The 288,358-nt window shown below is 40.4% G+C and overlaps 1 protein-coding gene across 4 annotated transcripts; it reads right to left on the bottom strand.

The window, feature by feature from the left end:
- Window positions 1-71,715: 71,715 nt before the first annotated feature.
- SATB2 (SATB homeobox 2) lies at window positions 71,716-284,144 on the bottom strand. Of its 4 annotated transcripts, none has more exons than XM_043445524.1 (12): window positions 284,127-284,144; window positions 267,770-267,851; window positions 263,101-263,328; window positions 241,589-241,765; window positions 188,652-188,778; window positions 187,380-187,503; window positions 171,149-171,251; window positions 146,579-147,051; window positions 126,444-126,656; window positions 121,715-121,870; window positions 105,778-105,975; window positions 71,716-74,873 (listed from the first exon to the last, which is right to left on the bottom strand). In XM_043445524.1, exons 3-12 carry the CDS (start codon window positions 263,267-263,269, stop codon window positions 74,412-74,414), a joined length of 2,202 nt encoding a protein of 733 aa, XP_043301459.1. In that variant the 5' UTR covers window positions 263,270-263,328; window positions 267,770-267,851; window positions 284,127-284,144; the 3' UTR covers window positions 71,716-74,411. The 4 variants fall into 4 exon arrangements, with proteins under 4 accessions (XP_043301459.1, XP_043301458.1, XP_043301457.1 ...); XM_043445523.1 differs by lacking the exon at window positions 284,127-284,144 and adding an exon at window positions 278,619-278,636; XM_043445522.1 differs by lacking the exon at window positions 284,127-284,144 and adding an exon at window positions 269,925-270,060.
- Between the last annotated feature and the right edge of the window lie 4,214 nt (window positions 284,145-288,358).

The following is a 288,358-nucleotide window of genomic DNA, read 5'->3' as shown; positions in this document are numbered from 1 at the left end:
CTCCAGCACAATGAGCTAAACATTCAGTATTACGGGAACTGAAGTAAGTTATTAAACAAGACTTGCTGTCTCTTTTTTAATTACCCTTTAATATAAAAAATTCGAGGGTAAACATGTAAATCTGGGATATTTGTTTTTTATTCACTGTGTTTATAATTCTTTCCTGCATCTCTTCTCAAAATTAACATGGATTGGGTAATAGTTTCATTAACAACGTCCTTATTAGATTTTTGGGGTGCCCCACCCAGAATGTGTAACTGGAGTCTGTGTATCTAAACGAATCTACACAAGAAGTCAGAAAATTATGAATTTTTTAATGTAATTAATCAGTATTTGAAAATGGCAAGGCATTCATTAGGGAACAATTAAGCTATGATGCAAGAAGATAATTAGTAAATTGGGGACAACATGGGCACATTCATTACTTTAAAACTTAAATAATGCTGTTTATCTGTTTTTCTATAACAGTGGCATTTTTAAAATTAACGTTTATATTTAAATAATCACATATTCTCTTTCTGTGCATGTCCTATGTAGCCCTCAGTTTGTTTAGGGGTAAATGTGATTGTTATCATCTCTCCTAACCCTCAACTTTCCCTCCTAATCTTTTCATCATGTTAGGATATTTTTCTCAGAAAGTGAAGTGTCTGAGAGTAGGTGCATGTTAAATTGTAGCTTCTACCATTGTTACTGTTATTGTTGTTGCTTTTGTGTTGTATTTGACATTTTCAGCTAGACTTTGTTTCAGATGACTAGATCTCAGTTAAGTAGCTTGTCTCTTCTATTATTCTTGGACACATTTTATGTAGCTATAAAGTATATGCTCACAGTTGTAGAAGGCTAAGATTTTTGGAAAAAATCTAGGCCCTGTAAGAAAAAAGGCAGAGAACCCAATAGAACAGTGGGCAAAAGACTTGAAAAGACTTGGTGGGTGGAGAGGGAGGTGGGAGGGGGGATCGGGATGGGGAATACATGTAATTCCATGGCTGATTCATGTCAATGTATGACCAAACCCACTGCAATGTTGTGAAGTAATTAGCCTCCAACTAATAAAAATAATTGAAAAAAAAAAAAAGTCTAGGAACATTATCTCATATAATGAAACATGGAGGTAAGCTATTTTGGGGTTGGTTGACTCAACAATAAAACTGAATGTTTCTGAAATAAATAAATAAAATAAAATAAAAAGACTTGAACAGAAACTTCAAAGAGGATATTATCCGAATAGTCAATAAATAGGGAAAAAGTTGATCAACTTCACAAGTCATCAAGGAGATTCAATGTCATTGCACACTCACCAGCATGGCTATTCAAGAAAAATGACAGTACTAAGTGTTAATGATAATATATAGAAACTAGAGCTCCTGTATTCTGTTGGTGGTAGTATACATTGGTATAACTGCTTGGAAAACTGGCAACACCTACTAAACTGAACACAGAATTTCAGTCATAATCCCCCAAGAACACGGACCTATGTTTACCAAAAAACATGTATGGAATGTTATCAGCAGCATTATTTACAGCAGCCCCAAACTGGAAACCACCCAAACCACCATGTACAATAGAATGGATGTTATAGTGTACTGTACAACAGCATACTCTACAGCCATGGGAATGAACAAGCTGAAACCCAAGACAAATGGGTAATTATAACTAATATAATATTAAATAATTTTGAGCTAGTTTCAAATGGTACATTATATATGTTTTTACTGACATAAACTAATAGGCAAATTAATCTATAGTGTTAGAAGTCGTTATAACGGTTACCCTTGGGAAGATGGGGAAGGAAGTGGCTTCTGAGGAACCAGTGATATTCTGCTTCTTGATCTAGGTGCTATTTACAATGGTGTGTTTCCTTCATGAAAATTTTATTCAGCTGTAAACTTGACTTGTATATTTCCCTATAATTAGGGAGCTTCCTAGGTGATGCTAGAGGTAAAGAATCCACCTGCCAGTGCAGGAAACTTAATGAGACAGAGGTTCAGTCCCTGGGTCAGGAAGATCCCCTGGAAGATATCATGGCAACCCACTCCAGTATTCTTCCCTGGACCATGGACAGAGTATCCTGACAGTCTGCAGTCCGCAGGGTCGCAGAGTCAGACACAATTGAAGCGACTTAGCATGCACTATCGGAGAAGGCAATGGCACCCCACTCCAGTACTCTTGCCTGGAAAATCCCATGGATGGAGGAGCCTGGTAGGCTGCATTCATGGGATCTTGAAGAGTTGGACACGACTGAGCGACTTCACTTTCACTTTTCACTTTCATGCATTGGAGAAGGAAATGGCAACCCACTCCAGTGTTCTTGCCTGGAGAATCCTGGGGAGAGAGGAGCCTGGTGGGCTGCCGTCTATGGGGTCACACAGAATCAGACACGACTGCAATGACTTAGCAGCAGCAGCAGCAGCATGCACTATAAATAATTAGATATAGTTATATGTAAAAAGACATCCAGGATTCTGCAAACAAAAAGCTCTAGATTTTGAAACTCAAAAGCCTTTTTCTCTGCTATTCTGCTATTTGGATTTCCTGGAAGATGTGATGCTGATGTTGCTGGCTAAGGGGCCCATATTTGAGAGCTACTGCATTCATCTACCCGGCTCTCACCACTTTCTCACTTCTCTTGGCCCATACATACCATCCTCCATTCTCAATATACCACTGAAGCTATGCTCTCCAACGTCCCCATGAGCCAGTTTCAGTGACTCTTTCAGCTTCTCCCCTACTGACCCGTCTGTGGCATTTGACATATGAAACCTCTCTGAAGCCTTTCCCACAGTTCCTGTCTTTCTTAGCTGTGCTCCTACTTTTCTGAGCTCTTCCTTGTAGGTTGTTCCTTATCTACCACTAAATGTTGCTGTTTTACAATGCTTTGTTCTAAACCACCATTCTTTTCTTCCTGGTGATCTTATCCTCTTCCTTGACATTATCACCTTTGTGCTAATGACTCTCAGGCCTAAAACTTCCAGTCCACACTCTCCAAGTTCTGCCCCCCTATCCATCTCTTCTAGACATTCCTTCTTGGATATCCCTCACCTACCACAAACTTCCATAAAACCTCTTCATCTTACATCCTCTTTCTTGCTCTCTACCCAGTCACTCAGGTTAGATTACTGCATCCTAGTCTCCTCAGCCTGCCTCACCTTCAAAGCAGCATATTTTAGAATTCTGTTCCCCACCTCTCCATCCCACTACTGTGATCTGCCCCCTGTTCTTATCTTGCCTGGGCTATGACAGTAGACTTCTCAGTCAGCTCATTCCCACAGCCTATCCATCTGCAGTTTCTTTACATTGCAGCTACAGACCCTTTCAAAACCTGAATATCACTGTTTTAATCCTTTGCTTGAAATACTAGTCCTTTTTATTTATAGAGTAAATCCAAACTCTGTTATCTAACTTTGACTTACTATTGTATTCCCATTTTCAGGAACCTAGAAGCTTTTCAAACATAAAATTTCATGTGAATGAAGGGTAAAGAGATCTTGTTAAAATAGAGATTCTATCATTAAGTCTATGACGGGACCCAAAATTCTGCATTCTAACAAGCTCCCGAGTGGTACTAGGGCTTCTAGTGGGTGAGTGCAGACCTCATTTGGAATAACAAGGCCCTACATGCCTTCTTCACTCCACTACAGTAATTTACTTGTATTTCCCCAGTATAACATATGGTTTCACAATGCCTTCCTCCCCTTTCCGGCTGCCTAGTGCCACATCGTCCTGCCCGCCTCTTGCCAGCTGCCCACGGACATACCGTCCTCCACCACACAGCTGAAACAGAAGCCCTTCAAAAGGCCTGCCTGGCATTCCTCTCCCCAGAAGAGCTAACTGGATGCCTACATCTTTGCTCTTGTATCAGTCAGTACCAATTTTAGACTCAGACAAGCAGGATTGCATCCCAGGCCCTGCGTCTCTAGGGGCTTGACATTTAAATCTTCCCTGAAATTTTCCATACTGCCTTCTAGCACCTGGAATGAGCTGGGGCCAGCAATACCATCTAGATGTGATGCCCTGAGACCAGACTGGATGTGCCTGGGGCTTTGTCCCTGTCGTTTTCACTTCAGGGCACTCTCCTACCCCACAGTCCCACAGGTGGGATTGACCACATCCCCCGTTACTCTGGAGGGCCCCATGGCTGGGTTCTGATGGCAGGAATGCGGCCTAGTGGACAAAATGCTCCTATTCACCACTGCAGTATTTCACAGGATGGCATGCAATTCAGCGACCATGATGGTGCTGACATGCGGATTTGGGGTGACTGTCAATCACATGGAAAGTGAAAGTCGCTCATTCATGTCTGACTCTCTGCAATCCCGTGGACTATACAGTCCATGGAATTCTCCAGGCCAGAATACTGGAGTGGGTAACCATTCCCCTCTCGAGGGGATCTTCCCAATCTAGGAATTGAACCCAGATCTCCCACATTGCAGGCAGATTTTTAACAGCTGAACCACCAGGGGAATCCCAGTCACGTGGAACCCAAGACAAGTCCATGAGTCTGGAATTCTGATGATCCATCACTAGTCTTTATGCTTCAGCCCTCTGTGTAGGCTCTTGTTTCTATTCCCACTCATCTAACTTCTAATCACCTGAGGGTGGCAGGGAGTGGCATCAGGCATTCTTTATTCTACCCACCTCCCCACCACTGGCACCTAAGGAGATCACTTCACTCCCAAAACTTTGTACCTTCTGTCAGATAGTCCCCCAGAACATATTGTCTCTGATGATTTTGCAGTGTAAACAGGTCCTCCTCATCAATGCTCTCTCATCAATGTGTCGACATCACGCTGTTTTGGGTCCTCACAATGGGGTCACAAGAGTCAGACCTGATTTAGTGACTAAACCACCACCACCAAGGTTTTTGAATGAGGAATAGACATGCCTGTGCTAACTAGATCATTCTTTCACTTACCCTTGGGCCCCTGCTTTTTTTTCCAAAGATGGAGATACACAGAAGTCATGAGTCCAACTAACATTGAAAGAGATCATATTCTAGAAAAAAAGTGATGGTGGCCTAAAGAGAAGATATGTTTGGAAGATGTGTTGTTCTATGTTTACACTATGAAATTGTGAACAGTAAACTTGAGATCAGAAAAGAGTTATTATTCACATTTTCATGCAGATTCTTGGTAAGTCTTGAATTTGTTGTTATTATCAGTCAATCACAGTAATAGCTTTTGGAAAGTAAGTCTTCTTGGTGACCTTTTAGTTGATAGACCATCATGGTTACTGTTGTAATGACTAGTAAATAATTTTACAAAACTATAGAAGCCAAAAGATCTATATTGTTTTCATAGAAAAAGCCCCTAATAGCCATGGCATTGTGAGTAATAACAAGGTAGCTATCCATCTTTTCCTCCTAGTAGGACAGTCAGAAATGGTACATTTGACAATTTTAAAAAATCAAGAAATAGTGCCTGAACACTGCAAGAATTCTCAAGAGGACACAAAGCAAATACCAAGGTACTTCTCTTCCTACTATTCTAGATCTTCATCAGTAAGTCAATATACCTAGTATGGGCTTATGATATTAATATTTTTAAAATTGCAGTATAATTGTAACACTGTGTTAGTTCCAGGGTGCACAACAGAGTGATTCAATGTTTCTATACATTACAAAATGATCACCACCATAATATATATTTTTCAATCCAGTTGCTTATATTGACTGGGATCCCTGAACAAATACATGCATGGGGCCTGCACACCCTGGAATAACCCTAAGCAGCAGTACCCTTTGCATAATCTCTATCATAGTAAAGCCACAGTGCACTGTACTGGTTCATCTGCCTGCCTCTCTCTCCCAGTAGCTGATTATGAGTATCCTAAAGACAGAGGCTATTCCGTAACCTCAGCACCTAGTACAAGATCTAGCACATAGAAAGTTCTCAGATAAAGTTTGCACTGTCCTGAAAAATAAGCATGTTAGTACCTTTTAAATAGACTGATATTGATACATCACCATTCAAATTAAGCAATCATCTTAGCTACTTCATTTGTTAAAAAATAATCTACAAGCCCTTATATGTTCTGTCCCTTTTTCATACCTATGCGTGCTCAATCACTTCAGTTATATCTGACTCTATGTGACCCCATGGACTGTAACCTGCCAGGCTCTTCTGTCCATGGGATTCTCCAGGCAAAAATAAAAGGGTGGGCTGCCATTTCCTACTCCAGGGGATTTTCCCAACCCAGGGATCGAACCCATATCTCTGGTGGCTCCTGCATTGGCAGGCAGATTCTTTACCACTGAGCCACCTGGGAAGCCACCTGGGTTTTCATACATGGGCCATGGGCCACTACAAAATATAGAATCATGGAAGAGAAATAAACTTTTATTTTGGGGGGTTGCTTTTTACAAGCACATTCAATCACCTACACTTGGATTCTGTGCAATGAAATGGCAAATATTATAAAGGTAAAAAGTGAGGAAGTGGCATAAGAAGAAAGTAGGGATGAAAAGGATATTTCACAATTTGTCAATTTGTGAATATTGGCATCCCTTCTGACAGAACCAATACTGCCAAGGACTCTTGTCAGAAGTAAAATGTGCTGGCTCAAGCAGGATACACAAAAAGACACAAGAAGTCCATTGAGTTTTTGTTTGTTTTAAAATACACTTTCGATTTCCCTGTACCTTTTAAAAAGAGGTTTTAAACACTTGTTTTTCTATAACATTCACTCTGATCCCTTGGATGCACAAAGTAGCAGCTACTAAAATGAAAGATGGTCCAATAGAAACTTCACAGTCATGCTTAAAGCAAGAAGAATTAGTCACTTAACACAAACTCTGGGAAGGGAAAATATATGAGAGTGTGCTGGCCTTTTGTCCTCGGTGACCGTCCACATGTTTAATTTTTCTGAGTTGATGTTCATGGCAAATTTGATTTAGTGATTTTATGTACTCTTACCCGCTAAAGTAATACATATTTTAAATGCACTGTCAGTAACCTCCACACTGTGAAGAGCATAAATGAAAAGGATTTAATGAAATGCTACAATTTGTATATTACTGCCCCCAAAATAACACCATTTCATGAGGTAGTTGCCTTGTTTTGAATGCAGAATAGGAAATTACCTTCAATAATCATTTTATGAATTTGTCTCTTAAGTGCTCCTGACCAAGGAGAGATAAAACAAAAGTTGGCAAGAGGGAAAGGGTCTTCTCTGTTGACTTTTACATAAACATTTTATGATTAAAAATCCAGGATAGAAATATGCTTGAAAATGGTAACTACCCTCACTTTGATTAATGCAGAGAAAGCTTTCTGAATTCACTACTGGGTCATCAGGTATGTAACACACACACACGCCCCTGTTTTCTCAGAATAATTGTCTGGAGCAGAGATGTTCCAGCTGCATTCATGAAGCTTGCTGTTTCTTCTAAAGTACCTTAGGGTCCAGGAGAGACTCCTTGGAGTTAGACTAAAGACTCAAGACTCAGCAGGCATGCTGAGCTCTAAGCTTTCTGGGTACCCATCCCATCCTTGCCAGCACCCTCCCTCCAAGCTGCAACTAGAACACTCTGCTTTTTCTTATTTATGCATTGGGGTCCCAAGTAAGAAGGATTTTTTTGCTGCTAAATACAAAATTTGAAAACTGCCCAGTTTGGTTTGAGAATTATCTATTTATTCACTCAACAAACATGTACGAAACAGCAACTAAGTGCAAAATGGTCTGGTAATTTCTGAGGATTCAGAAAGGAAGGGTAGTTGGAGGCTGTGGGGGGAGGGGAGTGGAAGGAATATTGTAGGCCCAGAGAATAGTATGTGGTGAGATCCTGCGGCAAGAAGTGAGACTGTGTGTTCAAGCAATGCAAAGACAGTCACACATAAAAGGCTAAATAGCCTAAAAGAAGCAAAGAACCAATCAACAGTATTAACATTAAGAACATAGTAATTCCATGTTCAGCTGAACACAACCATTTGTTGAGCACAGAAACCAATACTCAGTTGTGTGATGAAAGGTATTAAATGTCATGACAAGGAATTTGCTCTTTTGTCTGTACACAACTGAAGCCACCTCAGGCTTTTGAATAGGATTATAGAGTATGAGTTGAGATTGGGAGGATAGATCCCCCAGGTAATAAAAGGTTTTAAATGCCATGATTACTCCTGTAGGCAGCAGAAGTCTTTTAGAAAAGGATTTGGAACACAGTGAAACAGGGATTTTACTTTTAAATAATAGCTCTAGCAGCAGTATGGGGACATGAGTTTAGAATTCATTGTAAATAAGAAAGAAATGCTGCTTTAAGTTTCCTTTAATAATAATTCCAAATTCTGACGATGGAGCAGTATCTAGTCGACCCAGTCATTGTCGATGGCTACATAAATCGCAACAACCCTTTTTAGAGCACTTGGCAATTTGCCTCAAAAGGCAAAAATTCTTAATTCTTTTTAACTTATTAATAAGTTTCAAAGCAGTCAATCCTACATGAAGTCAGTCATTGGAAGGATAGCCATTGGAAAGACTGATGCTGAAGCTGAAGCTCCAATACTTTGGCAACCTGGCGTGAAGAGCCAACTCATTGGAAAAGGGCCTGATGCTGGGAAGGATTGAAGGCAGGAGGAGAAGGGGACGACAGAGGATGAGATGACTGGATGGTATCACTGACTCAACGGACATGAGTTTGAGCAAATTCCAGGAGACGGTGAAGGACAGGGAAGCCTGGCGTGCTGCAGTCCATGCGGTCGCAGAGAGCCGAGCATGACTGAGAGGCTGAACAAGAAGAAGCGCCATAAAGACTTATTCTTAAAAATAATCCCAAAGGCACAACAAAGGCAATGATTACACTGGGGTTTTTGATAATATCTATTTTTATTAAAATCAAAAGAAAATAGAACTCATGGTAAATCATTTCCATGTAATATTATTCAACTGTTGAAAGTGCCTCTAAAAAAGAATAATACCAGAGGCTGAAAAATGCTTCAGCAGGATGGGAAGATTGAGGACCAGGAGATGAACCTGGCACTGCAGGAACTCTGGTGACCTCCTCTCTGATGTGGCAGCCTCAGCAGTGTGTCAGGGATAAAATTATTAATAAGAGATGATGTTTAGCTTAGGAATTGAGGGAGTGGTGGTGTAAGCAGATGCCAGGAAAACTTAAAAGATAGAACAAACATAATAAGGGGTGTGAGTATAGAGATGATAATGACAATGAAAATCCTAATGTGGTAACTGGTGTGATGATACAAGCAGAGACAGGAAAATGATGATGAACAATGTTGTTCTGGACATACTGGACTTGAGGTCAATTGAAATTCCAAGTGGAGAAGCCTAACTGCCTTCTGCAAATACAGGCCCAAATTCAGGGAACACGACAGAGCTAAAAATAGATATGTGGTGTATGGAAACATTGAAGTTCATGAAATCATCTAGAGAAATATTAGACACTCAATAATTAAAGATAGGAATGCACCCTAAGAATCTGCTAAAGTAATCCTATCAAGTTCTCCTACAAATTCACTAATATAAATGCCTTTCTCTTTATATGAGAGCCACAAACTTTGAGAGAAAATAAATAACAGGAAGAGTATGTGAAGAAAATTGGAAAAGAATAATGACAAAGGCATTGACTCAAAGGAAAGAGCCATTGGTATTAAGAAAATAACAAAGATGAAAGGACTGGGAACTAAAAACATAAGCCAAAACAGAAATTTAGTGGAAGAAAAATGTGAAAAAGAATGAAAAGAAATAAGAGAACATGGAAATAATTTGGGAAAATGTAAAACTTGAAAGCTCTATGAACCTAAAAACATGTTCTTTTCATTACATAATACCTAAAAAATAGACTGATGAGGAAGGTTTCTAGCTTCCACTTAGGGTGTAGAAAGCTGAACTGTCTTCTCATTTCAACAATAAGAAAAGTCGTGTAATCTAAACGAATAATAACTTTTCCTGAATCTACAAAAGAGCTATGGTCTCAGGGGAACAAACCAGACTGAAAGTTCAGGCAAGATATATGCCTCTGAGGCAGAGCACTGGTTACCTGACGTTGAGCATGGGAGGGAATGGGGTACCATAGAAGTGGATAAAAAGATTCCAGCTTAAAGTTTATGGTGAATTATTAAAGGTCCAGTGTAAACTAATATGAAAGCCGCAAGTATAGAACCCCTGGGAGCCACATGCACAAGGGAAGTCTGTACCAAGTCACAGAATCTTCTCCATAAGCATCACTGTGTGCTAAGGAGAATGAATGGAGCCTGGACCAGAAAACTTCCCTGCGTGTATGCCTGAGAGAGAAGAGCAGCCTTCACTATAAGAAAGGCAAAAAGCACCATCCACATCCTTTTTCCCTACCTCTCTTATGAAATGTAAGTTTAAGACCCTGGGAGAAAGGCAGACATCCCTGGGACCAGCAAGACACAGGTAAAGGCCCACTACAGCTCAGAGGAGGGGAAAAAAAAAAAAACCTAAGCCCCAGGGAAGGAAGAAGAACACATCCTGGCTCAGGAGTAGTAGAATTCCCTACAGCTGGGAGAGTGGCAGGAAACCCTCCCCAGAAGACCCGCCAAAGGTACAGGGTAAAGAGAGGACACCGTATGATGTAGGGGTGTGATCACTTGGAAAGTATCATACCTGAGACCCCAGGACATGGGACCTGCCTAAATCTGGGACAGAAAAAGGACAATAGGAAATACCTTCTGCCTCAGCCCCCCACAGAGGGCTAGCAAGTATCAAGTTAAAGCAGTCTGTCATTGGAGGAGGGGACAAGAGCATAGAGAGAAACCCACTATAAGGTGGGTGAAAAGGGAAAAGCCAGAAGTCAATGTAGAACACGATTATTGAAAAAAACCCTTAAGCTCCGACAAGATAGCCTTGGAGGACACTGAAGACTGTAGTGCAATGAGGATATCATCACAAAAGGAAGAGCCAAGCTTAGCCTACTTCCTGACCAGGCTGACTCAACCCAGCCCACTCCAAAGCCAAGACCTAAGACAAGAGGAGGCATGCCTATTTATCAGATGTGAATACCATTTACCATCGTCCCTGCTCTCTGACCTCTAATGCCTTATTGCAATCAACTAAAAATTACAAGATATGTTTTTAAAAATCCCTGTTAATGGACAAAGAAACAACAGAATAAGACTCGGATATGACTCACTTGTTGGGACCGTCAGACAAGGGATTGTAAATGACTATTATTATGTTAAAGGCTCTAGTAGAAAATGTGGACAACATGCATGAACAGATGGGGGATTTCAGCAGAGAGATGAAAACTAAAAGAAAAATGGAAATGCTACAAATAAAAATTATGGTGAGAGATAAAGAATGCTTTCAATCAGCCCTTCAGAAGTCGCTTCAACACTGCTGAGCCCAGGAAAACATGAGTGCACTTAAAGATGGGTCAATAGAAATTACCCAATCTGAAAAATAAAAGCAAAAGAAAACACGGAGCAAAGAACCTAAGACCTGCAGAACAATATCCAGAGATCTAATACATATGTAATTGGAATCACAGTGTAAGTAAGAAAGGATAGGATAAGAGAAATAGTTTAATAAATAGTGACCAAGAATTTTCCAAAAAAATAATGAAAAACATCAAAACACAGATCCAGGCTCAGAGAACACCAAGCATGGTGTATACCACCACCAGCACCCCCCAAACACCACACACCTGAACACACCATATTCAAACAGCTGGAAAAGAAAAGGATGCAGAGAAGATCTTGAAGGCAGTCAGGAAAAAAAAAAAAAAAAGATCTATTACATATAGAAGAATAAAAATAAAAATTGCAAAATTTCTGCTGTCAGAAATTATGCAAGCCTCATAGAATGAGTTGGAAAGTATTCCCACCTCTTGTATTTTGTGGAAAGATTTGTGTAGGAGTGGTATTACTTCTTTTAAATGTTTGGCAGATTCACCAGTGAAGCCATCTGGGCCAGGAATGTCCTTTGTCAAAAGGTTTTCATGAATTCCATTTTATATATATATATATATATATATATACACACACACACATATATACATATATGCATGTATATATAGGACCATTCATGTTACCGATTTCTTCGAGTGAGATTCGGTAATTTGTGTCTGTCAAGAAATGAGTGTGTTGCATCTAATTTGTCCAATTTAAAGGCAATGGCATCCCACTCCAGTACTCTTGCCTGGAAAATCCCACAGAGGGAGGAGCCTGGTAGGCTGCAATCAGAGTCAGACACGACTGAGCGACTTCACTTTCACTTTTCACTTTCACGCATTGGAGAAGGAAATGGCAACCCACTCCAGTGTTCTTGCCTGGAGAATCCCAGGGACGGCGGAGCCTGGTGGGCTGCCGTCTATGGGGTCGCACAGAGTCGGACACGACTGAAGTGACTTAGCAGCATGGCCATAATCTTCCTTATAAATTTCTTTTTATCCTTTAATGACTTCAAGGTCTGTGGTGATACTCTGTCTTTAATTTCTAGTATTGGTAATTTGGGTCTTTTCTCTTTTTTTCATGGTCTGCTTTGTCAATTTTATACATCTCAAAAACCAGCTTTAAGATTAACTGAGCCAGGATATGTTAGAAGGGAGGGTTGAAAAAGATAGTTTGTGTATGAGCTACAGTCCATAGCATCTCGAAGAGTTGGACATGACTGAAGCAACTTAGATGCATACGCACTCATGTTAGAAGGGAGGGTTGAAAAAGTTTATCCTGGAGAAGTAACAACGAATCTGAGACTTGAAAGAGATGGTGAGTACTGACTACAAGTATCTCAAAGTAAATAGGAGGTAATTGAGTTCTAGGATTAACATTTTTTGCTTAAAAAAAAAAAGCCAGTGTGGTTGGAGTGTGCTTAAGAGAAAAGCAGAGGTTATATAACAAAAAGCCACATAGTCATTGTAAGGATTTACATGAGACTGGCTTTGCTGGTAGCTCAGATGGTAAAGCATCTGCCTGTAATGCAGGAGACCAGACTTCAATCCCTGGGTTGGGAAGATCCCCTGGAGAAGGAAATGGCAACCCACTCCAGTATTCTTGCCTGGAAAATCCCATGGACTGAGGATCCTGGTAGGCTATAGTCCATGGGGTCGCAAAGAGTCAGACATGACTAAGCGACTTCACTTATGCCAAAGACAAATGGAAACCCCTGGAGGGTATTTAATATCAGAGTGACATGGTCAATTTGTTCTGAAAAGCTCCATCTGACTATAGCATGGAGAATAAATTGGGGTGGGAAGTAGAATCAAGAGAACAATTAGGTGGCTATCACAACAGTTCAGGTGGGAGTAGGGGCTTAGACTAGGAAATGGCAGAGAAATGGAAAGATTTTAATTATGACATATAATGAATATCATTATATATATGTATATGTGTGTATATATATATATATATCATCACCAGGACTTCCCCGGCGGCTCAGCTGGTAAAGAATCCACCTGCAATGCAGGAGACCTGGGTTTGATCTCTGGGTTGGGAAGATCCCCTGGAGAAGAGAAAAGGATACCCACTCCAGTATTCTGACCTGGAGAACTTCATGGACTGTAGAGTCCATGGGGTCACAAAGAGCTGGACATGACTAAGTGATTTTCACTTTCATATAATGAATGATTTCAATTGATTGACTAATTTTTTATTGCTGGTATAAAATTACACATTTATTTAGCACTTACTTTGTACCAGGAACTAGCCTAAGCATTTTAAAAGACTTAATATAAGATCACACAGTAAGAAGAGAAAGAGCAGGGTTTAAAGCCAGGCAGAGCCTGTCTCTAAGTCACTGTAGTTACTGCCTCTTGGATGATAAGATTGATGAAAAAGTAGGATACAAGGATAAGTCCTTGGTTTCTGGGCTAAACAACTGGATACTATTTACTAAAATAAAAACAATAGGGGACCACCATGTTTTAAAGAAAAATAGTAAGCTCAGCCATACACAAAACAGAGATGAACATATTTATCACAACCTTAGGAAGAAACCCAATTATGCATGATTAAATTGAGGAAGTCCTGTTTTGGTATAATGATAAAGGGCTTATGGATTTAATTATAAATTTAAATATAATATTTTGCTTAATTTCCAAGGATAATCTAAAGACATGAACTCCAAAATGTTTCTTTGGAGTTACAGTTTTGGTAGCTTATAGAGGACTAACCCTCTACAGTTAACACTTATGACCTCTAGATAAGTTCTTAAAAATTCTTTTTGAAGGTAACAGAGAGTAGCCAAAAGAATGCATAAACTGGAGACAGTTTGATCCTTGAAAAAAAATGGAGGGAAATACATACATATTAGATTTATCATCAGGGGATACTCTTCAGTCTACATTATATGAGGTCTAGAAATAAAGCAGAGACATTCAGGTTTTTAAATATAAAGGAGTCAAAAAAAGGTGAATGGTACTTCAAGAGCGGCTGTAAAGAGGTAGGAAATTGTATAAATAAGTGATGCACAGAAAGGGGAAATTTAAAAACCTGCCTATAAATTTCCCTCAGATCTTGGCCGACCCCTAAGCTGTGCATGCCCAGTTAAACCTCCAAAGAATTTGAGAGGAAAACAGTATTTGGAAGATTGAAAGATGTGAGCAGAATTTTCAGGTGCTGCCCAGCACGGGGGAGACAAAGTTTAGCTTCACATGCTTCTATATGAGAGGGACTTGATAAGCATCTCAGCCTTTCTATGGAAACTCCAGAAGGACCATGTCTTAGAAAAAAAGCCACTTCCCAAAACTAAGAGATTAATTGTAAGATTAAGAAAATACTTAAAATAGACCCACTCTAAAAAAGAAAACCCAAGCCTCCAAGGTTACTTGCCAATTAATTTAACTGCATACAACACCTTAACTTAAGAGAAGATAGCAGAATACAACATCTAAACAATCCATTACAATGACTATCCAAATTAAGAATCACTTCACCAGATAAAGTGACCTGTAGTCAAGGGAAAAGTCAGTCAAAAGAAATTTTACCAATAATGAACAAAGTTTAAATAACTTATGATATGTTAAAGAATACACAGGGTATTATATAATGAATGAAACTATGGAGATTCTCAGGAGTGATTTGAAAGTAAAAAAACAATTATAACAAAAATGTAATATCTGAAACAAAATAATCTTGAGTGGTATTAATAACCATTGAACAGAATACATAGGTGAACTTGAAGACAGCACACAGAGGAACAAAGTAGAAAAAAAAAATTGAACATTGAACTCTCGTTCATTGCCGGTAGGAACGCAAAATGGTACCACTACTTTGGAAGACAGTTTGACCAGCACTTACAAAACTAAACATATCTTACAATATAATTCATCCACTGTTCTCCTTAGTATTTAAAGACCTGAAAACATATCTACACAAAAATGTGCACACAGATGTTGATAGCAGCATTCATTATAACAGCCAAAACTTAGAGGCCCCCAAAATGTCCTTCAGTAGCTGAATGGATAAATAAACTGATACAGTCAGACAACTGAATATTTTTCAGCACACACACACACACAAAAGGGCTATCAGATCATGAAAAGACACAAAGGAATCTTAAATGCATATTTCTAAGTAAAAGAAGCCAGTCTGAATAGACTACATACTGTATGAGTCCAAATATATGACATTATGGAAAAGATAAAACCAGAGAGACAGTAAAAGATCATGGTTGCCAGGGACTGGAGAGGAGGAAGAAATGAATACACAGAACACAGAGGATATTTAGGGCAGTGAGAATACTCTGTATGACAGCATAATGATAGACACCTATCATAAACTGTCCAAATCACAGAATGTATAACACCAAGAGTGAACACTAATGTAAATTATGGATTTTGTGTGACTATAATGTGTCAATGTAGATACATCAGTTGTAATAACTATACCACACTTTGATAGGCGATGTTGATAATGAGGAAGTCTGTGCACATACGGGGGCAGGAGTTATTTGAGAAATCTCTGTGGCTTCCCTCAATTTTGTTGTGAATCTTAAACTGCTCTAAAAAGTCTTACTTCGGGGAGGGAGGCGTGAGGGGGGATCGGGATGGGGAACACATGTAAATCCATGGCTGATTCATGTCAATGTATGGCAAAAACCACTACAATATTGTAAAGTAATTAGCCTCCAACTAATAAAAATAAATGAAAAAAAAAAATTTTCCTGGCAACAAAAAAAAAAAGTCTTAATTCTTTGAAAAATCTTGTTTTTATAGAAATTGACAAACTGATTTTTTTAATTTACATAAAAATGACTAGAATAGCCAAAACACTTGAAAAATAGAACAAAGTTGGAGGACTTATACTTACTATAAAGTTATAATATCAAGTAAGTGTGGCATCAGGATAAGAATACATAAAAAAATATGCCTAAGGGACAAATATGTAAGAATACACAATGGAACAGAAAAAGTCAAGAAATCTGCTCACCCTTAGGTAGTGTTGTTTTTACAAATGTACCAAAGCAATCTATTGGGCAAACACAGGAAAGTCTTCTCTACAAATGATGCTGAAACAAGTGGACATCTGATGGAAAAAAATTGAACCTTAATTCCTAACTCAAACTAATACATACAAATTAATTTGAGATAAATCACTGATCCAACATAAAAGGGAAAACTGCAACACTTCTCAAAATATATTGCAATATATCTTCACAAACATAAGGCAGATATAAATTTTTATGAGATTCAGAAACTATAGACCATAAAAATAAAAACTGATAAATATCATCAGAACTCAAACTGGCTCATCAAGCAAACACCACTAGTAATATAAAGAGGCCAAATGGGTAAAAGTATTCACAATATATATGTCTGTGAAGGACTCTACCTAGAATATTTAAAGAACTTCTAATTTAATGGTAAGATGGACAACCAACAAAAATAGTAGAAAAAAAGACATTTCATGTAAAAAATATAAAAATGACCAAAGTGCTCAAAGTACTTATTCAGGAAAATGCAAATTAAAGCTACCCACCCACATGCTACAGTGGCTAAAAGAAAAAAGAGTTCCTCTAAGAAGTCTTGGTGATGATATGGAATACCCAATACTCTTGTATTTTGCAGGTAGAATATGAAATGGTACAGCCATTTTGTAAAACTTTTTACTAGTTACTTGTGAAGTTAAATATATATAACTCTATAAGCCAGAAATATCACTTTTAGTTATTCACTCAAAAGAAATGAAAACTTATTTCTACAAAAGATTGTAGAAGAATGTTCATAACAACTTTATTGACAATAGCCCTGATCCAAACTATCCATCAGCAAGTGAATGGTTAAACAAGTTGATATTTGCATGCTGTGGAATATAACTTGGCAATAAAAAGAAACAGATCACAATATGTTGACTTAAAAAAAATTATACACATGAGCGTTACAAGTTAAGTTTTATCTGGGACAAAATGAGGACTATAGCCCTGGAGACAGCAGCTCACATAGCTCTGAGAAACTACTCCAAAGAGACAGTGGGGAAGATGGGTATAAACTAGATTTTGGTGAAGGGGGGATATGTGCAATCAAGCACACATGTTTTTGCAGAAGGTTTCTACTAGTCATGAGGAGGAGTTATCAACCTAAAGAATATTATTGCTTTCCTAGACATGAGGACTTCCCAGGTGGCTCAGTGAGAATCCACCTGCAATGCAGGAGACACAGAGGAGACATGGGTTCAATGCCTGGATCGGGAGGATCCCTGGAGGAGAGCACGGCAACCCACTCCAGTATTCTTGCCTGGAGAATCCCATGGGCAGAGGAACTTGGTGGGCTACAGTCCATGGGGTCGCAGAGTCGGACACAACTGAAGCGACTAAGCTTGCACAGATAGGAGGAAATACAAGAACTGGGCTCATAAAATCAGCTCCTGAAAATATCTAACTATCTGAAAACTTCTTCTGCCTGTTTTATACCCCCAGCATAGAGTGCCTCATTTCGGCTCTCGACTCTAAACTCCTTTCAGAGGTCTTGAAAATCAGCAGCTGCAGCAGCAAGTGATTTAATCCTTGTAGAGGTGGATGGCAAGTACCAATGGCAAGCGCCAATTTGTAGTTAACAGGTAATGTAGATGAATCTCAAAATCATGTAGAAAAAAAAAAGTCAAACACAAAGTACAATTCCATTTATCTAAAATTCTAAAAGAGGTAAAGCAAAAATCTGGTGATAGAATTCAGAATAATAATTGCATGGGCTGGCTGGAAAGGAATATATAGAGTGATGGGAAAAGGTGATGAAGAAACTCACTGGGATGATGGAAAGGTTATAAGGTATAATAGGTTGGTTGCTTTATGGGTATACATTTGTCAAACTCTTTAAACTCTATAATTAGTACCTGTACATTTTATTGTATGTAAGTTATACCTCACAAAAATAGTAAAAAACTAGCATCTCTTTAAATGACTACAAATTGGACCATTCTAGCCATATTTATTGGCATCACCGACTCGATGGGCATGAGTTTGAGTAAACCCCGGGAGTTGGTGATGGACAAGGAGGCCTGGCGTGCTGCGATTCATGGGGTCGCAAAGAGTCGGACACGACTGAGCGACTGAACTGAGCCATGTTTATTAAATCTGGTAATTATATCTAAATGTATCAAATTTACAAATAATATCTAGAATTTACTGAACTTATGCAAGGCTCACCCTACAGTTTCAACACAGAAAACTAATAGATGCTAGAATATAGACTGCAACCAAACAGAAGCAGCAAAACTCAAAAACAAAATCATCATGAGAAAGTACTTCCAAGGAATTCCTTCAGTAGAAGTAAATGATGCAGGTGTACTCAGGGGGAAGAAGAAAAGACTGAGATGAGGGTATCTATTAAGCAATGGTATTTCTAATCAGCCTATCAAGACTGTTATCACTTGTTTATAGTATTTCATGCTGTATTTAATACAGTAAGAATTAAAGTCAAGTGATATGATTGGATCATTTAAATTTATAAAAGAACCATTTGCTGATGAACTCTAGATGATTTGGCCAAGAGATCACTCTGCCTGTGCTAAGAGATGGTCAATCCAAAGAACCAATTACACCCTATACCCTTGGGTTTGCATAAAGCTGGGTTTATTTGCAACCCTCCTCCCCTCCTTCTGGGAGGTAAAGGCCAGGGAATGAAAGGTTATTTTCTGCTTGGAAGGTCTTGTAAGAAGAACTTGATAGTTTCACACAGAGGTGCCCCATTCATAATCACTACACCTAACAATGAACTGGCTGTTCAGAGCTGCTTAAAATTCAAATGGGAAGACTAACGAACATCTCCAAAGCATTCCTAACCCCCAATCTCTTTTAAAAATCAATTGTTTTCAAAACCCCTCCTTATGTTTCTATAGCAAACAGCTGCACAAGATAAACAAAGTGAAAAATCATACTGTATAGATGCTCTGTGCAGAGCCAAGATAAAGGAAGCTACAAAATAGAAAAATTCTTTCACAAACAATTCCTAACACACAATGCAGGACAAGAGATTATACCATGCGTTATAACACAAGGTCTCCTAGCTGCACGAATCATTAATTCAAGGTTCTTCCAATCTTGTGATACATGCACTCCACCATATGACTCAAACTCTCCTTGTAGTATACATTTTACACTATGCCTCGTTGATACCTCATAGAAGGTATATCCTAATGAATTGGAGGAATTTAATTGCAACTGAACATAACTGATACACAATTTCCTAATAAACCCAAATGAAGAGATAATTTCCTGATATATTCTTTCTTTTTAAATCAGCAGTAAGAGAAGTATATTCCTAATACATTCTAAATGAGGCATGTTATTACAGCTGAATTATTACAAAAGGCTTCTTTTCATGTAGTCATACTGGCTTAAAACAGCAAGGAATCTGTGGCTCACTAATAAATGCATGGTAATCACATGTTTTCTTATTTTCTAGATGACTTCATGGATTATTTAATTTTAAATGTCCTCTACACTTAAAGGTGATTAAAAGCCAAATACTGCAACAACTGTGGAACAATGCATTCTATGGTTAACGTGCTGTGGTTACTTATAGTGGAATATTTTGAAATATCTGAGAAATCTAGAAAACAGGAAACCTTATTGAAACTACAACTTTTTTAGTCTTGGAATAATCAAACCACAAAACCCAGTGCTATTTGAGGTAGTACTCATAAGCTAAAATTCCCTTTCCCGTCTCTAGTCTACTTTTCTTACTCCTGTTACTCTTTTTCATCTTCTACTTATTTTATTTAGATTTATTTTATTCATTTTTTTCTTCTTTAACATGTCTGCCAGAGAACTCCTAAGCATTATGTTCTCTCTTGTGACCACATCTCAACTAGAGGATATGGTGAATTTCAAATATGTTGATACTCCGCATCTTGATTCATTAATTCATTCTTTGATTCAACTTCTACAGCAAAATCCCACCTTGACATGGCAGTCACATATAGTGTAACTAGTATCAGGTGAATAAAATGACCTCAATAATTGTACACAACTGTCCAGAAGGTTCGAAGGTTCAACAGCTTATGGATGGTCATCTTCTCCTCAGGTCTTCACATGGTCTACCTTCTGTTCATCTTTAAGACAGGCTATGTGCATAATTCAACTTTGCATTCCCCATATACCTCACATGGTGCCTAGTATATAGGTGTGGCAAGCAAATTTATGTTTAATAGATTTATATTTGTCCTGTTTGCTTTTAGTATCACAAACTCAATGAGGCCTATTAATTATTTTATCTTCCTTTTTAAATTGTTTTGTCTTTTAATTTAAAAATCTTCAATTTGACCACATTGTAATTATCAGTTTGACCTCCTTCTTTTATATTCTATATTGACAAATTAGTATCCATATCTTGCAAAGTTTGACAATTTTTTAAAAGCTTTTCTTCTTGCTTTGTATACAAGTCAAATCTTTGGGGTTTTAGTTGGTGCTTTTCTGTTGTTCGGTTTAGGGACTCCATTGTTTTAATTTTCACCATATGTATGTATATCTATGTGTGTGTATGTATATCTATATGTATGTATGTGTATATATATATATATATATGTATATTTGAAGATCAGAATACATAAATCCTTCTTTCAGCATATATTGTAAATATTTAGCAGACAATATCCCAGTCAAAATTCTTTCATGAATTCAATAGCCACTGACCATTATAAATCCAGGAAAATCATATTGTTCTATGTAGCAGATTGTTAGAAAAGACCTAAGAGAGCTTTAACTAAGGGGCCAGGGACATTACTATGCATTTGTCTATTTAACCTTGATTCAAGCAATAAGAGCATTGTGAGCATTTCTATGGAAGCTCAACCACCCAACATAAGCCTTGTAAGATAATAATAAAAGTCCTCATCCACCTCTACAGGCCTCTTAACACCTGCCACCCAGTGAAGATTCCTGTGGAACCCAACTCCAGACTCCCGCCTTACATGCTTATTGTTACTTGTGACAAGGTCCATGAACCATTCTAAAGATGCTATCCACCTTCTAATATCCTGCACAACCCTAAGTTATGCACAGCTGAGCCATCAGCAGTGAAGGAAAAGGTTCAGAGAATAGCTATTCATAGAATAGCCCAAGATGCAGCATGAAGACCAAAGGGCATCTGAAGAATGAAGACTCAGAACAGAACACTGGCGCGAGACAGGGAGGCTCTTGAGAGAAAAGGGAACTTTAAGACAGCACTTTTACAAGGGATTGAGACAAGTGACCCCATTTATCTACACAGAGCATGGCTTCGTTTAATTAGTTATCTCAGCAGGAAGAATTTGTGATTCTAAGAACATCACAAAGGGCAGGTAATATTCAAGACACACCTCTTAAGCATCCTTAAAAACTTCTAGCTGGAGTATCCAACTAGAGAAACAACTTCAAAGAAAAGAAGGAAGGAAGGGGAAGGAGGGAGTAAGAAGGAAAGAAAATCCTGACAGTTTATCAGAGACTGACCTTCCGGCTGTTTGCATTCCCTCAGATGCAGCTGAAGCACATCTAATTCATTCTGTACCACATGTAGTCTGCTTCCATATTCAGTGACATGTAATGTTGCATTTCTGAAGGATACAAGGTATGTTAATGATAATAGTATTAGAATTACACTCTTCCTTCAAAAAATGTACACGCCAGGACAAAACTTGAATGCAAGTCAAGCATAACCCTAAATTTTTATGACTTGTCACCCAGTCCACCAAACACATAACTGACAATTCCAGTAGCAATGACGGGCGCGCCTTCCATTTTTATCACATTATACAATTACAATTCAAAAAGCACTTTGGGAAGACAGTTTCATTTAAATGTTTGAAGAAGTTTTACAAAATTTCATAATTACTTCTATTGATAAAAAAGACATGCTTCCTGCAAAAAAAATAATATGGAAAAATTTAAATAAGATAATGAAGAGCACTTTACTATCACACACACAAATTGACAATAAAATGTTGATAAATTTCTTTTCAGGTATATTGAACAATATAAAATATACCTATTATAAAAACATACAATATATATTCTGGTTATTTAATAGTTCATCATAATGAGCATTTAGACTGTTCCTAATTATTTGCTATTTAAATAATACTGGGATAAACATATACTATATATATAACTGTACCTATCTCTGATTATTTCTGCAGGAGTAATTTCTAAAAATGGAAATGGGGGACTACAAGGTATGAATTTGTTTAAGTCTTCCCACTCCCCCATATATTGCTGAAATAGTTGCCAAGAAATAAAGTACCAATGCATGCTTTCCTCAGTAGGGTATGAGACTATTTAGTCTTACAGTTTCCTCAGTCTTATCAGTTTTTAAAATTTCTGCCAAAACAAGAAGCAAAAGAAGAAGAAATATATAGGTTGTGGTTTTCTTTGGCCCATTTGTTATTTTACAAATGTAAAAAGTAAGTTATATTTATAATTAATTATGATGAATTCTTATTTTGCCTTTTTTTTTTTGGTCTGTCTTCCCCTATAGCCTACCGGTCATACTCTATCACAACTCTGAGGGCAAGTCTCCGTGCCTGTGTGAGTCTAGCACGGAGCTTGGTACATAACTAGTGGCCAAAATGGTTCAGTGGGTGCATAAACGATTGTATTTTTGTTAGCATCCACCTTTGTTTGTCAGTATTCTTGCTTGACTTGAAATGACAAAGTTCCATCTTTGACCAGACTCTCGTCAGGCTCCTCTGAGCGCTCTTCCTGACTAGGCCTTAACACAGAAATGACAGACTCTCAACACAAATGATTTCATCTATCCTCCTCTGCTAACACTAAATTACTTAAAACAAACACTAAAATAGTTTCTAACAGTTCAGGGCTGCACCCGTAGAGTGATCCCAAACCCCTTAAGTTACCTGCCTAAGAAAGCTCAAGGCTGCCAATAGAATTGACTGTTTTTTTCTAGCCAGCACCTGATACTAGGCCCCTAACTAGATGTCCTTAGAACACTTACTGAAAAGGGTCTTACAATTGTTAATACATTCTCTAACTCTTTGAAATGTATATATTTCTCCTATAATCCAGAAGTGTCTTTCTCAAGGACCTGAAAGGCTTTCCTTTAAAATGTAACCTTCAGGAGGGACAGGGCCTGGGCCTGTGTACCTCAGCCACTGCAGGAGGACTGAATCCTAACTTCAGTCTGGGGTTGTTTAGTCACTCAGCTGTGTCCAACTCTTTTGCAATCCCATGGACTGTAGCCTGCAGACTCCTCTGTCCATGGAATTCTCCAAGCAAGAATACTGGAGTGAGTTGCCATTCCCTTCTCCAGGGGATCTTCCCAACCCAGAGATAGAACCCATGTCTCCTGCATTGGCAGGCAGATCTTTTACCAATGAGCCACCAAATTTGCCAGCTAATATACAGCTGGGCCAATCAGCATTTACACTGATAAACTCTTTGGAAATTTTCACTTCTGCTATGCGTTAGACCTCCCACTCACCCCCACCACAACTCCCTCATTCTCTCTTTAAAACACCCAGTCACCTCCGTACAAATTGAGTTCAGTTCACACTGGAACCTGTTTCCTATTGTGATAGTATGTTACTGATTAAAATTGTTCCTACCATTTTACCTAGTGTCTAACTACACTTACCTTTGACAGAAGCTTATCCTATCTTCTCTACCATTTTAGCTAATATTAGTGAACCAAATATTCTAACAAAATTAGTTGAATCTGCTTCTAAAGGGTGTTTATGACCATGGTATCAAATGACTGGCATTTTCTATGTGGTTCAATACTTTTTTGCTTACATCCCACCAGAAGCATCAGGCTTATATATGGTTATAATTTGAATAACATGTTAACCAACAATATCCAAAGCACAAAAATCTCATAGGCCATTAAAAGTTACAAGATCTTTTGGCATGTGCCTAAAACTTTATTATCAATCTTTTGGTTGATATATAGTCCAACTTTATATATGTATATATACTTGCCAAAAGGTATATCATCCGTTCCAATTGAAAAAGCACCAAATCACATGACCACTATTTTAAAAGCTTTCCATATTTTAAATGTTCATTGTTTTCTATGTCTGCCTCAGTGTTTTAGCAGTACACTAGTGAAGAGTAATAATGGCTACAATCATTGCGTGCTGACGGAGTATCAGGCTCTGTTCAAGACATTCCATGAGAGATTCCCCTGGTGGTCCTGCGGTTAGCAATCCACCTGGCATGCAGGCGACACGGGTTCAATCCCTGGTCTGGGAAGATTCTACCTGCTGCCATGTGCCACAACGACCAAGCCTGTGCCCGTGAACCACAGCTCCTAAGCCCATGCACCTCAGCCACAGCACCCCATGTACCCCAGAGATTGTGCTCCACAAAGGAGAAGCCACGGCAATGAGAAGCCTGTGCACTGCAACTAGAGAGGAGCCTCTGCTCGCTGCCATCACAGAAAGTCTGCCTATCTCAGGGAAGACCCAGCACAGTCAAAAATAAATAAAAATAAAGCCCTTAAAAAAAAAAAGACACTCCACGCGCTTCCCCTCAAATCCCACCAACAACACAGCAAGATTGATACTCCTAAAGATGAGAAAACTGAGGCATAAAGAGGTTCAACAAATTGCCAAAAAATAAGAGTCTGTGAATAATGGAGCCACAATTTGAACCATAGACTGCTTGGCTTCAAAGTCTGTATTCTTCCTATTATATTTTACAACCAAAGCCTATATAGTCACACACTGAAATGGGGCTTCTTCATATTTCTCATTTTTAATAACTAACGTATAATCAAAATAAAAGTGAATGTGAGAGAAAATTATACTCAGAATAAATGTTGTAATTATAAAGAAAAGAAAAAGAAGGAAACAGGCTGTGGCAAAGCAAACTCAGAAGCAATCAGGAGGCTTCTAAACCTCTACTTTTCTTCAAAGGAGCTATATTCATTTCTCTGAAAACTCCAGCTTTGGAACTGAAGGTGGCATACTGTGGGAAGACCAAAGAAATTAAACTTTTTTAATCTTATTGATTCCTATTTCTTTCATTCCATCTGCTTCCTTGGCATGGCGAAGGGGGTGACGATCAACGCAGAGTAAGTTGGCTCTGTCAGTCAGAAGCGAGGAGCTGACAAACCAGACACGGGCTTGGGAAGGCCTTCCGCGAGGGAGAGACTCTCTGCCAGATGACAGGACTCACGGAGAGTCTGACAAAATGTTGCAGACAATCAGGAAGCGTCTGATCCAGATCTCATAGATAATAAGCGGGCTCTTTTCCGTGTGCATGCGCATAGATTTGAATATTTCTGGTCAAGTGCCTCATTTTTGCATAGAACAGGAAGTATATCACAGCAAAAAAACAAAATGAAGGGAGGCAAGAAGGAGGGTCAAAAATAAAGGAGAAGCAAAAAAAAAAATTAAAAAAATAAAATAAATAAAGGAGAAGCAAACAACTAAGCTAGTATGCAGAAGCCCTGAGAGTTTCGAGTCCATAGGGCATAATGTAGTGTTGTGAGGGGGAAAATGCTTTATAAGTTAATATTTCTAACATAATTCCTAGAGCGCAAATAACACTGGAATTTCAGGGGTTTTCTATAGATTGGATCCTTCTTTAAAACCATTCTGCACTGCGTTGTAGTATGATTTTAGAGTTCTACTGTCAAGAGCCTATTTTGCAGTTTCCATAAGGTTGTCTCCAATGTAAACTGTCAAATAGCCATAAGAAATAATAATTTTTGCACATGAAAGAATCTGAAGCAGGTTACTAGCCAGTCTCGTGATTAAATTCTATTAAGAGGTATAAATTCTGTATGTCCTTAATAAGAGCTTTATGCAGAAGGAGTTTCTACTTTGGCAGAGAAAAGACTAAAATGGAAAAGCAGTTCATCAAAGGAAGCTCATTTTGTTGGGAGCCAAGAGAACCATATATGGCAAAGCTGGAAAATGAATCAATTTTACCATTTCATTGCTCTCCCTACCCCACCCTACCCCCACTGCCATTAAGCTACTATCATTCAGCAAAAGGCAAAAAGTTATCTCTGTCTGTTTTCTCCTGGATTTGAAGTTGCTCATCAAAATAGATGAGAAATGTCAAAAGCTGCAATCCTCTGAAAGCAGAAGACTGATTTAGAAAATCCACATGTGAAAAATTTGATTGTAAAACCCTCTTGATTCAACCCTTGTAATTCAACTTTTATGAGTTGTGTCAGTAAAAGAAAAAAAAAAGAAAAAGATGGAGTCTCAACCCTGTCTCAACCCCCAGTACCTCAGCATGTATCCTCATTTGGAGATAGTGTTTTTACAGAGGTGATCAAGTTTAAATGAGGTCTTTAGGATGGATCCTAACCCAGTATGACTTATAAAAAGCGGAAATTGGACAGAAAGAAGTATCACATAGAGAGGATGCCATATGAAGAGACACAGAGAGAACACGATTATCTATTGGCCAAGGACAGAGGCTTTAAAGAGCTCCTTCCCTCATAGTCCTGAAAGAATCAATACTGCCAACACCTCGACTTCAGATTTCTAAACTAATGAGACAATATTGTTCAAACCACTTCAAACCACTCAATCTGTGGCACTTTGTTATCAGAGCTCTAATAAATCAATGTAGATTTTGCTTTGAGGAAGTAGAGTACTCCTATAACAAATACCTTAAAATGTATACATGCTTTGGAATAGGGTATACATGGAAGGGGGAAGAGTTCTGAGGCACACGATAGAAAGAACCTAAAATGTCTTGAAGAGAATGTTATTAGAAATGTGAATGTTAAAAGTGCTTTGGTGAAGTTTCAGGGGCTTTCCTGGTGGCTCAGATGGTGAAGAATCTGCCCGCAGTGTGGGAGACCTGAGTTTGATTGCTGGGTTGGGAAGATCCCCTGGAGAAGGGAATGGCTACCCACCCCAGTATTTCTGCCTTGAGAATTCCATGGACAGAGGAGCCTGGTGGGCTACAGTCCATGGGGTCACAACACACAAGTTGGACACAACTGAGCAGCTAACAGTCACTTTTTCACAGGCGGAAATGAGGAACATATTTTTGGAAATTGGAAGCAAGGATCTTGTTATAAAGCGGTAGAAGACTTGGCTGAATTGTATTCTGTGCAACAGAAAGTAGAACATATAAGCAACAAACCTGGATAATTAGTTGAAGATATTGCTAAGCAAAGTGCTGGAAGCTCAGATTGGTTTCTCCTTGCTGTTCTAGTAAAACTCAGGAGGAGAAAGATACATTGAAAAGGAAGAAGAAACCACAAATTGATTTGGAAAATAGCCTATCCATCCATGTTGGAAAAAACAAAAACAAAAAAACAAAAGGACACTCTGGAGAAAACACCAAGGATGTGGCTAGACAGTTCACTTCAGTTCAGTTGCTGAGTCGTGTCCGACTCTTTGTGGCCCCATGGACTGAGCAGGCCAGGCCTCCCTGTCCATCACCAACTCCCAGAGTTTATTCAAACTCATGTCCATTGAGTCAGCCATACCATCCAACCATCTCATCCTCTGTCATCTCCTTCTCCCCCTTCCTTCAGTCTTTCCCAGCATCAGGGTCTTTTCCAATGAGTCAACTCTTCACATCAGGTGGCCAGAGTATTGGAGTTTCAGCTTTAGCACCAGTCCTTCCAATGAATATTCAGGACTGATTTCCTTCAGGATGGACTGGTTGGATCTCCTTGAAGTTCAAGGGATTCTCAAGAGTCTTCTCCAACACCACAGTTCAAAAGCATCAATTCTTCAGTGCTCAGCTTTCTTCAAAGTCCAACTCTCACATCCATACATGACTACTGGAAAAACCACAGCCTTGACTAGACGGACCTTTGTTGGCAAAATAATGTCTCTGCTTTTTAATATGCTGTCTAGGTTGATCATAACTTTTCTTCCAAGGAGTAATTTCTTGGCTAGAAAACCATTTACTGAAGAGATGAGGTATGTGACTTGTGGATCCAGGCAACCATCTCAGTAGAAACACCTCCAATCTGGACTGACAGGGACAGAACCAGGACGAAAGGAAGGAAGGCTATTAAATTTCTGGGATTCTACAGACAAGAAATGAACTGATAGAGTGATTTGGCTGCAAACATGTCTTAGTGTTCAAGAAAGAGAAGAGTGACCTCAAAGGCTGTTCAGAGGCTAGTGGTCACTGCCACCAAGGCCCACAGGACAGGCTTGGGGGTAGAACTGACTTCTCAGTTCCAGAAGCAGGGCCAGCTCCACCGTTCAACGTGGGAAAGCTAGCCTCACTGTCATTCTCAGCTCCCCGCTCCCAACTTCTGTTTCTTTAGTCTCACTTCCAGTAACCCAAGTTCAAAACATACCATCAATGACTCCTTTCCTTTTATTCATATTTAATTAGGACCTGGTCCTGTTGATTCACTCTTCACAATCATTCTGTGGTGAAGATATGTTTTTATCCATTTAGTACTAAAAAGCATGCTTAACTAGTTTCATGACATTATACTAAGAACTTCATGTGGTTTTTTATTTTTAATATTTATAGCAGTGCAATGAGATGGCATGCTATTCATATTCATTTTACAGGTCAGGAAATTGAGGTTCAGAGAGATATCAAATGACTGTATTTGCCCAAGGTCACATAGTGATGAAGTGTCAGGGCAGAGACTGGGACCAGATCTTCCTGAGCCCTAAACCACAGCCTTCAATGACACATTCCCTCCTTTAAAACATCTCTCATTTTTGTCTCTTCCTTTCCATTCCCACTGTTACCAACCTAAGTTTCCTAATCCCTCACCCTTTTATTACTGCAGAAGTCTTGCATTTCTCTCCAATGCTTGTCCCTCCTTCCAATGTCTTTTCTCATCTCATCTTTGGAAAAAAAAAAAAGGTCATTCCTTAGCTCACACATTTTCTGTGACTTCTCATTGCCCGTAGGATAAAGACAAAATGTCATAAACTGGCATCTCACAATATCTTTACTCATCATACCACCTGTTAAAATCTTGGCCCATCTGAATGGCCCATCTCTTTGTGAAAGCCTGTCTGTTAAACACTGAGCTGAGCATTTCACATAGAAAAATGTTGTTCTTCCTCAAAATTCTGATGCCAGACTTCGTAGGTCAACTCCTGAGACAGAAATCATCATCTTGCCTCAAGACTGCCTCTCTCAGAGTTCTCTGTCCACCTGCCAGCCACTCACCATTCACCTCAAACCCTGAGGCTGCCTTTGACTTCCCTTCCTTTTCAGTTATCTGCTGCTGAATTCTATTGTTCCTTCTTCCACCAAAGATCTCTCCATCCATGCTTTCCTCCCCATTGTCATTTTTCAGTTCTCATCCATGCCCTTTGGACTTGAGAACCACCACCAGATGAAGTTTCCAGTCCCCAACAAGCAAAGATGGACAGGACAGAGGGGCCAGAAGAGGGAAGATTACAACAGCCTACCTGGAAAGACCTAGGCCTAGAGAGGATGAGACAAAATCCATCGGCTGGGTGCAGGCGCTGAGGAGACATGATGGGAGGTACTGAAAGCTTGAACATGAGGAGATTGAAGAGAAAAAAACCCAAGGTAGGAGAAAGGTGGCTGGGATTGTGACTCTGATCTGTTTAATTTCCTTTTGTAAGTAGGGCAAAGTTTGGCAATCTTTTTAAATTACATTCTGGCTGTTAACACTGCTTCATTGACATAGCTGTCTTCTCTGAACCAAGATGGATAACTTTTCTGGCCCTGCCTTCTCCACAGCTTAGCTCTCAAATGGCTACTAAACCTACCTCTGCTTGACACTCTAGACTCTGAACCAGGGACTCCAGCCCACCGTTCCTCAGCTGTCCTCCACACTCAGGTCCCACCAACAGCTGACTTCTCCACATGTGTCTGCCCACACTTTCCTCCCTCTGAAACTATCTCCCTTCACCCTTTCAAAGTCCTCTCCATTCCTCAGAGTCTAAGCAAAGTGCCATTTCCCCAATTCCCACATCTGGAAGTGCTTTTGTTCCATCCTTTGAACACAAATAACACTTTTGTTTATCTTTTTAACCATTTCTTTTCTAATCCTGGCTGTCTCAAACTGAAATCTTCACCTGTCTTACCTTTTCACTAGAAAATACACAGCCCTAAAAATGAGGACTGTTTTGCTGATCTTGATACATTTAACCAATCATCTTGTCCAAAGTAGATACTCTATACATATTTACCAAAGCGAATGACAGTGAATCCCGATGGCCTTCCTTATTTTTTCCCCTTTATTAGGCATTGAGGTGAGTTGTCCCCAAGATTTTTGCATGGGAAAGCTTTTCATGGAAAATCTTAGCCTCTTTGTTATAGATGAAGCATCAATTCAAAAGCACAAAGTGACACAGTCTGAACTTAGAATATATCCTGGGGCCCAGACCAAAGAAAGAGACAAATTTAAAGTTGTACAAACCAACAGTGGGAGGACCGTCTATACTTAGTGACTAGTCTGTCAGAGTGAAAAACCTCAAGTGGGTTGTAAATATAGGGTTGATTCTTTGGAAGATTTTTCTTCTATTTGCTGATTCAGCTGCTACAATCAAGAGATTTTGTTGTTGTTCAATTTTACTTAAGGCAGACTAAATCAACTGATTTCATGTTTATTCTTGATTTTTGTTTTTCTTACCTTGGCTAAACTCTGTGTTTTACAAGGCCCTTTCAGTTTCAGGGATCAGAAATACACTTTTATTCTTTTAAGCCATTTACCCCTTTGCTTATGTCTCCCTGGAAAACCAACTAATTTGTTACACAACGTGATTTTTTTTTTTTCCATTTGTAGGAATCCATAGAACCCTTGCCTTCGAATATTCCAGGTGATGACACGGATGGATTTTCTGCCAGCATTCATTAGGGCCCATTGTGACTTCATGTCCACACGGTGTGGATAGAAATGGCTTGCTGGTTGGTACAAAGTGGTTGTTTAACATTTTGTATTCCCAAATACACCAGTATAATTCCTTTCATGATTTTCACTCTCTAGAAATAGAAGGGAATATTGAAGGCATATCTTTCAAGGGATTGCTCATTTCAGGAAATCCAGAGAATCCTGTGTTTACTTATGTATGATGACCTTAAATGGGGAAATTAGCGAGACAACAATGATTAAAGTTTCCCAAGCACTAGTTGGGGCAGAAATTTTAAAAGGCTTTCTCCCAGAGCTACATGATATGGTCATTAGGCATTTAGGGGAATAACTAAAAGATTAGACAAAGCAGGCCAGCACTCCTCTACCAGCCCCCCTACCTCTCACTGAAGTTCTAGGCCAAAAAAAGAAAATAAAGAAAAAGAAAGAGCCTTTTGGGGACCACCATGTATTCACTTCCAACAACCTATGTTCTTCTTGAACAATGGCTTACCTCCCCACCTTCTACCCATCTCTCCAAATAATGATCTTCCAAATCTATGGTGCTGGCTTTTGACAATTCATCCCCATTGCAGGCACTCACATATGTGCACACATTCACACACACACACACACACACACACACAGAGTTTTTCTTTCATATTTGGATTTACAGAAGGGTCAGAGGGAAAAGCGAGGAAAGACAAAAAAAAAAAACCTCCAGTAAGTTTGATCTAAACAAAATGGTTATTCAAATGGGTCCCCTACTAATTTCACAAAGATGCGTGATAATATACAACATATGGCTTTAACTACATTTTTTAATATTAGAAATTGAATGCACATTTTAAGACACAAGTTTTACTGATATGCTGTTGATAATACAGGCGAACTATTTTCCATTTGTTTCTAATTATCTTAAAGACAGCCTGGGGATCATTTACCCATGGTTTAAGAGCACTCAGATAAGTCCACAGATGCGACAGGCGGGCATGTGTGTCAGCTACTGCAATGGGGCTACGTGAGGGTGGCTTAGCCAAGACTATCCTCTTATGTCTGAAACCACTAGATACGGTCCCTAAGGTCAACGAGTCCTGCAAAATAAAATCCTTCCTTTGTCAACATTTGTAGGGTGTGGGCTCTGGAGCCAGACTGCCTGGCTCCACCATTTAACTAGCTGGGTGACATTGGGCAAGTTAGTTAACCTCTCCTTGCCTCAACTTCCTCATCTGAAAAATGGGGATATGTGTGCCATATGATCATCATGAAGATGAAAACATCCAGAATGGTGCCCAACCATCAAAACAGTTTGCTAATTGATCTGGCCCTACCTCAAACTGTCTGCTTCATCTCTCTCTGCCTCCCCACTCCTAACTCTTTTTCCCTGAATTCTGCCAGCAAAATTGCTTCCAGGTCTTCCAAAATGAGTCCTCTTACCTCTCTGGGAACATTTTCTTCTCTTCTGGCTAACTCATCCACTCCCTCCAGTCTGAGATCCATGGTCCTCACCTATGTGAGCTCCCTGGGTTTCCTATTATAGTGTATAACACACCATTTTAATACTAATTGGTGTACCTCCACTGGACTCTAATTTCTGAAAGAAGGATTGTATCTATCTTGTTCATTGTTGCAATCCCACCTTGTGAAAAAGTACTTAGCACTGGAATTAACTGGATTTTTTTTCTTCTCAAAGCAGAAAAAAAAAAAACTTCCTCCTTCAGTGTACCCATCTATAATAGATAACAATGCAGAGGAGATAGGAGAGAATTATATACTTACTGGAGAGCATTTTAAAATGTTATTCCATCTTGAAATCTGATGAACCCTTTCAATCTGAAAATTCAAGTGTTCCTGCAGCTTATGGATTTACTCATACACACATACACACGCAGGTAATGTGTATACATGTCTGCTCAGTCACTCAGGCATGTCTGACTCTTTGCAACTCTGTGGACTGCAGCCCACCAGGCTCCTCTGTCCATGGGGATTCTCCAGACAAGAGTGCTGGAGTGAGTTACCGTGCCCTCCTCCAGGGGTTCTTCCCAACCCAGGGATCAAACCCAGGTCTCCCGCCCTGCAGGTAGATCCTTCACCATCTGAGCCACGAGGGAAGACCAAAGTGAAAGTTTCTCAGTCATGTGTGACACTTTACGACCCAGGCCAGGATACTGGAGTGGGTAGCCAGTCCCTTCTCCAGGGGATCTTCCTGACCCTGGCATCAAACCCAGGTCTCCCACATTGCCGGCAGATTCTTTACCATCTGAGCCACCAGGAAAGCACATATACATATTCTACCAGTATTGTTTCATTTCTATTTCTTCCTTTTTCTCTTTGAGCAATGCTTATTATTGATGTATTATATATCCTGGATTTGTCTTCCTTGTCTCTTATACCATCTTTCACTCATGATTTTAATTTCTTTCACTTCATTTTTTTGGCTACGTATTTAAATTCATTCCTCTATTTGAACTTATAGATCACTAATTTTGTTTTCAGTGGTAAGGATTTCTTCCCTTCCAGTAATGAATTGCTTTCATTTGAAAATTATGGTTTTACTCTTCTCATCATTTTCGAAAGCATTGCTAGAGCATTCTAAATTCTTTTGTTTTTCTTTCTTCGTTTCATTATTCACGTGCTCTTCTTTAACTTGTCCTCCATTCACGGCTACTCCATCTCTCTCCTCCAGGTAACTGAGTTCCCTTTGTTTCACCCTGTCAGCTCACATCATGGGGTGGGGCCATGAGTACCGAGCAGCTCAGGCTTCTGGAGTCTGGGGAACTTCTGACTGACTGAACAGAAAAGGAGAAGCTTCTTCTCTTGGAGACTGGTCATGGAATGCCAACAGCCAGCTAAGGACCTCTGCCCTGAGAGCTCAGGCCTCATCCAGCTTCTATAGGATCTGCTTTCTCCTCTCCAGGCTCCAACAGCAAGGCTCCCCCTCTACACACATGCGTGCCCGTACACACACACACACACACACACACACACACACACGCCAATGTCAATAGAAACATCAGCGCTTAGCACCTGCAACCCCTAGCCCCCCCCCTTAAGGTCTTAACCTTAAGGATTTCAGATCTTGGAAGACTGAATTCTTTTCATCCTGAGTATATCCTGTAGGGTTCTCAGAGGTAGATGGCGGTTGTGAGTGTGTGTTCAGGCTACCATTTCCCATTTCTTTATTTTAAAATTATCTGAGGGGAGGAGGGTAGAGAAGGGGTATGACAAAGGCTTTTACATAGAAAAAAATGTTGACACTCAAAAAAGTTGACATGCTCAAAGTTAAAACAACCAATTAGTGGCAATTTCCAATTTCTGAGAGAAAACTACAAAATTAAGCTTCTCTGAAGTGTAGTAAGATATCCTGTAAAGACATCCAAGTTCATATGGGAAAAATTAGCTTGAAGCCTGATGTACTCTTTGAAATATAGCGTGGCTGCCCCTGAAACACTGAAGAGAACGGCACCATGGTGATGAAGAACATAAACCCAGGGCATGCCACTCACCCTCGCCGCTCGTTTCATCACCCGCCAGGGGGCTGACAACAGCAACCGCTCACACAATCATGTGAAGTCGATATTTGAAGTGTTTAGAATAGCACTGGCATATAATAAATGCTGTAAAGTGTTTGTTAAAGTAAAATAAGATAAAACATAATAAGTCCAAGATTAATATGTAAACCTGTGAACACTATAGGGAATGTTTGACATCTGGGACATCATTAAATTTTTTAGTCTTTTAAAAATATCTGCCCCCACAAATGGGTTTAACCACTGTCTCTTCAAAGATGATTCTCTGAGAGAAGCAACCAGACCTAAGGCACAGACAGACCTGGAATGCCTAGAGTTTTCAATGAGAGGAAAGAAGCGGAAACTTCTATTTTACATTGTTTTCCTCAAGGCATGTGTTTTTGCTTTGGTCCATTTTCGACTTTACAGTAGGATACCAGTACATTTGTTACTTAGATAATATTAGAAATGGCCTCAAGTGTCACATGTTATAGAGATCAGCATGCTCTGGAGACACAACACAGGTGCATTGTCCAGATGCCCATTAACGAGCAGTCAAGACTCTGCCTGCAATGCAGGAGACTGGGGTTCTATCCCTGGGTAGGGAAGATCCTTTGGAGAAGAGAATAGCTACCCACTCCAGTATTCTTGCCTGGAGAATTCCATGGACAGAGGAGCCTGGTGGGCTACAGTCCATGGGGTCGCAAAGAGTTGGACATGACTGAGTGATGAACACTTTCACTTTTTCACACACATTCATGCAGTGGATTTTGACAGAAGTGTACACACAAATGAACCACCTTGCTGTCCCATTCCTATTCTCCAGCCACAAAGATGAGAGGAAAGCATCAGAATCTGAACACTGACAGAAACACCAAGCGTCCTGCTGATTAAATCATTGTCTAACAACAAAGAATAAAAGCTAATGTTTATTGAGGTGTCTTGATGAACATGTTACATGCAGTATTTCATTTAATTTTCTAATAAATAGGGTTTAATACTTTACTTTTCTGATTACCACTTAGCTCTTTATGGCCTCTTGGGGTGGCTGTATCTATCCTATTTCTAAAAACCAGGAAACAAAGCAACTAGGTTCATTTAATTCAGTCTTCATAATTTTGATAAGCTAAATGACAAGAAGTTATGTGCTCAGTCGCTCAGTCATGTCCAACTCTTTGAGACCCTTGGGACCGTAGCCCGCCAGGCTTCTCTGTCCACAGGATTCTCCAGGCAAGGATATTGGAGTGGGTTGCCGTGCCCTCCTCCAGGGGATCTTCCTGACTCAGGCATCAGACCCATGTCTCCTGAATCTCCTGCACTGCAGGCGGATTCTTTGTGTGCGTTAGTTACTCAGTCATGTCCGACTCTCCCGTGGACTCTAGCCTACCAAGTTCCTCCGTCAAGAGGATTTTCCAGGTAAGAATACTGGAGTGGGTTGCCATTTCCTTCTCCAGGGGATCTTTCTGACCCAGGGATCAAACCCAGGTCTCCTGCAATGCAGGCAGTCTCTTTACCGTCTGAGTCACCAGAAAAGCCAGCATTGCAGGCGGATTCTTTATCGCTGAGCTATCAGGGAAGCCCCAAATGAAAACAAAGGTTTGGGATAAAAATGTGGTTTTGATCTGTACTGAGGAGGGATGTTAAACAGTTCAGTATAAATGATCAACTATGAACTGCTGAACAAGCTTCAATCAGCTGTATAATTCACACAAAACATTCAGCTTGATCCAGACAACCAAGGACAACGTTGGATTTATCCTACTTGATCCGGAGTGGAAGAATTGACTCATCACATTCACTGTCAGCCTTCTATGTTACATAATGTCATATGGAATCCAGTTCAAAGATAGTCTTTTGGTAACATTAAAAAAAAGAAAAAAAGCAGTCCAGGCTCATGCATTTGAGAGAAAATAAATGTGTCTCTGACATGCAGAACCAGGGAGGAGTTCGAGGCAACAGGAAATTTGGATTTTCAAATCTACACCATTGCCCAGGTCTTGACCCTAACCTTCTGTCTCCCACTGGCAAAGGGAACTGGAGCATTCTGCCTCACATAACACGAGAAGCCACTCTTCTGTGTGAAATTCCCCCATCAATTTTGCAGAGGTTTTCTGCCATTATCACAGTCCAGGTAGGCAGTTGTCACGAAGCATTAGAGCTGAAGGAGAATGACAGCATAACTGCAGGCGAGCTCGGGGCTCAGCCCGGTCCCGCACCTGCCACCTGCTCAGGCAGGAGTGGCCTCTGTCAAGACCCTGCCTGGCAAGAGCCTTCAGGAATCACTTTGTATCAGTGCCCTTCATTGACAGCATGCTGGAGGGCAGCCTGTCTAGCAAAAGAAGGACAGAAACCTTTGCCAGCCACCTGCCTGCCCCCATATGGTGGCCATTTAAAAACCCGTCACTTTCATAAAGAAGCTCTCGAATTATTCATTCATCAAGTACAGTTTTGACTGGTCCAACTGCTTCACTGTACGATCACCTAATTCTGTGACTTGAAGAACTTCATTTTCACAGATATTACTAAAAGAAGAGACTGTTTAAATACACCTGGGTGAGCAAGTCAAGTCTGTTCTGCATCCCAGGCTCCCAGTGCTCTGAGGATGGTGTTCCTGGGGATCAAGAGTAATTTCACACCCACAGATTCCAAAGACTGCCCGGGAGTCTTCCTCATCACTCATAGAAGGAAGGTCTGAGCAGTCATATAGTGTGGTACCTGTTTTTTTCACTATCCAGATTCAGAGGCAAAGAATTAACAGGAGAGGAGATGGGAGAGTCTATTCAAAAGTCATAAAAAAAAAAGAAAGAAAAGTACCTGAGTGTGCAACCTAGAGATCAACAGATTTCAGAAAATTTAACAATGGAAAACATTACAAAGGCATCCAGAAATCCATTACTACTTGCATGCATGTCAAAATTTTACCAATATTTTCTTTTAAATTAGATTCATGAGATAATGTGAGTATATGGCAATGTTTCCATGGACATGCTAAAGTTTTCTTCCTTATAAATATTTCTGTGTTTTCCAAATATCACCCTTAAGTATCATGTAAATTTCATGATGCTAGAGGTCCTCATGTGTCTTATACACCACTGGAATTCCAGGGCCTGAACAGCAATTGGTATGTAAGAGATGCTCAATAAATATTTAGTAGAAAGCTGGACAAATAAATGCAAAAAGGAATGAATGAATGAATGACATCTAGAGAAAGCACTGAATGTCTTATGACATCAGTTCAGTTCAGTTGCTGTCCTGTCCGACTCCTTGTGACCCCATGGACTGCAGCATGCCAGGCTTCCTTGTCTGTCTGCAGTGATTTTGGAGCCCAAGAAAAGAAAGTCTCTCACTATTTCCATTGTTTCCACATTTATTTGCCATGAAGTGATGGGACCAGAAGCCATGATCTTAGTTTTTGAATGTTGAGTTTTAAGACAGCTTTTTTTAAATTAATTAATTTATTTTAATTGGAGGCTAATTACTTTACAATATTGTAGTGGCTTTCGCCATACATCGACATGAATCAGCCATGCGCACATAACTCTCCTCTTTCACTTTCATCAAGAGGCTCTTTAGTTCCTCTTCATTTTCTGCCATAAGGGTGGCATCATCTGCATATCTGAGGTTATTGATATTTCTCCCGGCAATCTTGATTTCAGCTTGTGCTTCATTCAGTCTGGCATTTTGCATGATGCAGTCCGCATATAAGTTAAATAAGCAGGGTGACAATATACAGCTTTGACGTACTCTTTTCCTGATTTGGAGCCAGTCTGTTGTTCCAAATCTGGTTCCAACTGTTGCTTCTTGATCTGCATAGAGATTTCGCAGGAGGCAGAAGAGGTGGTCTGGTATTCCCATCTCTTTCAGAGTTTTCCACAGTTTGTTGTGATCCACACAGTCAAAGGCTTTAGCATAGTCAATGAAGCAGAAGTAGATGTTTCTCTGGAACTTTCTTTCTTTTTCTGTGATCCAATGGATGTTGGCAATTCGATCTCTGGTTCCTCTGCCTTATCTAAATCCAGCTTGAACATCTGGAAGTTCTCAGTTCACGTACTGCTGAAGCCTGGCTTGGAGAATTTTGAGCATTACCTTACTAGCGTGTGAGATGAGTGCAATTGTGCGGTAGTTTGAGCATTCTTTGGGATTGCCTTTCTTAGGGATTGGAATGAAAACTGACCTTTTCCAGTCCTGTGGCCACTGCTGAGTTTTCCAAATTTGCTGGCATATTGAGTGCAGCACTTTCACAGCATCATCTTTTAGGATTTGAAATAGCTCAGCAGGAATTCCATCACCTCCACCAGCTTTGTTCGTAGTGATGCTTTCTAAGACCCACTTGACTTTGCACTCCAGAATGTCTGGCTCTAGGTGAGTGATCACACCATCATGGTTATCTGGGTCATGAAGATCTTTCTTATATAGTTCTTCTGTATATTCTTGCTACCTATTTTTAATACTTTCTGCTTTTGTTAGGTCCATACAGTCTCTGTCCTTTATTGTGACTTATCAAATGTTTTGCAGGGGTTGTGATAGAAGAGATTGAATGAAATTGGGTGATGAGAGTAATTAAGTTTTGTTGTTGTTTTTTTAAGTTTTAGTTTTGGTACATTTTGGTTCCAGATTTAATTTTAAAAAGAATATTGCAATAAGAATGAAGAAAACAGGCACATTTGCTATTTGAATGCAAGGCTCATTTTGCATGCCTCATCTGACAAAGAAGTGTTTTAAAGATGGCAGGTAGGTGAGAATTCACCTCTTTTCTTCTAAAACCAGCTTTAAGCACAGGTTCTTTTCCTCACTCTCTTCCTGCCAGTCTCATCTATTCCGCTTTCTTCCACTGATGCTTGTGCTCAGAAGCCCTTCACTCTGGGGCTGTCTTATGAGATGGGGCTCTTCTATGTAACTGCTTCCTAGACCTCTAGCTCCACCTGGGGGTCCCACAGACCCTCAAATACAACAGTTCCAAACTGAACTCCTGAACACCCAGCCAAGTGAGCTCTTCCTCCCCTGCCTTCCACCCCAATGAACAAGGCACCAACATCAGCCAATCCAGAAATCTAGAGATACCCAACATCCTTCTCAGACTTCGCCTCCCATACCACAACCACCAATCCCAGTGGATTCTAAACCCTTAAACTCTCTCTCTTTCATCCTCTCCTCTTTTTTGCTATAGTTACTCAGTTAAGGCTTTAATTATCTTCACTGGGATTATTGCAAATCTCTCACTGGTTTCCCTGCTTCCAGTTTTGCCTGGGTAATCTTTATAAAGTGAAAATGTGCACATTACCCCACCTCTCCATACCGCTTGGCTTAAAACATCCCCACTGTCTCATGAGATAAGACTGAACTCAATCATCTCCCCCAAAGTGTTGGAATGGGAGAGGTACTCAAAGAGAGACACTCAGGCAATATTGGGACTGCTTGCTAAGCAACCTCACCGGGTACACTAACTCACAAAAGGTCTAAATACTTCTAAAATTTTGCCATGAGAAAGTGTTGGTCAGACCCTTATGATTTCTTGCTTGGACCAGCAAAATGCCTTCTGAACTGTCTTGCCTTCAGTCCTTCTCCTAATCCATTCTCCACACTACTGTCGATGAATTTCCCCAAATTCAAATAGGTTCGCATCAAAGCCCTACTTAAAGTCTTCAGTAGCTTCCCTTCTTCTACCTGGTTCTTGAATCCTGAATTCAAGGATTCTTCCCCCGTGTAAGGCATGGCACAATTCACAACTTCCTATTAGATATAAGTATTAGCAAATTGCAGATCGGGATGACTAAATGTTTAATGTTTAAGGGAGAACAGATGGGTTTAAAACAGTGACAGCAAGCGTCAGCCTGTTGGAGGCCATCACTCAGGTGACATGAGTTTGGGGCATGTGGTTAAGGCTGCAGGCCTTGCATCTTTGCTCTCCCAAATTTAAACAGCAGGAAGTGACTGGAAAACTATTGACTTTGGATAGCATGGTTCAACGGAGAAGGCAATGGCACCCCACTCCAGTACTCTTGCCTGGAAAATCCCATGGACAGAGGAGCCTGGTGGGCTACAGTCCATGGGGTCACACAGAGTCGGACACGACTGAAGTGACTTAGCAGCAGCAGCAGCATGGTTCAAATTCTGGCCCCACCTATGTGTACTGCTCCTGTTCCTGATGCTCGGCCTCTTCAATTGTGCCTGATTCTTTGCAACCGCATGGACTGTAGCCTGCCAGGCTCCTCTGTCCATGGGATTCTCCAGGCAAGAATACTAGAGTGGGTTGGCATGCCCTCCTCTGGGGGATCTTCCCGACCCAGGGATAAATCCCGTGTCTCCTGCACCTCCTGCATTGGCAGGCAGATTCTTTAACACTGAGCCACAGTATGATCATGTACAAATGCCTTACTCTCGCTAAGCTTTGGTTACTTACCTATAGGTGGAGATCATAATTCCTATGTCTTAGTAATTTTGGCAATAAGGCTTCCCTAGTGACTCAGGAGGTAAAGAATCCACGTGCAATGTAGGAGACCTAGTTTTGCTCCCTGGGTTGGGAAGATCCCCTGGAGGAGGGAATGACAACCCACTCCAGTATTCTTGCCTGGAAAATCCCATGGACAGAGGAGCCTGGCAGGCTACAGTCCGTGGGGTTGCAAAGAGTCGGATATTACTGAAGTGACTAACACTTTAACACACATGCTCTTTTCAAAAGAGACCAAATTCATCTTCTCTTACTAACACAATAAGCCCACCCATTCTGATAACTTACCTCAAATTTAAAAGAAACTATAGTTTCTTTCTACTGCAAACTACTATTAAAAAGAAACAAGTAAGCAAAAATAACAACAAAAATGTTTAGCCCTCAGCTGGAGGGAAGACTTTAAGGCTCTGAAGGACAGGCTGTTTTTTTATTTGTTTGAGTTCCCTTCTCTTCTAGAGATGCTGGGATGTGAGAGACAGGCTGAAATTGATGTTATAAGGAGATCATGTGACAGAAGGAGGGGACTCCAAGTGAAGGAAACCCTGTTTTTAATTCTTTTAAATCCTTAAGGTCAGCTCCAAATCGGGTGCCGGGATAACTTAGCCAAATTGGCAGTGACTAGGAAGTGACTCAAGCCAGGTAGCAAATTACTAGTTAATATAACCAAGTCACCTTTATCGCAACCCCCAGCTGAGCTCCACATTTGCTTGCCACTGAAGCATGGTGGAGAGAGTGTCCTCAGAGGAATCACCTCCCACAGTGGCTGGCTCCAGTTTAAAATTTGGATGGAAGGTATTTAGATAAACTAATAATTGCACAGGGATGTGGTTTGCTCTGGAGAAGTCAAGACTGTGTTTAAATGTCTGAAATTCCTGGTGTCGCTAATAATTGTAACCTCTGCTTCAATAAAACACACAAATAATGTTACTGAAACATTTCCAATCACAAGGTATTATTTTTGGTCTAAAACAGATGCAGCCTTTGGTACTTAAAAGGAGGATGTCTGGATGGATTTACCTCTGCTTGAAGGGAAACAAAACTCCTAGAACTTTAGCTAAGGCCCTAAATCTAGAAGCATCTATGGGTGCAGTGGCAGGTTACCAGTGTGACCACGGCGCCGTTCTCAGCACAGCAAGTAAGGACGACACTGCGAGATCCACTTGAGGCGCTGGATGGAACGTAAGTGAGCAGTTGAAAGGGAAATCAGCTGCTATTTTTTAACACTGAATAATTATCAGGCAGGGTATTGGCCTTCCCTGGTGGCTCAGGTGGTAAACAATCTGCCTGCAGTTCAATCCCTGGGTCAGAAAGATCCCCTGGAGAAGGGGATGGCAACCCACTCCACTATTCTTGCTTAGGAGATGCCGTGGACAGAGGAGACTGGCGGGCTATGGCCCATGGGGTTGCCAAGACTCGGACACAGCTGAGTGACTGACATCCTCACTCTCTCTCAGATACAGATGACCAAACTGAATCCCAAAAAGGTTTTAGTGATGAACTCAAAAACCCTCACCTACTAAGTGTAGAAGTGGGATTTGAACCCTGGGCTATCTACACATAAGACCCAAAACTTTGCATTCTATCATATAACCTCCTTAGGGAATTATAAAGTGCTAACTCCAAACAAAGGGGTACCTGGAATCAACCTGTCAGGGTTCAAATATCTACTCGATCATTCATTATCTGTGACCAAGAAGGAGAAGAGTTTAGCCTTAGTTTCCTCAGAATGTACGTCCCTCAGAATACAATGGGAACAAATATTAGTGCCTATCAAGCAGTGTGTGTGTGTGTGTGTGTGTGTGTTAATCGCTCAGTCGTGTCCGACTCTTTGTGACCCCATGGACGATAGCCTGCCAGGCTCCTCTGTCCATGGAATTCTCCAGATAAGAATACTGGAGCAGGTAGCCATTCCCTTCTCCAGGGAATCTTCCCAACCCAGGGGTGGAACCCAGGTCTCCTGAATGGCAGGCAAAGTCTTCACTATCTGAGCCACCATGGTGCTATAGGTAAATGAGAAGCGGTAGACAGAGTACAAGGTTCAGGGCTATGCCTCTAGCTTCATGCCCGAATCCAGACACTCAGATGTCAAGTCATCAGGCAAGCAAACTGGCTTCTCTCTTCAGCCCAGGCAGGACTTCTGGGTCAGCCCAGACACCATTCTCTCAACCCTAACAGAGGACCCCACCCTCCACTAAATACCCTGCAGATGCTTCATCCACCTCAGATTAATAAATCACCTACCACATGTTACACTGAGTTGTCCACCTAAGCATACCCTGAAGAACACTCCTCAGAGGCTGCAAACTCTTCAGCCAGTAGTAGTAACTCACATTTCTTTAGTATTTCACATTGTGCTGAAGTACATGTGGAAAACATTAGTTATTATGTGGATTCAGGCAAAAGGTAGTATCCAAATAAATCAGATTGATGCTTTATCTAACCACCACTAAAGCAAAGCCTGAACGCAACATTTTCTGGCTGCAGACAAGGCTTAATACAAAAAAACAATCACCCCAACTGGAAAGAACTAAAGTCTTTAGGTACGGTAGTGCTTTCTTCTTAGCCAAAAATAAATGTACGCTAGCATTATAGAAGTTAATATCTTGCATGGGATGTACTAAACAAAGATAAGGTACACAGCAATTGTATGGAATTATGAAAAATTAGTCAATGGAATAAAAGAAATTCTTCCTTTTTTAAGTTAATCATTAACATTTCTCCAGGAAACAAACAACTGAGACTATTGTCTTATTTCCAAAGGTTGCCCAGGGGTGAACAAAAAAGCTAATTTCATTAGATGCAATACATAATCCAAGGCTCATACAATCACTGCCTTCATCTGTGTCTGACCATAAAAATACCTCAAGGACTAGGAAGTTTCAAAGTAAATGTAAAAATAGGATACATGAGGATATTTTCACACAGTGGTTAAATATGTATATATTTCAATAAAATGCACAACTAGTGTATTCATCATTTATGAAAGCCAATTGGCTATTATTCAATGCACGTCAGATGTCAAGAGGGCAGAAACCTACTTCCTTTTCAAAGCTGTTTTTGGATTCTTAAAACAAGAAGTAGAGGGACTTTGGGAATAATACATTATAAAAAATAATCTAGTAAAGCAGCAAGAGTGGGGGGAAATCAGAATAAGTAAATAAGGATTTAAAAAGAGAGATCTTTCCATATTTCTTCTCAAAGTTACACAGTCAATAAAGTTATGGGTTAAATGTTTCTCATTGCTAAATGTCATTAAATTCCAATAAATTTTATAACTATCATTATAGCGCCTTATAATATAAGGAAAGCCCTTAGCACAGTGTCTAGTTCATGCAAGAACCTGTGATTTTTATTAACTGTTATTTCCTTTTCCTGAAATTGATTTTAACACTGGAATATGTCACAGATTTTCCTGGTCTGAATGTTTCTTTGCTGGAAAGCAATTAGTAAAGGAAGATAATTGCCTCCTTGGGATAAATCTTCGAAAAAGAGATTCAAATCATGTTAAATCATGAAGACACACAACTCATGCTCAGAAGCCTTGGCTACTTTTATTTGTTGAGGCTCCCAATGAAATAGAAATGCCATAACAAGATTGCAAAATTTACACAGTGAATTCTAAATGTTTATCTTTTGCAAATTTATCATTTTAACACACACACACACAAATACAATGCAGTGTATTCACAACATAATGACAAAGTTTACTTTTAAGAGATTGAAACGTATGGCACTCTAGTTGGAGAGACATTCAAATTTGTCTGACGTCTGCCATACTCTCTCAATTGCCATAACTAGATGTAGAGCCTCAGAGGCCCATTGGGTCTAAATATAAGGATCCCTGGTATCATGGTGTAAACTGTCTCTTTCCATGAAAATCGTTTTTAAAAAGGTAAGCTAAAGCCTTAACCCTCAATACCTCAGAATGTGACCTTATTTAGAAATAGGATCTTTACAGAAATCAAGTCAAGATTCACACAGAGGGAAGACTACAGAAAGACACAGGGAAAATGTTATGTGAGCACAGAGGATTGGATGATGCATCTACAAGTCAAGGAACACCGAAGATTGCTGGCAAGCTACCAGAAGCTAGGAAGAGGCAAGGGAGGATTCCCCGGTCAGTTTCAGAGGGAGTGTGTCCCTGCTGACACCTTGGTGTCAGAGTGCTGTTGTCTTAAGCCACTTAGTTTTGCAATATTTGTTAGGTAGCCTTTGGAAACTAATACAACTTGGAATGGAAGATGTTACTGGCAACTATCATGGCCGTTTGCCCCTAATTCATTACTGACCTCAGGCCCCCTCCCCTTAGACACATGAGGTTGCACATAAGAGTTCCAGTCAATAGTTAACCCAGTTTCAGCAACTAGACTGGAGTGTACTTAATGGTTTTCTCATGCTGGGCACATGAGGAGCAATAGACATCTCAAGGAACAGTCTGTGTTCATTACAAAATAAAGCTCCAAAAGGAAAGCAAAGAAAGGAGGCAACAATCTACTATTACATGTTCATTTTAGTTACATCAGTATTAGAAGAGATCACTTAGGTAGGTCTTTGATCTTTCTGTGATGCTGAAACTTAACATAATTTTCTAAGATGTCAATAGTTCTTAGTTTAAAAAAAAAAAAAAAAAAGACAAATGGAGAATGCGGTCAAAATACCCGAAGCCACACATACACGTCACAACCTGTGCCAAATGACTGCGCTAAGCTGGTTAGAGTGTTTTTGTACACATACAGTTCAGTTTTCTTCTTTTTGAGTAAGTTTTAATTTCCTTCCCCCTGAACTTCCTCTGCTCTGGAAAGAGTCCCTGAATCTAATAAAAATGATGATTATAACAATAGTAATAGCTAATATCTACTCTATGCCACCCACTGTACCAAACCTTTAATTTCATTTAAGCCTCACATTGGTCTGTTGAGGTAGGTACTATTATTTTTGGAGATGAACAGACAAAATCAGAAGATACAAGTCAGTTGCTCAAGATAAGAGGTTGAGTGAGAAGGGCAGAGCTTGAGCCCTGGTTTGTAGAATCTGGAGCTCTGTACAGCTCCCCCTCTGCTGGACTTCTCCACCTCATGTGCAATTTAGGATAAGGCTAAATGATGTGACAAAGATGCCTGGATCTTTTCTGATTAGAGCAGCAGCTCCCATCCTCAACCAGGGAGCCTTGAGCACTGTGGGTTGACCAGTCAGCCCACATGTATATAAATACCAACAAAAATCCTGCTCGTCATCCCATGGTGTCTATACTTTCTCCATTGATTTGAAACAGTTCATTTTTAAACTTCTAGTGAGCCTGTCAGAGGTTATTTTCAGCATCATTTGATAATTTATATATACTTAGAAGCACCCAGAGAGTTGATTTGGACTTCAGGTCAACTACAGTTATTAGTCAAACTACCTTCTCTTTTTGATAAAGGACTCAAAATGAAACTTACAACAAATATACAGTTGCATAACAAATATCTCACAATTCCATCTTTTGGGTGATTTAAGACATCAGGTCAAATCTGGTTCTATTTAACTCTGTCACACAGAAATACTACATCTATTGGCAGTAAACCTTGATGAAAGATTCTTTAAATAGGAACAAATAATCCAATGAAACAGGAACACCTGGCATCGGTTCACTGCCTACTCAAGCATCATGCCAGACCCAATACTGGACACTCTTGTGTCTAAACCTATCATAAATTCCTCATTTAATGGATGAAGAAACTGATGCTTGATGTCAGAACTTGCTGGTGGCCTCTCAGCTGGAGAAAGGAAGCACTAGGATTCCAACAGAGAACAGCCTAAGTCTCAACTATTTCACTGCCCTGACTCTCTAGGCACATTATCAGTGTGTTGACCTGGAAGACAGCTAAGAAAAGTAGGCGGTGACTTGGGCAGAATCTGGAGTCCTGCCTCTGACTCTATTTAAATCACTTTTTCTACCCAGAGACATTTTTTCCTGGAGAAAAAAATTAAGAAAGAATTACTATCCATTATGCCAACTCTGATTAAATAATCCTGCCTTTGGAGAATCTGCAAGTTTTAAATCCAGATTATCCAAAAAGACCAGAAAATCACTCACTTTTCATTCATCATCTCCTCTAAGCACAAAAGAGGACTATCATTTTGAGGGACTAGTAGTGCTCATCTCTTAGGTGAGATATTAGAAGTAATATTTTGATGAGTCAGAAACAAACTTACCCTGGGTTTCCCTGGTGGTCCAGTGGTTAAGAATCTGCCTTGCAATGCCAAGGACACTGGTTTGATCTCTGGTCAGGGAAGATCCCATGTGCTGCAGAGCAGCAAAGCCCATTGGCCACAGCTACTGAGCAAGGACCCTAAAGCCAGCGAGACATAGCTCTAGAAGCCAGCGCAACTAGAACCTGAGCTCTGAAACAAGAAAAGCCACTGCAATGAGAAGCCTGAGTACCGAATCGCAGAGAAGTCCCCACTGGCTGCAACTAGAGAGAGCCCACGCACAGCAACAAAGACTCATCACAACCCAAAAATAAAATAAATGTTTTTTTAAAGAAGTCACTCTGAAGTGGTCTTTGGCGCCATAACCACATAATGCCTGCTCATGTTATTTTGTGGATCCCCTGAACCCAGAGTCACTCAGTTATTCTTCTACCAGATGCTACCCTGAAAAAGACCCCAGGTGTCTCTGTGCCCATCTACCAATTGGGGATACAGTGAAAACAATTTCTGCCTGTTAGAAATATCAAGCTCTACACAATCTGATGCAGCTTCCCTGATGGCTCAGATGATAAAGTGTCTGCAGTGTGGGAGACCCGGGTTCGATCCCTGGGTTGGGAAGATCCCCTGCAGAAGGAAATGGCAGCCCACTCCATTACTCTTGCCTGGAAAATCCCATGGACAGAGAAACCTGGGAGTCTAGAGTCCACAGGATCGCAGAGTCAGACATGACTGAGTGACTTCACTTCCCTTCCCATCACCAAATACTAGGAAAGCTACTGTTTACACAAATATTCTCTCACTTACTTCCATTAAGACCTCAATTAGAAAAACTCAGGCATTGGCTTTTCTCTGGATCTTCACCCTGAGCTTGTGAACAGCAGGCACGGAGCCATCCATTGACAAGATTCTACCCCTCTGCCCACTCCCCCTTGTCTACCCGGTAAAAGATTGTACCTGCAGTGGATAAAGGATGTGTTCAATCTCTCTCATTCTTGTCTTGCTAAATAATGTTTTTGTCCTGAATTTAATTCATCTTCACAGCCTCCTAATTGCTTCCATTTAGTTTGACTGACATACATTCTTATCAAGAAAAAAAATCCAGTTGGCTTACTTACTGCTCAAGATTTATTAAGTACATTAAAATTTCTTTTTCCTTGATAGTGTCAAATCTCTCTTGAGCTTTCTTTTCTCTCTCTCTCTCTCTTTTTTTGTCTCTCTCTTTCAGATAGGAAGGTAAGAAAAGCTGAATCAGTTGTTATGTTCTTTCACTCATTTCTCTCAGACACAGAACAATTATTTTATTATTGGCAAATGGCTGCCTAACATGGGGCTTATTAACCAGTTACTTAGAACACTTGCTCTCAAACTTGGCTGCCCACTGGCATCATTTGGAGAGCTTTAAAAATGCTAATACCCAGATCCCATCCTCAGAAATTCTGATATAATTCATCTGGATTGTGGCCTGAACACTGGGATTTTTTAAAGCTCCCTGAGGGGTTCTAAATGCAGTCAAGTTTGAAAGCTACTGATTTAGAGCTTTGAAAAGGCCAGTTTGAGTAGATTTAGTAAGTCAGGGGTAGAAAATTATAAAAAATAGAGCTAAAGATATGTTGATTTCTCTTTAGTAAAGCAGCCTTACAACTAGCAGTTCTTGGTATTCAGCCATATCCAGCTCCATATCCTATGGACTGCAGCCTGCCAGGCTCCTCTCTCCATGGGATTCTCCAGGCAAGAATACTGGGGTGGGTTGCCATTTTCTCCTCCAGGGGATCTTCCTGACCCAGAGATAGAACCCACACCTCTTATGTCTCCCACATTGGCGGGCATGTTCTTTACCACTAGCGCCATCTGGGAAGCCAGAATGTACTGGTGCAAAGTTCAAAGGTTTAAACTCCCCCTACCATTTCCCCAGGAGACTCTTTTCTTTTGGAGTTTACTCCTTAGCTTTCTTTGATTTTTTTTTTTTTATTTGGAGCGGAGGCATTTTTTAAAAACACTATGGAAATTGATTATGATCTTACTTTTGCAATGCCGCAACTTTTAATAAAGAGGATCAGCTTTCAGACAAAGTTGAAACAAACAGACCCTTCTGTTTGAAGTTGCTTAGTCAGAATCCTAAATGCCAATTCCAGCAAAGAAAACAGGGCGACCTGAAAGAGTGGAGATCATTTCTCCCTGAGCAGTGACCATGTCGCTGAGTGTCAAAATGACAAGCCAAGAAAACACCAGGTGAAGAAAGAATCCTGGTAACACATCAGTGTGGTTGAAAAGGCAGTGTGGTCCTAAATATTTGGCCTTAATTTGGAATTTCCTTCTTTTGGTGAATTTAAATCCTTAGCCTAATGTCATGCAGTTGTTTTTGCATGGTTTATTTTCTTTTCCATTTTTTGTCATTTAATATTCAAAATAATATGAAATGTACATTCTTCACCACATGAAGAATGAATTCAGCAACAACTCAAGCACATAATTCTTCTCTGCATGGAAGATGCTGGACATCTGCTCATCCCAGATCTACAGAACAATGTGGTACATTTACACAGAGTAACTGAGGGAGGAAGTCTCCTGTGAGATGCAAAAACACAAGCTTTATGAGAGGCAAGGAGCCTAGAAATACCCTATTTAAGAAAAAAAAAATCAGTTTATTATTTGCCTGTCTGCCCCTTTGAGAATGAAAGCTCCATGAGACCAGTACAATCTGTTCACACTGTATCCCTGAGCCTAACTACTGCCTGGCATACAGTAGACACTCATTAAATACCTGTAAAATGAATGAAAGATTCCTCCTTCAAATAACAAGTCATGAACATGAAGAAAAGTACAATGTATTTTTCTTCTTAGTCTCAAAGCACAGAAACAGGATTAAAATGAGTGTTTTTCTCCTAAACTCCACGGACAAGTTTTTATACCTGGAAGGGAATGCATTTTATCCTAACACCTTCCACAGGTGTCACCCCAGCCCAGGCAAGCTCTAAGTAACATCCAAGAGGGTACAGACAGGCACCCACATGGAGCTCTAGCTTGCTCCTCATTCCATCAAGCCTGGCTCCAGCACTGCCTTGATTCCTGACTCCCCATCAATAGCCCAGGACAGTCCTTTAACATTAGTATGTATCAGGATCATCTGGAACACTTGTTAAAATAGTTTGGGGGGACTTCTCTGGTGCTCCAGTGGTTAAGACGCCATGCTTCCAGTGTAAGTTTCAATCCCCAGCTAGGGAACTAAGGTCCGATATGCTGTGTGGTGTGGCAAAAAGGTTTTTTAAAAATACAGTTGCTGGGACCCCACATTTGTGTCTCAACAGCATATACCTGTTTAATGAAAGAGCCTCACTTAATTTCTTTACCTAAGTCCTGAGTTTGCTCTTAGATTAGAAGAACTGGTTCCTAGTTTTGAGTCTCTGCTCCTGAGTTCTCCTCTGAATAACCTACTCCCAATGTAATTGCTCCCAGAGTGGCTTTATCAAGCTACTTACTTTCTCTGGGTCCTGAGCTACAGAATTCTCATCCATAAAATGGACACATTTCTTTTAAAAAGAATAGATTTTTTCAAGCATATATACAGAAAAATTGAGCAGCTATGTCTCTATATACTGTCCCCCCAAAACAATTCCCCCTGTCATTAACATCTTGCATTAGTGAGGTATGTTTGTTAAAATTAAGGAATAAGTATTGATATATTATCGTGAAGTTCATAGTTTACTTTAAAGTTCATTCTTCGCATTGTACAGTTTTGTGGGGTTACAGCAATGTCTAATGTCCTGACCCACCGTTACAGTGTCATACAGAATAGTTTTACTATGCTAAAAATGTCCACCTATTCCTTCCTACTTTCCTTCTTATGAATCCTTGACAACCACTAATCTTTTCACTGTCTTCATGGTTTGGCCTTTGTTAGGATGTCATATGGGTGGAACCTTACAGGTCATGGCCCTTTCAAACTAATTTCTTCCACTTAGCAATACACATGTCTTTTCATGATATGTGCTCATTTCTCATTATTACTGAATCAATTTCATTGTCTGGATGCACCACAGTTTGTTTATCCATTCACTTATTAAAGGACATCTTGATTGCTTCCAAGTTTTGGCAATGATGTTTAAGAGAAAGAGAAGGCATGTGTTCAGTCGTGTCCGCCTCTGCAGCTGCATGGACCATAGCTCGCCACGCTTCAGAGTGGGTAGCCATTTCCTTGGATCCCTGATCCAGGGATTGAATCCATCTCACTTGGATCTCCTGCAATGGCAGGTGGATTCTTTACCACTAGCACCGCCTAGGAAGCCCAATTATATATAAAGCTAGTATAACCTCTTGTACAGGTTTTTGTGTGGATGTGTTTTCAACTCAAATGGGTAAATACCTAGGAACAGGCATGTGGTAAGATTATGTTTACATTTATGAGAAGCTGTCAAACTGTCTTCCAAAATGGTTGCACCATTTTGTAATCCCATCAGCAATGAATGAGAACCCTTGTTGCCATGCACCCTCACCAATATTTGATCAGTGTTTTGGATTTCAGCTATTCTAAAAGGTGTGTAGAGATATCTTATTGTTGTATTAATTTGCATTGCCCTAATGACATATGTTATTAAGCATGTTGTCACTTGCTTGTCATCGATATCTTTTTCGATGAGGTGTATGTCCAACTCTTTTGCTTGTTTTCTATTTGGTTGTTTTCATATTATTCAGTTTTAAGAATTATTTATATATTTTGGATACAAGCCTTTATCAATACTTGTTCTATAAATATTTTCCCTTCATCTTTGGTTTGCCTTTTCATTCTCTTAATAGTGACTTTCATAGAACAGAAGATTTTCACTTTAATAAAATTCAACTTACCTATTTCTTTTTCACAGATCATGATTTGGGTGTCATGTCTAAAAACTGATCACCAAACCCAAGGAGCCCTAGATTTTTTTTCCTATCTCATCTTCTGGAAGTTATGTGATTTTATGTTTACATTTAGGCTTATCATCTGTTTTAATTTTTGTGAAAGGTGTGAGATCTCTGTCTCAGCTCTTTCTTTTTTTGCATGTTGAATGTCCAATTTGCTGAAAAACACTGTCCGTTCTCCATTAACTTGGCTTTTCTTCTTTGTCGAAGATCAGTTGACTGTATTCATGTAAATCTGTGTCTGGGATATGTAGTCTGTTCTGTTGATCTATTACTTCATCACTAAGGGTGTTGATCACTGTGTATGTGCTCAGTCATGTCTGGCTCTTTGCAAACTCATGGATTGTAGCCCGACAGGCTCCCCTGTGCATGGGATTTCCCAGGCAAGAATACTGGAATGGGTTTCCATTTCTTCTTCCAGGGAATCTTCCCGACCCAGGGATCAAACCACGTCTCCTGCGTCACATCACCCGCGTTCACAGGTGGGTTCTTTACCACTGAGCCACCTGGGAAGTCTGCTTGATTACCATAGGTTTATAGTAAGTCTTGAATTCGAGTAGTGTTACTCCTCCAACTTTGTTCTCCTCCTTCAGTGTTGTGTTGCCTATTCTGGGTCTTAGAATCAATCTGTCAGTATCTACAAAATAAGTTTCCAAGATTTTGACTGGGATTGTATTGAATCTATAGATTAAGTGAGGGAGAACTGACATCTTGACAATCCTGAAACTCCCTAAGCATAAGGATGGGATATCTTTCCAGTCATGGAAATCTTTTTTGTCTTTTTAAAAAATATTTTATTTAGGCATGATTGACATCCAGAAAGCTGCATATATTTAATGTGTACAAGTTAGTGAGTTTAGAGATAAGCAAACACCTGTGAATCTACCTGCCAATGCAGGAGATGCTGGTTCGATCCCTGGGTGGGGAAGATCTCCTGCAGAAGGAAATGGCAACCCACTCCAGTATTCTTGCCTGGGAAATTCCATGGACAGAGGAGCCTGGCGGGTTATGGGGTCATAAAGAGTTGGACACAACTTAGTGACTAAACAACAAACAACAATACACCCATGAAACCATCACCACAATCCAAGCCAAAAATCTATCCATCACTTTCAAAAGTTTTCTCCCTCTGCCTCATTATTTGTAAAAAGAACACATAAGATCAACCCTCTTACCATCTTTTAGACATACCGTATTGTTAACTATAGGGGCACTATCCTATGCTGTAGATGTGTAAGACATATTCATCTTGTGGAAGTGAAATTTTATACCCTTTAGCTAATATCTTCTTGATTTCCCCTCCCTCATTCCCTGGTAACAACCATTCCACTCTCTGCTTAAGTGCATTTAACTGTCTTAGAGTCATCATATAGGTGTTTATAGTATCTGTTTTTCTGTGTCTGGTTTATTTCAGTTAGCATAAAGTTCTCCAGTCATTGATGTTGTTTCAATGGCAAGATTTCCTTCACTCCTAAGACTGCATAATCAGTGGTACATATATACCACATTCTTTATCTACTCATTCATGGACATTTAGGTTGCTTCAATGTCTTGGCAATTGTAAATAATGCTGCAGTGACCGTAGAAGTACAGGTATCTTTGAGATTATTATTTAAATTCTTTCTGATACATGTTCCCAGGACTGGGATTGCTATTTTTCATTTTTTAAGAAAACTTCATACTGTTATTCATAGTGGTCACACCAGTTTGCTTCCCTACCACATTCTTGCCTATATACATTATCTCTTGGGTTTTGTTTACTTTTTGTTTGTTTGTTTTGGTAATAGCCATCCCAACAAGTGTGATGCAATATCTCATTATGGCTTTAATTTGCATTTCTTGTTGATCTGTATTGTCGAACTCCTTTTTATTTCCCTGTTGACCATGTGTACCTTTGGAGAAATGTCTATTCAATTCTTTTGTCAATTTTTCAAATTGAGTTGTCTTTTTGCTATTGAATTGTAAAAGTTTCTTATATTTTTTGGATATTAACCCTTTATCAGATATATGATTTGCAAACATTTTCTCCTATCCTATAGGTCGCCTTTTCATTTTGTTGATATGTACCTTTGCTGTGCAAATGCTATATAGTTTGATGTAACCCCATTTGTGTTTTTCTGCTTTTGCTGCCTATTATTTTGGTGCTACATTCAAGAAATTGCCAAGGCCAATATCAAGAAGTTTCTTCCTGTTTTTCTTCTAGGGGTTTTATGTCTGATTTCAGGTTTTATGTTTATTTAAGTCTTTAATCCATTTTAAGTTGATTCTATGTACACTGCATCATTGATGCAACGAACATGAACTTGGGCAAACTCTGGGAGATGGTGAGGGCGGGAGGCATGGCATGCCTCTCTTCCCCATTGTGTACTGCGGGCAGTCTTGTTGAAGATCAGTTACTCTCAGAAATACTTTTCATGTATTAATTCTCACAATAAACCTATGCTATGCTTAGTTGCTCAGTCGTGTCCTACTATTTGCGACCCCATGGACTGTAGCACACCAGGCTCCTCTGTCCGTGGGGATTCTCCAGGCAAGAATACTGGAGTGGGTAGCCATGCCCTTCTCCAGGGGATCTACCCAACCCAGGGATCGAACCCAGGTCTCCCGCATTGCAGGCAGATTCTTTACTAGCTGAGCCACCAGGGGGGCCCAACAAACCTATAATATAGTAAAATTATTATTCCCATTCTACGACTTGTGGAAACTGAGGTATATAGAGCTTTTATACCTCAACAAGAATTCAAGCCTGAAAAGTCAAGCTTTAGGACATAGACTGGCATAATCAACCCCCCTCCCCCAAATAAGTCCCAACACGGACCTTGCCTTCTGTTGAACCAAGGGGCTGGCCTCAGGCATCTGCACCATCTCGTGGCTGAAGTCCTGCTGTTGCAGCTAGATCTCTTTGGCTCTGTGCAGCTTCTCAGTTGATGGCCTTGAAGACACTGGATTATTCTAACTCACTAGCCTTTCTAGATCTGCCTACCAGGCACATCTGGCCCCTAGTCTGCCTCACACCCTTGATTGATGCTTTAGAGTTCCCATCCTGACCTCAAGTTACAGATAGAAAATTTGAAGAAAAACATTTAAAAGATGAGTTGTGAACAAACAACAACAAAAATGTTTGTTTGTGGATTAGCAGAGTCAAAGTCTGTGAATGGTTCTCAGAGATCCTAACAAGGAGGGTGATCAGACATTTGAATGCACTGTTCAATCACAGCTTTCCTGGGACCAGAAATGACAGAATGTGAAAAAAGACAAACTAGGTAATTAACTTGACCTAGAGGGCTTCCCCTGTGGCTCAATCAGTAAAGAATCCACCTGCAATACAGGGGACTGGAGTTTGATCCCTGGGCTGGGAAGATCCCCTGGAGAAGGGAATGGCTACCCATTCCAGTAATGTTGCCTGGAGGGCTACAATCCATGGGATCACAAAAAGTCAGATATGACTGAGCGACTAAACCACCACCACGTTAAATTAAGGGCCTCGGAGTTCCTGGCTAGTTAAAGCCGATCTCCTTTCCCCAGTTCAGCAGAGGCCCCAGGTGACAGCGGGAAGCAAGTCCTCCTCTGGGACCAGCTGCTCAGGCCCACAGACCGAGTGGCCTGAACCATTCTGTTGCTTCTATCCTGGTGGATGGCACAGAATTTCTATGTATCGTTCTTCCATGGGATGCATGGTGTTAAGGGACTCTGTGTTCACTCCAAACCTTCCTTGTCACCTCTCTCTGTGTGTGTTATCTTTAGAGAGAGTCCTGACAAACCCACCCCCGCCCCAAACAAAGAATAAAAAGCCCTTGATTGTCCCCATTAATACTTCACCCATTGATCTAAACAGCCCTCTATAAGAGATCAATTTACATCAGGAGATCAGTATTCTACCATTGCTGTTCATTAGAATTCATTAACAGCTAAAATCAATTTCCTATTCTGTGCATTTTACTGCCCTGAAAACATCTAACTTTTTAACAAGTTAGGCTCAATTTAATATCTACCACCCCACTTTCGCACTAACGAAAAGGATCAGGGCCCAGCCAATGATTTACTTGGTAAGTGTTTAAACCAACTTCCTGCGAAAGAGAAGGTGTGCTGACTTGTAGCATTTGCCAATTTGTAGGCTGCAAATCACTTTCTGCCAAGAAGAAATCAGTCTTCTGATTTCAGGGCTACAGTATGTTGAAAAGCAGAGATATTACACTACTGACAAAGGTCCTTATAGTCAAGGCTATGATCTTCCCAGTGGTCATACACGGTTGTGAGAGCTGGACCCTATAGTAGAATGCCAAAGAATTGGTGCCTTTGAACTGTGGTGCTGGAGAAGACTCCTGAAAGTCCACTGGGCACCAAGGAGATCAAACCAGTCAATCTTAAGGGAGATCAACCATGAATATTTACCGGAAGGTGAAGCTCCAGTGCCTTGGTCATCTGATGCCAACAGACAACTCATTGGAAAAGTCCCTGATGCTGAGAAAGATTGAGGGCAGAAGGAGAGGGCATCAGAGGATGAGATGGCTGGACAGCATCACTGATGCAATGAACATGAACTTGGGCAAACTCTGGGAGATGGTGAGGGACAGGGAGGTCTGTCATGCTGCAGTCCATGGGTTCACAAAGAGTTGGACACGACAGGGCAACTGAACAACAAGGCTACAAATAGTGCCACCATGGCCAGTTTTCAGCTGTCACCAACATGATGACATCAACATGGAGTTGGGAAGAGATGCAGGGAAGCACATAATTCTACAGTGTTTTCATCATACACAAGTGTAAATAACCTCAAGAGCAGAAATGACAGTAACTGGTTGGAGAATAACTACGTGGTGATAAGTCTGGAGTACTTGAAAATCTTCATTTTAATATAATTCATTTAATTCTAAGTTTATATAATTTTAAAAAATTAGCTCACAATATTCCCCAAGATGTTAATGATCAGCAAGCATACTCTGGACAGGCAGCATGGTGGAGGAATAAAACAAGCATTGCAGTAAGAAGTGCCCTGGATTTTGGTTAAAAGACTGTAGGTGACCCGCTGAACTTTTCTGGCTTTAGTGGCTAGACTAGGTAATCTCTTAAAATAGATCCTATTCAAACTGTAGGACTCTGAATTATTGCTATTTCCATTGCTACCTAAAAGAACTCTGTTTCCTTTTGCATTTGATACTCATAGATTCCTTTCTACCCAAGGACATTAAATAAATGAATAATTTTTCAATAATAATACTAACACTTATTGAACATATACTACTTGTCAGGAGCATATTAATTTATTAAATAGTCACTTAATGAGATTGATACTATGACTATTGCCATTTGAAAGATGGGTAAATGGATGCACTGAGAGGTTAGATAAATTGCTGAAGGTCTTACATCCAGCCGCCTTGTATTTAATCCTTCCACTCTAAGTGAACCATAGCATTTCCATTATGGAGGAGGCATTATTTTTAGACTATTTGGGATTATGATTTCTAAAAGAAAACCTGGTAAAATGAAGTATGTCTCTGAAGCAAATATGCAAAATAAATGTCTTGTTTTTCCAGAGTAAATTTTTTCAGGGTAATTTTTTAATGACTCAAATTTTGAAAAGTTTATTATAATGACACATGAGCGCCTGCCAAAGAATTGGTGCTTTTGAACTGTGCTGTCAGAGATAATTCTTGAGGGTCCCTTGGACTGCAAGAAGATCAAACCTGTCAATCCTAAAGGAAATCAACCTTGAGTATTCACTGGAAGAACTGATGCTGAAGCTCTGCTACTCTGGCCACCTGATGAGAAGATGTGATTGGAAAAGACACTGACAACTGGGAATGATTGAAGGAAAAAGGGGAAGGGGGCAGCAGAGGATGAGATGGTTATAGAGCATCACTGACTCAGTGGACATGAGTCTGAGCAAACTCCAGGAGATGGTAAAGGGCAGGGAAGCCTGGTGTGCTGCAGTTCACGGGGTCGCAAAGATTCAGACACGACTTAGCCACTGAACAACAACAACAATGGTCCCTTCCTTTTAAAATCTAATATCTATGATAGTTCCTGACAAAAGAAATAGTTCATTCATTTTTTAAAATAATCCCTTACTATACAATGAGAAAGATGGCAGCATTCAGTAATGCAAACTTCCACAAACAAATTAGATATCCCTTTACCCCCCAATAAAATCTTATAAGAAACCACCAATTACTGTGAGAATTATCTTCATCTTAACCATCTGTTTCTTCTGAACAGAGAACGTATGCACATGAGCCTGAGATCAAGATAGAGAACTGTTATCTTGATATATTGAAAATAATTGCTTTTAGTGTGATTAATACTCATATCACACACAATACAACTTTAGGGCAAAATTCTTGTCTCTGTTCCATATACATAATTTGACTCAAACGTTCAACCCTTCTTATATGTACAAGACTGACTAGACATTCTAAGACTGACTTAATTTTGCAGAAAATTTTCCAAATGAACTCAGTGATGAAAATTCATGTACAAGAAGAAAAGGTAGTCTTTTTCCATGATGTTCATGACCATGTGATTTGAGTTTTAAAGAAAGATAATGTGTACCCAGTGTGCTGGTTATTCTCTGTATGGCCCTTGAGTCTTTCCTTCACCCTCCATTCCCTGCACCATGTCTTGGAGACTCATCTCAGATGTTTCATCACCCAAGACTCTTTGCCCTCTGGCTTCAGGTTGTTTGGGGCCAATGGGAGGAATTGACAGGAGGCTGGAGAATGGAGAGAAGAAATGGTTTTACGCTCTTACCTTGCTGTGGTGTCTGACAGACCTCAATATTCTGAGGCCACAGAGCCTCTCAGGCAGCCCGTCTTACCTTTCCATCTTCCTGGCTCCTTCAGACCAGCGTGCGGTAACAGCTTCCAGTGTTTTGGGTGCCCAGCATGCCTTCCTGGTTCCTTTACTGACAGCCACATCTTATAGACAGGTCCTTCATTAACTTCATTTTGGTTAATACTTTGCATCTGCCATCTGTTGCCTCCCAGACATTCATAGAAACATCACACTTTAAAAGAATATGGATATCAAAAATGTTCTGAAGGATGGGATTGATTATTTGTTATATATGATAACTTGTCATTTCTTTCTATCTACAAACTACCTCCCCTCTATATTCTTTTAAACAGAGAGTAAGCCCTGAATTATTTGATTCAGGTGAAACTGACTTAGAGCAACTTTTTAGGAGACACACCCTGTTTGCATAAATTGAGGCATCCTGGAAGCTGTCCTTTGGTGTTGAAGAAATGTTTAAAGATACACATTGATTTCTACCCATGGTTTTGGCTACTAAATAGTGAACGCCGACAGAGTCCAAAAGAAAATAAGCTCCATTTGATTCCAAGCTGAAGGGCTTTGATTTCACAGTTTTGTTTTTTCACTCACTTCAAAGAACTTGATTCTGCTGCCTTTTGCACTATATAGCTATAGCTTCCTTCCAGTCACACACAAACAAATGAATCAGTAATTTTCAATAGCAATAATAGCTAGTATTTGGTAAGACAAATGTTGCATGGGGCATATGTATACTAAAAATTGTCTGCTGATTATCTGAAATTCAAATTTACTAGGTGTCCTGTGGCTCATCTGGTAAAGAATCTGCCTGCAATACAGGAGACCCGTGTTCAATCCCTGGGTTGGGAAGATCCCCTGGAGAAGGGAAAGGCTACCCACTCCAGTATTCTGGCCTGGAGAATCCCACTGGACTGTATAGTCCATGAGGTCTCAAAGAGTTGGACACGACTGAGTGACTTTCACTTTCACTCTCCTGTTTCTTTGGGCTTCCCAGTTGTCGCTAAAGAACTCACCTGCAAATGCAGGTAGATGTAAGAAATGCAGGTTCGATCCCTGAGTCAGGAAGATCTCCTGTAGGGGGGCACAGCAACCCACTCCAGTACTCTTGCCTAGAGAGCGCCAAGGACAGGGGAGCCTCGTGGCTGCAGTTCATGGGGTCGCACAGTTGGACATGACTGAAGTGGCTGAGCACCCACGCTGGCGTCTTAAATTTGGGGGCTTTGTTTTGTTTTGCTAAATGTGGCAACTCTACACATGTGTGAGGGGTTGTTAGGCAACACAGATGTAGAACATTTCCATTATTGCAGAAAATTCTATTGGAGTGCTTTGTTCTAGATTATTACGAACTCAGTAGTAATAAAAATCAACAATAATGCCAGTCATCACCCTCTTGTCTAAAGGGCAATGTATTTGGATAAAAATAGGCATTTGTGTGGTTGAAATTCTGAGCAATTACATTTATTTTGTTTTTGAGAGAAAATAGAGGTCGAGTCTTCTGACACCAACTTTCACATTAACATATTAGACAGCCGGTTAGTCATTTTTTCCTTTGAGATAGTCTTCCTTTCAATATCACAAAAAGCATTCCTTTAAAAAAAAAAAAAAAACTTTCATGGCAAAATGCCGTCTTCATAGATAAAGTTTAATACATATTTGGACAGTTTCAAAAATAATCATAAATTGACTTCCCTGGTGGTCCTATGGTTAAGAGACAGTGTTTTCACTGCAGGTGCTTTAGTTTGATCCCTGGTTGGAGAACTAAGATATTGCATGCCACATGGCACAGTCAAAAAAACAAACAAACAAACTATATGCATGTCCCGTGCGCTTTAAGAGAGTCTACCTTCTTTTGTCACGTGTGTCAGAGGCTGATTACTTTCAAGGAATCATTTTATTTCCTCACAGTTTTCTAAATTTAGCCAGAAATATATATATGTATATATATATACATACATATATATATATATATATTTTCATGTTGTGAACTCCTCTTCAATCAGCTCCTGGAAAAATTTGTAGTTACAATCCTCAATAAATTACTTAGAAAATAAAGGAATAGATTGTATGAAAGGAAGGTATTAAGAAAATTGACCTCTGTTACTCTCATAAAAATGGGAGAGAAGATCCTTGCAGGCTAATCAATGCCATTAATTGGTTATTGGAGCAAACGAATGATTCTCTCTACCTGTTCTCCTCCAGGTTCGGGGGGAATTAATCTGGTCAATTAACCTTTGGCATCATGGATTCAAAGCAATTTGGAAGAAGGCTATTTTTCATTTTCCCAAGCTATCCTTTTTGTCCCATGCACTTTAAGAGAAAACTCTACCCAAGACCTTCCAACAAATCCAGAAGGAAAAATCCTGAGTCCCCTGATGCTTGAGAAGTGAGAATCACAAGCAGGCCGTGGGCCTTTATTTCTGGAGGGAGACAGCTGGAGTGAGCCCTCTCTGGGGGGCTAAGAGCATCTTGCTCTTTATTCGTCTTCTCTGATCAGGCCTTGTGTTGGGCATCAGTTTACCCACTGGTACATGGAGTTGAATAATATATACTTACCACTCCATAGTAAATGAATATTGAAGATCTTTGGCTAAAGAGGCCCATGAATATGCAAAAGCACTATGAATACAAATCAAGAATTCATGACTTAGTAAAAGCTCAATATGTTGATAAATCTTGAATTTTTGCAAATGCTGAGATGTTTCGCTTTTATTCAGAATACATAATAGTCAGGGATTGAGGTTTAGCCAGAGAGGCTTTATGCAAAGGACACATATGTAAGTACATACAGTAAGAAGCTGTGCGTCTGGCATGTTGCGGGAAATTGGAGGCACCAATCAGTCAAAAGTTCTGACTAACAATTTTTCATTGCTTTTGGTAACTCTCTTGTTTCTTGTCTTGGCCTCTCTACGAGAGTCTAGATGAGGGGGGAAAAAAGTTGGAGATTTCACTCAGGCAAAGCTCTGTTATTTCAAAGTCCACTGAAGCAGAGATGTAGCTTGGCCCCACACGGTGTGATACCCTAGACAGCCTCGGAGAACATCCTGTTCAAAGATCATGAGATCCTTACTATAGGCATTCTGACACTGGAGGAGAGAATGCTGGAATGAGACACACATGTGCAAATGGCCTATGCATGAGCGTGGGCAGAGGCGCTCCTGGCCTGTTCCACACCTTGGTGTTAACTACAGAGAAGGGCCCCTTCTCTGACCAGAAGCAGATCCCACACCAGGGCACATGATTTGGTAAGCCTCCACTCAACCTTTACCTGCACACTTGTGCTATAAAGAACTGCACTTTGTAGACGGTGGCCTGAGTGTGAACCCGGGAAAGCTCCTTGATTTTTTTAGGAGAATGGATTTGTGTGTATGAAGAAATTGTACTAGGTTGAAATTTTCAGTGACCTGCTACTGAAAACTCTGTACTGTCCAAACTCAACTTTCTAGGTAATCTGACATGTCATTTCTTTCCCATTTAGAAGTACGGGGTAATTCAGCAGCTGTGAGTACAGTTTGAATTAACGCTAAGCTTCCCAGTGGCCCAGGCAAAAAAGGCAACTCAAGACGTTCAATCATTCTCCTTATCAGGAAAAGTAAATAGCATCTCCATTCCACTGGAGAGACATGATCTTTTTCACTTTCAACTGGAAAAGAAACTTCTCAGGTGGAATTTCACCTGGGAGACATTGAGAGACATTACAGGCAACAGCTGAATCAAAAAAGTAACAGCAAGTACAAGAGCAAGGTCCATATGAATGGTTCCTTGTAACAAAAGTCCATACTACAGTTGAGTCAGTTCTGAGAAGGCTGAACTAGTTTTGGCTTCAGTGTTGATCTTTTGTTGCCTGATTCAATCAAAAGATAAGAGTTTCTGGGAAATAAATACTCAGCCTAATTCTCAGACCAGTGATTCCCATATATCCATCTGCAATAACTTCAGGGTGGTGACAAAGTTTTCAATGCTCCCCAGAAAAAGGAGAAAAAGAAGAACAGGACATGTACATTTCATCACAGACTGGCTAACTTTTGACACATAGTTAGGAGCACACTTCATTGCAAGAGTATGTCTCCTAACTTTGGGCGTGATTAAAGATCCTTCCTCTGATGTAATGATGGTAGAGCAGATGGTAATTTTAGCATTTTTATTGTCTGTTGATTGCCTTTTTTGCCAATATAAATTTAACAACACTATTGGCAACTACATCTGAAGGGGTGGCTATCCCTCTCTCTGAAATCTCAGTGTCTGGCAATGATTACCATGGATTATCTTCCCAACCTAGGATTTCCCAAACTGGCGAATATTTGAGAGTCACACTTGGTGGAGAAGGCTAGGTGTGCGTGCACCCTGATACACTGATGCTGAAGAGTGCAAAGTCTCTCCACTATTCCCAGGGCTGGACCTCCTCAATGCCACCAGACCTGGGCCTGAAGATCACCCGCAGGAAGCAACAAGGGATACTTGTAGGCATCTTGACACAGTGGTTGGAATCCCACTGTCCCACAGTTTTGCGTTTTTTTGGTCATACGGTGCAGCTGGCAGGATATTAGTTCCCCTACCAGGGGCTGAACCCTGGCCTGGCAGTGAAACTGCCGAGTCCTAACCACTGGACTGCCAGGGAATTCCCTCCATGGTTTGAGTCTGGAGGCTTTCAAATCTGCTTCGTCTGTGACCTGTCTCTGATGTACAGAAGGTTCTTCTATGTTTTGGCCATCCTTCTGAAATTAAGCACCCCAACTTGACGCTTGCCCACCATGGAATCAGTTATAAAACATATTCCCAGATAATCTGATGAGTTGACCAGCCATCAGGAAATATTTAGTAGATCCAATTGAATAAAGAAGAATTAATGGAGGTAATTTTACCTTTGGCAGGAGCAAGATAGCAGGACAAAGAATGATTTGAGTTTCTGCTAATAAAGCAGGTACCAGTATTTTGGACAACACTGACCTTCCCACCCACAGTGGATCTAATCTGTCCCATCTTGGGTTTTAGGATTTGGGGTTTACATGTTACCTATCCACTGATACATTATTCTTGAAGCCAAATATCATGACATCCACAAACATTCCCACATTTAAAAAAATTGAATACTGTGTACCAGGCTCCATCCTCGGTAATGGGGATATAAAGACAATGAAAGTAAATTTGCATTTGTAGGCAGGCATTGTGCTTTAGAAGGGCTTCCCAAGCATCACAATGGTAAAGAATCTGCCTGCCAATGCAGGAGACACAGGAGGTGCAAGGGACACAGGTTCGATCCCTGGGTCAGGAAAATCCTCTGGAGTAGAAAATGGCAACCCATTCCAGTATTCTTGCCCGGAAAATTCCATGGGCAGAGGATCCTGGTGGTCTACAATTCATGGGGTCACAAAGAGCCAGACAAGGCTGAGTATGCATACACACACACACACACACACACACACACACACATATATATTGTGCTTTAGAAGCTTTAACCATGATTCTCAAACACAAAAGCACTGCATGATAGGTATTATTTTCATCTTGTGGAAATTGAGATCTAGGTTAAACAATAGCTCAAAGTCATAGAGAGCTAAGAAGTGGAGTGGTCAGAATTCATACTACATCTTTCCGATTTCAGACCAAACACCGCATTATTTAAATAACAGTGTCTTTCCTCAAAAAGCTCACAAGTAATCCCATTGCTTTGGGTCTCTGAGTACTTCTAACTATTTGTCCTATGTTCAGAGAATTTCCTATGATTTCCCAACCTTCCTTGCCTATGACTTAGACTATTTCATTCAGTTGCATCTGCATGAGACGTTGTTTTGGAAGGAAATGGGATGAAGAAAAATGTGCCTCATAGATTCCATTCTGTTAAGGGCAGGAGCAGAGCCCCGGCCTTCAGAGGCAGCAGGGGTAGAGGTTCTACAGGGGGTATCCATGCCCTGGGCCAGGGGCCAAGGTTTGATGCCTGCACCTCATGGGATAGCAGTTCGTCTCCCCTGGAGTAGTCTCAGATCTTGAGCCTCACCTCTGCACTTGATTTCTTGACCCTTCTCCAAATTCTCTGAGGGTTCTCATGGCTTTAGTAAATTCCCTTTTCTGCTTCACTAACTAGAGTTAGCTCTGCTGTTGTCAGCTAGCAATCCTGACTTCACTTCCCTTACACTGATTTCAATCCAATAGACAGTTCACAAATTTGGTTTGTTGGTTGATGAATAAGAAAATTATTAAATTGAATAAATTAATAGAAGGTAAACTTTCAATGGGCTTCCCAGGCAGCACCAGTGGTAAAGAACCCACCTGCCAATTCAGGAGACGTAAGCGATGCAGGTTCGATCCCTGGGTTAGGAAGATCCCCTGGAGGAGGGCATGGCAACTCCAGTTTTCTTGCCTGGAGAATCCCACGGACAGAGGAGCCTGGTGCGCTATCATCCATGGGATCGTAAAGAGTGAGACACACCTGAAGCGACTTAGCACGCATATACACGCACACTTTCCAGGTCCTTTGCCATCCTGATCACCCTGGGTCTTCTGAATATACTACAGTTTACTGATACATTTCCAAAACATGTCGTGAGAACTGACAGTACTGCTGTAATGTGGCCTGATAGGTTTGAAGAGGACAAGGTGATCACTTCCTTTGACCTAAGCTGTGTCTTTCTATTCATTGAGTCTGAGTGACATAAGCTCTCTTTGTGACTGCATTGCACGGTTAGTAAAAGAAACCTAAGAACTTAGAAGATTTAGTGGTCAAAATCCAATGTGAGTTCAAACATGTGGGGCGATTACTGGAAGAGCCTATGCAGTCTTAGGTGGCATTCATAAGAGCTCAGTTCAGAGCTGACCCAAGGTGGACTTGGCTGAGTTCCAAAGCCATAAGCTCTTAGTTATGGAGGGACAAAGACTGCCTGGCCTCCAGCCAAGGACGCCTCCAACCTGAAAAGGGTTTTCTACTTTGAATAGAGGATGTGCTAGACAACAGAATCCATGATTCAGTGATTCTGTCTTCCAAGACAGCATAGACTCACAGACCATAAATTAAACACGTGTGAATTTACAAATGTCGGCCTTGGAAGTTCCTGAGGCCTCAGGTACCTGGGTTACGCACCAAAGAAATATTCAGGCAAAGTTCATCTCTAGAAAGTAATTTAAATCCTTCATCTAGGCTGAAGTTGGGAAAATTGAAAAATCTCACTAGAAGAAAACTGTTAGGAAAGGTAGTTCACTTAAATATTTATTGGTTAAAAAAAAAAAAGAAAGAAACATAGGTTTTGTGCCCTCCTGGTGTTTTCATTGGGGTAAAGGAACTGACAAGTAAATAAAAACAGGAAAAATAAGTAAATTACAGATTATGTTAGAAGCCATGAAAAAAATTAAACTAGGGTAGGATAAAAGGGATCCAGAAGGCAGGGGTGGGACCTTTTTGCAATTTTAAATAAGGTGGTCAGAGTAGTTGTCATTGAGGAGGTGACATGTGAGCAGACTGAGGGGACTTGAGGAATGTGCCCTGCAGCCTCGGGGGAAGAGCTTTCCTGGCAAAATGAAGCGGGAAAAGAGTAAAGGCCCTGAGGCAAGAATGAGCCCTGCATTCCAGGGAGCCAGGAGGCAGGGAGAGAGTGGGATCAGGTAAGAGATGACGGTGCCTCTCTCCAAGCAGGTGGCAGTATCAAAGGCGACAGGTTGTCACATCCTGAATGTATTTTGAAGAACTTTGCTGACAAAGAATCAAGGATCAAGTCAAGATTTTAGGTCCAAGCAACTGGAAGGCCGGAGTTGCCATCAGCTGGTGGATCAAGTTTGGGGAAGAAGGTAAGTCAGTGGGGGACACTCTCGGTGGAGGCGGTGAGCGGGCGGCAGAGGAGAGTGTGGAGGTGCAGGAAAGGTCCAGGCTGCAGGAAGAAGGCGGAGGCCTTCAGGGGTCCCTCAGGGGACACTTGGGGTCTTCATAGCAGATGAGGAAGCAGCGTGGATCCGGGAGCAGGGGGAGCAAAGAAGGTGCCTGCCACACCTGAGGGAAAAAGCAGAATCTACAGAACACGCCGGGACTGAGCGAGGGTGAAGCAGGAGAGAAAAAGGGAGTGGGTGCCATTCATGCTTAAACAGCTAATTCTGAAGACTTCAGGAGGCTGCTAAACTTTCTCTTTCATTTTCTCTCTCATTTAGAAAGAAAACCATATTATAGCTCTTGACGGGAAGAAGGAAAGAGAAGAAGGGAGGGGGGGCAGAAAGAGATTGTAATAAGAGAGAGTGGAAGAAAGGAAGAGGGGGACAAAAGCAAAAAATAAATAGCACTGTAGCCCTTCAGGCTATAAATCATGTAAAACCATGTCTAATAACATCAGACTTAATCCTACTCTAAAACCTACCTGAAGTGTTTAAAATCATTTATAACATCTTATATCCTGCTTCTCTTTCACTTTTGGAAGTGAAAAAGAAAGAAAGGATTTGTTCTAGATGCTTCTACCTATCTTATTTAATCATAGCAACAGATCTGAGATGTATGAATTATTAGCCCCATTTTTGTGAATAACAAAACTGAGGATCTGAAAAATAACAAGCTGCAAAACTGGTAAGAAATAGACACTAGGATAGCTCACTGCCTTTTCACAATCAACTTGAGAGACTAAATCTAGAATTTTCTCCTTATCTTTTTCTTGCAGTGGACGAGGAGGATTCCTGGGACTACATAGTCCAAAGTTGCCACAGAGCCTCCCAGGACTCCCTTAGTCTGTACTGTTTTGTGTTAAAATGGGATTATGCTTGTGGATAATGGATAGCGAATAAATTATGGTTCTGTCTTTAATTAATCATTGCTCTGCACCATTCATTACAGTGCTAATGGAATATTTTTGTAATTATTTCTTCATATGTGAAGGTAACACTTTAAGCCTCTTAAAATGTCACCAAAGAAACAACTTCTAGATTCTTCTGGGACAGTTTTACTAGCATAGTATGGTGTTTTTCTAATAGGTTTTCTCCTTCAGAAATGTCATACTCAGACAAGATGATGAAAAAGTGGGTGAAGTCAAAAGGTCATCTCATACAAAACATGTTGACCAACAAATTGACATGCAGTTCATACAGCCTTTCTAGGATATTCTAGGACATAAAGAGAGGTGGAGTGATACTGGAGAGTAGATGCAAGCTTTGGAGACATGCAGTCTTGGCTTTAGGTCCTGACTCTACCATCACCCTGCTGTGTTGAGCCGGCAGGGTTCTAAATCACCTGGGCCTTGCTGCGTTTTTCATTCTTCACTTCTGTCTCTGACTCCGTGTGTCACTCCTGGACATGCTGAGCTGGAAGAAACATCGTCACACCTACTTCTCCGGGGCTCCTGCTATTTTCACCAGCCAACCCCACTTCTGTACATGGATAAATGCAAAGAAAAACTTCATACCTTCCCACTGAGCAAATACAGCAACCACAACATGCCACAAGACCTGGGACAGACCTGTAATGGTGGAATACTCTGGATGCTATGTGAGAACAGGAGGATTTGTAACCACACTGGCAGGGCAGATCATCGAAAAAGCAAGAGAGTTCCAGAAAAACATCTGCTTTATTGACTACGCCAAAGCCTTTGACTGTGTGGATCACAACAAACTGTGGAAAATTCTTAAACAGATGGGAATACCAGACCACCTGACCTGCCTTCTAAGAAATCTGTATGCAGCTCAGGAAGCAACAGTTAGAACCAGACATAGAACAACAGACTGGTTCCAAATCAGGAAAGAAGTACATCAAAGCTGTATATTGTCACCCTGCTTATTTAACTTATATGCAGAATACATCATGAGAAACGCTGGGCTGGAGGAAGCACAAGCTGGAATCAAGATTGCCGGGAGAGATATCAATAACCTCAGATATGCAGATGACACCACCCTTATGGTAGACAGCGAAGAAGACTAAAGAGCCTCTTAATGAAGTGAAAGAGGAGCATGAAAAAGTTGTCTTAAAATTCAACATTCAGAAAACTAAGATCATGGCATCTGGTCCCATCATTTCTTGGCAAATAGATGGGGAAACAGTGAGAGACTTTATTTTCTTGGGCTCCAAAATCACTGCAGATGGTGACTAAAGCCATGAAATTAAAAGATGCTTGTTCCTTCGGAAGAAAGCTATGACCAACCTAGACAGCATATTAAAAAGCAGAGACATTACCAACAAAGGTCCATCTAGTCAAAGCTATGGTCTTTCCAGGAGTCATGTATGGATGTGAAAGTTGGGACTATAAAGAAAGCTGAGTGCCAAAGCATTAATGCTTTTGAGCTGTGGTGTTGGAGAAGACCCTTGAGAGTCCCTTGGACTATAAGGAGATCCAACCAGTCAATCCTAAAGGAAATCAGTCCTGAATATTCATTGGAAGGACTAATCCTGAAACTGAAACTCCAATGCTTTGGCCACCTGATGCAAAGAACTGACTCATTGGAAAACACCCTGATGCTGGGAAAGATGGAAGATGGCAGGAGAAAGGGATGACAGAGAATGAGATGGTTGGATGGCATCACTGACGCGATGGACATGAGTTTGAGTGGCTCCAAGAGTTGGTGATGGACAGGGAAGCCTGGTGTGCTGCAGTCCATGGGGTCACAAAGAGTTGGACACAACTGAGCGACTGAACTGAACTGAGGGCAGATCAGAAAGGCTTCCTGGAAGAAGTGGTGCTCTAACTGATTCTTAAATTTAGCAAGGAAAAGAACACAGGATGGAAAGGAAGAAGAGGGTGAAGGTAACAGAAGTAGCAGCAGGACAAATGTGCTTTTGTACTTATCTTCTTATCTATTATCTTCAACATCCTTTTTGATACCTTCTCTGGCAGAGGCTGTGAGTTGCTCACCAAGTATCCACTCTCCCCTTCTCTCTGGAATTAACAGAACAGTTAGGAACATTTACCACCCTCCCTTGTATTTAAGCATAGGACTTGAAGACATCCCACAAAAGGAAGGGAGTATGCCATTCTTTACTTCTTCTTCCATCCTGATGTCTGAAAGGTGGGTGTGATGGCAAGGCTCTAGCAATCATCCTGGACCATAAGGAAAGGGGAACACAGGAACATAGGGATAAGTGGAACTGGAAGGAGTTTGAGTCCCTGACAACTTTGTGAAGTCAGATTATCCCAGCAATTTCCTTTATATAAGAAACAGGTAAATTCTTCTCTTGTTCCTACTTTGTAATTTTAAAAATGATATGCAGCCAATCCTAAGGCCATTCTAGCTCACAAACAATGATAATTCTCATTCTCTAAATTATAGCACATGCTTGCACCACTCACTAAACAAATACACATCTGTCTGAGTATAATCACTGGATGACAACTTCACTTTTTCTGGATTGATATACATTTCCATTAAGTTATAAGCTCCTTGAGGGGAGAGCATTAAATTATACAATTTTCCTTGTCACCTCAGTTATTAGCAAATTATCTGGTTTAGAGTGTATGTTTAATAAATGTTTACTGTATGATGATGCTGATTGTCCTTTAGAAAAAAATGTGAGGACTTTTAAATCTTTGTTTAAAGCTTTGCAGAAAGAGAAATAACAGTGTAAAGGAAAATATCTTCTCTAAGGGGAAAAAAAAAAAAAACCCAACCCATAAAGTGACAACTCTGAGATGACATGACTTAACATATAGTTAAGAAACCTCTGACTTTGTATTGTTGGAAATAAAAGTTGCTAGCACAGACCCTCTTCTAAAAGACAAAAGCCAACCCATCCTTGGGCATAGTCTCCCAGCTTTGAGTTTGTCACTTTGGATGAAGTATGACCTCCGAAAATACCATCTCATGAAGGTGGAAAGCATTCGTGCTAAAAGGCAGACTATCTCACACATGCTTTACTTCCATGTCTTTATCCCAAAGGCAGAATTCATGTACATTTGCATAGACATGTTTCATCTCTATTGAACCTCTCATTTTTCTTTAAAAATCTTTAGTGCTCTATACTATGGGGCTGTTTGCCTTTCTGTAAACACCCAATTTCCACAAACTGTCCTCAAAACTTATCTAACATAGTCCATGGGCTGTCAACAATCATTGGAAAAAAGGAAAGTGAAATCGAGGAAAAAAGGAAAGAAAAATTACATCTGTATGTCAACCATGTGCCAAAAACAAAAAGAAAGAAAGAAAAAAAAGACAGGAAAAACAATTTACAGTATCAAAAGAAAAAAAAATCACTTTTTAATTGACTTTCTCTTTGTCAGTTCTGATGCTAAGCACTTGCTCCTTCCTTATTAACTTTGGTCTTTTGAGCAATTTTTTCCATTGTGAGCACTTTCTAAAACATCATTTTCACACATTTCTCAGATACATCAATCCTTCCGGCATTCCTCTATGCTCACATTATGGTACCCAGCTCTAAATATAAAAGACTTTTATTATGTCCATTAACCATGGACATATGTGCTCCAAAAGTTTCCTGACATGCAGTCATTTGTGGGTTTTTAATTATAAACAGAAAACATGCACTAGAAAAATAAAGAAGCAAGTCCATAAATATATCTTTATGCACTGAGTTTTGTTTGTATACCACAAAATGTTTGGGCAAATGACTCCCCCAGCTGCCAACTTCAGGATGTGAGCATGCATACATTTACAAACACCCAGAGACGCATGTACATTTATATGTACAATTAAATTCTCTCATTGGTAGGACTCAAACATTTGTAATTGCAGGTACAATTGTAAATAAGGGAATGGGGCTTCCTCACACTCCACACTCGCCAGGTCTCATTCCACATGAAAACTTCAGTGGGAAAGAAGGCAATGCCCAACAAAACACTTGACAAACAAAGTCATATTTTTTGAATGCGTTTTATTTTAACAACCAAAAAATTCTAACAGCCTAACAATGCACATAAGTTAAAAATTAATTATCACTTAGTGATAACAAAGATAGTTGATTTACATGGAAAAAAGAACATTTACAATATGTTAATCCTTATTCACATTGTTGATACCGCAATAAAACACAATTTGTTTTTTCATTTCACAAAAAAAAAAGGGGTGGGGCAGGAAATTGTGCTTTGTCAAGAGGCACTACAAGAGAAAGTTTCTTCTTCCAAATAGATATTATATGACAGATATTGAATAAATAGACATATATGCATTGTAATTCGCAAAGATCTGGCAAGACCACAGGCTAAAATGCCCACAGATTCACTTAGAACCACTGCAAACTTGGCAGTGAAATTAAAAAATAAAAGGCAAGACTTAGCATTGAAAAATACCTAATAAATTTTTGGTTGAAGTGTAAAAGATACCAAATGCGGATGCCATCGAGAGATGAACCACCTTGTAAGAGCTTGGCAAAATCAGTTTCCATTACATGTACAGAGTGACCTTCAGCAACAGTGTAAGAAGACAATTTGGAAAAGAGTAACTCGGAGATCAGGAAGCAGCAACCATGGACTTTCTGATTAAAGCTGCAGCATACTACAGAAATAGGAAGGATGGGCCCAGGGCTTGACTGCAAACCACCATCCTTTTGCAAAGGTATATGACGCTCGTGTCAAGATAATTTTTTAAACATCATTATTTGAAAAAGTACAGGAAAATGTCCCTTTAAAAACTCCAGAGGTTACTGAGCAGCTAGAATTAGCTTGTATTGCAACATGTCTTCTCCCTGTATATCGTAAGTTCTGAGTTAATATCTACAAATAGAGGTTTTGTTTTTTTTTTAACTCCGACCTTTTATACCTTTCAAATATATAAATAGTATTAACAGTTATATTACAATGTTTGTGTAGTAAACAGAAAATAACTTTCAAAGTGATATTGCATGAGGTCTTTGACAAGATTGCATGAGAGCACAACTTTTAAAAAAAATCCAACCGTGTGGGACTGTTTGATGGCCACCTTGAAGTGTGGGTTAGGTTCGCTCGGCCAGTCCTGAAGGTGAGGTCTCCTCTTGCAATGACTAGAAGTGGGAAGTAATGCTTTCTGATGGGAAGCTAAAGGCGGTGGGAGAACTATAGTAGATTGCAGCTTTAATGCTCATTCCCCTAACAGCCAGTCAGCATTAGTTCTGCTTTGCGTAAGGTAACTGCTATGTAGGTAACTGGGAAAATGTTTCAGTTTATGACGAGTAGGTGATTCCACTGAAATTGCTTTGCTTACTCTATTGCCTGGAGCTGCACAATGATTTAAAAACAGGTTTTCGTTAGGGCTGCTCCCATAGCAGGGGAGGGATGAGGTGCATGAGAGCAAGGACTAAAAATGTCTGGTTAAGTGGATGGAATGTGTACGAAGAAGACACCCAAAGTGAAACAGAACTGAGCAACGTCTCTCGGGAGCTGGAGGGACGGGGATTTATTGGAGAAGGAGCCCCTTTACCTGGGCAGCAACTTCTTTTCTAACTTAACATTACACTGAACTATTTTCTATTTTAAAAAAAGAAAAGAAAAAGAAAACAGCAACAATAAACAAGTTAAAATGAGCAGGCTTATTAATTTTAAGATCTGAAGCCACGAGCAGGTAAATAAATTTCACAATAAAATGTGGCTCATACTGTGAATTCCATTTGTCTGATGTTAAAATGTCATTTTATCGAGGCTGCACTAACAGACGAGTTTTCTCTGCACTGAACTTCAGCTTCACTCGCTTGGAATTCCACAGAAATGCACCTGTTCACTACAGTAACGACTAGCTGAGTAACGGAACACATCGAGTCATTTAATGTGCATTGTGTCTTTAAGATTAATTTGACTGGTATCATTTTAAGGTGCCCTGATTTTTTTTTTCCACTTTCTTCTTCTTTCTTTCTTTTACTTTTTTTGGCAGTGTTGATTTATTTAGTTAAATACATACCTCAAAAATTACCCATCAAGCTGCCAGATAGGAAGCCATAGAATTTAAAAAAAAAAAAAAAAATCAGGGACAAACACAGAAAATAAATAGGAATTCAAAAATAAGTCACCCCACCCTGAGAGCAGGCCGCAAGTTTATCAAAAAGCCAAAGCGACTCACTGTGAAGTGGTTTTTTTTTTTAATACATAAACAAGTCTCTTCTTTAAGAACTCATTTCACAGTCTATTCTTTCGGATTGTAAAGTTCTCTGTCCCATGCAATTTAATATATATATGTAAATATATAGATATATACATATACATATACACACACACTTGTAGCTTCCTTCATTTATTTCGTAGGTCTTTTCATCTGGGAACTTGCCTGGTGTCTCTTCCATAAGTGCAAGGATAATGAAGGCAGAGTCTCCTGCGATTATAATGACTACGATCCAGTCCATTGTAAAGCGTAACACTTTAGTGTCTTTGCCAAGGCGATGTCTGATTCGGAAATACTGAACTTATTCAGTCTTACAGGTGTATCCTGTGCAACAAAGAAATGTAAAAAAATAAAAAAGGGGGGGAAGGAGAACAAAAAGACCAAAAAAGACAAAAATAAAATAAGGCAAAAAAAAAAAAAGTTTTCAGAAAAACTAAAACAGAAAATCCTTGGACCGGTGTATTGCTTTGCCTGATTGGAGTTCACATTATCTCTGGTCAATTTCAGCGGGTGCAGCCTTACTTTTCTCTGCATTCTCCTCCTCGGCCTCCACTTTGTACATCTCCTCCGAGCCTTCTTCACTGTCATTCTCTTCTGACTCCGTCAGCAGCTCCTCGTCCTTATACTCGGCCACATCTACCGCTGAGCCCAGGTGTTCCTTGAGCTTCCCATGATGTTTCACGTGGTACCGCTGGTTCTGGAAGAACTTGATGATGGTGTGTTTGGGGAGATCCAGCTGAGCAGAAAGAGTGTGGATAGCTTCCTGATCAGGGTAGAGGCCCACATCATGAATGAAGCTTTGGAGGATACCAAGGGCTTCCAAAGAGATCTTTGTGCGAGACCGAGGCTTTTTGGCACAACTGTCTTCGGTCGGAGGAGGTGGTGGGGGTGCTTCTTCTCTGGGAGGAGAACTCTCCTTGGCTGGCTGAGACTGCTGTCTATGAAGGACCTGATAATTAAAAAAAAAATAATAATAACATTTGATTCACTATTTCACCTTTCAAAAGGCATCATTCTCCTAAAATACACGCTGTCTGCTTAGCATTCTAGTGATGCGGAGTCATTTTAAGTTCAGGTCTTCTGAAAACTTAACTGAATTTGTAGAATCTCATCTATAAAACAAGAGGTTACTAATAGCAATGTTTCCATTCTGAGGCACAAAGAAGTTAAGTCACATGTTGCCTAAGGTTATTCAAATTCAAAGGATCTGGTTCCAGGGTCTTGCTGTTAACCAGTATGATGGGCCACCTCTCTGGAGCCCAAGGACAAAGAAACTGGACCCGGATGAAAAGTGCAGGCTCTACATATGAGATCACATGAATTCACATCCAGACTCTTTCACATTGCTGGGCGTCCCTGTGCAAGACACTGAACATCTTTAAGCCTCGATTTCATCATATATGAAAGAAGGATAAGACATTTCCTAAGGATGTTGTAAGGATTAAATGACGTATTGCATGTAAAGAACAGTGCCTGCCTCAAACCAGAGGTTGACAAACTTTTTCAGCAAAGGGCCAGGTAGGAAATATTTTAGCCTTAGCAGGGCTTCACCATCTCTGTTGCAATGCTTCAATTCTATCTTTATAGTGTAAGCATACACAAATGAGCATGGCTATGTTGCCATAAACTTTATGAAAACAAGAGGTAGCTTGGATTTGGTTCATGGGTCAGAATTTGTTTACCTCTGGCTTAGACCAAAAATCCAATAAATGATAAGTCATTATTATATCGGCCTCATAAATTAGTCTTGAACTGTAACAGAGGAATAGTATTTGAGTCAGAAAATCAATATTCCATAAAATTAGGAACAACTTAAATTTATTTTCTTTTAACCCTGATCTTAATCCTTAAACAATAATGCTTTTTAAAAATATGTATATAAAAACATACAACTTTTTATTAAATTACGAACTTTAGATGACTACTTTATACTCATAAATGGATCTTCTCAATATCACTAATGTCGAGGAGACAATAATGCCTGGTGTCTTGAAGTGAGACCTTGGTTCCCTGCCCAGGAACTGAACCTGATTAGCCTGGGTGAAAACCAGGAATCCTAGCCACTAGTCCACCATTGAGGCCAGAGAACAAACTAGTCATCCTTTGTTTTGCAGCTCACTCCCTTTTTTTTTTTTGTTATCCTTCATGTCAAGGCTTTCCAGTTGTAATTAATTTAAATTTCTCTTTCATTTCTACCTAGTCCCCACTCAAAAATAAAACAAAACTAGTATTTAAAAAAATTTCTAGACCCAAGTTGGGGCCACTCCTGCCTGGTGCCACACCAGCAGGCTGAACTTTCACGTGGCTGGCTGTAAATGCTCTGCTTGACCAGAATCACAGTATCCATTCAGTCCATCCCTGAGCGCAGTGCCAGCTCTGGGCTCCATACTTACTTCCTTGTTCTTCGATCTTTCTAAACAAGGTCAGATACGCAATCCCCACCAGTCATGGCCCTGTCTTCTGTGTTGCCACTTCTAATGCTCTAAAGTCATGTCCAGAAGACTGCCCCACTGCTTGTGAGGAACTGTGGCCCCCAGCCTGGACTGTCCCCCTTGAATAAAGGGTATCAGACTCATCACTCATTGCATGAATTTGTCATGTGACGCTAGTTGCGTCCAGTCACTCAGTGGTGTCTGACTCTTTGTGCCCCTTTGGACTACCGCCTGCCAGGCTCCTCTGTCCATGGCACTGTCCACGCAAGAACAGTGGAGTCGGTTGCCATTTCCTCCTCTAAGGGATCTTCCCAACCCAGAGATCAAACCATGTCTCCTGTGTCTCCTGCGTTGCAGGCAGATTCTTTACGGCTGAGCCATCAGGAAAGCCGCATTTGACACCAGTTGTGCAAACTTATTCTTAATCTTCATAACTGCTTTTACAATGTCCTCTCTGCATGAAATAGTTTCCCATTTTAATATTTACTCACGAACTTCTTCAGTCTGACCAAAGCAAGCAAGCAACACAGAGGAGACTGTCAGAACAACTTGCCCCATCCTCCTCAGAGGCCTATGTGAGAAGGACTTCCTGGAGAGGGGAGAAGGTGCATGGGACACTGAAGAGGAATTTGGCTACTACTCACATCTTGCAACATTAGCAGGAGTGCTATGTAATTAAAAGGCTACCAGGAAGGTCCCCATGACAAAGTCTTCTATCAATGTCAAAGGCAAACACTGTACTTCCTCCACTCAGATCAGTGTCTAACTTCCTGGATCACCCCTGCCCCAAGACTTTTAAGAATAGTGAGTTCACTTTTAAAAAAACACATGTTTCTCTTTTACCATTCTCTCCTGATTTACATGGTGTTTTCCATGTTAGAGTAACAAATTAAACATTTTCCAGAGTTCAAGTGAACTCAGTCCAATCAACGCAGAAGAAACATGTCTAGTTACACGAGCGTATCACTGGTATCACCACAGCCACCATCACCACACATTACCCTAATGACCCACGTTTTAGACTACAAAATACCAGCATCAGAGCAAGCATTTAAGAAAAAAAATCTCTGCCATCTCTCCTAGTCTCAGGGACTATTTGATGAAAAACTAATTTTTCACCAAAGTGAAAACGTCAGTCTTTTGTATAGAATTTAATAGCTAATAGGGCAGATGAAATTGTTACTTAGGTAAAAAAAAAAAAAAAAGAGGATGAAATTTGTAATCATTCATAAACAAGTAACAATCAAAATAACAATAAAAGGATAATCAAATGCACATAAGAACACCCATCATAATAGGCTGATGGCTGGTGGCAGAAAGAAATCTAAAACAGAGGACCATAAAACGGTGGCACTGAAGACCCACATAATGTTGACCAATTAAAATGAATGTTCTTGGCATTTTCTTTACCACTTTCAACTAAGAGTAAACTCATGTGGTCTGCTGTGGTGAGCTGGCATCAGCAAAAAAGTGAGAGCTCCATTACTTCAACGTCCTAATTATAGCCCCAGGGAGAGGAGAGCTGCGTGGTGGGCCTGCGTGTTCAGGGCAGCTTTGACGGCAGGAAGATATTTGCTCCAAGGTTGTAATCTGGGTAGCCTGAGCACTGTAATAAATAAACCTCCATGTCAACAGGTAAGAGTTTTTTGTTTGGTTGGTTTTTTTTTTGGATGAGAAAGAATAAGAGAGAGACTGAAATTACATAGGGAATATGTACTCATAGAACATGTACACTCAAGCACAGGACCTCCTTTTAGAGCAATTGCGTTAATTGGAAAACAAAAGAGAATTAAAATGCCCCATTTTCTAAATTATGCTTGCCTTCTGTAGTAAAAGTCAGCATAACGGTTCCATTTAATTAAATAATTAGATTGGTTCTTTAGGGGTTTTCCATTGTGCATTGGTTAGATTTAAAGAGATTTTCCAAAACTATACTTTGAAGTTACTATAATCTTTCTGCATGATAGGGTTTGTTCTTCTCCTGAGGTCCCACCAATTGGCCTATTTTCCCTCCCCTTCTAACTTTGAACCCAGCAGTAGTAATGCACGCATAGAGAGAAGCCCCACAAGGAATGGGGAAACAATTATCATAGCAGCCACCACTCATTGAATGCTTACTCAGTGCCAGGCATTTCCAAGAACTTTACATGGATTAACTCATCTAGTCCTCACAGTTCCTTGCGAAGGTGCTACCTGAATCAATAACAACCTGGAAACAAGGAGCATTTCAAGAGCACCCTCAAAGTTGGAAACTTTAAACATAGGGAGCAGTCAGTCTAAGAAAGTAGGTTTCCAAGGAACAATGACAATGTCACTGCCCTCATAGGAGAGGAAGATTTTTTTCAGAGAAATAACAGCAATAGAAATGATCTACAAAGTGAGAGATCCTGGGTTAGGTCAATATTCTATATTGAGTTGGAAGGCCTAACAGTATTTGCATGAAGAAGGTTAAATGATATTTCTAGCATCTTTGATCAGATAGGAAAGAGTACAATGTGCATGATATCTGAGACAAAAAGAGTCCCCAAATCCCAACTATGTTTACTCTCCTGAAATGTTCTGATTACTCCAGGTAGAGAGTTGCTTATTGTCTGTAGGTAATTTTTAGCAAAAAGAACTGCCTACATTTCCTCACTAGCCACTTATAAGTAGTAGCTTATTAGTCTGACAATCAGGGAATTCTTCTGTCGGCAGCACTTCTTCCGATGGTGTGAACACTCTGAACAAAAGCAGAGTGCAGCCAAAAGACAGGGATGGCGGTCCAAATGCTCTTCCCAGATCCTCCATCGAAACAGCGGGATGGCAGTCCAAACGCTCTTCCCAGATCCTCCATCTAAACAGCAGGATCATGTTACTTCTTCATAGGACTGATTTCTGAACTCCCACTTGACTAAATTTTGGGTTTTCTGCCTGAACTTTTCAGAGATATTTGAAATTCCTTGTGTGTTAACTAGGATGACTCAAGCTTGGTTCCTGTCCCCAGCCAGAACCCTGAGTAACTCTAGCCTGAGACTGTCACTGATTCCAGGTGGATGGACTACACACCATCCTGTTCCTCAGGTCATCTGACAGTGCAGGCATATATTTCTGGCTGATGGGCTTTTTGAAACCACAAAATTTACAATTACTTCAACCAAGACAGAGAATGCCCTGCCAACTGAACAGAGATAAGCTCTTTCCTATCAAGTTCTTTCCAAACCCAGATGATTGTTTTCTGATATTTTTTTAAAAAGGTAAGTATGATAGAGCAGCTACCCAGATAGTTACATAAATCTGCCCAAGTCTGCACATTTTCCAGCCTCATCCTTTTTCCCCTTTTTCAAAATGGGCCCAGAAGCTGACCTTTGTACTCCTAAAGTCCATCATCTCTCTTCACATGATTTTCCCAAATAACAGAATATATCATTCTGTAAAGATAGCTATCCATCCCTTTCCTCATGACCTTTGCAAACTGAAGCCTGACAATTCATCCCAGTTCATTTTGGTTTGGATTTTTCTCCATCAAAATTGAGCTTAAACTGGTCAGCAATTCATTTCTGATAATTTCTACAAAGAGAGTTTTAAAAGGTTTATTTGAAAGTCTTCTCTTTCTTTTTTTGTAGCTTCTATTGTTATTTTTTAAACATAATGATGAGGGTTCATAGCAGTGAGATATCTAGGTAGCTTCAATACTAATATTAATAATAGATGGTGGCATTAATGTAAAGTTTATTATGAACCTAAACACTCGCCTAAATCTATAAATGCATTTGATTTTCACAATAATCCTGGACTATGTATTTTTACTCCATTCATGATGAGAAAACTGGGATTCAGAGAGTATAGGTAATTTATGAGAGGTCTCATAGATTCTAATTAGCAGGACTGGGAATCTAAAACATATTTGATTTCAAATCCCATGTCCTTAAACATGCTGTTCTCCTGTCTTCTATGAGCAAGATCACATGGGAAAACTGGGCAAACACTCCAGAGCAGAGGAGACAGACCGTAAACAAGATATTAGGCGGTACGAATACTATCAGCAAAAACAGGGCAAGCGCATGCAGAAGAGCTGAGGGGAGATGACGTTATTTTAGATTCAGTGATTCGAGGAAGGCTCCCTAAGAAGGTGGCATTTGAGCAGAAGCCTGAAGGAAGTGAGGACCCAGCCATGAAGAAGGGCATCCCAGACAGAGGAAAATAGCAAATGAACAAACTAGGAGGAAGAAGTACACTTCTTTGAAGTGTTCTTTGAAGAACATCGAGGGAGACAGCAAGCTAAATCTGTGCCACCCAATACAGCAGCTTACTAGCCACACACAGCTACTAACATCTAAATTCATTAAAACTGAAAGAAGAAGAAACACTTAGCTCCCTCAGGCACACGAGTGTTATTTCCAGTGCTGGATCACCACACGGCCCAGCACCACACTGGACAGCACCGACATAGCACATTTCCAACAGAAGCTCTGTCATTGCCATCACGGGACACGGTGTCAGACGGCCCTCCGCCGCGAGAAAGGACAGCGAGGGGTGGTCAGGGCCAGCCAGGGCAGCGGGGCCTTGGCATTCTACCATCAGGGTGAGGGAAACCCTTCTGTGAGCTATAATCACATCATCTGATCTACCCCAAAACACAGTAGGACTTGAAGAGGAATATTCCTGTGTGTGTGTGTGTATATATATATAGCAAGAAAAACTCAGCTCATATATATATAACTGGACTTTCAATGCAGTATCACAAATAGCAATACTATCATCAAAACAATCAGAAGGATGCACTGGCACTTCTATCCTCAAAAGAATGGTTAACTTACATTTAACTGATGACTGCCTTCTTCATCGGAAGTGTTTATCATGTCTAAAAGAAATTATGTTTACCTTGGGTTAAAAAAGTAAAAAAAAAAAGAATTCATTTATCAAATATTTTCGGAGTGTCTATAATAACTGGACCTAGCAGTCTACAAAGCTTTCTAATAAGGAGTCCTGTCTCTAACAGTCAAGTGTTGATGAAAAAGTTATGGGTAGAATATAATCAAATAGAAACTTAAAAGTTTAATAAGTGCCTTCTTACGTATTCACTGAAATCTCTTTGGGCTGAAATATGACATACATGTGTATAAATGAACAGGAACACAGCGATGAAGAAAGAAAGGCTGTGAATATATTCAAAAGAGACATCAACTTCAAAATAAAACCCAACACCGCCTTGCCCAGTAGCAAAGCACAATAAGGATATATGTTGTTTTTCTGCCTTAGAGATGGAAAATTTTAAAAACACAAGGACAAAATGGTACCATGACAAAGACTGCCTAAGAAAGATAAAGCAGCTCTTCTTAAACTGCTCAGTGTTCAAATAGATTTTGAAGGCCTCAATGAAAACCAGCTGGGAGCCATGTGTAAAATATAATGGCTTTTGCCTGCAGGGAAGGAAGTGAGATCCTGAATGATTAAGTTTAGGAAAGTATATAATTCACTGTATCATTATGGGGTGAACTGGATTACTTATAATATGCCAAGACTTTGTGGTCTTTTTTATATAGAGAAAATGAGAAATTATTAAGGAGGTGACTATAGAGGGTGGTTGATCCAGTGGGGTAATAGGTAAGGGGCTAAGCTCGGCTCCCAGGTGGCGGCGTCCGTCTCTGACAAGCCTCACCCGCACGAGTGAGCGAGCGTCACCAGAGATCCAGGTTCTCCGGCAGGACGCATCAGGAGGTGACTGCTAACTGCATTTGAGTCAATAACAGAGTCTTTTCCTTGTTTAATTTTACCTCATCTAAAATAACAGAATGTTAACAAAAATAACAGAAGGTAAAATAGTTTATCCAAAGAAGGGACGCATTCTTCTACTAAAAATTCTGAGAAAGTATACTTAACAGGCAATAAGAAAAACTGGTTAGAACAACTGGAAAGCCCCATGCCTAACTCAATTAGAATTTGTTAAATGAGTAAGTACTGCTATTTTTAAAATATACTATATATGTAAAATATAATATAACTGAGATATTTGTCTTAAGTTTCAACAACCGAGCTCTACCCTCTAATTTTCCTTTTTTTTCAAAATCAGCATTTAAGACTTTTAATTTTGGCTCAGAACTCAGTGGGGAGAATTTAGCATTAGTAATTAATAATTAATGTAACTATCATACATCTCTCTCACCTGTTGGACTGTGAGCTACACACGGGCACATCTAAGTGCTCAGTACATCTTTCTTCTGCTGCGCTGGATTAATCCACATCCTCTCTTCCTTTAATTGCAGTCCGGTTACTATTTTTGTTCTGTGCAACTTACTATTTCTTGCTATTATTCATTTTCAGCAAAACTATGCTTTAAAGTAAAGAAACCATCCCTCATTACAGGAACTTATATCTAATAGTTTGTGGCATTTGTTTGTTTTTACCATTTTTTTGTGCTAAAATCAGCTCCAGGGCACTGCATAATCCTTAAGGTTGCTTTTACATAAAAGTTGTTAGCAGGAGTTGTAAGGTTACAAAGTTCTGGTTTTGAATCCAGTCTTTATCCTAAAAAGCACATCTGCTTACTAGCAGTTTGAGCAAGTTACTTTCTTAGAACCATAGAACGCTTAGAACCATAGCGTTTATTAATCTATAAAATCTTCCTTGCAGTTTTATAAGGATGAAGAGAGAGAATACACTTCTGTGACATACCTAAGTAAAATAGTTCTCATGAGAAAGAAGTGAAGTGAAAGTCACTGAGTAATGTCGAACTCTTCGCAACCCTATGGACCGCAGTCCGCCAGGCTCCTCTGTCCATGGAAGTCTCCAGACAAGAATACTGAGGTACATAGCCATTCCCTTCTCCAGGGGATCTTCCCAACCCACGGATAGAATCTGGGTCTCCTGCATTGCAGGCAGATTCTTTACTGTCTGAGCAAAGAGCATTTGTGCAATTGTGTGAGTTGAAAGCCGAACTAGCACCTTTGTAATGAAAGAAATATCATTTTTATTTGAAATAACAACCAACAGGCATACTATGGTTATTCAGACTTAGATTTCTGGCAGACATTTTCTTAAAAATGAAGTGAGCCTGTTGATTAAAAAAAAAAAAAAAAACTGTACAATTTGTTGTCAATGATTAAATTCTACCTGCCTGGTGAAAATAAAAAATTTGGAAAACTTGTAACTTCCACTAAAAACTTAGTTCCCCTATACTTAAATACCTCCCTGATGATACTGGTGATGATTTAAGAATTATTAAAAATTATTAAGTTTTAAGAATTATTAAAAAAATATGTCATACAATGAAATGTGTCAATATTTAGAAGATCTGCATAACTCACTATATCAATATTTTATAAATATTTTATAAATATTGATATTATAAAATTATGAATAGGTAAAATATTTATTCAAAGTGAAAGGCAGACAAATGAATTATAATGTAAAAAAATATGAAAGTTCACTGGTATCATTTTAGATTCCACTCTGCAACTAACCTTTAAGAAACTACCACTTGTAAAGTTTTGTATCAAAACAGAAAATCATAATTTCCTGGAAAGGCTATTAAAATATCCCTTCCTTTTCTAATTACATGTCTGTGTAAGGCTTGCTTTTCTTCATTTACGTCAACCAAACTACAAGCTACACTTTGTATATCAGAATGAATACAGAAGCAATTATGATAATCTTCCATTAAGTCAGACGTTAAAAATATTTGCAAAAATATATTTAAAACAATGGTAGTCTTCTTATATTTTTTTGGGGGGGGGATACAGTGATCTTCATTAAAATATATCATTTACACACATAATATTTATAGTTATTTAAAAAAAAATAAACATTTATGTTTTCTCAGAACTAATTTCAAATATGGTAAGTATGGGGTCCTTAATAGGAATAGTGAAAGGAGATCCCAACACTAAAAAGTTTGAAAACTCTATACCACATAAATCATACTGAATATATAGCTCTGTCTTAGCCCTAATGAAAACTAAACCATTTACTATAAAACTCAAAATGGATCTTAGAGTTAAAAATATCCTTACTTGAGCTTAGTCACCTAGGAGGGTATTAGAGAACAAGTGTAGGAGAAAGTACTCAGCATTATGATTTGCCTCTTGACTTTATCATTCAGAGACATTTTCACAGGCAAAATGTATCTGCCTAGATGTACAACTTAGCACTGTTTCTAACTTCAAATGGTGTTACTTGAGTTGGTTCTTATGGTTGTAATTTCACATTCTAACATTATAAGACTTATTAAAAACTATGGTTTAGTTTTGTTGATTTTTTTTTGGATTATACAGTATCCTAAGGTCAAAACTCAGGAAATCTGTTATTAAAAAAAAAAAATAGTATCCATGAAGTGATGACAAATTGCAGACTACAGGTGTTAGATTACATTTTGACTCCAGGCAGGTTTAATATAAGTTGGTCTCCTTTTACAATTGCTCTTAGCACATACAGTTATGGGAAGGGGATTTGGGGAGGGGAGGGAGGGGAAAGAGAATAAGAACCAAAAAAAAAAAAAAAAGAGTAGTGCTCAATAAAAGAAGACCATGTCAAGAGAAATCAATACAAACAAGCAAAATGGTAGGAAGTCTGACATGGAAATATGTGTTCAATTTCATCCAGCCTTAGTCTGAGTTTCCTTTAATATTGTAACCAAGATGGCATTGGAACATCGTGTATGTTTTTAATGCAGTTTAATAATTGTTTCTCAAAATAAACACTTTGGTCAAAGATAAAAGCATAAAAACAGTATGACACAATAATCTGTTAAACTTGGGGGTTTAGAGGAAGCATAGTTCTTAAAACAGCCTTTGGCTTATATCATTTCCTCTTTAGTAACAAATTGAGAACAACTACACCAACAACTTCGGTATGGTTTGGGTTAAAAAAAAAATGTGTTGTAGTCCTTAATCTGACTATACTGAGTGGCCAGAGTCTGCAGACTCTAGAGGTAGCTGGGCAAGCTGCTTTTCTAATACAAGAAGATGAGCTGTTAGCAAATTAAGCAGGGTCAAGATGAGGAGCTATATTTCCATCAAGTAGACTCCATGACACATAAAAAACAAATCTCTCTCCTATTAGAATGCAAAAGAGATAAAACATAGGCATGCACTGAACCTATTAGCAATGAAAATTTTTCCTTCATCAGCGTCACATGATACATAGGTTTATTTGACCATTTAGGACCTAATATGACCAAAATCATTCCACAGACTGTTCATGGAATAATTCAGGAAGAGTAGATTCTTCAGGATGGTCCAGGCTACAACCCTGTGTCTTTCTTCCTAGGAGAAACCATCCCTCGGCCCATCCACCCAAGCCCCATTTGCCTGACACCCATGAGTGTCCATCTCCCCCTGTTCCCATATACTTCTACCACCGTCCACAATGTCATCTCAAAACACAAAACTCTGCCTAAAAATTAACAGGGAAGGCCTGTCTTTTAAAGATCAGATTCAAGTTACAGGTAATGTTAAAGTATCTTTGAAAGTCGCTCAGTCGTGTCCAACTGTTTGTGACCCCATGGACTTACACAGTCCATGAAATTCTCCAGGCCAGAATACTGAGTGGGTAGCCTTTCCCTTCTCCAGAGGATCTTTCTAACCCAGGGACTGAAGCCAGGTCTCCTGCATTGCAGATGGATTCTTTACCAGCTGAGCCACCACGGAAGCCTCAAACACCTTACATTTGAGTGAAAATGAGTAAAGAGTAACATGACATGACCAGAGCTGACAGTTAGCTATGGCATTCTGATTTCTAAATGCCTGCATGGTGTGTTCATTGGTATAGCTGAGTGGCTTTTGCACCAGCATGGATGAAAGAAGAGCTCTTGAGTTAAGTTAAAGATAATGAAGAGTGTAAAATGCTAGGATGAATTGAGTACCTGGAATTCGTAATGTCATTAAAAGAACCAACCTAGAAATTCATGACACATCATCAATGGCAAAAGGGCAAGAGAGAAAGATAGGCAAAGGTTCAGGATAAGAATGATCTATTAGAGTTATTAAACAGTTATTCCAGTTAGCTAGATAAATCTCAAGTGAAGCAAAATGGAAATCAAATGAAAACAACCTTTTGAAAAGCCAGTGATACCTGACCCAGTGAGCTCTGGAATTTGAGTTTTTTAAACAGATTCAAGCTTAAAAAAATAGAATACATTGTTGAGCTCAGCTTTATTGCATTTCTTATATACTACTTTTTTTTTTTTTAACAGATTGAAGGTTTGTGGCAACCCCACATTGTCAGATGATGGGTAGAATTTTTTAGCTATATTTTTAAATTAAGGTATGTACATTTTTAAAGAAAAAATCCAAATGCATGCTTAATAGACTAAAGTATGGTGCAAACATCATTTTCATATGCACTGGGGAACCAAACAAATTTGTGGGACTACTTTGTTGCGACATTTGCTTTATCATGGTGGTCTGGAACTGAACTGGCAATACCTCTGAGTTATGCTTGTACAGAAACTGTTTCAGGTAAATAAATTTCATCTAACAAGTATAATCAGAGCAGAGTTTCAACTCCTTTTAAGTGAAAACATGTTAAGTTAAAGAAGGTAGAAAATAGATATATTTTACAATAACAGACATCATGTAGCCAGCCAAGAGCTCTGTCAATGAAGACCTAAAATAATGATTCCTGAGGAAAAGTACTGGAGTCAAAATTCAAACCACTTTCAAATATCTTACTATTTAGAAATCTGGTGACAAAAATAACTTGAAAACACCTGTTGGTAAAGAATGACCTAAAAACAAAGATGACATGGAGGAAAGGGATATGTACATTTTAAGTTAAAGGATCTCAATGAATTATATAAGCTTCTTGAACTAAAGCATCATTCTTCCTGATTTACATAGATTATATGATGTGACTTGGGGATCATATGATAAACTTAATTATTCAAAGCCTACAGTTAGTATATATTTGAAGTGGTTCATTATCCTTTGGGCTTGTTTCTTAAAAATAATAACAAACTAATCTCACAATAGCAATGGATTCTGTTGTATTTATTCATCAGATAAGAAAATGCATACACAAAATTGAACTCTGATCTACATATTACAAATCCCTGTCTAACACACAACAAACATGGTCTTGCTGCTGTTAGCTGGAAAATACAAAAATTATTCTGTTTAAAAGCTTTGAACAAAAATTCATTTTAGTGTGAATAAACATCTTCCAATTAAAATATAAAAATAACACCAGAAGTGACAGAGGGAACTATTCAGTGTTTCCAGTTTATGATTAAAAGTGAAGACAAACAAGGAACAATTATAATATATCACGGAGAAGTTCCTCTCCCAAATGTTAATTTTGAGTAGGTAATGAACGAATTTTTACTTTTTCTATCTTTGGATGTCATTTAAAAAAATAATATACCCAATTCTGTCAAAATCTGCAGCAGAAGAAGGAGATTTTTATCCTGACAGAACTCAGCCAAGACTCAGCTTAAGATGAAAATTCCCCATAATTGTAATGGCATGAATGTGACACAGCAGTTATGTTGCGTTCCAGCTTCTCAAAGAAGAGGGCTTAAATTATTTAAGGAAAAAGGGTGTTTGAATTAGATTCTTAACTTCAGGGCAAAAAGAAAAAAGAAGGTAATCCATGTGTTTGAGGTCTCACATGAGGCTGTTTAGAATCCTATGATAGGCCACATTTTCTGTATGATTTTTACAGCTGGGACACTCAGAAGTCAGAACAATCTGACAGTTACGGTTAGTGAAAATATTAGATGTTCACCAATAAAACACTACCTCAGCATATTTTTTGCTTTCTGGACGTAACCACTTAATAACAGGACTCGAGAAAACTGCACTGTGTGAATCAAACGCATAAAAGTACAAATATTCCTTTTATAGAAAGCAAATCTTAAGCAGTGCATTATAATCAACCACTCTGGTAAAAGACAAAGTATCTAGAATTACCACACCATGGACATATTATGGTTTATTATATCGTAACGTCCAAACTGGGTAAACAAAGTCAAATGATCAAAGAACCGTTTTCTCCTCAGACAGTGAGGTAAAAGCCACCGATCTCTAGAATGTCAGCAAAGATTCCTTGTGGCTTAGCAAAGAAAAGGTGTCAAAGGAGAGCTTATCAAATATAGCCTTTAGTTTTCAACTTCACTTAATTTCATCAGAGACTGGCTTCCTTGGCATTATTTCTTTCAAGAAAAAAACAATATGGAAAAATTAAATCATGTGAAGTAAAACATCCAGAAGGGTAATTCTAGGGTATTCTTTTAAATTTGAAGCCACATTTAATTCATTATGAGGATACTGGTTTTACATTCTCCACATTAATGATCTTATTAACAGTAACCAGGTGTGGAGAAACCTCTGCTTCTAAACTTTGTAGTAAGTACACCAGGTGAGAGATGGAGCACCGACAGGGTCGGGCAGCCTTATTCAGACTACAGTTTACTCAAGAAAACAAGTCTTTATCTCCCAGGGTACCAAGGATGGTCACTGGGAAGAGAAATCCCAGTTCCTGACGCCCTGGGGCAAAGGAACTGGACTGGCAATTCCTTTTCCCACAAGAAAGACTTCAGTTTCCAAGTTGCAGATGAACCATTATATTCCCATGAGACCAGTCACGCGGCATCCTTACCCACCCAGCTTCACAAAGCAAGTCCGATTTTGTCTCTGTGCCACGTTGCCTTGGCTTTTCTAAGCATATTTGCTTATCCTGTGTAGGTCATCCTCAGAAACTAGAACTGTCAAGTCATTATACTTCCAAATGTGAAGCTGCTTAGGGGTGGATTTAATTTAATAGCTGAAAACTCAGTACAAAACAAACACAATTACAACTGACATTATCAGGAAATCAATCATTAACGCTCTCGACTGGTGTTCCAAGACCCTCAAACTGCCCTAACTATGATCTGAGAGTTCTCACTGACTCCTTCCCCCCACCTGGACCTCCACATCTAGCCAATCCCACCTGCTGCTGATTATCCCTTTTAAATAGTTGCTGGGTTAATTTCCCTTCTCCATCCTACTCTCACTGTTGTTATATAGACCTTTACAATCTCTTGCCTGAGTTAGTTTACTTCCCAACAGGCCTTCCTGCTACAGCCAACAGGACATCTTGCCAAGGTCTTCACGGCCTCCCGCGCACTCCGGAAAGCTGGGTGCCCTGTTTGTGCTCCTCAACGCAGCCTTTCAGGCTGTGCTGCAATGACTATAAAAGCGCCAGTCCTCACACTTGTATTCTAATCTCAACGCCTTTGCCTCCCCTGTCCCCTCTGTCTGGAAAGTGCCTCTTGGGAGGAATTCTGGAAGGGACCCAGAGCAGCACCACTTCCTGGAAGCCTTCTGGGTCCTAGAGCCCGCCAGGCTTTAGACGTTGTTCCCTTCTTTCTCTGAACTTACTCACATGCTATATTACCGTCGTCTGTCCACAAGCCCATCTCTCCACAAATCTGAGAGCTCCTTAGGGATAGATTCTGTTACGTTCACACACTCTTCACTTAGCACAGGGTCAGACACTGTGTTTTACATGAATAGTTGAAACTTAAAATTCTTAAAATTTATCCTAAAATTTCCAGAATGCATCTGTATTGGTAATAGCCATATCCAAGGTGTATGTGAGCTCAGTCATGTTCAACTCTTTGCAGCCCCATGGACTGTAGCCCACCAGGCTCCTCTATCCATGGGATTCTTCAGGCAAGAATACTGGGGCAGGTTGCCATTTCCTTCTCCAGGGGATCTTCCAGACCCAGGGATTGAACCTGCATATTTTGCATCTCCTGCATTGGCAAGTGGATTTTTTACCACTAGCACCATCTGGGAAGCCCAATAGTCATATTGCATGGTACTGCGTGTTAGTCGTTCAGTCATGTCTGACTCCTTGCGACCACATGGTCTGCAGCCCACCAGACTGTTCCGTCCATGAGACTCTCCAGGCACGAATACTGGAGTGGGTTGCCATTGCCTACCACAAAAGTCATATTATATAGACCAAAAAAATCTGAGAAATTAGAACATGTCTAATAGCTGTAAGAGGGGAGAAAGTGGCCAGTTTATATAGGCACTCATTAAAAAAATACACCTAGTACTGAGAAGGACTAAATTATACTAGTTCATGATAATTCATTAGATTCACAGACACACACATACTTTGCATAGGGCAATAACACTATTTAGTTCTCTAATTCCACCCCCTACTCTGAAATTATCTGATTGAAAATTATTGACATTTGGAGAAGTACATTTAGGGTCTCACGGTTGTCAGGGATAAAAACTGAAATATTCATCAGCTTGCTTTCTTCTGCCCCCTCCCCAGTCTCCAGAAATATTTCTACTATCAACAGCATTCAGAAGTCCTGCAACAGACAGTTTCTATGACAAGAAAAGCTGCTGGAGGTAAAACAACAAATAACAATGAGAGAATCCATATAACACAAGGAAAGAAACCTTTAAGAAAATTAAATTATAAAAACTAGATGTTTGGTTAAAAGGGGGTCCTATGTATCACAATAAAACCCTGAGACAGTAATGGCAGTGAAATGTGAATGGATGCTGCTTATCTACACAATGCTGCTCTGGAGAGCGCTGTAGGTCTTTTCCAAAACAAATATTAAATGCCAAAACGATCATCCTTAGAGTAGAAAGGATGACGTTAACTTATGTTAAGAACCAACAAGGAAAGAAAAGTAACAAAATTAATTCAAGTATTTTTGCCCACACTTTGAGCCAATCACTGCAGCTCCAACACCACATAGTCCAAAGTGAGTGAAGTCAATGGTTTCAAGTTAGGGCCAGAAACAGCCTTGGCCGCTCTGTGGCCACCTCTGTGGCTTATTTAGATTTTATTAAAACTCATTTGTTACTAATATGTGTTTGTTTCCACACAACTAAAACTAAATAAATCATGGAGGAAAAAAAACCCATGAAAAAAAAATCTAGAAACTAAATATAAGCCATCTCATTTATACTTACAAAAACCAAAAAAGCATTTTGGCATTAAAAAACATTTTTAAGGTGCAGTGCTTTTAAGGTATTATATAATTACTCTTACTGAGAACACACTTTTTAGCTTTGTCAGATTCTCTGTTGGAATTATAATTCCAGACTGAGCAAAGAATTCTATCAAAACTCTATTATCATATTAAAACACTTGATCATGTGTTCCTTCAAGATTCCCAACTTTCTATTTCTGAGAAGAGAACAGATTTAATGAGATATTTTCAAAGTAGAGCTGGTAAAGGGAGTATTTGTGAAAAGCACTGCCAAAAAGACAATTCATTTGGTAGACACAGAAAAGGCAAATTTTACCACATATACTGGAGCAATGGATATTAAATAATCATCTCTGAATAAACCCTACCAATCAATATGGTCCTTTTGGTCTCAACTGAAGACAGTATTGTCTAAAGGAAATCTCTAAGGTCAACCAGCAATTAACTGAAAGGTTTTCACTGAAAATCTTATTGACTGCTTTCATATCAGACAGCTTCTTGGTTATTATACTTCATGGACTAAGTAGGTGCCAAGACATTAGACTGTCAATAATCTATTAATACTGGACTGTTCTGTTCGCTTTCCCTGAATCTGCAGGCAAAGGTATTCAAGCCCAGGATCTGCTGAGAACTAATGCAAATTCACCAACCTGATATGGAAATCATATCTTTATTACCTCCCAGTTTAAGTGCCTAGGAGGATTGATAATAAATGTTTATTCAGATGAGTTAAATTATTTTTTTAAAGAAACTGCTGAAGGGATGGGGAATATGTCTTGGAATCTGACTTTTCTTCTAAGTCACATTTAACAGTTTCTAAATTGAATGTAATAAACACTTTACAAAGAGAAATCAGAAGTTATTTAAAGTGAGCCTCATAGGTTCCTGCCACTCAGCATCTGGAAAGCAGTTATACACGTTGCGGGGTGGGGGGGGGGGGCAGGCGGGGGGGCAGAATTTTTAATGAATTTAATAGAGAAAAGCACTTTAATTAAATGCTGTCAGAGTGGATTGTATTAATGACTGTACACAGAGGAATTTAAAGCAGCCAAGTTTATTTAGCAAATAGAAGCTGGGCTTTCGAAGCCTGCAAGTATTTATGTTTCTGCCATTGCAGTACATCTAAAAGATGATGATGGTGCCAAATGAAACTGTTGAGTTATTAGATATGATTTTATTTATTGTGCATTATTAAAGTTTTCAAAGGCCTCAGGGGAATTAATTTCATTTTCAAAATGAAATACCACATCTGATCAGAAAGGGTTAAGAAAAGTGAATACTGTCCCCCAGTTTTTCCTGGGCCCTGGAATTTTGATGCAGCTGAGTGGCTACGGGGACAACCTTCCCTAAGTTCACCCAACCAGAATTCACATCATTGCAGAGTACTGCAAACAAATCAATGACAATATTTCTTCTATGATTTCTTCTTCTGTTTCCCTCCCCACCCAGCGCTTTGCCACTAAACATAATTCATTCTCTTTCACATAGCAATAAGCTGAAAAAATGACCAAAGCTCCTAAAAATCTCCATGAAAATTTGGTTGCCATAACTTTTTAAATGAAAAACATGAGTAGCACAAACTTCTCCAAAGGAAAAGGTATCAGATGTTTGACTTGAGGAAAACAGGGGAAAATGGGTCTTCCTCAGTGTCTTCTACTCAGAGGTTGACCACAGAACAAACCTATTATTAATGATAATATTTTAAAAATAAACAAAGAATATGTGAGCCTTAATGCATGAAAGCTGTAAAAGATTGAAAAGCTGGTCTGGGTGGAAAATACTATGTGTGTGTCAAAATGATTTTCTCTACCGTTTGTAAAAATGTAATTATCCATGATATGCTATTATCCATGATAGGCTACAAGGGTGAGGGATTTCAAGTAAATCCACTGGAAGCTAAGGATTCGCCTTTGGTCTTCATCCCTGACACCACCGCGTCTGTGAGATCACAAACCTCTGCCATGATTTACCACATCCTTTTTGCAGTTATATATACTCTCTCGGGCTGTCTTTAGATTTTAATTTAAAACAGGAGGAAGGGGGAGGAGAAACGTGAGGACTGGAGCAAAAAACAAAACATAAAATCCAGCACCTATTTCCTTTCAAGAACACAGTAATGATCACAAATGGAGACTTTCAACTTTCTAAATAAATAACCTAATTTTTAATCCTTCCCCTCTCCCCACCCCCTATCCAAGCTATTTATTAATATCGTATGTTTGATCTGTGTCTTTGTAGTTCTGGAACTTATAAGCAACTCTGCTTTCCCCATCTGTGCCAAGATGTTGCAGACTAGTCTTTGAAATGCTGCAAATGCAGATGAATGTGACATAAAATAAAAACTGATTACAGACACGTTCTACATGTGAGTAATGGCAACACAGAGGACGTTACATGTTCATAGAGTGTACTGGACAATGCTGCTTCAAACATGCAAAATACGAAGAGACTATTGGGAGTACAGAGTGCCATCCCTAGCATATTTATTCTAGGAGCTCCAAGTAAACTGGTTGATACCTTGCAAGTAAAGTGACAGGAAAACCTCTCCCTTGGTACATCAGTAGTTCTAAAATATAGATATATCAAAGAATTGTCAACTGATAGAACATACTGATGCATTTGATTCAGATTATGTTTTACAAGCAAAAGAACCCATCAATTTGGTTCTCTCCTTTCATTACTCAGGAAACAACTATATTAAAGTACTACACACACTGTTTGACTACTCTAGCTCTATCTCTTCGGGAGGCTTTCATTTCACATGAAGCACAAACTCAAATAAGGATTTCTCTCGAAAGTATACTCCTAAAATTACACCTACATGGAAATGCTTGACATTTGTCGACCACAATTCCCTGTTTGCTCTTCTAGCACCACACTTATGAGTACACTGTTGACATGAATTGTCAAAAAAGCTGAAATGAGAAAAACTATATTTAAGAAACCATTTGCATGTATATATTGTACTTAAACAGTATATGCTCACTTTGGCACATTCTGTTCATTCAGATCGTAATAGAAATAGGAAGGCCTTTCCATATCCACATATATTTAAGCATTCATATCATAGATTTTAGCTCCCTAAGTTTAGAGTACTTTAAAAAAATAATTGACTCCTCATTTTGAAGTGCACTGTGAGGGTTCACTTCATCATATCTAAGAAAGTACTCTATTAAAATAACTTCCCCTGTTTTCACCCAAATCTGTTGGGTGTTTGGCACCAGGGAATCCCAGACTATGAACTCATTATGTACATGGTTCTGATTCTGCAAAATGAATCTAACCAGATACTCAAGTTAGCCTTTTATACCACATACAGAAGGCAATACAAAGACAAATGCTATGAACATGAAGAAACAGATTTAAACCAAAGGAAAGCATGAAGGGGAAAGAGTAGAAACAACTACTGCTTAAATATGTAACTATTTTTGATGGTTCAAACAGTAAAGAATCTGCCTGCAATGCGGGAGACCTAGGTGTGCTCCCTGGGTCAAGAGGATGCCCTGGAGAAGGGAATGGCTACCCACTCCAGTATCCTGGCCTAGATAAATCCATGGACAGAGGCTACAATCCATGGGGTCACAGAATCGAACACAGCTGAGGTGCTAGCACTTACTTGCTCTGACGTCTGAGTGAACAAGTGAGCTGTAATACCAATCAGCCATTCAGTTCTGGAAACACCTAACCTTTCTTTCATACAATGGTTTTTAGCATATCTTACTTATGAAAAATAAGTCCATGGATATCCACAAGGCTTTAAAAAAAATCTATTCAGTGTTATGTTGGTAAATATTTAACAACTGGCTCTCTAGAGGAAAAAAAAGTCCCAATTGAATCATTTGTCAGTTCTTGTAGTGTGAATAATTTGACCAAGGCCAGTTCCATTCTACTAACAATGTAAAAACCAACTTCCAAAATTCCTAAAAACATCAATTACTGCTCACTGTGTAAGCTTACTCCAGTACATCCTAATCTGTTATAGAAAGTGATACTCACACCTCCTAGGCTTTCCAGACCTGGTCACTGGAATTCCTTCACCTGATCCAACTTACCTGTCATTTTCCCAGCCCCAGAGTGATCAGGATGACCTTGATGTGATACACAATTCCCTAAAAGATTCCATGTCAAGAGGTGAAGGGTTATATGATTTGCAGTGAATTTGATCTAGAAACAACTTGTGAGGAAATTGAACTTGTGACCTCAGAACTGTCAAATCTATCTAGTTTTCTTGATCTCCCATTTCTAGGGTTAAACTGAGTAATAATAAAATAAATGAATTTCAGAACTTTGGCAGTTTTCCTTTCATTGAAAGTAAGTTTGTCTATCATTACAAGGGGAAGTTCCAGACTTCGACTTAATAAAAATCAGCAGTAGTTTTCAGCTACATTAGATTTCCACACTAACCAGAAACATCTGAGAAGCCACAGTAGGTAGGTTTGGCTACGATAGTTTAAAACTCAGTGGCCGGCTTTCTCTTGTAATTGTCATAACTGTCAATCATAAGAAAATCAACTAGATCTCTCTGAGCCCATATAAGGTGTTCATAATTTGTTGTTTTGTTGCTAATTTGTTTTTCCAAAATGCACTTAAACCTCCCAGGGGCAATGTGTTTTATTCTTTGTTTCCTTCATTTGCATTAAAATCCTCAGTGAGGATCAGAAATAGATGAACCAATTTACGGAATCAGTGTTTCAGATGAAGATCACCTAATCCATAATCTAACAGTTTACAAAACAGTAAAAGGAAACTCTAAAGGATAAAACTCCTGTCCAAAGTCACATGCCCAGCCCTGTGAGTGGAGTCAAGGTCACTTCCAGGCCCTTTTCTTTACTCATCATCTTTTTTCCCATTTGGTCAAAGGTTCATTGAAAATAGAAGGTAGTTTCTTTCTTTACAAGATGCTCTGGTTCCTGAAACAGTGAGTAGAAAGGCTTGCGTGTGTTCATGCTAAGTTGCTTTGATTGTGTCTGACCCCTTGTGACCCTATGGACTGTAGCCTTCCAGGCTCTTCTGTCCATGGGATTCTCCAGGTAAGAATACTGGAGTGGGTTGCCATGCCTTCCTCCAAGGGATCTTCCTGACCCAGGGATCAAATCCACATCTCCTACACTGGAGGCGGGTTCTTTACCAGCGCCACCTAAGACAACTGAATAGTAAGGCTTATGGATTCTACTAAACCATAGTCTGAATTCTAGATTAAGGCAAGGCAGAGGGAAAATGAAGTCTGTTTAGAAATGCAATCTATGTGAGTAAAAGGGAAAGCTGTTCTATACATGTAGGAAATTCTGTTTTATTTACTATTATACACATAGTGCCTAGACCAATACCCGACACACTGAGGGAGCCCAACCAATATTTGTTGAATAAATAAGTAGCAGCCCTGCAGTGGAAGCACACAGCCTTAACCCCCGGACCACAGGGAAGGCCCAGCTTTATCAGTCAATTTTAATCATCTTTACCAAAAGCCAGACTTTGCCAGACACCTATAAAAGTATAAAGGAAGAAAGGTATTTCCTTCTCATAGATGAAATATGACAAGGAGCTTCATTAAAACAATGACACCTCAATGTCCACAAGTGTCTTCATTTAAGTTTATTGCTGTTTTTTGTGGGTGAGAGAGAAGGCATGATGCATGTGGAATGCACTGACTTAGTCTATTTTGCTTCCCTCAATTTGCTCCACGTTGCTCATATTTAATCAGTTTTTCCCGACACAAAATTTATTAGCTATTGCCCTAAATTCTTTCAGCTTAAAAAAAAAAGTGTTTCAGATTACTGAGAAAAAGAAGACTGCAAGGAAAGAAGAAAGTAGAAAAGGAGGAAGAAAATAGCCACACTGAGTTGGCCAATAGAACAATGCCAAGAAGATACCCTAACATTTCCATAGCAATATGCTGATCCATCTTTTTAAAGACAACTAAGCTTTATGTTCAAAAATATTACTTTTAGTATCATTTTCCTATCAGAACATCAAGAAAAGGCCAAGGTGCTGAAGGTTTTATAATGTTCCTATCTTTAATTTCACCAGAAGGAAAAGAATATGACAAGGTACATGATGAGTACCCTGCTGTCCCTAACCTTTAGAAACAGGCATAAAGAAATGTAATTTATGTTAGCAATGTTAGTGGTTTCTGAGCACTGAGCGAGCAGTCCAGAAGCTTCCATCAGTGAGAAGCACTGGTCCTGGTGTAACAGAGCTAATCCTGCTTCTTCACTTCATCCACAGAGTAGCATTGGGCAACGTGCCTTCCACTGAGTTTTAGGAGCTGAAAAACAAGGGGTCTACCAGTAACCCACAGCAGGACCTGAAGGAAGTGTACTGCCTCTTGAAAATGCAATCAGACTATAATTTAAGGAACACAACAATTATGGAAGAGCAAGTTACTCAGGAAAACAGGGTTCTTTGTGCTGCCCCGGGACAGGAAAAGCCTGGGAGAAGTGGAACCCAGCTGCCTGACATTTCACTTCCAACCAGTAGCTAACCCTAGATGTTTAGTTTGGAAGGTGGTGTGTTGTGAAGTTTTAGTCACTCATGGGTGAGTTCCACTCAGCAGAAACACTGGAACAACGCCATGAAGAATGAGAAGTAGAAAGCTAACTCCAACTGTTAAAACAATAAACCTAGCAAATCAGTGACCCCACTTTAAAGCAGTAAATAGACCCAGAACAGATTACTATAAAATTTTAATTCCTATCTGGATCTATAACACAGTGCCTGAGAGCATGGCCATCCATGATAATGGTTAGAAAAACTGTAATGAACTGTAAAGACTTCGGATACACACAAACTTGAAATCGCTCTTAGGTACTGGATTCCTACTGCTTACATAACCACAGCACTTTATACTGAACAAGTCACGTAAATCTCCTTTGATGTGAGAATTTTACCTTAGACCTGTTAATCATATCTGCTACTACCCACCATGATAGATGCAGGACTACTATCGACCTTGGCCCAAGGACAGCCCATTCACAGGCTACTTGCAGGTGGTGTGCAGCCGGCTAGCTTTCCACTCCCCATGCTCCTGGAGGTTATTCTAACCATGTGCCCGGCAAAGTTCTTCCTCTAAAATGCAGTGACCTCCACATTGAGCATTCACATTACTGCTTGGGAATTAAGTCTCAAGAAAGTTTGCCTTCATGGGGATAAGGTGGACCAGTCAATTTCTCTAAGAATCCAAAGTTGTAAATAAGGAGTGGGTAACAGAAGCTGGATTTGATAAAAGCATACAGAAAAGTTGTGAAGTAGAGCAGAGGTGGTGGGCAGGCCAAGGCTTTGAGAAGCTTGGAATTATAGTTCAGAGATGCTATGAGTAGTAAGCAAAAGTCATGTGGTAGAGAAAATATCGAGTAAAAGGTAAATAATAGAAGAAAGGAAACAATGATAGCAGGAAGAAGCTGACAATGGAAGAAGATATATTATACCCAGGATAGCAAAGGAGAGGGTGAATCCATGAACTACACAAATTCCAAGTCCCAGGTTCAGAGAAACCTACACATATCCACAGTGCTACAGGTGGATTTTCATCAAGTTCTATCTCCCTCAATTTCTTTTCATATATATCCAATATTTAAGCTGGAATTTCTATGTCATGTCAAAAAAATACTTTAAGAAACTTTTAAATTTAAAAAGTAGACAAACAACTTGCTCAAATCTCTAAAAAAAAGCAAAGCCACAGCTAATGTCCAATCTACCAGGTACCAACTTTAAGGAAATTATTCAACTGTTTGACATCACAACCGTGAGAAACCTGTTCACTATACTTTGGAAGAAGTGAACCTGAGATAGAAATGCCTATGTTCTAGAATAAAGAGTTCATTCTAAATAACCTCCAAATCTTTCTATATTCCCAGCGACAAATTTAAAAGTTTGGATGTGCTGAAAGGTTAACTAGTAACAAAGAAATGAAGAACCTCTCCAAGTTAAATACATGCCTGCAGGATAACATTATGTGAATACGGAAAAGGCTAGTGGCTCTCAGCTGATGGTTAGGGACTCTCAAAGTTTACCCCAGTGAGGACTTCCTTATACCCAACTGCTGTAATATTTCACCTAAAACGACAAGCATCTCTCTGCACATTTCCTCATAACTCAGGTAGAGTTTCAAACCTCTAGAGCCATATTCACACAGCAGGGTTTGAAGAGGAGCTTGGAATGAATCCAAGATGGGAGAGATTCTAGTAACCTGGTTAAAGAATTTGCAAACATCCTTAATTGATTAATTAACTAATTAGCTTATTTATTTTCTTATACACTGTCCTTTTGAAAGCAAATTCACAAATCAAAATATACCTACAGCTTGGACTTCCTTGGCAGGCCACTGGTTAAGACTCCGTTTTCACTGCAGGGAGCATGGGTTAGATCCCTGGTCTGGGAACTAAGATCCCACACACCACATGGTGCAGCCAAAAGATTGAAAAAATAAAAAACAAATAAACCCTACAGCTGAGGCAAAAAGGCATGATCAAACTCTCAGTGCTTAATCAGAACCTTCAAGTATCCTTAAACTTTGCAGTGAAGAGTCACATTCCAAAGCTCTCTCAAAATGCCAGAGAAGCTTAATAAAAAGTGAAAATTTCAGTCGCATTAGTTCCTTGACATCACACCAAGAAGCACTGAATACTCTATAAAAAAGAAGCTAACGAAACTAGGTCTGATCAGTAGAATGATGGATGGACATAAACAGCTTTGCCTAATATCATCTAATAGCAAGTATTTGGGAAAGGCTGGCTGCAGCATGTTTAGCAGTTCTTTCTAGTTGAGAGGAAAAAGTCAAACAGCAAAGGTAGACAAATGAAGATTTAAGGTCCCACTCTGAGCAGGTCACTAAACTTCTCTAAGCTTCAGTGTCTCACATGTGAAAGTAGATAAGCTACCCCCCCCCCAACCTTGATAGGGTTTCGATACATGTTTCTTAGCCCTAGCACTATCAACAGTGCAGAACAGACACCTCTTTGTCTAGAGGGTAGGGGAGGTTGCCGTCTGCATCACAGGACATTAGACAGCATCCCTGGCCTCCACCCAGCAGATGCCAGTAGCATCCCCAAGTTACAATAATCAAAAATGTCTCCAGACACTGCACATATCTGTGAGGGCAAAGTCAGCACAGGTTGACATCAGCACAGGATTCAGCAGCTGAGGAAATGCTGAGAATCCCGAGTGGGCAGCAACCCAGACGAGCCGAGGTATGAGGCTGGAGTCGGCTGTCCTCCACCAGGTCTCATTCCTATTCAGCGTACGGCATGGAATTTTAAAACAAGGATTTGTCAGGAAACCACAGAGCAGCAAACTCAGGATTCCTGAACTTGCAAAATAACCCCTGGAAACACTGTGGTGGAAATATAATAAAACAATAAAGCACAAACTACACAGACACGAACAATTTGGCAAATGCTCTCCAATCAGCCCCACTCAGTGACCTAGTCAGAGCATGAGCAATGTCCCTTCTTCTCTGCTGCATCAAGGGAGAAGTGTGGCCAGAGGGAAGACTGGATGCCAAAAGCGCCTGTGTTTTCATTCAGCTGACGATTCTGGCTGCAGGCAAGGCCCTCCGTCTTTGCTCCAGTTTTTCCAATTGTAAAATACAGTTGGTAATAATGAATACCCTGGCCTAACTAGTTTTTGATTCTAAGGTGAGGATATCCATTCACTATAGGGCCTCGGGTTGTAATAACCACTAGGGGGAATATCACTACAACCACAAGGAACAATTTTGTCTCCAATCTTTTGGTGTGAAAAAAAATGGAATTTATCTTTTTCATGGAACGTTTTCATTTGTCATGCCGTCTCATTTCATCTATGTTGGTCTTTTGCTATCCATACATGAACTATAAGCATTTTGCATGTTAGCATTTCGCAACGTTTTTCATTATTATTCCCCACAGGAGCCTTTTTAGGCATTTTTTCCTAATCATCTCTCCATCGTGTCATGAAATTTTAATACTAGGTATACAGAACATCTCTTTATGTACTATGTCCGTTTGGAGAGCAATAAACAATTGTAAACTGAAGATTTTTATGCACCCCAAGAATCAATTTTTACTCCCTGGGGCAATACTGCCTCCACTGAAGGGCCGTAAGTGTAGGTGAATCTAGTTTATAAAGTGTATTCAGAGACTGGAAGGTCACCTTCTAGACAGCAGGAACTTAAATGGGGGTTTCAAAAAAGAATACCAACAAAAAAACTGGAGAAATCAGATGACTTCATATCAAATCTATATCACCTGGGGAGATCTGAATTCCTAAGGAAAAAAATCTTGTTCTCCCAGGACCCTCTAGTCTCTGGGGCTGACTATACCCCTCAATGGGCCCCAAGCCCAGCTATAACCTAGATTCATCCCTGAAGGGAAATTCCATCAAATATGCATTTCAAGGACTCTGAGGTGTTAGAATTACAAAAATAAATGGCGCAGCATGGAAGAACCACAGGGCAAGGCACGTGTGGCTTTAGGACTCAGGGCAAGCTGGCCTCACCCAGCTGGTGATGGGACAGGAGCAGTCTAAATGAGCAAAGTGAACTGGATGTGTGTGCATGGAAGACAGCGTGTGGGCAGCGGGCCTGTGCAGTAGGATAGAGACCGCTATCCTGTGTGTGCCCAGAATGCAGACCACCAGCTCCAGCCATGCCAGCCATGTGGCCCAGTGGGTCAGATCTCCTGAATTTCTGGATTGTGAAATCTGGATTTCTAAGTGAAATTTCTTAATTTCTAAATGTAGGCTTGAATTTTTTAAAATCTTTCATGCGCTTAAAAAAAGAAACACATCTGCATGCAATATAAGACTACCAATTAGTAAACTATTTGCAAACAAAAGGCAAGAAAAATGTCCTCCCTTCCGGGAGGAAAGAGGCTCTCACTCTAAGAGACTTCACAGAATTCACTGAATGGGGTGGGGCTTATTCCAAGCTTCTTCTTTTATCCAATACATCTGTGGAGCCCTAATTCGACAGACTCCTCTGGTGGGTAATTATGTACAAAGGTCACTACTTCATATCTTTATAATTTAAGAAAAACTGGGGAATAGTGTACCCTAACTACTTAAAGAAATTTAAATGGCACTCTTCCATAACCACAAGTAGAGTGGATTTCTGTGTGCATTTTAATATGCTGCATAATCAGAGACTCCTAAAAATCCCTGATTTCACTCATACTTAACAATTTAATAACAGTGCATTTTCTGCCTAATTAGACAAAATGCAACATCACCTAATACTACCAATGTACAAATTTTTTAATCCCTAAAATGTGTAAGCAATTATGTTTCTCTGAAATTTTAATTGATACAACAGCACCAGTGAATCTCAACCCTGAGTCCAAAGGCTTAACTTTTGGACAATCACAGACACTTGAGTAGTCTGGAATCTTTGTGAATACAATCTATCCAAAGTCATAGAAGCTGTGCTAACTTTATTCTCCAGTTTCAAGAGTTCTGTTGTCTAGTTCAAGTTCTCTTCCTTTTTCCTATCACAACTATAATAAAAAATTGATCAAATGCTTCCTATTTTGCCACAAAACATGAACACAGCATTGAAAGCAGTGTCACTGAGAGAAATCTCACACACACACACACACACACACACACAGACACACACACAAACACACACACACACACAGACACACACATACACACACACATACACACAAACACACACACACACACACACAAACACACACAAACACAGACACACACACACACAAACACACACACACAGACACACACACAGAGACACACACACACATACACACACACACAAACACACACACACATACACACACACACACACAAACACACACACACACACACAATGATATACTGAAGCATTCTACAGTTATGAGGTCAAGGTCAATGGCTGAGAAAAAGTCAATGTAGAAAAAATTACCTTATTTGTAAACTCTTTAGTTAAGAGCTGAGTGATAGGAATACCTTTTTATAAGATAAGTGAATTATCTTAGTGACATCAGAAGTTAGTGTTAATAGCCACAAAGTGCTTAAAACTGAAGGAAAATTACACACGGACTCTTTCTTAGCCATTAAATATTGTTAGCCCACTCCAGTTCTGATACACTAACATAAAAGGTAATAAAACTCATAAATAGATTGGCTGTCTGCTTCTAAGATTTACTTTCCTCAGACTGGTCAGTTTAAATACAAAATATGATAATGTATATCCCTTCTAGCTACCTAAACACAGGGACCTCGAGAGATGAGAATTTCTGGACAGGAAGAGTAGAGAAATACAGGAATATATAGGGAATACAGTAGAGAAAGACAGGAATATGCAGGAGCCATCATCCAAATGAAGGGAGGTCCTCATTTTAATGGAGAATACGTATTACTCTTCTTATCCCAAACTTCTCTAAATTTTCAACTTTGCCATCATCCTATGATAAAAAAGAAGTGCTACTAATGTTTATAATAAATCAATTTTTCACTTCTATTCAGGAAGATCCCCTAAAGGAGAACATGGCAACCCACTCCAGTGTTCTTGCCTGGAGAATCCCCATGGACAGAGGAGCCTTTTACCTTGCCTGGATTGACTAAGATAGACTCTGAATGAAAAGTCCACACAAAACTCAGTGGTTTCCTGAAGCTGGTCATAGGTTCAACACAGAAGTTTGGATCAATTCACATTAAAATGAGAAAAATAAGGGTGATGGTGAGTTTCTCATATGATTAAATGTATACATTTGTAAGATCTTTTGCCTGAGGCTATCCTTTTCATTATTTATTATTTAATGAGTATTTGTTGTGTAAATATATGAATAATGAATAGGAGTGTCCCTTGAATTTTTTGAAAAAATTTATTTTCTAAAATAAAAGGTTGGTAATTATAATGGGCCCCTTTTTAATTTCAACTGAATCTCAAAATCTACAAACCACTGCTTCATGTGACTCAGCAAGCTGAAATAATTATCTCCAGGGAGGTGCCCTGGTGTTTGGACAAGGCCCCAGCAGGAAAGGACAGTGGAGGGAAGGGAGAGGCTGCTCCTGAAAGGTAAGACTTGGGGCTCATCTCCGGGGAATGGGTCACCCACACACTCGTCCAGAGCCACGAGAGCCGGCTCTGCCACTTATTAACCAGGTACCCCTTGTGACCACCCTTCTCTGAAGGTACTGGGAATATGAGAAGAGGTTCCTGCAGGTGCTTGTAGCTTTGTGACCTCACGAGTCTAATGATCTGGGCAACTCACTCTGTGACTGGGAAGTGGCCAATAAGAGCGCAAGAGCATTGACGGAGATGTCAGTATTTGGATGACAAGTGACATGATGGCTCCAGTGGCTTCTGGCTTCTTCCCCGGGCATGTGACGGTGGAGCAAGGGGCAAGGAGACAGGAAGCCTCAGGCAGAGCATTTCAGGACCGCGTCCTTCATCACCTCTCATATGCTATCTGATCAAGACACCACACCCCACCCTTCCTTCACCCTCATCTTCCGTCCCTCACACACATGTGCACACCTGCCTCAACTGTCCCCATCTTGCTACACACAAGGAGATGCAGGCGATCCTCTCTCACGGCAGTTGGGATTGATGGCATTGAGCAGGAGGACAAATCTCACAGCCTACCAAATCATTCTGTGGCACAACTCAAAGGGGAGAAACCATAGAAACCCTCACTGACATTCCTTCCCCAAAGTAACTGAGTTTAGATAATAGCAAGGGTCATCAGTTAAACTCTGTGACTCTCAGAAAGAACATAATTTACCTCAATGAGACTAAAATCTAAGCAAAAAAAACACATGCCAACCTTGGTAGGTAGATTTCTAAAAGAGAGGAAACCAAAGATAGCAGGAACTCTCCTAAAAATACTAAGAATCTATCACAACTTCTCTCTTAGGTTCAGCTGAGTTCAGTGGTATTCCCTAGCTCATGTGGATATTTCTCTCAGCCTAATGCAACATTCCTTGAGGAATTTTGGATCAATTCATTGTCTGTTTCAGAGTTTTTTTCTTTAGAAAGTGCACTAATGGAAACTATGATTTCTAATTGGGAGATTTAATTCTCCACAAATGCTCTGGCTTCACAACCCCACAAGTATCAATAAACTACTCTCAGGAAGTGTGAACTGTTAGTCGATCAGTCATGTCCAACTCTTTGTGACCCCATGGAATGTAGCCCACAAGGCTCCTCTGTCCATGGAATTCTCCAGGCATGAATACTGGAATAGGTAGCCATGCCATTCTCCAGGGGATCTTCCCAACCTGGGATCCAGCTTGGGTCTCCGGCATTGCAGGCAGATCCCTTACTGTCTGAGTCACAGTAGGTGCCTTTGGATTTGACTTCTCAGTCACAGGTGTGTGTGTGTGTGTGTGTGTGACAGAACACGTGTGCACATGCACACACATGCACTATGCCCACTGTGAGAACAGGGCTCCCTGCTTGGGGGACATGGCATGAGACGCCTTCCCAGGGCAGGTGACACGGTCTGCCCCTCTGGCCGTCCGCAGCTGCGGGCGCCGGGAGCCCTGTCCAGGCTTGGGGGGAAGGGGACGCCCACCTGCACCGGCTCCGGGGGCAGCTGAACAACGTGCTGCATGCGCTCGCTGTGGTGGTGCCTTGATTCCTCTTCATAAATCACATCCCTCTCATGCTGGGGAAGGTTCAAGAAACGGCGGATGGTACAGAGGTTCTCCCAGAGGGTGCGGTTTTCTGGGCTGGGGTTCTCCTTCCAGCGGAGCAGTTCACACAGCCAGCCCTGGAAACAGAGAAGGCCACTGAATGAACCTGAAGAGCGCACAGCCGCAGAGGGGGCTTATCGTGTTTTCACAACAGAAGTGCTCCCACCAAACTGGGGAGGCGCTCTAACAGCCTGGCAACTCCCAAAACCAACTAATGGTCACACCTATGGTGACACCAACACCTGAGAATCTTCAGTCTTGCTAATTACCTCATCCCCCTTCCTACTGAATACACTCTCAATTAATTTACAGTCCCCTTTGTAAAAGAAACTCAAGGACACGTGTAGCTCTCCAATTCTCAGGAAGAGTCATTCATGTTGGTCAGTTACAAATTTTAAAATTACCCACCCAGTTGGATAGTACTCCATTCCAAGAAAAAAAAAAATGAAAATGAACAAATATGTATTACCAAATGGCAAATTCTGAAGAGGAAATACCTAGGTATGAATAGAAATATAAATATTTCCTCTCTAGGGAAGAAACAGTCTCACAAAGATCAATAACTCCTCCGTAACACCCTTTGCTAGAATGAGAAAAGTGTATATCTGCTCAACCTCTGAATGCCTTGGGCTCCATGCCCTTATAACCATAACCTTCCTGCCTCAACCACACCTGCAGGAAGGTAAGCAACAGGACTGGTCACACCTGCAAATGTCTGCCTCCCAACTCTGGCATCCGGATGTTCTCTTGCTCGCAACTGCACGAGAAAGAAAATGTAATGCAAATAATGATGGATTATATGAAAATAATACAGAGGATGCTGTCAACATCGCTCACTGACTCATGTCAAAATATTTTACCCAGTAGCTTTCTAACCCATCATTTCCAATCTACGTCGATCATTTTAAACACAAAGACTGTCCCATATCACACCTCCTGCAAGAATAAGAATTTTTCTAAAAAGGTGCATAAGTAAACACACATGACTTTGTAAGAAATCTCGAAACCTCCACAAATTCTATCTCATAACTTGTAAACCAATGAAAGTGCCTGACACGCATTACAAAAACCCCTCATAATATCATAAGCTGTTGTTTGTCTAACTCTCCACTGTGTCTTCTGCCTTTACCCAAAAAAAGGCAAGATTTGATTATCTCCGCTGCGTCAGCCAAGACAGCAAGGCCAGCTGTTCTCATTGTGCCGCCTCTTCCTCGCGGCCTCCATGTTAATAACCTGATCATTCCATTTTCTCCTTCAACTGCCGGCTGCAGCACTGCGGAGAGACAAAAACCCAGACCCATCTGCAGCAGCTGTAGGCACTGAACTGTGAAGCCACTGGGGATTTATAAACTAATCTGTAACACAACACTGCCTTGTTTTTACAAGTGAGAGGCCACATTTGCGCAGACCTGATCTTTTCTTGCAATAAACTGGGAGCTGGGGAGAGTTAGAGGGCTAGGAAGAATGAAAACAAGATATCTAATCATTTGCTTGGAAATGTGCTTCCAAGTATTTTCAAAGATTTTTTTTTTTTTTGCCAGTTCAGTTGAGAGGCAGGTAATGGTTGATTTTCAAGGTGTAACATATATGAAAATTGAAGATGATTCAATTTTTTATCCCTATCAAAAAGTAAATTATATTTTTTAAAAACACTCCTAGTCCCAAAGTGTTTCCTCAAGGGTTTCTTTGTACAAAGCAAAAAATTCTTGAAATGGAATATAAACCATCTGTGGAAAAAAAAAAAAAGCTCCTATTTCTCTGTCTTTTCACAGATCTGAATAAGTCTCCAACTGAACTCTTTCAAATGTTTCAAACAGGTATGTTTAACATCTCCCAGGGGAGGCTACAGCATGGAGACCAATCGCTGAACAGAAAATAAAAACAAAAATCTGCATCTGTTAAAAGATGGAGTTCTGAGATATCCAGACCTTAAGGAGGACAGCACCTGCTGTTCTGCATGAGGAGTGAACTGCATTGTGGGAAGCCACAGCTTGAAAGGAGACAGGTGACAGCTGAGTGGTATCTCCACTTACATACTCGGAATGTCTCGCACAACATTCATTGCGGCATTTGATTTATATGCGCTGTTATAATCTGCACTCATTACAATCACTTAGAACAAACTACAGGCCTCGTTACGGACTGGCCGCTGTCTGCCATCAGTCTTTAAGAAGTGTAGTGCTCAATTTGCCCACTGACAAGCAAGGTCCTGACCTTGAAGCTATTAGGGAGTGGATTAGACACAAGTGTGATCATGTGTGCAGACATAAGCAAACCAAATTAATTTCTGGCACAGGGAGGTAGCCAACAAGACCCTGTTCTTAGGGCACCAGAGAACTTCCTCAAATCCCTGATGGAGCTGAGCTAATAGCATGTTTAAGGGAACCCAGTTTTGAAGATGAAGCACATTCATGGTATTTAGAGGGTTATTAATCTAGTTTCCCCACAAAGTGTTTGCTTGGCTGATCAGATTAAGGGATGGAGCCTTCCACAGCGCACCCCCACCACAGCAGGCCCCAAGAAATCTGTGATACTTCACAGCCTCGGACATATTGCACCATGTGTACCCAGCTGCTTCAATAATTAGCTTATGAATGTATCAGCTGGTTCTGTGATTTTTATAAATAATAACTAACCTACAGAGCAGAAACACTGTCAAGAGCCTTACAGTAACACAAAACCACAAGGAGTCCCTCACTTGCTCATCTACTAAATGCCGAAATTCCCTACCAGAGGAGCTCCTGCGATGCCGTCTATAAATATTTATCCTGCGTCTGAAATGGCAGTGTATTTTTGTCAGTTTTCTTCACGGCAGCCATGATTCGCTTTCTCCTCACTCTGACTCACTTGCTCACTCCACGGATTTGTGTGCTTATCTTCCGGAAATCTATTCTTCCACCTCACTTCCCATCTCACCCTCCATCTTTCGATTCACATGATCCCTCCACCCGCCCATGTGGGAAGCTTATCTCTGTTTTCTCAAAAGGGCCTGTTATTACTTTGTTTGGTGGCTAATGAATTTGCCAGAAAGGGCCACGCTGTTGCCTGCATACACACGTATGTATTGTGAGTGAACCCACCACAGAAGAGATAAAAGAGTCCCACATTGGGATTTTTTTCATTTATATAATTTTTGCATGCCATCCAAGAAAGTTTTGCAGTATCAGGCAAAAAAAAAAAAAAAAAAGTGTAAATGTCAAATAAAACAGTGACAGATGACAGTATTCTCTATTGAATAGCACTGTTTCTGTCGTGCATGTTCAATGGGAACTCATGAATTATTAATAAACAAATCTCCTTTTTCTGTTAAAAATCTCAAGTAGGTTTTTTGTTGTTGCTCCCTGTGTGTTATGTAGAGCATTCCAGGAGAATTATTTTCATTTTATAGATGCTGATGCAGAAGTTCATCTGATTTCCAGCCTTGACCAGCCTTGTGAGCAGGTACCAGAACTGTGGAATATATACCTAGCTGTAATTTCTCTTTTAGCCTGGAAATAAGCATTGATCAAAGGTTGGCTGAATATTCATAAAGTCAGTTTAGCTTTTTTAGTATGGGAAAACTGAGACTGAATTACATGTACCTGAGCACAGCTAGGAAGCATAGAATATTCAGTTTGGAGACTGAACTGCTAGGTTCCTGCTATGACAATAAATTACTGGGTAACCTCTGGATAAGGTCTTAGATCTTCTGGAAGCTTAACTATAAAAGAAGGAGTTTACAAAAGATGATCTTTAAGTTCCCTTCCAGCTCCACACTCTGTGATCTGTTTCCTGGTTATTTGTCAGAAACAACAGACAATGATTAGCCACCAGGTCAAAGTACAAAGGATAAAAACCACCCTGGTCAAGTGATCAAGGTCAACATCACCAGTGATGACATATTCACACTGAGAACTCTGTGATATGATTCACTGCAAAGGACTCAACATAGTATCTGAGGTAGACTTGCCCAAAATGCATAGTCTCAGTCAAATCATGGCAAACCCTAACTGAGAGACTGCTTTCAACAAAATAACCAATCAGTACTTTTTAAAGTGACAAGGTCATTAAAAAAAAAAAAAGGAAAGACAAGACTGAGGAATGGTCACAAACTGAAGAAAGCTAAGGATAATAACTAAATGCAGTGTGGTTCCTGATTGGGGTCCTGGCACCAAAAAAGGTAATTAGTGGAAAAACTATTAATATTTAGTATAATATTAATTTAAAAATAGTGAAATTAGAATAAAGTTTTTAGTTGGTAGTATTAAAACACTCATAGTTTCCTAGTTTTGATAACTGCACTATGGTAATACAGTGTACATTAGGGGAACCTAGGTGAGAAATACATGGAAACTGTAACATTTTGCAAAGTCTCTGTGAGTCTAAAACATGTTCAAAAAAAGAAGTTTGAAAAAATATAGAGAATACCTGGAACTTACATAGGAAAATATACATGGAACTTAAGTGTAATGATGCCAAAAAATTTACAATTTAAACACTTTTACCTTCAAACTCTGAACCCAAAGAAAGCATATAAGTTCAAAGGCTACATCCTTTTGATCAATGGTTAAAGAGTTCCCAAGCATTCAGGCCATAAGCAAATAATACTTATTAACATTTCATTTTAATCATTTCATCAGCCTCTTAAACAAATATATTTCCCTCAGTAGAGAAAACAACTCTGACACCACCTTTTCCCAACCATGCAGGTGAGGTGACACTCACACCAGTCAAGAGATAGTTTACTTACAATCCACATGTTCCTAAAAAGTTGTATGTCAATCTAAATTTACAAAGCAAATAAAGTTGTAAATGTATCAGGAATCCTTACTACTTGAAGAAATGTATTACTATTCCTTTTTGAAAGATGAATAACAGCCCCACCGTTTATCCTTTAGTAAACGGATGGTTTTACTGAGGATTTACTTAAACGAGACACAGCTAGTTCACATTTCAGGAGCATTAGAAGCAGCAACAATAAGAACCACGATTTGCTCCTATTCTTCCCTCGTGGCCTCGCCTCCCATCAGTTCTCCCATGGGCCTTGTGCTCTGGCCACTGTGAATTACTCACAATTCCTGAACAGGCTTGATACATGCCCATCATGCTTTTGCTCATGCTACTTCCCCCTTTGCTGAAAAGCTTTACTCAGTTCTCTATCCCCTCTACGAGAAGTTGTCATTCATTTAATTTTCATTGTTACTGTTTACTTAAAAAGTTAGTTGAGATCACCAACAGGAAAGTATATGATTCTGACCATGAAATTCAAGGAAAATGTCATTACAGAGAACAGGATTCATAATGTGGGTCTTAAAAGATAGAGATGAGTTTCACCAGGTGGGGAGAGTAAGTGCCTGGAATCACATTCTAAGCAGAGAAAGCAGTATCAGCAAATGCAGGGGCTTATAGAAGTAACACATTTGGTAATCAGAAGCAACCCTGCGCAGCCAAAGCACAGTCTAGAAAAGGAGGTGGGCAGCAGATTATAAAGAATAACGTGCAAAGAAATTTCATCTTAATAATATGGGCCATGGGAGTCACTGAAGGCTTTTTAACTGATATGACAAAGGATTCTTTGATTTCTTCTTTACATTTTTTTTCTTTTTATTTTTTTATTGAAGGATAGTTGCTTTACAGAATTTTGCTGTTTTCTGTCAAACCTCAACATGGTTTGACATGTATGGGTATACATAGATCGCCTCCCTTTTGAACCTTCCTCCCATCTCCCTCCCCATCCCACCCCTCTAGGTTGGTACAGAGCCCCTGTTTGAGTTTCCTGAGACATACAGCAAATTCCCACTGGCTATCTATTTCATACATGGCAATGTAAGTTTCCATGTTACTCTTTCCATACATCCCACCCCCTCCTCCCCTCTCCCCATGTCCATAAGTCTATTCTCTATATCTGTTTCTCCACTGCTGCCTTGTAAATAAATTCTTCAGTACCATTTTCCTAGACCCTATTATATAGAGTGAAGTGAGTCAGAAAGACAAAGATAAGTATCATATTCTAACACATATATACAGAATATTCTTTCCACTTTTAATTTCCTTCCTCCATTCCTTCCTTCCTCTCTTCTTTTTTAACAAGAAGTCCTTGGAGAAAAGACTATGATAAAGTTAAGAACTCCACTTACCCTAGCCTAGATATCTTTTCTTTTTCATAGTAAAATCATGTTGCTGGGTATTAATCAGGTCCTACAATGGCCTGCAAGTGGTAAATTACACACTGCATAGGCTTTATCCTCCAGTTTTTGTTCTTTAAAAAATGACATGTATCCTGAACACCAAACCAGATCACTTAACTCTCATTATTTTAATCATTTGTGTGTGGGTGCACACGCGTGTGTGTTTGCTGTTGTTGTTGCCCAAATGAGAATATTTAAAGCTCTCTCACATTGAAAATCAATGAGGAAGAACAATATCTATTACTCTTATAAAAAAAGAAAGGTTTAAAAAAATTTCAAATATACAATAAATGTGACATACTTTGCACACTACACACCAAATGCAGAGAATATTCAAATGACCAGGGAGGTCTTTCAGAAAACAATAATACAGCCTAGTGTCTGAATTTGGAGCCCATCAGATATGGGTTTTAATCTTAGCTCCATGCCTTAGGTTGAAGTGATGGGGGAGGGGAAGGAGATGGGAAGAATGGGGTTCCTGTCCATGGTACTGAAATTTCATTGTGTACTAAGTTACTTGTTTTCCTACCCCAGGACACAGGTAATCACTCCAACTTCTGCCTGTTCCCACATTTTTTTTCCTTAAAAAAAAAAAAAAAAATTCTGTGTTGGTGACACATTTCCTAGTTTTTACAGCATTTCTGAGCAAATACAAACCAGGACTTGCTAAGAAACAAATGCAAGTCCACAGACTGGTTTGATCTCCAAAGAGATATAGTAAATAAATTTGTTCTTCTTAAGTAAGGTTGTACTTGCTTTGAAGACCAAGGTCTTGTCAGTCGTTACCCTTTGCCCTGAGGAACCTAGCACAGAGCTGACGAGTGAACTCCATCTACAAATAGTAAGAAGCCCCCACCCTCTTTGCCCATCTAGGAACTCCAATGAATGAATAAGTTGACAAATGAACAGCTCTCTTCAGGAGAATGACTCAAGGCTTCTTGCAACAGACATGTAAAAGGCCATTTACTCACCCACATCTTCAATACAGAAAATGTCAGCATATGTAACCAAAAGGAAACATTTTCTGAGTGTCTCAAAAGAAAAGTCATATTATTAACCACAGACAGTTCGCTTTCTAAATGGAAGCACAAAAAGTCCCCAAACAAACTTTTGTAACTGTGAAAGAATTTCTCTTCAGCTGGTTGAGACTCTTCTCAAGTGTGAAATGAGCCAGATAATATTCAGCTCTTGTTTCTTAGTCACTGAATTCTCTTTTCATGAATCCAATAAGTGTCTATTAAAATAAATAAACCCCCTAATGATTCAAGATAACCTAATCAAGAAAACTGAAATGGATAAAAGGCTAAACTGCAAGGGAGACTTGTCAAGGGCTTCAATGAATCCCTGACGAGGAGGTCATCTAAACCTGAGAAAAGATTTGTGCCGAGCATTTGGTTACAGTTCAAGGTTAATCATTTTATACCTTGAATGTAATAAGTAAAAATGATCTGCTTCTTTTTTTATTTCTCAAAATTGTACACTAAGTTCTAAACTGTATTTTCACGGGGACTAATTTTCAGCTGTCTCTGGGCATGCGTCTCACATTTCTATGGATGTGTTTGTAAAGACTGAATCTGTAATTGAGAGTAATGAAAATTTTATTTCAGAACAACTCCTTAACCTCTGTTATAAAGGGCTCAAGTTAAGCAGGGATTTAATAAAATCTTGTTGCCTTCCTTACCATGGAAATATGGGCTATGCATAGCTATATAATAGTATAGAGATTTGGGATGACTTTATACAAGTATGTACACACATACTTAAACACATACATGGGAACATGCATCTAAAAAAAAAAAAAAACCATCTATATCCGTCAAAAAGAAGGATGAATCTGGAGTCTTCTCCACTTAAATATTACAAACATATTAACAGTTAAATGTACTAAACTATCAGGAAGAAAACAACCTAAATATTTCTACTCCCCGACTTCAGATTCAAACTCCAAGATACCTATGATATAAGATATATATAATATATATATATACACACACCATAATATACCTATGATACATACCATATATACTTATAATACAAGGTATATATATATAGACAAACACACACAAATATATATGATACAAGGTATATATACACACACATATATATGTGATACAAGGTATATATATTAATATATATTTTTATATACAAGGTACTATATATTAATATTATGAACACTGCCTCAAGAACTCATAAGTGTGTGGGTGGGGGGAAATAGACACAGCAGAAAACCAGGAATAAAACTTGTTTGAAAGATTAGGACTGGGACTAAAGTGAGGCATGCAAGCAGCTAATGTGCAAAAATTAAGGAATGTGACTCTGAAAGGGTGTGCCTCCTTGGACTGTACCTAAGACCTAATGTGTCTAATCCGAGCCTTTGGCCTGTGAAAGCAAGAAGATTAAATGGTCCCTATGACAAAACAGTAGGGACGAGTCACACCACCAACATTCTCCAACTGTAAAACCATGGTTTAACTCAATACCATCTCCAAAAGAAGCCTGGGAGAGTTTAGAAAGACGGCTTTTAATATGTCAACCTGCTTTGCTTCAAAGTCATATGCAAGTTTCTAAAAGTGTTGTGTCGTGAACAGGCAAAAGAATGCAACTCAAAGGTTTCTGCGATAAGTTGAGATGTGCTTAAACCAAGCACAGAAATTTTAGCAATGGGTAAAGGTACCTGACACTTTATGAACTGCATATGAACTCTACGTATTAACCTTCACTGATATCTAATTAAGGGTTCCCATAAAGGCTAGATTTAGGGCATGAAACATAAACATAACCAATTGTGAAGAACCCAATTCCTCACTATAGGGATGATGTAAGAATTGAGATCTTGAGGGAATTTCTGCTGATCATTTCTCAAAAGAATCTATTCCTTTGAATTATGCTGAGAGAAAAAGGAAGAAAGTGAAGGGTTTAACTTGATGCTTGGGCATCACTGTACTTACTCACTGTCCGCTTAATTTGGCATCTGAGAATATCGAGGAGCCTAATTTCTTCACTCCTCGCTGTAATAATTTTTTTCAAATGGCAGTTGTAGTGTAAATATGTTGATTTGTTTCATGTAAGTTTGGTGGACAGCACTGGCATTGTAGTATACGTGCCCCATTTGACAAGAACAGAAGCTGCTTTTTGATAGGCTGTCAAAATGTGTTCGAAAGAAACGTGCCCATCAGGAAGGGGCAGGCAAGGCCACACACCTCCATTTAGTCTGCCTTATACACTGAAGACAAGACGGCAGAAGCAGAAGCACTGGGAGTGAGATGAGACCACCACCTCATTCTACACGTGGCATCATACGGCCAGTTTTTCCTGTCACTCTTTATACCAGAGATCAGGGCAGTCAAACATTTACTTCCAATGTGGTGGTTTAGTTGCTAAGTCATGTCTGACTCTTGTGACCCCATGGACTGTAGCCCATCAGGTTCCTCTGTCCATGGGATTCTCCAGGCAAGAATACTGGAGTGGGTTGCCATTTCCTTCTTCAGGGGACCTTTCTGAGCCAGGGATTGAACCAGGTCTCCTGCATTGTAGGCAGATTCTTTACCAACTGAGCCACCAGGGAAGCCCCAATAGCCTGAGCAATCCTAGTCCCAATAAAGCCATCTCCATAAGGGGACCTAATAAATAAGGTAACTGGCAAACCACTTCCAGGGCAAACGGCAAAACTGATCCTTGTGTAATATTTTCTAAAGGCTGAGAAACTAAATAATGAGACTGAAGATACTTTACAATTCATAAACATACTCTCCCATGAGAAAAGGTGGTTTAAAAATTTACAATTTATAACTGTCTTATTACAGTATAATCCCAACTAGGACATAAACACGCAGGTGCAAACATGTACTTACACATCAGAAGACAAAAAGGTTAATAGCAACTACCTCTGGATTGTGGAATTATGGGTGATTCATATTTTGCCTTTATATTTTCTTCATTTTATTTGTTAAAATGAGGACGGGGCATTGCAGGTGACATTCCGGGGGCATGCAGTCTCTCCTTACCACCTGATGACCCACAAGGGCACACGGCCCTCATCTCGATGGGCCTTTGCAGCAATCACAGAGCCTGCAGACCCCAGCCCGGAGGTGGGCCTGGGGGGAGCACAGTAAGCCAGCATGCAGCTCTGACCCCAGACGCTACAGCAGGTACAAGGGGCTGGCCCGCTAGCTGGGGGTCATATGTGGAGTCATATGCAGAGCCCACCTGGTGGAAGAGGGAGATGTGGGAATTTCCAGTTGTTCAGGGTTTTATTTTGCTTTTGTTTATTATAAACATTTCATATTGGCCAAAACTGTAGTCAGCTGAGTCATTCAAAATATCTTAGGTGAAGGTATAGAGGCAGGGACCCTCAAGCATCACTGGCAAGGACATCACTGGAATGTAAATCCTATCATTATTTTCAATACAGTAGGCCTAGAAATGATCTGCATACCCATGAAGGGAAGAGAGTCAAATTATGGTGCATCCAATCCAATCCAATATGACATAGCAACTTAAGAGAATAAGAGAACTAAGTGTGCTGATATGGAAAGATCTTTAGGATTTGTAAAGAAAAAATCATGTGTAAAGTATGCTAGTCATTTGTGCATAGGGACAAAGAAAGCCTATCAACTTGTATTTCCAAAGATAGAAGAGAAATGTTGGCAGTGGCTGCCTCTAAGGATGGCTAAGGGGTGAGGGATGGAGGAAGACTATTCACTGTATATTCTTTTGTCCCTTTTGAAGCTTATATAATGAACATATGCTATCTATTCAAAATAAATAGCATTAAAGAAGAAAAGAAATGCCTTTGAATTAAAGAATAAAAATAAGATGAGGATGTTATTACTCAAGTAATCATAAAACAGGAGTTATTTCTTTAAAAAGGAAATAAGTACAACTAACTTGTGCCTGGGACATTTTTAAAAAGAGACATATAAAAGCAAAAATTAATATGGCAACCCATGACTGAATGAAGAAAACACGTTAGCACTACACTGAATGTGATATAAACTCCAATAGCAAAGAGCAGTAAAAGGAAGGAAAGCAACCAAATGATATACCAATTATTTTTCTTCATGTACACTTTTCTGTCTTTATTTTTACCTTTAAAAGGGTTTGCTATGGAGACCTGTATATTTTAAATCATTTAACTTCTTAGTCAAACTAGATAATATATAAGGAACTCTTTTACAATAAAAAATGTTCATAAAATTTGAGTTTATAATCTACATCTAAAGTTTAAGAAGCCTTCTACTTAGGATTACAATTTGTTAAGTCAGTAAGTAAGAACATGGAATATGAATATGAATATATATATATATCTTGCTTCCTGGTGAAACAATGATAAGGAATAAAGGTCAATCAGTATACAAAATCTATTTAATCATAGCGTACATAAAGTATACAACATATTGAAACTCAGTCACCATGAAGAACACAGCTTCTATGGAGGAAATTATTTCAGAATTGTATACCGAAGGCCAGAAACTCTTTTTCCCCACTGTGGTGGGGTCACAGTTGTGTCTCCCTCCCTCTTCTGCAGTAGGAGTGAGGACTCCTTCATTCCTGATCCCAGCAGTAGCTCCTGCAGCTTGTGGGCCTGGAAGGTGTGTGGGTCAGGAAGAACTTGAGGACTGGCAGGTTTTTTAAAAACACTGTTTAAACAGTTTTAAAAAACTGTTTCTTAAAAAGCAGTTTAAAAAACTGGCAGGGGTTTTTAAATCCTGGTGGCGATGATGAGGACATCTTACAATGTCATTCCTTCAAAGCCCCCTCCCACCGAACCCTCCCCCCACCCCCCCAACCCTCCTCCCCCTTCACCCCCCCACCCCGGGCTTAACCCCAGGTCACTCCCTCTTTTATATCAGCAGACTCTGGGGTTGGCCCTTTCATTTCCACCAACTGAGCTTTACAACCAGGTTGTCTATGTCCCTTTTTTGCAGTGTTTCAGCTTCTCTCTAACTTCCTAATAATAGCAAGCAAGACCCTCCTGTCCCGCCAAAGATAAAAAAAAAAGAGAGAGAGAGAGAAAAGAAAAAAAGAAAGCAAACCTAGTGCCCTTCTAACGTTTTTATTCATTTGTTTTATTTGTTTAATGAAGGCAAAGTAGAACAGGAATAAGTCCATTCCCATTCATCTACCTACTCTATTTCCACCCAAACCTAATAGGAAAAGACATATGTAGAGTTGGCTCTTTGGGTGTACAAATAATAAAGCATCACTCTCCTTTCAAAATAAAACCAACCTGAAATCAACCTCAGCATTCCATGAGTTGAATACTGAAAGCAATATAAAAAAGAGAAGCAGGCAGCAGAGGAGAGAAATAGTGAGTTAGCATCTGGGGAAAGGGGCCGCTGATGTCAACAGAAAGAAACGCAGCTAAAGGCGCTGTGATGAAGCATACGGGCGTCCCTGGAGCAGCGCAGTGGGGGGCCACACAGGCCACTGCGCTTGCGCCCTGCTGGGCTTCCACTTCCCAGGACACACGTGATGGACTGCGCTTGGGGAGAGGAACTGCAATCTGAGGGACGGCAACACAGCGCTCCTGTAGTCACTGAGACTGCACACTGGGTGCTTATTCTCTGGGGGCCCTTTGTATGTAGGGCCATACTGAAGTTGTGAGGGAAACGCCATATGCCTTTACACCATGGTTCCTACTGAGCACCCCCACTCCTGGTTCACAGAGAACAACCAGTGACCATAGTTCATTCCATCCCATGAAGACCAATAATCTGAATATTCTGCAGAAAGAAAAGAGAGTCTTCAGAACCCACATCCACATACACACACACACACACACACACACACACACACACACACAAATACCCAAAGCTGATCCTAGATTGAAAATGAAACAAAAGTAAAAGGTGAAATGCACGTAAGCACACTTTTCCCCCTGCTTTTCTTTCTTTGGCTTCTCTCACGTGAAGAAAAGGCCACAGGTCAGACAGGAGGCACCCAGTGGAACTGGATGATGGGCTGACCTGGCCAAGACAAAGCAGCCAGAGCCCAGTTAAAGGAACAGGTGGTCTTTGACCCTACAAATGCGCCTGATGTGACCCACACACCAAGGAGACACACACTTTCCAGTAACATTGTTTTCACCAATAGGACCACAGGCATAACTGCAAATGCTTGTTCCTTTTCTGAACCCCTGCTCCAACGACGCCTGTTTTCTAAACTCTTACAGCCCTCGAAGAACCTCCTGCCCCACCACTGTCTCTAAAAATGTCCTCTCCTTTTCCTATCCTTCATTCAAAGCTTGCCTAACACAGGCAGTGTAAGGTTACTATTTTTATTATGATGACAGCAATTCATAGCAAGGAATGAATGAGATTTAACGGAGGGTTCCTTTCTATTTTAAGACATGTAAAATGGAAGAGGAGGGGTTAGTGTATGTGTTTGAACAGGGCCTTCCAGGCTCAAACCCACTCCAGTTCACAAGAGTTCCTATTCAAGGTTCTCCTAATTTTTACCTCCAAGAGAATGGAGTACCCTTACTTCCTCAGTCACTACACCCAAAACCCTTATGGACATGTACCAAATACAAGTACAAGGTACAACATCATGCCATTGATTCCATTAAGGATGCTTTTTATCAAGCAAATGCTGGTAGTTCTTACAAAGCAGAGTGACTGTCTTATGTTAAATTGCCTTTGAAACTATCAGCTAAGTTTATTTTGTTTGACAGTGCCATTTTTAAGACACTTAACACCTGATTTGCAAATCTCTGTCAGCTGTTTACAAATAAAGTTCCTTATTCATAAATGTGAATAAAATCACCATCCTAATGGAAAACAAACAGGAAACAAAGCATCTTATCTCCATTTAGGCCCAATCTCACCTTTTAGCACATCAGGTCCTAGAACTATATTTCACTCCAAGCTCTACAGAAACAGGGCTACTGAGTTCTGCAGGCAATAAAAATTTTGAGAGCTACATTTGTGCCAACTGGCAAACACAGTTTTCAATCAGCCACCTGAACTACTTGGGGAGGCTGGAGTCAACACTATTTTCAGAAGCAACAGTGCCAAGTCAACAGGAAGATGACAAGCATTCAGAATCAAGTTCTTAGACTATGGCCTTGAGTTTTTCTAGAAAGCAGCTATAAAAGGAGGACTGAGTGCAACTTTGATATTTACATCAAGTCACGACTAAGGGGCAGGTTTGCAAAAGCAATTGTGTAGTTTTATACTTACTGCACATTTACCACATATGTCCTTTATTACACAGTGGAAAACCATTAAATGCACAGTAGTTTTGCCAAGTGGCATTATGCATTTAACAGCTTTATTCGTTTAACAGCTCCAACTCTCATTATATTTTGCCATGTGGTACATGGGATTTTATGCATTTAACAGTTTAAGAAGGCTCTATGGTATTTTCTTTTCATGTATTTCATACTATGATTGGACATGATATCTTAGCCAACTATATTGCAATGATTTCATTGATGAGAGAAAGAATAATCTGGAAAAATCATGACATCAAAATTGAATAGGGGAAACAAATATTTCAACCCTCTTCGAAATTGCTGAATATTCTACTGCTCTCTTTTTATTAACACCTGAAAAATAATTTAGGTGACTGCAAAACTACAGGTAAAAAAATTCTATACCCCAAACCATATAATTAGTATACATATAGCATTTAACTATGATTCTAAAAACGTAATTTTCATTAAAAACCATCTTGCTTAAAACAATATTCAGTAACTTCCTTTCTCTACAGCACAAAGCAGATCTGTTCAGGAGAGGATGGACCATTTTACCATTTACATATGTAGGGATGAAAGCATTTGTCATGCAAGCCCACAGAGGAAATCAAGCTCTGAATCAAAGGACTCTCAAAATTAAGCTTTAACTTTTGTTTCCTCCACCCTGCATCTGAGTAATTGTTCAATCCAGAAATAAATAAGTAGGCACCTCAACATAACCCATTCTAGGATAGGGCAGTAGTTGTCCCTTTAAACGAATTGAAACAGATAGTACAGCCCTTCAACTGTTGCTGCTTTCAGAAATAAAAAAACCTAAGCATCTGTCTACTTTCTCCCTGGAGCATTCCATTCCCCACAATCGCAGCACTCTGCAAAATTGTACTGGATAAGCTTCTCTGTTTTTCTGTTAAAGAACTCAACACTCACTCTGAAGTCCCCAATGCGTGTTTTCTCCTGGAAAAACAACTGTATTCTCTACATAAAAGAAACACCTGACATTGCAAGGTGTCTCTGGGGCTGGGTTGAAAAGCAGTTATTATAACAAAGTCATCCATTCCCCTGGTGGGAATAAGAGAGGTGACGAGACCTGGCTAAAACTTGTTCTCAGGAAGATGCTGTTCTGAATACACCAAGTTTTGCTCAAATATCCAAAAGAAAGGGAAAAAAAGCATATATAGCAGTATTCAAAATTGGGAGAGACATCCCTCAAGGCTGATTCTTTTTGGGGGGGAAAAAAAAACTTGAAAAAAAATCTGGGTTTTGACTTAGTCTTTCTTGTGAACTCTGATGGGAATAAAAGCAAACTGTAGAGCAAAAGGCAAGAACGTGACAGGTTCCCTAGGGATTATTATTGTTATTATTATTATAGGAACAGATGTATTTTTATTGGTGGGAGGAGGAGAACAGTCTAATTCCAGCCTCACTTTTGCTCTTTAAAAATCCACTCACCTGACTTTTATTTGCAGCCACTTTGGCAAACAGGGCTTGAGACACCTTGGCCCTTTTCATCTCCTGTTGGATCTCGTCATAAATGGCAGCTGTGATGTTGACGTTGGCGCCGTCCACCTTAATGGGGAGGTCTGTTGTCGGTGTCGAGGTTTTGGCCTACCAAGAGACCATGAAAATAATAATTTAAAAAGTGCTGCATTCAGCCCAGCCATCTGTGCAGAAATTATCAAAGGATTTCAGTCAGCTGATGCCAAACCGCATTAGCTACAGAGGGACACTTCCTGTCCATTATTCTAATCAGGTTAATTGTGATTGGAAATAATTGCAGTGCATTCCTATAGGACATGCAGAGTCCTGTCAGCCCTGTCGTTCCCCTCACAGTAGCCGTGACGGTTAGCAGGTAGGATGGCTACTCTGGGTACCAAACTCAAGCCATCACCTAACTGCAACACAAGCATGCAGAACACACACACGGTTACTTTTCTCCTTCTGAAAACAGAACACCTTAGAGGAAGAGTCAATCTTCCAGGAAAAAAAAAAAAACAACAAATGAGTAAATGGGTAGAGGTCTCTAAATAATAAATTATTACTCAATTTAATGCACTCCCCTGAGTCTCTCTCATTCTTTATTAAAGCTTTACGTATGTCATTTGAGTATGTATGGCTTCCCACCATTATCATCATTATGCTACCCAGACAGTCACCTAATTTCACCTAGGAAATCAATGGAAATGAAACAAAATTTCATTTCATAAAACTAGGCTTCAGAATGCCTTTGAAGTGCTGTTTTCATTTTCTTAAACTCATATTGTGGTTTTATGTATTCTGCAGTGCTCGTTTTAATTGAATGATTTCCCATCAGCTTCAGAGACAAATGAAGGACAATATAAAAGGTGTCTGTACTTCTTGGAGTTAGGATAACCCTAAAATGTTTGAACCTGCTTGATCCAGAAAACTACGGTGTGTAAGGAGCGGGGGCTGGGCAGCCTTCTCAGAACCCAGGGCCACCAGACAAAGGAAAAAGTCTGCTCCCACCCTCAGATTCCTGAGCACCGCCAGCTCATTTGGTCTAAAGTGAGCTTTTTTCTTTTTGTACCCACCCACCTAGAACCCTAAACCACTAATTTCCCTCTGTGGATGTCGTGAGCTGCTCCCCCACTGGACTGATGGTATGCCGGGTTTAGAGAGACGCGGCATACAGTGTGGACACCACGGGATCATCACCAATGATGTCTTGAAGCCAGGGTCACATCCTAACTTTAAAAGAAGGTTTTGGTTCCCACAAGCACTCAGGGACTTCTGCCATTCTCCTGTGACCTTCCTGCCTCATATTGTTTCTTAATTACTGAAAAGTAACAATAAGAATAACTGATACACATACTTTTTGTGTGCCAGGCATTCCAGGAAGTGTTTTGCTTTTGTCATCGCATTTTATTCTTTTTAAGAACACAATGAGTTAAACATTATTATTTTCACTTTAGAGATGAAGACAACTGAAAATAAAAGAAGATAATTTGCTGGAAGGATATGCAGCAGCAATTGAAATAACCATCAACTGAACTCAAGTCTCTCAAGTTCCAAAGGACAAGTTCATGGACCACTGTGCTACTCTGCCTCCAAAACCTCCAGTTTACACTGGTGCTGTTTTTACGCTTTTCTTCTTGCCCTGGAGTTTGAGGTCTTCCCATAACATTCTAATCCTCTCCCATCTTTTTCAAGAAGACTCCTTTTTCTTCTTAAAACTTCTAGTTAATCCAGAGTGTTTCCCTATTGAGCGCACATTTTAGCATACAATTTCTGCCTTTCTCGGCGCAGGTTTTTATTAGCCTCACTGACTGAACATCATGTTAACTAACTGATCAAATCTTTTCTGGAACACTGAGGGCTAAAGTCGAAGCACAGCAATACATGCTTAGGGACCCAGACCTCGGAATCAGAAGAATCAGAATTGAAATCCTAACTCTACCAATCATTTACATTACCTTACATGAGGTGTCTAACCTACCTAAACCTCAGTTTCCTTATCTGTGAAATGGGAACAACAATGCAAAATGGTGAGGATCCAAATCCATGCAAAATATTCACAATACATGATATAATAAGTGCTCAGTAAATGATCATTCTTATCCTTTTTTGTTGCTTTGTTATCATTAAATGCATTGAAGAATACTGACCAGTTGAAGGATTATGAGAAGAGACTGTACGGGTTGAATCTGAAATTTCTTCAATTTGTTTTAAACCAGTAATAAAGTGCTACTGGGTCTGGAAAATAATCTCCATGGACCTATGCAAGACCTTGTGTGTGTGCCCTGGAATGCTGGCTCCAACTCAAAGGCTGAACGAGTGGCCCCTCTTTGACATTTGTTTGCACAATGAAAGCCTTACAGTAATCTGTATCTACACCACTGAGACAGTTCTATAAAGAACTGTGATCAAGTAGGTAATCATGAAATGTTTTAAACGTCTTTAATAATTCCATCAGTGCTTAACCAGCAGAATGTTCCAGACAATGTAAAAATGTCAGTCCACGACCATGTTTGCAAATATATTTTGAGAAAAACATTTAACATTTATTTTCAAAATCTCCAAACTGTGAAATTAAATGATTGATTTCCCTGTTAAATTTGTCTCTAAAGGACATCTTTATCTAGGAATTTTCTAGATGGGATTTTCTTCTGCTCAAAAAAACAAAATATTGGCCTTAACTGTGTAACCTTGTAAGTTGGTCTGGCTCTGAAAGCTACCAGGTCTTTGAAAAGATGCCTAAGATATAATCTTGTTAGAAAAATATTATGAAGGAGTGGAAAACAAAACACACAGACATGTGCAATTTTCTAACAAGAAGGAGTGACTTTCTGAGAAAAGTTGACCAGTTAAACAGCCATGAAGCATGGCTGGATTCTTCTGTAATAGCTTAATGGGCTTCAAAAGTGGCAAAAATGTTGGTGAATTTAATAGAAGTAAATATTAGTGCAAATTAACAACTCGCCCAACTCAATAGCTCAACATGTATGCCCCAAAATTTAAAAAAATAAAAGTAAAAAAACTTGGCTACACTGGTCCAAAGTAAGCAGTCAAGCGTCTTAGTTTTGGTTTAACAGTAACTAAAATTCATAATTCACTAAGGTCTAAGTATCACAATTTGGCAGTTCATGATAGAAAATGATCTTCAATTAAAAATCTATTGCAGAGTGTAAAAATATAAAGAGAGTTAAGATGTGTGAAAAATGAATGTACTTGAAAAAGCTCAAATATTTCTATTAGAATAAAATTCTGCTTAATCAGTTCCTTAGACCTTGCCAGAAAACAAACTCCTAAACCCAAAACTATATGTATCTAAGCCAAAAAAAAAAAAATCACTTTTCAGCATACCCAATTTTCTGATTTGTACAAATGTACAACTGTTAAATATTTGGTTTGAAAACAATAACTCAAGAAGGAACTTACAACCATGCCAGTAACAGTAAACGAGATGACTTTCCTATAAGTCCGCTGATTAGTAAAAGCTTACGGGAAGCGCTGTGTGTGTACGTGCCTAGTCGCTAAGTCGTGTTTCACTGTGACCCCAGGATTGTGGCCCGCCAGGCTGCTCTGTCCGTGGGCTTTTGCAGGCAAGAATACTGGGGAGGGCTGCCATTTCCTCTTCAAGGGGATCTGTCCGACCCGGGGACTGGACACGCGTCTCCTGTGTCTTCTGCACTGGCAGGCGGGTTCTTTACCACTTATCCCCCTGAGAAGCCCAAGGGCAGTAGCTGCGCTGTGCTTAATCGCTCAGTCATGTCCTACTCTTTGCAACCCCGTGGACTGTAGCCCATCAGGCTCCTCTGTCCATGGGGATTCTCCAGGCAAGAGTACTGGAATGGGTGGCCATGCCCTCCTCCAGGGGGTCTCCCCAACCAGGACTCCCGCACTGCAGATGGAGTCTTTACCATTTGAGCCACCAGGGAAGCCCTGGAAGGGAAGTAGGGAGTGGACTAAGGAGTACGCTCAGATCTGAATTGGAAATGACTCTTGGCTGACTTGAGAACTTGACCCTTCAGTTAAAATCTTTAAAGCACACATTACTATTAAAAGATGTGTGCATTTACAGAAGGACCTGAGAACAGAAAGCGTGGAAAGGAAGGATGGAAAGCTGAGCCAGGGTCCTATGGGAATCACTGCTGGAAAGAAAACATGAAGGTCTACCTTCCCACCATTTTCCACAGAATCACTGAAAGAGCTCCCAGTCATTCTGATCTAGCCATAGCACATGCTTGCTTCCATCACACACAGGCTCCTCATGGATTTTGCCTCTTTCAGGTTGCATCAAGCGGAACTTGGGACTACTCTAGCTGTCACCAGCCCCCAACTACCCTGTCTCCATCCAAATAAATACACAATTGGAGGAAAAGCAGTGTGCTTCCTATGCAAACTCAGCTTCAACACTAATACCCTAGTCCCTTCTTTGATAACCAAACAGCTGCATGTAGATATCTAGCGGTTATCTTCCCACCCACTCCCGCCATATATGGAAGAATGGGACTTGTTGAAAGGGAGAGAAATGGCATGGATGATACAGTAAAGGATAACCACTAGTATAGGGTCAGAGGGTCACATCCTCTAACCCACATGTGCAGTGGATTAAGAAGTCCTAGAATTACATCTCTTAGTTTCTGAGGGAAAACAGTATCAGTGAAGGCAAGATGTCTCCAAGGCAAAGAGTGAAAAGTCAGGGGAGCGAACATCTCACCTGAGGGGTTCGGGAGGAGCTGGGGCTACTGGAGGCTGATGAGACCATGCTCACGTTGGGGTTCATGCTCCGCTCTCTCTCATCCTGGTAGATGCGGTCCCGCTCCACTTCGGGCAGATTGAGGAAATTCTGCATGGCTCTCAGGTTTACTAAAAGCGACTGAGATGCTGTCCGAGGGTCTTCTTCCTTCCGCAGAATCTCAGACAACAACCCCTGATTAAATGGGAAAAAAAAAAAGTAGGTCACGTTACATCTGCAGGTATGTGGTGTGGTTTCTGGCTGGCACACCCACCCCCGCGCCCTTCCTCTTTGTTTGGTGTAACCAGCGGGCTGTGATGTCAAGAACCTCGCTCTAATTCCTGACAGTTCTCCAGCAAGAAGATTTGGAGGGAATGTGCTTGGCGCCTGGGGGTTCTGCGTTATTTTGGACCATTCTATTCTGACACTTTATCATCACTGTAATAATCAGCAGTGTACAGAGATGCCAGCTAGCAAGGTAGGCGCTTGGGAAGAATTGTGAAACTGCAATTACCACCAGGTGCCTCCTACAAGTATTTCAGGAACTGTTAGAACTCTCTCTGCTTGAAACTGGGAACACTTGGCAGTCCTGCTCAGCTTTACAAATCTGCCAAGTTTGGTAAATTTAGTTCCGACATTTAAACAGCATGGGAGATTTACATCGACTTAAAAAAAAAAAAAGTTTGGCTGAATTTCTGTGTGACCGGCCACTGTTTTCAATATAGATGTTACTTGTGGGGGAAAAAAAAAAGACGCAAAGCAAATGCCTCTAGCTTGTGTTAACCCTCTATCAGCTTCCCAATCCACATACTTGCACGGCTACCAGAGGGCACCCAAACCTTCTTACGAGATGCCCTCATGGGGACACTCCAATTCCACCACTGAAGCGACAGAAGTGTAGCTGCAATCCGGTGAAGGGCCACAGGACACCTCAGAGGACACCATGACAGGCTCAGATACTTTCTGACTGTGTTACCCACCCAAACAGAATGCTTCACGTAGGAAATTAATGTTTCCATGTGCTCTGCTCAGAGAATGCACAAAGAAAACAAGACACTGACAAGTCTAAAGAGAAGTAGTATGGACTCAAGAAAGAGGCTAGGGACCTGAGCTGGGACGTCACAGTCCTCGGGGCAAAAGCGGATCCGTTTCCACCCTGCATGTGTGTGTGCGCTCGGCTGCTCCGTCGTGTCTGACTCTCTCTGAACTCATGGCCTGTAGCCTGCCAGGCTCTTCTGATCATGGGATTTCCCAGGCAAGAATACTGGAGTTGCCATTTCCTTCTCCAGGGAATCTTCCTGACCCAGGGATTGAATCTGGGTCTCCTGCACTGGCAGGTGGATTCCTCACCACTGAGCCGCCTGGGAAGCCCCTGCATTCCGCACACTTGTTAGATTATCACATAAAGGCATTCCCAGCTAACATCCCTTCTCAGGGCAGTGTGGGATCAGGCCCTAGGATTGTACCTCAGAAAAAGCTAAGATGTTAACTTCTGAGTCTTACAAGAGATGGGGATAACCCCAAATTCTAAAAAGTAGATGCCAAGATATTTACACTTAGGGGAATATTAATGCAAAGAAATACTAGCAGATTTGTGATCTATGGCTAAATAGGCCATATTTGGCCAAAAGGCATTGGATATAAAAGAAACACACTACTACCTCTAGTTGGCCAACAATCCTCAGGGTAAGGTAGGCAAATTTTTTTAGAAAGTAATATGTTATAAGATAATGAACCGAATGTCACAGGAATATGCATCACATAGTTATCAGCACTCCAGGAGGTAATCACCACTCAAAACACCATGTAAGACAATTTTACTATAAGAAACTTACAAAAGGTATGCCATCTGATAGTTCTGCCAATTTGGTTGTCACTACTTTGATTAGAAAAGTCTTTATATATGGGAATATAATGTGCCATACAATGAAGCTAGATAAAAATGTCAACAAGTGTGTGTCTGCATGCACACATGCCCATAGAAAGGCCAAGGTAAGGCAGATATATAAAACTGCCCTACTGGTGAAATGATTCTAGGGAAGCCCTGATTTCTCATCACGTTTTCAGAAAGAAGCAACAAGTGAGACACCTGTCTTCCAGAAAATGTTATACAATCTAGGTATTAATTCTCTTTCTGAAATTAAAAGTCAGTTCTGCCTTAAGTTATCCTACTTTCCACTTGGACTAAGCAACCTGAAATATTAATAACGATTTGACTTGCCTGGTGGCTCAGACGGTAAAGCGTCTGTCTACAATTCAGGAGACCGAGATTCGATCCCTGGGGTTGGGAAGATTCCCCTGGAGAAGGAAATGGCAACCCACTCCAGTATTATTGCCTGGAAAATCCCATGGAGGGAGGAACGTGGTAGACTATACTCCATGGGGTCGCAGAGTCGGACACTACTGAGCGACTTCACTTTCACTTTTCTTTCTTGCTTCTAAGACAAAAATCTCCAAATTAATACATGCAGAAACAAGAGGGATAAGAATTTTCAACACTAATTTCCTATACACACAATGGAATATTATTCAGTCATGAAAAAGAATGAAATAATGCCATTGGCAGCAACATAGATGGACCTAGAGATTATCATACTAAGTGAAGTAAGGCCAACAGAGAAAGACAAATGTCATATTATCTCACTTATATGTAGAATTTAAAATATGATACAAATGGATTTATTTAAAAACAGAAATAGACTCACAGATATAGAAAACACATTTATGGTTACCAAAGGGGAAAGGGCAAGGGAGGGCTAAATTAGGTGTTTGAGATTAGCAGATGCAAACTGCTGTACATAAAACAGACAAACAACAAGGTCCCACTGTATAGCACAGTATCTTGTAGTAAGCCACGATGAAAAAGAATGTAAAACAGAAAATATGTATGCATATATATATGAATCATTTTGCTGTATGCCACAAGCTAACACACTGTAAATCAATTATACTTCAATAAAATAAAAAATTACAGTATAAAATACAGCCAATACCAATTTCTAATACTAAGAAGATACTAAGATTGGTATTTTGTGAGCTTTCTTTAATGATGAGCTCTGCACCAAGGATAAGCTGGCACTCACTCGCCTTCTCTCTCTCCATGGATACGTGGATATGTGTGGCTGAGTCCCTTTGTTGGTCACCTGAAGCTATCACTACATTGTTAACCAGCTATACCCCAATGCAAAATAAAAAGTTTTTTAAAAAAGATAAATAATAATATAAATAATGAGATGAAAAATTAAAACCCTTTATTCTCTGAACTCTTCCCCCAAAAAATAAGTAACTTTAGCATTCTACTAAATGTCAGACTACCAAATTTGGAAAAGCTTTAGGATATGCATGGATATATTCTTTATCCAGGTTAGGATGATTATATGCTAAGATCTCTCAAAGGCAAAGTTTGTAAACTTCTGTGAAATTATTTTCACACATTGTGGAGGACATCATAGCAAAGATCTTGTGTGTAAAATACTGAAACAACAAAAAAAATATTGTTCTCATGGACCAGGTTCAAAACTGTACGTCTGTTTATTCCTAATCAATAAAAAACAAAATCACTCTGAAGGGCAGAGTTCTTTTATTTACTTTTTGTTCAGCGTGGTTTACCTTTTCTCCCCCACATGGAAATTGTGGAGTTCCTACCCCTGCATTTTTTACATGTTGGACAACCATACAGGGAAATGAATTCATCTCTAAGAAAAATCAAGACAAAGCATCCTTGTAAATGACTGCTCATCGGCACCATTTCCGAAGTGAATGAGACACAATATTTGTATTTTCAGGGGCTGGTGGATATACTGTTGCCTCTGTCTCATTCGCCTAATTGAAGATAAAGTCTCAAACCAACAAGGTGGCCAGTGCTGCCTCCATGAATTGCCCCAGAGAATGAGAACACTGTTCTAAATTATTTACTTCAAGTCTCATCTGTGTAGCCCTGGTCCCAAAGCAGATTCCTTTTACCTCAGACATTTTCAATAACAAGTGGCTAACTGGTGGGCACAAGAAGAGTTTTAGTTGTTTTGTTGAACCTTCTCCATTTTGGTTATGTGCTTTTAACTATTTCAACAGGGATTTTTAAAAATATAGCCAAAATTCTGCAGGCATATGAATGTAAAGCATGTTTTATTTAGTTAGTTTAAAATCATCATGGGGGAAAAAAATCAGAAGAAAATGTATGGCATGACTTAAATATACCACAAATCACCCCATCTAATTATCAAGATAAGTAAATGTTTATCATATTGAAACTGTCTTGAATAGGACATAAATTAATAATTTATCCTACATAAATATTTCTAAAGCCCTTGCCACTCAGTTGTCTGGCATTTTAATTATCAACTGGCCAGGGAGGAGGTGTCACTTGGACATTCCCATTATGCAGCCTGAGCTATAGAGAACATGGCGTGGCACCTGGGCACTGAAAATAAAAATATACTTTTATGAATAGAAAGGTCATGAATATTGAGAATGTGAAAACTGAGGGAAATTAATAAATTAACCAGGATATTGCCTATTAAAATTTCATATCAGTAATCTTATTAAAACATATTGCAAGTATTGAGTAAAGTGGTCATTAAGTATTTTCCTCATCATAGGCAACAGAGCCTTCTCAAGGGAGAGATTATAAACAATCCTCTCCGTGGTGTTAGCTGAGGTTGTGTAAGACCAAGAAAGATGTTGACTGAGAAGGAGCAGAACAAGCCTCTGCAGAGGGGAGAAAGGCACCTTCTACCAGAGCTCTTGGGTTGCAGGTCACTGACAAAAGAAGGGAGTTGGGCAAAAAGAGCCGCTCACTGGCCTTCTCCCTCATCCTTTATTGGAGAGTTTTGTAAGCTCCAAAATATTTCCAGCACCAGCAAACAATACATGAGGCTGGCAGAAAATTCAATAAAAGCAAAATAATTCAAAGCACAAACAAGAGATAATATAATGCCATCTAGCTTCATTGCTAATACAGGTTATCTCTAAAAACAAAACAAAGAGTTGGGGCCAGGAATGCCCTGGTGGTCCAGTGGTTAGGATTCTGCTTTCACTGTGGTGAGCACAGGATTGAGCCCTGGTTAGGAAACGAAAATTCTGCAAGTCATGCAACGTGACCAACAACAACAAAAAAACACTGGGGCTAATTTTTTAAACAGAAAAATCAATATGCTTATGATTTCTAGTATTTTAATAATACTTATTTGTGACAAATTAAATGACCTTAGAGTTTCTGAATCTGCCATTTCTACTGAAGCACTTTCTTATTTACATTATTATGACTTTTATATTCCTTCAACAATTTATATAGTTGGCTCCAAATTGCTAGTGTGCAAAATACATGATCAGAAATATTTGGGAAACATTACCATGACTAGCTCTGTAAAATTTACTTCCAAGGTTCTGCACTAGCCCTTGAAACTTCATCTGGGACAGGTAAGAAACCACCTTTGATGGGCCTTTAATCCTTTAAGAGCAAGAAGAGAACCCAAGCCTGGGCCAGGTTTTAGGAAATCTGAGCCTGAGCCCATCGGACCTCCCAGCCACTCCAGGAGAGGACACCAAAGGTCATTACTGACTAGATTTTAACAGATACCTCTTTTTCATACCTCTCAGACATTAGTAATTCTCAACAATTAGGCTATATCTCCCATTGATTACCTAGAGAACCCCCAAATTCAATATACATATTGCCAAGGAATGACAGATCAGTCTATTAATTCATTTCTCATTTACAACTTGGTACAAAGCTCATAAGGGAATGGGAGGATTCCCAAGACGTAGATTCTGCTGCCAAGGAGTTTACTATATGGTGGTTTATAGAAGCACAATGTAAAAGATGATGAGTGTCATAAATTTCAGATAGAACTAGTACCATTTCAGTTCAAAAGAGAGTGAATGTATTGCCAACTGTGGGACTCAGCGAAAACATTTTGGAAGCGGCGATACATAACTTGGCTGGGACTTGAAATGTACATAATATTAACAGGCAGCTATAGAGATAGTGGTGAGGCTAGGCAAAGAGGGAGACTAAGTGAAGGATTGGACAGTATTAGAACATTTGAACAAAAAGAAAGAGCATGACTAATCCGGAATATCAAAAGAAGTTTCTGTTTCCTTAAAAGCTTAAAAAAACACAGTACAAAAATGGGTAAAGCAGTAGAAGACTTTCTGAAGTGAAAATAATACAGTCCACATTAAAAGAATTCTGAACTATTGGAGTATACACAAACTAACCAACAAACATTACCCCCCAAATGAAGTGATATTAGATAATCTGTTCAGCCTTTTTGTCACCTGCAACAAATTAGGCTTTCAATATGCAAAACATCTTCCTTCCAGAAAAACAAATGATCATGATTCCATTTAATTGTAATTTAATGAGGCATAATTTATTTTTTAAAGTGATATACACCAGGTGTGTGCTGAAAAAACTGGCCTAGTCAAACCCTAGTGCTTCTCTTTGGAAAAAGCCTCAAACTAGCCAGAGCCTATTTTCATTTCTGTAAGCTACATTTCTGTTCACATATTTGTTATAACATAAACTTTTGAACTAATTCAACCCCCAAAATACTCATACATCATGTAACACAGATATCATATCATATGCACAGTATATTATAGTTTGAAAATGTTAGGTTTCAACCTAAACAAATGATGCCATAACCAATGAACAAGGTTAAAAGGCATACACACCCCCATATTACAGATTAAAGTTACAGAAAGTCCGAGGTGGAAGGGGTCTTGGGACCCATATGGGCTAACCACATATCCTGCCACCCAGCATGACCTGTCTATCACATAGTTCCCTCAAAAGGTACTCTTCACATTTCACCACCCCTTTTGCATGCTTATCAGTTAGTCTTAACTAATACAATTCTGAAATGTCTGATTTCAGCTGACATGAGCCAAGAACTAGTATCCTCTTATGAAAACCAGGTGATACCAAATTCTTAGCCTAATCATACAAAGTGAACGCTTCAATTTCAGTGGTTAATGTACAGTTAGTTGAAGCTGTGAACTCAGTTACTTGGCTGAACAGAGTATTGACATCCTACCCGCTGAAAGCTGACCTAACAGAATTGGTTCTTTCCTAATCTCCAGTCTCATTTCCTTCCAGACACTCCTGAGAGGCATTCTCCCCTTGGCTCACAAATATAAACAGGTTTCCCCGGCTCCCATATTCATAATCTACAACACCACTACAAAGCTGATTGCTGAAATTCATTTGCGTTATGCTGAAAACTACTCACCTCCCCCATCACCCCCTAGAGCACTGCTTAGACATGAAGGCAGAGTATTTAGTGTGATTTGAATAAAAGGTATACAGGGCACAACAATGACAATTTGATTTTTATTATTAAAAATGATGTGTTAAATCCTCAAAGAAAATGTTGTTATTGCATTAGTTTAATAAAAACCTCTCTTTTATTATAATATTTCTTTATTAGCAAAGACAGCCTATGCATATAGCACTTTTATATGATGGGGGTGGATAGAATTGAGCATTTAGAGGGAATCAATGTACTCTGCAAATATAAATGCATATACAAAAGTAACATTTGCAGACAAATGTTCATGCTGTAGAGAGATATGCTGCAATGCACTAAAAGACTATGCATATATCTGTATATGTATATACGCTGCAGTTGGCAATACTTTCTCCCTCCTCTGAAGGGAGATGGCACTAATTCTATCTTATATTTATGACACTTATCATCTTTTACATTGTGTAACTATAAAACCTCTTTCTCCCATCATATAGTCAACTCCTTGGGAGTAAAATCTGTATATTTTGTGCTTAGTGGTTAGCTGGGGATATACAGAGATACAGGGCTCTAAGAGAGCACCATATTTTTTTTCAATTTTCTAAAGTAGGAGTCCCATATTTGCTAACCAGTCAGCAGCTAGCCTGATGGTGAAGTTGCTCAGCTGTGTCCGACTCTTTGAGATCGATGGACCGTAGCCCACCAGGCCCCTCCGTCCATGGGATTCTCCAGGCAAGAATACTGGAGTGGGTTGCCATTTCCTTCTCCAGGGGATCTTCCCAACCCAGGGATCGAATCCAGGTCTCCCGCATTGTAGGCAGATGCTTTACTATCTGAGCCACCAGGAAAGCCCCAGCTAGCCTGATGGACCATGTTAAAAGCCTAACTCACAACAATCACTCAAAATCTTCTCTTTCAACCTATTGAAAACAAATAAGATAATAAATACTGAAATTTGGGGCCTTGCAAACCCCACGTTAGAACAAATATTCCATGTGCCCCAAATCTACAATTTATTAAATGAAACAGTCCCCTCATAGACAGTTTTCTTTCTAGTATCCATGTGCCCCAAATCTACAATTTATTAAATGAAACAGTCCCCTCATAGACAGTTTTCTTTCTAGTATATGTGGTAAGACTTCACCTGTGCCACCTGCCACATCAGAATATAGTAAGCAGGCAACACAACACTGCCTGCAACAGAACATTCTTGAAACCAAAGCAGTCTGTGCTTTCTTAACTGTAACCCCCTTGTTCAAACCACACTTGAGCATGTACCGTGGAGGAACTTAGCCAAAACCAGATTCCTGGCAACTTGACTACGTTCTACCTACCTCATCTATGCAGTGATAGAAGCAACTAAATAAATGGTCCCATCTTATTTCCTTCCTCATCCCTTCCACCTTTGTCTCTAGGAAGTCTTAGGAACTGAAATGGGGGCTGTGCACAATCTAAGTAAAAATTTTCTAAACACATTAGCACCAAAAAGCAAAGCAAACGCAGAACTGAACAGGTTCCTTTTGGAAACATTTGCCAGTGGTGTTCTCAGCTCTGGGCACATACATGGTCTCTACTAACACCTCAAGTACCTGGCACCATGACTGCTGCGTTCACAAAGTGCTGGGCCCTTGTTATTCCTAGTTTCCACGAGTATTCTGTGAAACAACTGTTGGCAAACTTCCCAAAAAATTTACTAGCTTTGGCTACTTTGTCAAAACATTGGCAAAAACAGTACTTTCAAAAACAAAACAAAACAAAAACATACATTTATTGCATATTTATATCTCAAATGTATCAAATGCATTCAGATATAAGTAGAAAAGCAGTCTATAAACATAGTAGTTGACTCTGTCCTGAAATAATTATAAAACATTATTTTTTTTTCCTTGCTGAACATTTTCTGCCGTAGCTTTGATCACCTCCAGGGTTAAAAACCTCTGTTGTCATACAGTACATGGAACATATCACAGGACTTATTATACCACAGTGGGATTACCAATTTTAAAAGTCTGTTTATTCCTGTATCTCCTTGAGGGAGGGTTTGTGTCTTTCATCATCTGGTCAATGGTAACAGAAATGATTGAGAATAAAGTGATTTTGAGGATGAGTTCTGAAGTCAAAACTTCTGAGTTCAAAATTGGGTTTCAAGTGGACGAAGATTAATTAATCTCCCTATGGCACAGTTTCCTCACCAGCAAAATTGAGATAATAATTGCACTTCCCTCATAGGGTTCTCTAGAGAGCTTATAACTGTACTGAATACATGTTAAATGTTCAATAAATGTTAGCCCTCATTATAACCCTACAGTAGTCTCTGAGTGCTTAACAAATCCTTGTTAAATGAATGGATAAATACAGAACTAATATCAAAGTACATTTCTTATTTTCAACTTGCAACTTCACATATTCAAGGCCCTCGACTTACAGATGTCTTCCTATAAAGACAGAAAATATTAAAAAATTAATTAAAATAACTCCTAGGAAATAGAATAATTAAAATTATTTGGGATAGAGGAGAGTGTGAAGAAAAATTTAATAAATTATATAAAGCAAAATGACCATACGGACATTTCAGGATAGCACTGAACTAATACTTATTCATACTTCAAAAAAGTAAAACCACTTTCTTTCCCCAAGTAACTTTTAAAATCAACTTTAATCTGCATCATTGTTGAAACATGGTTCATAATTACTAGTGGCCGATAAAATTAATTTAGCACATTATAGGTAGTTTATTTATAACAAAATGTAGTTAAATAGATTAGAAATTACCACAGTACTTCATACTCTATTGTTTCATGAAGGTTTTTTTCTTTTTCTTTCATGAAAAAATATACAGATATAGTTGGAAATAAGGTGGAACTTAAAACAGACACACACACATGTGTGCACAAATGTCTAAGTGTGTGTGACTCAGACATACTAGCTCATAATGTAAAAATTATTTCTTACTGAGTGTGGTGATCAGAGAAGTTTGCAAGTAAATACTACTGTCTACAGGAATAATTTTAGGCACAAAACTTGCAGACAGAATTTAAACAACCTTATCAATTCCCAATTGACTTCAAATTGATTTAGTTGTATTTTTCTCACAGAATTTTTGGCCTTCAAACTGAATTTACTTTATTTGAACAAACATGCACTTAACCCCAGACCAAATGGTCATCATTTCCATCAATGGCCATGAAAGGAACACTCCATGTATTTTTTAAACTACTTTGAATAAGCAAAAGTGAAAAGCATATAAACTATGGAACCTAAAACTAGTGTTGCCTTGTAGTTCTTCTATAAAAATCCTACTTTAAACACCATCCAGGATTTGGAGAAACTAGTTAACTAACAAAACTAGGCTTTCCCACTAAAGGTGCCGGTCTCTACTGAGACACACTCACTAGAAGTGAAATATCTTATTTCAGGTTAGAGACTCCACACCTGTGCAAAATGAGTCAACTCCTCCTTGTTAGAGAATAGTGATGTTATAAAACCATCATCAAAAGGCAGGTTTGTAGTTTTTTTTTTAGTAAAAATAAAAAGCCCTGAGTTTTATTTATTTAGGCCACACCCACAGCTCATGGGATCTTAGTTCCCCAACCAGGGGTTGAAACCCTTGCCCTTGGCAATGAGCGTGCAGTCCTCACCACTGGACTGCCAGGGAATTCCCCTCGAATTCTCTGTAACCCAGAAGGTAAAGAGTCCGCCTGCAGTGCAGGAGATCTGGGTTCAATCCCTGGGCTTGGAAGATCCCCTGGAGAAGGGAACAGATACCCGCTCCAGTATTCTGGCCTGCAGAATTCCATGGACTGTATAGTCCATGGGGTCCCAGAGAGTCGGACACAACTGAGCGATTTTCACTTTCTTTCACTTTGTAACAGTTCAGTAACTATTTTTTAAGGATTTTTCACACTGATCAGGGATGAAAGGAATAGAACACTGTACTATCTTATCTGTATCCTCTGATTTTTTGGTACAAGTTTTGTGAAGGAGGGGGATAAAAGGAGCCTTTATATTTTCTTTTACATGAAATGTTCTGTTTCAGTTAGATTTGGGAGTGGGAATACACTGGGACACTGAGTCAAACTTCTCTTTACCCAGAGCACAGAGCCAGCTTCTCCCATGCTCTTTGCCCAAAACTGCCTAAAAGGTGCTAATTAACGACAGTCTTTATATGTAAGGAGGGACAGAATTGAGACCACTATCTTGACAGCCATCCTTAAGTCACTGAATAACTTCGAGACATTGCTGTCTTGGGAGATATTAATATTATTATAATCTTTAAATCTATGAATTCAAGCCAGTGATTCTGAAATGAAAGAGTACCTATTTTATGAAGCTTGCAGGACCCTCTTTCCCTACTTTATTAATTTAATGTTGAAATCAAAAGAGGGCATATTATTTGCTTCAAAACTCAATAACATGTTCATGCCTGATCTGTGGCATTTCATATTTACAGCCCATCTTTCAGTGGCTGGACTTCCTTTTTCTCACAGGTTCCCTAGTCATTTTATAACCAGCTCACTGGACCATGGAGTCAAGACCCCTGGATTTACATTATATTCTATTGCTGTATTGCTGAGTGCCTATATCTTACTGAAAGCTGAGAAAGAGTTTTAAATATCTTGGAGGTCAAGTTTTCTACACGTACAAATGGTATGTGTAACTAAATCATGCCTCCCTTGGGCTAACAATAAGTATAAATCAAACAAGAAGTTACAGAAATTTCTCCCCACCATCAGAAAAAACTAACAGGTAACAAACTAAAGCTCAGACTTCCAAATATTTTGGTTGTTAGAATTTTCACTTTGTTGCTACACATCTCTTCCTAATTGTGCCACTTCAATTTTTAACCTTAATAATGTGGGTGGGAATATACTACAAACAAAGTGCCAATAAAGCATAAAAGCAAAGTCCATGTCATTTCACACAAAGACATTTACATTTCTAGCTGTTGACCTTACTGCCAATTTTTCTGATACATCACTCAATTTAATTTTCCAATCTGTTGAAAACATTCTCTGGTGGCTGAGTGACTTCATAAATTGTATTTATGACCCTGGACTTAAGTTTCTTCAAATGATATGGCTTTAATAAATAAACAACAGATTTTTTTTTTGCAAAGTCTCATAAAAATATAAAAAGTATGCAAATTAAGGATCGATCAACCAAATGAGTTCACAAAGGATTTTAAAAATTCTCTTCTATACCAGATAAAAGATAAACAGCTTTCTCAAAAAAGACCTTTGATAAAATGCTGCAAATTGTGTAACTTTGTGACTTTTTCACAAACTACAGATACCAAATTAGAAGCGTTTCTTTTATAGAACATTAACACATTTTGCAAAATCCATATAGACTTCTAATGAAAACATGTTTCTAAGAACTGACTCAGAAGAGCTACCTAGACACAAAATGAGTCTGAACTTTCCCAGTTATGGCATATAATCTGCTAGAGAAAAAAGAAAAATAACCACACTTCGTCAAAAGTGAATGCGCCCAAAGTCTCATTCAAATGATACAAACTTTTTATTGCCAATTCCATGTGTATGGCTGTTTCCTGAACACCACCTTCAAGGTAAGGGGATAGAGGTGCAGAGAGGGACAGAGGATAACCCTTCATTTCCCTTTGCTGGCATTCTAATGCTCCCATTCACATGTGGCAGGGCATTTGTTCCAATGGATTTAGCCTAGTTTGGATCAAAGCTTCCTCTCTACTTCATTTAACAGATTTGCTCAAATGGAAGGTCTCAAAGGAGAAACAATGCTAGTAAATGGGGGATTTCTGAACACATGAATATGTAGGTCATTGGATTTTAAATAAATTAGAGAATAGTTTATCTATTAAGGAAGAGTCATTGTACATATTTCATGAAACCATTCTTATTATAGGTCAGTGGACATCCCACAACCATTCCTGGGTAATATTAAGTCTTGTAAAATAGTCACAAACCTTTTCATATCTTCAAAAGCCTCTTACTGATTTTCTTAAGTCCATAAAGTGACAAGGGACAAAAGAATGCTATAGGTTAGGATTCATAACCAAATTGTCAAAATACAAAGAGGTAAACACAGTAAATAGCCAGGAACTTATTTCATGTCTATAGGGCTGCTAAGTGTGCCAACACTGAAATAAAACTGGGACAGAAGCAAGGGAAAATGAATATGCAAAAAAAATAAAACCCTACAGCGGTTCTCTTCTCAAAATTATCAGTCTAACAGACCTATTTGCATCATTGACAGAGCACTGGAGATAGGGCAGGACAGAGAAGCAAAGCTACTCTGAAACTCACATAAATCACACAATGCACCTTTGAGACTCAGTAAGGATGGCTTTATGTCAAGTCTGAAAGATCTCACAGGGCCTCATATCCAATGTCTATTTCTGTCTCATTCCTTCTCTTTCTCTCCCCTCCCTCTAACCAATCCCTCCACATTCAACATCCATAAGTAAATCTGGCTAATATCCATACCAGCCCATTAAATTCAGGGGACTCAGTTAAAAATCACAACAGCTAGAATGTTTTCAAGAGAAAGTAGTATAGTAAAAAAAATCTATACAATTCTATACTATTGCCCTAATAACATCTTGCTCATGATTTATAAACAACATTGATAATATTTTTAAAACAAAGTGGTACCATAAAAACCTCTATACTATTTCCATAATAACATCTTGCCTTGGATTTCTGAAGGTAGTAGGTATAAAAGTGAAGGTATGTTTTATTCAAACTACTATCCTATGGCATAACCAAATGTCAATTAGACTAGCAATGACCTTGATCTGTTATCTGAGATAAAAAGCACATCCTGAGATAGATTCCTACACAAGTGATTTATTTAGGAGGTGCTTCCAAGGGAAACTTGTGAGGGACTGGAAGAAGCAGGACAGAGAACAGGAGAAAAGCAAGCAAAGCCCCAGCCTCAGCCCAGTCTGCAGAGACCTCTGGAGTGAAAGTCACAGGTCAGCGCTGTCCCTGCGATGGGAGGCAAGGAGCTGGGCTTTCATCCTCCTGCGCCTATCAGATACCTGTTTAGCGCTTCCAGCTCTCTGTCAGCTCGAGCAAAGGAAAATCCAGTCACCTGAGCAAACTCCTTTGACGGAAAAGCCAACCAGCAGACACACGAGTTAGAAGTAAAGCATGAGGCCGGAGGCTGGGAGGCGGTGCTGGAGGAGTGAAGGATGGAGGCCAGCCTCCTCTGGTGCATCACAGCACTTTGTGACCATAGGTAACAGAAACGCTTAGTAACGTGTCATAGGATTGCCAGAATATTAATGACCAGGTCAGAAAATACCACTTTTCTCCTACTATTCTCATAGGCTCCCATGTGTCATAAAAGTCTCCAGAAGTAAGGCTAACCTTTTCTTTCAGAAGACTAGCAAAGAAGAAAGTGATGTGCTCAGAGTATATTTTACATAAGGTCAAACGGCAAAAATAGGCTTCTACCATGCAGAAGCTTGGAGCTTCTCTGGCGGCTCAGTAGTAAAGAATCTGCCTGCAATGCAGGAGATGTGGGTTTGATTCCAGGATGGGAAAGACCCCCTGAAGGAGGAAATGACAACCCATTCCAGCATTATTGCCTGGGAAATCTCATGGACAGAGAAGCCTGGTGGGCCCCAGTCCAGGGGGTAGCCAAGAGTCAGACACAACTCAGCAGCTGGACAACAACAAATCGTGCTTGTGGCACAGACACGACGTAACACACTGCCTCGCCCTGTATCTGGAATCATGTTAGTCTCATGCTCACGCTGAAGATTCAATATCCTGGTACTGCATGATCTCAAATGTGCCGTTTCCCTTGCCCAGAACATGTGACTTAATTTATGTTCTTAGTTTAGACAGTATTAACAAACTAACAAAGAAGTGCAAGAAATAATAATAAATAAGATCAGAATGGCAAAAGGCTGTTGATCTCTGACTCTGGCAGAAGTCAGGACCTTGTCAAGAAGTATGGGTAGGAGATCATTTTATCAAACCAACGTATTTTCTGTTTTTAAGAGACACGCTGATAAGAATTCAAATGTATTAAAAAGCAAGTTCTTGGTGTTTAATACCAGGAACCAAAAATACAGTTCCTTTCCCCTTTTGTTATTTATAGTAGCAATGGATCAGACATACAAAGTAATTAAGATTTTCCTTTAAGAACTGCTTTTTCAAATGCTATTTATTATGAATTTCAGTTTTTCATCTGGAAGTCTTAAACATGAAAAACTAGGCTTTTTTTTTTTAACAATTCATTTGTGAACGTTGTGCATGTGATTTTTGTTCTACATGTACACATACACACATACAAAACAGAGAAATTAATTATTAAATTTATTCTTGGTCCAATCATCAAGAACAAATCCAAGAACACAAACTATAGTGTGACAAATCAAAATGCTTTTTACTGAATTTGATAATAAGTGAATAATAGATATCATGGACTATTTATGAAAAATAGTAAACTGACAATATGCTCCAGGGATCAGACCCACATCTCCTGCATCTCCTGCACTGCAAGTGGATTTTTCACCCACTGAGCCATTGAAGAAGCCCAAGCACATGCTACACACCAGTAAAACAACGGAGTACAAGACTAGAACTCGTCTTAGGTGTCCATCAAAATAAATGGTTCTGATTCTGTTTGCTTTGAGGGAAAAAAAAGTTGAGATTCGTTACTGTCCACAGATTAACAACTCGTTTATGTTATTATCTACAAAGTTAATCTTTTTTTATTAACAAGTTATTTTATCACTAACATATTTCTGATTCCACTCAAGACAGCCTATCATGTGGAAAATCCATGGTTGGTTTCATGGGGCACAGTAGACCGTTATCGTCCATTCAACAATGTTGCTGGTAAAACCCAGCTGTCCAACCTCTGCTGTAGTGACTACAGCATATTCAGCAGAAACAATCTGCCTGTTGACCTCCAGCTTAAGTTCAAACTATGTCATTCTGTCAATACCATCTACCTTGATTAGGCTGGGCTTTATACACAACAGGTTATGATCCCAGAGGGATGAAAAGCTTTCCCAAATTAAAAGCAGAAATTTAAAATGAAATACTCATACATTCCTATGCAGTTTCCACTTGATATCCTCAAGGCTGGCCCATGAACTCAAGCTCAGGTTGATTGAAAGTGAATGTTTCTTTCTGGGTGTAGCCATCTTACAAATTTAATGGCAGGAGCAAAATAATAAAATATGTTCTGTGCTTCAATTAGACCTTTTATAACTTGGCACTTGAAAGATGGCAATGCCAAAGAAAAATCATTAATTCCAAAAAACAGACAAAAAGGATTGTGCAGAAGAAGACAGGCCTCCAAGGGCCCAGGGCTTTGGCAGAGCATCTCTTCATAGCAACACGGCCTGCCTTGGTCTAGCCTCATGGGGAGTCTTCTCTCATGCTTCATGCTATTTAGATAAACTGTATACTGCATACGTTGATTCCAAAATCCAAAGCAATACAACCATGCTCTCAACCTTATCCTTATTCAAAGGAGCTAGATAAATAACCAGCAATAAAATGTTGACTAGCCTTGAAATGCCTATTCATGCACATGAGTGATAGATGAAGGAGCACACACACACAGAGACAGAACTGCAAAATACAGGCTTAAAGACACATCCTTTTATATAAAACACTTTGTGTTTTATAATAGTATGGAACAGACTTGCTCGAGAAGAGAAGCACTCTTATGGGCTCAATCCAGATAGCTGAGGACACACACATGCTACCCTAGCACTTTAAGCCACAAAAGAATAGTGGTTTAGTGATGTCTGGAACACGTGTAGCCCTCTGTGAACCTCTGAACTCATTTTCAAATGATGCTACAGGCTCTGTCAGTAACAGAATGCAACCATCAGCTAGGAGTCAGGGGACCAAGAGGTTTCACCCCTCTTGGTCCCCTGCCATACCTAATCTGTCAGCACCAAATCTCAAGCAAGCCCACTGCCTTTCTTCCCTGCTCCTACTCCCGCAGTTTCACCGTGGCTGAAGACTGTTACCAAACCACAGTGGTTGGTTCCATCAGTCCTTCATGCTGTTTGACTTCAGCTGAGGCCCAAGCTAATTCTTCTGTCTCAAATTGACTCCCTCTCACTTTCAGAACTGTCAACCCATTTCTGGTCTCCCTTTCAACACCAAATTTTGGAAAGAGTAATTTGCAGCCACTGCTTCTGTATCCTTGACAGTTAATCACTCCTTAACTCCTAAATTCTGGCTCCTGCCCTCACCACTCTAATGAAATTATACTCTAAAGCTTGCCAAGGATTTCTCCCAACCAAACACCAAATCTCATGGCATGGTTTCAAACTTCCCCTCCCTAGACTTCTTAGTTTTCCCCACATGGAAGAGTCTCCTCTGGAGACTCTCAGCCCAAATCCTCTATACTTTATCAGCATCTCCCCTTTCTTCTACCTTCACCTGCCCCCACCTCTCCTGGCACTTCGTGGTCTCTTCTCCTTGGCATTAGTAGCGCTGGGGGCTTCTCCCCTCCCTCTGCTGTCTTTTTAAATTCCAGGTTTTGTGAATAAATTTCTCATCTCTTTCTGTAACCCTAACAACTATTCTTAGCACTAAACTCTTATTTTCAAGGACTGCTGCACATCTTCACTTAAGGAGTCTATGAGCACTTCAGAGTCAAATAGCCCAAAGTCAAACAGCCCACAGTAATCACTTTAACTTTACTCCAACCCTCTCTTTCAATACCCTCCTTGATTCTCTAAATAATTACGCTTCATTGGTAGTCAGCTCAAACCCTAGTGTTACCTCTACTCCAGGTAGTTGCAATTTCTGTCAGCTTCACTCTCACGCTTGTTAACAACACCCTCCACTCCACTGGCGCCAGTCTTGTTCAAAACTTCTCTGCATTTCAGCCGTACATGCAAGGCAGCCTCCTAAGTAAAATCCCTACCCTCTCGATATCATTGAAGGGAAAAAAGTATTCCTAAGATCCATTCTGATCATTCGATGAAAGAATATCCCTACATACAACTGTCAATGGTTTCCACTGCTTATTAAACACAGTTCAAAGTTCTTAGCATGAACCTAAGATCTTTTCGGATCTGTTCTTCTACCTGTAAGTTATATCTAGCTTTGCTATCAGCTATCAGCTGGTCCTGACTTTTTCTGACTCAACCTTTTTCGTGTGTGTGTGTGTGTGTGTGTGTGTGTGTGTGTGTGTGTGTGTGTGTGTGTGTGTGTGTGTGTGTGTGTGTGTGTGTGTGTGTGTGTGTGTTTTAACCTAAAATACCCATCTTCCCCATGTTTGCCCATTAAATTTTATTCATCCTTCAAGGTCTAACTATCCAGAAACCTTCATACTCAAGTCAGCTGTTCACATATGTGCTCGCTCACAATATTTTTCATCTTTGCATCTGCAGAGAGCTTGGTTTCCTGCCTTGCATTTAGTAGGGTGGCTAACTTAAACCCACTGTCCTCTTAAAGACTCACTTGCTTACTCACTTACTTACTCTACTCTAAGTATGCCTAACCCCAACTCCTCACAAACACCCACTGCAGTCACTGTTCACATTATCTTACATTATTCTCCTGACTTCACATTTTATTTTAGTTATCTGAGTACATTTTACTTTTCACTACCAGACTGTCAGCTCCTGAAGATCAGGCACTTTTACTTTTTGGGCACTCATACAAGTGGTCCTGTGTGTCTGTGGATGCAAAATCCACAGATAGGGCGGACCAACTGTGCTGCACCATTTTATATAAAGGACTTGAGCATCTGTAGGTTTTGGTATTTGCGAGGGCCCTGGAACCAAAGTCCTACAGACACCAAAGGGACAATGGCATAAGAGCTAGATTAGCAGTTCTCAAAATGTGACCTCAGACCAGCAGCAGGACCAGCCGGGATCTTGTTAGACATGCAACTTTCTGGGTCCCACCCTAGACCTGTGAATCAGAAACTCTAGGAAGTGGTCTAACAACCTATGTTTTAACAGTCTTCCATGCGAATCTAATGCACACTCACATTTAGTACTGGTAGGAAAGAACTTCTTGATTATAAGCAGCCTTCAATAAAGTAAGACATAGCTAAACTGTTCACTGTCTATCATTTAATATTATATTGGCATATAATTCTCTCAAAACACTAAAAATATGAGTCAACTATCCATTATTACTTTGTGCTAAGTCGTTTCAGTCATGTCCAACTCTGTGTAACCCTATGGACTGTAGACCTCCAGGCTCCTCCGTCCATGGGGATTCTCTGGGCAAGAATACTGGGGTGGGCTGCCAGGCCCTCCTCCAGGGGGATCTTCCCGACCCAGAAATCGACCTTCTCTCTTACGTCTCCCACACTGGCAGTTGGGTTCTTTACCACTAGCACCACCTGGGAGGCCCTTTATCAATACTACTTTACTACTTAATCAATATCTTAAATCTAACTTATACATTTTGAAGGGTTTATTAAAAATTATAAAAATGATAACATAATAATATTTTTTGTAAAGTTCAAAGATAAGGTTAAGTTTTAGAACTAGTTTTTTAAAAAATAAAAACAAAGAATGATAATCACAAAATTCAAGATCAGGGTTACATCTGGGGAAAGTAAATGGAAAAGAGGGGAGAAGGAGAAGTACATAAAGAGACCCATGTCACTAGTAACATTTCAGGTGCTGAGTTGGGTAGTGAATTCACAGATATTCATTACATTGCTGAAATTAATTAATTATGGCCAAGCATAGATCAATGGTGATAGTATTTCATGAACTAAAGGTTATTAATTAATCTGATTCTGTGTGCTCTGAGATCCACAGAAAAACTTTAAAGAGATAAAAAATATTTGTCACAACGTGTCCATAGTATTAACATGGTGCATGATGTATCATGAACATGATGTAAACTTTATGATGTTTAATGCTAATGGTACCTGTGTGCGATTGAATGCCACTCTTGCAAAGACAGCTTGGGACACACTGGCTCTCTTCAACTCATCTCTGACTTGCTGGTAGATATCTGGAGATACTTCCACAGAGGAGTTGGTTGGCTCCGGCTTAACTGCTCTGGGAATGGGCGGGTGGTTCAAGAACTGCTGGTTGATGGCTTGGGGATGCTGGTGAGCCAGAAGCCGGCTGACGGCGATCTGCTGGTTGATCAGATGGGCCATGGCGATCTGCTGCCTGACGAGCTGTGGGCTGAGTTGGGGAGAAAGGAGACCGGGGCTCATGATGGGCTGCAGCGCGGGCACTTGGTTTCGGATGGGAGTGCTGTGGTGGATTTGGCTATGAGGAGACTGTTCGTTGGTCTTCCCCAGGGAGGCCAGCTGGTTCATATTTGGTAAATGCATTGGACGCTGGCCCAGAACACAATAGTCTGAAAGGTTTTCTCGTTCCACTCTTTCCACTGTTAAGAGATAAAAAGGATAATTTGTCATTATCATCATTAGTATAATTTGTTGCTGATACATGTAGTTTTAAATTATATTTTTGGTATAGTAATGAAAAAGATTTTTTTCATATAAAGCTGGAAGACCCAGAGTAAAAGTGAGTCATCTTTTCCTGAAAAAAAGGTTACAATAATAAATTTTTCCATAGGTTATGATATGGAAGTAAAAATATTTGCCTTTTTTTAATTTCTAAAGGTAGGCATTTTATTAAATAGCCAAGACAGAAACAACTAGCCATTACAAATTCTAAATCTTCTCATGTTTCCAAGCTCTTATCACCTCCTTCATTATTCACTGTGGTAAAAAAAAAAAAAAAAGCTGTTTTTCTTTTTTTTTTTAAAGCTGTTTTTCATCTTCTGTAGTTTGTGGTTAACGGTGTCATTCATGGGTATCAGGAAATGACAAGGACAACATCTTCTGCCAAATTAACTGCTATCTCCTAATAAAAATCTCACATAAATACTATTATACAACTATGGAGACATTTATATAATTTGCCTGTCTCATAGTATATCCTTTCAACTCCTCACTTGCTATCTTTTCTATAGGAATGTATCTTTAAGACATGGATATTTTAATGATTGTGATATGCACTAGAATAAGAAAAAGTCTCACAAAATTAATAATATCACCTTGATTTGCCATTTGTTTGCTAGGACCACTGCATTCTCTTGGCAAAACTCTGTTAGCCTTTAACCTGCTTTCAAGATTGCTGGGAGAAATATCAATAACCTCAGATATGCAGATGACACCACCCTTATGGCAGAAAATGAAGAAACTAAAGAGCCTCTTGATGAAAGTGAAAGAGGAGAGTGAAAAAGTTGGCTTAAAACTCAACATTCAGAAAACTAAGATCATGGCATCCAATCCTATCACTTCATGGCAAATAGATGGGGAAACAATGAGAACAGTGAGAGACTTTATTTTCTTGGGCTCCAAAATCACTGCAGATGATGACTAAAGCCATGAAATTAAAAAACGCTTGCTCCTTGGAAGAAAACCTATGACCAACCTAGATGGCATGTTAAAAAGCAGAGACACTACTTTGCCAACAAAGGTCTGTCTAGTCAAAGCTATGGTTTTTCCAATAGTCATGTATGCATGTGAGAGTTGGACTATAAAGAAATCTGAGCGCCAAAGAATTCATGCTTTTGAACTGTGGTGTTAGAGAAGACCCTTAAGAGTCCAGTCAGTCAGTTCTAAAGGAAATCAGTCCTGAATATTCATTGGAAGGACTGACGTTGAAGCTGAAACTCCAATACTTTGGCCACCTGATACAAAGAACTAACTCATTGGACTTTACCCTGATGCTGGGAAAGATTGAAGGCAGGAGGAGAAGGGGATGAGATGGAAGAAGGGGAAGGAGAAGGAGAAGGAGGACAAAGGATGAGATGGTTGGATGGCATCATCGACTCAATGGACATGAATTTGAGTAAGCTCTGGGAGTTGGTGATGGACAGGGAAGTATGACTAAGTGACTGAACTGAAGTGAACTGATTTACGATTAAATAAAATTCTCCCTTTCTCCAGGTTATTTTTCCTATATGTTTTATTGTACTTTAGTAAAGATTTAAGGAATAACTTTGAAAGGGAGAAAAAGGAAAGTATCATGTGTGTTCAAACGTGAGGCAGTCCTTTCTTCCCTCAAGAATATTTCTCAAGAAAGACTCACAGCAAAAAAAAAAAAAAAGTCACATCATACCAAATCAAATCCTTATCTAAATCTCTGTATTACATTATTATGTAAAGCTAAGGTTTGTTTGGGGAAAACACATTAGGCTGAAACAACCTCTATCTTTGCCAGCTTCAATGCTTGTGGATATAATCTAACAAAAACTGTGTTATGCTGTTGTTTTTATTTTGACACTCTGCTTGAGGCATTCTATTAATATTTCCCCAGGCCTGAACCCAGGCCCTGGCAGTGAAAGCATGTAATACCAACCACTGGGCTTCCAAGGAATTTCCCCAGAATCTGATAAAGCAAAAATTCCACATGGATTTAGTAATTTTTTCTTACAATTGGAAATGCTGTATATGATTATGGAAAAGTCTATTGGTATTACTTTAAAGAAAACTACTTTGAGTGATTACATGCTAGAGAGCAGAAAAGTATTCACCTGTAAGACAAATTTTTAAAATAATCACACCTTTCAATATGCAAACAGTGCTTGTAAATTCGCACATAGCTTACAGTGATAGAATCATAATTGATCAAAAAAGTACTGAGTCTCACAAACTAAGATAATGAACTTATAGTTGCCAGGGGAAAGGGACACTTAGGAAATCTGGAATGATCATGTATACACTGCTATATTTAAAATGTATAACCAGCAAGGACCTATTGCTCAATGTTATGTGATAGCCTGGATGGGAGAGGAGCTTGGGGGGAAATGGATACATGTATATGTATGGCTGAGTTCCTTCACTGTTGACCTGAAACTATCACAACATTACTAACTGGCTATACCCTAATACAAAATAAATTTCCAAAGAAAAAGTACTGAGTCTCAAAATATTTAGGCAAAAGTGATGTGTGCTGGAAAACTGGGTGAGATGACTCAAAACAGAGAATTTAGAGAGAACAAAGTCACTAGAATCAAGTCATAGGTAAAGTATTTGAAAAAAACCAATCAAGAAAGTAATGTTTCTAAATTAATATTTTATATAACATGTGATTTTTAAATACATACAAGGAAGCAAATTAATACATTAACAATGTAAATATATACCTGGTCATTTTATTACATGTCTAAAGGCTTTTATATTTAAAACTTCTAACTGGTAAAGCACATAGACATCCATATCTTGGGAGCACCTTATATTCAGACATATACAATATTTTTTCATGATTTTTTAAAAAACTGAATGATTGCTTAACTTTCCTATGAACTCCTAAATAAGTCAAAAGTTTACTTCAAGCTTCTTTAAGACTTCAATTCATAACTTAATCCTTTCGAAGTAATTCATATATTTTGTATTCACCTTTCCTTCATAAAGTTCAAGGTAAACAAATTATTTTAATCTTATCCTCTAAAGGCAAATATTTTTCAGGTATTGTAATAAGACGCACTTAAAATCAAACCAAGCAAATAGTTAAGAGCCTTTGAGCAAGGTAATCTAACACAGTTTTCACAGGACAGAAGTTGCTATTGTAAGCTCCTCACTGAAAGAAGTGAAGAAGGTATGGAAGAAGGTATTCCATGCAAAGGGAAATAAAAAGAAAGCTAAAGTAGCAATGCTCATATCAGACAAATAGACTTTAAAATAAAGACTGTTATAAGAGACAAAGAAGGACACTATATAATGATCAAGAGATCAATCCTAAAAGAATACATAACAGCTGTAAATATACATACAACAAACGTAGTAGCACCTCAATATATAAGGCGGATACTAACAGCCATAAAAGGAGAAATTAACACAATAATCGTGGGTGACTTTAACACTCCACTTCTGTCAATGGACAGATCATCCAAACAAAAAATCAATAAGGAAACAAAGGCCTTAATTGCTATATTAGACCAGATGGGCTTAATTGATTTTTATAGAGCATTCTGTTGAAAAACAACAGAATACACATTTCTCCCAAGTGCACATGGGACGCTCTGCAGGATCAACCATGTGCTGGGCCACAAAGCAAGCCGTGGTAAATTCAAGCAAATTAAAACTGTATCAGGCATCTTTTCTGACCATGTGCTATGAGATTAGAAATAAACTACAAGAAAAAAACTATTTTGAGAAAACCACAAATATGTGGAGGCTAAATCATACATTACTAAACAACTAATGAATCACTGAAGAAATCAAGGAGGAAATAAAGTATCTAGAAACAAATGAAAACAGAAGCACAATGATCCAAAACCTATGGAATGCAGCAAAAGCAGTTCTAAGAGGAAAGCATGGCAATACAATCTCACCTCAGGAAACAAGAAAAATCTCAAACAACAACTGAACCTTACACCTAAAGCAACTAGAGAAAGATAAACAAACAAACAAACAAAAAACCCCTGAAGTTAGCAGAAAGAAAAAAAAGCATAAAGATCAGAGCAGAAATAAATGAGAGACAAAGACGACAGTAGCAAAGACCAATGAAACTAAAAGTCGGTCCTTTGAAAAGATAAACAAAATTGATAAACCTTTAGCCAGACTCACCAAGAAAAAAAAAAAGAGGAGGACTCAAATGAATAAAACTAGACATGAAGAAAGAGACTTTACAACTGACACACAGAAACACAAGCGATCATAAGAGAACTCCACAAGCAGCTGTGTGCCAATAAAACAGACAACCTGAAAGAAATGGACAAATCCTTAGAAAGTCACAATCTCCCAAGACTGAATCAGGAAGGAATAGAAAACATTAACAGACCAACCACAAGCACTGAAATGCCCAACAAACAGAAGGCCTGGATGGATTCACAGGTGAATTCTATCACACATTGAGAGAAGAGCTAATACCCATCCTTCTGAAAAGGTTCCATAAATTGAAGAGGAAGGAAAACTCCCAAACTCATTTTACAAGGCCACCATCACCCTTATACCAAAATCAGACAAAGGTACTACAAAAAAAAAAAAAAAAGATTATAGGTCAAATATCAATGATGAATACAGATGCAAAAATCCTCAACAAAATACTAGCAATCTGAATCCAATCAAGTGGGATATATCCCTACGATGCAAGGATTTTTCAATACCCACAAATTAATCAATGTGATACACCACATCAATAAATGAAGAACAAAGTTTCCAGAGTAAAATTATACTTCTCAGGCAGAAATACTTGCCCTCAGACATTCAATTCACTTTTGTTTGCTTGCTTTTTAATTCAGCCAAAATAAAGGCAAATTCAAGTAGCAAACTATGTTTTCGGGTACTTAAGAAGTAGATATTTTATTCATTTCTTTTTCTACAAAAAAAAAAAAAAGAAAAAGAAATATCCTCTTAATGCAAACATTCTTTGATCAAAAGCTAATTTTCCAAAATGTCACTATTTTCATTTTTCAGTACTTAATTACATTTGAGTTACTTTCTTGAGCTCTGGGAAATCTCTATGAACTTGGTGCAACAAGAATCAGAATAGTATCAGTCAATCTTTCTTTAAGATTCAGTCAGTTCAGTCACTCAGTGGTGTCCGACTCTTTGCGACCCCAAGGACTGCAGCACACCAGGCTTCCCTGATCATCACCAACTCCCGGGGCTTACTCAAATTCATGTCCATCAAGTCGGTGATGCCATCCAACCATCTCATCTTCTGTCGTCCCCTTTTCCTCCTGCCTTCAATCTTTCCCAGCATCAGGGTCTTTTCTAATGAGTCAGTTCTTCGCATCCTTTAAGATTATACATACTAATTCCCCTTTTCTAATGAGTTCCCAGATCCTTATAATTTCATATAGTTTAGAACAGTGACTGAGGAAGTATCTTTAGAGACATGTGGCCACATCATGAAGTACTAACTCATTAGTAAAGCACAATGAAGGCATTGCAAATTCAAATGCCTACACAGCCAGGTAGAGCGCAACAGCCAGAGAAGCCAGCCACAGAGATACTAGGAGAGAAGGTCTTCCAGTCCAAAGAGAGTAGTCACCACCTTGCCTCAGCCAGTTGTCTTTCTCATATTGTCATTTCTTTAGATGTTGTTTCCAAAAATATTTTTTTTTAATCTGGATTTTTGCAGGATAGCTCCTAAATTTAGGTACTGGCAAATAACTCCATTTTCAAAATACAAGAAAAGCCAAACAAAACATTTCTGAAAACTAGGTCCTGCCCATACACAGGTTACCAGTGTTAAAATTTTACTTATGAGAATAAAGATACCCCCTATGTTGTTACAGATGTTAAGGCAGACCTTATCCAAGAGCATCACAACAGGTATAGGGACCACTGCAATGGGATATTACAGTCAGGGAAAGAGACTGGGCCCAACTCCAAAAACTGCATGAGAAAGTGGGAATTTACAGCCAAGGAACAGACTGGGGGTCAGAGGTGGAAAATAACCAAAAGGAAACACCATGAGTAAGAGGGATTCTGGCTAAACTGACCTAACAGGATTCTTTGCTGAAGACAGGCCAGGGTGATCAGACATCACCTGGGGGATGTTACAGGATGAGGAACCCGATAAGAATGAGATATCGAGGCTGATCAGATATCAAGCAGGTTCTGGTTAAACTGACTTAGCAGGGTTCTCGTAAAACTGGACTTTACAAGGAAGTGCACAGATGAGCCTAGGAAAAGGTTCAAGAGCTTGTCTTAAGTTCGGTCAAAGAATGAGGCTTCATCAACATTCCCCGGGCCTTGACAGCTCTATCAATAAAAGGCAAATTCTTTACTTCAAATAATAAAGAAAAAAAAAATCATCATCCCAACTTTCAAAATGCCTGAAAATCAAATATCAAGCAGAGATTTTGTCAAATCTGAAAAACATTTTCTTCTGCTGCCACTCTTATACAAATAATATCAGAATAATATTTTAGCCTCTTATGTCACAGTAGGTGAAATACAAATACTTGGGAAAAAAAAACAAAAAAAGTCAGAGGAGCATCACAATGTACCAGACTCAACCTGAAAAGGGAGCTTGAACATTCATTACTTCTTTTCTCTCTTTTTTCTGACCTTCCTTCCTTCTTTCCTTCCTTTCCTTCCTCTCTCCCTCCTTCCCTCTCTTCTTCCCCTTTTCTTTCTTTTTAAATTATTTGAAAATAATCATAGTGACTAAAATGTAGACCTAATAGCAGTGCCTGATTTTGCATTTTGCTTTTTCACTCTGATAGAAAATATCAGGTTAAGCCTGTCTTAAATTAAACCAAGACCAAAGGAAGCCCTGGTTCTAAGGGCTCATCTTATCTCTACAATACTTAGCCATGGATCAGAAATCCTAAAAAACATGAAGAATAAAATGGAGTGCTGCGTCTCATGACAAAGGCAATGCTCACATTCACAACAGAACACATCCTCAATAAAGCCAAAATGCTTACTTATTAAAGAGACATTAAAAATACAACTGCTTCCAGAGTTTTACATCAGAGCTGCAATTTAATTCACAATGGATTTTGATTCTACCACTGCCAAAGTCCCTAAACATAATTTGTGGAATGGGAAGTGCCTGGGAAGGAATGATGTCCCCAGCTTCAAGTACAAGTCCCCAGCATGTGGCAAGTGGGGCTGAAACGCGTCTATGTTTAGTAGCAGAGCAGCTTTCTGTAGCTATTTTAACCTCTGGAGAAGGGTCCCAGTCCTGGGGCCTTGCAAGTGGGTAGTTCAAATCTGGAGTCTGCTCAAGTTTCTGAGAAACTCACAATTCCTGGGGGATCTTGATAATTCCTTTGAACTTTCTGGGACTGAGTGAAAATGACAAAGACTGGGAACAACTAGCTAACCATCCTTTGAGCTTCTGGGGTTGTATACAACTCCAAGAAGACGTTCTAACCAAGAGCACCCTATTAATATTAGCTATTCAATGCCTAAGACTGCTGGCTATGACAGGTTGTTCACAGTCAAGAAACTTGCACTCCTCCCCAGGGATTTATCTGTATTACAATGAAAAGGTATTTGGTTCAAAAAAAATCTCATTTTATTTCATGTAGTTTCACAGTACATCCAGGAAGTCAAGTATTTAAGAATCACAAATCCCTGACATATACATATGTATTTTAAAATGTTGCAGAAACATTTTCAATGCTCAAAAAATATGTCTATATGTAAATCTGTCATATTCCTATCTGGCACTTAATTTTTATTATAATTTCTTTATTGCAGTTTTGGGTAAATATGTTTTCAGCTATTGGGAAAGATGTACGGCATAAAAGTTAACAGCAGAGATTTCTAAGCCAGACTGCCAGGGTTTGAATCTCAGCTTGCCCATTTGGTAGATATGTGACCATGGGTAGGTTACTTAACTTCCCTGTGCCTTAGTACATTTAATGTGGGTTAAAAATTATGCCTACCTTGATGGATCCTTGTGCAGGTTAAATGAGTTAATATATGTCAACACTTGGAACAGTATCTGGTACTATGCAGTGTTTATCATTACTATCACTGTCCACCTTGTCCGTGTGTCTGTCTGTCTGTGTGTGCATGCTGACATACACAGATGGATGTACACTGAACATTTCAGGTCTGTGTCAAAGACATTAAAAATACAGTCCTATGAAACATCAAAATTTATATTTCGTGGAAGACTGTTAGAAATACAAACTCAGAATCTCTTTGAGTTTTTAATGTATGCCGAATTTCCAATTCTTATGTAAAGTTTGAGAATCAATGCCTGTATCACTTTTGCTTTTACTTACTGTCTTTTGAGAGTATACAAGATGCAGCTGCCAGGTGATTTTTATGTATTCGGAAATTTGAGAATCCTATTCTGTATTGTCTGGGCTTTTATGTTGTTGTCTTTTGAGATTATACCAGATATTTATAACCGTCATATTTCTTTTTTTTTTTTTTCTCTAAACCCTAATGACATTAAGGATTCAATCTTACTGAACTTTCACTATATCATTAAAGTTAGTTAAGTGGTAAGTATTAATCGTGTCTGACTCTTTGTGACCCTGTGAACTATAGCCCGCCAGGCTCCTCTGTCCATGGAATTCTCCAGACAAGAATACTGAAGTGGGTAACCATTCCCTTCTCCAGAGGATCTTCTCGATCCTGGGATGAAATCCAGGTCTCCTGCATCGTAGGCAGATTCTTTACAGTCTGAACCACCAGAAAAGCCCTCACTGTATTATAAATGTATCTAAACATTTTGAATTTTCTTCTCTATGATGTATCTTTAGTTTTTGTTGGTGATCATATTATACTGAAGAAGCATTGATTGGACCTGATATTAGAAAACTGCACTCAAATCTACATTCTAATTCTTACTAGCTCTGAGACCTCCTTTTGAGCAAGTTGGAGATTTCTCTGGATTTTAGTTTTGCTGTAGGGAAAATATCATTATCTTAGAATTGTAAGGGTAAATTTTAGATGATCAGTATCTACATGAAAGATCTTTGTTTAAATGTTACTGTACATTTCAGAAAATGTCTATATAATTATGATTAACAGATTAGCTTTGCCATTTCAAAATTAGGAAATTCTGACCATTCTGACCTGATTAGGACATTCTGACCAGTGTCTCCTGTTTCCCAAGGGTCACCTGAAGAATTGCAACCTTTCCTTTGGTTTAAGTAACAATGACATGTTACATCATATTGCTTTTTAAAACAAATCCCTACAGCTTAAAAGAATTCATTGTCAATTTAGAATCATATGCTTCAAAGCATACGCAGGAATGTGTTAGATTTAGCTTTTCCAAATGAGGCTTAATAGTTCATATCTTGACTTTCAAATTAGGAGACAGCAGAATAGATGGGAAATAAAAGTGACAACCTCACAACTCTGGAAATTAAATTTATAGGAATAGTATATAAATACAGCTTTATGCTTCAAAAATTACTATAAATAAAAAATGGAAAGAAAACTTAAGGAATAAAACATGCCTTAAATATATACAAGTTACATTCACATTAACCATAAAAAAGACGAAAAGGGTCCTACAGTAATTTTTTTTTAATTGAAGAATGAAAGTGATAGTCACTCAGTCATGTCTGAGTCTTTGTGACCCCATGGACTGTAGCCCACCAGGCTTCTCTGTCCATGGGATTTTCCAGACAAGAACACTGGAGTGGGATGCCATTTCCTTCTTCAGGGGATCTTCCCAACCCAGGGATCGAACCCGGCTCTCCAGCATTGCAGGCACTCTCTTTACCATCTGAGCCACCAGGGAAGCCCCAACTGAAGAACAGTTGATTTACAATGTTGTGCTGGTTTCAAGCATACAACAAAGTGATTGACTTACACATACATGTGTATATATCTATATTATTTTTCCAATTATTTTCCACTATAGTAAATTACATGATGTTGAATACAGTTCCCCGTACGATACAGTAAATCCTGATTGTCTCACACACAGAGAGAACTAAAGAAGCAGAGGGGCTCCCTGGATGACTCAGCAGTAACGAGCTCACCTGCAGCGCAGGAGACGCGGGAAGGGTGGGTTTGATCCCTGGCTGGGGAAGACCCCCTGGAGGAGGAAACGGCAACCCACTCCAGTATTCTTTCCTGAAAAACCCCAGGGATGGAGAACCCTGGCAGGCTACAGTCCAAAGGGTGGCAAAGAACCCGACACGACGACCAAGCAAGAGCATGCACGCAAAGAAACACACAGACACACACGGGAGTTTTTTTTCTTCAATAGCTTTTTTTTCTATTGCTTCTCTGTTAGATTTCATTGTTTTCATACTTCTATCTGCTATAGATGCTATAAAAAAGTAAACCCAGAAAAATTTCAGTACTCCAAATATACTCAAGTGACTTTATGCCCCAAAGCATACTTTCTGAAGAGGATTGATGAGCAAAAGGTGAAGCCATATACATAGAGTTATCTGCTAATCAAAGCGAGATGGCACAGGATAGGTGCAAAGAAGAGCAAACTGGGATTTTTAAAGCCTAAGTTCTAACTAGCTGGGGGATTTGGGGATGACCTGCAAAATGAGAAAGATTACCTGTAAGCTGGTTTTAAAGCAACCTTCCAGGTTATTCATCTAATAGCATAATAAACAGTATTGTTGCTAGGATTTTCAAAGCAACAGCCTTGCAATATTTGCTTCTGTTTTTCGACTCCTTGGCAAAAATTAAGACTTAATTCAAGATCTCTCTTTTTGTGAAACTCCCCAATGCAACAAGAATAATAGTAGTTTAGTAGTTGATACACTGGTAATAACAGCAATTGTAGTATTGCTCTTGCAAGTTTATCTGTCAACACTGCTTAAAAGACTGATAATTTTTTCCAGAAACATGAACCAAGTGTTTCAATGCAAACCTTAACAAAATTGCCTTTGAGAAAGAAGCCCTAGGGTTTTGTCCATAGTTATAATGAGTAGAAAGCAATGAATTGGGTAAAAGGCTTTGCACTGAGAAATTTCTGGAATTTCTGGCCTATGGATTTTTCCTTAAACCATTAAGATGCTTATGCAAATGTAAACAGATTAGCAAGAATGAGTGCTAATGGATTCCATAATAAGCTAACACTCTAAGTATTCACCAGAACAAATCCTGGAAGCCCTGGATAGAAGAACACAGCCAAATAAAAATGTGGGTGGGGGGAGTGAAGAGTAATTCATTTCTCTGTGCCTCCTTCAGCCTCAGAAAGTACTCTGGAAGCAATTCTACAAGGTAAGGAAAGGCTGACCATGTGGCACTCTTGGCAGAAAAGTTGCCAATCAAATCAATAGTTTGGAATGGGTACTCACATCTTGAGCACAGGGAAAAGATAATCTTGCGCGTACCATGCTGTGGATTTCCAAACCTCCACCCCAAGATCCTTGCGCCCTCAACCCTAACCCCCAAACCTTGGATCCTAATTTTAAGGATAATGATCCTGTCTAATACCAGAGAAGTTAGATAACTTGTTCAAGGTCAAATAGTAGTCCAAATGTAGACAAATATTTAGGAAAAATTAAAATGATTAGGGCTACTGGCTTTGGTCTTATAAGCATAATAAACAAATCACAGGGCCAGTAAAAACTAATGTTTGTTTGTTTTTTTCTCTTTTTCTGCACAACCCAAAGTGGAGTTCTCAGGGACTAAATGCTTCACAAGTACTTTTGTTATATTTCCTTCAGATAAAAATATTTTTATTCTTAGTGTATTGCAGATAACTTCAAGCCTTCTACCATTTATATAGTAGTTGAGGTTCTGAGCTAACCCTTAACACATCACTATCATTTAATTCTCACATAAAAACTGTATCGCATAGATATTATTATGCCACCTTATTGACAAAGTTGAAGCTCAGGGTTAAAAAAAAAAGGAAAACAACAATGTCATAAATTTATTAAAGCAAGTAACAGAATTCAAACCTATGTCTTTAGGACCTTAAAGCCTTTGTCCCACTGCTTATGCTAAACTGCCCAACTTGGGACATGTGGCTGTTATTCATTTTAGGGTCTGAGTCAGGACTTACCAACTTTCCAAGAGACATGTCCCACTTTCTGCTTGTATACGTATGTGCAGGTGTGCATGTGGTCCACACATGCAGAGGCGACATGATGAGGGGCTGACTCATCTGAGGGGCAGGGGCTCTCCCTGCAGCCTACACCCTGTACCCTGCAAACCTGCCTGATGCGACAGACTGCAGAACCAGTCAGTTCTGAACGGTGAGGAAATTACTGATTTTTCCCAACTGCATGAGCTAATCACTAAAATAGGGTGATCCACATTTGCTTTTTAATTGTTTTAATTCATAGGAGAGAATTTATCAATTACTTTGTACTTATTTATTAATCAGCTACATGTATCAGGTCCTTGAGAGTCCCTTGGACAGCAAGGAGATCAAACCAGTCAATCCTAAAGGAAATCAACTCTGAATATTCCCTGAAGGGACTGATGCTGAAGCTGAAGCTTCAATACTTTGACCACCTGATATGAACAGCCAACTCACTGGAAAAGACCCTGATGCTGGAAAAGACTGAAGACAAAAGAAGAAGAGGGTAGCAGAGGATAAGATGTTGGAGAGCATCACCAATTCAATGGACATGAACTTGGGGGAACTCTAGGAGCTGGTGAGGGACAGGGAGGTCTGGCGTGTCACAAAGAGTCAGACATGACTTAGCGACAAACAACACATGTGCCAGTTATGACGACAGCCCCTACAGATACAGTGCTGAATAACACTAGCTTGAAAGAGCTCTATCTATAGATTTGCTTCAGACAGTTTAACAGCTTGGTACAGAGACGGACCTTCAGCAACTGCCTACGATATAAGATGCATTTCTATTTGATGATAAAACATAGCTCCTTTAATCCCTATTTTGTTGTTATTAGCAATTCATTCTAGTCATCTGTAATATAAATTTGCACTTACTATATTTATTTTCATGAATCTTCCCATTCTTTTACTTTTGTTGCTGCCAAAAAGCTTTATCCCCAAATGAGTGCCATCAGCATGGATTCCCTCCTGACTGATGACACATGAATCACATAACTGAGAGCTTTTGCAAGCACTCTTTTTAAGCTCTGTAAATATGAAGCATTCATTTGAAACAAAAAATAAAATGGGGTATGCACACTCATATAACATGGTAATAACTTGAGAATCTCAGGAAATCACAATAAATTCACATGAATGAACTACTATATGAAATTGGTGGCATACCATTTTAACCTATGTAAATGGCAATTACATCTGATTCAACCTGATATTTATTTAGACTCCTCTCTCTGAACTGGGCTACACATCAACATTAAAAAGCCCTACTGTCCACCCAAAGTCTTTCACTGAGTTAATTTTTTAAAATGTAAACATAACACTAATTTTCCTGACGAACCAGAACAGCATCATGTCTGCCAATACTGAACATGCCCAATCGCTGAAAATACTTCTGATTTTTTCTGTCTTAGTCAATAACTGTAGGTCCAAAGTCAATTTGTTATATAAAAACTGCTTTTTTTTACACAAACATAGACACAATTTCAAGAGCTGAAGCCAATATTCCATATATACCAGATATAAATCCCACACCACTGGAAATTAAAAACAAAACTATAACCAGAAGAGTTCACTAAATATAATTAAAGAAAATATTAGGAGTCTGAAAGGGCTGAAGGGCAAAAAAAAAAAAAAAGCTAAGTCTTTTAGGACTATGAAACCTAAAGATTTTTTTTTTCCCTCTAAATTTGTTAAAGAGAATCTGTCTCTGGATTGAGAATTCGCTTGCAAAGTCTCTGCCTAGAGCAAGATATTCAGAGCCAACTTGTTAACTCCTAATAAAACAAGGCTTGGAAGGAAAATGCTTCCAGCCCATAAGCAAAGTGTACCAGCCGGCATTGTGATAATACCCCAAATGATTGGTTTTCTTAGGTATATTTTCCCCTTATTATCAACTTCCTTTTTCCATCATACTAAGATCCACAAAAAATATATATCTACCATAAAGCAACTTGAATCTGAACACCTTTGTGTTTTGACAATAAAAGGTCACATAGGACCCATTATGTTCCATGGAAAAAGTGAGCACTGTCCACCTTTGCTGCATCAGAACACTCTTGTCCCTCTTGGTGTCAAATAATGCTTTATCATAGTTTGATAACACTGGTCATTTCAAATATTCTTACAGCTTTCTGAATAGATTAAAGTTACCTATATCTAATGATACCTTGATTCTCACTCTTTGTTTAAATCTGAAACCACAATTTCAGGGGTAAATTGACACATGATAAAAAAAAAATCACATTTTAGAAACTCAACAGTATTGTTCAGGAGTATTCTATGTGGATTAATTCTTTACTTTAACCTATTAAGGAAATGTTAGTCAAAGAAACTATCAACCCATAATTCATTCTTTTCCACTGGCCATTCTCTTTGATTTCATAAGACTCAAATGTTTGGGGCTGTTATTTTTAGTAAACTACTCAATAAACTAGCTGGAAATACCTCCAAGGGATGTTTCTCTTAGGCTATATAAATGGTCTCTAATTTTTATTTAATAAAGGTGTTACTGTCTCTTTCAGTGGAATTAATTAACAGTTGTTAAATCTTTAGCTCAGAAAGTAATTAATAGAAAAAGAGAATGATTTTAACTGATAACTAATTTGCTAAGGATATTTATTATATGAATTAAATAAGCAAAAACTTTCTTTTTTCTCTCAATTGAGACATCCAATAGCAAATAAGATTAGTCACAGTATAACATGTGCAAAAATAAAACTGTTCTAAGTGTGTATGTTCAAATAAATTCATCTATATTAAATTCTATTAATATCTACAATATTCAAAGTCCTATGTTCACAGGGCTTGGAGAAGGTAACAAAATGGATGAGTCCTACAGATGTTCTTTCAAGGAATTTTTGGTCTAATAGGGAGACTATTCAAGGATTGAAACTCCTAGTAACATGGAACTTAGAGGGTGACAGCTTGAAAGGATAAATGTTAGAACTCATAGCCTGACTTGTACTCCAGATGATTCTAGATTTATGTCCACTCTTATGGGAGTTCAGAAGTTCAAGGTCAGATAATCTCAAATTCTTGCACAGGGTAAGAACCAGTCAAACAGTGAGTTAAACAATTATCTACCATAGACAGTTGGTGGTCCTAGCATTCTGTATTTGAGAGCTTCGAGCACCTTGCAAACCTAAGTGCTTTTCTGTTTTAACTCTGTAAATCATCTGAGGAAACACAAATATTAATTTTCATTTAATCAATCAAGAGACCAAGAGAATTCTGACTTCAACCTACTGGTTTCCCCAAAATAAGAGGATGTCACCACACTCGTAACAGATTTTAAATCTGGACATTTGCTAGTCGGCATACAATAGCTCTCATTTCACAACTCTGTGGTATCTTCATCAGGCACCATCAGATCTATCTTTGTTTTAGCTTTTGTTTCCTGGCAATACAAATGGAAATCTGAAACTATGAAAAATTTAAGTTTGTGAAAGGAAAAGTTGAGAACTAAAGAGACCAGAACCACAACCTTTAACCACATCATCCCAATTCAACTCCTTGTTTCTCTCTGTTTCCCAAACATATTTGGTCCAGAGCCTATTTCAGAGCTCCACACCTAGCCCCCATCCCAACCATTCTCTCCCTCACTGCTAGATAATCGGACATAATGGCCTCCTTTGGCTCCATCCTCTTTCTCCTGAGTATCAGGGTGGGGGTGGAAGTTATGGCCCTCAGGCCTGATGATGCAGTTAGCTGCTCTTACATCCTTTCATCACTCAGTCGCTATCTGTGCCCTCACTTCCTTATAACCTTCCATCTCTGATGTATATAACTTCTCTTCGTTTTCACGTGACAAGGAAATAGCTCCCTCCAATGTCATCATGGTCCCTTTTTTGACAAAGCTAAGAGCTTTCCGGGGCTTCCTAGGTAGCTCAATGGTAAAGAATCTACCTGCCAATCAATGCAGGAGATGCAAGAGACGTAAGTTGGATCCCTGTGTTGAAAAGATCTCCTGGAGAAGAAAATGGCAACCCACTCCAGTACTCTTGCCTGCAGAATCCCATGGACAGAGGAGCCTGGAGGGCTACAGTCCATGGGGGTCACAAAAGAGTTGGCCACAACTAAGTGACTAAACAACAACAAGGGCTTCCAATCTCCTCTTCTCCTCCTCTTGCCCCTGTCCCCCTTGATAACATTTCTCCACTGGTAACCCATCTTCCCTTGACTTCCATGAAGCCTCACTTTCTCTCTAATCATGTCTTCTAACCCCTGGCCCTTTTATGCCTCAAAGCTTCCAATCCCTGCTTGTTCTAACTCTCTCCTTCAGAGAATCCTCCTTTGGTATCATTTTAACTATTATATCCAAAAAACTGGCTACAGAATCCATTCTCTAGCCTGTCTTTTGGTAAGCTGGCTCTGCACCTTAACAGCCCAGTGGGTATTTCTCACTAGCTCACCAATTCTCTGAAGCACCAGCAACTTCCTCTCAGTTTATAGCATCACGTTTCTGTCAAAACCATCCAAGGGTCACTTAAGCTCAAAACCTTGGACTCTACTTTGATTTTCCTTTCTCTCCCCACTGACATAGTGAATCAGTCACCTCTCTCTTTCCCATTTCTGCCACCAAAGCCACAGCCACTCCCTCACATCTTTACTTCCGTGTGTTACTGCAGTAGATTCTAGCTTGCCTGGATTCTCCAGAGTGTGCACGCCAGCCCCTTCCTCTCATTTGCCTCCCCTCCTGCCAGACACATTCACATCCATACCCTGGTTTCAGATGGCTTCTAGAAGACTTTTTTAAACTGTCATTATCATGATCATTATTTCACTTCATTGCTGAAAAACTTTCAGTGATTCTCAGAATGTCTCAGCTGGGCTTTCAGAGTGCCCTAAGATGTGTTCACTAGCTTTCCAACTTCATTTTGCACCACGGTAACACAAAAGCTTCTCACAGCCAAGTCCCAAACATTTCTGCTCTTTCACCAATGCCTGGTGCCACCGTCAGTCCCTCATCCAGCCATGCTCTAGCTTATCCTTTTCACCAATCAAAAACCTTAGCCATTCCGGGCATGTTATATTCACAGGATCATGATAAATGCCCTGCCATTCTAGACACATTGGACAACCGCCCGTAATTTCCTAAACACACGATGCTCTTGCGCACCTCTGCACCTACACTGATGAACTGCAGCTTCCTGAAAGGTTCTTCCTTCTCCTTGTCCTCTCGGAGAAAAGCTCTGTTTGTCCTAAGGTTTAACTCATGTGCTACTTCTTTTTTAATTATCCCTTACCCCCAACCAAACCTGACATCCAGCAGGTGTAATTTATGGACCTTCTTCTGTGTTACCACTGCACTAGTTTATATCACTGCTATATATCTGCCAGATACACTTACAGGGTCTCCTCCCCGCTAGGATGAGGCAACACAACTAGAGGTAGGAACCATATCTTACGTGTTTCTGAATGTCTCTCTGCTTCTAGCATTGAATATGGGCTATAGTAGAGACATTCACTAAACATTTAATCAAAATTAATCATCTAATTGTGACTGTAACTTTCTTGCAGAGGACTATATAATGATCCCTACTTAAAATCCTGCCAGGTAGACGACTTCTTTCTGAATGATAATAAAAGATGTTATATTATTAATTATTTCATAGAGAATATAGGCTTTTTAAAACCAGGAACCATGTCTATAATTCTTTCAAACTGCAATGGATAGATTCATAGATGGAAAAATGAAGAGGTTAGAAAAGTAGGTCCTTTTCCTCCTTCCATTCTGTTTTAACATATGTTTTTAAATAGCTTCTGCTGTGCTGTGCTTAGTCACTCAGTCAAGTCCAACTCTTTGCGACCTCATGAGCTCCCCTGTCCATAGAATTCTCCAGGCAAGAACACTGGAGTGGGTTGCCATGCGCTCCTCCACGAGATCTTCCCAAACCAGGGATCAAACCCAGGTCTCCCAGACTAAAGGAGGATTCTTTATCGTCTGAGCCACCAGTGGTGGCTACTACCCAAATGGCTTATAAGCAGTATAAGTATGAGAAGATAGCAAGTTGGTTTCATCTACAAACCACATTGTTGACAAACGATTGTTTTCGTTCTTTAAACATTTATGAATAAATACGTCCAGGCTAAAGAAACAGCTACCAGTACAGCTAGAATAAGCTTCTTAAAATCCAATTAAGAAATGAGTCCACATCGGAGGTGAGGTTCCATGGCATTTCCCACGTGCCACTGTTCCACTTAGCGATACTACCAACAAGCTCCTAATCTGAAGGTCAGCGAGGGTAAGGTGACCAGTGAATGCACATCAGTGATCACCAGTGTAAACGCACAAGGCTCTTTCAAATGTAGGAAAACCAGTAAGATGGAAAGTGCTTGTTTGCAGAAGTGATGCTTCTATTCAATGAATCTAATATTCATATAAAATTCAAGGATTTGATGTTGTCATTATTTTACGCAAGGTATACTACAGGCAGAGGGCAGACAAACTTCCTTGCCAAACACCTTAATTTAGATTCAAAACTGAAAGCAAATTTCTTTCATGACTCAGAAGCATTAGGTAGACGAAAGTTAAGTTACTTTGACCTCATCAGAGCTAAACAACAGCAGAGGGAGAAGTCCCGGCAGTTGATTAAAGGCATTGTCCTGACCACCATGGCTAAGCAAGGACCGCCTTGTGGAACCAGGTCAGAGGACACTCATTTCTCTATTCAACTTCGAGGCGCCACTTTGTAAATGACACAATCATTTTTGGGTACAAGAGGTGCTTTAAATGTGGTAACATTATATCATTTCAGCTATAATGATCATAATTACTTATTTCTTTTAATCACAACCCACTTAACCACTTTAGTACAGAGGACTAGTTCAAGGAGTTTAATTTTCATTCAACATCTAATCTTTGTGTTTACTGAAACCCTTCACGGGCTTTGTTTACTGTCTGCTTGCTGGCCTGGACGTTTGATCTTGCAAGACTAGATCAGACAGGGTCAGATAAAATACTGATTACTAGAATAAACCAGGCTTGAGGAAGTAACACTGGTTTTTAAAAATCCTTATTTCTCCCAGCTTTTTAATATTTTGCAAAATAAGCTCAAATAAACAAATAAAATTAAGACAACTAGCAATCAGAGGTTCTTGAGCAATGATTGAGAAAAGGAAAGTGATGGGGATAATTTTGCTTTCTAGCCAAAGTATGGGGTTTGGTTAGGTCTGTTCATTCTAGTGGTATTATTTTATGACACAAACAATTTTGTGAGATCCACTAGATTTGTGTAAACTTTCAATGACCCCTTAATTCTTGTGACATATTAAATACTTGAGATTGACCTGACCAAAAATGATAGTTCACTTTGCTTTTGGTGCCAGATGGAAAACATTTTAAATATAAAGTTATTTTCTTTTAACTTATTAGTTTTTAATTAGGGAACATTTAAAATATACCATCCATTCTTTGTTAACATACTTTCTTACTCTTATAAGCTCCCCTGTGAAAGCAGATTGCCAGAACAACATAATTTCTAATAGTATTGCACATAATTGCCACTTACCTTCATAAAAATGATGGGGCAAGTTTATGTCTAAATAGATTTAATACATAAGATGACTTAGGTTAAAAAAATTAGGTGTTTTAATAAAATGTGTAGCACATAAGAAAGAAAAATTCATAGGTAAATTTCATATAACCCCTAGAATTCTTCAAAATAATTAACAGCATGAATGCTTCTAGGTCCCTGTGGATTAACCTTGTGTCCAACACTAAAATTCCTACATAAACAATTGTTAATATTGCGCTTTTTGTTTTGCTTTGCTTTTCCACAAAGTATACCTTTTTTTCCCCTTAAACCTGGGAGTTTATATGAGTTCTACATTGTAGAAGCTGGGCCAGAAGCAATTACAGTATGAGATGAACAGCAATAAAAAAAATGCCATCTAAAGCAAGCAACTATGCCATTCACCCACTTCATTTTCTTCAATATCAAAAACTCCTGGGAAGTATGTTCATAGTTCTGATCTTTAAAACCATAGTATACAAACTGTCTCCCCATCTATCCTAAATTAACACTAATGTTAACTCAAATACGTCTGTGTCAACTATGATTGTCTTTGAAATTAAAGGAAAAAGGTAAACAGAATGTGCTTTGCTATGATCACTGGGGAAAATAAAGTTAACATGCTAAGCCAAACCAACTTAGGACGTTTTAAAGAGTAAGTGTAAACGTTTAGCTATAATAACAACAAATTCAAAAAATGCACATTAAAATGTTTACTTCAAAATTTAGACAATTCTATTTGTATATAGTCTTCACATCTGTTTTTAATGATATCAAATTATTGATTATTCATTTTTCTCATATTTATTTAAGCATTAACTATAGAATTTGCAATCTGATCTTTTTTTTTTCAAATCCTTTCAGTAGACTTTTATTTTTGCCAGGTTTTAGTCATATTTACTTTGATCTTTCAAAGTATGTAATTATTTTACTGTTTATTTACTTCTATGAGAAGAGAAAAAAATTTTGACCTACAAGATCTATATGTGGCAATTTGTAACAGAATCACATAGCTTATGTTTAGGAAATCATGGTTTTGATTAAGAAGCAACCATTTAGTTCCCACTGTTTTATTAAAACAGACATTAGGAGATAATAGGAAACATATTTAACAATGTAGAGTGCATTGAGTTTGAGCCATCAGTAAGGGAACTTCAGATTTTCTTCTACACTGAGCATCAGCAATGATACACATACGCTGGTTAACTGTGGGATGGGAACAAGGGAGGGGTGGGGACACAAGAGAAGACAGAGAACACTGGTTTCTGGGTTCTGAGGAAGAGGAGGGCACCGCACCCCACTCATGTGCTTGCCTGGAGAATGCCCATGGACAGAGGAGCCTGGCGGGCTGCAGTCCGCGGGGTCGCACAGAGTCAGACACCATGAGCGACTAAGCAGAGGCAGTCTCAGGTGGAATTCTGGTTTGGCTACTTTATCTCCAGGCTGGAAATTCCAGGTTTGGTTTTTTTTGTTGTTTGTTTTTTCATTTTGAAAATGGATGGACACAAACAGAAATTTCACAAACAAAATCACTGCTTTCTCATGAGTAATGGATTCTACTAGATAGGAACCCCCACAGGGACATCTATTCATAGCATAAAACTTCTATCAGTGGAAATGTTCCTGTATAGGTCCAACACTTCCTTTTCTCTGAAGGTTGAAGGTTAATAAAATGCACTTCTCTGGAGTGTTTATTTTCTGCACACCATTCTACCTGTCATGAATTCTTTGTTTTTCCTCCCACTCCCTTGGCTGATGAATCAACACCACTTGAACTGTTTTACGGCAGCTTGTGTTTACTTCACACATACCTTAACCTTCCCTTTTCTCCTCCTACTGACACACACACATACACACACACACTTTTCAACAGCAATGACTAGCGCCCTCTCTTTGAATAGCATGTGTACATAGCATCTGGCCGCCTCTTCAGGTGTGGATCCTTGACCTCCCGAAATCAAGGCCTCAGTCTGCTTTTATGGCACTTAAAGAATTAACTGTGCATTTACTATCTCGAAGGAAAAAATTGAGCTTGAAGAACTGGATCTCTAAGAACGAAAGGAGAAAAGTAGAAGACATAAGTGTTAATGTGTATGTGAACACACATACACACATACCACAGACACACACACACATGCACACACACAGATTCTGCAGTGGCAATTATGAGAACACTATAGTGAAATTTCCAGTCTTTCTGAATTTAGAATTATACTCCAGACTATTAAAAGAGTATGTACATTCTCTTCCTTTCTCTTATAATAGCAAGTAAATGAGATCTAACAAATGACCTTGAAGCAGTATGATTCTTTTGATTTTTTTAGCCAAAGAGGATATTCTTCAAACATTTTAACAACCTAATTTTAAAGGAAAAACTTGGAGACAACACTTACAGAAAAGAAACACTTCCGAACAACACAATCATGTCTTAGAACAAGGAGTTATTCATCTTATCCTGTACAAGAGTTAATATTAGTAACATTCTGAAGCAAGTCCCCAAACTGGAAACTAGAAAGTCTAAAGAATTTTAGAATATGTTGAAAAGGAACGGATCTTAATGGAATTTTCAGTGAACTTAATTTCTACTGGGTAGTTCGACCTCTTGACTCTCCTTACAAATTATATATTTAGCATAAAATGCTCTCATTCCTTTGAAACCAGAAATGTGCCACCAATAGAAATAAAGTTCATTTCTTCAAAAGGTAAGCTTGTAAACAAACTCCCAAAAGCAGCCAAGAAGCATTACTTTGATACTGTTTCCCTAGAGAAAACTTGCAGGGTAATAAAAACAAAGAAATTCTTCCTTTACATTTACCTGTCCACCATAAACTGTCATTTAACCCTCTCCACAGGGGCAGTAAACCACTAGCAAGGCTCTGAATACCCAAATAAAGCGCAACGGATAATATCATAGTCATGCAAAATATGGCCTAGAAGGACCCTCAAATACCAATCTGTTCTGTTCCCCCAAATTCCCCCAATTTCCTCAGGGGCTAGTAGCATTTGAATTGGATAGCCTTTGAATTGGGGTGGGAAGAATAGAATTTTTCCAACACTGACCAATTTGCAAAGGCATAATATGACTGATGTTTAATTTAAAGGGCTGGATGGCCTAAATAGTATGTCATTTATCATACTGATTATAAAAGAACTGTTTATTCAGTACCAGATATAATTCCATATATATTACTGCTAGTAGAACTACTACTATTAATAAACAACAACTAAAATAATGTAACAATGATTAAGAGATTACTTTGTGCCAGTATTAAGGTATTTAGTCCCTGTAGCTAGTTAGCGACTTACTTTTTTTTTTTTGCGACTTACTTTTATTACTTCCAATTTTCAGATGAGGAAACTGATTCTTGGTAGAGTTAAATAATTTATTCAAACTCACACAGTTAGCAAACAGAAGACAAAGATCCGAATACAAATTCTCCTGACTACAGAGTCGCTTTGCTTTAACCACTGTTTTGGAATTGTCTCCAAATAAACACAATATCAAAACTCCACTTCTGATCAAAGACCTCCTGATACCACACATTCATTTCAGTTTGCTAACTGGTACTTAAACTATAAGTGCTAATTTAACCTAGAATGACTGCTTCTAAATTACATTAATAAATTAATGAAAATGATTTATTGATTGAGTTTTTAAAATAGACATGCCTGTGTAAAACATACCACTTCAAAATATTTTTAAAGATTTCAGCCTTCACACCCCTCTCTTGTGAAAACTATAAACTTCATACATTATGCTAAGAATTTAGTTTTAATGCCTTCTTAGTTTTAAGGGAGCCAGTTTGGATCTCTTAATGAAAATATTAAGAGAATCCTATCTTGTACCCCAGTGCTCACAGCGGCACTATTTACAACAACCAAGACAAGGAAGCAACCGAAGGGTCCATCAATGAATGAATATGAAGATATGATATTTACACACAACAGAATATTATTACTCTGCCACAAAAGAATGAAACATTGCCAATTGCAGCCACATGGATGGACCTAGAGATCACCATACTGAGTGAAGTCAGACAGACTTATGGTATCATTTATTTTTTTGTTGAATCTAAAAAAATAATAATAATACAAATGAACTTATTTACAAAACAGAAACAGACTCAGAGACTTAGAAAATAAACTTGTGGTTGGCAAAGGGGGAGGGGAGATAAATTAGGAGCAAGGAATTAACGGACAGACACCACTATATATAGAACAAATAGCAAGGATTTACTGTAAAGCCCAGGGAACTATATTCAATATCTTTTTGCTAATAACCTAAAATGGAAAAGAATCTGGAAAAAAAACTGAATCACTTTGCTGTACCCCTGAAACTAACACAATATTGTAACTCAACATTTCTTCAATTTAAAAAAAAAATCCTACCTTTAGAAAAAATTATATAAATTTTTCATTAGAAATTTATATCTAAATCAGCATAAATTCCCAAGAGTCAACAATTCCTTGACCTAAAAAACTGAAAATCAGCTTCAAAAATATAAGCCAATTTACCTTTAATCTTCTTGTACTTTTTATACCATCTCCCAAACTCCTGGCACTTGGTTGCTGACACGTTGGCATAATATGTGCTATTTACAATGGATGAAATCATACTCTGCAAAGAAAAAAAAAAAACGGTTATTTTTGATATGAGTATTCCTTTTTAGGGACAAGAAAGGGGACATTATAGTCTACACCAATCTCCTTTGTCTTTTAAGTTTGAAGAAGTCATTCTCCTACAAGCTAAACTATTAAACACAATTACCGAAATGTACTATCCTTATAACTTGTAGATGACAGTGCTTTCTCCAAAAAAGTAACTGGGGGACAATGTCAAAGAGAGGGGACAGGACATGCAGACTGACTGCAAAGGCAAAGAACAATTGTGATTTAGGAACCCCAGCAAAAGGTGAGATCACATGTTCCTGCATCTGTAATCCAAATAATGCCTTTCAGATATTTCTGTTCAGCTTCCAACTGCAATAAGCTTACACAGCCAAGAATCTGAGAACATCCGTGCTACACACTGCAGAACAACATTTAGGGAAATAAGTTAAATTAATATAATTTATAGAAACGTGTGATTAGCACTTGTGTGAAAATTCAGCAAATGAAAAAATTAACAGTGCTATTTTAGAGCAGGGGAAACTAAACATAACACTTGTACTGTGTTTCAACCAAAAATGCATCAAACTTTCTGAGTTCTCAAGTACCTGATTCCTTCTTGCTCTTCATACTCCTTTCTCTCCTCAGCTCAACCCCTTAACTGATTTGTTTGAAAGTTCAGTTAAAAGGAAAGAGAAGGGGAACATAACCTGACTCACCACTGAAAAATTAAAAATTAGAACTGCACGTGTGTGCTCAGTTGCCAAGTTGTGTCTGACTTTTTGTGACCCCATGGACTGTAGCCCGCCAGATTCCTCTCTCCATGGGATGTCCCAGGCAAGAATACTGGAGTGGGTTGCCATTTCCTTCTCTAGGGAATCTTCCTGACCCAGGGATCAAACCCGTGTCTCCTGCATTGGCAGGAGGCTTCTTTACCACTGAGCCACCAGGGAAGCCCTATAACTGCACACCTTGAATTAAATTTCATACAGAGATACGTTTTCAGTCAATATGGCATGCTTGGACCAACATTCGTGGCAGATGTTAACTTATACCTGAATGACTGTAATAGTATGTGTGTATGTTTTGCACACAGATTTTATTTCTGCAAATTCTGTCTAAAAGCAAATGGACATAAACAAGTCAAGAAATCCAAATGACCTATGGAAGGCTTTATATCCTGCCTTGAAATCTCATCTTTCTTACAAAAGGTTTCCCCAGATATGAAGCAGTTGAAGGAAATCGTAGAACTTCTAATGGCATTTTGACAAAGTAGTCAAGATAAAAAGGATAACAATAAATCAAGGCATTGGCAACTTATTTACCAGGAAGTTCAAACACCAGTAGACAGTCCTACATAGACTCCCATATAAGACAGTTTCCTCTCTGAGCTCACAGGCTCCCTCTTTTTTAATCACTACACAGTACTGATGAGGGGAGTGGGGATTCCTAATTCAATTCACAGAAATCTCTTTGGTTCTTTCTATACAGCAGATGGCTGTCCTGCCTGCAGTTGCTGATTTCTAAATGACAATTCTGTTCTCTATGGGGAGACAGTAAAGAGAACTCTTTTAATCTGAGGCTCTGAACACAAGCCCTGGAAACACAAAGAGCCAGTATCACCTGAGTGTATCGCAGAACTTCCGAGCCTTGCATGCTACCTTAGAGGATCAGTGGAACCCTAATCTTCCTGAGACACGGTTTAGCTTTGTGTCTTATTAACAAGGAGTAGAGAAGTCCCTTGGCTAGCTGGGCTAGTTCCTTCCTTCTCTGGGCTAAGCTTTCCTCTCTGTCCCAGTCTGTGAGACCCTTGAGGACAGTGACTATGTCTCTTTTTTTTTTTTCCTTGTGCCTAACACAGCTCTGATGTGGGATATCTGAGTCACCAAAATGTAACAGATGAAAAGGGACAAAGATGAAATTTTCAAATGCCAAACTGAAATGTCATAATAATGAAAAATTTAACATGAAAGCAGTCTAATAACAGATGCACCAGCCACTCTAGTGTATGTGAATAATTACAGATGTACTTGTCATCTTTCTTTGTGGTTTGCATGAATCTTACCCTCTGGAAAAGCATAAGATATATAGCTATGGCAGGAGTCAGAGCTAAACCTTCTATTGCCAAGTGTCCTAGAAAGCTGATTAAAATGGAAAGTGTTTTAAGTCCTGCCTGGAGCTGCCCCTCAACTCTCCCTGGCCCATAACACCAGGAAACAAACCCACATCAGTCTGGTCCCAAATGATCCACATTTCTCCCACTTCCTGGCCTCCCTACTTTGTCGTTATTCCAGATGCATCTTCATTAACACTCCTGTCTTAGTGGCTAGTGTCAATCTATTTGGCTGAGAGGCGATACCCCACGTTCATGGTAAGGGAAAGCCCATTAAGACGGTAGGCACTGGGAGGGCAGCAGAGGGCAGACAGACGGAAACCACAATCACAGACAACTAGCCAATCTGATCACAGGACCACAGCCTTGTCTAACTCAATGAAACTAAGCCATGCTCTGTGGGGCCACCCAAGATGGACGGGTCATGGTGGAGACGTCTGACAGAATGTGGTCCACTGGAGAAGGGAATGGCAAACCACTTCAGTATTCTTGCCTTGAGAACCCCATGAACAGTATGAAAAGGCAAAAGATAGGACACTGAAAGATGAACTCCCCAGGTCGGTAGGTGCCCAATATGCTACTGGCGATCAGTGGAGAAATAACTCCAGAAAGAATGAAGGGATGGATCCAAAGCAAAAACAATACCCAGTTGTGGATATGACTGGTGATAGAAGCAAGGTCTGATGCTGTAAAGAGCAATATTGCTCTTTATAACCTGGAATGTTTGGTCCATGAATCAAGGCAAATTGGAAGTGGTCAAACAGGAGATGACAAGAGTGAACATCAACATTCTAGGAATCAGCAAACTAAGATGGACTGGAATGGGTGAGTTTAACTCAGATGACCATTATATCTACTACTGTGGGCAGGAATCCCTTAGAAGAAATGGAGTAGCCATCATAGTCAACAAAAGAGTCCGAAATGCAGTCCTTGGATGCAATCTCAAAAACGACAGAATGATCTCTGCTCGTTTCCAAGGCAAACCATTCAATATCACTGTAATCCAAGTCTATGCCCCAACCAGTAACACTGAAGAAGCTGAAGTTGAACGGTTCTATGAAGACCTGCAAGACCTTCTAGAACTAACACCCAAAAAAGATGTCCTTTTCATTATAGGGGACTGGAATGCAAAAGTAGGAAGTCAAGAGACACCTGGAGTTAACAGGCAATTTTGGCCTTGGAGTACGGAATGAAGCAGGGCAAAGGCTGAGAGAGTTCTGCCAAGAGAACGCACTGGTCATGGCAAACACCCTCTTCCAACAACACAAGAGAAGACTCTACACATGGACATCACCAGATGGTCAACACTGAAATCAGATTGATTACATTCTTTGCAGCCAAAGATGGAGAAACGCTACACAGTCAGCAAAATCAAGACCAGGAGCTGACTGTGGCTCAGATCATGAACTCCTTATTGCCAAATTCAGACTTAAATTGAAGTAGGGAAAACCACTAGACCATTCAGGTATGACCTAAATCAAATCCCTTTTGATTATACAGTGAGAATGAGAAATAGATTTAAGGGACTAGATCTGATAGACAGAGTGCCTGAGAAACTATGGACAGAGGTTTGTGAAACTGTACAGGAGACAGGGATTAAGACCATCCCCAAGAAAAAGAAATGCAAAAAAGCAAAATGGCTATCTGAGGAGGCCTTACAAATAGCTGTGAAAAGGAGAGAAGTGAAAAGCAAAGGAGAAAAGGAAAGATATACCCATTTGAACGCAGAGTTCCAAAGAATAGCAAGGAGAGATAAGAAAGCCATCCTCAGTGATCAGTGCAAAGAAATAGAGGAAAACAATAGAATGGGAAGGATTAGTGATCTCTTCAAGAAAATTAGAGATACCAAGGGAACATTTCATGCAAAGATGGGCTCAATAAAGGACAGAAATGGTATGGACCTAACAGACAGAAGATATTAAGAAGAGATGGCAAGAATACACAGAAGAACTGTACAAAAAAGACCTTCATGACCCATATAATCATGATGGTGTGATCACTCACCTAGAGCCAGACATCCTGGAATGTGAAGTCAAGCAGGCCTTAGGAAGCATCACTACGAACAAAGCTAGTGGAGGTGATGGAATTCCAGTTGAGTTATTTCAAATACTAAAGATGATGCTGTGAAAGTGCTGCACTCAATATGCCAGCAAATTTGGAAAACTCAGCACTGGCCCCAGGACTGGAAAAGGTCAGTTTTCATTCCAATCCCAAAGAAAGGCAATCCCAAAGAATGCTCAAACTACCACACAATTGCACTCATCTCACACGTTAGCAAAGTAATACTCAAAATTCTCCAACCCAGGTTTCAGTAATAAGTGAACCATGAACCTCTGCTGGTTCAAGCTGGTTTTAGAAAAAGCAGAGGAGCCAGAGATCAAATTGCCAACATCCGCTGGATCATCGAAAAAGCAGGAGAGTTTCAGAAAAACATCTGTTTCTGCTTTATTGACTATGCCAAAGCCTTTGACTGTGTGAGTCACAACAAACTGTGGAAAATCCTTCAAGAGATGGGAATACCAGACCACCTGACCTGCCTCTTGATAAATCTGTAGGCAGGTCAGGAAGCAACAGTCAGAACAGGACATGGAACAACAGACTGGTTCCAAATAGGAAAAGGAGTATGTCAAACAAGGCTGTATATTGTCACCCTGCTTATTTAACTTCTATGCAGAGTACATCATGAAAAATGCTGGGCTGGATGAAGCACAAGCTGGAATCAAGATTGCTAGGAGAAATATCAATAACCTCAGATATGCAGATGACACCACCCTTATGGCACAAAGTGAAGAAGAACTAAAGAGCCTCTTGATGAAAGTGAAAGAAGAGAGTGAAAAAGTTGGCTTAAAGCTCAACATTCAGAAAACTAAGATCATGGCATCTGGTCCCATCACTTCATAGCAAATAGACAGGGAAAGAGTGGAAACAGTGGCTGACTTTATTTTGGGGGGCTCCAAATCACTGCAGATGGTGACTGCGGCCATGAAGTTAAAAGACACTTACTCCTTAGAAGGAAAGTTATGACCAACCTAAGTAGCATATTAAAAAACAGAGACATTACTTTGCCAACAAAGGTCCATCTAGTCAAAAACCATCTATGGTTTTCCCAGTGGTCATGTATGGATGTGAGAGTTGGACTATAAAGAAAGCCGAGCACTGAAGAATTGATGCTTTTGAACTGTGGTGTTAGAGAAGACTCTTGAGAGTCCCTTGGACTGCAAGGAGATCCAACCAGTCTATCCTAAAGGAAATCAGTCCTGGGTGTTCATTGGAAGGGCTGATGCTGAAGCTGAAACTCCAATACTTTGGCCACCTGATGTGAAGAACTGACTCACAGGAAAAGACCCTGATGCTGGGAAAGACTAAAGGTGGGAGGAGAAGGGGACGACAGAGGATGAGATGGTTGGATGGCATCACTGACTCAGTGGACATGAGTCTGGGTGAACTCCGGGAGTTGGTGATGGACAGGGTGGCCTGGTGTGCTGCAGTCCATGGGGTCGCAAAGAGTCAGACACGACTAAGCGACTGAACTGAAGTGATGTGGTAAGAAAATGAATATCAGGGCTTCTATTGGTTTCATAAAATATGGTCTTATACTAGAGTTGGGCTCACACTCATTTAAAAAGGAGGAGTTGGCAAATGTGGAATATTACTCAGTCATTAAAAAAGAATTAAAGCCTCTCATTTGCAAAAACATGAATGGACTGTGCAGGTATTTTGTTCAGTGAAATAAATCAGAGAGACGCAAATGCTGTATTATTTCACTCATATGGAATCTAAAAACTAAAACAAACAAAATAAGCTCAGAGATACAGATATCAGATTGGCGGTTAGCAGAGAGGAAGAGAGTTGCAGGGTGGGTGAAACTGGTGAAGGAGCTCAACTGTATGGTGATAGATGGTAATTAGACCTGTGGCAGTGATCACTTTGCGGAGTACACAGAGGTCAAACAGTAAATGCTATACATCTGATACTTATATACTAAAACAATAATAATAATTAAAAGATAATAGAAAAAAAAAAGAGTTTGGCGGCCCTGAGATTCAGTCAGGCTTGTTCTCTTCCCTGTATCATTATGAGTTTCCAGCTCTACAAACCACAGAACAAAAAAATAGGTTCAAGCTAGGAACTGAGCAAAGGAATTGGGTAAAATAAAAAGTTTCCTATATAATGAGAAACTTTAGTCACCAGAAAGGTCTTTTCAAATTTGCGGCACCTTTTATTCAAACTAATTCTCTGCAGTTCTTTACACTTAGTTGACCCTTAAAGTAGCTCTACTGATACAAATCTTTATAATTCAACCTGAGAGAGCTTTAAAAACAGAAGAGGTATTTCTTGAGGATATTGTAGATGAAAGATCATGTTATATCTTATTAGTCCAGTTTCAATTATAAACATTCTATAACCCTAAATTAGATTGTTATATTCTCATTGCCATTGTCTGCATCACTAGACCTCACTGGAATACTCTAGACACATACTACAAGGTCATCTTAAAGTTTGTTGGTGTCAATTTATATTTAAAACATCAAAACAATTTATTATAAACAAAATTGAAAGGGGATAATGTAGAGAAAGCACATGACTTTTACTTTACAAGGAAGAGTGTTCTCCAGCAGCCCTGGGGCACAGAGAATTTTTATTTACCATATTTCATCATACAGTCATCCCTCAGTATCCATGGGTTCTGCATCCAGGCATCCAAACTATAGATTGAAAATATTGGGGAAAAAAATTCCAGAATGTTCCAAAAAGCAAAACTTGAATTTTCTGTGCATAATGCAGCACATGCAGTGTGCACCTATGAACATAGCATTTAATCTAGAGATGACTTAAAGTATATAGGAGCATGTGCACTGGGTATATGCAAATACTACATCATTCTATACATGTTATTTAAAGATCTGAGAACCTGGGTATCTGCAAGGGGGTCCTGGAACCAATCTCCTAGGATACCAAGGGATGACACTACTTTAATATCACTGAAATCGGGATGCATCTTACAATCAACAGCATCTTGGACCTGTTGAGATATAGTTGCTGCAAAATGGGATGAGTAATGATTAAAATCTCTCCCACCTACCACCCTGCCAAAAAACATCTAATTTCCATTCACTGCTTTTAAAAATATGTATATAATTTTGTAGTCTACATTGCTCTTTTATGTTTTCCAATCATTTGAGAGCAACCATACAATTGGACTTTTAGAATACCCACAGTTTTTTGACAAATGAACAAGATCTGAGTCCACTTTTTCAATCCAGAATACAACCAACTTCTGAGTATTCATGTTAACATAAAGCAATACTAATATGAATAACCCAAAAGATGTGCGTGCTGTTATTTTTAACACAAAGTAGGGGACTATGTTTCATTAAATATTAATATTTATATTATAATTAAATAGAGGGCTTTCCTAGTGACTCAATTGGTAAAGAAAAGTGCCTGCAGTGCAGGAGACAGACTGCCTGCAATTCAGGAGACCCAGGCTCAGTCCCCGGGTTGGGAACATTTCCTGGCAAAAGAAACAGCAACCCACTCCAGTGTTCTTGCTTGGGGAATCCCACGGACAGAGACGCATGGTGGACTACAGTCCATGGTGTCCCATGGAGCTGAACATGACTTAGCAACTAAAATCAAAATGAAATATAATTAAACAGACTAATACTAAATGACTAATAATAATAAACTGACTTTGCATTTAATAAACGTGCTTCACTTTGCATGGTGGGGGATAGTGAGAAAGGAAGGAGGAAGATGTGTGTGATGGGCAACTGAGGCAGCCCCCTCAGATACTTACAACCACAACAGCACACAGACAGGGATTGTAGACAAAGCTATTCATGAAAAATATTATGTATTGAAATAAATAGAAAGGTTTAACACATCTTCCTAACTACAGAAAAATTTTTGAAAGTTGTGGACTTCTTTGTAATCAATCATGAAATTTTTAATATAAAGAACGTAGATGAGGGATTTAAATCCCTTATTTTGCAGCCACTCTTGACACCTCTGCCACTTATATTTGGAAGTCATTTTTTAATAAAATAAGAGAATTCAAAATATACCAGAATTACTTACTGCAAAGTTTACTAACTAATTTGAAATTGCTCTAAGGCAACTGCAAGAGAACATTATGGTCTTATTATTAATACTTATTACAGCTAAGTAGAAATTATACAACTAAGAAAAACAAACTTTCTTTTAGCTTCCTGAGACAAATTTTAAACTCACTTGTTTGTTTCTGACTATCCCAGAAAAGAGATGTCACCTATCATTTTAAGTACGGATCCATTTTTCAGACTAAGGACCCAGAAACTCAGAATAAAGCAGCAGCTTGTTCAAAGTCAAGTAGCAGCAGGGAGCAGCACAGAGACACTCCCACTAGGCCACACTGTTTCACGGGGAATCTTCACCACCATCTCCATCAGTGAACACAAGCCCAAAGTGGATACTGCAACCAATTCTTTAGACAAAGCGAGAAACAAGGTGACAAAAAGGAAACAAAAAGTTTCAGGCCTTTATATGAGCTAACTAAGGAATTAATGAGCTAGTTAATGAGCTATGAGCTAATTAACGAGTTAGTTAATGAGCTAACTAAGAATCAGAGGAAGTTAAGGGACCTAAAGGTAATTTAAAACTTAATAGGAAAAGCAAAACAGTAAACACAGGTTAAGATGATTTGTACAATATACTGGGAAAGACAGAGATCTGAGCATTGCCTTTTCCTCCCTCCCAAAAAAAGAAAGATAAAATAATTGGGCATTTTTCACTACCTTCCCTTTGGCTTAGTGAGATTAGTTTGAATAGCAACCTTATACTAAGAGTAGCTAAGCTGCAGATACATAATACACTCACTGTTAAAAAGAACATTTTAAAACCAAAGTGATGGTTACATGATCCATTGGTGAGAATGAATGCCATGTCAGAGCAAGAGATGGGGGCAAGCTGACATCTCAGGACCATCCTTTCTACCTTAGCACAGAGGAAAGAGCAGGCAATGAATGGCATATGCATTGTTTGCTTGTTTTCAGCCTTATTATGTTTTGTGATATGCTAAATAACTATTAAACATGAGATCATAATAATACTTCAGTTAAGGATATGAAGTGAAAGTGAAAGCGTTAGTCACTCAGTCGTGTCCAGCTCTTTGTGATCTGATGGACTGTAGCCCACCAGGCTCCTCTGTCCATGGGATTCTCCTGGCAAGAATACTAGAGAGGGTTGCCATTCCCTTCTCCAGGGGCTCTGCTGACCCAGGGGTTGAACCCGGGCCTCCTGTACTGCAGGTAGATTCTTTACTGTCTGAGCTACCAGGAAGGTACAGTATAGGGGAAAAATGATTTTGAGGAATTACTTTATCATGAAAAATTAATGCTATTTGTCAGCCTTCTAACATCCTTTTCCATCACCATTTCTGAGTTATACTATCAGAATGGAAACTTCCTGCCATTCTAGTTGATAGAAATACTTCCTCTGGGCTGTGGAGTCTGACATGAGTCAATTCAAGAACTCCTCGCCTAGAAGACTGTGGAAGGGCTTGCTTGTCTGAAGGGGCACCCTCACCTGTGAGAGTAAAATATGGATACTAGCCCCTGAGGCTGGAAGGACTCAGACAGAAGATCGGTGTAGAAGGCCTAGCACACAAGATATGGAGCCAGTGAATGTCAGCTTTCTTCCCTCCATGCAGTCATTGCTCAGACATCATCCCAATCACCCACTGGGCATTACTTTGAAGTTGTCATTTGTGCGTCCCCATCAACAAGATTCATGAGGTTGGACATGAACTAATACAATTTTGCATGATAATAACTGAAAGGGACAGTCAATACCTGGTTAACACAGGACATACGTGAATTTAAGATTAAATGAAACGGACAGCTGGCAACTGGTTAAGACAATACCGATCCAGGCACTTGATCAGTCACTAGTCTATAGATGAGCGCATGATCAATTTGTTATTTTCTATTGACTCATTTGGCTGTTTGACGTCATTGCCTGATTATTCTGGCATATTGCAATTTAAGTTGGTCCTTTAACGACCCCTCAAATGGGCAAGACTTGCTTAGAATGACACAAATCATTATCCTACAATCTAAGTCTCTAGAAGACTACATAAACACCACCATAATACTATAACATTTTCACAGTTCAGTAACTTCTACCAGTCATCTTGTTCCTCAAATATTTGGCAATAAAACCTCAACTAGGGGCATGGGACAGAGCTGCTTTAAAAATATATCTATACGCTAAGTGAAATAAGCCAAGATAAAAGGACAAATATTCTATGATTCTACTTTTATGAGACATCTAGAGTAAGTAAATTCATAGGGACAGAAAATAGAACAGAGGTAACCAGGGGCTGTTAGAAGAGAGAAGAATAGGCAATTATTGCTTAATATTTACAGAACTTTCATCTGGAGTGATAAAAAGTTTTGAAAATAGATGGGGGTGGGGGTTATGATTGTACGACATGTAAATGTAGTTAATGATACTGGATTGTAAACTTAAAAATTATAAATTTAAAAATTGTTAAAATGATAAACTTCATGTTATGTATTTTTACCACATACACGAAGAAAGTTTTAAGCACGTGTAGTGTTGCAGAGATAATGTTAGGAAGGGAGGAGGGGGCATTTGCACACTGTCCTTCCATTCGATCATCTTAATAACCTATGAGGTGGTTAAGGTGGGTACTGTTAGATCTTTTTATTTTAATGGGTTAAAACCCTAAGGATCTGGGGTTTTGTCTTTTAACTTTTCCTTGAGTAAAAAATTAGTAAGCCACAGAAAGACATGTTCATAATGTTTTCAAACTGTAACAGTTAGAGACCATTTAACAAGGGAGACCTAGGCCTAAGGTACAGTAAATTAGGATGCTTGGGACAGACAATGGGGCTGGTGGAAGAGGCTGACAGTGGTGAGTCAGGAGGACATCAGAGGAAAAGGAAGAGGCTGTCAGCACTTAAACATATTTTGAAAGGTGAAATCAAAAATAAATACACAGACACACAAACATAACCTATACTTTCTAAGCATCTGGCCAGACAGAGAACAGCTAAATCACGACTTCCCTGTCTTTAAATATATATGCCTCAGCCTGCAATTGTTGCCCCTTTTATGGACTTTTCCACTCTTTCCTTCTGCCCTCAAGACTGCTCTTTTGAAATGTAGACCACTGGGGTATTCAAGAAAATATATACTAGCCGCTGAATTATTCTTTTATGCAACTGCCAAACTTCAGTGAGGAAATACCTAAAATGGACTGACTTGGGGGTAATGAGGGAGAATTATTTCAAAACCAGTCTTGTACTCGTGAACTGAGAATATTTTAAATAGCCCAATCATCTACTGTTCTTCTGTGAAGCACTATTGGGTGCTCCATGCTCTTCTTCCTAGACCGAAAGCTTCATCTCTCTCATCTCCACCACTATACCCCCAATCCTTTGTAAAGTACCTGACTCTTAACTGGGACTCCCTTCAAGCTGGTAAAATACATTTTAAAATCTCTGTTTTACCTTCTATAAACAAAAATTCATTCTTTTTCACACTACACAGGTTGAATAAAAATATATTCACCTATTCTATGGTTACTGCTCCTAAGTCGCTTCAGCCCTGTCCGACTCTGTGCAACCGCATAGACGGCAGCCCACCAGGCTCCCCCATCCCTGGGATTCTCCAGGCAAGAACACTGGAGTGGGTTGCCATGTCCCTCTCCGATGCATGAAAGTGAAAACTGAGGTCGCTCAGTCGTGTCCGACTCTTAGCCACCCCATGGACTGCAGCCCACCAGGCTCCTCCGTCCATGGGATTTTCCAGGCAAGAGTACTGGAGTGGGGTGCCATTGCCTTCTCCATATTCTATGGTAACCACCAACAAAATGAGGGAGCTTTTCTCCACAGTGAAATCCAATCCAGCTATGCAATTTAAGTAAATAATCCGAAATGTTTCAGACTAACAGCCATAGGATTAATGCAGACACGCATACTATGGTGCCCTTGCTGGCCGAGAAGGACTACTCCAGTGATGTTTTCCAAAATCACACAACGTACCAGAAGCCTAAATCAAATATCCCCCATACCTAAGCAATAGAAAAGAGCCCCCGTTTGATTGAAAATGTTCCGTGGGCATCAACCACCAAAGTACTATATTCATTGTTTCTCATTCAAAACATTTTAGAGCTGCCAAGAACACTGTAAAAATAATAAAACTTTATATTTTATAAAGCTTTCTAAAACATTTTAATATTAAATTAATTAAACACATTAGAGCAGTGGCTCTCATCTTCCCCCCTTCAAAGGACATCTGCAATGCCGAGACATTCCGGCTGGCTCTGGGTGGGGAACATTATTGGCATCTAGTATGTAGAGGTCAAGGATGCTGCTAAACACCCGACAATACACAGGATCACAGGTCATTCCCCAACCGCAAAGAACATCCAACCCCAAAGCTTACTTGGGCCAAAGTTTAAAACTCCTGCATTAGAGTAACAACTACATGCAAGATACACTCTGTGCTGAATGCTGAGAACGCCGAGATAACAGGTAAGAGATGGCTTCTGCTATTGTGAGGCAGTCCATTAAGTGATGAGAACTGGCAGATAACACTGACAGGAGGCCGTGATAAGTGCTCTGACAGGGGTGTGTCCAAAAGGTTACCAAAAGCAGAAGCAGCTACTCTAATCAGGAGGTCAGGGTTCTTCACCAGAAGTGACTTCCCAGCTGATATTTGAAAGATTTCATCAAGCAGAAGAGAGTAGGGCATGCTAGCCGAGAGACATCCCACAGCACACGTGAGGCAGCGCCGGCCGAGGGCTCCCAGGCCACCAGCGTCGTGCGCGGGGGGAACACGGCTCATCTCCCTTGAGGACTGGTCTCGTGCAGACAGGGGAGCTTGCTAACTGAACAGGTAAAGAGGCTTCCACGGAAATTTTAAAAATACCAAAAACATAGGTGCATGGAGTAGAGGAAAGGAGGAGAGGGTGGTAGTTTGGTTGTTCCCACCCTTGGGAATATTTTGGGGACATTTGAGCCATGTTAAATGTTTCCATTGCATACATCTAAGCACTGAGTAGATGTAGGTATCGGGAGGAAGGTGATAGAGATCAGGCCAGTGTCTGTCATCTTCCCAGTGCACCAGGCTGTTCAGTCTGCTCTTCCGACAGGCTGAGCAGGGGGAGCCGCGGGAGGCTTATAGACAAGGAAATGATACAAGGCTAGTGATGGAGAAGCAGGTGCCAGAAGAAAGATTATGACGCAGGATGACTTAAAATATATCACAAGAGGGGTGATGAAAGTCTAAACAAGGCAATGGCACAAAGGAGAAAGATTTTAATATGGAGGTGGTGGAACCCATAGTATCTACTATGAGAGTGACAGAAAAGAAATTTTTGAGCTTGGGCAACTCGCTGGGCAAGCAATGAGAAGAGAAAATGGGGGAGCAAAAGCATTTTTACAGCAAGGGTCAAGATGTTCTCATTCGAAGCTCAAGACAACCCTGAAAATTACATGTCATATGTGGACACAATCATGCCCAGTTTACAGACGAGGTTAATGAGGCTCTGAGAGTGGACAGGCTTGCCCAGGATCACAAAAGAACTGAGGTTCAAGAATTCCCTGGCAGACCAATGGTTAGGACATGGTCCTTTCACTGCCTGGGGCCCAGGTTCAATCCCACAAAGCCACGTGGCTCAGCCAGGAAAAAAAAAAAAGAGAGAAAGAGCAGAGCTCAGGGCTCTCAGCTCCTCACGTGCATTCCTTCCCTACAGGCTGTCTCTCTAGTCACATCTTACAGCTATAACCAAAGCAAATAATCACAGCAGATCAATACTGACCAAATTCCTGCAGGCCTCAAAAACCCTGGATAAAATTCCAAATTGGTGATATTAAGTTACAAATTTGTCTACCTCTAGGCAAAGCCCAATTTGACTTTCAAGTAAATCCAAGAGAAAATTAACTGTGACTAACTGTAAAGTTTAGGACAAATGACTGAACTGTTTTTCTAAATTGTTCTTTATCCAGCCCCTATATGTGATCAGAATAATTAAAAATATATATATTTTAGAACTTCGTAAGTAATCACATTGGAATAAATAAAAATTCTAGCAACAAGCTTTAACCCTATGTACATCCCCTGGAGGAGGAAATGCAACCCACTCCAGCATTGTTGCCTGAAAAATCCCATAGACAGAGGAGCCTGGTGTGACTCCAAAAGGTCACAAAGAGCTAGACAAAACATACCAACAGGGAGGCACTGAAATGGCCTCTGAAAGCTGTGAGCACAGAAGCAGGGACATGACTGATGGTCAAAAAACACTGGTGTCCATTTCCATCTACCAATCACTCAGGTGCCTGCTGTCTTGATTTTTTGGGAAGCAAAGATATTAATAGCAGGCTTTGTCTCAGAGGATCTATTCCAAAACACTCTCCAAGACACATATAAAAAATATTAAGTTCACACCAACAATATCATGTCTCAATAATAACAGCTGGTACTATTTATGGAGAGTCAGTGTATGCCAGTACTAGGTCAAGGATTTATGTGATTTATCCCATTACTCCTTATTATATGACTTAGAACTATTACTCTCCTGGTTCTACTCACAAAGAAACAGATGAGGTCACAAAGGCTTATAGGCCAAGACATGAACCCAGATCTGACTGATTCTCAATGCAGACTCTTAACCACTAGGCTTGCTACTTCCCCCAAAGACTGTTATCCTAGAACACAGCTCAGGACATATCAAGTTTCCATTGTTCTTGTTATCACCCCTTGAACTTGACAGACATGCAGTCAGCCTACTATCTTAAATCAAGTGTAGCAACTCACACCAGAAAATGGATTTCCATTCATAGCTTTAAATAATGTCAACCTGAGTTCACTTCACAGCTGTTCTAAGCCACTCCTATAGCCACTAAAACATCTTATCATTAGAAAAAGTGGTGCCCTCACCCATGAACACAAACAGAAACAGGAGCCCTTTCTCTGCATCCCTCCCTTTCATCCTCTCGATCTCTTACTTTTGTGACTTGTTATAGCTTATGATCAGTTCATTAAAGAAAGAGTACCACTTTTTCTCATAGTGCATTTTTACACACTGAACTCACTACAAAATCTCTATAAAACATATATGATGCAAAGATCATCTCTCTCTGCTAGACCCAGAAAAGGCTCAATGAAAAAATATAAACAAATTAAGATGTATTTGACATGGCTGACCCATTTCATTGACCAAGAAATGTAATTTGGAGCCTGAGCTTTGGCAAGGGAGGTCTCAACTGGAGTTGCAATTAACCAGCTGAGTAAGCTTAGGCAGGTAAAGTGCCTCTAAGCCTTGTTTTCTTGATCTACAATATAGAAATATTGATACCCCCCTCCTATAGCATGTATGAGAAGTTAAAGAGTGAGTGTAAAATGTTTTAATGTGACTCCTACTACATCAGAGCTCTAGTAAGCGATAAGTTCTCCTCTACAACAAAAAGTACCACATCTCCATATTTTTGCCCACCTAAGATGTAGTGTCATCCTCTAGGGGATCTTCCCAACCCAGGGATCAAACCGAGGTCTCCTGCATTGCAGGCAGATTCTTTACTGTCTGAGCCACCAGGGAAGCCCAAGAATACTGGAGTGGATAGCCCATCCCTTCTCCAGGGGAACTTCCTGACCCAGAAATCAAACTGGGGTCTCCTGCATTGCAGGTGGATTCTTTACCAGCTGAGCCAGCAGGGACTCATCGGAAAAGTTCCTGATACTGGGAAAGACTGAGAGCAGAAGAGGGCATCAGAGGATGAGAAGGCTGGACAGCATCACCAATGCAATGAACATGAACTTGGACAAACTCTGGGAGATGGTGAGGGACAGGGAGGCCTGGCATGCTGTAGTCCGTGGAATCACAAAGAGTTGGCCACGACTGGGCGACTGAACACCACGATGTAACGTGAATATAAAGACAATCATCTGAGCGGGAGTGCCCCTCCTGCTAGACAGCACACCCATGGCTGCTCCATCCGTTCTGAGGACACTGACCTGGGAGAGAGGGCATTCTTTGGCTAATGTGCTCTGGTTCATCTCTTTAAGCAATTCCTTTAAGGCATTGCGGACCGTGGCGTGGTTCCACTGCTCTGCAGGCAAGTCTTCCAACTTCGAACAACTGGAAAACAGAGGAAGAATGAATGACACGCAAACCCTAATAGTGCAGAGTACTGCAGTCACCGCCCGTCCTGTAAGCATAAGGAGATCGTCAGAGAACAGGGTGGACCTGGACTCGAAATGAGGGAAAGGGAGTAAAACTGCTGCTCTAGGGCCTCAGCAGAGCCCATCATGGCCTCTTTCAGTTGGCTATCACACTAGCCTGAGAAAAACAGTCATTTTGGAGATAAAGAAATGCCAATTTTTAAAAATATGATTTTTCCAACCTGCTGATAGAAATGGCATGGCAGTGTGATTACAAACTTCTGCAACTTAAATTTACTTATTGAACATTCGTAAGGTTAAATGTAACATAAGCTTCATCAGATTTGAAGGTCTACTTTCACTTTCACCCTTAACCCTTACAGAACAATCTAGAGATGTCACTTACCTAACCAAAAAATAACTAAAGACATTAAAGTATTCCTAGACAAGGACAGGAATGGTAGGTAGGTCCCTATCAAAGTGCAAATTCTCTGAAAGGGGGTAAATTCAAAACCTGTAGAGGAAAGGACAATAAAAGAGATATGACTTGCAGGCACTTTACAACACAAGGTACTGCAGAGAACTTCTAGATTCCTTAGCTGTATACTTTGTCCTGAGTGCTGTATCTGAAAAAAAGGAACCACTCCCAGAACTTCTGCAGGCTACCAGAGAGGAAAGCAAAAGACGTCCATTGCCAGCACCCTCTGGGTAAGCAGGCTACCCAGCACCCAACTCACCCCTCAAACACAAGCCTGAAACAGCAGAGGTGTTGATTCTTCAAGTATTATGTACTAAGCATTTAACCAGAGGACTCATTAAAGTAGGGGCTTTGGAAAGTGCCCCTTTACGGGCTGCAGATTTTTAATGATTTATCAAGCTCCCCCTAGGTTACCACTTCACTGCTTCTGAAAACAAAACATAAAACAGTTGGAATGTGGACTATAAAGATGCCTGGTAAAGGGCCCTCTTCCCCTCCTCTTATTCTTCTTTTTTTTTTTTTTTTCTTTTCATTTCATCCAATGTCAAGAAATTAACAAAGACAGGATGAGCTGATCTCCGCAGTGAGTCTATGATCGACGGAGCAGCTCCGAGAGTAAGGAAGGGCAGATGTTCAGAGACACCCACCTTTGTAATTGGATTTTCAACGTCACGACGTGATAGACATCTTGCAGCATGTCGGCCACTGTCGCGTCAGGCGCATCTGTCACATAACTGAGGGGGAGAGGGTTCCACCTCCCCAGCTTGATTATTCCTGCACAGGGAAGGAAAACATAATAAACACATAGCTGCTATTTATTAAACCCTCCCATTGTTTGTTCAATGTTAAGAAGGTCATCCAACAGCCAACATTCAAGGCCCACTCAGATATTTTACAACCCTGTGCAATAGCCTGTTTCTTTCTGGCTGACAATTGAGTTAACTATACAGGAAGATGAGAATGAAAGGATGAGGTTTAATCACGGACAATCAGTTTTTTTTATGTTTTCCTGTTTCTTAAATTACTCAGAAAACCATACGGACACTTCCTTCCCCCAAAGACTTATTTCACAGTCTAACTTAAGACTGATGCTAAATATACCGAACTGCTGATTTCATAGACAAAAAAAAAAAAAAAGCAAGTCTTAAGTAAATATAAGATTCAGTTTTGAATTGTACAAGAAAATTCCTGTGTGTGGGCTCAGCACACACACAGTCACATCCTGGTTGTGGAGCGAACCCCAGTGTGAATAGCATTTGGAGCTGAAGAAGCAATGAGAATTCACTTCTAAATTCACATTTCACCAGGTGGAGGGCTTGTGTTCCATAGCACAATGACTGACCACAGATCAGAAACAGCAAAGATGCCTTCAACTTCCTTTTCTTCCCCCTTTGATAGTTCCTCAGCTTTTTTTTACAGGACAGTGGTAGCCTTCCCCTGTGCTACAGATGGTAAACACTCGTGACAACAGAGAATAAAAATCCTGGTCAGACCTGGATAGATTCACAGGACAGCTTCAGCAAGGCATGGTGAAAATGCTAGGCTATTCACAAGCTGGACCTTATCTGGAGCACAGGGCACCCATAACACTGATAACAAAATATAAAGAGAAACCCATTTCACAAACAACACAGGGAAACAAACATTTTATTTGTATGCTACAAAACAATCCAAACGTCCCCTAGATGTCAAAAACCGTCACACATAACAAACAGCTATGCTTCAGTGACAGACGAGGAACAGCATTTTTATTTTTATTCTTGGCAACACAGGTGAGTTCCAACTACATTGTTCTCTCAAAAAATATATTTTATCATCAAAGAGAGATAACACCTGTATACCCAAGTAAACCTTTAAAAGCTTCACAAGATGCTGCTTTATAGCTTTGGGGCAAAATTCCAATCATAGGAAATGAACTTTCTGGTCAGGGCACGTCCTGTCCAAGATGAAATCAATGAATGCGCAATGCTTGACATAATGCTTGAAAACAGGGAATAAACAGAACAAAAATATTAAAATGATGCACTGTTTCAGTATTAAGATTTAACAATCTGGTGCTGAATATGCCGCAGTATAAATAGAGCCTGGACTCGGATCCAATAAAGCAACACAGCTCTCATTCATAGCGCCGTATGCCTCCAGTTCTGGCTCCTTCAGTCAGACTTCACTTGCCAAGAAAAGCTGTTTTCTTGTGGGGATAGTTTTCCTAACATTCTCTCTCATGACAATGAAAAGTGCACAGCACACAGCATGGAGTAGTCATGAAATGAACATCCACGGCCCACCGGACAGCCGTCCGCAGAGGCCAGGGCTGCTTCCTCGCTTCCTCTACCGCTTCTGACTTTTCAAAGTTCTAAAAAGATAATGTGGGACATGTCTAACATATTTCCTTTTCAACAAAACCCACCCCACAGTTTCAAATTCCCTTTAAAAATCCATCATCGTGATAGCCCATAAGGTGAGTATAACCTGTTGTGTGCATGCCAAGTCGCTTCCGTTGTGTCCGACTCTTTGCAACCCTAAGGACCGGAGCCCGCCAGGTTCCTCTGTCCATGGGAGTCTCCAGGCAAGAACACTGGAGTGGGCTGGTGAGCCCTCCTCCAGGGAATCTTCCTGAGCCAGGGGTTGAACCCACATCTCTTGCGTATTTCCTGCACTGGCTGGCGGGTTCTTTACCACTAATGCCACCTGGGAAGCCAGAGTATAACCTGACCACCTCCTAAAGGTGCTATTGTGTTAGAGATTGTGTGATATTGTGTCTAAGAGATTAGAGGGAGAAAAAACAAAGCTAGCAACTCCTAAACAAGTAGAAGACAACTGTGTGGGTCATTTGGTTACTGAGAAGACAAAGGTAGCACGAAGCCAGTGAATCCTGTAATCTTTAACGCACAACTCTAGAGGCGATTCATTCATGCTATTGTGGGTCGTGTTCACTCCTTTTTATTGCTGTGGAGTGTTCTGCTCCAAGTTTACACCACAATGCAGCCAGACACAACAGAATATCTCCTAATGCTTTCATTTATATAAAATACAAGAACAAGCAAGACTCATCTACGAGAAGAGAGGTCAGAATGTGCTTACCTCAAGAGAGCAGGGTCATGACAGGAAAGGGACATACAGGGGATTTCTAGTTTCGGCTGGTGGTTGCATGGGCATAAAAACTGTCAAAATCCAGGTAACCGAACACCTAATATGCCTGTATTTTATTGCATTTAATTTTTTACAAAAGTAGGTGTGTGGGGGGGGGAATCTCTACAGGAAATGACAGACAATCACTCTATTGAAATTATTCATCTCCATTTAGATGAATTCTCTCCCCACCTCGATGAGCGGAAGGAGCCTTGTTTGGGCTGGAATCAGACACACTCAGGTGTCTTCACCACTTAATGCCTTCACAGAGAGCAGCTGCTACAGGTTGGTTTCTGCGTCTTGGAAGAGAGCCGCTGACACACGCTATTTTCAGGCAATGGGAGCTGGTGCGTGCTTTTTCTTTTTCACACCATATTGACTAACCTGCACCTAGAAGTCAGGCTCTTTGCTTAACTACCTGCCAGAGTTTACAGGTGTGAGAAGTGCCAGGCCCGCCATGTCCAGGGGCTGCGCTCTTCCAGCCTGGCAGGGACTTGGAGCAACTCTTCTTAATAAGCCTTTCCTCCAAACAAGGCCTTGTCTAAAGTATTAGCCCTCTTTGGAAATACCTTCCTGAGATACACTCCTCCTTCCTTGGTATAAAACAGACAGAAATATTACTCGGGCTGGTATCAAGTGTTAATTGAGAAAACTGAATTGGTTTTCTTTTTCTTTAATTAATCAATTTTTAATTGAAGGATAATTGCTTTATAGTACTGTGTTGCTTTTTATCAAACATCAACATCAATCAGCCATAGTTTTACCCATGTCCCCTCCCACCTGAACATGCCTCCCACCTCCCTTGACTGAGGAAATCAAATTGGGAAGCAGACACCATAATGACAAAGAACTCCAGCTTGCAAGTCAAACTGCCGCTGCTCATATTCTGGCTCCTCTACCTACTACCCATGTAACCACAGCAAGTTCCATCATTTCCCTGCACCTCAATCCTCTCATCTGTAAAATGGAACATGAACACTGACCTCACATGAATACTGTGAGGCTGAACATAGCACCCTTAGGACAGAGCTTTGTTGTATGTGTTAGTTGCTCAGTTATGTCCAACTCATTATGACCCCATGGACTGTAGCCCACCAGGCTCCTCTGTCCATGGACTTCTCCAGGCACAAATACTGGAGTGGGCTGCCATTCCCTTCTCCAGGGAATCTTCCTGACCCACGGATCAAACCCATGTCTCCTGCATTGGCAGGTGGATTCCTTACCATCTGAACCACCAGAGAAGCCCCAGTACAGAGCCTGGATATCATTAATCCAACAATTTACAGTCGTTATCTTAACACATGTATGCTCCCTAGGGTTTCCCAGGTGGAGCTCGTGGTAAAGAATCGGCCTGCAATGCAGTAGACGTAAGAGACACAGGTTCGATCTCTGGGTTGGGAAGATCCCCTGGAGGAGGTAATGGCAACCCACTCCAGTATTCTTGCCATGGACAAGAATCCCACGGACAGAGTCTGGCGGGCTACAGTCCATAGGGTCGCACAGAGTCAGAGACAACTGAAGTGTCTTATCATGCATGTAATGCTCCCTAAAAGGCAAATACAGTTAATTTTAAAAACATTTACTCAAGGATGACTTCAATATCATATAATCTTTAATTCGGTCAAGTGCCTACAAAAGGCCCTCATTATTTTAAATCACAAAGGAAGAGCATACATCAATTATGTCCCTCCTTTTCTCTCCATTCCCTTGGCTCTCCCCCACGCTTATTCATTGCTCACAGCCTTGCTCTGCAGCTTCGCCTTCCTTTTACCTACAAGTAGGTTCAGGTCTCTCCCACTTTAAAACTAACAAAAACAGTACAACAATCCTTCACCTCTCAGTGTCTCATTTTTTTGAACCATCAAATGTACTGAAAGTGAACCTCTTTAATTTCTCCATTAGAACTTCACCCCAGATATCTACTTTCAGCTCCTTTCATGAGGAAAGGGAGGTTACACAGGGCTGGGTTACCTTGAGTCACATCACTAGGAAATCAGAGATTCACTTCAAATACCCTCTGCTCATTCATCTTAGTAGCCTACACGCCACACAGGTTCAAGTGTGAAGCACATCAGAAGAGAAGACTGGAAAGAGCTTGGTTCCAACTCTGGAAGGCCTGGATGCCCAACTGAAGCACACTATATGGGTCAGAGGTCATAAGCAAGGCCTGAGGTCAGAGGTGAGTACATGCCCAGTCCCCTCTGCTTGTCAGCTGTGAGCCTTGGGGCAAGTTTCCACTGTCTGTAAGACGGGGATAGTAACCATGCCTGCTCTTTAGGGTTGCCACCAGGCTTAAAATGAGAATGTGGCAGTGGGATGGCACACAGTAAGTGCCCAGTAAACGTCAGAAGAAGATACATCTTTGAAAGTCCTCGGGTGTAGATATAACACCATCAAAGCAGAACTTTAGGACAATGAAGCTATACTGGATAAATGGATGGATATGTATAATTGGCTCACTTTATAGTGTACATCAACTATACTCCAATAATTTTTTTTTTAAACCTAGACTAGAATTCAGATGGACTAAAAGAAGGAAGTATTCTGTGGAGGAAAAAAAGAGCTGAAATAATCCAGATAGGTGTTATCTAATTATACCACAACAGCCTCTTCCTGACTCCCTCTAAGGAGAGACACAGACTCCAAGAAATGCTTCAGTACAGTGAAGGAGGACAAAGAAAGAAGAGAGGGTATGTACCCACAGGGGATAGCTGACTCAGTGCTGGAGAAATCTCAATAAAAACAGCGTAAGTATACAAAATTCTTTCTAATGCTTATACTCCATGAGTAGGTTTTAAAGCCTCAGTCCAAAAAATGAGGAAAACTAATGGTGATCAGATAGTACTAGACACACCCAGGTGGCTCTAGTGGTAAAGAATCTGCCTGCCAATACAGGAGAGGCAAGAGACACAAGTTCGATCCCTGGGTCGGGAAGATTCCCTGGGGTAAGAAATAGCACTCCATTCCAGTATTCTTGCCTGGAAAATTCCATGGGCAGGAGAGCATGGCAGGCTGCAGTCCGTGAGGCTACAAAGAGTCGGACACCACTGGGAGCCTGAGCACACACACACAGCCACAACAGACACACGCAACGGGCGCACAGTACACGCTCAATAAACGGCAATTCCCCATCGTTTGTCTAGAGGACTCATCCCATGCCTTCACTTCTGGAAACTGTGTGCATTCTTCAAATTATGTACCAAGAATAATTCCAACTCCGGTCAATGCAGCCTGAAGCTATTCCTTTCTCTAGACATCTGCACAGTAAATACTCATGGTTGGCTTGTGTATCCTAGAAGGAGCTTATTTTATCACAATATCCCTTTATATTACTTTACAGTATACAAGATGTTTTTTGTTTCCCCCCCAAACCATTAGAGGTCATCCTCAGAGGAGAGCATGGGGTCAGTATGACACTTGAAAATGAGGTCAAGATCAGAAAAGAGTGAGTTTTCAAGGACATCAGTGGATGTCAGGACTAGGCTTCAGGCTCCATCTGACAAGTTTTCTACCTACTGGACCAATTCCCTTCCCACTCAGCTCTGCCCGTGTGTGCTGTGCACCCCACCCCCCACAGTCACACATGGGGCAAGGTCGTGACATTTAATGTTAAAAAAGGAACATATGAGACCAATAAGCAAACAGGTGTCAGGGCCTAAAAAGCCAGCTTCTCTGAGAAAAACATCATCTCCCTCAACAGTGCCATTTCAGACATAAACACTGTTTCCCACATCATCTTTCCTATTTCCAAAGAATGTATCGCCTGCACACATTTACAAAATGCCTGGTGCTGAGGACTATTACAGACGCAGTTTCAAGGTCTTTGAGTTGCAAATTATGGGCCTTTATTTGGGGGCTGAAATTCATACAGATGTTAACACAATTGAATTGAGCATAATATAAATAAAATTGTTTATATCTAGACAAATCTTTCACCAAAATGCAGAGGACCAATCCATTCTTCATGTGATGCCTTTAGACCAAATAACAAAATACAACTGCAGGTAAATTTCCCATTAGTGACATAAAATTAGGTTGTGAATGGAGGTGATTTTTGTCTAAAATTAAAAAGATGCAATAATGGAAACCAGTTTTTTACTCTCTCAATGCAGTGTTTCTGCCAAAGAGTGAACATATCACAAAAAGAAATATCAATACTTGCTTGTGTTCATTTGTATTTGTTATTTTTATCAGTTTATAACCTGTCTTAAAGACACCAAATACTCTTCTCAGTAAATGCATAATTCATATCACTAGTATTATTTAACTATGTGAAAACAAGCGTGGTGATAATACACATTAGAGTTAATCAATATTTGACTCAAGTTTTTAGAAAGTTGATCACTTCTGAGGATAATACAATATAATCAATAAAACATCAAAAGAGTTTATGTTAAGCACTAGTTATTCGTTCATTTAACAAATTTTTCTTTTGTGTCTCCAGCATAAGTCACTAAGATGAAAACATAACCCAATACACATTATCCCTGTAATTATGGAGCTCACAATTGAGTAGAGCAGCTTATTATTGCTAAACACATACCTAAGTGAAACCATTCTTAAAATAAACCAAAATGACAGTTTTACCCCCTGTACCTCAAATATAAGAAATGTTTATTTCATGAAGGCCTGCAGCAGATCGCCTATAAAGTATAAGAGAGTAATTCTCACAGTTTGCAATGGCATAGAGATAGATGCTGATAAAACAGATATATATTGGGTGTATTAAAGAATAAAGTCTACAAATCAATCGGTGAGACAGATACAGAAACCCAGCAAGATATCAGCTGTATTCTTACAGAACAGCTTGATGAATAATTTTCTTTTATTCCAGGTACCATTATTTTTCCAGGTACCATTAATTTTCAAGCAAAATGAAAATTCAGCCTGGGAAAAAAAATGAAACATTAGCTTTCATATCTAAAGGCTAAGGTTTACATATTTCATAACTCCCTGAAAAGATCTCAGCAAAAGAGTATCAATACAAAACCCCAGCCTCAGAGTAACTAAGCCCTGGGGCTTCTGGTTGGCAGTCTTATTTCCACAACACACCAAATGCTGATGAAGCCCCTTTTAAAAACAGGAGAACTCATGACATTGATTGCATCTGTTTATCCTCCTCAGAGTGGTGTGTCCCTGTGCTATAGCATATAATTTTCTGTTGTTCAGCTAAGCTTTGTTAAAGAAATTAAAAACTGTCTATCCTATATAATAAGAACATAGAATTATTTATCCATAAATCAGTTCACAGGAAATCACTACCCAGCAGTATATAATAACTCAGCCTGTGTTTCTAACCTGTGGCCTGACTGTGGTATATCATCAAATTCTAGCAGCATAAAGGCATAAATTGTAGTTATTATTGTTAAACCTGTGGTAGGAATGACTTTTCAATGAGGAAAGAGAAAAAAAAGCAAAACAAAAATGGTTTTTGAAATGTACACACTTTCCTTTTGAATACATAGCTTAGCAGTATTCCAGTACAACTTAGTAAAACTCTCCTACACTTTCAGCTTTGATTTTAAAGACTATCCATATTTCAGATGTCTTGCATTGAGGTAAAAATAAATGGTAAATAAAACAGCATTCTTCCAGCATTTCTTACATTTTTCAAGTACCATTACAACTTACACAAATTAATGAAATCTCAGAACATACTTGTCTGGGAACCTACAATAACCTTAATCCTGAATTTATAATAATACAAAAGAAAATACAGGACAAAAATAGATATTTTGGCAATTGAGAATAAATACTGAGGCTGCACTGGTTAAGTGAATTTATCTAAAAATACATACACACACAAACATACTCACAGAGAAAGCTCTGCCTGTAACAATTCAAATATTATTGACAAAAACAAACAAGGTAGGTTTTTACTCTTTAGAACATTAACTTTAATCTTAAACCATATCTGTATAAAGAGAAATGATCCGGAATATTATTAGTATTGAAAACCTGAAATATGAATTTTTGGAGCACTTTCTGAACAAACAACAGTGATACAGAGCTGTCTGCCAATCTTTTCTTGAGCTGACTACCCCCTTACATTACAAAAATGTTCTACTTTAAAAAACGCATACAGTACCATTTCGTGCCTTGTAATTCTATACATGGTTTTTACATTTTGCAGCATAAAGATTTTGTCTCATGTAATAGATGCTGCTTCACATTTGGGAAACGTTATGCTATAACCCTGACTTTTATTAGATTATTTAATATAAGCACTAAGTAACTAGACTAAATTAATAAAGACCCTATGAAAAAAAAACAGAGAGAACAAAATTATTCCGCAAATTAAATAAAACTTTCTGAAGTTGGTATTTTAGAAACCTTTATTTAATTTTCAAAATTCCGATTCTTCTGAAAAACAGCCAAAATATTGGTCAGGATATGAAAAAAATATGGTTGGTGTTTAGTTATTTATTTCATAAGAATGCCATTTAAAACTATTACATGGGGAATAGGACAAATGAGAAAGAAAAGCATTATGAGAAATTATTTGGGATCAGTTCTGAGCTTCTGCCACTGAATAAAATTATTTCATCTGGTATATATTTTCTTATTATGTTCTCAGTTTAATCATTATCTGAAAGAGTTTAGAATCAAATGATTAATTTGAGCAGGTAACACAAATAAACTTCTCCTCCTTTCTATTCAGAAATATATTTGCATAAAGAGATTTTTCCTTAGTGTTTGTCCTCCTAAAGTATCTTCAATAATCAAAGACACAGGGGAAAATGTATATGTTCTTTTAAACATGTTTGGCTATATTCTAGCAGATGCTATTCATAAATTATGTTTAGCCGGTATTTCCGCATCCTCTGGGGTAAGAAGTCTACCCACTGAAGATCTAAGAATACCATTATGAACATATTCCCCATCTTAATTTATTACCATGTATTCTTTTCTGATAGAAGCTCAAATGTTGCAACAAGTTTTACTGAGGACCTAGTTTTCCAGGTACCATGTCACTGAGCTCAACACCCTTGGAAATTCTATAGACTGTATGCTCCCAATTATATATTCCAGAATTGTCCTTCAGGCATATTCTGTTTCCTATAATTTAAGGTTACATAATATCTGATTTTAAGGGCAATATTATGAGGGCATGTTGGTTATCAAAGAAAATGTTGCCACATAATAGGAAGGCAAAAGTATACTCATTTATGTTCTACATTTATTCATGTTCCAACTAACCTGATTTCACAGTAATTTGTTAAGAAACTACAAGACATGGAAGCAAATATGGCTATAACGATTACAAAATGGCAACTAGTTCAGAGGTTTTTTCTTTGGTTTAAATTCCTGGGGGGTTCTTTAAGAACATTTTAATAATTCTTACTTTCAGTACATCTTCACATATACTCTACTGCTAAATCTAAAAGTGTACATGGCTTTCTGGTTTCAGATATTTTATATTGAGAGAAGTCCTGATGGTACCTTGATTTCCATCTTTTGGAAATGTCATAAGTGAAAACGGCACACCAAACTTATAAACATGGCACTCCCATTCTAATGCCTGTAACAAAGGAGCCAAAGACCTGGAACATACGAGGTGTGCTCTCAGTAGGAAACAGTTTCTTGAACTGAATAGATCTATAGTCACAACATACCTGGTGATGAATCATGAAAACGGTCTATTTGAGCCCCGTAAAATATTCAACCACAGCAGAAAAATGCCATAGGAATCAACAGGCAACTGAACCATGGTAGAGATTTAGCACTTATTCCTGACAGGAAGTCTGGTTATCCCATGGTAGCTAGGCTGAACAGTTACAGATGATCTGAAGAGTAGGGGAAGACCAGAAATGGATTTTTTTTCCCCTCCTCATTCCCAGAAATGTGTAGTTTAGTGAAGATTGTGCTATTGAGAGTGGTCATATTAAGCAAATAGCTAGAGCATTCAAGGTCAAGTTCATCCTGAGAGCAGCGGTGGGCCTAGCTGGGCTTGCAGAACAGAAGCTCCAGGGTAGATCTTTGTAAGTGCTGGGAATGAGCCAGGGTTTGGGAAGCACAGCCCAGGTGTCTGGTAAAAATAAGAAGCGAGAGCATGGAAAAGATCAAGCCACTGATCCTCCTCAAAAGAAGGGCAGGAGACCAAGAGATTCGCAGATTCCTTTTTACCAACTTACTAGCAAATGTTAAAGAGCATAAGCAAAGAGAAAGGAGAAAGTGCTGGAGTGTGAGAACGAAAATAGGGTTAGGAGTGCATTGTAATGAAGTTACAGTTCTCCTTAAGTTTGCAGGATTTGGCACGGGCTGAAGAGGTAATATTCACAACAGAAGAAAAGAGTTCCCTGGATAGGTATAAACTCCGAAAACTTTTTAGGTTACTTTGATTATGTGCTGCCAGAAGGCAAGGGCAGTGCCAGTTTAACTGTTTCATACAACCCCAGCAACCGCCCTATAAGCACGAGGATACCTAAAATACAGGGTGTGCATGACAAACAGAAGGCCACTTTATCTGAGAGAGGGCAAACTGGGAATCAGGATATCCAGGTCTGGTCCTGGAGCTGCCACTTGTTGTCTGTGGCTCTGCACCCATGAGCAACTCACTTAACCTCTCTGGACACCTATTTTTTCTTCTATAAAATGGGGATTTAAATGCAAAACCAGAATAAAACCACCACCAGTAAAAAATCCCCTGCCTGACTCACAAAATGGTAATTATAATAACATGAGCTAAATGGCACTGAAAATTATAAAGTGCTGTATAAACATATGCTGGCATTCATGAATTGTGAGTTACCATAAAAGAGGTAAGCATTACGTTTTTTTAGAATGTTTTTACTTAAGTTAAAACGTGAATCTCCTAAAATGTCACTGGCCAATATGGCAAGTCACCTGATATAGTCAAAAGCGCCTGGGCTTGGAAACTGTCCTCTCAGTGACTGAGGCAAGTCACTTAATTTCCTTGAGCCTCCATCTTACCATCTTTAAAAAAAAAAAAAAAATTACTTATTTATTCATTTGGCTGCTCAGAGCCTTATCTGTGGCATGCTGGATCCTCGATCTTTGTTGTGGCCAAAATCTGAGAGATATCAGGAACCGTATCTCACCCCCACCCTCTGCTGCAAAGCATCCCAGAGGCCCTCTGGACCTGTAAATACTTATCTTCTCTATTCCTCACTGGACTGCAAACTCCACAATAGCACAGTTCCTGGCAGATGGTAGAAGCACAAAGATATGAGAGGGAAGGACAGAAGAAGTGAGAAGGAAGAGGGAGGAAGGAGGAGAGAAGGAAGGAAAATGGATGGGGAAGGAGGGGAGGAAAAAGGAAGAAAGCTAAATGGGATAGGGAAAGGGAAGATGGAACGGGGGTGTGGGGGGGCGGAGAGAAGGAAAGATGGAAAGGGAGAAGGAAGGAGAAAGGAAGGAAGGAGGGAAAGGGAGAAGAGAGGGGAATTAAGTAATCTCCTCTCCTTAAAGATGTATTTGTATGTGAACTAATGGAGAAGGGAAGGAGGGGAAGGGAGGAAGAAGATGAAAGGAGGAGGGAGGGGAGGAAGGAGGGAGGGGGAAGGAGGGAGGGGGGCCTGCCACCCTGCCATGCCATGGGCACTGCTAGCTCACCTGTTAGGTTTAATCGATGTTTCCTTCCCAGACTCCATCCCCTGGCTTTCTGTTAACCCCCAGCACATAGAGAATTGAGCCCCCATACTCTTAGCACCCTGGACAGCCAGGAAGACAAGATATTCTAGGCAGCTGCTGAAGCCACAGAGAAAGGCCTGAGGGGTTGAAACCCTCAAACCAAATCTTCTCAAGGAATCCATCCACTCCCAGAGACTTACTGATGGTCTCCCCCTTGCAGCTCTGACACCCTAAATCAAAATACTGCCCAAATACTTTGGAGGCCTAATAGTGGTGGCTTTGATTACTGTCATTTTTAAAACACAGCAAGCCTTCAAAACTGTGAAAATAAACTCAACATTGAATTGGTGGATTGATTTTTCTTTCATTAAAATTCTACTTTTCTTTTTAAAAAAAATGGCAAGTACCCAGCTTTTTGTTTTTCAGGGAGGGCTCATTTTTAAACTTTCAAAGTATAGTAAACAACTTCTAAATTCAGGATAATTGAAGGTCTGCCAGTTGGTGAGCAAAACAACAATGGCTTTCATATCAACCAAAAAAGGGAACATGGCTCAATCAGGATTTTTTTTAACTGAATATCATTCTGCCAACTGTACTTCTTACTAAAATAACAAAAGCTGCTGCCTACAGACTTCTAATGGACTACTACCTGAATAAATATACTTGTTTTCATTATTTCCTTTACATTAAAATTATTAGCTAAGAGTGGCTTTCCCCAGGGATTCTTTTACGTGAATGAAAGACAATAACACAATTATTAGAAAAGTAAGATATGCTCAGATCAATTTTGCATCTCCATAGGACAAACAGAAGAAATATAATGCTTATATGCCTCCATAAATAAGTGATTTCCTCTCCTTAAAGATGTTTTTGTACATGAACTAAGCCCCTAGCATAAGTAAATAAACCACCTAAGTAAATAAATCAGGAAGGAAGTATTATTCTGAAAATTAGCAGCAAGGTGCTGAAGATTCTAAATTATCTAATTATAAATACTATGAAATTTCCTAGGAATCATTGATATACAAGACCCACAAAATGTAAATAGATTTATTTTTATTCAGGGCATTAAAAAATAAAAGTTGGTAAGGAAGACAAGGAGAAGACAGGGATTTTATGAGAGTTAGTACTGTAAATTTCTGTTGTGCTCCATTAGAAACAAGGAACTAGGATATCGAGTGGATTTTTAATTCAATCATTCTTGAAACAACTTGAGTGGTGTTTCATTTTAATTCTAATATCAGGTCACCATCAACTTCCCATCTCTAAAAGAAAGGAAAGTCACAAATCTTAAAAACATAGTCAGGTCACCAAGTTAAATGTTAAAAAAAAAAAAAGATTAGCTTATTTCAGTGTTTATCTTGTTGTTTTAACATATATATTCTACAATTTATGGGAGGAACATAAAAAATATTCACTACAAGACCGATTTTCCTCATGTCTAATCTTGGCTATGGTTTTTCCAGTAGTCATGTATGGATGTGAGAGTTGGACTGTAAAGAAAGCTGAGCGCCGAAGAATTGATGCTTTTGAAGTGTGGTGTTGGAGAAGACTCTTGAGAGTCCCTTGGACTGCAAGGAGATCCAACCTGTCCATCCTAGAGGAGATCAGTCCTGAGTGTTCATTGGAAGGACTGATATTGAAGCTGAAACTCCAATATTTTGGCCACCTGATGCGAACAGCTGACTCATTTAAAAAGACCGTGATGCTGGGAGGGATTGGAGGCAGGAGAAAGGGACAACAGAGGATGATATGGCTGGATGGCATCACTGACTCAATGGACATGAGTTTGGGTGAACTCCGGGAGTTGGTGATGGACAGGGAGGCCTGGCGTGCTGCAGTCCAAGGGGTCGCAAAGAGTTAGACACGACTGAGGGACTGAACTGAACTGAACTGAATCTTTTACACTGATGAACAGCATGTATCTTCATAGGCCCCAATTTTTCTTTTATGTTCATTTTAACTTGATCAGCAGTATATTATTAGGACTTCCCTGACAGTCCAGTGATTAAGACTCTTTACTCCCAATGCAGGGGGCATGGGTCTGATCCCTGGTCAGGGAACTAAGATCCACCTCCCCCCATCCAAAAAAAAGGAAAAACAGTGTACTGTCATATTCATTTTATAATGATTCACCAATAAACTGGACAGTTATTTCATGTTTATCATGATATTGCTATGCTGCTATACTAGAAGAAGGTAGTTAACCAAGTTATCCAATATCACATTAAAATTAATTTGCATCAGAAGTCAAGAATAACTTTATGTTCTGATAAAACACTTACCTATATCATTCATAGTTCACTAAATCTACTTAAGTTAGAATACCCACGGACATTTATCACTTTGTGATTTTTGCACACTTGGAGCACCTGAGAACCAGCTGCAGTCAGTGATTACATCTCGCTCGTCTGATCGCCTCACCTGATGAGCGGCACTCAGTACAGCCTCAAAAGAACAAGCTCACACAGTTTTACTATATTACTGAGCATCACTATATCTAAGGACTATGAGTCCAAAAATGATCGCAATTTCTTCCCCAATCACATCTATGTGCCTCTTAGTTTTAGCACTCAATCTTCATTATTCCATGTAAAGGAATCAGAAATAAGAACTTTGTAATTCTTGTCCCTGCTACTGAATTACTTGACTCAAAATACTGGGTTGAGAGGTACACGTACTGATGCTTACAATAAACCAGAATGAGACCTAAAAAAACAAAGTTTTTATTCATCCATGCAAGTGTGCATGCTAAGTTGCTTCAGTTGTGTCTGACTTCTTGTGATTCTATGGACTGTAGCCTGCCAGGCTCCTCTGTCCATGGGCTTCTCCAGGCAATAATACTGGAGTGGATCACCAGGCCCTGCTTCGGTGGATCTTCCTGACTCAGGAATTGAACCTTCATCTCCTACAGCTCCTGCATTGCAGGTGGATTCTTTACCTTTGAGCCACTGGGAAAGCCCCTCTTCATCCATAAACCATCCCATGTGAAGCAAACCCATGTGAAGAACTTATTACGGTATTTGGAACACAGCCATTTATCTCTCTGGTCTATTCATGACAATGTAGACTATGTTAACCGTTTAGTATGTTTCTTGCTCCTCCACTGGCAAAAAATAAGTTATAAAATAACTTCAAAGGAAATACTGCTCACATTAAATATCCAGCGATTTTCAGTATGGGCTTGGTTTAGACAACTAACAAAGTTGACTCTATTTTTTAAAACTCATCATGCACCCAAATCTGGAGTCAGGGCTCCAGTTTTTTTTCCCCTGAACTTCCAGCCCCTATTTGGTCTTGCAAACCTTTTATTCTTTTCCCACAAAAATGCAATCATCAGTATCAAAATATTTTCTTAAAATCTACTCTAATGGAGTCATGAGAGATGTTTGATATTTCCATATTTGCTGTCTCTATTATCTTTTGGGAAGATAATTAATCTTTTACCCTGAGGCACTAAAAATAGCTGTTGCAATAATCCCAAAACTCCATTGCCCAGAGTGAGTATCCTTAAACAAAAATCCATTCTAGACAATTTAAGGTATTTGCTTTTGCAAATATAAGGCTACAGATGTGTTTTACCAAATAATAATTTTTAAAAAGACAATAATATTTCACATTTAGAATGCAGAGGAAAATGACTTTTAAAAGTCATGAGAGCACAAAGGAAAGCCTGGGTCCCATTGGTCTCTGGAAACTCCAAAGTTCCCGGGGAGCAGAAACCCAGGGAAAGGGAAGGAAAGCATAACTGCCCAGGCCAGTGTGCTTCATCTACATGAGACACTGGCCAAGTACAACCTGACCATGGTTACGAGTGAAAATATCAACTCTGCTGCTAACTTATTCCCAGCAAATTCATTTCTGTTTCAACGGAGAAGAAGATCTGGGTTCACACTAATCAGACCCAACTGGAAGGCCATATTAACAATTTGGCAGGTGCCTGAGGGCCATACCTAATCTGCATAAAATGGAGCAGATTGCAACCGCCCTCATCTTTTTTATTTTTAAACTGGTTTTTGAAGCTGAGCATACATAAAATTTCAGAGGGAGAGACAAGGAAATGGTAGTGCATACATTTTCCTTCATGCCTTTATTTTCATTCTTTTTATACAAACCATCTTCCTGAATGACTATTTACTAAAGCAAAGATAACAAAATAAAAGGTGCTAGGAAAAGGAGTGGGCAGGGATCACAAATGCTTAAAAAAATAAGTCATATCTTGTAATAGATCTTCACATCTTAGAGTATAATTTTAAATTAGTTTGAATTTGAACTTAGTGTTTTTGTATTTTGTAAAGATGTGCTAAGTTGAAATATACCCTGAATGTGGCAAACAAGCTGCAGCTAGTAGAGATTCCAAGTCTAATAATTATTTGTAAACCTATGATCTAACAGAGAAAACCATTTTCTTAAGTATCACCATTATCATCTCAACATGAGCTTCTGCTGCTCATAGAATAATTTAAAATAACAGTGCTCTTTATATGCTAAGAATTTATAATCTAAGTCATTCAGTTCAAGACTGAGTGACTCTGAAAAATAACTCAGCAATAATGAATGGTAACGTAAGTCACACAAAATCTAGAAAAGAAGACACTCATAAAGGTAAGTGTATGAGATAATTTTTTTAATGGAGTTCATGTAGACATGGGAGTCCCAAGAGAAAGCCATCATGGAAAAATTCAATTTATGTTTTAGAAAGACACAGAGAAAGTTGCTTAGCAGAGTACTGAGGAGCCCAAGGATGTTACAAGAAAAGTAGCTCTACCACAGGGAATTTACAACTTAGGTATATTCCATACCTCAACAAGATGGTGGAAGGATGGTCAAGAAGTAAAGAAGGACTGGTAGTTTTGAGAGAGAAGATAAGAGGATCCTGAAGTTGCTTCACAGGGCAATAAGAAGCCACTGGACAACATCAAGAAATGATAGAAAAATACCAATCTATCAATATCAACAAAAAGCAGGCACAAGCTCCCCTAGAGCTACAAAATCTAGGTCATAAGAGGATATTGCATAATCCGGGGTCATACAGAACTAAATAAGACTGCTGCAGTCTAAAGGAAAAAAGAGAATGAATGCTGGCAACCTTGGAAGGAATGACAGGCTCTGAAGACAGGCAAACCACAGAAAGGCAGGTGTGGTATCAAGTTAGAAGTACTGGATTAGAATCAGAAGACCAAGTCACTTACCTCTCTGTGCCTCTCTGTCTCCTTGCCTGTAAACAAGACCATAATGGCTTTCATCTCAAAGGCTGAGAGCATTAAATGAAGTAACCTGAGTTCAGGTTCTCTGTAAATTCTAAACTGCTAACCAAATATAAGCTGCAAACTGTTACTGAAGTTACAAAGAGTAAGTAGAGTGACAAAGAGTTTCAAATGATTGATTTCTTATTTAGAAATCTGGAAGAAGGAAGACAATGTTTTCTTGGACAGTGAGTGAGAGTGAAACTCCTAAAGAGCCAAATGTTCTAACAAACTGAGTTTGAAGTGGTGATGAATAGCCAGTCTTTGAACTTTTAAAAACAAAAATATAAAGAAAAGGTTTAACCAAGTGAAAAAAATTCATGTTTGACCAGGTAAAGACATACAACTATGGACTTATGGGAGTGGAGGTCATCTTGCCATTTCCTGTACCTGGAGGACAAAATTCCAGATGATTGCAAAAACCCACATATATAAGTTCTTCCTATGAGCTGAACACTTTCTCACTGTATTAATTTTCACAAAAATCCTATGATACAGACATGAGAGTCTCCAATTTATATTACGCTAAACAACTTGCTTAATATAAGGCTTCCCTCATAGCTCAGTTGGTAAAGAATCCACCTGCAATGCAGGAAACTGTGGTTCAATTCCTAGGTCAGGAAGATCCGCTGGAGAAAGGACAGACTACCCACTCCAGTATTTTTAGGCTTCCCTTGTAGCTTAGCTGGTTAAGAATCCACCTGCAATGCAGGACCTGGGTTCAATCCTTGGGTTGGGAAGATCCCTTGGAGAAGGGAAAGGCTACCCACTCCAGTATTCTGGGCTGGAGAATTCCATGGACTGTATAGTCCACTGGGTGACCAAGAGTCGGACATGACTAAGCAACTTTCACTTTCACTTTGAAATAACTTGCCTAACATCATAAAGATGTTAAACGGCACAGACTGGAAGCCATGTCTGCCTGACTCCACAGTTGATATTTTCCCCCATATCATGGTGTACCTGCACACTTTAGCCACTGAGCCATGTACGACCCCTTGCAACCCCATGGACTGTAGCCCACCAGGATCCTCTGTCCACGGGCTTTCCCAGGCAAGGATACAGGAGTGGGTTACCACTTTCTCCTTCAGGGGATCTTCCCAACCCAGAGATCGAATCTGTGTCTCCTGGATTGGCAGGTGGATTCTTTACCACTGAGCCACCTGGGAAGCCCCCCATATCATGGCACCTCTTACCCTTTGGGGAACTCCTGTTTAGCCTTTAAAATGCAACTCCAACAATATCTCCAGATGGAACAGCACTTTTCCTATTACCCTCAAGATAATGAATCTCACTATGCTGGTATTTATTTATGAGGTAAATTACTAAATAATTCATGTAATATCCTCTTTCCCCACTAAACTGTAGCCTACTTCATGGAGCTTCGTCTTAGTCATCCGTGTAGCTGTAGCATTGAGCCAAGTACCTTGCACAAAACAGATACCCAAAAAATATGTACTAAATGAATCAATGAAATTTAAAGACTCCCAATCCCACCAAGTAACTTAATCCCAAGTCTTTTTTTATCAATCACCTTTCTTTGTTGATTGAGGGTCAATTATGAGTCAAGTAGAAATGCTCTAGATGTCTTACATCAATACATTCATACATTATATTATCTAATCCTCAAGTTATTCCCATAAAGTAAGAATTATCCCCATTTTGGGATTCCCAGGGGGCGCCAGTGGTAAAGAACTCACCTGCCAATGCAGGAGACATAAGAACTGTGGGTCTGATCCCTGGGTCAGGAAGATCCCCTGGAGGAGGGCATGGCAACCCACTCCAGTATTCTTGCCTGGAGAATCCCGCAAAAGAGGAGCCTGGTGGGCTGCAGTCCATGGGGCCGCAAAGACTCAGACATAACTGAAGTGACTTAGCATGCACACATCCTCACTTTACAGATTAAGAAATAGTAGCAGGAAAAGATTAAGCCACTTAAAGGCACATAGCTCCTAATAATAATGATATAATAATAATATCATGAATTAAGTGTTTATTTTGTAGAAAGCACAGGGCTAAGGTTTAACATATATTACTTCCTTCCATCTTCTCAACAAATCAGTAAAGTATATGTTATCATCACATAGACTTCCCTGGTGGCTCAGAGGGTAAAGAATCTGCCTGCAGTGCAAGAGAGGTGGGTTCAGTCCCTGGGGCAGGATGATCCCTTGGAGAACCCAGTCCAGTATTCTTATCTGGAGAATTTCATGGACAGAGGAGCCTGGCAGGCTATAGCCTATGGGGTCACAACAAGTTGGACACAACTCAGTGATTAACACTTTCACATTCACTTATCATCACATTTTGCAGATGAGAACACCAGGGGACAAAAAAATTAAGTAGTTTCCCAAGATTACTAACAAACACCATAAATACTACTTAAAGTCAAGTTTTTATGACTCCAAAGCCCACATTCTTTCCATTATATCAAGATCCCTTCCACTGTATTATGGTGCCTAAATCTTTCTATTTTATGTACTCATGATAAGCACTTGAGAGAAAATAAATCTCTAATAGAGTATTTAAACCTAAATTGGTCACATTTAATAAACCAGTCAGTTAGAATTAAAAATAATATACAAACAAAAAGAGGTAGAGGGATATAGGACTGATTCAATGAACTGAATCAGTTGTATTTTATTAGACCCAAAATAACATACATCACTGGCGAACAATAAAAAGTTAATATTCTCTTCCAAATGCAGCATTAAATTTTTCCACTTGTGTGTTTAAAAATTTATGGAGTGTTTACCAAAGTACTCGAATAGAAGCACAAGGCAGTCACCAAGATAGGCATGGTGCCTACACTCATGAAATTTAAGCCTATTAGGTCTAACCAATAAGCAAGCTTAGTTAGCTTAGTGAAGTCGCTCAGTCGTGTCCGACTCTTTGCGACCCCGTGGACTGTAGCCCACCAGGCTCCTCCGTCCATGGGATTCTCCAGGCAAGAATACTGGAGTGGGTTACCATTTCCTTCTCCAGGGGATCTTCCCAACCCAGGGATCGAACCCGGGTCTCCCGCATTGGAGGCAGACGCTTTAACCTCTGAGCCGCCAGGGAAGCCCACAACCAACAAGCAAAGACAATATTAAATACTTAACAACTGTTAAGCACAAAGTAACAGGATGCTATGAGAAATAATAATCATTAGGGAAAATGGCTCAAGAAATAAAAAGGCAAGTTTTCATCAAAGTGTGGTGAAAAATAGGGTACTGAGCAAAAGTGAGGGAAAGAATGTATATGGTAATGAAGCAGGAAAGATCTGGCTTAGGCTTACTTAAAGAAGGTCCATGTGGCTGGAAGCAGAAATGGGAGGAATAAGGGGTTAAGGATGGAGGCCAGGACAGATTAGAAACAGTTTTGCAGGTCACAGTGAGTATTTGAATTTTACTCTAAATTAAACAACAACAACAACAACAAAAAAAAAAAAACCAGAGGACAGTTTTAGGCAGATGAATAGCATTATTCAGTTTTTGTATTTAAGCTATCACTTGGGCTGGAAGTGGGGTGGAGGGTTGGGGGCAGGGGAAAATGCTGGGATCTTGAGCTGAAATGGATCAGAAGGGAAAGGCAAAGAAGCCAGTTTGGAGGTTGTTGCAACACAGTAGGTGAGAAGGGATGGTAGACTGGACCAGGTGAAAGCAATGGAAATGGAAAAAATTAAATATTTACAAATCTTCTCAAACCAGTATAACTGAGTATAACTGTGTGAGTATAACACACACACACATACACACAAATATCAATTATATTAAGAAGAAGTTTCAAAGGTGCTGAGAATATTCGCTTTCCTAAGAAGCATGGTTGTCTTATTTACTCTTTAGTGTGACGCATATACATGACTTGTATTCTTGTTTAAGTGTGATATATTTCATAATAAAACAGTTAAAGATTATGAATGTTATGCATTTTAAATGACTGCTATATCTTACTTAGAGTACTCAGATGTAGCTGTCTTATAATCATAGGCATGCTTTATAAATTCTTCAGTTTGACCCTTAAATCAGTACAATAAAGCCCTTCACCAGCCCAAATTCTTCTTACGAGTATTTTCTAACTCCAGGTTAACTATAATAACAAGAAAACTCATTAAGCTTTAAGTAGAGTTTAAAGTCTGAAGTTTGACAATTTAACATCTTAAGTGGTCAGTGAAAATTAATCATGAATATAGTCGAGAATTTTAAAAAGCATTGTTCATTACCCCAATAAGTTATAAACATAAAAGAACATCAAATACAAAGATATTTATTAAAGAGTTATCTGTAAAAATAAAACATTCTAAACAACCTAAATACCTAAAAGACATGGGATGGTTAAGTAAATTATGGTATAACTCACACCATCAAACATTAGGAAATCATTAAAAATCAATGCCATGGCATATGTGTGTTACATTAAGCAGAAAAAACATGTTATATAGATATAGTTCTATGCCTATGAGGAGGGAAGGCAAAAGAAACTAAGAGGGATATAGAAAAGTCTTTATCAGCAAAACTTTTAAGATAAAATATATCTTAGACCAAAGGTGATATCAAAAGGGAATTCTACTTTATCCTTCACATTGTTTTGTATTTTTCAAACTTCCTACAAGGGATGAATTTATTGCTGTTAAAATGCAATGCTTTCCTTGAAAATTATTAAGCAAAACAACCTACACACGAAAGGAAGCTATTTGCATTCAGAAATCTCTGTTCTTTTATAAATTCTTGACTATTTTCAGATGAGAAATCCTCCAATTTAGAAACCTTTTAGATAGAAACATGAACAGTTCCAATGTTGCCTAAAAGGGTATTAAGCAAGAAAGCCTTGATATTCAAAGTGACTGGATAGGAACTCTGACAGATTAAATCAATCTGGTCAGTTAGCAGAAATTAACTCCTCTCCTAGACTTCATCATCTATTCAGGCAACAGCTACACAGTGCCTTCAGGGGGTCAGAGAAGTCAGAAAACAAATCTCTGTCAACAAGGGGCTTCTTATCCCCCGGCTGGAGAAAGAGTAGGGAAGGCAGTGACACCAGGAACAAAACAGCAAGCAAAGGATCCCTGAGCAGATAGATGCCCCTGAGCTGGATGAGTAAGACTTCCCCTCTGGAAATATTAAAGAGGATTGCCAAACAGGACAAGCAGCCAATGCCGAGTCAGTGAAAGCGATGGTAACACCATGATAAGGAAGGAGATAAGAACTTTCACACAAAAACAGCCATCCCAATGGCCAGCACTCTCCTGACTTCTGATCCGGACCTGCTTGCTCTGATTGAGCTCTCTTCCTCTGTGTGCTGCCTGAAGAATGATTATTATGTTACCAGATAGAAGACAAAATGTAAGTGGCAGCTCTAATTGACATAACCAATAACTCTCGGTTAATGGTTACTTACCTTAATTAAAATAGTGCACATTATTTAGAAGAAAGTTTTAAAATACCATGGTAAAGAGCAATATAGGATATAAAATGGCTCAGTACAATTTGGGGTGAAACCACAAAAGAAAAATATGTCATTTAAGCCAGAGATTATTCATTTACCATGTATACTTAGCATAAAGAAAAGTGAAGTCACTCAGTCGTGTCTGTAGCTGTAGGCTGTAGCCTACCAGGCTCCTCTGTCCATGGGATTTTCCAAGCAAGAATCCTGGAGTGGGTTGCCATTTCCTTCTCCAGGGGAACTCCCTAACCTAGGGATTAAACCCGAGTCTCCCACACTGCAGGCAGACTCTTTACCATCTGAGCTACCAGGGAAGCCCTGGCTAGCATAAAGAAAGTATACTCATTTTAAAAAATACAAACACTGTAAATAGTGCTTTAATGCTATGTGAGTCTTTTTAACCTCCACCCCCCAAATTTTAAACAACATCTATGAAAAACACTGCTTTAAATTAAAAGACATTTTAAATAAAATCATGCAAATCCCAAACAAGCAAATTTTTTTTTTTAAGTAATTTGGCATTCTTAATTTTTGCCTTCAAAGTATTATATTACACCAATTAGAATACCGGACAACACATTTTTTTTCCCATTTTGATTATGCCCTCAAAATAACTGTGATGCTCCCATAGCTAAGAGCTTTAAACTTGTAAATAACCCCTCCCAGAAGCCTAAATCTCCATATCTTAATATCATGAAAGCTGGAACTGTAAAATAAAATCTGTTAGCAGCTGAAATCTTAATGAGGTTCTACAAAGAAGCGGCTTTTCTGCAGTGACTCAATGCATGGAAACAGTTGAGTAATTATAAATGCATGGGCTGAATATGAGTTGGCAAATATAATACCACAGAATGTACCCAGATCTAGGGTTGTCCCAGTTCAAATGAGACTCTATTCCTTTACCAGTGCAGGCACACGACTAACCTGAAATGTCTTTGGCTGAGAGATAGGTGTGAGCCCATAAAATTATGTCCCTTGACACCCCATTTACATGGTGACAATCTGTTCTGGCCCACTAGCAGCCTGTTCTTCAACAACAAAGCACTTCAGAAGGAACACTGCATAATGTTGGTTTTATCTGACATAATAGAAGCCAACGACAATTGAACTAGAGAAATGGTTCTCAAAACTTGGGGATGTGAGATCCCCCCTCAAAAAAATTTTTTATGAAAAGGAAGATTCTGGGGTCTGCCACCACGGGACTGGATGTGATAGGCTGGGACGGGCCCCGGAATCTGCTCTTACAGAAGTGCTTCCCCACCAATCAGGCCTGTCAGGGAGATGCTAGAATCGAGTGCCCTTCCCCAGGGGAAGTGTGGGAAGGTCAGAGGGAAAATGCAAGTGGCAGGCAGGAGAGAGGAGCCACGTTTTGTTTTTTTTTAACTACTCCACCACTATCATTTTTCCAGGGAAAATGAAAGGAGTTTCCTCAAAAGTATTCTCTGAACCTTCGCACATATAACTGCAAACTTAGAACATGTTCTAGAAATATTTTAGTACAATTATTCATGGTAAAGAAATCAAACTCCACATGCTTATTTCTATATATAAATATATATTCTTAAAAAGGAAAAAAAAAAAGAAGAAAAAAAAAGATCTCAGGGCCAAACACTCTCAAATTCATTCTTACTTAGGAATTCCAAAAATTTAGGAATGCTTAATTATATGAATATCGCATGGTCCATGGTACTATTATTTACTCTCTGCATACTAAAGATAAAAAGCAGGCAGTCTTTACAATTAACACACCCAACAAGGTAGGAAGTTAAAATGTAAACACGGTGAAACCCTATATTTTCATAATTATGTTTCCACAATTCTTACTTATTTTTCCTAAGCCCATTAAACTCCCAGCCCAGCATTCTAATAACATGTTTTGTTTTCATCATGTGCAGTCCTTTGTGAGAAAACCCAGGGAAATTCCAACATCTTCAGCTGACAATCTAACCCCTCGAAGAACAGAGGTATCCACAAAGCCTTCTGAGACCTTAGTATCTGGAGAGCTGTAGGCTGCCCCCATAAGTCATCCTGCTTATGGTATTTACCATGGAAAGCATATGGGAACACCTTTATGAAGCTGAACTACACTGGGCTTAAATCAAATGGATTAACTTGAGAGATATGGAGCCATGGGAGTTTTAGAAGTACAAAAGTCTGCTCCTCCTGAAACTTAAAATAGTTAAGCAATGGCATTCTTAGAAGAGGTATGTATTCTATAGTTTAGAAAAGCAGACATCAAAAAGCTGAAAGAAAATATGGGTGTGATTCCATGGATAGCACTGCTGTAAGGGAGATGGTTTAAAAGAGATGCCAGACTATAAAGATGCCTGTATGGTCACAAAAAATGGGGAAAAAATATGAGCGGGCACCATCATGAAAAATAATAGTAATAAGAAAAGCATTCATTGAATATGATGCCACTCATTGGTCATTAAAATAATCTCACTTAATCTTTAAAACTGGTCTAGCGTAAGGAGGGCTCTGAGTCCATTTTACAGATAATGTGTAGAGAATTTTAGGAGCTCTCCCAAGGTCAGCTCCCCTACTAAGAAATGAGGTCAGGATAAGGACCCTACACTAAATAGCCCTTTGCGTGGCCACTTAAAAAGTTCTCCTATGAACTTAAAATTTGAAGACTACATAAAAAGCGTGGGAAGTAGAGTGGAGATATAAGTAGGAATCTCTGAAAGAATCTTAATGAAGAGGTCACCGCCAAGAAAGACCTGAACCAAGTGAAACCTGCTAACGTTCACAAAGGTATTACATAAAATCAGGGACCAAATGACGATCTAGGGAAAGATACCACAGCTGTTTAAGGGAGATGATATCATGTAAAAAGATGAAAACACTGGAAGCAAACCTACCCATCTATCCCCATTTTATCTGCTAAAGCAAAAGAAGCTTCAAACTGGAGACGCTAGAACAATGGCTGAGAAGGCCCTGGAAGCTAATACAGGAAATAAAGCCATAAAAGAACATCAAGCTTCTATAAATGAGGATAAGTCTCCTGGCCCAGAGAACTCACATCCTAGTATATTGGAGGAATTTGTAGACGTGTTATCCGAGAGTAAAAATTGTAAAACATTATACATACATACATACATGAAATCATGAAGAAACAGAATTCCAGAACAAGTCAAATTGTTATGCCCAAGTTCAAAATCTAAGAAGTAAAAAAAAGTTCCGTTCATAGAAAAGGATAACCAAATTAAAATAACGTCCTTTGACCTCGGTTATAAGAATGGCAGAAATATCTGAGAAAAACTTTCATTATACCTTAGTGAATCAGACAGACAGTACAGTTAGATAGTTTGTGTCTTGTTCAGTAATGATCAGTCCCCAAGTAAACGGTCACGCTTCCCAGGTGGTGCAGCAGTAAGGAATCCACCTGCTAATGCAGCAGATGCAAGAGACCTGGAGAAAATCCCCTGGAGTTAAGTAATGGCAACCCACTCCAGTATTCTTGCCTAGAAAATCCCTTGGACAGAGGAGCTTGGTGAGCTACAGTCTATCGGGTTCCAATCGTCAGACATGACTGGGTGACTGAGCACCCAAGTAAACAGTCAGCCTCCAAGGTGGTCTTCGGGGTTATGACCCAGCACTCTGTGTTCAGCCCAGTCCATTCAACATTTTGCTAATGATTTAGATGAACATGCTTATAAAATGTATAGAGCCCACAAAGCCAATATAATTGATAACATAATTTAGATTAAAAATTATCTCAATGGGCCACTAACACGTGAATAGTTAAAGCAAAGTGAAATCTACCAAGAATTAATACATTAGTGTCATTTTTATACATATATAAATTTTGACCTTCCCTAAATTCTTATGACTCAGTGGTAAAGAATCCCCCTGCCAATGAAGGAGATGCAAGAGACACGGGGTTGATCCCTGGGTTGGGAAAATCTCCTGAAGAAGGGAATGGCAACCCACTCCAGTATTCTTGCTTGGAAAATCCCCATGGACAGAGGAGCCTGGCAGGCTCCTCTCTCCATTCATGGTGTCACAAAAGAGTTGGATATCACTTAGCAACTAAATAATAATAAATTCTTGTGAAAAAAAAAGATATTTTTGCATCATTTTTGGCAGATGTTTACAATGGTGGCTCATGTTAAATCACCTTAATCAAAATCTGCCAAAAATAATGCATTTCTAGAAAGTCAAGATCACGTGTGAGGAAATGAGATGACTAGTTTCAAAGGGCCATGGACAACTAGAGGGAAACCAAAGACAAGAGTGATACAGAGCGTGAGAGGATAAGAAAGAGACCAAATATTCACGCAGACATCTGTGGTTGTTTAGCCTACAGAAAAGACATCTTAGGGCACCATCAGTGCTTTCCAAATATCTGAACTGTCTTACACACAGAGGAAGCAGTATTGGTACACACTGTCTGAAGACTATTCCCTTTTTTTCTTCTACAAGTAAATGATTTATCATTCAGGAAATGATAAAACTAGAGCAATATGACAAACACAGATAACCTCAAAAAGATGTGAGTCCCCCATCCCTAGAAGCACAGACTAGTAACACTCAACCAGAAAAATACTGGAGGAATGGGAAGAGATGATCTCTAATTATGTTTTGGACTCAACTACTTTCCTGGTGGCTCAGACGGTAAAGAATCTCCCTGCAATGTAGGAGACGTGGGTTCTATCCATGGGTTGGGAAGATCCCCTGGAGAAAGGAATGGCAACCTACTCCAGTACTCTTGCCTGGAGAATTCCATGGACAGAGGAGCCTGGCGGGCTACAGTTCACGGGGTCACCAAGAGCCGGACACGACTGAAGTGACTGAGGACACCCACCCACACTGATTAACACTTTCACTTTTTTCACAGTCCTAATAGTCCGTTCCAATTTTTCTCCTCACAGCCAGCCCTATACATTGCTCAGTTGTGTTATTTTCAGAGTGGTCTACACAGAAATTGGAGGAGGAGGGAATTTACAGTAAATTTACTGATGTATAAATGGCACTAAATAAAATAATAGGTAGAAAGCTGAATTCAGGTCATGTATAAACCTCCAACATTTTATAGAGCACTATTCAGCTATAAGATACTGCATAGTTAATACCATTTCCCTGAGGAATAGCCTTTTCCATGGACAAGATGGTGAACTAACATATTTATCATGGTTAAATTAATCTCTGCCCTACAATGCTGCCTACTTTATATTTTCAATACCTTACTTAAAAAATCAAGACTAGATTTTTCTATACCATGGTGTCATAACACCACCTGCAACAAATGTCAAGTTTTTATAAAGGAGGAATCTTTGCTTAGAATTTGCCTGCTGTTTAGCTTGGTTTGTTTCTAAAGATTGGTCACAGTGTGAATACCCTTTCTACTGCGGGGGGACGGGGAGGGAGATGTTAAGAAATTCAACTTCAAAAGAGTCTCCAGCTCATCTTCCCAATGTAATGATGCCACTGCTAAATCTGGATTTAATCACGGGAGTGCAAAGATGAGAAAGAGAGGAAGTTTGTCCACACAGCTCCCTCTCTCTCATCACTGCCAACCCCCTTCACTGACTTTTCTTTTTGGTTTGTACACACTCTATAGGCCAGAGTCATTAATAACCTGTGTAAACAGACTATTTTAGAGACTATGAACTGCCTCTCTCTGTGTTAGTTTAGCAGTTAAGGGTGTTTGACGGATTTGAAAAGTACCATAGAAGAAAATCTGTGCTGCAAATACATCAAGAGTGTGTTGTCTTCCCTTCTCCCTGAAACTTAACCCTGACTGCCTGAACTCTGACCTGAAAGGACACTTGGTCAGCCAAACCTAATCCCAGGCTCTGAGATTAGTTTAATGATATTTGAGGCAGCTAGGATCAACCGCGCTGAATTTTGTGGCCACATTGTAAAACGAGCCATTGTTCCTCGGGCGGAACACTCTCATCTCAGCTGGTATCTGAGCTAAACTGCTATTACTGATCACCCACCCGTTCCTCAACACAAATAACCTGACAGTCAGAACAGGACCCATTAATGCCTCATTTATCAGAACTCGGTGTTTTCCAGTATCGTCTTCCCAAAGAACTGGACAAAGAATGCTGGGGATTGTCATCTTTACCAATCTCCAACCTTGAAGTGAGATTACAACTCTGAAAAACTGACCTCCCAGCGTATGTTGCTATAACTTTAACTATGGAATATTTTAGGCCGCAGTTCAAGAAGAATGAATGCTGCATTATTTTAGCCAACTGCTCAGGGTGGTCACTTTATGTTTTAATGCAATGTACTACACAAGAATGACATCATAAGGCTATCATAAAAGCAAGTGTTAAAACCTATGATGAATTTTCCTACTATAACGAACCAGTTAATAAGTGTAAAAGTAGATCAAAACATACACTTAGGGCCTGGTAAAACATTTACATTCACCTTTGCAAATACAAAAATAAAAAGCTTTTCAAAAAGTCATAAAAGTTCTTTGTGCCTCTTACTTTTAAAGCTTTAATAGTGATCTTAGATGTCTGGAGGCTTTTTTCTAAATAAGAAGCCCAAATGGTAATTGCTAATAAATGGCATTTACTGATCTTGTATAGTTTGTTTCTTCTTATGATAAAGATCTCATCCTTATTGAGTAGAGTTTGTCATACAGAAGCTCACCAAGTTGTCATATTTATGCATGACAACCCCCTTTAATTTTCCTTGCTTATATTCACCTAAAACAAAAAGTGAAAGAGGAGATGGATAGTATTACCACCAAATATTGTTCTACTTATTAACATGTTTTTTAACAAATATTCTTTTAACAAGAATACCTACCATGTTCTAGGCACTAGGCTAAGAACCTTACTTGGATGTCATCTTATCCACATAACATTATAAGGATAGGTACTATTTTTATTTAGTACCCCAGATAAATAAACTGAGGTTCATGGAGTTTTACACATTTGCTCAAAGTCACAAAGCAAGTAAGTGGTAGTCAATATATGAACTCCACTAGTGTGACTCCAAAGTCAGTATTTCAGCAACGAGAGTGATATAATGCACTATGCCATATAACCCACTATATGGCAAGCAGAGTATGGATAGTACCTGGTCTCTAGACTATAATAACTCACAGACCAGGGGAGAGAAGATAGGTAAACAGATAAACTATAATCTGTTGTGTTAACTGCTGTTAGAAGATAAGTGCTATAGGAGCATAGAGAAGAAGCAACTAATTAATGCTATTTGGTAGATGGGCCATGGACAATCCTTCTAGAATGATAACTACAACAGTCATTGGGTCTTAAAGTGCTCCAGGTAACCTGGAGAGAAGGCAAGCATTTCAGAAAATGCATAAAGACAAAGATTCCTGAAAGAATACGGTACATCTGAGGAACAATGAGAAATACAATTCTGAACAAGGGCAGAAAATGCAAGCAGTTCCAAGATTGGAAGCAAACGAAAAGGAAGACAAGCCAGATTGTGGGGCTCCTAAATTTGGTGACTAGAAAAACACTACATGAAACCAATCTGAGGCTGATGAGAGCTAGACTGTAAGAATGGAGGGATGCAAACTTTGAATACAATTAACAAGAATATGGTGGTTGCCTGAATCACGGGATTAATATGGAGAATCTGTTTCAATTTGGGGCAGTTTTTTGTTGTTTGTTTTTTGATGCTGTTTCTCCATTTTAGTTTATTTATTTTTTTGGTCACGTTGTGCAAGGCATCCAGAACTTTGTTCCCTAACCAGGGATTGAACCCGTGCCCCTTGCAGAGGAAGTACAGATTCTTAAACCACTGGATCACCAGGGACATCCCTGGAACGGTCTTGATTGAACATTTCTGTAGACCAAGCAGGAAGAGCTAACGGCAAGGGAGAAATCAAATGATGAAGAAATGTCCCAAAAAAGGTGAGAGTCAGCAAGTGAGTGAGCCAAGAGAGGACCACACCCCACCCCAGCACACAGAAATAGCAGCACCTGCTCCAGCACTTCATTAGTTCATCTTATGTGCTATTCTCCATTTGTTCTATGTGCCTTTGTCTTCTCTTCCCAGCTAAATAATAAATCCCTCAAGGACAGGGGTCAGGTTTTCTATTTCTTTTTATCTCCCTCCCTACTTAAAACAGTGTGGACACATCGAGCTGGGCATGTGTGCCTTGTCATGGTGGGCCGGGGAAGAAATCAGGGATGGAGCAAAGAGACAACACCTCTCCTAACACGAACAAGTCACAGATGAAAAACAGAACTGTGCATCTTTGCTTTGTATGGTATGAGCTGCCCCAGATGGAACTGTAAAATACATGGAGAATGTAATCGAGCTATTTATCAGGAAAAGACCGTGTAATAAATTGTCACATTATAAATAACCCTGTTAGAGCAGGGGCTCGGGAGTGAATCTGTTATCTCCTGCTTCCCTTACAGTAACGAAATGCAAGTATGGTTGATAAGAGAAAACACCAGTGCCAAGGAATATTACAGTGTTGTTTTTAAAAATCTATTTAAAATTAATACATGAAATACTTTTGCTAGTTCTTGGGTTCCTCAAATTAGCAGAAAACATTTCTAAATAAATTTATATCTTCTCATAATCCGTATGTTTATTTTTATAACTTACTCAGTGTTTAATCTGAAAATAGTATTCAAGAGCACATATGCAATCATTTCTTAGCATCACAGATTTTGGCTCACAGGTTTTGAAGCCCTCAACTTTATAGATAACAAAACTGAGGTTCAGAGAAGTGACTTTGTAAAAAAAAAAAAATATATGAATTTTTAATAATAGAGCTAGATTTAAAGCCTAGTTTTCCTAACTGATTGTCCCATTATCTTTCATTAAGCAAATCTAAAATTGAAACTAAACTCTGAAGTTATTCTCTCCGAATCTAATCAGAAATCTTTGCTGGCATGATTAGCTTTCTGCCCCTCTGCTCTCTGTCTTTCCTGATTTCCCACGATAGATTCACAGACAAGCTGTGGCCAACACTGCTACTACCTACCCAATAACCACTCTCCCTTTCTTTCTTCCAAAAGAATTCCAATTTTTTTCTGAGAGGCATTGTGTCAAATAAAAAAATTGATTTCCCAGGCTCTCTAGACCTGAAACTGAGATAAATGACAAAGTCCTAGGGGATGAAATCCCTCCCAGAATAGTACAGAACTTCATGAGGAGAGGCATTTGGCCTTTTTTCCTTCTTTCCCCACCCTCTTCCTGCATGGAATCTGCACTGGATGTCTGGAGGTACGGCAGCCATTTTGCAACCGTAAAAAGAGAAGCCAGGAAGAGACCCAGAGCCTGTGTCTGTGGCAGCCTTGGGAAACACTGTATTATCCTGGATTGGTCACTACATAAGACAAATAAAGCCCCTATTTGGTTAAACTACCTCTGCAGAGTTTCTGCTACATGTAGTCACTTGCAAATGTTAACTGATTAATACCTAAACTAATATCTTACTATGCACTGACATATTCCTAACATATCACTGCCCTGCTCAAAAACCTTTCAGTGGAAGGCTCAAGCAGGAGACCACTAAGTCAACATTAACTCTCATCTGGCATTCACAGCTCTTTACAGTAGGTTCCTGAGTCCTCGTATCCCCCCTAAACACATCCTACCTACGAGCTAAACAGAACTCCCTGCCAACTGTCTCTCTCACCTCATCTCTGCCCATCAGAACCCTACAGTCTTGTCAAGGCCCCTCTCACACATCACTTCCCTCAGCAGTCTAAGAGGATCCCTCCAACCTGGTAAGAGGGATCTTACCCTCTTTTAAACTCTCAACGAAATTTTGTTTGCCCCTCCAAGGTCACTCCTTATGACAGTCACTGCGCTCTCGGGGTCTGCGAGGCAAGAGGCACCTTGAGGGCAGGACCTTGTCCTTCTGGCGTGGGAGCCCCACCCCCAAGCCCAGCACGGCACCTGATACAGAGCGGATGATTAATAGCACTTCCTCAATTGAATTAATAAACACGTCCCCCCCGCCTAATGCATCTCTGACTGCTCCCGGGAAGAGTCCACGCCAACACTCTAATGACTTAGGAGGGAGCGTGTGAGGCAGCAGGAGGAGCTGCTCTGCAGCTCAGACTGCGGTATTGTTTTGACACCAGCGCAAGTGATAATGGGCTGTTACCCGGCGTGTCAAAGCGCTCACTCCAGACTCCTACGCCAGCCTCTCCTGCTTGTCACCAACCCCAGTCTGCAAAAGCCTTCCTATTCGAAACACCATGTGGCTTCTGCTCGAGAAATGCGTCTAGCTGGTCACTCCTTTCCCTGTGGATCACCAAAAAAAAAAAAAAAAATCCAGAATGATTCCAGCAAGAGCAGGGTCTCACTGGGATCCGGCAGCACACACCTGTCCCCCCAAGAAATGATCTCTAACAGCAAGACAGGGGTAAAGAGCAGGATGCCACGGCCAAGGGCACAAGAGCAGTGTGTTCCGATTAAGGAAAGGCTGTACCACGGCAATACGGAGGAAGCGAAAAGCTGGGAATCATAAAAGGAGGAAAAAATCTACCGGATGAGAGGCTGTGCAATTTGAATACAATCTAAAAAACAACATAACTCAAATAAGAATGAGAGCCATAAAATTTACATATTAAAATACAGGGCCTGAAGTGAGAAACACGCCGTCCTTCTTCATAGTACAGGGTTATTATAACTCAAGTACTAGCTCCATGACTGCAAGTCTCAAAAGAAAACGTTATCTTCAGGAACTGACTAGTTAAGTTTGTCATCTGCCCAAAGGCCGAGGTCTCAAATAACTGTTCCAACTAAGCTAAAACAAAGTAACTGTTTCAGACACTATTAACTGGAATAGAGACTGAGTCATCATTATTACTGTAAATCTCTGAGAAAAGTTGCTTATCATGAGCCATATGAATCACTGATGGTCCTATGTAGAATGATGTACATTACAATTAAAAATGATATTGCTTTAACAAGCATTTAATACTAATGATGCACGCTGGTTAAAAAAATAAATAACTGAATGAACACCAATAACATGCATCAGTATCCAAATTGTGTTAAAATCTGTAAATAAGTTGTTTGATTTGATGGGAAGAGGATTCCTTCGTTCGTGAGAAATTTGATTAAACGAACTCAACCCTCACGCCCCAGATGAGACTGTGCTTGCGACTGCCTCCCCGTGGGTCTGTGATGGCCCCGTAAACCTTCACCATTAGGAGCTAATCCCATGGCGCCTGCACTGTGGCCCTCCTGGTCTAGCCTGTCTCCTTCAGGACCTGAGGCTCCATCCTCCTCTCCACAGGCTCCGCAGGCCACCTCCGGGCCCAGCATCACTCCCTGTGAGCGACCCTCCTCTGCAAGTCTGCTCCCAGCCGCAGCAAGCCTGTCCGCCCAGCTTCAGCATCACTGTGGCTCCCACTGCCGCTGCCCACAGCCACGGGGTAAAGGGGTAGCCGGCACACGCGCAGGCCTTGGAAGGGGTGAATGCTTGGGGAAGTTAAAAATAGGACGACTGGATTCAGGAGGGAGTGGGCATCAGGGCTTGGCAGGAGTCACGTCATAATATTTGGCAGAAGGAACATTATATTTCTATTTCGGTGTGTTTTAGTTATTTTGATATAGGTGTGGTTCTATTATACCAAAGTGGGTTATTTTGCCTAAAATCTAGTGGATTATACTTTGTGGGAAATTCAATGAATTTTAAAAATACACATTTTTAAAAACACTACTTTATGTATAAATCTATGAATGGATAATTATCAAATAGGAGACTATCCCCTAATAATTATATTTGACTTTGAGGTACACCATGCAATTTTTGATACAGATTTACCTTCATAATTATACTTTTCTTAGAGTATTATTAGCTTTCAGCTGGGAATTCTAATATTAAAATAAACACACACCAAAACACAGTGGGACCACACATCTCCTAGCTGGCAGGAAAAAAGTCTTCAAATGCTATGTTTCCCCACAGGTAACTCATGCTTATTTTTTTTTTTTTTTAATAATAGAATACTGCTCAAAAAAGGGCAGGGGGGAGACAGGGATATTTTAAATACTGAGAAAAAGGAGAGAAATAGGGAGAGTGGAAGAAGACTACAGGAGTGAGGGGAAAGAAGTTAAAAAATCAGAATAAAACTGCGACTTTGGGATTCACTGTCCGTTCATTTCTTATTGCCCTATTTACAAGCTAACAGCATTATGCTGCAACAGAATTGAATGCAGCATAACATGACCTAATCTCTATCTAGTTGGGCTCTTTAGTCACACAAATACCACTGTCTATTTTTTTCTTTTTCTTTAAGATTTGATCATTTAGTCCAGGTAAGATGTAGCAAAGTTAAGCTATGTCCTGTGAGATGCTCCAGGAAGAAGAATGAAAAGAAGAAGGAGCTGTGATTAAGGTAAATAACATTCAAATTTTCCAGGTCACAAATACCTATTGACAATGTGTCCCCAGGGAAAACATTTAGATTCCTTCTGCTCCACACAGCCCCAGATTTGCTTTGAGGCAGTTCCATAAGAAGAAAAGATATGAACAACTATTTTGGAAGAGGAATGAGATGGGAAAGGGCCTGGTTTTCAATCCAACGGTGGGAATGCTGTGTTAAACTAGATGGTTCACTGTAGTCAAGCTACATTTGTACTTAGATAACTGGATATTTGGGGAGCTTCCCAGGTGACACTGTGGTAAAGAATTTGCCTGCCAATGCAGGAGATGCCACTTCGATCCCTGGGTCGGGAAGATCCCCTGGAGTAAGAAATGGCAAACCACTCCAGTATTCTTGCCTGGGAAATCCCATGGACAGAGGAGCTTGGTAGGCTACAGTCCATGGGGTCGCAAAGAGTCAGACATGGACATGACAGAACCACTGAGCATGGCATGGCACCTGGAGAAGACTGAGCAGATACAAAGGGTTCGTCACCAGACTAGAAAACTAACTCATTACAAAACCATTAGTGGAATTTAAAGCTTTTAAAATTTGTTATTAATAAAGGCTATTTCATTTTTTAAAATACACAATTTCACCCAGATGACTTGGGAGAAATTTTATTACACTATCAGCATATATAAAGTATAGATTAAATTCTACTTTAAAAGTGGAGTTAGTATAGAACAGAATACTTTGTCTACAAAAAAAGAAATCAATTTTTTTTCTAAGTTGATGCAGAGCCATGGAATAGGATTTCGCTGATCAAAACACAATGAATATCATAGTATCTATGCTTCCTGTCCAGCAAGAAAATCAAAATGATTAAGAAAATAATATTAGTAATTCACATCCAGTATCGCAGAAGGAGAGGATATATGAACGGAGACTACAGAAAACCAAAGAAATTAACATACTGTGTCTAGCTTCTGCTTTGTAAAGGGTTAGTAGTAACTATACTAGCAACTAACATGTACCCAGCCCTTACCCTGTGTGAAGCACCTTATCTGATCTGTTTCATTTAATCTTCCTAACCACCCTAGGAAGGAGGTGATGAAGGGAAAGCAATTACCGCTACCCCTATTATTTTCGCAGCAGCAGCAGCATGTGGAATCTTACATCCCGCACCCCTGCAGTGGAAGGACTGAGCGTGAACCACTGGACTCTCAGGGAATCCCCTTCTACCCCTGCATCATAGAGGAGGACGGGGGCAGAGAGTCACGGAGCTGGAAAGCGGTAACAACAAGACTGAAAGCCCAGCAGTCACCCTCCTGAGATCCCAGCACCTAACAACACACTCTACTACCCTGTCCTCAACAAGAACAGGAGCGTAGAAAACACAGGCCTGGAGACCCGAGGTCCTGTCTCACTATGTTAGATAGCTCTCAGCTGGTCTGATGGGAGACACCTGATCAACTGCTCACCGTGAGCAATTCCTAACAAAGCCTTAAAGAAACTGGGAAATCCATAAGCTTCTAACCATTTATTTTCATTAAGTTGGGAATTAAATTAAAAAAAAACAAAAAACTAATGGACAACTGAAAATATCTACTTTCAAAACTTAGCCTGGCTTCCCTCTCCACTGTCACAGTGTTGAACAATACTGTCTCTTGTTTGCTTTGGTTTGTCTAATAAACTGTAGCTTCCCTGGTGCCTCAGACAGTAAATGCAGGACCTGCAGGAGACCCAGGTTTGATTCCTGGGTCAGGAAGATCTCCTGGAGACAAGAATGGCAATCTACTCCAGTGTTCTTGCCTGGAGAATCTCATGGACAGAGGAGCCTGGCAGGCTACAGGCCATGAGGTCGCAAAAAGTCAGACATGACTGACTAACACACACACACAACATTTATATCAGATAGCCATTTTCAACCAACATTTTTTTTACATATAATAGAAAATGTACCTTTAAAAAAAAATTAAAGCATCTAATACAAGACCCAGTGATACAGAATAACATCTCCTGTATGTCTGAATTTACCCATCACTCTGGAATCTAATACAAAATAAACCAAGACCTGCTTTATGGAGTTCTGTTTTTGTCTTTGACCCGAACATTTAATCTCTGCCCCCCATTCCTGCCCACCCATCACAAAGCAGCAGTCATGGATCACAAAAGGGACCAGGTGAGTGATTTTGACAGACTCAATGAAAAGTCCGTCATTACCCAACAAAATCAAGGCAATGATTAGGTGCTACCTGCAGAATGATCATTTTATTTAATAGGGCTTCCCTGGTGGCTCAGATGGTAAAGAACCTGTCTGCAATGCAGGAGATCCGGGTTTGATTCCTAAAGCAGGAAGATCCCCTGGAGAAGGAAATGGCAACCCACTCCAGTATTCTTGCCTTGAAAATCCCATGGACAGAGGAGCATGGCGGGCTACAGTCCACGGGATCACAAGAGTCGGACATGACTTAGTGACGAAACCACCATGGCCACTAGCAATCAAGCCATATCAATCTCTTCCACACAGAAGACAAGATTTTTTATTTCCCCAGATTCCCCAGTACTACAAACAGAACTATTTTGGTCCCACACATTTCAAAACCTTTTTAAAATTCAGGACAAACAAATGACTGTGGCAGCTTGGGGACACAGGTCCTTTGAGAAGCACTTGAACGCACAACATCCACATTTTGAGTTTTTAGCCCTTCACCACACAGAGACCTACAACACACTGTTTTTAGTCCAGTGGGAAGAAAAAAGAATTATTACTCAGTCTTACTATGAATAAATTACCCTCCAGAAGAAGTCAACACATACCTTCCAGGAAACTATTAAATGCACTTAAGACAGAGAATTTTCTAAATGCCACTCCCCACCCCATACCCTGAAAATGGCCCATTCTCTCTATAGGATAAAATGACTTATTTCTGAAGAGTAAGTTAATGCTCAAGAAGGTCAGTTAGGAAGATATATCTGCATTCCATGACTTGAGAAGTTCAACCTGACACTGGTTTAAGAAGATTTTTAGTGCGGGCTGTAAATCACCTCCGGAAGGCCCTGTGAAAGCACTGCTGCCTGGGAAGAGTTGTGTCATACACTCAGCTGCTCCATCCCCTCGAACGGCACTGGCAATGAAAACACTGCCATATATCTTGATTTGTCAGAGAACAAATCAGTTTTATCTGTTCATTTTGTGGTTTAGTGTCATAGGTATTTTAGAAAACATAATTTATATTTCCTCATGCAATTATATATGAAATTAAATCATCTCACTTTTCCAGAAGCATCAAAATATTTCAGATTAAGTAGAACACACTCATAATGTCTTTGAAGTTTTTGTCTCCCAATCTACTACAAGAAGGAAAGATAAATAAAGGAAAAAGAGGGGGGAAATCAGTAGCATTTTACTGAGTTAGTCTAGTTGTATTAGGCCTTGCAGAGCCTTTTATTTATATAAACAATCACAACAATGTCTGGTCACGCCATAGAGAGGCAGAGTATAGTGACTAAGTCCCTGCCTCAAGAAGCACTCGCCTGGGTTTTAACATCTGAATCCTGGCTCCATCACTTTCTTTCTGGATGCCCTGGGGTAATTCACTTAACCTCTCTGAGCTTAGTTTCTTTAGGTGTAAAATGTAGATAATTGTACTTGTGTCACACATGGTTTGTGAGCATTAAGTGAATTACCGCATGCCTGGCACACAGTAAGCTCTATGTTCCCTAGCACTACAATTAGCAACAATATGCACACCATTTTTTTGAGGACTAAACATACATGAAAACGTAACAAAATTATGTCTTACTAATACTGAGGTATACCAATGAGAGACAAGAGAAAAATATTCTATTGGTGTGTTCTCTCAGGGATGATAAGTTGGTCATTTTTTGTAAACTTAAAGACAATGCAGCCGAGATTCCCGGATCAAATGTTAAATGATACCCATTCTCCTGGGAGAACACACCACACCCACAAGTGTTTTAATCCCTCTGACTTACCACAGAGTTGGACTTTTTTTTTTTTTTCATTTACCTGGCTGAATTAGTTCTGCTGAGAGACTTGGGCAAAATTTATAATCTTATTAGTCACAACAGGAAACTTCCCTTTAATAAGTTAAGATAGAAAAACATTATTGATCTTAGTTCTGTTCGTTTAAACTGCAAATGGGTATGTTTTAATATCCACCAGGGGCTACAAGTAAAAAAAGGAAAATAGCAGCAAATTATAACACTGTATTATGTAAGATATAAGAAAACACTGGTTTCTTAACTAAACTCTTTGTTCATATGAATTGATATTTTTGGTCACATGAGTACATTTTTATAGATAACCTGGGTTACATAAATCCTGACCAATCCTTGCTGTGCCCATTATGAAAACCCACCTAAATATTTATTGAAAGCAAATACTTCTCTCTGAGCTTCCCAGGTGGCACCAGTGGTGGAGAAACATAAGAGAAGCAGATTTGATCCCTTGGTTGAGAAGATGCCCTAGAGGAGGGGGTGGCAACCCACTCCAGTATTCTTGCCTGGAGAATCCCATGGACAGAGCAGCCTGGTGGGTTACAATCCATAGGGTCACAAAGAGTCAGACATGACTAAAGTGACTTAGCACACACACATGCAAATACTTCTCTCTATCCAAGGGCCACCAACATAATCACATAGGAAGAGAGTGAATCCGACCTCTTAAGGACAGACCTCAGAGTGAGCTGAATGATTCCAGAAAAGTGCACAAAAGGGAGAAGATGGGAACGGGAGCAATGACAGTCTAGGAAAGGGTACAGGGTAGGGGCCATCTGACTTCTAACTAGGACCATCTGACACCTGCCAAGACAGAGAACACTGCGAAAATAAGCCAGGTCCGTTTTAGAACTACAAAATACATAAAGAAGACAAAGAGATGTTCATCTCGTTCCCATGCCCAGTAGGATCTGAAGTTCTCTAGAAACAAACCACCAAAAAGGGATTACAACCCACTGCTCCTGCAAGCCTGGGAGCTTTCCTGATTTGTCTGACAAATTCCCTACCCCTAAGTGTGAGCCATGATCTGTCAATTCAAACACAGGAAAAACCTTCCCTAAGAGTTTCCCGCAATGACTCTTTCAGAACATCTCCATTCTACTGCACAGAGCAAAAACCAGAGGCTAAAAAATAAACTGTCATCAGTTATTAATGCCTGGGCCAAAGGACATTGTTAACACAGGACTGTCATTGTCAAACTGGTAAGCACTCAGTAACTAACCCACACAACGCTGTGTATGTGTTTTTTAAAGAGGAGAAAGACCAAAATGTGGTAAGAATGAGACTATTATAAAAACAAAATATGCAATCAATTAACTAAGGTTTCCTGAATGACACAATGTCTTTTAACTTTTCTCCCACATTAAAAAACTTAACTCTTTACCACAAGGCAGAGGTAAGAAAGAAAGGAGGTCAATGCCAAAACACCTACAATAAACTTTTCTTTTTTTTTTGGCCTCATAGTATGCAGGATCTTAGCTCCCAGACCAGAATCAAACCCTCACTCCCTAAATTCAAAGGGTGGAATCTTAACCACTGGATTGCCAAAGAAGTCACTGCAATGAATGAACCTAGAAAAAAACATTCTCAAAGGGTAACTACATTGTCACATGAACAGTGGAGCTGGTCACTCTGATGGCCTAGATGCAGTGTCTGTACTTAACACCTCCTAATTTACTGACCATGCCTAAATCCTTCCAGATCATCAAAAGAAGACAAATCTTTCACACTTGCTTTGAAAACCAAAACTTCTCTACTATGTAATATTAGAAATAATAATAAAGAATATGCAAACTATATATTAGAATATTAAATGAACCACAGGCAAAAATACTGCATATGTGACCTCAAATATGTAAAAAAATGCCCTGCACTATAAATAAAGATCCCCTGGAGAAGGCAATGGCAGCCCGCTCCAGTAGTCTTGCCTGGAGAGCCCCATGGACAGAGGAGCCTGGCGGGCTACAGTCCATGGGGTCGCGAGAGTCAGACACGACTTAATGACCAAAGAGAGATAACTGAAGAAGAGCGCCTTAAAATGTCACCTACATTTATCTCTCAGTCATTGGCCTGACTTGTGGGTGGTGTCTTCTTTTTCCTTTTTCTGCATTTTTTTAGTTTTCTATAATTAACAAGCACTAGTTTATTAGAAAAAGTTTTTTAAATGTGTAAGTTTGTAAAGAGCTTAGATATACAAAAATGGGAGTCTCACAAATAAATTCTCATAAAATGCCATCCCAAGACAGCAAGTTCAATTTTGCTATTATACTCAAAACAAGCTCCCCGCTCAATTTAAACATGTATATGTTCAGTTACCAACTCCAAAATGTCAATCTTTGGTTTATGCCTGTAAAACAGAGTTACTATTAGTTTGAATTATAGACTAAATTGGCAGACTAGAAATACAATACCACAGAGGGGGATATTGGTTAAGTACACATTCTATGGAGCCAATTTTTGGCATCAGCCATGCTACTTACTTCTTTGAATGTCAGTTTCCACACTGGTGAATTGTGGGCAATTATATCATGTACTTCATAGGAGTTATTATGAGGATTGAATGAGAGGCTACATGTGAAGCACCTAGAACTATATCTGGTATATGAGAAGCATTAAATAAATATTAGTGTTTCCTTTACTAATTAGTTAATAATATTTTCATTAAATATATTCATAGCATGTCTATTCCATACAAGTTTCAGTTTCCCTCATAAAAACTAAACTATGACTTAATCTAAGCTAATTTTGATGTATTCATTTGTTCTATTCCAAACATGAATAGTCCAAATAGGTAAATTTTTCAGAAAACTGAAGTTTACCCTTTCAGGCACCTACATCATTTTATTTTTAATCCTCAAACCCCATTCAAAAGCTTCAATTCTGTTCTGGCCAAATGGCTACTTTCCACAAGCTTAAATTTGCCAAAACTTCCTTCTAGACAAGATGGGGAAAATAGGATCAACATATGCATTAATTTATTGCCAGGTCCTACTTAACATTTTTTTAATATATTTATAGTTTTCTATCTCCCTTACTGGAATGTATTTTGACAGCAGAGGCATTATATGTTTGGTTCTTTGCTGTGCCCTCAACACCTAGAACAACGCCTGGCATATAATAGGCACTCAAGAAATATTTGTTAAGTGAATGAATGATATACTGTGTGAGAGAGCCATAAAATTAAGGTATAATCTTCAAAAGTGTCTGCATTGTCTCTGGAGAAGGGAATGACTACCCACTCCAGTATTCTTGCCTGGGAAATCCCATGGACAGAGGAGCCTGGCGGGGCTACAGTCCAAGGGGTCACAGAAGAGTTGGTCATGACTGAGCAACTAAACAAAATAACAAAAATTACAATAACAACAATAAACAAAAATTTCTGCATTGCATTCCTCTCCATAAAAGGGGAGCAGTAAAACTCAGCTACACTTCTTCCAATCATGCTCTAAAAGACTAAAGATCTTAATAAAGTACTTCCTTTCCAAATAATTCTAATCTCTCTTTTCCCTTGCAGAGTATCTAAAGGAGAACCCCCTCTCAAAGAAACCTTCCCCTTCCCTTAAGGAAGCACTGTGTTCATAATAATAAAACACGACACTTGAATTTTTTATTTATTACTCTGGCTCTGGAGCAGCTATTCTCAAGAACCATCACCTTAAGTTGGTAAAACAGGTCAAAGCATTCGATTAAGAACAGACCGTCCTCTTAACTTGGCTCCCAGGATGGTGGGCCCAGATTTTCACCCGGGAGATTATTAGGCCTTGTAGAGCCACATCACTGAGGACAGAGGTTTGACCATGCTACAAGCTTTCCAGCATCTCATTCTTTGATTTACAAAACTGACAGAAAGAACATGTTGGATGCATTTCTCTGATGAGCTGGAGCTGGAAGCTGAGAGAAACCTTGGGCACTGTCTATTTGCATATAGCCTGCAGCAATCTTTTCCAACCTGAGTAACTAGCTTGTAAAACAGTAGCCCAGATTTGCTCTTCTGTCCTGGGTGATATTTCTTCAAACCAAACAGGGGCAGACAGGGAAAAACCTTTGTTTCCCTCACTGAGACACAGATAATCTTGCTAGTCACTGCTTTTGAGCAAGTAGAGCCTTGATGTAAGACTCTTTAGAGCTCTCAAAGCTACTATCAAAAAAACTCCAAAACAACAACAAAAACATTGCTTTTCAAAGCACTGAATTTTAAATGCTCATCACAATCATGTGAAATCTATCTGGCACCTCAGAAGCCAAACCAAGGAGCCCATGAGTGACCAAATGGTCAACTGCATGCTTGCTCCGCAGCCCTGCCTCCCACAACCACTGCTGAGCTCCGTCACCCTGCAGACAGAAGAGGTCCCTGACGCCGCAGGGCTCCTTCTCCGTGCCAAGGTGCCTACATGCATTACAAATAAACTTCCCACCAACTGACACTATGCAATGAATGAAGAGTTTGTTGCAGAGTTTATACCCCATAAAAATTTTTAAATACAATTATACTGTATCTGAGAAATACTGGACAAAGTGTAAGATGTATACGAATTTTAGAAGTAAAAGGAACTACAGTTCTGAAATTTCACAATTACACAAAGAATTAACTGAAATTGTAAGAATGAGATGACAGAGCTCTTATCCAGATTAAAAAGGAAAAAAAGAAAGTTTTTAAAAAGTATTTGAATATTACAAAATGTCTATGGCCAAGGATTTTTTACTGTCTATCATGAATGTCAAAATAGACTTTATTAAATATGATTGGTATAGCATCAAGACTGAGAATTGTTATCAATGAAAAGCATTAAATATAAAGAATTTACACAAAAGGTAACAGCACTGTCTATTGTATCATTTATGAATGTGCTTTTTACCAAATGAGTTCCTTTCAGAGAATTGCTACTGCATCTCTTAAGGCACAAAAAGAGTGGGTCTTCAGCAAATGACTACCCTGTATTTTAAATCTATACGTTAGTAAATGACAGTTATACTTTATAAGGGAATAGAATAAAAAATTAAATACAATATAAATTGTATCAGAGTATCACCAATTTTAGATTGTAGGTTTCCTACTCATAACTCCTCAAAAGCTGTATATTTTTAATGGGACATACTTTAATTATTAAATAAAAGTTGTATATCACTGTGGGTCAATCTCTTTAACCTGGATCATTTTATATGAATGCCAAAATGCAGAACTAAGATGATCACTTCCCTCCAGGTCAAAGGCATTAATGCCCACATTGCAAAAAGAAGGATTTTAAGCAGTTTAAAAAATACATCAAAGCTAGTGGTCACCATGACCAACTGCCCCAAATAAAACATAACTGCAAATGTTGCTAAACCTGTCCCTCATAATAGAGAAAATAATGAGCTAGTTTTGTCTTTAATGAGTTATTTCCACTAATAATGATTTTTTCCACTGGACATTCTGGCAAAAATTGCAAGGTCAGGTGTCAAGTGAGATCAGATTTTTTTTTTTTAATTCACTGCCCTTAACACTTTTTATCAAACACTTCCTACTTAACAGCTAGGCATTCTGCAAATCAAATTGGATAGGGTCTTTACTCTCTACAAATTTACATACACACAACAATTCCATCAGCTGACCTTTCGATGAGTCATAATTACATATTTATATATTTTAAGTAACATTTATGACAATATAAACAAAAATTAGGAATACAGAACTATAAATACTTATATTAGATATTCATTTTTAAGTATATAATAGACAAAGAGGTAAGATGAGCATTATTCTTCCCCTGGCATTTAGTGAAAGAGTAGTGCTTCAGGTTTTGCTATGTGCAGGTGAACAAATATAGATGTACATACACATACATGAATACTTAATTTTATATAGTAGAGGAGGGAAGAGCATGGGGGCTTGTTAGAGATTGTGTCAGCCCAGCCAGTGTTTTACATTTTGGTCCATCCAGCTCTAATGAGGGTTGAAACATGGTTAACAGCAATTTTGGGTAGCTTTCTTAGCTCTTTTTTGAGAGCCACAGAATTTTGTAAAAAGCAGCTTGTTTGTTAAAAGTTTGCTCCAAGGCCTAAAATTTCTAAATATGCACCTTTTTTCCAACATTGCCCTTATAAAGAAAAAACTTCTGAGAGTCTCCCAAACATGAGAGTTTAATTAAAGAAGAAAAAGTGGGAAAAAAAGAGAGAGTGAACCAAAGAAAGAAACTAAGACAGACAAAGCAAGAGATCATTTAAAACATTTTCAGTAAGGAGAATGTCAAACTTTCAGAGCATGAAAAACCTTTCAGCTTTAGACAACATATGTCTTTTAATCATTATTTTTCTGAGTCTCAAAAAAGTGATTTTTCTGAATTCCTGTCCAAGGTTATGATTAAGCTTATTAATTTTTTATTTGAAATCATAATATTTGCAGACATTTATAGAATTGGGGTTTTCATTAAGTTTAGCAAAATAAAAGTAATTCTGAATTAAAGCAGCAAAATTTTAGAATTTTTTTTAAATTTAAGAGAATGAGAAACCCATAGATTCAAAGACTTAAGATACACATCAACCAAATACAGTATATAGATCTGTATGGCTATAATTTGAATAAACAAACACTAAAAATATATACATATAGATATAAAAAAGAAAAATTTGAACCTTGACTGGATATTTTACACTAAGGAATTATTATCTTTTATTTTTAAGCATCACACTGGTATTATAGTTATGTTTTTAAAATAGTCTTTAAGAGACAGTAAAATATGTATGGACAAAATATAAGATCTAGGATTATTTCAAATAATCCAGTGGGAGAGAGGTAAGAAAGGCAGAAGCACAGCTGAAACAAAATTGACTATAAATTGCTAATTGTTGATCCTAGATGCTGACTCACGAGTATTTAATACACTCTCAACTTTGTATATGTTACATATGAAAGTATAGTCTATGTAAAGTTTTCCCAGTATGTGGTATGTTATAGAACTAGCCCATTAGCAAGTATATAATAAAGGAATAATATATATAATATATAAAATAATATTTATTTTATATAACATAAAATATAAACTAATACCATTCCATTCCAACCCTTTTTATATGAATATTCTCACTGCTCTGGTTTTAAATCTAATTCTATATATTCTTATCATTGTTTATCGTTCATAAGCTGAAATTATTCTCCCTTCATATGACGCCTTCAAACAGATGAGGTCGACGTAATCACTGACACAATATCTCTAAGTTTTGATCAAAAGAATTTAGATGCCAGCAATCCCCTAAGTACCCTTTGAGTCTGACAGTTATGATTGGAATGTTTGGCCACAGCAAGCATAGCCAAAACGTCACGACTATGGAAGGATGACACGGGATAATCTGGAAATGGGAGTAGCTGAACAATAAGTGGTCAAACTGGGGGCTTCCCAGGTGGCTCAGACAGTGAAGACTCTGCCTACAATGCACAAGACCCAGGTTCGACCAATGGGTTGGGAAGATCCCCTGGAGAAGGGGATGGGAATACTACCTACTCCAGTATTCTTGCCTGGAAGATCCCGTGGACTGAGGAGCCAGGTAGGCTACAGTCCCTGGAGAGCAGAGAGTCAGGCACCTGAGCAACTAGCCCTCACACTTACACAAGGAGTCAAATTATACTTCCCTTCTGATGAAAACAGCAAGCTAATGAATGGGAACCAACCTCACACACAACTGCATATACACATAAAAATTCCTTATGAAAACAGTTTAGCAAAAATGAACCTTAATAAATGTTCAAAAAATATGTATGGCATTCCTACCAATTTCCCATTGAGCTATGTATCAATGAACAAAATGATTTCCAGTTCATGAGTTCAAATCTAATAATTAAAGACAGTAAACTGATACTTTTTAGCAATGCATGTTTCTCCAGGTTAATAAATATCTTCATTTGTTCATTCTTCTAACATTAACTAAATGCCTACCACTAGTGCCACCCTTGTCTTCTGAAGAAATGGGCCTGTGAGAACAGAAGAGTTTCACCAATAAAAATCAAAGCCAGGACTTCCCCAATGACCCAGTGGTTCGGACTCCACACTTCCACTGCAAAGGGCATGGGTTCAATCCCTGTTCGGGGAACTAAGATCCCACATACCTGGCTGTACAGTCAAAAAGAAAAGAAAAGCCAACATTAGGGCTGTTTTTAAAATGAAGACCACAATGGACAGAAGAGACAAATAAATAGCTTTCTTTAATAAAGCCAAGTAAGAAAAAATAAATAAATAAATAAAGCCAAGTAAGAATTTTCTAGAAATTGTAACCCATATTTCCCACCTCAACATCTATTTCCAAAAGCTAACAAGAAGAAGAGATATTCTCAAGTGTTTTTCAGGAAGAAAATGAACATTTAGTTAAAAATTAGCACCAGCCAGTAAACAAATTTTATATGCATCTCTATTCTCTGAGCCTCAATATCCAATGTTTCTGAGCTCAGAAGGCAAAAATCAACTAGAAATCCATATACTAAACTTTTCTTGTATAAGCTCCATGAAAGCAAGATGTTTTTTCCAGTTCTTTATCCCCAGAACCTAGAATGACTGATACACAGTAAATGTCCCATGCTACTGAATTAATTAATTTGAAGATAAGAATTGCTGAGAAATATGCTTTACTTGCATATCAGGAATCATTTCAGCTTCATAAGCAAGAAATGCGTGTTTGAATTTGTAACTGACCTTGTACACGTGTGCTCAGTGGCTCCATTCGTGTCTGACTCTCTGTGACCCTGTGGACCATGGCCCGCCAGGCTCCTCTGTCCACGGGATTCTCCAGGCAAGAATACTGCAGTGGGTTGCCATGTCCTCCACCAGGGAACCTTCCCGACCCAGGGATCAAACCCACATCTCCTGTGTCTCTTGCATTGCAGGTGGATTCTTTACTCAGCCACCTGGGAAGTCCACATAACCTACTACAGGCCCTCTTTATAGTTTTAGGAGTTGGCATCAATAAACAATTTTGTGAGGCTCTTGTTTTTAATGAAATCTGTCTCAGTTATCTTGAAGAAATATTTCTGTATATTTCATTACAGAAGTGAAATATGTATAATTTATCATTATTGAATATATGTAATCATTACAAAATAAATAAAATCATTATGTATGAGTAATCCAAATCCAAAAAGTCTTGCCTTTTAGGCCTTATGTCCAAAAAGTAAAAGAACAAGAATTAAATAAGAATGGACTCCTACCCCAACTCTACATGTCCAGTGATCAGGGCTGTCACTGGACAATCCTATGGTTAAGACCTCTGACTCAGGAGGTCTTTAACTAGGCTTCAGATTTCAGCTCTTCCACCCACTAGGCCTGTGCACCAAGGGAAGTTATTTCCCTCTCTTTACTCGCCTCAGTTTCATCTGTGAAATGGGAAACATTTAAGTTACTTCAAGTGTTATTGTGAGAATTAAATAAGTCAGTACATGTAAATCTCTTAGAATAGTATCTGGCAAACAGTAATTGCTCAATTCATGTTACCTTGTACAATTAAAACTCCAAGAAACCTTTGTACATCAACTATACTTTAATAAATTTTTTTTAAAAACTATAAAAAAACCCTTGTTTTATACATCACAGGGGCCCATTAATGACTTATTCCTTTTTTAATCTTAAACTGAAAAAGACAACAGAAATAATGTATCTATATCATATACAAGTTTTCACACCTGTGGATAAATTAACAACTTCCCACTTATTCAGAGAAGAATTCATAGAGGAAGTAGAATTTCATACTTACATTTTCTTCTGATTGGAAAAAGAAGAAAATCCCACATAATCCTACAGCCCACCCAATTGATATTTTCATATATTTTCTTTGCCTTTTCCTATACACATAAGTAGAATTTTATATCATTGACACTGTATTTGGCGCTCTGCTTGATTCAAATTACATTAAATGCATTTTTTGTGTCACTTTTTAAAAATGGCATTTTAAACGGCCATATACATTTAATTTCTCTGTAGTAGGAAATGGCAACCCATTCTTCTTGCCTGGAAAATTCCATGGACAGAGCAGTCTGACAGGCTATAGTATATGGAGTCACAAAGAGTCAGACACAACTAAGGGAGTAAGCAGACACTGCACATGCATTTAACTATTCTAATGCACATAAGAAAAAATAGTGACTAATACACTTCCTCCTGAACTCATAACTTTTACATACTCATGACCCACCCCCCAAGAAAACCAGCCAGAAAGGATTTTTGCTTATTTACTGTTCTGCATATTTGTTCTTAAATAAAATTTTCTAGTCAAAAATAAACTTTATTATAAAGTTTAAAAATAAATTTCAAATAGGAAGCAGGAGAGAGATAAGATACCCATTTACAAATTAATCAAATGTACACAGTAAGGAATCATGTTGCCATCACTGCCACCTCCCAGAGTCCACCATCTACTTTGCAAGTATGAATAGCTACATAATCAGTAGGATAAAAAACTCTCTTGACTATGCAGTGAGGTCCATGGCTATCACCAAAAGCCTTGTGGAGCAAAACTGAAAGGATGAAAAGGAACAAGAAAGACCAATGAAAGGCGTGATGAGTTTAGAGGGGGAGGGTTACTGCATAGCATTCCCTAGGTTAACACTCCTCTTCCAAGAGGCTGGAAGCTACTTTTGATCCACATACACTGACTCATAGTTCAGCATATAACGTAAAACGTGCCGGTTGTTCTTAAGGCTACCTATTCTGGGAAAAGCAAAGAGCTTGCCATCTTTAGGCTTTTTGCATATGCAAAATAGTTGGTCAAATGAATCCTGCATCTCATATCCTTGAGAATCACAGAAAGTTAATGGCATATGTTCTGGGAAACTGGAGGGTTTGGGTTAATAAAAAGCCTAATGCCCATGGGTTTATGACATTATCTTGTGCTCTTATCCTTTCTTGGGTCCAAATATCTGGCTTCAAATAAAAACGGTTATCATAAAATGGGAAGGGGAGGGGTTAGATTAGAAACCCTTGAACTACATTTTAGTAGACTTTCTATCATCCTTTATAAGGAAATATTCTTTATGAACAAGCCTTCAGCTCACCTGGAGGGAACGACCTCTCAGAGAAAGAAACTGACTATGCTATGCTCAGGAAAGTGCTCCCCAGATGCCCCAGTGGTGAAGACTCCTCCTGCCATGCAGGGGACACAGCCTCCACCCCTGGGTCTGGAAGAGCCCCTGAAGAAGGAAAGAGCAACCCATTCTAGTATTCCTGCCTGGGAAATCCCACGGACCAAGGAGACTGCTGGTCTACAGGGCATGGGGTCTCAAAGAGCGGGACACCAGTGAGCGGCTCAACAATAACAACACGCTTATAGGGGCAGGGGGCTGCTGCCTTGTCACTGCATGGAGCATGAGTGTCACTCGAAAATAACAGCGTTGCTGATGCATTTTCTCTTTGAAAGACAATCTGAATACTATTCTGATTCAATTACTGAAGCTCTTTTCTGGCCATGTCAAAATGAAAAATCATGTTTCAAGAGTCTAAATTTGTAAAAACAGGCTCAAGAAACCAGCTCTCCCTGCAGTTTAGTTTGGCCCAACTTCTCCAACACAGGAAGAAGAGGTTCAGAAACACTGTTTCTCTGCCACAAACGCATTTGCTAGGAGGTCACCCGATGACTTCTCCATCTTGAGGGAATTACCTAAACTAACAAACAAATAAAACCAGAACAAAACAGAAAACTAGACATATAAAACCTCAGGACTTGAATATCCAATCACATTTTGGTCTGCCTCCTTTCCTAGCTTCCTCCTGCTCTGCTGTTTCTCCAGCACGTGAATGACCTGTCTTATCATGCACTGTTTGGTCTATAATATTAATAAATGTGCCACAAACTGCACACTTGTGATGATCTGAATGACAACAAAGACCCAATACATATATTTCAAAATAAACAATTCTAAGTTTTTCCATTTGCCCAAAACAGAGATCAGCAATCCAATTTAAAATAAAATAAATGAACTGTGATTTTTTTTCTCCTCTGTGACATTATAGTACAGGATCTAAAGACAATACCTTCATTTATCTACAAAATAAATTATATCTGCAATCTAGAGCACCTTCAGGATGTTGATTCAACTTTTACAAAGTGTCATATTTAGTCATTTTTAACCACCATTTTCAAAAACTTTAGGGAAGCCAATATTGGCTTTTGGCTTTTTTCCTCTTTAACCCTCCACCAAGGACCATATCTCTTGCTAGTGGGTCTCATCTTGGGGAGCGGGACTCTCAGTCCACATCACTGAACGGAACCGTGGGGCTCCCTCATGCAAATTTCCTGAGAGCCCCTTCCCTGAACATGTGCCAAAAATCAAATCTTGGCCACTTAGTGCTCTGCGCTCCACATGTGCGCTCACGGCGCGTTCAGCAGCCGCGCTAACTGAGACGGATAGCCCTGTCAAACAGGAAGCTGGCACACCAGGGCGCAACAGTGGGATACAATGACCTTTACATTCAGAGAAAAATATCCCTAAAATGGCATGACAAGTTTATGGGGGGGAAGGAGGGGAGATTCTTTTCTTTCATTTGGGCACATAGCATGCAATAAAAGCAATGGTGCCCAGCGTGCAATTTGCTCGGGATCAAATCTTGAATCCTTCACACAAGAAGGAAATGAATCATCCTTTATCATGCTGCTTTGAAAGCAGTGGACTCTACAATTCAGCCGTATGTACCGCTGCAACCAGACAGGCCAAGTGGAGGGATTCAGCATGCACTTCAACTCACAATAACCCACAGTCCTGGGAAAACATTCCTAATCTCCTGTAGATGGGTTGGTTTCAGACGGTAGAACCAAGATATAATTTGAATTTTTAAAATTTTTAAAAAATTTTAAAAGTAATAATCTGCTTACAAAATCAGAGTCAAGAGCTTGGTAATTTAAACCCCATGTCCTTGGTCACCATATTTGTAACTTTTTATAAACTGCTTAATCTCTTGTTTCCGTCTCTAAATAAACAGAGGATTGAACTAACAATTCTTAGGAAGTATATGAGGAGGAATTCATTTGAAAATAGCAAAAATCGATAGCTCATACACAAATGTTAAGTAAGGACAGAAATTAATATATGGAATAAAACCAGGCAGTCACATGCTTCTGTCCTTTAGTTATAGCCATTATCCTAATCTATACAATTCAGTCATTCCGGCTAAAACACAAACATCATTCTACTGGGTCAAAAATTTATTTTTCTATTCTTCAGGTTTGGGGGCATTTTTGTTATTTGCTTCATCAATTATTTGGCGTAAAAGAACAATGGGCAACACCAGTTCACAATGGGGTCCCCAGTGCTGTAAAGTCACACTGAAATAATGAAGCAAATTCAATATTTAATTAAATCAGTAAAATGAATTGATCACAAAGACACTGAGCATTTTTTTAAATGACTGGACCACAGAACTACAGACAGGTTTTCAAAATTACAAAAGTACAGTATACGAGAGGCATGCATTTTTTTTTCTATTTAACTAAAAGCTGATCATAAAATACAAAAACTGCAGGCCCAAAGCAGTGAATAAACTTAGAAAACTGAAAGCTTATAAATCACATATTAAGGTTTGGATAAGTTAGGAGTCAAATGTCTGAGTACTCTAAGAATACCGATTTGAGGACTTAGAGAAAATAAGAGAGAAAAAAAAAAAAAAAAAAAAAAAAAACCTCTATGATGACCACTTTGAAATGCAAAAGGCAAAATGAAATGATTTTGGTGTCTCTAGAGGTGCTGGTCAAATGCTTCCCAAAGCAACAAGAGAACAAGACTCTCCATGAAACATTCTGCTGTTGACTGTTTGGGAAAGATGCTAAATGTGACCATTCTCCAATCCCTGTTTGGAGAATTATATCGGGGAACATGCTCTTCCTCAAACCATGACACTCCCGCGGCAGGGGAGGAGGAGGAGACGGGAATACCTTGTGCCTGAGCCGCGGAGCTGTGGGAGTAGCCCAGGGCCAGGAGCGCCGTCTCCACCAGCTGGCTGAAAAGCACGTCCTTGCGGACCAGGACGAACTCAGCATGCTCTTCCCTGTTGTCATATTCAAGAGAGCCGTCCAATTGCTCCACCACACAAAAGACGGGAATCATCAAACCTGCGGGGACAAAATTCAAGAGCAAACACAAACATTACAAAGCAAATCTCGGTCACCATCATAAGAAGGGAAGAGACAGTTATAAAAGTCACTCATCTGTGATTGACAGTGGCTTGGATTAAACAAGGCTCTTAGTCAGATGGGCCTAATGGGAGAGCTGTGGATTTTTTTCCCCTTCATTATTACTATCAGACTGCAGCAGAACTACCCCAAGCAGTGACAGAAGCCCTCAGATTCTAGTCACTAAAAAGTGGAGTGTCCCAATTGAGGTCTCCTGACTGAGAAACCTCAAGTTCATAGTCAGCACGTAAGTGAGACCAAGGAGACCTTCTGTCTTCTCGCATCCGCATGTCTATGGTCTTACCATCAGCCATTAATGGGACCAGTATTTTCAGATCAGATGTGCTTTTGTCTAGAAATATTGTAAGACACCTAGGAGGGAAGCATATATGATTTGAGACCCTAAGCTATTATGTGAATATGTACAAGAAAATCAATAGGAATTTAAAAGAAACCCCTCTTGTATCTTTTATGTTTCTAAATCTTGTTAAATAGGCCATCAACTAACCTGAAAATACTCTGCTCACATAAGTCTTAGCTGACATTTAATTTATGTCAAAATCTGCATACAAATATGAAACTCTTGTCTTTAAAAAAAAATTACTATATTATATGTTAACACCAGTTACCACTGGAAAGGAATACCTCGGCTTATGTTTTCAAAGAAGTAAACTACCCTAAAGAGTAAAGCAAATTAGTGTAGCTGAAAATCTGTTGAAATCTGTTGTCACTGAAATATTTCTCTGCTTTGTATCAATGTGTGAAAAGCTAAAAAATGTTTAATTCACTAAAGATTTTTTATAAACTGTTTTTTATTAAAAAAAAAGTCATACAGGCATTTAAATCTAAACACAGCCATGACAAAAGAAGATCAAAGTTTTACCAACATACAAGTAATAAACATGGACTCTGCCCCACGTAATTCACATAAATTGGTATGTTACAGACTAAGGATCTTCAAGAAAAATTAAAAGTTATGAAGGGGGAGGAAGAAGATCAGTTGCTCATGGTGACAGCATTTCACAATAAAAATAAGACCTCTGTGTAAAATGACATATGTGAAATATGACCTCTGACACACAGAACGCATAGGAGTTTCTCTAGAAACCCCTCCCTGTTGCCTGGACCCTGGAAGCTTCCTGACTCACTCTGATCTGGAAAGCAGAGGGTGGAAGCAGACATTCTGCAAACTACCAGGTCACAGATGTAGATTTTTCTTCTAAAGATAATACAATGGTGACACTGGTTCCCATGTGCTAATTATTATTATTAAAGTTAATAAGTATTGGATGTAATTATTAAATATAACCATTATTAACACTAATAATACTCATTAAGAATTGTTATCATTAAAGATCATGGTAATTATTATTAAGCCTGCACAACAGAATAACAAGTCACACCACACCATGCCTGACACAACTATGAACTTAGTATTCACTCCTAAGAACAACAAAACAGCATTATTGTCCATTGCCCATATACCATCCATGGTATCAATTTATGGAACATCGGAAATAAGGGTGGGGCAGACATTCTTTTAAACAAAGAAGAGAATTTAGCCTAGCCACATGGTGCCTTACAAAATGTTTTTTTAAAACATGATCAGCACTGTCATATCAAATGCTTATTTACTTATGCCCAGTTTATTCCCAACTGCTTGTACGACATATAGTGAACAATATAAATTAGATTTCTTCCAAATTATCTCAGTGGTCATTCATTTATCCAACTTTTGTCCCCTGAATAGCTGCTGTGTGGCAGGTATACCCCATGGCTCTAGTGATACAAATGAAAACAAGCTTGCCCCTGCTCGTACCCGCAGGGCAGTTGAAGAGTGTTGTAAAATCTTCCTAAGCAAGCATAATGGCATTTTATAGGATCCATTCGTGAGAGTCCTTACCAGCACCGAGTAGCCTCCATTTAGACCTTTTAACTCTTACATACTGGTAAGTGATCTTTGTTCAAGCAAGCGGCTTGATTTCTATTTTTAATGATTTAAGTGTATGCACACATAGGGCCATGCAGTCAGTGGTGCCATAAGCTACTTCATCACTAATACCTGTGTGTACCTAAGTTTCAATGCTGAAAATCCAGGGCAGTTCCTAACGTCAACATCTAGGTGTCACACATCTGGAAACCACAGATAAGACCTTTAAACGAATCCAGCTGCTCCATAACCTATCCTGCAGCCACTGCTTTAGTGACCATAAACCTTCCTCAAGTGGATGGTCACCTGAAAAAACTGAAGACCCCAGTCATTTTTTAATAATACTAAGAGTTCATGAGTTAGAGATAAAGTACAATACTAAAGCACAAAGATTTATACCACGTAGAGATTTATTTTTTGAAAATGTCAACGATCAAAATATTTCCTAAGTATTTTATTTCAGTGACTAAAGGAAGCAAATTGTTATCTGACATGACAGCAATAACTGCTCAGAACCAAAAAGCAAGTACCTATCCCTCACAGGCATCGCCTGCTTTCAAAAAAAGAAGAAAAAAAGGGACATTTATAAAACAAAACAGTATTAATCAGAAGTATATGACAACAGAATCTGTTCTAAAAGCACATATACACGTGATACTAAAAGCTATCATAAACAGGTTATATTTAACCACTAAAAAAAATGTACCTTTTTAGTAGAATTGGATCAATCAAAATAATGATGAAATCTTTACAATGAAATGCAATGTTTACAAAAGAAGAGGAAGGCAGGAAAAATAGATACAGTTACCAGTGACAATGACAAGAGAAATGAAAACTAGTAAAACAGTACAACTGAGGTCAAATGTAGGGAAGAAGAAAATTAAGGTATACATTTAAAATACAGCAAATTCCTAGGAAAGAAAACTATGAAAGGATGAGTAGAAATATATATGAAAAAAATATATATTTATTCATTTGATCACCCCATTTGCTCCAGTCAAAAGAGAAAAAAAAAGAAAAAAAGTGACAACAGATGAAAGGATAGTGAGAGCATGTGGCAAGCACTTCAAAAAATAAAAATGGGAAGCATTAAAAGTCCCAATAAAATAAAAATAGCAATGTAAAACCAAGATGCATTTATAACAAAATTTAGAAATGATCAAGAAGAAAAAGAAAGACACTGTTGTCCTCACCCTATAACGAGAGCTTATGGCATTATTTTTCTTTTATTATAGCACAGACCATCTCCAGATGATCAAGGAGAGAACTTTGAACCTTTTGATTACAAGCCTTGCTAAGCCTTTTATAATTGCAGGAGGTAAGCAAGTGGTTTAATCTAGAGGACAGGCACACAGCCCTAGCCATTTGCTAAAAATTAAGAGCTCTTCTGACAAATTGGGATAAATGGTTAATTCTGTTGTCAGAGAGGTAAAATAAGCAATGGGACTCTCTCTACTAGAAAAATGCATTTTCCCAATTGTTACTAGTTATGATGCTCAAATTGCCATTTTCATCATGACGTGGTTTCTGAGGAAGTGTGCATCATTATAAAGAGTTAACCTGATCTTCACCACCACAGCCCTGCAAACACAGACACGTGGGGAGATGGCTTCTCTGAGCCAGGATGGAGTGAAGTCCCGCCACTGTCATTACTAACCTATGGGAGTAATTTGTTTGACCTCTCAGCTAAATTCCTCCTAGCTAAAATGTAAATAATAATATCTACAGCCTAGAATGGTGTGAGAATTAAACAGTGTAACATAGTTAAATGGTCTGACAAATAGCCCTCCAATAATGAAATCCATTTGGTTTTCTTTTTTCAAAATCAGTATTAATACCACTTCACAGAGGAAAAAAAAGAGACCAATAATTTTTTTCAGGGTCTACCATCAAGGCTCAAGATACTTCCTGAAAAGCATTTCTTCAGAATGAAAATCATACCAGTAATTACTGAATGGCCTAATTAAGATGCCTAAAGGCTTAACATGTTCACCGTGCCCCACAGCCCAAAAGGGTGAAAGTGTTAAAAGCACCATACTTAATATGCTAAAACTGCCTGTCCAATATAGCGGCCACCAGCCATGCCGTGACGGAGCACCTGAATGCTGACTGGTCCAGAGCTGAGATGCGCCGTGTGACATAAAGACTCAACATCAACAATTTAATACCAAAAAATAAAAAATTATTATATTTAACTCAAAATATTTTTATTAATTGAATATAGAAATAATATTTTGGATATACTGAGTTAAACAAAATGTATTAGTAAAATTAATTTCATCTGTTTCTTTAACCATTTTTTTTTTAAAAGAAGCTACAAGAAATTTAAAATTATACATGCGGCTTTTATTACATTTTGATCAGACAAAGCTGCTCTAAGCAATCTGCCAAATACCAACATATACAATGGTTTTTCTGACCCAGGATAAATACTCCACAACCTGATTAGCAGGACAATTGTGCCATTGTCACTTATCTCTCCTCTGTGTTCCAGATCTTAAGAGACTTGAGGACAGATGTACTCTTGGTTAAACTCCAATATCTAACGTGATATCTTCCCTGTTTCACTGAACAAATTGTAGGCTATTGTTTTACTCCTAACTATATTAATCCAAGTTCTTTAATAAAAGAAAGACTTTTTTTTTGTCTTCGCTTCATTTCAGAGAACAAAATCTAAAGTGCTCAGGAAATGACAAGATGGAGAGATGAATGTGAGGAGCAAGTACTGTTTAATGTGTTGGATCTAACAGTGAAAGATGAAAGAAGGTCCAGAGGCAGAGGTCTAGATAGCAGGATTCTAGCGTCTTCTGGGACACAAAATGATACTCTCATCTGCAGGGCAACTCCTAACTCATCTTGTACTCTGACATACATACTTACCTTTGTTTCTTCCCTGTTTACCCTGTGAAAGGGTTATTATTACTCTCATCTGATAAACGAGGAAGCTGAAACTATAGGAAAATTAAGTACGATGTCCAAAGAAACTAAGAGAAGCAAGGATAGAGCAGTTCCAGTTAGCCAACTTTAAATCTGAAGCACGCAGCATTCTTGCGGGCGGGCGGGGGGGGGGGGGGGGGGGGGGGGGGGGCTGTCAAAAAACAACACTCCAAAACCCACACCCACAGAAATATAAATGTGTGACCTTTCAGCAAAGGACCCTTCACCACTTGTGTCCAATGTGTAACCCACGTCAGTTGTAAGTGAATTCAACTTTCAATAGCCTACTCCATGTCAGGGTTATCGACATGGGCGCAGAGGAGACGCGAACACAGACCCTGCCCTTCAGCCGCTCACAAAGAAAGGCTCACACAACGTGTCCTTCCCAGCGTGGGTGAGCAGAGGCTCCAGGCTCCTCCTCAGCCCCTTCACCTGCGGGATCCACCCTCATTCCTGAGCCTGCCCCCCAGTGACAGGAGCCAGACTGAGATGATAGGAGGCCAGCCTTTCACCTCCCCTCTTTCAAAGGGCTTCTGAAACCATCCTTTTCCAGAAGAAAGGTAGCCACAGGGCCTTCTCCCTTCCCTGGGGGCAGCAGTCGATCAGGTTCTAATACCTGAGAAGGCCCCTGGGCTAACTGAAGATCACAAAGGCTTTAGGGCAGAGCCTTGCATCTTTATCTGTTCTTTGTATAAAACTGAGGCAAGGAATAAAGCATCACCTTCAGCAACCACCACAATCAATAAATCACAGATCCGCAGAAACACTGAAACAAACTCTACCAGGGAGCCCGACTGAACGACACGGGGGCTTCCAGACGACTGGGAAGGAGGGTGGGAGTGGGAGCAGCTCTCTTTTCTTACTGCAGATTTACCAGAAACACAAAACTACTGTTTCCGTGCTCTAAAACCTCACACCCCCCGCCAGCCCCCCACCATCTCTGTTACTCATATAGTCTCTAGATGCTTCCTTCCACCCTGAAACAATAAAGGCTAGTTTGAGTGCCAAGAACTGCAACCAGAAACAGAACGGACGAGGGTGTCCTGCATCACCTTCTTGGGGTCCCAGGAAAAATTTCAAAACGGACCAAGTGTGTCTTCCCTACTCCCCTCTTTTCTGCTCCTCCTCTCAGCTCCCAGGGACCAACCTCTTGAGCTCTGGCGGCCCCAGGCTCCACATTCCACTCCAGAAGCCCACTCCCCCAGGAGCTGAAATTCCAAAGAGATTAATAGATAAAAAGATGCAACACTTTACAGTCTGAATGGTTTGGTAGTCTCTTAATCTCCTCAGATATATTTTCATTGTTAAAGAAGTACACTGCAGCCCATATTAACTTCCAGTGGAAAGATCTTCAGGTAAGGTAATAAAGAAAAACATGTTTTCACCAGTACATGTGTGCTAAATTGCTTCAGTCATGTCCGACTCTTTGCAATGCTATGGACTGTAGCCCTCCAGGCTTCTCTGTCCATGGGATTCTCCAGGCAAGAACACTGGAGTGGGTTGTCATGCCCTCATCCAGGGGATCTTCCAGACGCAGAGACTGAACCCACTTCTCTTGCGTCTCCTGCATTAGCAGGTAGATTCTTTATGACTAGTGTCACCTTGGAAACCAGTATTAGGAGGGCAAGTAAAATCATCTGGGGGCAAAGCAGCCACCTATAGGTGGCACAGAGGTCCTCCAGGCTCCCCCAACTGCTCCACTTTCCAGAGTTCCTCTCTGTCTTTTGCTTGTCAACTACAGATTCTTAGAAGGATCAATTCATTTGTTTTTGCTGTTGGTTTTGTTTTTAACACTTCCCGAAGAGGAAACAGGAGGCAAGATAGAGATGGGACAGCTGCAAGTCCTGGTTGTTCACAGGTAGAGGACCAATCATTCCTACAATTATGGGGAAGGCAAAATAATTACTCTAAGGCCATGAGCTGTCCATCCATGACCCAGTTGCTTAGAATTCAGAACTAGACCTCCAAGTAAAGTTCCACCTACAAAGCGCATCAGTGCCACTTCCTCTGTGTGCAGGTGAGGAGAAGGTTAAGACTGTCAAGAAGTATTTCCAGAATTCTCTCTAGTAAAACCAGACACTATTTACAGCCCCTGGGGCAGATCTTAACTTTGGGAGATAAGAACAAAAAATAGGCCAGGGGTAGGGCTGGCCAAGTAAGCTCTGGTCCTCTCACTTATCACCTCCATGGCTCATATTGGGTTTAAAGTGGTAGGGAAGGGAGATGAGTTTTCTGGTCTTTCAGATTTCTGATTCCAGGCCTGTCCCCAAACTGAGAGGCCACAATTCAACCTGAAATCAGATCTGAAGGCTAAAGGAAAACTCCAGGTCTCTCGATACACTTCAGTTCCAGAAATGCGGTGGCAGCATCAACTCGGCCTGGCCGTCTGCAAAACAGGACTTCATAGGCATGCAGGAGGCACAGTGTAGCTACTTATCTAAACCAAAACTTCTGAGCTCCACCTGGGAACACAGCCACAGCCATCCTGATCCAAGGAACTAAATTCCCAGATGTCAGCAATGTCTAGTTACAGTGAACGAGAGGCTGGCCATTTCCTTCTCCAACACGGACTGGTCTTAGATAAGTCCTCACCCTCCCGCTCCCCCTTCCACCCCCAGACTGACCTGCAGCAGAGACAAGAGAAATGTTCGTTCATTTTAGCAAAATGCTAACTGCACCTAGACATGAATAACCACCATTAATAGGCAGTGTGGGTTCCGGAAACCCCATGACTCCGCAGCCATCTAACTGGTCCACGTCACTGTGGCCCTACTGCATGGCATTCAGCATCAGCAGACAAGGAGCACTTTCTAGGGAAGAATCTTCACACGTGAATCCAGGAGTTAACTTACTCCATGTTCTCCAGGGAAGCACACCAGATCACGGGGCCCTGCTCGACCACTGCCGACAGACATTGTTGGCTGCTCACCACAAAGGCATCCCAGTCGGCTGGCACAGGACTCTGCTGGCTCACAGCACCCTGCCCTGTGACCGTATACACCCTAGAGCCCCGAGGGCGTCTTATCTGCAGTCCTACCCATGGCACTGAGGGCGGCAGCATCTTTTCTAAGGGTAGTAACTACAGAGAGAAAATGTTTACCCATCCCAGAATCAAAACAAAATTTAAGAAAAGAAAAAAAGTCAAATATGCAAGTTTGGGTATCACAGAAGTGTTCAAACATACGGGACACTGTGTGGGGATCCCCCAGCTCAAAGCTGAATTCTTCAGGTTCTTCTCACATTGGGTTAGAAATGCATATACTAGTTAGTCTTGAGACTCAACGGCATGTCAAAATGACTGTACCACAATTCATTAACATCAGGATCTCCGTCCTCCATTTAGTAAAATTTTATTCTGGAGGTTTCTGGGAAGGTCATTTTTTAAAATAGTATTGAACTAGAGATGTATTTGCCACTCCCTTCATTCTCATTATCCTCTCTGGAAAAGCTATTTGCAACTCAGCCCCAGGAGTGAAAAAAGGAGTCAGTAAAAATTATCTTTGTTAGCAAACTAACATTTGCTTCATCATCACAGGTTTTGAGCTCTGCCTAAATGTTATTTTATCTAATTTAACAATTAAAAAACCCTTGATTAATTTCTCCAGTGTAGTGTTAAGGAAAGATTAACTGTACTGAGGTTCTCTAGCAAGGAATTAATAAAGGAATCAAGCACTTGGCTCTCAATAAGACAAGACTACCCAGATTTCTAGTGGGAATATTCCAGAGTACAAGCATGTTTTCTTTGGGGAGTTTAACTCACCAAAATTATTAAAAATTGAGATCAAACACTAGTGCAAAGCCCCAAAGGAAATCATACTAGAGTGGAGAGATTTTTATCAAATGAAAACCTGAAAAGGTAAAGTTTTTATAGTGAAAAATAAAAGGCTTTCTCCCTTACAAGAAAAAAATCCTACTGCCCTATATCTATGTTTAGGGTTCAAACAGCAAAACGTATACAGATATTTAATAAATGTGTAAAGATCGTCACTGTAAATTGAATGCAGCTTTCACAAAGCCAAGCTTAAACAGAGAAGCAGCCATTACCATCCTTTCCCAACCACTAAAGCCATTCTCATTCTTGTACCCAACAAAAGCCTCCACTGAGATGCAATAGCAACCAGGTCCTTGAAACGGATAACACTGGGAGGTAAAAAAGAAAAGAACAGGAGGAGAGAACAAGAAAGTCAAAATCATACTGTGTATTCTGCAGTTCCCTAAGGGGACACTGAGCTCTCTAGATTGCAGTACATAGGATATTATTATTGTGACTGAAATGAAGTTAATAAAACCCAGCATACAGACTGGGGAAACTCAGGTCCCCACTGATGGAATACTTCCCACACAACGTATTTTAAGCATATATGTACCTGTGTAATTTATAGTAGTTACTTAAATAAGAAAAACAAAACAGAAAAAAACTAGCATATTGTTTTTCATTTTATGATTCTAAGACATCTCTTTATAATTTACATCATTTCCCAAAGGCAATATTAAATTTGATATTATAAAACCAAAAAGACTATGTCAGCTCTTGAATGTAAATCCACTGAAACTCTTATCCTCATTCTTAATGTTATCCAAAGGATATCACCCAATCATAGGAGGAATGTAATTCCATTTTTAACTATCTTTGAAAAGTGTCACAAAAGCCCAAAGTGATTTGTCTCCTGGAAAAAAAAAGTCATAAGCCTTTATCCTAAAGAAAATATATATGTTTCTACCTTTCCTAAAGCACAAAAACCCTGGGAGAGCACCACAGTTTCAGATTGGGGTTAATTCCAGATATGGAATATCCCAACTTCAAAAATATTTCATTCTTCCTAGATTCCCTGAGTTCACAAGTTATTTAACTTAAGAACAATTTGAGCCACAAAATGAAGCATATTAGTGTAGTTTCTCCCTGTCCCTTCAGAGGCCACAATTTTAAAATAGTTCTCATCTCACAGGCTCAAAACAAACTATCAGAAAGAGAAGTCAAAGGCTCCTTTTTGAAATCAGCCTTAAAGGAGAAAGGGGTTGCTTGGGAGGTTAGTTCAGAGGCGCAGGTTTAGGTGTAGGCCTGTGGGTGCACGCCTCACCTGCCTGCCCCAGTGACAGAGACTATCTCAGCGCCACCACCGCCCAGATCTAGATAAAGATGACAAAAGAAACTCTACCCAACAGGTTCCATGAATATGGGTTCATTTCTTTACTTTGCTAGCAGGAGTAGGATCGACAACCAGATATGTTTTCAGAGAGCAAGCCTGTGTTTATTATATACATGAGAGGCTGGCTGTGAGGAAGACTTCACTGACTCACATCAAAGGCAGAAAAGAGCTGCATCTCAGAAGCCTTCCTGGCTTGAAAAGAACTGTCTCCCTCTAACTCGCTTTCAAGCTATACATCAATCTTCAATATAATTATGTTTGACAGAATATAAGCTCTCGGCAGTTAACTTGTTTACAATAAATGCTTAGTTTGGGTACACGGACTGTATTTCAGCCTTAGAAATATCAAACGCAAACCTACAACAGCCCCACTATCCGGCTGAGAATTATTTTGCTATAAACCTTTTTATTGGGGGGCTGAGGGAATTACTTTGCAGTTTGTTTTCCACTAGCCACTTGGAGCAGTGTGAAAAGAGGTACATTTATACTCTGACCCTGGGCTAATTGGAATTCTATACATTTCCACAGGAGAGCGTGCGGCATCAATCCTGAACGTGAAGGTCGGCGCCTAGATGGTTTCACCATGGCGGCAAAAAAACACGTGTGCCGCAAAATGGCTCTTACTAAGGGCACAGCGTTCTCCTCCAGTTCTTTCTCTCCTCCAAGTCTCTTGGGAACTAACAACCATTTGTGACGGCATTGGCAGACTTTCAATAGTAAGCTCCAGTTGAGGGGTGAGGGGTAATAAGTTAGCCGTAAAAATGTGCTGAAGGCTCAAACTCACTATATGAATGGACCTATAAATAGAGTTAAATCATGCTGAATGTTACCTGGAGATTCATCTGAGAAGAAAAAAGAAAATCAGGATCACCTTGTTCATCGTTATCAAGTGCCTTTACTTGAGTCTTAAATGAGTAATAACTTCCCTTTCGGTGAACAATTTGCTCCTCTTATACCCCCTAAATAACGAAGGATGTTCATTCCTCTAGTACCACATCTTCCAAGCCTACAGGACAAAATCTTATCTGGATGGAACCTGGTGAGCTGAAAGCTGGCAAAGCTTCAGGAGAACCCTGGTTTAGCCTCACTCTCCTCCATGAGCTACTTCCAGGCACGCATCCTCACTAGCATTCTGAACCCTTTCTCGTTTGCAGATCACAAGCTGATCATCACAGGGTTTCCTCACTTGTTTCTTAACTTCACAAACACCTTGTTACCAGATTTCTATGATAACTCAACTTTAACATAGTATTATTATTATATATTAAAAAGATCATTTTAAGAAACCTAGTTTAAGTTTACTTCCCAAAATAACTAATACTGGGGAAATAGTGTTCCTTTATTACTTAACAATGAGATCCCAACTTCTTTCCCTCTAGTCAATGTTATCATTTCAGGAAACATAAAATAGAGAATTTTTTAAGTCTTTCAGCTTCTAATACATAAGACACATAAATTATTTCAAGAGTCATTAAATGTATTTTATTAAAAAAAAACTTGTCACATGACTTCAGTATGAGAGAAAGAAAGGAAAAATATTTTCACTGAATTATCAACCTCACAGATCTTTTTTGCTAATATCAAAAGCAACTAGTTTGCAACATGAACTAATGGAAAATTGTTAAATTCACCTAAAATAATCACTTCTTTTTTTGATTTAAATAAGCCCTTTTAAAACCTTGACTATTTAACTGCTATTTACTTAGGGGAGGGGAGACATGGAGAAGGTGACTGATGAAAAAAAAACAGTGTTTTTTTTTTTTTTTAATTGTACAACAAAAATTCCCTCCAAGGCAAAAAGACATTATGCCAAGTTCCACCCAGAATTAATGTTTAGGTTTAAATTATAAAGCCCAGAAAAAATGGAACCACTAATAGACCCTTAAAGCTCATGGCATTCGTCAATGATGTTAGGTTATGTAAATGTTAAAACTGAAAAACCTTTTGCTGACAAAAGTATTTTAATGAAAGCACTATTAACTAGACTCTCTAAACTGAAATTTTTAAAAAAAGGAAAAAAAAGAAGCTCTTTGAGCTGTATGACATAAATTCCAGTCTGAAAGGGATTATGCTTTGGACAGTTCCGGGATTATGAGACCTTCACCAGGAAGGGTTTACTGCCTATCTTATTCCTTTCATTTTGTTACTCTCAGAAAGGTTTTTAAAGATCGAACCCAAGAAAACTCTAAGCTACAAACCAAAGAAATAGTCTCCTCTAACTCTGTCAACTGAGTCCAACCTTGGGCTCCTGCTGCTCTGATGGCCAACCTCATTTGTGGTTTTAGTATCCCCACAACGACAGGGGTTAACTCCCCTGTTTGGGCCAACTCCAGTCATCACCCAAGTTTCCAAGCACACGCAATTCTATGAACAGAGTAAGAAACACAGCCTACAGTGAAAGAACAGTAGCCACTGATTTCATCGGCTGCCAGTCAGCTCATTCCAAGTTGCTGAAAGTGCTGCCCTGGGGAATGAGGGCTGGAGGCTCAGCAGTATGAAGGATTATCGATTCAAAGGTTCCAAAGATTGCAGACAGCAGCCAAAGCCTATGCATCTCAGAGGACAGTCTATGTCATCTATGTGAATGTCAGGTGATGTGTCCGCATGGAAACTCGGGGTCCCCCCACAATGCCACGTATGCCAAGAAAAAATAAGGGTGTTCATTATTCATCTTCAACTTTGAACAGCCAAGATGGGGGGAGAAAGTTCTTCCTCCTCTGGAGGAAGAACAGGAGGCCCAGGGACCACACCTAACCCTTACTTCGCAGGCCTTTCTAACAAGAGAAACATTCATTACTGTTTACTTCCATTTACACAGGTGAAAAAGAGGTGGGAAAGAGAAAGAGAGAAGGCAGTTACTCCCTTCAGGTAGAATATAAGAAACTGATTCCCCATCTTCAACTGTATATGAAGACAAACCAATGAGCACTTTCCATGTCTCCTGAGCAACTACACCCAGGAGCTCCTCTCGGAACTTCCCAGGGCATAGTGAGAACCAAACGATCTCTCCCCAAAACAGAATTTAGCTAGTAAACACAGCAAAGTAAGTGAAAAGCACTTCAGTTTTTCTGCATCTTCTCCGAGACTAAAAATTGGTACATTGTGTGACAGGTCCACCTCATTTTTCTTAATGATGTTTTTATTATTCTTTCACTCAATTAAAGCAGAAATGGATATTGCATCTTCTGACTGTATAATTGTTATTGTAATCTGTTTTCGATCACTGCTTGGGAAATGGGTCCAAAGCAACATAAACTCTCCACTGCCTCAGAAGGCAAGTCATTTTCTTTTACTACGACACTTAAAGAGACATTTATCATGCTGCTCTGTTAGCATCTTTGGGTTATGACTAAAGAAAGTTCTTGTTCTGTTAACCAAAATTAATAATAATATTTTGAAAACGTTGCTATTTTAAGAGTTTTGATATGAATGTATTTTCCTAGTAAGCTATCAGTTTTTCCTTTTCTTATATGTATATATAAATAACTGGAACAAGCACAATAAAAATAAACAATTTTAACATGGGGAATAATCAGGAAATTTGAAAATCAATCTTATCCAGTTATGAAAAAACAGATGCACTTGCTTTCTAGCCAAATTGTTTTTAAGAAGTAAAAAATATTTTTAAAAGAAATAAGACAATATCTGTGCTTAATATTATGAAATTAAAATTGTTTCTATGAAAGATGCAAATTACCTCCGTCAGATCTTAGTGCTCTGAAAAACAATTTCTCTAACCAGAGTCTCTATTAATTTTATTCCTATCTGTGCAAGTTTTCAATAAAACAAAGACAGTCACTGATCTACTGTGCACATTTCAATAACCGCGCAACCATCAGTAGGCACCAAAAAGTTACTCTGGTGTGAAATGCACCCCTTTTCATATACAGTAGCTTGCAGCATCTCTCCTTAACTTTTTAAAAATCTTTCTGTTCTGTTATGCTATAGTTTTAACAGCTCTGTGCTAAGACAGAACTTCATTCCAGTGATAAGGCAACTAGTTATGGGTAGAAACTAATCTGTCTTATGTACTAGCAAGTAGTAATAACACTGAGAGCAATCAAAATTGAACTATACATCCCCCAGAGAGTTTTACTATCCTAATGTGTCCTAAACACATATAAAGAATATTCCTAGCACAATATAAGACTGTCATAATTTGCTCATAACTTTATTGCAAGGTTCAAATTCTGGAAATTTCTATTAAGGATTTTTTTTTTCCATTTTAAGCATGTGTCAACTAATAACTATCATATTCACTAGCTTATTTTTAATATTTTTAGAGGTATACACATCAATTAAGAATGGAAAAACTACAACCAAAAACCCAATCATCATAATTATATATCTACAACACATTTACTCCATATTAGGTTATTTTTAGCTAGTTAATTAAAAATCTGAAATAATTAAAAACTCTGCAAATGAGAGGCAAAAAGACAAGTTTCAGAAACAATTTCTGATGTAGCCTTTCACTGCCTCTTAGTTATACTGATTTTATCACAATTTTTAAATCACTTGCTATCAAACAGCAAAATAACTGTGTCAATTGAAAACAAAAAAAATTATAAGTATAGATGGAGTTCCATGATTTTGAAAACTCCATCACAGAGCATTTTTACATAAATACTATGTAACATAAAGTCCCTGTGGGGCTTGTTTCATGTAAAAGAAGAAAATAAATGTTTGGTTGATCACTGAATTCAGAAATACAGAAAATAACACACTATAGAGGCCACATCTGTACTTTTTTGGAGATGTGTAAGTCCTTAACTGGCTTTTGTTTTAACTCATACTTCAATTCCACTCAGGGCGGTCTACTTTGACTCTGAAGCATCTATCACATTACCCGTAAGTAGTAGGATAATGAATCCTTTGTATATAAAAATCCATTTTTAATACATAGACATTTCCAAACCTCTACTGCACTTTAAAATAGCAGGAATCCAGGGCTCTCCATATTGACATCCTAAATTAATGCTGGAGAGCAGTGGTGATTGGAAGTGAGAAAGCTCCAATACAATCAAAGTCAGCAGAAGGAAATCATTCATTTATAAGTCATTATAAAGAAAACAAAAGGCAAACTCTCTTCTTCATTTTTGAGCTAAGCATAAAGTCTCCTACTTGAAACCATTTTCAGTTCTTTCCCTCTTTTCTTTTCTCTCTTTTCTCTCTTTCTCTCTCCCCACCCTCCTTCCTTTCTTTCTTTCCTTTTTTCCAAAAAATAATGAGTTAAAATGTATGGGTTAGATCCAACATTTCACTGCTGTTCTTATTCTTGGGGAGTTGGGGGGGAGGGGGAACTTGCTGCCAAAGCTTCAGAAAAGAGAGTTTGGGCTGCTAATTTTCCGTTCACAAAATCTAAATTCCCGTTATGCATCTCACACAACTCATGAAATAATATGAAACAGTATTATATCACTGCAAATTGAGACATTTTTATCAAAATAAAGAGTGATGATGCCAACATTTCATTTGTCATTTCCCACTTGTCACTTTTCACTGACAAACTGTTACACATACAACTTTTGTCAAATGCTCCATCCTTAAATATGTTCCAAAATGCCATTGTATCTCAGCATTCATGTAAGGAACATAGTAAAACTACTATGGGACCACATATTAGTTATACAGGTTTTTTAAAAAGCCTACTTATTAGATAAAAGTATAAATAACTTTTTATTTATTTACATGCTATGTAAGATAAGGTTTGGCTTCCTGAAATACAGCAGACTATGTACATACTTTTTGCATGTCTATGTATGGGTGAGTCCCTTCACTGTTCACCTCAAACCATCATAATATTGTTAATCGGCTATACCCCAACTCAAAATAAAAAGTTAAATAAAAATCTATGTACATATTTTTTTTGCACCTAGTATGAGATTACTAGTTTTAAGAAACTTTTTTAATGATGAGAAATTGTCATTTTTATCTCAATAGAAACTTAAAAACCCTTAAAAGACCAAAGAAAATGATACAATTTGAAATTCATCTAACTCTGTCAATTTGTGTTTTTTTATATATCATATTAACTGTCTGCACTAAATCATAAAAAAAGAAAAAAAAAAAGAGTTTTAAATTATCAAAGTAGTACCACCAAGTTTGACTGCTTACCAGATTCGCCTTGTCAGATACATCAAATAATTACTATGTCTTTCCTGGAATAAAACTGATTTCCACATTTTTAAAATAACTCAAAACTAATTTTCTTACATGTTTAATAAATTAGTCTGTTTCCTTCCCTACAGAAAGGTAGGCAAAATATATACATACATTCGTACAAGGGGAGAAGAATTAACACAGGATATGTAGTATGTACAGACTGATACTCTTAGTCACAGCCCCCTGGAAAAAGAGGATATTACCTATTGTCCGCAGGGGTTAAAAAACAGATGCCTTAAGGATTATCTATGTAGTTTCAATACACACACATACACATATTTCGTTCAGATGATCTTGAATATATAATGGTCAGTGGGTTTCTACTAATGGAATATAAGGCTTCCAAAACTACTCGAAACATCAAATTATGCTCAGGACTTTGAGGGGCGGATACCCTATGTTCTGTTTAATGTGTATGTTTCATTGCATATATATATTTTTTTTAACCAAGTATATCTTTATTTTAATAACAGGCCAAAGACAGAAAACACTTTAGAGAGGGCTATTTTTCTACCTCAGCAAAACTGCAGAGGACATACAAGACTGTTGGATGACCCCAAAGCCTAAGTTCATTCTATTTAAAAGAACTTAAACCCTTAAAAAAAATGGAATAAAAGAGGGAAATACAATCTTTTCACTTTTAAAGTAATAACATGAGTCTTCCCCACAAGAATAATGGTGTTGTACATCCTTAGTTACAATGAATTTAACGAGTTTTCTCCATTTTGCCTATGTTGACAATATCTTTCAAATTTCTAAGTGTTTTATACATTTCAATAGGTCAGTATCTATACTCTTTCATATCTGCAGTGCTTTCAAAATGTAAAATGTCTCTCTACAAGTGCTCCTACGGTGACTACACCTGACCTGAAGTGCATTTCTTTTAATCGAAAAGGAAATGTTCCACTTGCAGATAATTAACACTGTAGACAGTGTTCAGCTCTAAATGAGGCCCTGCCCCACAATCATGATCACATTTGCTTCCCAATTTGAGTACATCAGCGTGTATTGCATAATGATATTTTTCCCCTTCCAACAAGACAGTTATGTTCTTGAAAGGGCTGACCGGTAGCAAGAAGAATAGGTCTACTTGGGGTCCAAGAGTTATAACTTCAACAGACAATTCTTCACCAAAATTAAATGGTTGTTTTAAAAACTAACTTTCCCCCCAAAAGCTAGTTGTTTTTTTTTTTAAAAAAAAAAAAAAAAAGCAAGATATTCCCAGTGTTTAAACATTTTCCCTTGAACTCTAGAACATTTAACACCAAAACAAAACAAAACAAAAAAATCATCAAAATTCAAAGGAAAATGGAAAATATCAGAAAGATTTCTGATGTTTAATGCCTCCTATCAGCAAATACACCATCTGGTATACTCAAGCGCTGTTCATTCAGTTTAAATAAAGCTGTCTGAAAGTTCTTCTTTAAGCCAAACATTAAAAAATGAAAATGCTTGTGTTAACAATGAATGAAGCACAGTAATTCATTGCTATTAAGGCACAACTGGCCAGCGCCTTTCAGCAGTCCAGGAGGAAAGCAGAACGCCTTGCTTCCTCGGGAAACTTGATTGGCATCACTTTCATTTTATGCTGTAGGTTGCGTGGCTGGAGCATTGCATACAGCTGAACATTTTAGGTACTTATGCTAATGGTGGTAAAAGGATCATCTGATTCTTATATTCATCATCCTTAATAATCTTTTCTTTTTCTAAATCTTCAAATAGATCTGTAAGTTTTAATCAACAATTTCACGAATATAAATTTCCCCACCATTAATCATCCTTTCTCAAAATCCTTATGGAGTGAATTACTAGCTGAGAGGGGACGCCAATTCTAGTAAGTGAATGTTACCCAGCAGGGATATAAAGCTGTCAACACCGTGGTGCTCTTGCTTGCTCTAAACTCTCTCCCAGCCTTCATATGTTTTTTAAAGAGATATTAGCCTTTTTTTTCCTAAGGATCTTCTATAAAAGCTGACTGTCATATATATCTGAGCACTTATATTTTATTACATACACGCTTTAAAACACACTGCTTAGATAAGAGCAAATACAGCCTAGAAAGTCTTAGAAATACAAAGCAAAATTGATCTACTTTCTAATAGTCTTCTAAAGCTAACCACACTGTAAACAACACACAGTGTAAACAACACACTTTAATAAGTCCCCTATTAAAACAGAATCCTGCGATGGTGTTTCTACCACCTCATCCAGTCAAATCCAGACACTAAAATAATCTTTTTTTAAAAAAAAAATTTAGTTCTCACCAAAAAATACAGCAAACTCTCTCTCCCTCTAGAAAAGTAGTGACAGCAACATAATTTATTATGGCAACCAATGCATTCAGAAACATTTATTTACCTATTTATCAGAAGCAGTAAGACAAACTGCCACTTTATTGAGCAGCCAATTAACTTAATGATTTCCCCTATTTTTAGGGGGAGACTATTTAAGAAAGAGAATCTCTAAAGTTTAACTAACGCATCCTCCCAAATTTTGAGCTCTGTTTTTAAAATATATATTATTACAGCCATCTTTACAACATTGACAAGACTGCAGTACATCTGAAAATGGTAATAAATGATGCAGAGCTATAAATATTTTTGTAGTTGTCTAGGGTTATTATATTGCTTCATAAAGAAAATTTAAACAAGAAGAGGTAGGATAATAGAAATATAATCTATTTTATATATACTCTATGTTCCCCCCAATCATTTCAATTATAAAAGAACCACTAAATAAATATATTACCTTAAATATTTTTAAAATTTAGAAAGTGCATTTTTAAAAACACTTTGCTTTTCTCCAATCTATATACATGATTAAAAGTTATAAAGAAATAAAATTATGTATCTCAATGTACATTTGGAAACTATCAATATATAAACTTAAACCCACAAAATAATCATTAACATTCAATAAGAAAACTTTGTACTATTCAAATGGTTTGCTCTAAGTTGTTATATTTTAAAACTTCCTAAATGAAAAATTTTCCAATCTATTATGTTCTACAGAGTAAAATCTTTTTTAAAGAACTTTAAAAATCCACTATATGTAAACTATTTTATCCACTTTACTATTAAGTATCATAAATGGTACTTATTGAGACAAAATAATGTCATTTTTATTTTCAATTTGGGAAGCAGCAGAGATCTTTTATATTACTAAATTAAGTTAAAGCTCAGAAAAAGTGACTAAACCAGCTTATTGAAACAAATTTATTACTCCTCACCAAGGCTTCATATTTTTCTATATCAAATTTGTAGTAACTGGTCAAATGTGAATTATCAGTTCCCAAAATATGAAAAGTAACTGCTATTTTACACTGAAGGTATCCCTGGTCACCAAAATCAAGTAGCTTCCTTCACAGTTCAGTAAGATATAGGAAGGAAAGAAAAACTTGTTTTAGGGAAGTACAATTGTTAATCATTACATTCTAAAATGTTTAGAGACTTCTTTCAATTTAGTGAGTTTAGAAAGAAGCCAAACTTTCAGTCCAGGTTTTTTTGGGTTTTTTTTCCTTATGCATAAGGCCACTTTGAGAACATATCCTCTCCAAGGATTTCCAAAAGTTTTTCAACCCAACATCACTGGTACTTATCATGTCATCTCACCTTGGGACTCACCATGTTCATTATATATTTTTCTTTGTTGTATGCATATGCTAGAAAATAGTACCAAAAATCCGAAGTTATTCTCTCAGTCTCAAGACAGTACATTAATAAACACTATTTCTAAAAAGTGAGTCACAAAACTACGAAGTTTTCTTTTGCTTCAAGTCCCTAAAATCAAAGATATGTAAGCCCACAATCTATGGCCAGATAATTTTATTAAAGCTTTAAAAATTGAGCAAATGAGTACTTCACAAGGGAGATGAAAAATATAATGAACTAAGGCAAACCATCCTGAATGTCTACAATGAAGAAATAGTAACAATAAAATAAGTAAAACCAAAAGCCTGTTCTTTTATAAATTGTCCATTGTCTGTTTATAAAATTTCTTTAAAAGGGACTGGATATTTCGAATTGAGTCTTTACTTGGAAATACATACTATGGCTATTTAGAGCAGGAGAACTTATCACTAACTTTCCCTAGGGTTTTGTTTCATTTCAGGCAGACTAATGTAAGAGTAACATTAAATAGGCTAATACTGAAAATATTAGGGGGAAAAAACTTTTAGAAGCAAAAAAAGTTTAAACTATTAATTATGTCAAACACAAAAAAACTGCATGCCATGTAGAACTGTGTATTTACATGTATAAAACAACTAAGGAAATGTCCTATAAACCTCAAAATATTTTAATAGTGTTTAAATTTCTTGCATATCTTTACTTCATAAAGTTACTTTCCCTAACCACTTTAAAAGAAAGTAGTTGTTTAAGTAGTAAACACTGCAAAAGATTTCAAGTAATATTAAATTCTTGGAAAGAAAAACAGTATGTAGTCAATAAGACCATTATACCATTTTTACCTTTTGTGCTATATAATTCCGCAACAAAGTTACAAATGCATATAACTTTTTAAACTTTGTTTTTTAAAAAACGGTAGAATTAAAGTCTCTAAGGGCCTGACAGATTCGCAGGGATTCTTTATTTCCCACTTGAAATAAAGTGGCTGGAAATACTCCCAGTTGTTAATCATTTGTCTCGAAGCACTGTCCTAAGTAATAAAGTAACATCAACACCCTTGCTCCTGGTCTAACCTGAGCATTCAAGATTAGTCCATAAAAGCGATCGCACCTAAACTCCATCCCTACAACAGATACTCTTGAGGCAAAGCAAAAGAGTTAGATCACTAAAAAGCTCTCTAGGAAAATCTAGAAACAGTTAGCTGGCTGTGACATAAACCTGCCAACACCTCAGCACATAGTGGCAAAGTGCCCAAAAAATGCCAGCCTCCGGGTAAACCACTTTCTTGTTTTAACTCGAGATGAAGCTACCAGTTGCAGATGAGAGGCGACGGGGGCATTATTTGGCAACCTGGAACTCACTTCCTGTAACCCTACACCGCGACAGCGCCTAATCAACCTGAACCCTGACACCCGGGCCTTGATCGCCCCGGCCGCGGGCTGCGCGCGCCTCCCCGCTCCGGGCTGTTACCTCCCACGGCCTTGGCCACGGCGCCGTTGGGCCTCCCGCGGGCCCCCATGGGGCTGCCGTTCTGCTCCAGCCGGGCCACCTTCGCCGGGGGAGGACCCTTGACGTCGGGACTGCCGCTCCGCCGGTCGGGGCTGTCCCGCAGACACGGGCTCTCGCTCCGCCGCTCCATGCTGCTCCGACTTGGAGACAAAGTTCCCACCGGCAGGTCGCAATAAAACGCGCAGGGACCTAGGGAGGGGGCGGGGGGGGAAGGGGAGGGAAGGGGGAAAAAAAGAGGGAAAACCGCTCACACACGTGATAGACGTTTAGGCCAGTGGGGCAGCGCGCCGCACCAAAGCCACCCAAACTTCCTCCCACGCTGCCCGAGGGGCCCGAACCTCGGTTGGCCGGAGAAACCGGACCCAACCTGACACTGGGTGGCCACAGCAAACCCCGAACTTGGGGCGCCGCGACCCTGCTGCTCCCCAGAAGTTAGCTCTGGGTCACGAAGTCCGGCCCCTCGCCCACGGGCGCCTAGAAGTGATCCATTCATTGGGACAGGGTTGGCATGACCCGTTCTCGGGTGCGACGGCCTTGCTGTCGAGGGGGAGGAGGGGGTCAGGGTTGCGGAAGAAATGAACTTCATAAAAAGACATCGCACGCACTCAAGGAGGGGTGGGGGTGCACACAAGTCCATAAGAAAACAAAATAACCACACGGTGAAGGCGCTCTGAATCGCCCGGCAGTAGGCAAAGGCCTGGCAAAAAGACCCTTGAATCCCTGCTGTTTATCTTTCCCGAGCACGTCTTGGGACACACACACACACACACACTTTGCACAAAATCAACCCTAATTCCACATTAATAAGCATTCCAAAACACTTAGACATATTGATCAGAGTAATCTTCCGCATAACCTTCACCTCAAGGGCGGGGGCTACAATCGTTATTATTTTGGAACGTTATCATCATCCGATCCTGAGTTTTGTTTTCAAAAGCTCTTCAGGATAAAATACAAAAGCAAAAAGCAGTTGAATTATTAGGTGCGGGAGGGAGCAGCCTTCATCAACCCCAATTTTTAAATCTCCAAAAGTTTTCTTCTGGGTCGCTGGGCTGGCAGCGCGCTCCTCGCAGAGCCCGCAGATCTCCGCACCGCTGGATTTAGGGGAGGGTGGAGACGCAGGAGGAAACACCTGATGAAAATGCACTCACATTGTCTCTGACATCCTGGAGAAGCTGGAACCCGGCGCAACAAAGTGCGCTGGGAATTCTGGCGGGCGCTCGGGTTGTGGGAGAAGCCGCGTCGCCACGGCTCGAGGAGCCAAGGTGGGGGTGGCAAAGGGGAGGTGAGAGGAGGGATGCGACAGATGCAGAGGCTGAGCTCGAGGGCTGAGGGCGAAGGTTGCGCCCGCACTCCCTCCGCGGCGCTGTCCGAGAGAGCGAGAGCCGCGGGGAGGGAACCTAGCCGGACCCGGGGCTTCCCCGGACTCCCGAGCTTGGCGCGGGCGCCTGAGTACTTACTGCTCACAGTCTGTCTGTAACTTGGCTGGCTGGGGCTCTGTCCATGGAGCAAAAGTAGAGAATCCAGGGTGGAAAGTTTCTGGTGATATGCTTTGCAGTGTTCTCCTAGTCTTCCTTTCTCTTTACTCTTTTCCCTTTCCCCTTTCCCAGGTCCAAACGTTTAAGGTCCTGGGTCAGGGTGTCTTCTTAGTGCGGCGACGTTGGTTGTTATGATGATGATGATGATGATGGGGGGGGGGGGGGTTGGGGGGGGGAAGAGGGAGGAGGAGTAGATGGAAAGGAGGGCTCCTCTAAAGGGGCACCCGAGCGAGCGCGAGAGGAGGCGACGGAGGAGGGGAGAAGAGAGAAGAAGGCTGAAAAAGCCTTTTCACACCTTCGGAAAGGAGACCCTTTCTGGAGAGAAAGGGCTGAGAACTGGGAGGCGGCGGAGGCGGGTCGGGGCTGCAGCTTCGCGGGGCCGCTAGCTCGCGAGGAGGCGCGGCCGAAGAAGCCGTAGGGCCGGTGCCACTGAGGATCGAGAAGGCGCAGGGACCCGGGACCGCGCGCGGGAGCAAAAGCGGCGGCCGCCGGAGCTGTCACCTCCAGCCTCTCCCCTCTCGGCCGCCGCCGCCGCCGCCGCCAGCAGCCGGAGCCGGACTCACTGACGAGCCGCAGAGGGAGACACAGTGAGAGGGAGATGATTATTAGTTGCGTTGAGTCATCAGGCAAAGTGAGTCCTTTTGGGTTGTCCTCGGTTTCCGATTTCTCCCCCTCCCCCTTTCCGTCCCCAGATCTAGCGCCTTCAAAATAATAATTTGGGGTGGGGGTAGGGGAAGTCTCTGGGTTATTTCGGGATGGGGGTTGGGGGGGAGAGATCTAAACCCGAGCCAGACTGGTCCACCGCATTGAAGGAGAGTGGGGGGCGGGGAGGAGGGCCGGGGAGGTTGCGGGGGGAGGGGGGCCCCGCCTGGCAGGAAATTAAACATCAATCAATCAATCGCTGTGAGCCAGGCGACCCAACAGCAGCGGGGCTGCAGAGGAGGCAGAGGGACTGAAGAGGGGCGGGTGGAGAGCTGGGAGGAGGGAGAAGAAGGAAGAGAGAGAGAGTCGGCGGTGGGAGAGCCGTGTGGCGAGGACCGCGCGCGCGCGCGAGGCGGCGGAGGACCGATGGCAGGGAACCGAGGGCCGCGCGAGGCCGTGGTCGCGGTTGGTGGGTGGGTGCGCCCGGGTGAAGGCGGGCGCTGCGGCCCGGGGTCTCTTCCTCCTCCTCCTCCTCGTGGCGGGTCCAGGGCGCGGCCGCCTCGCCCAGCCCAGAGGCGCACTAGTCCCGGCGCGGAGGCTGCGGCGGCGACGAGGCTGGCGCTGGTTGCCTGGTCTCCCGGCGAAGGCACAGACCCACGCGCAGGAGGCAACCGCGGCTGCCTCGGCTCCGGGTTCTACTAACTACGCGGAGTACTTTCGACTTTGGAGATAGGAGGGCTATCGCCTCCCCCACCCACCGCCTCCGCCCACCACCCACCGCCTCCGCCCCTCCGAACAACTTTTCCCGGTGCCTGCGAACTCCCCCTCCGCGCGGAGCCAGCCGTCCGGGCCCGCCTCGCCGCCGCACGCGCGGGGAAGGCCGCCTCTCGCTCAGAGCTGGCACGGCCGTGGGTCCAGAACAATAGCCCGGGTGTCCCGAATGGCAGGCGCACCGGCACTGCCCGCCGGGCTGCGGGTGGCACAGGGAAGAGGGCTGCAGGGGGTGCGCGGGGCGGGGGGCATCCCTGGATGACGTCCCTGGACAGCTCGCAGCGCCGGCGACATTTCGAGCAGCACAGCCCGGGCCGCCTGCAGGCCGTGACGCGGTGGCAGCGAGGGCGGCGGGACTGCCAGTCTTCTGGCTGCTGGGCTGGGACTCCTGGGACCCCAAGCCGCTCGGGCCCTAGGCTGTGAGCGCAGGCAGAGCTGAGCGGCGAGGACCTGGTCTCCCCACCCCGGGGGAGGCCGTGCGAGGGCGTCCCCAGCAGGTCTCGCGAAGGCGTAACTGAGCCACAAACTTTTGCGGACTCCCGCGGCCGCAGTCGCCCGTAGCCCGGCTCTGGCCGCGGTGTTCATTTAAGGTGGCGCCGGCACCAGCTGAGCAGGCCGGTCTCTGGCCGCGCTTTTGTCACTAAGATCACTCTTGGACGCGGAACCTCCTTAAAGAAAGCACGTGGGCAGAAGCCGCGGCCCCCGCGAGACACTGGGGGCGCCGGCTGACACTCGCGGTCCCGACCTGCGGCGGGAAAATGTGGACGCGTCCCCTCCCGTCTTGAGGCCAGTGAAGCCTCCTGAGGTGGCGGTACCTCCTGTCCTCCCGCACACCTTGGTTCTCCTTCCTAACCCCAGGGACCCCAAGACCTCCCCCGCCACATCTCGTCGCCTGAGTCACCAGTCCCCCTTAAGAAGCGCTGACTCTACGGCGGCGCCAGAGGGCCAAACTATATTCGATTTCGGGAAACGCGCTCGGGGGGCTGTTAATGGAAATCTAGGTCTGGTGTACCCGCAGCGGGAAGCCGCGTCTGCTTCGGTTACCCAGGGCCAGGTCGCCGTCCACTCGCCGCACCCAACCGGCGCGCGGTGTGCACCCAGCCTCCCCTCAAAAACAGGGAACGGGGAGGCGGGAGAGACTGGAAGAGAAAGGGTCCCAGAAGTGAAACCTGCCCCCGGCCTAAGTCTCAGAGCACAGAAGCCGGAGGACCCCGCACCCATTCGCCGCCCACCGAGTTCCAAAGGAGCCCGAGGCCACCCCAGAGGCGGTCGGAGCCGGGCGAAGACAGGAAGCGAGATGGATAGTAAATCTTCGGGGAGCCACCGGGAGTTTTAGGCTGCGTTTTCTTTTCCCGGTTTTCCTACCCCCTCCAAACCTCATCCCCCTCCCACCTCCCTAAAAGAAAAGGTTCGAGAAAACGCACAGTTCGGAGTCTATGAGAACAAAGTGCTCAAGCAAACCAACTCGTTGTGGTAGGTTTGGGGCTGCAAAGAGACAAAACTGTAAGTTCGATCGACAAACTTTTTAAAAAATCTGTACTATCAAGTCAGAATGGGAAGGGGGTGTTGCAAAAACCAGCTACTACCACTGTCAAAGTTTAAGCCCGTTTTCAAAATGGGGAAAGGCGCATTTCTTATTAATACCCTAACAACGATAATAATGCTGTTTCTTTCCTTACCTTGATGTTGAACTGCAGAATCCTCCTCCGGATCAATGTCCAGGAACTTAGAAGAATTGGTGATATTAGGACTTCAGTACTTCTGGAAAAAAATGCAAATCGTTTAGCCAGGATCTTTCCTGTCTGATTCGTCACTATTATTATATCTGATGATGCGAATGGTTGGAGCGATTCAATCTTAAGTCATTAATGAGCTATTTTATAAACACCACTGTCCGAAGATCTTCATTTACATTTTGCGAAGGATCACTTCGCACAGGCTTATGTCAACAGCATGATTATGGGGACTTCAGTTACACGCTTATGAACAACACAGCTGTATTGTTAATCGGTTAATATTTTATAAAGTGTAAATATTTTATTATGTTTTGAAAGGAACTATTGATTCTAAATTATTAAACCCCTGAGAAAGGCGGTTTAAATAAAGTTTACAATTAAGTACAATTAAATGTACATTGTGGCTAGTTTGTTTTCAGATTCTGCACTCTTTTAAACTCATTGATTTTTCTCTTTGTTGGAGTTTACTCTTGACCATTTTTAATAATGAAGAAAGTTATCATTTTGGGCAAAAGAACTAAAAAAACTTTAATTGCATTTAACATAGAAGGAAATGTCAAATACTATGAGTTATAACCAGAAATGTATTTTGAATGCATGGAGATGGGTGTTTAGATTTTACAAATTTCTTTCAATTTAAAGGGAAGAATTTTAGGGAATTTTGTGATATATGCCCGGAATGGGTTCCCCCCCACCTTGAGTTTTGTCCCTAATAAAGGCCTTTTCTGTTTCAAATTACATGAGCTTTTTACTGCACAACTTTTGTATTGACTTTATTTCAACTGAAGTAAGCGATTATTTCCAGCATGTTTAATTTTTGACAATAAGAAATTTTAAATAACGTTTTTACCTTTTGCTAGGATATTCTACTTTTAAAACAGTAAATAAATTATGATAATTCAAAAGTTTTGTTTGGTTTTGTTTTATATTCCTCAAGTGGTTTATTTCCAGTTTTAAAACAAAATCACACTTAAGAAAAGAATTGGTTTTAATTACTTAAAAAAAAATAATTTGATCCTAAATGCATTTTTGCGCATTACAGGATGGCTTGCTCCAGTGCTCAAAGCATAAAGTTCACATTGAGGGACATTTTTATCCCTCAGATTGCTTCTCACTGACGTTTTCGTAGGCAATCTACTCAGACTTTTTCCCCCCTTCCTCCCCCACTCCCATTTTTTTTCATTTGTCATTTAGTCAAAGGTCTTCTGTCTTTCATAATCACACTGAGATTTGTTATTTTAAAAATCAACGGGTCTTTATACGCTGGGCTTAAGTATGCATGTTTTTTGTCATTTCCATGTTCACCCTCTCCCTCTCTATCTTTTGCCAGGCCTTTCTTCTCCTTTCTTTTATGGCCTGCACTTTTAATGACAACATTTCGCGATTTCTTGGTTTTTGTTCTTCCGTGCTAGCTCTCCGCTCTGGCCAACCTTCCTTCCCTGGTGCCCGCGCGAGAAGGACTAGGCCCGACTACCCGAGCGCAGGGTGCCGGTGCCGGGCGTGGGATTCTGGCTCCGGGTCGGGCGCCGTGGCCCCGACCGTCATCCAGCATCCATCACCAGGCTCCCAGGATTTCAGGTCCGGTCACCCTAGCAAAGAGGCCCTTCCCTGCGGTGCGCCACATCTTAGAGAACACGGGAAAATTGTGCCGCGTTCTCCTTCCACTCCCGAAAGCATAGGGGGGAAATTCTATGGAAATGGCCATCGTCAACTGCCTTCGACGGCTCCTGGGAACCCGCGCGGGCCTGCCTCCCCCACCCCCATCCCCCTCCAGCCCGGGGCTTGCTCTGCTGGGGGCGAGAGGAGGCGGGAGGGAATCGTTCCTTTCACTTGAAGCCCACACCAGCTCTAAAGCCAGTTTCTGTCGCAGACTGTCCGAGGAGAGTTGGGCGACCAACATTTTCGGAGACCGCATTAACTGTGCTGTGCTGGGACTGGAAACTGGATGCGCCGAGGGGATAAGGGCCCCCGGGGCCAGAACGCTCCACGGGGAACGTGCCTGGAAGGACCGATCGACCAGGGTGGGCTCCTGCCCTTTTCTAGGCTGCCCCCGAGGCATCTGGGGACTGGCCGGAGCGCAGGGGCGGGGGACACTTACTTCGTTATCCGCACGCCTTGCTTGTTGGCATCAGAGCCGGACAAATCCCAAACCCGCGCCAGGCAAAGATAAATCCCTCCTGGCTCCCGCAGCAGCTCCAGGGGCCTGGGAGGGGCGGAGCGGTGAGGCGGCCGTCGGGCCGCCCAAGGCAGGGGCAGTGGACATGTGTTCCTAGCCTCAGCTGAACAAGCCCCTGAGGCCTAGACTGCGAGATGGGTGCCAGGGAGACGGCTGATGGGGGAAAGTTGGTGGGCGACCAGTGCGCGTTAGACGGTGAGCGGCGGTACACCCAAGATGCCAGCGGATCGGGGCGGATGGGGGTGGGGTTCAGGGGAATTAACGGTGCAAAGGTCCCGAGAGCCGGAGGGGACGCGCGAAGCTTGGAGCTGCCTCGGGAGAAGACGCGGAGCTTTTGGCACTAGGGTCCCAGATGGAACGGAGGGGAGAGGGCGTCGGGAGGGTGTGGGTGGGGGCGCCGACTGCCCTAAGCAAGGAAAACTAGCGGACAGGTTTCGAAGCCAAGGAGAGTTGTTGGTTCGGAGTGCTTTGGCCGCGGCCGCGGGCCGGGAAGCAAGGGAGGGCGGAAGGCCTGCGGGCACCGAGCGCTCACTGCTCCGGCGACAAAGGACAGCGCCCCCGGGGCTCCCGGATCCCTTCATTCTTTTTCAGAGTCTAGGGCTTAATAGCTGGATCTCCTTCTACAGCCTCGCAGCGAGACAACGACTGGCCTGATAATCTAGTTTTTCTTTTAAAAAATAGAAATCGATTTTCAACCACGGGGTAACAAGGCAAAGGGGGAAAGAAAACGAAACGCCAAAGGAGTCACCGCTACGCCCCCGCGTCCCCACCCGGGGAGGCCGGGATTGGAGCCCAGAGTCGCGTTTTCTTTCTGTCGGGAAACACCGAGCCAGCCAAGAGAAGTTGGCCGGTCGGTCCCATCTCCGAACCCTGGTCCCGAGGCGGCGAAGAAACCCGCGGGCTCGACTCGTCGTGGCAGCCCAGTCATTCACCCCCAAGCCCGGGGTCACGGCCCGGGTCCCAGCCCGGAGCGCAGGCGTCGTCTCCCGACAGCGCCACCGCGTGGGCTGTGGCCCCAACGTGCTGCGCCGGCTCCGTCCTCGGCGTCCCGGGGCCGGCCGTTCGCGTCGCCCCCAAGTCCGCCTTGGGGGTTCAGGATGAGGTGGGGGGAGGGGCAGGCCCCCGGACCCGGGCACACCGGACGACCCACCCTAAAAACGCGCTCTGGCAGACAGAACAGCGGCGCGGTCAGTCTGCCCTAACCCCTTGCAATGAAAAGTACACCCGGAAAGTCTAGTCTCGTCCACGGCGGCCCACCGGCACCCCCAAATTCAGGCAGGCCAGCTCGCGGCGTGAAACCCGCGCCCACCCCTAGCTGGGGCAAAGCGAGCCCAGGAAGCCCAGATTCTAGGCGGCCCAAGCCCCGAGCGGCTCCACGAGCGTTTTGCGGCGTGGGGTGATCTCCAGCCGCGCCGGAGAGAGCCCAGGTCCCGGGCACTTACTAGAACCGAGGACCAAGCGGGTGTTGGTCTGTATGGCGGCCCAAAGCCGTCCGGAGTGGCGTGGACCCTGGAGAGTTTTCTGGGTTGGCGACTCGCCTGTTCTCTCGGTCTCACGAAGCCCAACGCAAACCCTCAGTCCCCGCAAGGCTTGACCCCCGGGGCCCAGGCGGCACAGACACAGTGTCCTGGGACCCAGTTCTTCCCCACCCCGCGACACCTTGCCTCCGAGCCCGGGGGCCAAGTCCCACTGAACTGGGCATCACCTGGCGCTGCCTGGGCGCTGCGTCAGGACTCCAGAGCCTCCACGTCGGGCTTAGAGGATTTCAGTGGGTAGGTTGGGATTTATCTTAAATTCAACTGTTCCTGCGCGCGCGGGCGCGCACATACACACACATATTTTGAGAGTCAGCAATGGAAAGGGACATCGTCGCAGAAAGGTGGAAATCCACCTGGTGCCCAGGCCACTACAAAGTTCCCAGGCCCACACAAAACAAGAGCGAGCCCCGGACGCCCGGGCGGCCGCTCGCCGGGTGGCCAGAAGCCGCACCCTCGCAGGGCGCCCGGCCAGCCGCGCCGCTTGGCGCGCTTCGGCCGCGGCCGGTGCCCAGCGGCGCCCTAGGGGAGCTGCGCGGCCGGCCCGCTGAGTTCCGGCGCTGGGTGTCCGCCTGGCCTGCTCCTCCACGCCTTTTCACGGGCTGGGACCTGTCTCTAAATTTTAATTTCTGAATTCTAATCCCCATAGGCAACGCGGAGCTGTCTCCAGCCGGCCAGGCCGGGCCCCCCTGCCAAGTGGCTCACCTCTGCTCGCGCCGCCTGCCTTTGCCACCGGTGCCAAGGACCGAGCGAGGGGCGGCCGGTCAGGGCGCGGACGCCGTCTGCTCTCCTCCAGGAGCCAACGGCGGGTGCCTGCGGCGTCGCTCGTCCAGCCCTGGGGCTGATTTAAATAACTAATAAGCTCAGAGAAATTTTACAAGGGGAACTTTTCCTTTTAGTATCAATAAAGCCTAGTAATTGGGTTTGTTGGTTACCTAAGCCAGAGAGTTTCCCAGTCTCGCTCGCTCGCTCGCTCCCTCTTTCTCTTTCTCCCTCTCATTCAGAAGTAACAAAAAAAAACCCCGGCAACTGTGGGTGCGTTTTTGTCGGGTGTGCGAGTGTGTGAAAGAAGTTGTTTGTTTCAAAAGTCCTTCCCCTGGAGAACAATCATCATTGTCGCTCTATGGTGAAGAGTTTTGAAAGGTGAACTGTTGCTATTTCACAGGCGGGAAATGTTAACAGAAATTCAAGTTTCAGGATACAAGTGAGGAAGGCGAGGGTCCTTAAGGTATTTCCCTTTGCATGTGACAAAGACATGTGCAGTGCTTCCTTAATAGTTTGCATTTTAATTAAGTCTCACTACATTTTAAGTTCATCTCCTAGATTGTAATGATATCTGTTGTTTTCAGTAAAGATTTCTATACTATAATGCCGTCTAATTTTTTGTTCTGATTTTCTAATCTTTTCGAAAGCATGTTCTTAGTGGTAAGGAATTTTTCCACCTGGGAACCATGCCTCGATTTAAAAATATAAAAGACCTTTCATGAATAACTGCAAATAGCCCATTCGTTAGTGTCCACAGAGGTGTTGGCGCCTACACAAAATCTCAGAAACCTAAAGGCGAATTAAGCATGTTTCTCCATAATCATGGCGATATATATTTTTTCGTCTCTTTTGTATGGAAGTAAAAAAATATTTTAAAGTACTTTCAAGAAAAGAGTTATGCTAAAAATTTACCTGAACTTAAATTTCCTAATAGACACAACAGAACTAGTGCCCACCAATATCAGCCTAAACGAAATGAAGAGTATTTCTGAACCAGATTACTATAGAGGTGAAAAACTAGTCATTGAAAAGCAACAAGAATTCAAGTTTGCAAACCAGGAAGTGGGGAGGGGGAAATAGGCTTCCAAAGTTCCAGGAACACACCCCAACCTGTGCACTCATGTCTTCAGTGTTTACATATTGTGGAGAAATTTTGCTCTCCACTTTTAGTTTAAAAATTGATGAGCCTTCCTTAGCTCCACTTGTTCTGGTCTGTGAGACAGAAAGTCCACTGAGGTTTGCCTTCTGCCAGGTAACTTCCAGAGATCCAGAGTTATTTGGAGATAGACACAGCCTTTTGCACAGTCCCAGTGGAGAAGAGCTTCTTGCTGACACTTCTCAGAGACATCACCTCCCCAAGCTCTCCCCTGCACTCGCAGACTGAGAGCATCAGGGCACCCGACCCACTTCTCCCTTCTCCGGATCATGCCCAGGTGTTGGGGCTTCTCTGTAGAGGGAGCAAACCTTGAGCCCTGTGTATATACACCCCATCCCCCGGTTTCCCAGACGGTTACAGACGACTTTTATTACCATCTGCTCTGGCCTAGTCTCAATTCCCACTCATCCTCCCCAGGGTTGCCAACTCCAAGCTCCTGATCCAATGGCCAAATGTCCCCCAAGCCGCCCCTTGTCCCCCAAACTGGCTGTACTAAATTACGGAAGAACATGTCCTCTTGGTACAGTCCTCCGAGTGACAAGAATTCAAAAGCAATGACAGGAAAAGATGGAAGGATTAGGAAGGAAAATGCAGAGCTGAATAGGGTAACTTAGAGCCTCAGCAGTGGGGCTGCTCCCCCAAATTCTCCCCCAAAGCCTGGGGCCTCCCCTTCCCTTCCTGCCCTTCTACTCCAATCCCACCTTGGGGTGCGGGTCTCCATCAGAGCTGCTCTGTGAACTCAAGCCGTCCCTAGGCTAAGGTTCCCCTCCCCACCCACATTACCTCCCTGCCATCCTGTGTTTTGGTTCCAGTTAAGCTGTTTTCTGAGGCTGTGGAAATTCCACTTTTATTTCTTTTTCTCTTTGATTCATTCATACTCCTTTTTAAAAAAGAGCATCCCCCAAGCGAGGCTTCTGCCAGACCCCATGTGACCTCCCAGAGTTCTATGTGCAAGAGGAGAAGTGATTTGTCTGTTTATAGCAGGTTTAATTAAAATAGTTATGTGCCATGAACTCTTTGGGCCCCAATCAATGCATTTTGATTTGGAAAGTCAAATAGAATCACATCTTACACTCATAGGGCCCCTGTTGGCCACCCAGGCTGGGGACAGACTCTATTGTCTGTCTACACTGGCCGCACTGGACCCGGATGAGTCCCCTGCAGAGCTTGCCACCATGTTTGTCCCTGGTGACCTCCAATCCGGTCTTCCGGCAAGATCGAGGCCTTCCTGGTAAGGGCATGAAAAGCGGAGCTCTCAGAGCATTCCTGGTGCTCGTTGGCTAAAGGAGTCAGGTGTCCGACTTCCTAGGAGCTGGCTTTCCCAGTCCCTTAGTCCCCTGCCCGCCCTCATCCCAACCCTGAAGTTTTAGGGGCAGAGAAAGATGGGGAGGCCAGTGTCTCCTTTTCCCCAGTTCTACATCTAGTAATGGCTCCTCCCCCCAACTCTCAGACTGAGGTGCTGGGCTACAGCTGAAGCGTTTTTCTAATTTGTCATCGTTGGAAACCTCAGACAAATGTGTAAAACTTCAAGGGCTTCCCAGGATACGCTGACTTCAGGCAGTCAATGAAGGGGCAAGGGGAGGGTGAGGGTGAGGGTCGGGGGACAGGGATGCCCAGGACAGACATTCCAGCCTGCTCTCCTGGACGTTCCTCCATCTGTGACCCCGCTGCACTCCCTGGTCCACCCTTCCCTCCTCTCTGCCCCGCCTGCGGAAGTACCCCGATGCTCCTTCCACCCTTAGAAAGGAAAGGGACCGGTTTCGGCAATGTCTCTGGGTCTCTTCCGTCCCCCACTTAGTTCCAGGACATAGAAGCCAAGGGCCAGCTCCCCGAGGCGCCTGCTTCTGCTGCTCCTCTCCGTCCCAGGCCCTGGGGCCAGCGCCCACATCCCCACCACCCCACCCCATCCGTGTTCGGATCCCGGGAAGCGGCAGACCTGCTACTAACTTCATCATACCATCTATCACGGCTCCTCTAGGTTGTCAGTAACTGGAATTTAACAAAGGTTAACTTAATTTTAGCATTTAGGGCGCTTGAAACATCTGACCATGCCCGAAGAAGGTCTCAGGGGAACTGTCCCGAAGGCCGTAGAGACCAGCCACGTTCCTGACAGGTCAGCTCCGGGGGCTGTGTGCTCTGGCTCCCGGGACAACCCCACCCCACCCCACCCCACCCCACGGCCTCTTGCAACACGGGTAGGAGGACTGGGTTGTAGAATAGGGGGAGGGGAGAGGGGCTCTTTTATTATTTTTTAATGTGCCTTTATTTCTGTGGAGAACTCATCCCAGTACTAGAAGTGTGCGGCAGTTCGCCCCAAAGTGGCCTGTGACTCGCCCCCCCCCCCCCATGTGTCAGGCAGCAGGGGGTGACAGTCTGGCAACAGCTCTAGGAACGCAATCTGGCAGGGCGTTGGGCCTCCGCATCCAACTGAGGCCCAGTCGCCTGGCTCGTGCGTGCATCTTGCCTGGGGTGTGTGTGCGTTCGTGTGGGCGTGGGGGCAGCTGGGCTGGTGCGGTACCCAGCCTAGCACTGCCTTTCCGCGCGGGGCTCGAGTACCGACGCAGCGAATGAATTCACGAATCAGCTCCACGGCGGAGAGGTCGAAGGAACAACCGTCTCGGTTAAATGGGCTGCGGGCAGCTGCGGCCGACTGCCCCCTCCCCTCCTTTGAGCCGGAGTGAGGTGGCCCGGGAGCCCCGCCAGCAGCCCCCGCCCCTCAGGCGGAGCTCGGGCCCTGGCAATCTCTGCACTTTGTCATCACGCCCGAGTATTTGACATTCGCAATTATCTGCAAATACCCTGATCGGTTTGTATATGAAACACTTTTTTTCCTGCCTAAAGGTTGGAATCTGGTAAGTTTCAGACAAGTGGTTGCTGGGGGGAGGTGACCCGGGGGGACCACGGGGGACCGGCCCGATGAACCCTACTCGGCGACGTGGGCGACGAGAAGGTACGGGTCTGAGTGCCGCCCCCTTCCCTCCCAGCCCGGCTCAGAGGAGAGGCTGCTCGGAGGTAAAGGAGGGTCCAGGCCGCGACCCTCGGGCTCTCCTTTGGAAGGAGCGCCCCCTAATCCCTGTGAGGGGGAAGCTGAAGGGGGTGCAGAGATCCCACCAGGGGCAAGGCCCAGAGGTTAATCACCTTGATAACCGGCAAGGGCGCTGCCCTGCCTGGCTGCCATCATCGAGAGTGTCAGTCACCTGCTCTCAACCCCGCCGCAGATTTACCTGCTCAGGGAGCCATCCAGAGAGCCCTCTGCTCCGAGCTCTGCCCGGCGCGCGCAGTCCTCGTTCAAAAGAACCGGATGCTCCTTTGACCCTCCTCCTCCCCAAGGCGTTTCCTAAATCCAGGAGGGCAGTGCCAGCCCCGGGATCGCTCACCACTCTTACATGGCAGCTTCGGACTACCTGCCTATTTCTCAGCCCGTCAAAAAAAAAAAAAAAAAAAAAGTGGTGGGGCGAGGGGAGGCGGGGGAGGAAAAAGGAGCGAGATTACTTGTCAGTTTCATCTGCTACCTTGGGAACCTGATCCTGGCCCCTGGCTGAGCCTAGGGGCCTCCAGCCCAGGGACTAGGGAGGTCAGACGGTGCTCTGGAGAGGTGCACACAGCCACCCCTCCCCATCCACCTCGGGGCTCGAGTTTTACTCGAAAACAAGCCGAGCTCCTCTGTATGAGGGTATATATCAGCAACTTCAGAAAGAAACACCTAACCTTTAGGGAAGCCCCTTCCCTAAGCACTTAGTTTTCAGCTCGGCAACAGACACTGGACATCTTCCACACATATTACATTTTCAGCGAAAGTGGGAGGAGGAGCAGGTTAGAGAAAGGTTGTGGTGTGTGTATGTGTGTGTGTTTTGGGAAGGTGGTGGATATTGCAACATCTTCAAGAAAAACTAGGAGGGGAAGGGAGTTTAGAAAATGAGTCTCAGCAACAGCCTAACCGCCAAATCACTGGCTTATTCTGAAAAGGAAGAGAGAAAAGAGAAGCAGGCGGGAAATGGGGGTGGCCAACACCCTCCTAACGCCGCCAGCCTAGGTCTTCAGGGCGGAGAACTGAGAGTGTGCTCGGCCGTCAGCATTCCCGGCTCAGACTCAGCCCCAGGTGGGCAAGAAAGAGCGAGCGGCTGGCGAAGGGCATTACAGTATCTGCGGCACCCTTGCCCCAGGAAACCTCCCTGCGGATAAAGCACTTGAGGCGACTTCTCCACCCAGGGGTCGAAGCCCCCTGCCTGGGACTTTCCGAGAAGCTGCCCGCAACGCCGGGAGCTTGGGCCTCCTTTCCTCAGACTCCTTGAAGTTTGGTGGGCGGTGGGCTCTTAGATTAGGCCCCGCCTTGGCCTCCGATGCCTAGGTGGGGGTACAGAGGCCCCCGGCTGGTGGATTTTTGCCTTTGGGGGGACCGGGAGGGAGGAAGGTCGCGACCTCAGCAATGCCGGGCGCGGTCTGGTGATATCCACTGCGCCTCGCGCTGCCTCCAGGACGGCCCTGGAGAAAGAGGGACGGGCAAGATGCCCCGTGGCGGGTCGTACCTTCATGCTTTTATTTCCTATCATTTCCCCCACTATGTCCCTATCTTTGTAAGATAAGTGTATGGCTGCTATGTTCCAGCGGCTTATCCTACATAAAATGCACGCCCCCTCCCCCAAATTGGGCTAGGCTTAGCAAATTTGGAGAAGGACATGGCAACCCACTCCAATGTTCTTGCCTGGAGAATCCCATGGACAGATACGCCTGGCGGGCTGCCGTCCATGGGGTCACAAACAGTCGGACAAGACTGAAGCGACTTAGCACATGCACATTAGCAAACTGGACTTCCCAGGTGACCAGGCTTCAAGATTTTGTTCTCTACTCACCCATCTCGCACATGGATACCCAGGCAGCTCGAACTTGGGCAGAACTGGTGGCTATGCTAGCCCAGCGGAGCGCGCATCGCTCAAATTTGCGCGCCCAGAAAGCACCGTAGTCGGAGCTCCAGAACCGCCCTCCCCTAAACGAGCCGGGCCCCCGAGCACGTGCAAGCCTTCTCCCAGTTTGAAATGAGTTCGCCCCCTCGTCCTTCACTCCAAACGGCTTTGCCTTCGGGCCACTGCTAGAACCCAAGACCCGGGAGAGAAGTTCCGAGGGCGAAGGCGAGGGCTGGAGCTTGGGAACTCCCCTGCTCACCTGAACTTGAGATATTCAGAGGCCCCAGTTAACTACCGGTGATATCAAAGGCCGATGAGTGCAAGGTGGCTGCGCCCCGGCGGAGGCCCTCGGTCCTGGGGTCTGGTCTCCAAGGGCGGCAGGAGCCTGCGTGGGCTGTGCAGCGCGCGCGGATCCCAGGCCGCAGCGTAGGGAGCCCTGTAACGGAGACGGTCGGCTACCTCTCCAGGGAGCGGCCCTGACTTGGTTAGTAACTTCAGGAGCGCCTCTGAACTCGGGGAGCGCGTGTTGGGGCACCTCCCTGCACACACACACGCACCTCCTTCCTTGGCCTCGCATCTTTTCCCTCCACTCTCCTGTCTTCACCCCCACCCCTACCCCCGCCCCACCGCGGCCACACCAGTTAGACGCGCGCGGCAGTCCCTCGGTTTACGGAGCCATCGGTTCAGATGTTTATTCGCACTAATTGCTTATGCAGGGCAATGCTCGTTACCCGGGCCGAACGCTTCCGCCCTGCGCTGGCCGACCCCGCCGGCGGCCGCTCGCCGATCCCACCCGCGAAGCCACGAAGGAACCGGCTTCAGGGAGGCGGCTGTGCCACCCTGCGCCCGGCCAACCGGCGCTGCTCCGGATTCCCGGTAGGGGGAGCCGCCGCAAGCGCTAGGCCTGCTCCGGTCCAGGCCTCAGGTTGGCCCAGCCGCCTGCGACAAAGGGAACGCGGATCGCGTGCGGCCTCCTCACCTGCCCTCCAGGTGTGCGCTGCCCGCAGAGACGGGGCCACAGGGCCAGGCGCGCTGATCCCCGCGCTGTTACACAGCAAAGAACGTAGGCGAGAGCGAAGTATATTCTTTAGATCCAGATATAGTTAAGGAACTTCGTAGGTGACAAGATTACCACCTTTGCCCATATCCAATGAGAAATATATTCATTATATACATTCCACCTCCACCCTCCACCCCCAGTGGTTAAGGACCGCTCTTAGTTCCACAAATTTTGAAACTTATTTAACAATTTTTAGGTGATTTAATCTCTTCTGCTGGGCTTCCCCGATGTCCTCAGCAGTAAAGAATTCAACTGCAGTGCAAGAGACTTCAGTTGAATCCCTGGATCGGGAATATGCCCTGGAGAAGGAGATGGCAACCCACTCCAGTATTCTTGACTGGGAAATCCCACGGGCAGAGGAACCTGGCGGACTACAGTCCTACAGACTTTGGGATCACAAGAGCGTCGACAAGACTTAGCAACTAGTTAACATCAATCCCTTCTGTGCTTCTAAGTCCTTTATTTCCAGGAGCTTTAGCTGGGCCCAGCATGAACTAGGAACTCACAGGACGACCGCTGGCTTTGCTGTGGCCCTATCACAACAGACTCTTTCTGACTCCATATGCGTAAGTGTGGGTTTAGAAGCTTTCATCTTAAGGTATGACCATTGTTTAGAGAGCCACCCTAATCCAGGGTCAGGAGGAAAACAGCTGGACTGTGAACCCACAGACCACCCCACCGTGCCTGGGGTGACTCTACAGAGTGCTGAGGGGTGGGAGACTTCCTGGTCAATACTCCCACAGATAAAAGCCTGCAAGCTCTCCTTACACAAAAATCCATCCTTCCCACAGAAACCTCCAATTCAGAAAGACTCTCCTAATGCTGAGTCATCCAAGTCACTCCCACTCCAGGGACTCACAAAAGCAAGAATTTCACACTTGGAAGGAAACATGAAGACCATCTATTCTAACAGTTGTAGTTTACTGATGAGGAACTTGAGCTGAATAAAGGCAAAGTATCACATGAAAGTGAAAGTCCGCTCAGTCATGTAAGTCTCTTTTGTGACCCCATGGACTATAGCTCACCAGGCTCCTCTGCCCATGGGATTCTCCAGTCAAGAATATTGAAGGGGTTTGCCATTTCCTTCTCCAGGGGATCTTCCTGACCCAGGGACAGAACCAGAGTCTCCTAAATTGCAGGCAGATTCTTTACCTTCAGAGTCACAAGGGAAAGCCTGAGTGCCCTCACTCCAGTACAGTTTTGATTACGGGGCATTAATATCAATTTTACTGTTGTCATTATCTTTGTAATTATTATGTTCTCACATATTTTAGGGTTCTTCGTAAGGCATACTCCTTTAATAATATCATAATAATAACAAAATCTGTACTATCTGTGTGAAAAGAGTATTGCTGAAAGAGAGGATGAATTTTAAAAATGAAGTTACACATATAGATTGAAGCATTTGGGAGAAAGACTAAACAAAAGTAGTTGTATTGTTTTATCTCAATTTAAGAACATTGGATATGTGCAAATATATATCTAAATGAACAAAACAGACAAAAATGTGGGATTCTTAGTATTATAAAGGCATTCTTTCAAGTTGTATTGTTTTTCTCCAAAAATCAGAGCTAATTTAATGCATTTAAGTGTTTGCTTATAGATTTTTAAATGTTAAATTCTGGTGTCATTTTTTAGGATCAAGAGGAAAGAATATATACATTTCTAAAATCAATTTGAAAAAAATAAAAATCTAGTTTCTAAAAAGTTGATTTAGCTACAGTAGGAACATTTCTTGAATGAAATACTATCAGAAAAGCCTAGAAAACATTTCTAACTATTTTTATAATAAACTGAGATATAAATGATTATCATCATTCTCTCCATAATTACCCTCTTATTAATTTTTGATAAGGTCAACACAAAAATAATTGTTTATAAGGACACGCCACTATTCCTTTTTTGGATCTGATTCACAAAGGCAAAGAGATACATTATCAAATGGAAATGTCTTGGTCTCTTTCCGTAGCTAATGTCTGATCTTTAGCAAATGGCGCTGTGATGTCATTGAGATGGGTATTGGACAAGGTACCAATTGATTTATTGATCTCCCTTCTTCAAAGCCCTTTGGGAATTGGGGAGAAAAAGGAAAAGCATTGGTTGGCTGAGATGTGCAATACTTATTCTATCGTACACATACAAAAATTATGTTTGGCTGATAAAATTGACAATTCAGAAACACTGTTTACAGAAATTCGTAATGGAATGACATTGAGGCCACTCAACTCATCAACCTGCTTCACCCCCACCAAGTCATTTTATTTGTCCTTCCAGTTTCAGCCTTTTAAAAGCCAAAAAGCATCAAGTTTTCAGTTAGCCTACATACAACAATGGCAACAAAAAGAGGTTTGCTGAGAAGGAAACAGAAGAGACACGTTTGCTTTCAAACACACAACTCAGTTAGCCCTGCTCTGAGGCCCTGTAAGTTCCATCGTATCCCTGAAGCCTGGCACTTGCTGTGGATCTCACAAGGGGTCTCCATGGTCCGTGGGCTGGAGTAACTTCCTACCTGGGGGGTCTGAGAGCTTCCTGTGGCCTAAACCTGTGATGGTTCACAGCAGACTCATGGCAATAAAGAAAATAAGGCTGCTCTGATTGTCTTTGGTTTTGTAGGAGAGGATTTCAAAGCCAGGCTCCTTTCAGCCTCAATCACTGAACCGGCTTTTGAGGAGAGAGACTTTTAATCCGAGTCCTGTTAAAATTGCCAACTAAATCGCCTGGAGAAACTCTACATGGTAACATCTGCCTAGGAATTACCACACACAACAGTATCTACAGCAAAGCTGAAAATATATGAATAAAAACAAACCTCAGACTTCCTCTCCCTTGGCTCTCCATATGGGTGAGCTGCATTGAATAACAGGGAAGATTTACTATAATGCATTCTAAACACAACTGCATGCTAGCAACTTTGTTTTTCCTGTTCCCTCCCCTACTCCAAGAAGAATTGAACCCCTTTGCCTTCCAGAGCTCTCTATTCATTTAGCGCAATCCTCTGGGTTTAGCACCGTGGTGTGGGAAATCCCTGCTCACTAAGGTAAGCCCACTTTTCTCCAACTGTGTCTGCAGCAGTGGTGGCAGGCTGTGGTGAAGAAAGTGTCTCTCTCTCACCCCCCAGCAGAGGAGGGTGCTTCCAGAACAGTTGATTCATTTTACCCTGGTGGTGCCCCCTCCTGCTTCCTTGAGGCTGGACTCTAGGTATGCTTTCCTCCAAGAGAAATTGGAGATGCCTGTGAAGAAGAATCTGGAATACTGCCTGCCCCTCTCTCCTCACCCAGAAGACTCGTGGTGAACGAGATGTTGGGTAGGGAGTATGATGAAAAGGAAAGGCAAACTCTGACCTCTCTCTCTCACTCAGCGCGAGCACAGAGCTGGTACGGGAACAAGTCTCTCTTTAAAAAGATTAAATGTATTTAAACAATAGTTTCCACCTTCCTGTAATAGTAACTTTAATGACTATGAAAAATTCTTAAAGTTAATGTAAATACTGGGGGAAATGAAGCATTACATTTCAAAATTTTAAACCTATATGTACATCAATCCCGCCATTCCCACTTAACTGGCAATGTAAGCCTGGGGAGATTAACCTACCTCTCAGAGCCTCATTTTTCATATCTGTCAAATGGACATGATACTAATGGCTATCTCATAACACTGGGAGAGTTAAATGGAATACTCCATCTAAGTTGCTTGAAAGTTTTTGGAACATAGCGAAAACATTGAAAATGTTCACTCTGTTATTATGGTGTGGGAATTTCTAATCCAGTCTTTCTCTTTTAATTCATACTGAAAAGTTATTGATGGTGCATGCATAAGGAGTTGAAAGCTAGATCACATTGTTCTCTTAGATTCATTTTTTTTAAGAGAGAATAACACAAAGGCCTTTATATCACTGCGTCACCAGTGAGATTTGTCTGACTTGTATGTAGCCTCTGTTTTGTATTCTTTCTCCAGCTACACTGGAGGCTCCTCATCCAGGCAAGATAGGCAGAGATTAGTAGCACTATCTGCCGAGAGATCAGTTTAGAGAACCATGTTCAGGCAGGTAGAACTTTTCATCATATGACCCCAGAGATGTGACATTATATTGGTTTAGGATATAGAAAAAGAAATGTAAGATTCTTTGATTCTTGCTACAAGGGCACAGGGTGTCATACCCTACTAAGCCCTAGGCTTTCCCTGGTGGCTCAGATAGTAAAGAATCCATCTGCAATGCTGGGGACGCAGGTTCCATCCCTGGGTCGAGAAGATCCCCTGGAGAAGGGAATGGCAACCCACTCCAGTATCCTTGCCTGAAGAATTCATGGACAGAGGAGCCTGATGGGCTACAGTCCTTGGGGGTCACAAAGAGTCAGACTCAACTTGAGCAGACTTTCAGGCTTACTCTGAGAAGCATCTCTCTTGCCCTGTACATTAAATTAACCCAGGCTACTGGTATTGTCTGTTTGCTGTAGGCAAATAAAATATTGCCATTTTCCTCCTTATTACAGTCATCTGATTTTCAGGAAGAAAATGGTTGTTCCTTGCTGGGTTAGGCAGTATTCTCCATCCAGTTTCTAAACTCCTATTCTATCCTCAATGTGGTCAGGTTTTTCTCTAACTTGTGTTCTGTTAGCCACGCTGAGACCACCAGCGCCCCAGCAGGGGGCAGTGGCAAAGCAGAGCACTCAGGAGCAGCAACACCAGATCAGAATTCTCTTCACTCACCTGGACCACCAGGTGCAAGACCGCTGGGGCCGTGCTTGAAGCCTCAGAGGAGCAGCCTCTCCAGTCGTTTGCAGAAGCAGAGCAGAGTGTAGGACCACCCTCTGTACTGTAGCTTCTTGTCTCGTTGCCTGAGGATTTCTCAGAGTCCACACACTAAGCCAGATCAGCTTGTGGCAAGTTGATTAGACACCTGGCCTACCATTGCCTTTGATTTCAGATGTGGGTGTTAAAAGGCAGAGTCGTGAGGCCCAGGAGGAGGCTTTTGGGAGGAAAACACCCAAGACGCTGTTCTGTATGGTTCTCTCTGTGATTCAGTGTTTGGTCCTTTGTGAGCTCTGCCTAGATATTTACATCAGTTTGAAACATTCATACAATAAAATTTCAATGACCTTCCAGACGGTGTTCACTCCCACAAACCAAACACAAATTGATTGCTTTTTACCAATCAATTCTCTACTGCAGCTTAAGGGAAGACACCACTAACGCACTGGGAACCCTTATTCCGAGATGAAAACCCTCAGGCTGCTTGGGGTGGGTTGGGTTATTATAAACTAAAGCCCAACTATGGAGCCTGAAGTAGTGACTGTCCAGTCTTTCCCTCCCCTTCTGCATAACAGCCATTTGTTTTTATTGCTTCCATATTATTTGTATTTTCAGTCCTGCAGAAAAGAGAAGGAGAAGCAAAAGGGAATGGATTTGGATAATAGCCACCAAACTGGATTGGCTGAAAGGTTCAGGCCTCTGCTGACATTGGGGTCTTTGAAACACAGGACTCAGAACCACTTCAATTCAAAAAATATACTGAGAAGCTACTGGTTTCTACATTCCATGCTCAGCTATCTCTACATCAAGGAATCAATGAAACAACTTCAAAAATAAGAGCTATGAATGGTTTTTTTTTTTTTTTGAGCTATGAATGTTAATAGGCAGTTTACATGCATTATCTCATTTAATCCTTAAAATAATACTGTGAATAGGTACTGTTATCATTCACTTCTCATTTTCAAAAGTGAATTCAGAGAAGTGACATAATTGGCACAAGGTCACACTGCTTACGGAGCTTCCCAGGTGGCACTGGTGATAAAGAACCCACTTCCCAATGCAGGGGGCAGAAGTGTCATGGGTTCGATTCCTGGGTCGGGAAGATCCCTTGGAGGAAGGCATGGCAATCCACTCCAGTATACTTGCCTAGAAAATGCCATGGACAGAGGGGCCTGGAGAGCTACAGTCCATAAGGCTGCAAAGAGTTGAACATGACTGAAGTGACTTAGCATGCACACACACTGCCGAGAGTGGTGTTTAATGAGGAGACCTGCACTGCTTAGACTTTCTGTCTGGTTCTGTCATCATCAGCCTAACAGTGAAAAGTCACAGGTGAGATTTTATGCAGGTGACTTTTTTTTTTAAGGGCATCATTTACCAATCATTGGAAACGGTGTGTTCAAGCCAGGAAATGCCCCAGGCATGTTTAAAAATACATTCTGTGCCTGGAACTGAGAGTCTAAGACCAACTGTTAATAGAAGCCCACCGTGCTTGACCATGCAGTGATGGGCAAAACACACAGGTATGCAAACAGGTTTTATAGCCCCATGGACGCTGAAAAAAGTTCCTGTTTTTGAGGGGCAATTGCAGAAGAGTAGCCTATTTGGACATGACTGAGCATCCTAAAGGAGATCAGTCCTGGGTGTTCATTGGAAGGACTGATGCTGGAGCTGAAACTCCAGTACTTTGGCCCCCTCATGCGAAGAGTTGACTCATTGGAAAAGACCCTCATGCTGGGAGGGATTGGGGGCAGGAGGAGAAGGGGACGACAGAGGATGAGATGGCTGGATGGCGTCACCAACTCAATGGACGCAAGTTTAGGTAAACTCCGGGAGTTGGTGATGGACAGGGAGGCCTGACGTGCTGCAGTTAATGGGGTCGCAGAGTCGGACACGACTGAGCGACTGAACTGAACTGAGCAACTAAACACGGCACAGCAGAGCCTGCTTGGAAATCCAGGCTTAGAGGGCTTGTGCTCACTGACAGCATTTAGAGCCTGCCTCTTGGAGAGCAATGGGGTACCTCAGATGCTGCTGGAATTGGGACAAATGAATGGAGGTGTCCACCACAGCCCACCACCTGCAGGGTCAGGAACTGAGTGTAGACAGTGGAGTTCCCAACTTGTGACGGATCTCATCGGGGCAGTGGTCAGAAGAGCCAACAGGAGTCACGTGAAGCGTGAGTGGCTGGCAAGTCAGGGCAAAGGTGATGTCTTTCAAGGCCACACCGTCGCCTGTTACTGATACCCCAAATCCCCCCATTAGCTTTTTACTTCTTTGTATTCCTGATTACCATCCCTATGAAATCCTCCTTCAAATATTTTGTGGGAAGTGGTCTGACACATGTTAAATCACTTAGCTAAGGTGAATAAAGTTCTCAAAATATAATTATCAATGGATTACCTATTATGTATTTAGAATTATGCCAGAGGGTGAGAGGAAGGCAAGGAATTTACAAGAGTTCACCCTTGTACTCAAAGAACTTGGAATTCACTTAGGAGACAAGATTCATGCAGGTATAAGTGTTGGCATCAACTGTATCATCAGTTTTCTATGGAACATGATAATGACATAAATAAAATGTCAGAGAAGTGATACATATGTTTTAGAATTAAAATAGCCCAGGAAGGGGAAATTTTAACTAGGTCTGGAAAGATGGCTAAAACTTGAGTGGGCTGAGAAGACAGGGTATGACAAGAACAGAAGCCTTGTGCCATGAGGAAAGTATAGCAGCCTAGATTTGAAGAATCGAGAGAAAGTATGTTTGATCACTAGGGTAGGACTATCTGTGGAGGCCTCAAATAGTGCCCCAAAGGATACAGACTTGATGAAGAAGAAATGAGAGTCACAATGGCGTCCAGCTGCCCCCTCCCAACTTTTTAAGCATTTAAAACACATTGTCTTTTCGTTGTTATAGTAATCATACAAGTTTATTGTAGAGGCTTTTAAAAGTACGTATAAGAAGCACTCCAGCTCTAAAAATAAAAAGAAGAAGAGAGAGAGAAATATAAAAGAACACTAATAACTCCACGAGGTAAATTCTAAGGTAAAGAAGGCTCATCGTGAAAAGGATTTTGGAGAACTATCATGGCAACAATATGCAGGATGGCTTTGAGGAACAAGCAGCAAGTAGCAAAGAGACAGGTTAAACAGGATAACAAGGCTGGTCACAAAATTGCAAGGGCCAAGCCGAGAGCAGTAGGAAGGAAAGCCTGAATCTGAGAGACCTTCCGGAGGAGGTCACCAGCAGGCATTCTTCTGATAACCCAGACGGCAGAGCAAATTCTCCGAGCCTATCTGAGTCTCAGCCGCAGGGCATCGCCTCTGGAACGTCGCCTGATTTTCCCATCCCAATCATTTTCTTCTAGAGCATCTCACAAACTGGCCTGATGCTGGTTAGATGGGGTTCTCTAGGCAAGAATACTGGAGTGGGTTGCCATGTCCTTCTCCAGGGGATCTTTCCGACCCAGGGATCTAACCCACATCTCCTGCACTGCAGGCCGATTCTTTACCACTTATCCACCGGGGAAGCCCAACAAGAGTGTGTGTTAGTGGTTCAGTCATGTCCAGCTCTTTGTGACCCCATGGACTGTAGCCCACCAAACTCCTCCATCCATGGGATTCTCCAGGCAAGAATACTGGAGTGGGTTGCCATTTCCTTTTCCGGGGGATCTTCCCCACTCAGGGATCGAACCTGGGGTCTCCTGCATTGCAGGCAGATTCTTTACCGTCTAAGCCACCAGGGAAGTCCCAAAGTAAATCAAGAGGATACTAAAATTCTAGAAACTATTATCTGCTTGTGAGATATACTGGAAACTATTTTCCAGCACTTCAGAAAAATTTTCATGGATTCAGGCTCTTGGACTGGCCTCCAGAAGCCTTCTCCAGACTGAGCAGATATAGATGATCTCTGGGTCAACCAGGTACTGATGGACATCCCGTTCCTGGAAGGGAATGAAATCCCTAAATGGTCCAAGCAGCATCTGTATTTCATGATGCAGCGCAGTACTTCCTTGTCCGTTCTCTGCTGCTCCAAAAGGAGCACCTCTTGCTTCAAGACTTTCCCACTCCTTTTCCAGCTCTGTTTTACATTAGCAATCCTCTATCACTCTTTCTAGAACCACCAGCAACGCTGCCCCTAAGTAACTTTTGAATCACACGCACAGAATCTAAAGAAGAGAATTTTCTAG

The sequence above is a fragment of the Cervus canadensis genome, chromosome 24 (genome assembly GCF_019320065.1).
Source record: "Cervus canadensis isolate Bull #8, Minnesota chromosome 24, ASM1932006v1, whole genome shotgun sequence".
NCBI lineage: Eukaryota > Metazoa > Chordata > Mammalia > Artiodactyla > Cervidae > Cervus > Cervus canadensis.
The sequence above is the reverse complement of the archived record's forward strand: the minus strand, read 5'-3'. Positions and strand labels throughout refer to the sequence as shown.

Bases quoted from the DNA above. Each gene is read 5' to 3' on its own strand.
- SATB2 (XM_043445524.1), bottom strand. From the start codon at position 263,269: ATGGAGCGGCGGAGCGAGAGCCCGTGTCTGCGGGACAGCCCCGACCGG. The intron at 241,766-263,100 runs GTAACAGCCCGG...TTGTCCCCGCAG, and splicing joins CGTGGCCAAGGCCGTGGGAG to GTTTGATGATTCCCGTCTTT. The intron at 126,657-146,578 runs GTACCATTAGCA...CCATTTAATCAG, and splicing joins TGGCATTCAATCGCACACAG to GGGTTGTTGTCTGAGATTCT.